The sequence below is a fragment of the Panthera leo genome, chromosome D2 (assembly GCF_018350215.1).
Source record: "Panthera leo isolate Ple1 chromosome D2, P.leo_Ple1_pat1.1, whole genome shotgun sequence".
In the NCBI taxonomy this organism is placed as follows: domain Eukaryota; kingdom Metazoa; phylum Chordata; class Mammalia; order Carnivora; family Felidae; genus Panthera; species Panthera leo.
In genome coordinates, this window is record NC_056689.1 from 19,113,686 (window position 1) to 19,393,867 (window position 280,182).

At 47.9% G+C, this 280,182-nt stretch overlaps 5 protein-coding genes, 4 long non-coding RNA genes, 20 other non-coding genes and 3 pseudogenes across 32 annotated transcripts; 25 read left to right on the forward strand and 7 right to left on the reverse strand.

The window, feature by feature from the left end:
- Nucleotides 1-2,547: 2,547 nt before the first annotated feature.
- RHOU (ras homolog family member U) lies at nucleotides 2,548-12,264 on the reverse strand. The gene is made up of 3 exons (XM_042908680.1): nucleotides 11,730-12,264; nucleotides 9,708-9,766; nucleotides 2,548-3,974 (listed from the first exon to the last, which is right to left on the reverse strand). The coding sequence occupies exons 1-3, from the start codon at nucleotides 11,989-11,991 to the stop codon at nucleotides 3,519-3,521; spliced, it is 777 nt and encodes a 258-aa protein (XP_042764614.1). The 5' UTR covers nucleotides 11,992-12,264; the 3' UTR covers nucleotides 2,548-3,518.
- Nucleotides 12,265-54,844: 42,580 nt separating this feature from the next.
- Nucleotides 54,845-58,168, reverse strand: LOC122201789 (serine/threonine-protein phosphatase PGAM5, mitochondrial-like). Its single transcript, XM_042907786.1, is given in 4 exon segments — nucleotides 54,845-54,962; nucleotides 55,114-55,282; nucleotides 55,500-56,426; nucleotides 58,153-58,168. Coding segments are annotated over 4 exon segments (1,230 nt in total).
- Nucleotides 58,169-75,039: 16,871 nt separating this feature from the next.
- On the forward strand, nucleotides 75,040-75,158 carry LOC122202841. Its single transcript, XR_006194902.1, has one exon. It is a non-coding gene; the product is annotated as a 5S ribosomal RNA (ribosomal RNA).
- Nucleotides 75,159-76,291: 1,133 nt separating this feature from the next.
- On the forward strand, nucleotides 76,292-76,410 carry LOC122202921. Its single transcript, XR_006194972.1, has one exon. It is a non-coding gene; the product is annotated as a 5S ribosomal RNA (ribosomal RNA).
- Nucleotides 76,411-77,540: 1,130 nt separating this feature from the next.
- Nucleotides 77,541-77,659, forward strand: LOC122202931. Its single transcript, XR_006194981.1, has one exon. It is a non-coding gene; the product is annotated as a 5S ribosomal RNA (ribosomal RNA).
- Nucleotides 77,660-78,788: 1,129 nt separating this feature from the next.
- On the forward strand, nucleotides 78,789-78,907 carry LOC122202932. Its single transcript, XR_006194982.1, has one exon. It is a non-coding gene; the product is annotated as a 5S ribosomal RNA (ribosomal RNA).
- Nucleotides 78,908-80,030: 1,123 nt separating this feature from the next.
- LOC122202940 lies at nucleotides 80,031-80,149 on the forward strand. Its single transcript, XR_006194984.1, has one exon. It is a non-coding gene; the product is annotated as a 5S ribosomal RNA (ribosomal RNA).
- Nucleotides 80,150-81,280: 1,131 nt separating this feature from the next.
- LOC122202848 lies at nucleotides 81,281-81,399 on the forward strand. The gene has a single exon (XR_006194904.1). It is a non-coding gene; the product is annotated as a 5S ribosomal RNA (ribosomal RNA).
- Nucleotides 81,400-82,529: 1,130 nt separating this feature from the next.
- Nucleotides 82,530-82,648, forward strand: LOC122202860. The gene has a single exon (XR_006194916.1). It is a non-coding gene; the product is annotated as a 5S ribosomal RNA (ribosomal RNA).
- Nucleotides 82,649-83,777: 1,129 nt separating this feature from the next.
- LOC122202872 lies at nucleotides 83,778-83,896 on the forward strand. Its single transcript, XR_006194928.1, has one exon. It is a non-coding gene; the product is annotated as a 5S ribosomal RNA (ribosomal RNA).
- Nucleotides 83,897-85,025: 1,129 nt separating this feature from the next.
- Nucleotides 85,026-85,144, forward strand: LOC122202885. Its single transcript, XR_006194939.1, has one exon. It is a non-coding gene; the product is annotated as a 5S ribosomal RNA (ribosomal RNA).
- Nucleotides 85,145-86,273: 1,129 nt separating this feature from the next.
- Nucleotides 86,274-86,392, forward strand: LOC122202897. The gene has a single exon (XR_006194951.1). It is a non-coding gene; the product is annotated as a 5S ribosomal RNA (ribosomal RNA).
- Nucleotides 86,393-87,521: 1,129 nt separating this feature from the next.
- LOC122202909 lies at nucleotides 87,522-87,640 on the forward strand. The gene has a single exon (XR_006194960.1). It is a non-coding gene; the product is annotated as a 5S ribosomal RNA (ribosomal RNA).
- A 1,134-nt stretch (nucleotides 87,641-88,774) lies between these two features.
- Nucleotides 88,775-88,893, forward strand: LOC122202917. Its single transcript, XR_006194967.1, has one exon. It is a non-coding gene; the product is annotated as a 5S ribosomal RNA (ribosomal RNA).
- Nucleotides 88,894-90,022: 1,129 nt separating this feature from the next.
- LOC122202918 lies at nucleotides 90,023-90,141 on the forward strand. The gene has a single exon (XR_006194968.1). It is a non-coding gene; the product is annotated as a 5S ribosomal RNA (ribosomal RNA).
- A 1,131-nt stretch (nucleotides 90,142-91,272) lies between these two features.
- On the forward strand, nucleotides 91,273-91,391 carry LOC122202919. Its single transcript, XR_006194969.1, has one exon. It is a non-coding gene; the product is annotated as a 5S ribosomal RNA (ribosomal RNA).
- A 1,133-nt stretch (nucleotides 91,392-92,524) lies between these two features.
- Nucleotides 92,525-92,643, forward strand: LOC122202920. The gene has a single exon (XR_006194971.1). It is a non-coding gene; the product is annotated as a 5S ribosomal RNA (ribosomal RNA).
- A 1,133-nt stretch (nucleotides 92,644-93,776) lies between these two features.
- Nucleotides 93,777-93,895, forward strand: LOC122202922. Its single transcript, XR_006194973.1, has one exon. It is a non-coding gene; the product is annotated as a 5S ribosomal RNA (ribosomal RNA).
- A 1,129-nt stretch (nucleotides 93,896-95,024) lies between these two features.
- LOC122202923 lies at nucleotides 95,025-95,143 on the forward strand. The gene has a single exon (XR_006194974.1). It is a non-coding gene; the product is annotated as a 5S ribosomal RNA (ribosomal RNA).
- Nucleotides 95,144-96,277: 1,134 nt separating this feature from the next.
- Nucleotides 96,278-96,396, forward strand: LOC122202924. The gene has a single exon (XR_006194975.1). It is a non-coding gene; the product is annotated as a 5S ribosomal RNA (ribosomal RNA).
- Nucleotides 96,397-98,275: 1,879 nt separating this feature from the next.
- LOC122202929 lies at nucleotides 98,276-98,394 on the reverse strand (annotated as a pseudogene).
- Nucleotides 98,395-99,520: 1,126 nt separating this feature from the next.
- On the reverse strand, nucleotides 99,521-99,639 carry LOC122202927. The gene has a single exon (XR_006194977.1). It is a non-coding gene; the product is annotated as a 5S ribosomal RNA (ribosomal RNA).
- Nucleotides 99,640-100,728: 1,089 nt separating this feature from the next.
- Nucleotides 100,729-100,847, reverse strand: LOC122202928. The gene has a single exon (XR_006194978.1). It is a non-coding gene; the product is annotated as a 5S ribosomal RNA (ribosomal RNA).
- A 1,083-nt stretch (nucleotides 100,848-101,930) lies between these two features.
- LOC122202930 lies at nucleotides 101,931-102,049 on the reverse strand (annotated as a pseudogene).
- Nucleotides 102,050-112,357: 10,308 nt separating this feature from the next.
- Nucleotides 112,358-123,474, forward strand: LOC122201863. Its single transcript, XR_006194352.1, has 3 exons — nucleotides 112,358-112,513; nucleotides 114,995-115,607; nucleotides 122,174-123,474. It is a non-coding gene; the product is annotated as an uncharacterized LOC122201863 (long non-coding RNA).
- Nucleotides 114,145-163,316, reverse strand: LOC122201865. The gene is made up of 3 exons (XR_006194353.1): nucleotides 163,075-163,316; nucleotides 149,140-149,221; nucleotides 114,145-114,280 (listed from the first exon to the last, which is right to left on the reverse strand). It is a non-coding gene; the product is annotated as an uncharacterized LOC122201865 (long non-coding RNA).
- LOC122201858 (liprin-alpha-4-like) lies at nucleotides 128,314-146,273 on the forward strand. 2 transcript variants are annotated; one of them, XM_042907819.1, is made up of 3 exons: nucleotides 128,314-128,398; nucleotides 129,707-129,801; nucleotides 145,664-146,273. In XM_042907819.1, exons 1-3 carry the CDS (start codon nucleotides 128,350-128,352, stop codon nucleotides 145,820-145,822), a joined length of 303 nt encoding a protein of 100 aa, XP_042763753.1. In that variant the 5' UTR covers nucleotides 128,314-128,349; the 3' UTR covers nucleotides 145,823-146,273. The 2 variants fall into 2 exon arrangements, 1 of the variants encoding a protein (XP_042763753.1); XR_006194346.1 differs by lacking the exon at nucleotides 128,314-128,398 and adding an exon at nucleotides 128,405-128,863.
- Nucleotides 147,287-158,407, forward strand: LOC122201861. Its single transcript, XR_006194350.1, has 3 exons — nucleotides 147,287-147,454; nucleotides 149,936-150,548; nucleotides 157,107-158,407. It is a non-coding gene; the product is annotated as an uncharacterized LOC122201861 (long non-coding RNA).
- LOC122201859 (liprin-alpha-4-like) lies at nucleotides 163,247-181,204 on the forward strand. 2 transcript variants are annotated; one of them, XM_042907820.1, is made up of 3 exons: nucleotides 163,247-163,331; nucleotides 164,640-164,734; nucleotides 180,595-181,204. In XM_042907820.1, the coding sequence occupies exons 1-3, from the start codon at nucleotides 163,283-163,285 to the stop codon at nucleotides 180,751-180,753; spliced, it is 303 nt and encodes a 100-aa protein (XP_042763754.1). In that variant the 5' UTR covers nucleotides 163,247-163,282; the 3' UTR covers nucleotides 180,754-181,204. The 2 variants fall into 2 exon arrangements, 1 of the variants encoding a protein (XP_042763754.1); XR_006194348.1 differs by lacking the exon at nucleotides 163,247-163,331 and adding an exon at nucleotides 163,338-163,796.
- Nucleotides 181,205-182,217: 1,013 nt separating this feature from the next.
- LOC122201862 lies at nucleotides 182,218-193,339 on the forward strand. The gene is made up of 3 exons (XR_006194351.1): nucleotides 182,218-182,385; nucleotides 184,867-185,479; nucleotides 192,038-193,339. It is a non-coding gene; the product is annotated as an uncharacterized LOC122201862 (long non-coding RNA).
- A 4,839-nt stretch (nucleotides 193,340-198,178) lies between these two features.
- LOC122201860 (liprin-alpha-4-like) lies at nucleotides 198,179-216,136 on the forward strand. Of its 2 annotated transcripts, none has more exons than XM_042907821.1 (3): nucleotides 198,179-198,263; nucleotides 199,572-199,666; nucleotides 215,527-216,136. In XM_042907821.1, exons 1-3 carry the CDS (start codon nucleotides 198,215-198,217, stop codon nucleotides 215,683-215,685), a joined length of 303 nt encoding a protein of 100 aa, XP_042763755.1. In that variant the 5' UTR covers nucleotides 198,179-198,214; the 3' UTR covers nucleotides 215,686-216,136. The 2 variants fall into 2 exon arrangements, 1 of the variants encoding a protein (XP_042763755.1); XR_006194349.1 differs by lacking the exon at nucleotides 198,179-198,263 and adding an exon at nucleotides 198,270-198,728.
- Nucleotides 216,137-274,728: 58,592 nt separating this feature from the next.
- Nucleotides 274,729-275,204, forward strand: LOC122202591 (annotated as a pseudogene).
- The last annotated feature ends 4,978 nt before the right edge of the window (nucleotides 275,205-280,182 follow it).

Sequence of the window (280,182 nt, forward strand, 5' to 3'; positions counted from 1 at the left end):
GCCTGGGAAGACCTATCCTGGATACGGGAGGCAAACTGGGGCTGGGTGAAGAGAAACTTCCAGGTCCCTTGGAGCTGGCTTGAGGCTGCCTGTGGAGGCCAGTGAGGGCAAGCTGGGTTTTAGCACTTCGGGGCACATACAAGTGGTCAGTAATCTAAATGCTCTCTGCACAGCCTTCCAGGATGCATGAAAAGTCAAAGCCTGGCCTCAGAGGCTCCGTGGGGTATGGAGTGGACAGGCCCATCCTTCACTAGATGACCCTTGAGGCTGAAGGGTGGAAGCAGGAGGACATCTGGCCTCTCAGAATGTTCCTGTCCTCAGGGCCACCTCCCCTGGTGTAAGGGCTGCATCCTGGCGGCACGACGGGAAGGCTGACCACAAGTTCACATACACCACGTGGGCACCTCCCAGCCCTCGGAGACGGGGAACCCTGAGCCCTGCTGGTCTCCACTGCAAAGCCGGTGGGGCCCACAGCACCTTCTAATCCCTTTCATGGCTATTCCAGATCTTGGCCATCTAACCCACATGTGCACATGTGTTCTCATTCAGGATTCAAATAGCCTGGGGGGTGGGGGGAAGGCAGTACTTTCACACGTAAGGGAACGGAGGCTCACATCCAGGGACCTCCCCATCATCAGACACTACGTGCTTCTCTGAGCCTAGACCTTTGGCTCCAAGAACAGTGCTCCTGTCGGGGACACACACGGGCCACCAGCACGTGATCCACTACAGACACCTGCGTCTGACGTCAGAGCGCGCCGAAGTCAGACCGTGACCCCAGAATTCTCAAAACCCCATTTTCAATAAGCACTTAATGTTGGTTAGGGAGGATTCCCAAAATGCCTCTGGGCTTTTCCAGCTTCCCAGCACGGAAGCCTGAGGCTTGCCAACCGGCCTGCTTTTCGACGGGGCCGAACTTCCTCCTCCACTGATACTCTTCGGCAGAAAAGGCAAGCGCAGTTGTATCTGTAGGTCAGAATTTATTTCATACCACCTCGTTTATAGCATTTTCAAGGACAGCGTTCTGCTCAACATCATTTACGCTTGAAAAAGAGAGAAGCACAACTTGGTAAGGCACCAGGTTACGACAGTCGGGGAGAAGACTCTGCCTTCATTTTGGCTTGGGTGATAGCTGCGTGGTTTCTCTGAAGTCTGCCAAACACAGAGAACGACATTACAAAAGGTTCGCTTCCACATACGTGGTAAAAAAGAGAACACACTTGGGAAGTATATTGTATTTTTAAATCATAACTGGCCTACACCGTGGGAGTTAAGCGAAGGTGGCATCTTCTTAAAGCACGACTCATAAAATCTCCTCTGCGATACCAAGCTGCAAGTTTAACGATGGGTAAGCTTCGAAGTGGATCAACTTTACGTTTACCTCAAGCCGTACTTTTAAAAACGTTTCTGCCCAAGTCACACAAAGAAACAAGAATGGAGGAAAGCATTAAGTACAATCAATCGTACCTTTACTATTCTATAAAACGCAGCAACATATGAAAAATGGTGGTGTTTAAAGGTCAACCCTCGAGATTTTTTAGCGCTAACGGTACAGGTTGTATCAAGTTGGGTTAGAAATAAAGCGCTGGCGTAAAGCTTTCAGAACCGGGCCACACAGGCGCGTTTCACCAACAGCTTTCAACCAGTGGCCCTCCAAGGCAGAGGGTGCCAGTGGCCTCTCCAGGGGGGCCAAGAGCTGCCCCATATGCTATCACATGCATAAAATTTCTTCCAAGTTTTGTGTTCCGACTTAAAAATTAATTTGCATTGCACTCCATGACATTTGTTTAAATACAAAAACCCCGTTTAGAATGACTCCCCAAATAATTCTACCACCTCTCCCACCTGGTCTGCACAGCAGGGCGGGTGGAGCCCAGCCCGGAAAGCTATTCTCACAGATAGGTGGACCAGGCAGGCAAGACTGCTTTTCGGGAAGTCTGTCTGGAGCATTTTCACAACGAAGTAACGTTATTCCCTCAGGTTAGAACTAAATGCTTCAGGAAACAGCGGATTATCAATTTCCAACGGATGCAAAAATAAATAGCAAACAACCCATGTGTTTTCATTTTCAAACAAGGAAACCCGTTAATTTGATTTGCCAACAGAGGTGAAAGAAACCCCGTCCCAACCTTTGATTTCTTCCATAGAAAAACACAAATTAGTTTTTTTGAATATAAAAAAGACAACGCAAGACCCACGGAAAGAGGAGACGCTTCTCTCCGCTGGCTCTGCAGAGCTTATCCCTAGTTTTTGAGCCGACCTTGGTGAGTCTGTGTCACCCACGGCAGCCGGACGTGATAATTCAACGCGTCAGGCTACCTTTTTTGGCACTTCGGAAGCACTGCCATCACAAAGGAAAACTATTCTTCTGATACGGCACTTGTTTTCTCCAGAGGACTAAGCTCTAAAAATTCTGCCACCTTGAAGAACACAAACGTTTCACAAGCATATGGTTTTCTGGCTGTCCCACAGGAAGGATGCAGCTTCGTGAGGGGGCTGTGGTCCACCCCCCCACCCCCCACCCCACCGCCCCCCCCCCCCCCCGGCCAGCCGCAGCAGACCAGCCCCACGAGCCCGGTGACACACAGCGCCGGGCCCTGCTGCCAGGTCCCTGAAAGGCATGTGTGGACTTCACTGGTTGTCGTAACGGGTTTCAAGAGACACCCATTTTAAAACAGGTTTCAAGAGATGTTCACGTTTGGTTTTCAGGTGGCCTCAAAGACGTGTCGAGACGTAGTTAAAATCCCATCTCTGAGTAGGGTATCATCAAAAAGAGAGCTGTTCAAAAAAGTAACAAAAGCAGGAACCTGAGCTTCCCTCATATCTGTTTTTTCGTGGCCGTGCTTTTCCCCATTAACCGTTTAAAAGTCTGAATCAGCAGCAAATATAGCCGTACGTACGTGCGCATGTGCGTGTGCGTGTGTGTGTGTGTGTGTGTGTGCGCATTTTGGCTGACTTAAGGGAAATAAAGGTCATTTTGTCTCCTACAAACATTTGCTGCAGGCCCTTCAAGAATGTTCACTTCCCTGCAGGCGGGACGATTTAAGTGTGGACGTTTAAACGCAATTCTGACGGGTGCTCCCTGGCCGGCCCGCGTACGGAACGTCCTTGCATCGAGTAGCCCTTCATCAAGGGAGGGTTGACCACACCATTTGGCCGTTGGTCCTTCTGCGCATCATAACGCGGCCAAGTTGCATCCTTGACACCCACATCCGAGCGGGTCTCTTTCATATCAGATATAAATTAATCCCGAGGTCTCGGAGCTCTCCTTTTCCAGAGTTGGGAACATTGCTCAACTCCCTTCAGAAATATCTTGCATAATTGGCTGGTCCCTAAGCTGAAACAAACAAAAACGTCGAAGGCAAGAAAGAATACATAAACTGAGAGCTCCACCTGTTATACGCATACACACGCGTTTCCTATCCAGGTTCTACACAATAAAAGGAGTCACGTCAGCTAATATAGCTTCTAATATCGGCTTCATCTAAAAACTGCCTTTTCCGGGTTTCTTGCCAACATCATACGACACAGCAGTACTTTTTCCACCAGGACTTGGAGAGGTTTTTCATTTTGTCAGGAGTCCTGCTTTTGCGCTTCTTTGGCTGTTGCTGAGTGTCTGAGTACTGGATGCCGGCGACAATGGCCGCGTCAAAGACCTCTTTGAGGTTTTTCTGAGTCAAGGCCGAACACTCGATGTAGGAGGCGGCTTTGATCTCCTCGGCGCACAGCTTAGCTGCCTCTTCAGGCACCGGCTTCTCTTTGCATTTGTCCAGCTCAATGAGGACTTTGACGTCTTCTCTGAGATCCGACTGAGTTCCAACGAGGACGATGGGGGCTTTGGGACAGTGGCATCGGATCTCGGGCACCCACTTCTCACTGACGTTCTGGAAGGATGAGGGGCTCACCACACTGAAGCACAGAAGAAAGATGTCCGTGTTGGTGTAGCAGAGGGGCCTGAGTTTGTCAAACTCATCCTGCAACCAATCAAGGCACCCGAAAGTTATTTTTTAAATCCATTCTCATTAGCAAAAAGACCCCCTTACCAATTTTTTCCTCGGAAAGGGTTATAGCAAGCCCACTGCCAGGGCCTCGGAAAGCAATCCTGCTGCTTCCCTAAGTGGGGCCCACACGCCCAGCCCCATGCAATCTGCCCAAAGTGTTCGGTGTTTTCATCAACACTCATGACCCACTTGCAACTCACCACAGAAAAAGTACTTACATCGGGTGAATTTTAGAAATAAAATTGACTTCATCTAGCCTTCAGCCCAGAGTAACCCAGACTTACTCTCTCAACTGTGGTACTTAGCCACTCTTCCAAAACTTAGACAGCATCCACACTGATCCCCAGGTCTCCAAGCTGACCCCAGTGAGCCCTGGTCTAACACAGCTCCTGTCTTCAAGAATCCAGCCCTGCCCTTAGGGTGCCTGGATGGCTCAGTCGGTTACCCGTCCCACTCGGTTTCGGCTCAGGTCATGATCTCACGGTTTTGGGGATTCAAGCCCCTTGTCGGGCTCTGTGCTTACACAGTGGAGCCTGCTTGGGATTCTCTCTCTCTCCCTCTCTCTCTGTCCCTCCCCCAGCCGCTGCCTCTGTCTCTCTCAAAATAAATAAAGTTAAAAAAAAAAAAAAAAGAATCCAGGCTTGCCTGTCCCCATGACAGCTGTGAGCGACGCCCGCCTCACCTATCTGTACCTGTACACACTCAGGGCACACACAGTGCAGGGAAGAATTTTAATCAGACACAAGGACAGACCCAGAATTGGAGCTGAGACCTCTCATAGGCCACTCTCACTGGCAAATCACTTACAACACTGGTTAACACATTCTCGTTCTTGCTTGATGTACCTCCTTCTTGCTTTATCTCTTTTTCTCCCTCCTTTCTTCCTTTTCTTACTTCCTTTAGCCTTTTTTTTTTCCCCCTGCAAATACCAGGGGCCTCCTCGCACGGTGCTTTGGGAAGATAAATGACCAGAGAAAGGGTATACCCACCCTACTCTTAAAATATAGAGAATTGGATGGAATAATTCTAATTCATTATAGAAACCAAGCATCATGCTGAATATCTGCAATAGTCACCCACTTCACAGAGATGCATGCTGGACACCGGGCCCCGGGCAGGGCCAGGGGATTCACTGGGAACAGACAGACCTGGCCTCAGCCCTTGCAGAGATGTCTGCCTCCAATCAGCATTTCTTTATAGTCTCCTGGAGTCCCATATTCAGCTAACTGAAAGCTTTCACTCACCTCTCTCATAGGAAAATATTTACATCATCTGATTCCTATTTAGAATTTCTGGGGCGCCTGAGTGGCTCAGTCAGTTAAGCGTCTGACTTCGGCTCAGGTCATGATCTCACGGTTTGTGGGTTCAAGCCCGGCGTCGGGCTCTGTGCTGACAGTTCAGAGACTGGAGCCTGCCTCGGATTCGTGTCTCCCTCTCTCTCTGACCCTCCCCTGCTCGCACTCTGTCTCTCTCTCTCTCTCTCTCAGAAATAAACATTAAATTTTTTTTTTTTTTTTAATTTCTATCAGTGGGGGCCCCTGGCTGCCTCAGGTCGGAAGACATATAGGACTCTCGATCTCAAGGTCGTGAGTTCAAGTCCCCCACTGGGTGTAGCGATCATGAAAAAAAATAAATAAATAAACGTTAAAAACAGTAAAAAATAGATAAAATAAAATTTCTGTCGGTGGGCGCCAGCCATCTGCGAGTGGACTATAACAGACCACTTCCCAGTGGCAAGAAAAAGTGAAATGTCATCCAGGTTTTCATTACTGACATGCACATTATTCCGTATCTGCAGCCTTTCTGCAGATGTAAAGAAAACCTAGATCTGTTTTTTTTTTTCCTTCATTTGAAGCTCCATATTTCAGTTGTAGGGCAACAACCAACAATATCGAAGCCAGCCGGCTACAATGCTCAGGAATAAATCTGGCATTTCGGAACGTCACTGCCACGTGTCTTCTACAAACGATGGTATAAAAAGAACAACTTAGCTTCCTTAGTGCCAACTTTGTGTGCAGGAATAAACGCAGAAACCCGACCAGGTAGACTACGGCCTCGCTCTGAAGACCTCGTAATAAAACATTCCTTCTGTTCTCGGAGGCCTCAAAGCAAAAGCACAAGACTGAGCCCCACGTAAAGGCAGCTCCCTCAGGCAGCTGCACCTCACTGTGAGAAGGCAGTCACCCTCGGCCGGGGCCTGGAATCTGGGCTTGCGTTTCCAATAAAAAGAAAGACAAGCACAGGGGCTGGGCCCTGGGACAGGCCTTTGGAAATCTGGCTCCCCAGACCTCCGGGGAGTCTGGCTAAGGGGCTCCGGGAGCCGAGCAGAAATGAAACCCTCCTCCTCACGGCCTGCCCAGAAACCTTAGATATTTGCTGAAATAAATGCAATGTGCACATGGGGGACGAGACCAGTGGAACGCACCCCCAAGGAAACGTGTGCTGAGGCCCAGTGACTGGCATGCACCTGCCGGGTCGGAAGACGTACAGAATTCCGTCAGGGGCGGGGCGGGCCGGACAGGCAGCTCAACAGTAACGTTGGTCAAGCTGCAACCTGATTTTTTTTTTTTTTTTTTGGTACCATAGAGATTTTTCTAAGTGCCTCACGGGTCAAAAGGCTGAAGAACTTTCAGCTTCTCCTGGTAATGCCACCGCGAACTACTCCTATTTCAGTGACAGTCCTTTCTCTTCTGCCAAAGGTATGTTTTGCAGAGCCCTCAGTCTCCGATCTATTCTCACTCAAGTAAGACTGTGAGTCCAGTGTTAAGAGCTCCTCGTAAGGCCTTATATGCTCACCTACCTCCCTGACAGGAAGACCCGAAGGCACAAAAAGCGATTTCTAGTTCCTCATGCAGCCAAGGAGAGCCACATTCTTGCTCCGAGCTTCCATATGAAACCAGGGTATTTGGGCCCCAGGTTAGGGCTATCTGTGCTCACGTTTCCCTGGGTTGGGACTCAGACGTGACACGAGTCATAAGGCTACTGTGAGGACTGCCTCAAGGGGTGGGGGCAGGGGGGGTTCCACTGGTTGAGTCAACATCAGGGAAATACAGCAGGTGTCAAATCGAGTCCCTTAAAAGGCAGTTTATCAGATCTGGATTAACTAAGGAAGTTGGAAAAGAACTACCACTTGGACCGGCTTTGCTGTGAGTCCAAATAAGTCCCAAATGACACCTGGGGTGTAGGGGAAAAAGGACTTTATCTTACCAACCGTGTAGGTTTCATAAATAGTTTTTGAAGTTAGTTTTCTACACGTCTTTAGATGGTCACCTCCTCCGTTACATAATAAGGTATGCGTTACTAACCAATACGTCATTTAAGAAATACAGTCCAGGGGCGCCTGGGTGGCTCAGTCGGTTGAGCAACCGACTTCGGATCAGGTCCTGATCTCACGGTTCGTGGGTTCGAGCCCTGCATCAGGCTCTGTGCTGACAGCCTGGAGCCTGCTTCAAATTCTGTGTCTCCCTCTCTCTGCTCCTCCCCTGCTCATGCTCTGTCTCTCTCTCTCTCTCTCTCTCTCTCTCTCTCTCTCTCTCCTTCAAAAATAAATTTTAAAAAAAAAAAGGAAATACAGTCCATCTCAACGAAAACATCACTGGGAGAGCAAGAAAAAAAAAAAAAAAACAATTTCCAAATAAACCAAAACGTACCAACTTGCACCAAAATCCTTCTATTTCCCTAGTTAAACAATTTCTTCATGAAAACGTCTCCAAAATTATCCTCGTGCTTCCCCCACTTTCAGACAGACCATACTACGACAAATCAAACCCCGCCTCAATAATTCAGGATCGTTTCCACAAAGCGGTCCCAATGAGACTCCTATGCCTCTTCCAAAACTGCTCAGAGGTTTTCTCCCCAGACCCACCTGTCTTGCACCCCGAGCCCACGTTGCCTACCGCCTTATGGAACTTCACTGGTTTCTTTCCACAAGTTCTCCTCACTGGTCTGTCTTCCCTACAGACTGTAAAGTCTTGTGAGGGGCAGGCCCAGGACTTCAGTTAGCACTTCCCCAAGACCTAGCTCTCCTTTGTCTGTCTCCATGCAAAACCGCGACTCAGCCCTATTATGTGGCAGGCACCATGCAGGCAGAACCCCAACTTAGGAAGCCGTGTCTGCGGCAAGAACCAACATGTAACAGGAGAGCCCCATCAGTGGGCAGGGATGTGCACTGAGCTCCTTGCTCCCAGGCCCCCCCACCAGGGGTCTCCAGTAACTGTGCCTTCTCGGGCCGTTAAGCTGCTCCTTCCTGCTTTAGCAGGGATGCCTATATTTATCGATGTGCTCCTCTGACCTCACCTGGAAGGTCAGAAAATCAGACACGGAGTAGGAAAAATATTCCCGTTTTATGCAAAGCCATACAGCGTTCGCTATAAATACGAGGAGGGCGTCCAGAAAGATGAAACATTGCAACGGCGGTGTTCTTTGCGCTCTCTTTTGCACAGACTACACACGGCGTTTGATTTTCCCTGCTGCAGCTGAAGGGGAAGGATGAGGAGAGAAAGAAGAGGCCAGGCTACCACTCCCGCCACTGTGGCCCCCGCCAAACCAGCGTTGAGCTGGAGACCAGAGCTGCTCAGGCCTGTATCACCTGGAGGTTTGAACTTGCTGTCCCCAGGCTAGGTAAGCAGTTTGGAAGTCCTGGCTGGGACGAGGCACTAGAGAATACTGGAAGGCCAACTTCTTAAACACGGAAGGTCACGTGACGATACCTCAGAAAGTGAAGTGGGCCCTTTTACGGGCCTACAAAGTGCCCCTCAGCATTTGCTCTAACAAAGTACAGGAAGGACTACATGTTTGTTAACTGTCACTTTGACCAACTCAAGAGACAGCACCCTGGGTTCTCACAGGGAACAAGGAGACCTCGGTGACGAGCGCCATGCCAAGGGAGGACGGGTGATGATGAGTCCCTGGAGCTCGTCGGGAAACACCTGAATCCCCATCGCTCCCTGGGTGTCCGATCCAAGTGCCTAACCTTCCCACGATTTGGAAAGACTAAGTCCAGGTTCATTCATGACTCTGGTGCAGGACAGCTTTGACCCCTGCATCTGCCTCAGGGAACAAAGGTGGCCCTAGCGAGTCAAACCACGGCTTAGGAAACTCCATCTTTTTCTTATTTATTTATTTATTTATTTATTTATTTATTTATTATTTTTGAGACAGAGAGAGACAGAGCATGAGCAGGGGAGGGTCAGAGAGAGAGGGAGACACAGAATCCAAAGCAAGCTCCAGGCTCTGAAGTGTCAGCACAGAGCCCGACGCAGGGCTCGAACTCACAGACCACGAGACTATGACCTGAGCCGAAGTCCGACGCTTAACGGACAGAGCCACCCCGGTGCCCCAAAACTCCATCTTTCTCTTGAGCAAATTTCTTTAATACGTGGCTGGTTGACTTCTAATGAAATGATTACATCGCCAACTAACTTTGAGAAATGATCACAGAGCATCAGTGATAATTTTTAATAAACACCAGAGAGTAAATAAGGTCAGAAACGCCTGTGAGAAGAGAACTGTTCTTCACCCTGTTGTCCCCGTCCTGCCCACTCGAAGCTGAGCCAAACCCGGTTTTTATCCCCCTCCCCGTCACCCTCTCAGGGGTGGGTCTACTTCGTGAGGCTTTAGAATGACCCCGTTTATGCAAGGAGGGTATTCTGAGGCTTTTCAAAGGCTGGTTCCCTTCCCACCACTGAGCAGCGATGATACACTAACCTGCCCGGCAGTGTCACAGAGCTGGAGTCTCACAGGCCGTCCGTCCACAGAAACCACCGCTTAAAAACAAGATGAAAACAATGATCAGGGGGGGATGTCCTTTAACCCCTTTCAGGAAAAACATCGTTTTAGCTGCAACTACCATTCTCCCTCCAAACCCTTCAGTTATTCTGGGTCCCCTAATGAATTAAAGACTGGTCTAAAACAAGGAGGCCCTTGGGTGGCTCAGTCAGTTAAGCGTCTGACTTCGGCTCAGGTCATGATCTCACAGTTCGTGAGTTCGAGCCCTGCGTCGGGCTCTGTGCTGATGGCTCTGTGCTGATGGCTGGGAGCCTGGAGCCTGTTTCAGATTCTGTGTCTCCCTTTCTCTCTGCCCCTCCCCTGCTCATGCTCTGTCTCTCTCTGTCTCAAAAATAAATAAACATTAAAAAAAAATTTTTTTTAAATAAAAAAAATAAAAATAAAACAAGGAGGCCCCCATGCAGGCACTTTTGTATACAACCCTCTTGGGCTGGCACCTCACTGCACTGCCCGGGATGAGGCCGCAAACCCCTGAGCCATCGGATGGCACCCCAGAAGGGCCTGCACTCTTCTCCCAGCCCCGGAAGATTTATTTGCCCGTCACACTAGTTTCAAAAAACCTAAAAGCAACACTAGGGGGTAAATGGGAACCAACCTTGCCGTTTTAACTCAGTGGGAAGCCTCACAAATAATTCTGTTTTCCCTTGGGATCTGTTCCAAGACTTCATGGTTTATCAGAAAATTGTAGCTTGTTTTGAGAACACGAGCAAACACAGGCTGCCTGCATTGTCCTGTTTATGGAAGCGGGCCCTACTCATCTCACCCTGTCGGCTCAAAGAGAGGATTAAAAAAGAGAAGAAAGCCTGTCCACCTTTCCACTGGCATGGGGACTGGGCAGGGGCCTGCCTCAGGGCACAGCTTGAGGTTTCTATTTGAATTAAGCACCCAAGTTTGTCTCAGTACAACTTTCCCAGTTCTTTTAATGTTTACACTGATCAGCTGGGAGGAGGAAAGGGGGGAAAAAAAACCCAAAACTGTTTAGGTGGGAAACCCATTAGGTGTGGCACACTTTCATCTAGGGTACCCAACCCCTTGCCATTGGGACTACGAGGTCAAGAAACATTTCTTTTTTTTTTTTTTTTTTTTTTTTCCTTGAAGAGCAAGAGGGAGTGTTTCACACTAGCCTCTGTGGATTTTCACGTTTTTGTGAATTTCAAAAAAAAAAAAAAATCCCCGAAAACCCCTTTATCTTTGTTTCCACCAAACTAAAACCCAGCATACCATACTTAAGAGCTGTAAATAGCTTAGAGATAACTGAAAAGATACTAAGACATCAGAAACACAGCCAATGAGGGAGATGGAAGTAGGGGCAGTGGGGCCAGGGGAGAGGGACTCCGAAGAAATTGGGTTTACTCTCCAGGTTTAATCCGGACCTAAGCCTTTACCAGTGCCGTTTTCACCAAAGCGAGTATTTTCTGGCTCTTTAAAGCGGAGACGCCCATTGTCACGGGAACCGCCAAAAGGAAAGGACCGACTCTCCGGGCCACAGGTAGGGCCACCTGCGCGTCACCTTCCCACTGAAACTCGGCAGCGGCGCCAGCAACGTCGACCTGACGCAACTTTCCTACGCAGCAAACTGACCAGGCAACCTGAACTCGACCTGACTGATACTCGCTCGTCTGCTACTAAATTGCCCGACCATTTCTTTTCGCGTAGGCTCTGTCCCCCGTACCCCGCCCCCTCCGCCAGGCTCCGGCTTTAGGGTTCCCCATTGCCTCTGGAGGCTCCGCGCTCGCCGGGTCCCCGAGGCTCGGGAAATGCCCTGCGCTCCGCGCCTGGTCGGCTTCCCAGCTGGAGCCCGCCCGGCCCCGCAGCCCCGTCGGTGCCCCCCCCCCCCGCCCCGCGACCCTCGCGCCGCCCTCCCCGCCCCCCCCCCACCCACCGCGGCACCGGGGCCATCGGCACCGCAGACCGCGGCCCCGCGCCCCCGTCCCCGCTCACCCGAGAAGTTGTCGAAGGCGGTGGGGATGTACTCGGTGGGGTAGCCGTTGGTGGTGTAGCTCACCACCAGGCTCGTCTTGCCCACGGCGCCGTCGCCGACGAGCACGCACTTGACGCCGCGCCCCTCGGCACCGCCCGCGCGCCCCCGGCCCCCCGGCGCCCCGGGCCCGCGCCCCCCGCGCGCCCCGCGCTCCCGGCGCGGCGGAACGGGCGGCGCCTCGCAACGGCCCGGGAATGCGGGGTCCCCCTGCTGCGGGGGCATCGGTGCGCGCGCTCGGGCGTGCAGGCGCGAGCGAGCAGGGCCCGGCCCGCCCGCCCCTCGGTCCCGGAGCCCTCCGAGAGGGACGAGCTGTCACCGACCGCGGTGGGCGCGTGCCCGGCCCCCGAGAGCGGCGGTTCCAGGCCACACGCTCCCAGACAAAGGCGGCCGGGGTGGGTCGCGGCTCTGGGCTCGGGCGGCGCCACCTGGCTCCGCTCCGCGCGGTCAGAGGACTGCGGGCCGGCCGAGCGCCGTGGAGCCCGAGCGCTCTGTCTCCTCCCGGCTTCCCGGCGACACGACGCGTGGGGGGCGGGAGGGGAGGGGAAAGAGGCGGGTCCGGCCCGGCCGCTCTGTCCCCGCGCCGAGGCCACAGCGCCCCCCGCCTGCGCGCCGGGCCCCTGCACCCGGGCCAGAGGCGGTGCTACGCCGGGCGGGTGAGGAGCGCGGTCGCCGGCTCCGGGCCGAACGGACCCTCGCTGCAGGGGGCGCGGCTGCCGCCCGCTCTGGGGGTGGACCCTGAACACCCACTCCGGGGCGCGTGGCCCGGAGGCGACGGGTAGCGGAAGGCAGCCTCCGCCCACCCCCGGCGGCCGAGACTGACACCACCGCCGGAGTGACCGAAGCGGTTCCGCCTTGTTGCGCCCACGCGGGCGGGGAAGCCTGAGCTTCCTCCGGTTCCCCTGGCTCCCCGCCTCCCCTTCCCGGCCGCAGCCTGTGCCGTGGGGGCCCCTTGCTGGCCACAGTGCTTCACCCAAGGGGGAAATGAAGTGTCTTGGGGACACGCCCGCAGGAGGCTGAATTAAAAGGCAACTTTTTAAAGTCTTCGCTACAGCCCATCGCGTGATTTTTCTTCTAAGATCATTTGTGCTCCAATCGTTTGGGAACAAAATGATGTCAGGTCCAGCGCTATTGCTCGTTGGGCATGCCATGAACCAGCAAAATAATTTGTAGATTCAATTTCTTCTTTTGCGTAAATGTTATTTGGAAACATTAATATAATGGGGGGCGGGGAGTCCCATTTGTCTCTGACTTCTTCCTCCTACGTTTAGTCAACAGTCCACGCAGAAAACAGGGAAGCCCAGTTCTAGTCTGGATGCAAAGGCTTCTCGGGGTTTACAGGTGGTTTAAAAAGCGTCACATACTATTCACATAAATACTGGCGCTACAACAGCGACAACAATAACAATAACAGCAGGAGCTAATAAATATTGAGCCTTTATGTGCCAGACACTGTTGGAAGCACTCTGCCTGAACTCATTTGTTTAATCTTCACGTGACTTATACCCATTCTACAGATGAGAAAATCTCAGGCTCAGAGATATTTTAGAAATGCCCAGGTTCCACAAGCTGTAAAGTGGCAGCGACAAGATCCAAACCCAAATAGTCTAGCTCCAGAGCCTAAGCTCTTGGTTTTTCCAAGTTCTTACTTACATCCCAGTTAGTTAACATCCGGTGTAATATTAGTTTCAGATGTACAATATAGTGATTCAATGATCCTATACATTTCAGTGCTGAGACTATGCAGCTATGGGGCCATGGGGAGATTCTATTCAAGGGACACAAAGCTTCAGTTACACAAGATAAGTAAGTTCTGGAGATCTAATGTGCAGCAATGGGACTATAGTTAACAACATTGTATCGTCCTACTTGAAATTTGCTAAGAGGGCAGATCTTAAATTTCTCACCACCCACACACAAAGGTAACTCTGTGAGGTGATGGGTAATGTTAATTGCCTTGACTGGGGTGAGTATTTCACTGCGTATATAGGTATTAAATTATCAAATTGTATACCTTAAATGTGCGCAATTTTTAATTGTCAACTATACTGGAGGAAAAGGATATGCTGGTAAAAGAAGGTTGAAAAATAGTATTATGGAGCGGTGTGTCAGGCAGCTTATTAAAATGTTTTCTTGCAGGTTTTTCTTGATGTTTATGGTATTTGTTGGCCTTTTAAGTTTTATAGCTTGTTGTGATGCATTTCTCATTTTAAATGAATATTTTTTTAATGTTTATTTATTTTTGAGGGGGAGAGAGAGACAGACCGTGAGTGGGGAGGGGGAGAGAGAGGGGGAGACAGAATCTGAAGCAGGTTCCAGGCTCTCCATGCTTTCAGCACAGAGCCTGATGCAGGGCTCGAACTCATGAACTGTGAGATCATGACCTGAGCCCAAGTCGGACGCTTAACCGACTGAGACACCCAGGTGCCCCTGAATATTTATTTTTGTACCTAATCGTCTAATTGATATTTTTCTCTTAAAGAAGGCCCCCAAATTTGATAAGCTTTTAGGCTGTACAAAATTTTGCTTTACCCCCTACATCTGGCCATATGTTAATTTTTGTATCCTATAGCCTTTGACTCCTGCTTTACTCCCTTTTTAAAAAGTTTTGTTCAAGAGACTGTAAAAAACTGAGAACAAACTGAGGGTTGATGGGGGGTGGGAGGGAGGGCAGGGTGGGTGATGGGTATTGAGGAGGGCACCTTTTGGGATGAGCACTGGGTGTTGTATGGAAACCAATTTGACAGTAAATTTCATATATTAAAAAATAAAAATAAAATAAAATAAATAAATAATTAAAAAAAAAGTTTTGTTCAATTTATTTAAACTGAAAAAAAAATTCACCCATTTCTCCCACCCCCACCACCTCCCACCTCTTGCAACCACCAATTTGCTCTCTGCATCTGTGAGCTTATTTGGTTTTTGTTTGGTTGATTTGGTTGGTTGGTTGGTTGGTTGGTTGGTTGGTTGGTTTCGATTTCACATATGAGATCATACAATATTTGTCTTACTCCATTTGACTTATTTCACTTATCAAAATGCTCTCAAAGCCCACCCATGTTTTCACAGATGGCAAGATTTCATTCTTTTTTTTTGTGGCTGAATAATATTCCATTGTGCGTGTATATATAATACATTTTCTTTATCCATTCATCCATTGAAGGACACCTAAGTTGTTTCCATGTCTCCATTAAAAATAATGTTGCAACAAACTGAGGGTTGATGGAGGGGGTGGGTGGGAGGGAGCGGAGGGTGGGTGATGGGCATTGAGGAGGGCACCTGTTGGGATGAGCACTGGGTGTTGTATGGAAACCAATTTGACAACAAATTTCATATTTAAAATAATAACAATGTTGTGATGCCTAGGGAGGTGCAGATACCTTTTTGAACTAATGTTTTCACTTTCCTTGGATAAGTTCTCAGAGGTAAGATTGCTGGATCATATGGTGGTTCTATTTTTAATTTTTTGGAGAAACTCCATACTGTCTCCATAAAGACTGCACCAATTTACGTTCCCACCAAGCAATGTACCCAGGGTTCCCTTTTCTCCAAATCCTTAGCAACACTCGTTCTTTCGCGTCTTTTCCATTACAGCTATTCTAACAGGTGTGAAGCGGTATCTCATGGTGGTTTTGATTTGCATTTCCCTGATGATTAATGCTAGTAAGCATCTTATCACGTACCTGTTGGCCATCCATATGTTTTCGGGAATATGTCTGTTTAGATCTCCTGCCCATTTTTTCATCGGATTGTTTGAGAGTTTTTTTGCTGTTGAGTTTCTATGCGTTGTTTATATATTTTGGGTATTAGCCCCTTATTGCACAGATGACTCAACTACTTTCTCTCCTTCAATAAATTACTTTTTCATTTGGTTGATGGTTTTCTTTGCTGTGTGGAACCTTTTTAGTTGCACTCCTTTTTTTATGCTGTCCCCTACTAGGTTGAATATTGTCACATCCCCACTCATTTCGCCCCCTCTTTCTCGATTCAGCTTAATAAACTGCAGCCTTATCAAAAATACCCAGAGCGACTTCTCCCCCTATTTATAAGAATCTGATGCTGGTGACTCAGGAGAGCAGGCTCCACGCTTCACGGTGTGGTATGTCATTCCAGATGAAAAGTGGAGAAGCGGCCTGGAGCACCAGAAAGCCAACTGAGGTCAGGCCCTGCCTTCCAAGTATGTGGGTCCAAACCGAATGATACTTTTTAAATGTATTTTCTGTCTGTTTCCTCTCGCAAGGACTTTATTTTGTTTATCCCTACACCCCACACTCAGAATCACGTGGGGCAAATAATAGACTACTATTTCTATTACTTCGGTTACACAATCAAATCTGTGTCTTGAAGCAATGACTAGGAAAGACCATTTCTTTGCTCTCTTTTAAGAATGCATTACCCCTCCCGTATCCCAATTTGACTTCACCATGACCGCACAATTGATTCAATGTCTCCACTGGGTCTTGAGGGTAGGAAATATGGGAAATGCTGGCAATTGCCTGAGCACAGAATTTCCACTCTTTTTTTTTTTTTAATGTTTTTATTTTATTCTTGAGAGACAGCATAAGTGGGTGGGGGAGGGGCAGAGAGAGGGGGGCAGAGGATCTGAAGTAGGCTTTGCATGGACAGCAGAGACCCTGATGTGGGGCTCAAACTCAAGAACCGTGAGATCATGACCTGAGCTGAAGTCAGCTGCTCAACCAACTGGGCCGCTCAGATGCCCCACAGGATTTCCATTCTTAAGATCTCATCCCTGGGGCGCCTGGGTGGCTTAGTCACTTGGGCGTCCGACTTCCGCTCGGGTCATGATCTCGCGGTTTGCGAGGTCGAGCCCCACGTCTGGCTCTGTGCTGACAGCTCAGAGCCTAGAGCCTGGTTCGGATTCTGTGTCTCCCTCTCTCTCTTCCCCTCCCCTGCTCATACTCTGTCTCTCTCTGTCTCAAAAATAAATAAAACATTAAAAAAAAAAAAATCTCATCCCTGTTTGGCCCTCCAGCTCAGGTGTGAACATCTTCCACCCCACCCCAAACCCTTCTTCCCACTCTTCCAGAGTCCCACCATTGCCCGACACACCCAGGCCAGGAGCCTGCACCCCTTTCCCCCTTCTTTCTCTGACTTATCCCTGTTTATGACACAGGTCTCAGCTGAGACGTCACTTCCTCCAGGAAGTGTTCCCTGACCCCCTGACATTGACGTACCTGTGCTTTGCTTCACCAAACTCTTGAACTCCAACACATTTTCTAGTATTTTTTTCCAAAAAGTTCTTCTACCTGTTCCACTGGCAAAGATTATATAATTTTGAAATCTACTAATTATCGTGAATTTATAACTTGTTTACCAATATAGTAAATAGCCGTCCTAAGGGAATCTTCACCGTGTATCTTTCACTTTTCTATCTTTTCACATATTCAAGAAGTAAGCTACCATAATTTTTTAATTAATATATCTCTTGCCAGGATCCATCATCAGTTTCAATACAAAGGTGTTTTTTCTGCTATTTATATAATATTTCACCATTTACCCATCTCTAATAAATAAATAACAGCAGATAACCAAATCAGAAGTGCAGTGTTTCTGGATCTGTCATGTTAACAGGGCACATAGCTATGTGTGTTTACTCTTGTTTGTTTGTTTTTAATTATTTATTTTGAGGGGGGAGAGCGCAAGTGAGGGAGGGGCAGAGAGAGGGGGAAAGAGGATCCAAAGCAGGCTCTGCACTGACGGGCTGACAGCAGTGAGCCCAATGTGGGGCTCGAACTCACGTACTGCAAGATCACGACCTGAGCTGAAGTCGGACGCTCCACTGACTGAGCCACCCAGGCTCCCTTCCGTGTGTTTATTCTTTCTTCAAGCCTTAACTCTTTGCCTTGGACAAACTAACCTCGTATCTTTTCTTCAGCAGTGCCTTAATTTTAAAATGGCCTATAAGAGTCCACCAGTTAGAAAATTACTTCTTGTAAACTGAAGATTCTGAGTTGTGTTGTCTGTCGCCAACAGGACACTGCTGCTTCCCCTTGAGGCTGGGACTGCGTTTCTCAGAACATCCTTCTCCGCGCAGTTGCAGGCTCAAGATGTCCAATAAAAGGAGCTCCCCGGGGATTTGGAAGGTGGCAGGGTAGTAGGAGAGGGTCGTATGGCCAAGCATGATGGCAGACACACACAGAGGGGCCCGGCACGCCTGCACTCTCCTCCCGCTCTGTGCCCACCTCCCCATGCTTACAGCAGCCTCGAGCCCACCCCCTGTCACTGCCCCCCCCAGAGGCTAGAGCTCCCACACTCACTTCTCAAGCTCCCCTTTCATGGCCACATCTGCATGGCTACTGGGTTTTCTCTCAAGCTCTACACCAGTTAGAAGCTCTCTAGTAACTCCCAAATTCATGAAATCTCCTCTTCTTAGCCTCTGTACCCTGCAGTGGCTGTTTTCCTAACTGAGCCCTGGCCATACCCTTAGTCTCTCTTTTCCCACCGGGTATGCCATCATAGGGAAAAAAAACTGACAAGGAAAATAATCTTGGCATTTCCCACTGGAAAAGGAGGGGGGAATCATATAAACGGCATCAAACCATCAGCTGGTCCACAAGTAGGTCCTTGTCCGTAATCACAGACCCCTTAACTCTTCCATCAGCTAGTATTATGGTAAGGGGTCACGGACGTGTTTCAACATGTTGGTTTAGGTGCCCCTGTTTCCAGATGTCCTTTTGTCACTTGCCATCACCCTGTTGGTAACTAGAAAGAATAAATTAAGGGCTCCCATCGGCAGGATGAAATTTTCAGATGTGAAAATCAATCGTTAACTTTGATTGTAAGAAATATATCTGAGGGGCGCCTGGATGGCTCAGTCAGTTGAGCGACCGACTTCGGCTCAGGTCATGATCTCACAGCTTGTGAGTTCAAGCCCCACGTCGGGCTCTGTGCTGACAGCTCAGAACCTGGAGCCTGCTTCGGATGTTGTGTCTCCTCTCTCTGCCCCTTCCCCACTCATGCTCTGTCTCTCTCTGTCTTAGAAATAAATAAAAACATTAAAAAAAAAAAAAAGAAATATATCTGAAAATAAAATGTATTGTTTCTACTGATCAGATATTAGCTAGGCTGTACAGCAGTGATAATAAACTCAAAATCTTAATGTCTAGAAACTTAGGAGCTATTTTGGGGTCATGCAAAGTCCGCTGCAGACCTAGTGGTTCTCCAAGGCAGCTCCCTTCCAAATGGTGACTCAGGGATGCGATCTGCTTGTGTCTTGTAACTATGCCACCTGGGACACATGGTTTCCAGGAAAGAGAAAACGGCAGGTCACATGCCAACTATTAAATGCTTCCTCTCAGATATGACTTCAGCCTACAGCTCTGCGTGCACCATGCATTTCTGTGCATGTACCCATGCATGCGACAGCAATTTTGTATGGGTTCAAAACAGGAAATAAGCTAAGTGTCAAAATGGTAAAGTGGGTAAGTTCATTTTGGAATTTATGTTGTACTCTTTCAGTCCAGAAAATGAATGACCTGCAGATAAATACAGCACTAACGAATCTCACTCACATAATGCGGAGTGTAAGAAGCCAGATACAAAAAAGTGTGAACGATCTGATTTGATATATATAAAGTTTAGACAGGAGAAAAACTAAACAGCATTAGAAGTCAGAGTAATCGAGGATAATTGTTACATTTGGAAAGGAGAGGGGGCCATAGGGGGCTTCTGATGTTCAGATACAGTTCCCAGTGGTGGTTACATAGGTGTTTGCTTTATAGTAATTAATTATTACACTATATACTTGTTCTATTCACTTTTATGAATTTCATTATATGAATGCATTCACTTTTATGAGTTTCATTATAGTCATTATAAATGATTAAAAATATTCAAACTTAAAAATTGTATTAAATAGGACTGATGGGTGTTTGCATTTAAAGAACTATTTGCTTTAGCCCTAGCACAGTGCTAACACGCATTGTACACCTTTTGAACTAGGTAACAGACTCTTAAAGTGAAATTTAAACAGTTTTTTAAAGTTTATTTATTTTTAAGAGGGAGAGAGAATGTGAGCTGGGGAGGGGCAGAGAGAGAGGGGGACACAGAATCCGAAGCAGGCTCCAGGCTCTGAGCTGTCAGCACAGAGCCTGACGCGGGGCTCGAACTCACGGTTTGATCATGCCCGGAGCCGAAGTCGGACGCTTAACAGACTGAGCCACCCAGGCGCCCCTTAAAGTGAAATTTAAATGTGGTTTGATTGCCCCAAATCCTATCTACACAAAACTTTCCCACATATCATGAAGTCCTGCTATACGTAATTTACATCTCTAATAGTTATTTTTAATATGTGCATCATCTTCCAACAAGTGTTGTTTATAGGTGTTTTAAAATTTTTAACAAACTAAACTGGTCCTGCAGGATTATTGCAAAAGACGGGAATTGGCAATTTACAGACATAAGTTCCTGGAGGAAAATGAGAGCACCAGGGAGGGCCCTCGGAGGGATGGCAGGCAACTTGGCACTGAGAACTCGCTGGAGAGGAAAGGCCGGAATCACCGCCAATGTCAAAAACAGACGCTGTGCAAGGCAGGCTGAGCCACACTGCGGGCACCTGTCCCCCTACTCGGTCTTGGTTTATTTTCCTCCTTAAAATCCCCACTCTGGGTCTTCCCAGCTGTTGCAACTCTGCCATTGGTGGGAAACACCAAGTCCGCACCCTAAGACCTGTTGCAACATTCTGGATTTGCCCTCCCAGCTGTTCTGACCTTTTTGATAGAAAAGCCTCCTTCCCAGACGTTTGCAGCAACTGATATGCTTCCAACTTCCCTCCCCAAACACACATCACAGAACCTCCCCAGGCCAAACATTTCCCAGCTGTCCAAATCCTTACACATGATAAGAACTCCTCAGAAACCCCTCTTAGCTATTGCAAAACCTTGACCTCCTCTCATTTTTCAGCCACCCTGAAGATAAGAACTACCATGCAATCATTTCCCAACAAGTGTAATCACCCAAGCTGGCAATTCTGAAATAACAGGACAGTCCTGCTCCCTGCCAGAAACTGCAACCATCTCTCTTTTCGAGATCGTCCCCGCCGAGGGCCAGGAAGCACCCCCAATCCTACAATAGGGAAGAGAAGGGAATTTTCCTCTTTTCCAATAGTTGTCAGAATCCATTGCTGGGTTTGCACTGACAGTGTAACACAAAGAATGAGTGTGTGCACGTCCAGATGCTTTACAAACCTGCCTCAGTTCGTCTTTGAGAAGAAATCGTGTAGCAGGAGGCCCGTTTTTTCTGTCATATATATCCAAAAAAGAGTGGGTCAGAAGGTGAATACTGTGTCTGCACATTGGAATTGTGCCATGAATTTTATTTGGAAGGTAAAGGAGTGTGGATGTTAGCTACCTTATTGGATGGAAGGATCCAACTCATGAACTTGATATGAATCAGCAATAATGAATCAGTTGGTTAAGTGTCTGACTTCGGCTCTGGTCATGTTCTCACGGTTCCTGGGGCCCACGTTGGCTCTATGCTGACAACTCCGAGCCTGGAACCTGTTTCGGAGTCTGTGTCTCCCTCTCCGTCTCTGTCCCTCCCCCGCTTGTGCTCTCTCTTTCTCTCTCTCTAGTAAATAAACATAAAAAAAATTTTTTTAAGAATAATAAAATTAACAAAAAGTAGAATATATATACATCATGCCCTGTTGAAATGTTTTCATATGTGCATATTGCAAATTTAAAATCATTTTTACCTATGCATTAAAGTAATTCCAGAGACACTGATTGCAGCCCTTTGTTAACGTAAGGACTTGTTAAGGACCAAATATTTTGTTTACAATTTTTTCTGTTGTTCTAAAATTTTGTTACTTCAGGTGGCTCTCTAATCAATCACAATTGGAAATCAATGAAAATATTTTACAGAGTTATCCCAGTCTGGAGAGCCCTTTCTATTGCCTTTACCTACCTGACGAAATCTTAGGCATCTTTGTAGGTCCAGCTGGAGCCAATGGCCAATTTGCTATCGTTCTGTCCTCTGTGCTCACCACCTTGGGAAGTGCGCTTCTTGGTATGCTCACCCCTCACAGATGGGCTCTGCAGACATGGAGTGTAAAGAAAGGTTCACAGTTTCACTAAGGAGGCTTCCAAAGCTGGGAGGGTGGGGGTAAGGGGGAGGGGCTCTGTGCCAATGGCCCCCTGGTATTGCGGCCACCATGGGCTTCTGGAAATGACTCCTAGAGCTGTATACCTCCCAAGCGTGGCAGGGAACCAGATTTGGGCACCACTGGGTGAGAAATACTTCTGGGCCATTCCTCCCTAGGAACATAGAACGAGTCTTATTATCATTGGGATCTAGTTTCTGTAGAATTTGAAACCCTGCCCTTTGGGACTCGAGGGTGCAGAGCGAATTCCTACCACACATTCTAAGAGAGCGCCTTCAAATTCCTGAATCTGAAATAACCCAGAAGATGAATACGAGCAGCAGGCAAGATTTTTGTTGATTTAAAATATTAGTTTCCTTTTCCTTGAATCCTTCTAACAGTAGCCCTGAGATTTTGAAAGCACGTGGAATAAAATGAAATGAAATGAAATCATGAAATGAAATGAAGTGCAGAGAAAGGCTACCAGACAAGACTGAAAAACAGCCAACCAAAATACGTGGCTTCGCTTGGCTCCAGCGAAGGACGTGACGTCAATCAACGTGATTTGGCTCACCTCGGCCCATATCTGTTGAACGCGTCTATGTGTCAGGGGGTATATTTAAGGTCTGAAAGAACAGAGATCAACCTAGTGAAACAGGAGCTTCCAAATCATACATATTTAATATAAATACAAACGTTACCTTATCTTAGGAGGGAACTTCAAAACCCACACCCACTAGATTTAGATTAATTCAAAGGGAACTTTCTCGAGCCACCACGGGTGTACCCTTTCTTCCCAGGCAGTGGGACTTTCCTCTCTACAGAAGGGACATTGTGTGGGAGGAATGTCATTAAATTCACTCACTTAGGACATATTGATTAAGCTGCATGTGAGGCCTATGGTACTGAGGATATGTCAATCAGCACAACAGACAAGTAAGTGAATTACGTATCATGGTAGAGGATGAAAAGCACCATAGAGGAGAGCAAGCAGGGAAAGAGAAGGGGGATGAAGTATGTTTTTTTTTTTAATGTTTTATTTTATATTTGAGAGAGACAGAGAGACAGAGAGCGAGCAGGGGAGGTGCAGAGAGAGAGGGAGACACAGAATCCGAAGCAGGCTCCAGGCTCCGAGCCGTCAGCACAAAGCCCAACTCGGGGGTCAAACTCACGAGCAGTGAGATCATGACCCGAGTCGAAGTCAGACCCTCAACCGACTGAGCCACCCGGGCACCCCAAGGGATGGAGTATGTCTTAATCAGGTAGTCAGAGGAGGCCTCACACGGGTTACATCTAAGCAAAGACTTCGAAGGATGGAGGGGAGTAGGTGTGTGGGTGTCTGGGGAAGGAGCATTCTGTTGTGTAAGTCATAGTGAGCTAGTTTGATTCACCATGGAATGGGGAAGGAGCATTCTAGGCAAAGGCAACCGCAAGAGCAAAATCTCTGGTAGCAGGGACTGGGTCAACAGGTCCGAAAAACAGCAAGGAGCCTCGGAAGATAGCAAGGGGGAGGATCAGACCATGGAAGAAATGAAAAAAGGAAAATGAACCTAGGCCATGGCAGACATGGTATCAGGACTTCCATGTTGGATGTTGGAACTGAGATGGGTAGTAGCACCATGCGACCCGGGCTCCCGGGACCCCTGGGGCTACAGATGAAAAGCCACCATCAAGGACGAGGGGAGCAGGGAGACCAGTTTAGGAGATGAAGAACTTGACTGGGAGTGCGGAAGTGGCGGTGGGAAGGTTTGGGACATGCCTTGAAGGCGGAGCCAGCACGACCCTCCTGTGCATTGGGTCCTAGGTTTGAGGGCACCCAAGGAGGCAAGACAAGTCCAAGGATCATAGCCTGACAAACTGAAGTTGTCATTAACTTGGGTAAGGAAGACTCCAGCAGGTAGCAGGTTCGGGAAGAAAGAGTAGGAATTCAGTTTGAACCTAGGAGGTTGAGTTGCCTAGGAGATGTCCAAGAGGAAATATTGAGTGGACAGTTGAATACACAAGTCTGGAGTCCACAGAGAGATGCCGTCTAGAGACGTGAGAGAGTTTCACCAGCACATAGATGAAGGATGGGAGGGCATTAGATCATCAAGGAAGGAGTGTAGACCAAGAAGCGGAGAGGCCCCAGGGCTAACCTGTGGGACTCCGACATTAAATGAAAAGGACAGACAGTTAAAAACCTACAAATATTAAGTAAGACCAAATATCAGATGCCGGGAAGGGAGAAACGGAAAAGTAACTGCTAAGTGCACCAACTGTATGAGTAAGAGCTTATCTGCGTGGGTGCCTCCAGCCTCCCTGCACAGTAAGCCATTTGGCCCCTTTCAAATTTGAAACAATCCTTGTCTCCTTTATTTCTAAGGTGGCCGGTAACAAACCCAATATGGCGCTGTAGCCACCCTGCTTACAAACTGATTGCTTCATTAGTTTCTAGTTCTGGGTTGAATTTCAGCGAAGGCAGGGACGACCAAGGTCGAAACAAAGTCTGGGCAGTCGTGGGGTTTTGTCCTGAGCACACAGCCCTGAACCAAACAGTCTGGTTTTCTTTGTCCAGCACAGCCCCTGGATCTGCGCGTTGATCTCGTCGTGTCGGTAAACAGACCTGCCCAGAGTTCATTTCGCCGGATAAAATCCATGTGTGCTCCAAGCTTACTAGAACTAAGGGGACAGATTTTGGGGGGCTCTACTTTGACTAATCATGAGCCCTCCAGTCTTCGATATCCTTTTAAAAAGCACTCAAATGGGGTGCCTGGGTGGCTCAGTCAGTTGAGCAGCCAACTTCAGCCCAGGTCATGATCTCGTGGTTTGTGGGTTCGAGCCCCACATCAGGCTCCGTGCTGACAGCTCGTAGCCTAGAACCTCTTCAGATTCTGTGTCTTTCTCTCTCTCTCTCTGCCCCTCCCCCACTCGTTTTCTCTCTCTCTCTCTCTCTCTCTCTCTTTCTCAAAAATAAATATGCTTTTTTAAAAATAAATAAATAAAAAGCATTAAAATATTCTGCTTATCTTAGGAAGAAAGGCTTGTAGGTGGCTGTCCTCTCTTCACATGGTCTTTCCTCTGTGCTTTTCTGTGTCCTCCTCTCCCCTTCTTGTAAGGACAATAGTCAGATGGGATTAGGGTTCTCCCTAATGACCCCATTTCTTCTAGTGACCTCTTCAAACACTGACACATTCTGAGGTAAACAGGGCATTAGGTCTTCAGCACGTGAGTTTTGGGAGACACAATTCAGCCCATAACAATGTAGATAATATACTTGGAGACAGAATGTTTTGAGTATGTGTTTTGTATACACAGCAGTATATATTATCTATTGAGAATTATATCTGACAACCAAAGCCCTGTTTTTAAATGTTTATTTGCGGACACAAAAATTTTTTTTGCTTAAGTGGCCATTATCTATTAGGAATTCTCATAATTACAGTGTGAAACCAAAATAGATATTTACAAAAGCGTACTTAAGTCTAACTTTTTTTAAAGGTATGGAATTTTAATGTAATTTTCTTTAAGGTTATTTCAGGTGTCCTGGGGAGCAATGAGAGTCTTCTCAAAAGAAGCAATAATCAATGTTTCTTGGTGAAGCATTAGGGGAGAGAAAGCTACTGTATTAAGAAATATTAAGAGGGGCACCTGGGTGGCTGAGTCGGTTAAGCATCCGACTTCAGCTCAGGTCACGATCTCACGGTCCATGAGTTCGAGCCCCAAGTCAGGCTCTGGGCTGATGGCTCGGAGCCTGGAGCCTGTTTCCGATTCTGTGTCTCCCTCTCTCTCTGCCCCTCCCCAGTTCATGCTCTGTCTCTCTCTGTCCCAAAAATAAATAAACGTTAAAAAAAAAAAAAAAAGAAATATTAAGATAATCATTTTTGGAAATGTGATCCAAAGGGCATAGACAGACCGGCCAACCTGAATCTGGTTGCAATTTTACCATTTGTTAATTGTGTGACTTTCACCCCCAACAAATTTTAGCTCCCTTCTTTTGACTAGTGTGGTAATATGCTCCAGAGACAGAGTATTTGGGGGCGCCTGGGTGGCTCAGTCGGTAAGCGTCTGACTTCGGTTCAGGTCATGACTTCGTGGTTCATGGGTTTGAGCCCCACGTCGGGCTCTGTGCTGACAGCTCGGAGCCTGGAGCCTGCTTCAGATTCTGTGTCTCCCTCTCTCTCTGCCCCTCCCCCATCACACTCTGTCTGTCTGTCTCTCTCTCTCTCTCAAATATAAATAAAAATTTAAAAACAGTTTTTTAAAAATTCATCAATTTTGCTTTTTCTCTAGAGAATCAAGGCACAGAGTAAGTGATCAATAAACACTGGATAGATGTATGGATGGATGGGAAAGTAAAATAATACAAGAACATACGAAGATTTTTTTTGAGTCTTACTTGATCTAAACTCTAGCCAAATACTGATGTCGCCCATGAAACTAGCTGAAAATCTCTCTCTTCCTCCTGCTACTCTCCCTTATCCCCTCGAGAGAGGCACTGTGGAGTAGGTCCTATTAAAAGCTAGATTTTGGGGGCACCCGGCTGGCTGTCAGAAGAGCATACAACTCTTGACCTCAGGGTCATGAGTTCAAGCCCCACGCTGGGTGCAGAGATTATATACATACATAAGTGCACACATACCTAAATAAGGTTATATTTTGGTTTTAAAACCACGCTGCCTTTTGCTCAATTGGCCACGTAGGTAAAGCTGATTTGGGTTGACCTTGTTACCAGATCTGGTATAATGCTCACTCCCTCTCAAAACCTGCTTTCCCAGCTAGTAAAAGACCCAATCCCTCCCACAGTAAGCATCCAAGGTCATCTGCTACTTGGTCATTCCTAAGGCATTTCCTGGGCAGAGCTGTTCATGTCCCCCTATGACCATCCTAATCTCCCCCATTCATACTTTAGTCTCTAGGTTTCCGGTTAAGAAAAGCAGTTTTCTGGGGGGGTCTGGGTGGCTCAGTCAGTTGGGCATCTGACTTTGGGCTCAGGTCATGATCTCGCAGTTCGTTTGAGCCCCGCATCGAGCTTGTTGTTATCAGTGCAGAGCCTGCTTTGGATCCTCTGTCCCCCCCCCCCCAACTCTCTCTGCCCCTCTCCCACTCTCTGTCTCTCTCAAAAAAAATAATAAAAATAAACATTAAAAAAAAAAGAAAAGCAATTTTCTAACATCTCCCAAAAATCCTACATCTGAGTTTCAAGACACCTCGTAGCCACGTTGCATAGTTTTCCCTTCCCTCCCCTCATAAAGTTCCCTAAGAACGTCTAATACCGGTCCCCCGATCTCTTCATCTAGTTGATAAGGCAGTTCTCACCTTCTAGGCTGGCATCCGGCATAACCTCCTGCAGGTAGCTGGCCCCCAGTGTTGTCACACCCTGTGTAGTCCTTTTTCACACTAGGACTTTCACACTAGGTAGGGATGATTCATACTCAGATTATTCATAGGATATGGCAGAAATGATGGCGGGTGGCTTGTAACTCTCTCTTACAAAGCCAGATACCATGTCATGAGGACACCAAGCAGACATATGGAGAAGAGCACATGACAAAGAACAGAGGTGTTCTGCCAATAGCCATGTGAGTGGAAGTCAAGCCTTCTGAAGATTGCAGCCTCAGCCAATACCTCGACTACAGTCTCATAAGCAAGAACCACCCAGCTAAGGTGCTTCCTAATTCTTGCCCATAAACTCAGAGATAATAAATATTTTAAGCTATGTTCTAGGATAATTTGTTAGATGACCATAGATGACTAATAAACCTCCTAAGCTTGCCCCAAACCTTCATAGTGGATTCCATCTGGCCTTGAAACTTACTTGCATCATCCTGACATCTCCTCAAGTCTAGAAGCAAACTCTTGACTATTCCTGTTTCAAAGCTCTGTTTCTTCTTAGCCCATTTATTAGAAATCCACGGATGGATAAGCGGTTCTTGCTGAGGGTCAGGAAGTTCAAGGTTATGTCTTCCTCTCATTGTCCCCAATTCACATGTAAATTTCCAACATAAGCGACACCATGAAAATGGTCTTCTGGAACTTATTCCCGAATTCCTATTTAAAAAATAGGATTTTATAAAATATCGCATCATCTTTACGGTAGTATCTAGTCAATATTTTATATATAGCAGAAAAACAAATGTAATTTTCACAGAGGAAGTCAATCTAGGTGAAAGGATCTATAGGCATATCCTATATTATATTCAGACATGACACAACCCTGTTAATCAAATGTGCTCATGAGGGGTTTAAAATTACCCTGATCCTTTGCTTATATCTTCTTCTGATCTGGAATAAAGTTTTTCAATAGCTAGCTGGACTCAAAGGTGCTGTGTCTGGTCCCAGAACCCAGAACTGGATTTACACTAAGAGACTAGGACACTGCTGTCATTAACTGAGATGACGGGCCAGCAAGCAAGTATCATCTCTGATAAGATCATTTCGCTAAAGCTGATTCTCAATTTTTTCCTATACCAAGATGCCAGAGGGCATGCCTCCAGCATCACTCGGTAATGGTAGCTCACCTTGGCAAAGGCTTTTCACAATGATGGATTAGGGGGGTAAGTGATAAAGATACCCTTCTCCCCATTCTCCCCACCCCACCCCCTCCATGGTAGTCTGAAATATACTCTTTGGGAGTATATAGCTCACGGGTGGCAGATATTCTCGCTAACCTCTGAGAATCTACACTGAAGTGACGCTAAATACCATAGGTCCCTAGAGGCAGAAAGACGTCATCTCCGTTCGGGGGAAGCTGTTGCTCATACAGACTGTGTTTTGAGACTTTCTGGCTCTGTCCTTGTAAAGGGCTCTGTACTTGGCAGCCAGGTGACTGACACACAGCTTTATTATAAGGACAAGCAGAGCAATTCCAGGCACCCTTTCAAGTAGGTGTATCAGGGGCGTCTGGGTGGCTCAGTCGGTTAAGGGGCCGACTTCGGCTCAGGTCATGATCTTACGGTCTGTGAGTTCGAGCCCCGCGTCGGGCTCTGTGCTGACAGCTCGGAGCCTGGAGCCTGCTTCGGATTCCGTGTCTCCCTCGCTCTCTGCCCCTCCCCCACCGTCTCTCTCTCTCTCTCTCTCTCTCTCTCTGTCAAAAAAATGAATAAACGTTAAAAAACATAAAATTTTAAAAAAATTTAAAGTAGGTATATCAAAAAAAGCACTCTTCGATGGTTTTGAAGATCTGAAATGTTTTGGTCTTCTAAAACCCTCCTGGGACAGGCACTGCTTTTGTTTCAGTGTCATGAAAAGACTAACTCTTAACTCCAGCTCCTTCCAGCTCTGTTACAGCCTCTGGTAACACGTCCTCAGCACAGGCCTCCTAATAGGCCACAGCCCATCGGCGTCGGGACGCCCGCACAAGTACCAGCCGCTTCCAAGTAATCCCTAGATAAGAAAAGAAAAGTGAACTCATTTATTCAAAGGTTAAAAAACCGGAATGTGTGCCTGAATACAATATGAAGCCCTCCCTATCTTTCATGATATTCCCTCATGACGGATTTCAGATAGCACCTGAGTAAGAACAATGTACAGTTGAACTGAAAAAAAATAAAGTGTGTGCGTGTGTGTGTGTGTGTGTGTGTGTAATAGTAACTAGTTGCCACTAGTCTGGAATCTGAAATATATAAAATATGAAAATAAATACAGGCAGATCTGTAGATTCATTTAATACATGCTTACTGATCGCCCACCCTATGGTCACCACTGTACTAAGTGCTGGGGGTTCAACAGTGAACAAAACACACATGGTTCTTCTGCTCATGAAACATACTGACAGTAAACAGACAGAAAATATGAAACCACAAATTAGGTTAAGCCTTAGGAAAGAAAAATGGTGACTGGAAGCCGATAGGCAGTATCAAACCACAAACTGTGTTCAGTGTTTGAAAGACAAATAAATGGTGACAGTTCCTGGCTTTCTTATTTACAACTGCTCTCCCAATACCTGGAACCATGGCTGGCACACGGGAGGAACTTAACACGTAGAGAAGGATTTGATGAATTTATATATTCTTCATGAGAAATGATAACAGAGAGACAAATTATGAGAAGTCAGGGGAAAGTATGGCATAAACACTAAGGAGAAAAGTAAGCAGGAATTACCCACATGAAGTAATTCCAGGAAGAAAAAGTTCAATGGGTTTTAAAAAAGTCTACATTGTTGGGGGCGGGGGGGAGGCGCCTGGGTGGCTCGGTTGGTTAAGCGCCCAACTCTTGATCTAGACGCGGGTCATGATCCCAGGTTCGTGGGATCCAGCCCCCTGGAGGACTCTGTGCTGAGCGTGGAGCTTGCTTAAGATTCTCTCTCCCTCTCTCTGCCTTTCTCCCCCGCTCTTTCTCTCTCTCAACGCAAAGACGTCATACTTACAAAGCAATAATTACAAGAGACGCAAAGAAGCATCGATAAAAATGCACTAATAATGGAAGACTTCATTTTTTTTTTAACGTTTATTTATTTTTGAGAGAGAGAGAGCACGAACAAGGAAGGGGCAGAGAGAGAGGGAGACAGAAAATCCGAAGCAGGCTCCAGGCTCTGAGCTGTCAGCATGCAGGGCTGGAACTCACAAACCGTGAGATCGTGACCTGAGCCGAAGTCGGTTGCTTAACCGACTGAGCCACCCAGGCGCCCCAATAATGGGAGACTTTAATAGGCCACTCAGAACACGACAAGTCTAGTGAATCAAAGATAAATGAAGATACAGAAGAGCTAAATAACATAATCAATAAGATACAACTTATGGCTATATATTAAAGTTTTCACCATGACAGTGGAAGATACAACTCTGTCTCGAGGTATAAGGATTATTCACAAAGTGAGTCATGTATCAGGTCACAAAGAAAATAGCAAGCTCCATAAAGTAGAAATATCATATGCTAAGTGAAATAAGTCAGAGAAAGACAAGTACTGTAATGATATCACTTACATGTGGATTCTTTTTTTTTTTTTTTTACATGTGGATTCTTAAAAAAAAAAAAAATTAAACCTGTAAAAGAGAGAAAGTTAAAAAAAAAAGGTAAAAAAGAGAGAGAGAGAAGAGAGGGAGGGAGGTGTCTGGGTGGCTCAGTGGGCTAAGCGTTAGACTCTTGATTTCAGTTCAGGTCATGATCTCAGGGTTGCGAGATTGAGCCCGAACTGGAGCCTACTTCAGATTTTCTCTTTCCCTTTCCCTCTCCCTCTTCCTCTGCCCCTGACTTGCTCACACCCATGCATTCTCTCTCTCTCTAAAAAAAAAAGAGAGAGAGAGAGAGAGGGAAAGAAAGTAAAATGGTCATTACCAGGAGGCGCAGGGTGGGGTATGCAAGGGCATAACCTTGTGCTAGATAATAAATAAATCACAGAGATCTAACGTAGAGCATAATGCATATAGACAATAATATTAGAGCATAATGAATATAGACAGTAATATCCTAATTATGTAATGTGACAAAATCGTACATCAGCAATCACACTACCATTATAAATGTATTAAAGTAACACGTTGTACACTCTAAATTTATACAATATTACATGTCAAATGTACTCAATTAAACAAACAAACAAGAATCAGTTGTAGAATTCAAGGGTCGTTTTAAATGATATTATGCATAAGACCAGTTCTCAAAAGACCTGAAGCAATCTCAGATAATCAGGGAGAATGGATTGTTACCCTAGTATATCCAATCAGAAGGGCTTAATTATAGAGGAGCCTGGGAATTATGTATGAGTGGCTTACTGGGTGTCTAAGCAGTAATCATAAAAATGAAAGGACTCATGAAATTGGTAAATGACCAGTACCCTTACCCTTGCAAGTAAACAACAAAACTGTCAACCAATGTCTAGGGTGCAATGAAGACTCTAAGGCGTTCAGACATTAGAAGGTCAACAAGAAGGAGCCAAGAGAAAGCCATTTAAATAAAATAGCATATCAAGCTGAAGACCAAGCGGTCTCGTAGTTAACTATAATAGTAAAAGAGGATTGATGTGGCATATTTGAGTGTAAATGTCATTATTTTTTTCCTTTTGATTGCTGAACTAAAAAAAAAAAACAACAGAAGAAATGTTACATATAACAGCTCTGTTCACAAAGGAATAAAACTAAAGATTGTTACTGACAAAAAAAAAGAAATAGACACTAAAATTACAAAATGACAACAAAAAAGAAATAGACACTAAAATTACAAAATTTCTAAAACATAACAATAATAAGAGCATAATGTATCGGAATATGTGATACACATTTAAAGCCGTGATCATAGAAAAATTCATAACCTTAAACACTTTGATCAACAATAATAAAGGAATTAAATTCCCAGATCAAAAAGCTAGAAAAAGAACAAAACAAAGCAAACTAAAGGAAAGTACAAGGAAAGAAAACGTAAAGATAAAAAAAAATTAGCAGCATGTGAGGCACCTGGGTGGCTCAGCTGATTGAGTGATCGGCTCTGGGTTTTGGCTCAGGTCACGATCTCACGGTTCATGAGTTCCAGTCCCATTTTGGGCTCTGCACTGACAGCACAGAGCCTGCTTGGGATTTTGTCTCCCTCTCTCTGCCCCTCTCTGGCTCTCTCTCTCTCTCTCTCTCTCAAAATAAATAAATAAACTTTAAAAGGGAAGAGTGAGTTCGGTAGAAAAACAGTAAATCTGACTAGTAAAACAAATTCCTGGTTTTCAAAAATAATTAAGAAAATAGACAAGCCACCAGCTAAAATAATCAAGAAAAAAAGAAGAAAACACTAACATGAAATAAGAAACGGCAAGGGGAAAATAAGCATCGAAACAGGAGGAATATAATAAATCATACGAGACTATTTTGCAGAACTCGTATACAAATTAATTTGAAAACTTAGGTGAAATGGATAATTTTCAGGGAAATACAGTTAACCAAAATTAACCTCTTTAGATTTAGAAAGCTCAAACAAACCAATATCTATCAAATACACGGAGAAAGTTATCAAGGAACTATACCCCTGAATACACCAGGTCTATATGGTTTCAGAGGGAAATCTTCTTCCAAAAAAGTTAATCTCTTAATTGTTCTAGATCTTTGAAAAAGGAAGAAATTTTCCTAACATTTTATGAAGAAAATATAACACTGGTACCTGAACTTGGTTTGTTTGCACTTTTTAATTTTTTATTACTTTTTTCTTTTTTAAATAGTTGTTACCTGAACTTGCTGAAAACAGTGCAGAAAAAGAAACATTGCGAACCCATGTCATAATGAAAATTGAGATAAATTTTCAAAATGAAATATTGGTAAACAGCACCGTGCTAAGAAAATAATACACCATAACCGAGTTGGAATTATTCCAGGAATTCACGATGGAGTCACTGAAGAAATCCATTATATAATAAACCCTATGAATCAACGTAAGAAGAAAAATCATATGATCGCCTCCATAGATGCTACAAAACTTTTTATAAAACTCAATATCCCTTCCTGTAAAACACAAATGAAAACAGAAATTATTTGATACCTTCTTAATCATAGATAAATAGATACATATAATTACATATCTTCGTCCTAAAGTCCGGAAGCCAGCATCTTGCTAATGGGACAACGCTAGAGCACCAGAGGCATTTCTGCTGGGAAGAGGAACAAAGAAAGAATGCCCATTACCACCACCACTTGCAACATTACAAGGTGAGTGTGAAGCAACGCCATTAGGCAAGAGAAAGCAAAGACAGACGGCACAGATAAGACACGAAAAGAAGCAAAACTGCTTCCATTTGCAGAGGCTATGATCGTGCACCTGTCAAACTCTAGATTATCAATGATGAAACTAACTCAAAACAATTCAGACAGGGCACTGACCCACAAAAATTGTTAGCTTTCGTACCCACAAACAATGAGCAGTCAGCTGATGAAACCGTAGCAAAAACTCCCTTCACAATAGCAACAAAGTAAATAACATACCAAGAATGTGCAAAACCAGTATGAGGAAGACGTTTTACACGTGCAAAAAACCCCACAAAAGTAGACTCAAATAGGTTTTTTGTAAATCATTTGCTATTTTTTGCTACGTTTTTATTTTTAAAATTTTTTTGAACGTCTATTTATTGATTTTGAGAAGGGAGGGGCAGAGAGAGAGGGAGAGAGAGAATCCCAAGCAGGCTGCGTGCTGTCAGAGCAGAGCCCGACGAAGGGCTCAGTCTCCCGAACCGAGAGATCATGACCTGAGCCCAAATCAAGAGTCAGAGGCTTAACCAACTGAGCCCCCCGGGTGCCCCTGAAATTACCTGTTCTTCAGTAAGACACCTGAGCATCACGAAGATGCAGTTCTCCCCAAGCTACTTTATTAATAAAAAAGAAAAGATTTTGTCTGTAACTAATTTTTTGGTAAAGCAATACCAATTAAAAAAAAAACTGATAACCCAAATAATTTTTGAACACAATATTTGGAACATATGCCTTCAGGGTAATCTAAAAAGACTTTTTAGGGGCACCTGGATGGCTCGGTTGGTTAAGTGGCCAAAGGCTCAGGTTATGATCTCACAGCTCATGAGTTCAAGCCCCGGGCGAGGCTCTGTGCTGACGCCTAGAACCTGCTTGAGATTCTGTCTCCCTCTCTCTCTGTCCCTCCCCCACTCACACTCTGTCTCTGTCTCGCTCTCAAAAATAAATGTTAAAAAATAAATAAAAAGATAAAAAGACGTTCTGGGGGGGTCACCGGACTGGCTCAGTCAGTTGAGCGTTTGACTTCAACTCAGGTCATGATCTCACTTGTTCTTGAGTTCGAGCCCCACATCAGGCTGGCTGCTGTCCTTCTGTCAGCGCAGAGCAAGCTTCCCATCCTCTGTCCCCCTCTCTCTGCCCATCACCCGCTTGTGCTCTCCCACAAATAAATAAATATTTAAAAATAAATAGAGACGGAGAGATAGAGATAATATTTGCGATGTACCTCACAGCTAAAAGAATAATCTTTCTTTTCATAATTTTTTTAAGTTTATTTACTTATTTTGAGAGAGACAGAGACAGCACAAGCCGGGGAGGGACAGAGAGAGAGAGAGAGAAACCCAAGCAAGTTCCCTGCTGTTAGCTTAGAGCCTGATACAGGGCTCAAACTCCCGAAACATGAGATCATGACCTGAACTGAAACCGAGTCACATGCTCAACCGAGTGAGCCACCCAGGTGCCCAGTGAAATGGGTAATCTTTCTCTCGGTATTTATTTGTTTTTGGGAGAGAGAGAGGCAGAGTGCAAGCAGGGGAGGGGCAGAGAGAGGGGGAGACACAGAATCTGAAGCAGGTTCCAGGCTCCAAGCTGGCAGTACGGAACCTGACACAGGGCTCGAACCCATGAAGCGCAGGATCGTGACCTAGGCCGAAGTCTAAGGCTTAACTGACTGAGCCACCCAGGTGCCCAGAGGCTAATCTTTCTTAACTGTAAACCATTTTTTTAAAAAATGAAGAAGAAACAAAAGATGAAAAACCCGAAAAAAAACAAAAACAGGCAAACAACATGAGTTTGACAACTCACACAAAGATATAAACATGGCTCTTAAATACACACGAAAAATGTTCAACCTCACCCATCGTAAGATAAATGCAAACCAAAAACTATACTGAGATCCACATTAAAGACACAGCATGTAACTATTAAGCAAACACTAGTCAAAAGAAACGTAGAATGGCTAAATTAATATCAGACAAAGTAGACATCAGAAAAAGAAATTATCAGGGATAAAAAGGAGTGGCACATAACAATAAAAGTGTGAACTCACCACAAAAATGTATTAAGGCACTTAATAAAAACATTTCGGAATGCTAACATAAAAAGAAGAAAAAACTGGAATGCCTGGGTGGCTCAGTCCGTTGAGCGTCCGACTTCCACTCAGGTCATGATCTCACAGTTCCTGAGTTTGAGCCCCGCGTCGGGCTCTGTGCTGACAGCTCAGAGTCGGAAGCCTGCTTCGGATTCTGTGTCTCCTTCTCTCTCTGCCCCTCCCCCGCTCATTCTCTGTCTCTCTCTCTCTCTGTCAAAAATAAATAAACATTAAAAAAAAGATTTTTTTTAAATAATAAAAAAAGAAGAAAAAACTAATAGAACCGAAAGGAAAACACAGATAAATCCACAAGTATACTTGGATATTTCAATACTCTTCTCTCGGTAATTGATAAAAGGAGTAGACAGAAAACCGGAAAAACTGAATGCTACCATCAACCACTTGGATCTAATTGACATTTATAGAGCATTCCCGGACAACAGCAGAATATATCCTTTGTAAGCACACAGAAACTATTCACCAAGATAGACCATATTCCAGGCCCTAAAGCAAACTGTATCAAATTTAAAAGAATTGAAATCATGCAAAGTACGTTTGTTCTCTGACCATAGTGAATGAAATTAGAAATCAGCAATAGAAACCTAGAAAATCCCCAGTTATTAGGAAAAGTACACAGCTCACTTCTTAATAGCCCATGAGTCCAAGTCGCATGAAAAATTAGAAAATATTTTGAACTCAGTGAAAAGGAAAACACAACGTTATCAACAGCCGTAGGATACAGACTACTAAGAGAAATTTATAGCGTTTGTTTTTTGGGTTTTTTGGGTTTTTTGTTTTTTTTTTTTTTTTTTTTGGAGAAACTTGGAGCGTCAAAAAAAACCCTGTGCTAGGGGTGCCTGGGTGGCTCAGTCGGTTAAGCATCCGACTTCGGCTCAGGTCATGATCTCGCGGTCCGTGAGTTTGAGCCCTGCGTCGGGCTCTGTGCTGACAGCTCAGAGCCTGGAGCCTGTTTCCGATTCTGTGTCTCCCTCTCTCTGACCCTCCCCCGTTCATGCTCTGTCTCTGTCTCAAAAATAAATAAACGTTAAAAAAAAATTTTTTTTTTTTAAATAAATAAATAAATAAATAAATAAATAAAACCCTGTGCTAGAAAACTAACAGAGCGAAGAAAAAGAGCCTGGTTACAACTCAGAAATCTTGTTCTACTTTTCTTCTCCGGGGAGTCTTCATCTGACAGGGGCAATGACATTCTTTTCTGGCATAGTTAGGTTTAGGTTTTGGCTTTTCAAAACTAAACTGTTTATGACCGAGGGCCCATACATGAGCGGTAAAGCTATATGGAAAAAGAAGGGAATTATTAATAAAGTAATTAGGATATACTTACCCCTTGTTGGGTGGGGTGGGGTGGGGTGGGGACAAAGGGAGGCCCTTGACAAGAGCTCAGTAAGGAAGGGACTTTGGCTCAGGGCATGATCTCACAGTTGCTGAGTTCAAGCCCCGCATTGGGCTGTGTGGTGACAGCTCAGAGCCTGAGACCTGTTTTGGATTGTGTGTGTGTGTGTGTGTGTGTGTGTGTGTGTGTGTGTCTGCCCCTCCCCCACTCCTGCTCTGTCCCCCTCTCTCCAAGAATAAATAAACTTTAAAAAAATTTTTTTGACTGAATCCTGAGATACTTGGCAACTTCACCTGAATCCTGAGCTCATTTTATTCTTTTTAATCTACAGGCTTCGGTGTGCATATGATACATTTTCTTCTTTAAAATTCGAAAAAATAGTGTGTATTAAACATTGAATCTCTCTGTGCCAATCTTTATTCATCTCAGGGACAACTTTTCTTTTTTTTTAATATTTTTTTTAAAAACTTATTCATTTTTGAGAGACAGAGAGAGAGAGAGTGAGTAGGGGAGAGGCAGGGAGAGAGGGAGACACAGCATCCAAAGCAGGCTCCAGGCTCCGAGCTGTCAGCACAGAGCTTTATGCGGGGCTCAAACCCACGAACTGTGAGATCATGACCTGAGCTGAAGTCGGGCGCCCAACCGACTGAGCCACCCAGGCGCCCCTCAGGGACAACTTTTCATGTGACCGCAAAACCTACCCCTAAAACCTACCCCTAAGAACTTACTTCTTTTTTTTTTTTATTTTATTTTTTAATATTTATTTACTTTTGAGACAGAGAGAGACAGAGCATGAAGCTCTGTGCTGACAAGAGAGAGAGGGAGACACAGAATCTGAGACAGGCTCCAGGCTCCGAGCTGTCAGCACAGAGCCTGACGCGGGGCTCGATCTCATGGACTGCGAGATCATGACCTGAGCCGAAGTCGGATGCTTAACCGACTGAGCCACCCAGGCGCCCCAGAACTTACTTCTAAGATAACCTTTCTAGCCAGACTTTTTTTTTTTTCCTATTAACTTAAACAGAATAAAGAAGAAATTATTCTTCCAAAAATAAGTGGTCTAACCATCTGGATTTGAGGCCCCCAAGTAGGTTGCCTCTTCTGCCCGAACATGGGAGTTCAGAAGCCCAGAAGGAAACAATAAATGCAGAAAACAGATCCTTCTCTTTGTGATGGGTTATACCCAGACTTCAATCTGTAGCAAGTTTTTGTTGGGGAAGAGTTGCTCTTTACCTGTCCTCGAAGGGACTTAACTGAGTCCCTGGCCCTCAGAGACCTCAATCTAGCCTCAGGCTTGCTCAGCCATGGCCTGGGTGGGAGGACCAGGCTGTACTGACAGGGGGTGACGTGTCACCCAGACTGCAAAATGAGTGGCTCAGAGAGAGTGATGCCGGGCTGGAGTTCCAACTTCTCAAAAGGCCAAGGCTGAAGTAGAGGAAATGTCTCTATCTGTTTGCCTGTGAGAGCTGTTGGGAGCACGACCTAGTCTAGCAACTTCACCCGGGACTTTTGAAGATGCTCAAAAATCTTTTGACATTCCTCAGCCTAGGAGGTAGTCTCCAAGTCCCTTCCCCTTGAAACTCGGCATGTTCGTGAGTGCTTGACTAAAGAATACAGTGGAAGGGTCCCCATAATAGATTCCAAGCCCACGTTTTAAGACACTGGCTGCTTCTACATTCTGTCTTGGAACATTTGCTCAGGAGGAAGCCAGAAGCTATATAAAAAGCATAACTACCCTAGATCCCCAGGAAGCCCAAACTAGCCATATGGAGGGGTTGTCTGAAGGGGACACTGCCTGGAAGACCGTAGTGTTCCAGTGATCCCAACCCAAGACACATGGGGGAAGCCGCAAATGACCCCCACCCCAAGCCCAGCAGCTACCTGAGAGACTCCGGTAAGAAGTGCCATATTCACACCCATTAGGATGGCTTACTGGAAGGAAGGAAGGAAGGAAGGAAGGAAGGAAGGAAGGAAGGAAGGAAGGAAAAAAGGAAGGAAAGAAGGAAGGAAAAAAGGAAGGAAAGAAGGAAGGAGAAAGAAAGAAACAGGACGCCTGGGTGGCTTCAGTTGGTTAAGTGTCCAACTTCGGCTCAGGTCGTGATCTCGTGGTTTGTGGGTTCGAGCCCTGTGTCAGGCTCTGTGCTGGCAGCTCAGAGCCTGGAGCCTGCTTCCGATTCTGTGTCTCCTTTCTCTCTCTGCCCCTCCCCCACTCCTGCTCTCGAAAATAAATAACTAAACATTTTTTAAAAAACTTAAAAAGAGACAGAGAAAGGAAGAAAAACAAGTTTTTAAAACTGAAAATAACAAGTACTGGCAAGGACGTAGAGAAATTAGAAGCACAGTGCAGGCACTGCGGAAAACAGTACGGTGAATTCTCAAACAGATGAAACATGGAATTATCGTGTGAACCGGTAATTCCACTCCTAGGTATTACCCAAAAGAATTGAAATCAGGGACTCCAGGAGATATTTGCACACCAATATGCCCAGCAGAATGATCTACATGCCTATCGACAGACGAATGGATACACAACATGTGATATATTCATACGATGGAATATTATTCAGCCTTAAAAAGCAAGGGATTCTGACACGGGCTACAACATGGATGAACCTTGAAGATATTAGGCTAAGAGAAATAATCCAGTCGCTAATGGACAAATACTGTGTGATTCCACCAGTATGAGGTACCTAGAACAGGCAAATTCATAGACGCAGAAAGTAGATTGGCGGGTCCCAACAGCTCAGAGTGGGGAGCTGTTTCTTTCTTTCTTCTTTCTTTCTCTTTCTTTCTTTCTTTCTTTCTTCTTTCTTCTTTCTTTCTTCTTTCTTTCTTTCTTCCTTCTTTCTTCTTTTTTTCTTCTTTCTTTCTTCTTTCTTCTTTCTTTCTTCTTTCCTTCTTTCTTCCTTCTTTCTTCTTTCTTTCTTTCTTTCCTTTCTTTCTTTCTTTCTTTCTTTCTTCTTTCTTTCTTTCTTCTTTCTTTCTTTCTTCTTTCTTTCTTTCTTCTTTCTTTCTTTCTTCTTTCTTTCTTCTTTCTTTCTTTCTTCTTTCTTTCTTCTTTCTTTCTTTCTTCCTTCTTTCTTTCTTTCTTCCTCCTTTCTTCTTTCTCTCTTTCTTCTTTCTTTCTTCCTCCTTTCTTCTTTCTTTCTTTCTTTCTTCTTTCTTTCTTCTTTCTTCTTTTTTTCTTCTTTCTTTCTTCTTTCTTTCTTCTTTCTTCTTGCTTTCTTCTTTCTTTCTCTTTCTTTCTTTCTTTCTTTCTTCTTTCTTTCTCTTTCTTTCTTTCTTTCTTTCTTTCTTTCTTTTTCACACAATTTATTGACAGACTGGTTTCCCTACAACCCCCAGTGGGATGCTGCTTCTTAATGGAGACAGAGTTTCAGTTTGGGAAGACGAGAAGCTCTGGTGACAGATGGTGGTGATGGATGCATGACAACGGGAATGTACTTAATGCCACAGAACCGTGCATTCAAGAATGACTAAAATGGTGACTTTTATGCCACGCACATCTTGCCGCAATCAAAAAAAGGAACCAGCCATAGAATGGTGAGAGATCATGACCGAGCATTGTTTTAATCTAAGTTTTGTAAGAAGGCCCAGAATTGTTGCTGTTTCGGAGATCAAGCATAGACTGCCCACCCGTGTCATTCCTAAGGATGCCCATTAGCCACGCTCAAATAATACTGTGGTTCAAAACACTCTGATTACTACTTAGTCCCAACTACTCTTAGAAGTCATCTGCTCGGAGGCGCCTGGGTGGCTCAGTCGGTTAAGCATCCGACTTCGGCTCAGGTCGTGATCTCGCAGTGAGTTCGCGTCCTGCGTCGGGCTCTGTGCTGATGGCTCGGAGCCTGGAGCCTGCTTCGGATTCTGTGTCTCCCTCTCTCTCTGCTCCTCCCCCACTCACACTCTGTCTGTCTCTCTCTGTCATCTCAAAGATGATTTAAAAAACTTAATAAAAAAACAAAAAAGAAGTCATCTGCTCAACAGGCCTCGTGGAGGCTTCATACTGTCACTGGCCCTCCGTTTCCCTGGGATTCTGTGCTCGTCCTTGGGTCTTGCCTTCCTCTCTGAAATGGCAGCATTTCCCACCAACCCTGGCCCCAGGGGACAGCAACTACTGAGCTCTTCGAGGACATTGCTACCTCCCTCACTGACCCATTCCTCAACATCTTAGTGAAGGAGGGCCCTCTGGATTCCAGGGGGGGTGTAGCAAGGAGGGTGCAGGTCAACATAGCAAACCTATCCCGGCATTCCTATCTCCCTGTCCATTAGGGCCCTGCCTCTCACTAGGCCAGGAAAGTAGTCGGCATCTTAGCCTTGTTGACAGTTGATCAAGCAAGCAAGCAGCTGCTGACCCTCCCCCTGATAATCCACACCACACCTCCCACCCACACCCTGTGCCGGCTCCAGAGGCCAGGCTGGCAGGCAGGCCAAACCTTCACCTGGGTCTCTATGCCTATCTCTCTGTAGAAGAGGAAACAAAAGGTTACACAAGCTAGAATTTCTATATCTAGAAAACCCTGAAGACTCCACCCCAAAACTGCTTGAACTAATAAATGAGTTCAGTAAAGTCACAGGGTACAAAATCAGTGCGCAGAAATCGGTTGCATGTCGATAGGCTAATAATGAAACAGCCGAAAGAGAAATTAGGAAAACAATCCCATTGGCAACAATCCCATTGGCACCAAAAGTAATAAGGTGCCTAGAAATAAAGTTAACCAAAGAGGTGAAATACTTGCACTTAAAAAACTATAAAATGATGATGAAAAAATTGAAGATGACACACATTCTATTGGAATGCCTTCGTAGGCTGGAAGTACGAATATTGTTAAAATCTCCACACTCCCGTGGGTGCCTGGGTGGCCTCCGTGGTTAAGCATCTGACTCTTGGTTTCAGCTCAGGTCATAATCTCACGGTTCATGAGTTTGAGCTCCACATCAGGCTCTGCGCTGACAGAGTGGCATCTGCTTGGGATTCTCTCTCTCTCCTTCTCTCTCTCTCCCTCTCAAAATAAATAAACTTTAAAAAAAAAAAAAGTCCACATGACCCAAAGCAATCGACAGATTTAAAGCGATCCCTGTCAAAACACCAACAGCATTTTTCACAGAACTAGAACAAACAATCCCAAAATCTCTTAAGGAGCCACGAAAGATCTCTCAGGCGCCTGGGTGGCTCAGTTTGTTACGCATCTGACTTGATTTTTCAGCTCAGGCTCTGTGTCCAGCTCTGTGCTGACAGCAAGGAGCCTGCTTGGGATTCTCTCCCTCTTTCTTTGCCCCTCCCCTGCTTACACAGAGCACGCACATAATTAAATAAAGAAATAAAGAAATAAAGAAATAAATATTTAAATATTTAAATTTAAATAGAGATATCAGGTTTTCTTAAATCAGGGCACAGCCACAAATGTTGTAAAAACTGATTTCAGAATCACTAAGAAAAACCACACAGAGGAGCAACATCTATACCACAAGACATCGGAGGCTAACCAAGAAACCAGTCTCTAATCGCTGTGCCCAAGTAGATTCTTCATTAGGTACTGGGGAGGGGAGGGCATGAGGGGCAGGTGAAAAGACAAGGTTTACTGTGATATTTTGGCCTGGGGTAAAAGCTGGCAGCAGATAGCAATAACGTGTGGATCAATGTATAATAAAAGGTTTCATAAAGTCCTTGAGCAGTTCAAAATTGTTAACCTTTAATAATGGCCGTTCCTGGAGGATTTTTTAAGAGAATTTGCATATTTGCTGAAATATGCATTGTATTTCCTTCTCCACGTATCTGCAGGCTTCAATTCTATTAAACTGCTAATCTCAGGTCTCCAGTCCTCACATGCCATCAGGATCTGAACTAAGAACGTGTTGGGCACCATCATGTGGGTCAGTTGCCGCCCCCTTTCTAAAAGCGCTTGTGCGAGACATTTACACATGGCTTCCTCGTTATTACAGCCTACATTTTTTATGGGCAAAAGCAACCACAGCACGTTTGAAGGTCTCATGAAATCAAAAGGAAGTTTGTGATTGCATGTAATTTGCATTTACTGCGCGCTCACAATCTAATCACTCCCAAATACAATAAACTTTAGATAGTACGATTAAATACTTCCGCCATGGTTTTTTCAACCTTTGTATTGACTTTCCTAACATTTGGAATGGTTGCCTTGGTGAGGAGGCCTAGCAGGAACTAGATTTATAGCTGTACTACCTGGGTCAAATTTAACCAGCCACTCTCCACAGATGCTGAAAACTAAAAATGAAAACGTGTAGCCTAGGAAACTTATGTCCACGCAAAACCCTGCACATGGATGCTTGAGGCAGCGTGTTCGTAATTGCCAAGACTTGGAGCAGCCAAAATGTCCTTTAGTAGGTGAATGGATAAATAAACTGGTATATCTAGACAATGGAACATTAAAAAGAAATGAGCTATCAAACCATGAAAAGACCTGGAAGAAACTTCAATGCATATTATCAAGTAAAAGAAGCCAATCTGCAAAGGCGACATACTGTGTGATTCCAGCTACATCGCAGCCTGGAAAAGCCAAAACCATGGAGACAGTGAGAAGAAAATCAGCAATTGCCAGTGGTCGGTAGGAGAGTTTTTTAAAGTATGAAACTATAATGGTAGATACATGCCATTACACATTTATCATAGAATATACAACACCAAGAATACATGTAGTGGAAACTATGGATTTTGGGTGATAATGATATGTCCATGCAGATTCATCAGTTGTGACAAATGTCCCACTCTGGTGGGACTGTGCATGTGTGGCTGCAGGGGGTATATGGGAAGTCTACTTTCTGCTCAGTTTTGTTGGGAATTTAAAACTGCTCTAAAAAATAAAATCTTTTGGGGGTGCCTGGGTGGCTCAGTCGGTTGAGCGTCCGACTTCAGCTCAGGTCATGATCTCACGGTTCGTGAGTTCAAGCCCTGCGTTGGGCTCTGTGCTGACAGCTCGGAGCCTGGCGCCTGCTTCGGATTCTGTGTCTCCTTCTCTCTCTCTGCCTCTCCCCTGCTCATGCTCTGTCTCCCTCTCTGTCTCTCAAAAATAAATAAGCATTGAAAAGCAAACAAATAAATAAATAAAATCTTTTTAAAAATTGTAGCTTAAATCATCACAATAAGTCTAGTTTTCTTCACAACAAAAGTTTTATAAGTAAGTGATTTAAGTCACTTTGTCCCTTTGTGTCTCAGTCCCACAGCGTCAGTGAGGAGAAATGACACAAGCAGGTTTCCCCTCCCTTATGCTACCCTCTTTTCTACCTTGTTCCACGAGCAAACAATGGCTCACTTAAATAATAGAAAATTAGTTATATGCGCTCTGTCTTACTAGTCAACTCAGTATCATTTCTTAAATTCTCCTTTGCTTTTTGATTCTGATTATCAAGGCTTGAAAAGTTAGAAACTTGGGAGTTGAAGAGCGAATTCTGCTTTCAAATACCTTCTTCAATGCAGCCGTGGTTGCAATGACATAGGCTAGCCACTAGAAGGCACTATACTCATAAATCAAGGACGCCAGACTTTTCCATAGCTCCAATCTGCTAAAGAACGACGGGCGGGGGGGCTGGGTGGCTCAGTGGGCCAATGGTGGCTGAGCGTCTGATTCTTTGAGTTTGGCTCAGGTTGGGATCTCACAGGTCATGATCTCATAGGTTGTGAGATCGAGCCCTACATGGGGCCCTGCTTGGAGCCCCGTGGGGAGCCCACGCCCGATGGCAGGAAGCCTGCTTGGAATTCTGTCTCTCCCTCTCTCTGTGTGTCTCTCCTGCTTGCTCGCTCTCTCTCTCTCTCTCTCTCTGTCTCAAAAATAAATAAATACATAAAAATAAATAAATAAATAATTTTTTGAATAGAACATTTACCATTTACAGATTCTATGAATAATACTAATTAAGGGCTGTAATAGAGTAACTCTTGAAAAGAAAGGAAAGGGTAGTGGAAAAGCCCTCAGGTGTCAAACAGTGCGAATCAGGGTTTCACAAAAAGGACAACAAAGTGTTTTTGAGTTAAAATGTGAGTCGTGAAGATTAAATTCGATTCAAAGTAATTTGTTGAATCTGTATATGCTTCTAACTGGAAGATACGTATTCACGCAGCCATTTCGTGAGTCTCTAAATACTCTAGCTATCTTCTAAAATTCTCACATTCCTAAGTAAACTCTCCGAACAATATCCTATCATGCCTCAACTCAAAATTTCCAAGGGATTTCCGTTTAAAATTTTTTTAAGTTTTTGTTTTTAATTTATTTATTTATTTTTGAGAAAGAGAGAGAAAGAGACTGCGGACCGCGGCTCAAGTTTCGATGTTACAGGTTCTATTGCCTTCTCAGCTCGCGCGCATTAATTCCTCAAGCTGGCATTTAGAAAGACGCATGTGACAAGGAACTGAGGACACCCTCAGGCCGACTGCCAGTGAGTAACCGAGGTCCTCAGTCCTACCGCTCACCAGGAACTAAATCCTGCCAGCAACCACTCAGTAAACTTGAGAGAGGACTCTTCCCAGTCGTAGATGAGACTCAGCCCTGGCTGACACACTGATTGCAGCCTTGAAAGGGACCCTGAAGCAGAGGACCCAGATTCTGTGAAATAAGGGGAAGTGTGAAATAACACCTACATGTTGTTCTGAACCACTAAGCTTTGGGGTCATTTGTTATGCCGTAATAGAGAACTAATACACTCCTAGGTTTTGGTTTTTTTACATACATTCTTAGATTTGCAACCACATTATCTTGCTTTCTCACACACCTGTCTTTTTCCTCCCCTCTTTCTCAACTTAATTACAGGTAACTTGAGCCTAAGGGTTTTGTTATAAGAGCCCTAACCTTAGTCTTTGTTCTTGAGTCACTGTTTTCTAATGAAGGGATCTCGGGGCTCTATACTCTTAGCTAGAGTCTAATCTGAAACATCTTAATACATTTGGAAGTTTAACAACAGTGTGATGGCTATACCCTTGATCAGACCCTTGCCAAAAGGCAGGTTTTAGTATCTTCTCGCTCTAAGGTCTGCAGTTTTTTTGGGAGGGGTGTGGGGGGGGAGGTGAGGGGTGAGGGGAAAGGACACAGGGAGAATGAGATTAAAGTAATTGTTTCTTTTAACCCTACAAGAGCCTGAATTCAGATACTCTCTATTCCCTTTTCTTTTCACTTGCAGGTAAGTTTTCTTTTATAAGCTATTTCAGACTGAAATCAACACGTACTGTTAATGTTCTGTACTTCAACCTCTTCCTCTGGAATAACCAGTTCTTCAGGTACATAATCTCCTTCTCAAGGTAATACCTGACAATGTTGCCAACTATTGCATCACTAAATACATGGGTAACTATTTTTCTAGGCTCTAATGGCAGTGTTCTCATTGCCCACTATCTGACCACTAAGATAAAGACACATAATTTAGATTTTTGTTACAACAGCACCAAACTTTTGGTTCCAAGTTCCTTTGAGACAACCTAGGTAGGCTTTGCTGTGATGACAAACAATCCCAGATTCTCATTGACTTGATACAAGAAAAATGTATCTCTTAGCCCTGTTATATGTCCCACTTGGGGTTCAGCTGAGTCAGTCAAGGACCCAAGGGGACAGTCTCCATCTCAACACATACTTCCACAAACATTGCATCAGGGAAAAGGGAACACGATGAATTGAGCACTGGGTCTTAAAGCATCCACACAAACAACAATGAGTGAAAAGAAGCCAAGCTCCAAAAAGTGTACTTTGGATTAGTCCATCTATATACAAAACAGAAAAACCAATCTTTGGTGTTAAAAGTCTAGAAAACAATTATTTTTATTAAAGTGGCATATGGGGGGGGGGGGGGCGGAGCCTGGGTGGCTCAGTTGGTTGGGCGTCTGACTTCAGCTCAGGTCATGATCTCTCGGTCCATGAGTTCGAGTCCCACATCGGGCTCTGGGCTGAGCGCTCAGAGCCTGGAGCCTGCTTCCGATTCTGTGTCTCCCTCTCTCTGGCCCTCCCCCGCTCACACTCTGTCTCACTCTCTCTCTCTCTCAAAAATAAGTAAACATTAAAAAAAAAATTTTTAAGTGGCATATGGGGATGTGATACACAGAATAATGGTCCCCAAGAGGATGTGAACATCTTACTCCCTGAGACCTGTGAAGATGTTACCTGATATGGCAAAAAAGGATTTTACAGATGAAATTAAAGCCATGGGCCTTAAAAAAGGGAGATTAATCCTCGATTATCTGAGTGAGCAAAAGAAATATCCTGGGCCCTTAAGAGTGGAAGAGGAAAGTAAATATTAGCCAAAGATGTGATAACAGAAAAGGTATAAACAATCTGAAGGCTAAAAGGGACTACAATCAAAATAAAAAGCGTCTGCACAACAATGGAAACAATCAACAAAACTAAAAGACAACTTACTGAGAGATGACATTGGCAAATGGTATATCTGATAAAGGGTGAGTATCCAAAATCTATAAGGAACTTATCAAACTCCACACCTGAAAAACAAATAATCCAGTGAAGAAATGGGCAGAAGACATGAATAGACACTTTTGCAAAGATGACATCCGGACGGCCAACAGACACATGAAAAAATGCTCAACATCACTCATCAGCAGAGAAATGCAAAGCAAAACCACAAGGAGATGTGACCTTACACTGTCAGAATGGCTAAAATCAAAAACACAAGAGGGGCACCTGGGCGGCCCAGGCGGTTAAGCATCAGACTTGATTTTGGCCCAGGTCATGATCTCATGGTTCATGGGATAGAGCCCTGCACTGGGCTCTGTGCTGACAGCATGGAGCCTGCTTGGGATTCTCTGTCTCCCTTTCTCTCTCTCTCCCTCCCCTACTCACGCTTTCTCTTTTTCTCTCTCAAAATAAATAAATAACCTTTAAACACACACACACACACACACACACACACAAGAAACAGATGCTGGTGAGGATGTGGAGAAAAAGGAAACTTCTTGCACTGTTGGTGGGAATGCAAACTGATGCAGCCACTGTGGAAAGCAGTGTGGAGGTTCCTCAAAAAGTTAAAAATAGAACTACCCTGCAAGGACAGCTGGCTGGCTCAGTGGGGGAAGTAAGACTCTTGATCTCAGGGTTCTGAGCAGAGACCCCACGTTGGGTTTACTCGAAAGAAAAAACTAAAAAACATTAAAAAAAAAAAAAAAAAAAAGAAGAACCATCCTATAATCCAGTAATCACGCTATGGGATATTTAGCAAAAAAAATACAAAAACACTAATACAAAGGGATGCTTGTACCCCTATGTTTACAGTAGCATTATTTGCAATAGTCAAATTACGGAAGCAGTCCAAGTATCCATCAATAAATGAGTGGATTAAGATGTGGTATAAATACGGGGCGACTAGGTGGCTCAGTCGGTTGAGCGTCTGACTTCGGCTCAGGTCATGATCTCACAACTTGTGAGTTCGAGTCCCGCGTCGAGCTCTGCTGACAGCTCAGAACCTGGAGCCTGCTTCGGATTCTGTGTCTCCTTCTCTCTCTGCCCCTCCCTATTTGTGCTCTGTCTCTATGAAAAATAAAAAAAAAAAAAAAGATGTGGTATAAATATATATATATACGTGTGTGTGTGTGTGTGTGTATATGTGTGAACACACACACACACACACACACACACATGTATATATACAATGGAATATTAAAAAAAATAATTTGAAGCATAAAAGCAACCCAACCCATGGTTGCAAGTTCTGGAGATGGAAAAAAAGGGAGCCAGGATTCAAGGAATGTAGGGGCCTATAGAAGCTGGAAATGGCCCTCAGCTGGCAACCAGCAAGGCTGGGCCCCGAACCCTATCACCATGAAGAAATGAATTTTGTCAACAACTGGAATAAGCAGGAAACCAGTCGTCTCCCAGATCCTCCGGAAAGGAATGCAGCCCTATTAACACTTTGAGTTTAGCCCAGGGGTCTCGAAGGAATGCAGCCCTATTAACACTTTGGGTTTAGCCCAGGGGCGAGACCCGTGTCAGGCTTCTCACCTACAGACCTGCAAGAAAATAGGTTGGTGCTGTATGAAGGTGCTAAGATTGTGCTGCTCTACCACAGTGGCCAGAGAATTGGACCCAGCAAGCGAAGACAGGAAGGATGTGGAAGGGGGCCTGAGAGGGGCGGCTGAGATGCTCTGAGCGCCCATTTCTTGCTCCAGTTACCTGAATATGTTCCCTTTGTGGAAATTCACTAGCTGGACACTTATAATCTGGGAGGTTTTCTGCACACAATAAAAAGTCTACCCTAAAACAAGCCAATGTAAGGATCTGTTCATTGAGATCAACGCTCTAGGTATGGGGGAGTCATTTCTCTTGGGGCTTCTTAGAAGCACACAGAACTCCTCCCAGAATTTCTCACTTGACAGGCAGTAGGTAGCCTCCTGCTGCTTTGAAGTTCACCCCTAAGGGGGCATCAGTACCCTCAAACTTGTCAGCTGTGTGTGGGCTAAGGAGGTTCCTTAGTAATCTGACGTGGGCCAAGGTGATACAGTGTGGCCATCTGCTCATAAACATGCAAAAAAATAACCTGAACAGAGTATTTGCAAAGTGAGTTAGCAACACATGAAAAAGGATAATATACCACGTCCAAATTGGGTGTGGTCCAGAAACGTCCCCATGGCTTCATATTTGAAATCAATCCATACAACTTATGCCATCAACAGAATAAAGAATAAAAATCAAATGACCATCTAAATGGGTTCCTGAAAAAATGCTTGATAAAATTCAACATCAATTCCTGACTTAAGAAAAAGAAGGGGGGTGCTTGGGTGGCTCCGTCGGTTAAGCGACCGACCTCGGCCCAGGTCATGATCTCACGGTTGGTGAGTTCGAGCCCCGGGTCAGGCTCTGTGCTGACAGCTCGGAGCCTGGAGCCTGCTTCGGATTCTGTGCCTCCCCCTCTCTCTCTGCCCCTCCCCAGCTCATGCTCGTACTCTGTCTCTGTCAAAAATAAATAAACTTAAAAAAAAGAAACTTAGCAAAGTACACATAGAAAGAAAAGTCCCTATTTTGACAAAAACAAACAAATGAAAACTTTAAATCAAACAATGTACCTCATGCTAAAGTGTTGCTGTCTGAAATTGGGAATGATGGGAGGTCCTAACTGATTCAATATGTCGAGGAAATGAATTAACATGAATGTTAAGTAATAATAATAATTAGAGAGACAGAGAGATACACAGAGAAAGAGACAAATACAGAGACGAAGAAAGAGAATCCCAAAGAATCTACATATAATCTTTTGCAAAGTCACTGAATTTAAAGCCGTTGTGCAAAAATCAAGCCTGTGTTTTGTTTATAACAGCAATGAGTGCGTAAATAAAATTATACGCACACAAAAAGGCTACAGCCCTTGAAGGAATACACTTCGAATATGTAAAAATAGGGGCACCTGGGTGGCTCCCTCTGTCAAACCTCCACCTCTTGATTTCAGCTCAGGTCACGACTTGAGGGTTGGGAGATGGAGTGCGGCACTGGGCTCCAGGCTGGGCATAGGGAGCCTGCTATGATTCCCTCTCTCTCTCCCTTTCCTTCTGCCCTTCCCTAGCTTGTGCTCCAGCACACCCTCTCTCGCTCTCAAAAAAAACAAACAAAACAAAACAAAACAAAACAAAAAACAAAAAAAACCCACTAAAAACAAACCTAATAAAAACGTACAAAACCTCCACACAAAAAAAGTAGAAAACATCACCGAGAGGAATTTAAAAAACTTAATAAATGGGAAGGAGACGTAATGGATCGTAGCCAAGATGTGAAAAAGTCGGGGCATCTGGGGGGCTCAGTTGGTCGAGCATCCAACTTCGGCTCACGTCACCATCTCGCAGTTCGCAAGTTCCAGCCCCACATCAGGCTCTGCTGTCAGCTCACAGCCCGCTTTGGATCCTCTGCCCCATCTCTCTGTCTTGCACTCTCTCTCTCTTTCTCAAAAACAAATAAACCTTAAAAATATGCATGTTTGAAAAAGTCAGCGTGATAAAGACCACCACCAAATGTATGTATAGGATCCACAGCAACCTCAAGTAAAATCCTCATAGGGTGTGTGAGTGTGTGTGTGCGTGTGTGTGTGTGTGTGTGTGTGTGTAAGTTTAAAAGCCAGTTCTAAGATTTATGGGAATATAAAAGACAAAGATAGATAAGAAAATATAGGAGAAGGAGATAGTTGGAAGACTAACACTATCTGGATAGAGATTTGTTATACAGATGTTAACAACTATGACACTGTGGTACCAGTACAAGGATGGACAAATAAGGACTAGAGATTCCAGAAACAGACCAATGTTCTCTTTGGACATTTGATCTCTGATGGGAGGCACTATGAAAAGTTGAGAGAGGACAATCTTTTCATTAAAGGGTTGTGGTTGAGTTATATATTAATAAGTGGGGGGGGGGGGGGATGAAACTTGATTCCTACTCAAATAATATGCACAAACATCATTCTTGGTGAATTACACATCTAATGTAAAAAGTAAAACAGGGGCGCCTGGGTGACACAGTCGGCTAAGCGTTTGAATTCTGCTCAGGTCATGATCTCACAGTTTGTAAGTTTGAGCCCCACCTTGGGCTCTGTGCTGACAGCTTAGATCCTGGAGCCTGCTTTGGATTCTATCTCCCTCTCTCTCTGTCCCTCTCCTGCTTATGCTGCCTCTCTCCCTGTCAAAAATAAATAAACATCTGAAAAAAGAAACAGTAAAACTTTTTAGAATATAACATAGAAGAATATCTTCATGACTTTGAGCAGGAAATAATTTCTTAAATGATATAAAAGGTACTAACAACTAAGGAAAACATTTAAAACTGGGAATAAATGAAAATTAGGAATATCTGAACATCAAAAGACAGCATTAATTAAAAAATGAGGGAGAATATTTTGAATTACGTATTTGACAAAGGAAGACCCAAAAGAAAAAGATAAATGGGAAAATAGGCAAGATACACCACTTCATAACAGATATTCGAATGGCCAAGAGATGTAAGACAAGCTACTGAATCTCGATTGTTATCAAAGAAATGCAAGTCAAAACCACTAATTCCACTATCCAAAATGACAAAGCCAGTGTTAACAAGACTGTGGAAAAACTGAAACGCTCATACACTATAAATTAGTAGAGTTTGGACAAATGATTTGGAAGAATCTACAAAAGTAGAACATGCGGATTCCCTGAGACCCGGGAATACAACCTTAGATATGCCCAACAGAAATGCAGGTGCATGTACATCAAGAAATCTGAGGCATCAGTACAGAAATGCCCTAAGGCTGGAAACCTCTTGAGGTCCATCAACAGATAATTCCATTACCAATGGGATGGACGAATTAATTGGGGGTGTGTTCCAACAACAGGGCAAGCGAACCAATTTATAGCTGCAAAACCATGAATTACTCTTCTCAATATAATGTTGAGCTAAAAGAAAGCAATGGAAAAAGAGTACATGCTGTGAGTTTCCATGCATACACAGCTCGAAAACAGACAAAACTCATCCATGGCTTGAGAAGGCAGGTCTGTGCTTTCCTGTGGGAAAATAAGGAGGGAAAGAGATCCAGAGAGGGGCTCCTGGTGTACCAAGAATGTTCTATTTCTTGAGCTGGGTGGTGAGTGTAGGGTGGGGTTTTGTGCCAACCTGTCATTCACTGAAAATTTTTGCATTTTTGACCTGCATATTTCAATCACGGCTTTTTTTTTTTTTTTTTTAATCAAGTAAACGCGAAATTGAGAGCGGAGACTGCCCTGGCTGTTTGGGTACCTTTGGGCCACGACACAAAAAGCAGAGAATAAGCCGTGTTGATTGATGCTGATTACCAAGTAGAAATTAGGCTACTGCAACCCATGAAGAGTAGAGAACTATGGCCGAAAGCCAGGCCATTCACTGAGTGTCTCTTAGTACTCCGTACCCCATAGGACCGGTCAGTGGGAAACTACAGCAGCCCAGTAACAGATCAGACCACTAAAACAGGCTTGGAAAAGTACTGGAATAGTCTAGGTCATACCACCAGGTAAAAATTCTGACCTCCCCTGACCTCCTGAGGCAAAGATGACTCATGAAAACAGTGAATAGTGCACTAAGGTGGATTAAATTCACTTTCTTCCCACCGCTGCGTTGTAAATCCGGGGAACGTGCATCATCTTCCTTCAGGGAACAGATCTGTCCCCATACTCTTATTGGTAGGTTTTGACTTAGCAAGAGAAGTCACTGGGACCCAAGCTCCATCCTGACTTAGAATTGTAGTGATCGATTTAAGTTTATAGAGTTTAAATTACATAACGTTAAGTACAGGGTTAAATTTGTGCTAATAAAAGTTTTTCTTGAATATGAAAAATCATATTGAAATGAAGGCCTCAGTAAATTTAAATAAATGAATGAATGAATGAATGAATGAATAAAAGAAATGAACGCCCCAGATTTCCTGCTCTGTTTTCTAAAACATTTAGCGTATGTGGGGAGCCTGGGTGGCTAAGTTGGTTGAGCATCCAGCTCTGCCTCAGGTCATGATCTCACGGTTCTTGGGTTCGAGCCCCGTGTCAGGCAGGCTCTGTGCTGACAGCTCAGAGCCTGGAGCCTGCTTCGGATTCCGTGTCTCCTTCGCTCTCTGCCCCTCCCCCACTCGCGCTCGCACTCTGTCTCTCAAAAAAGTAGATGTAAAAAAAAAATTAAAAAAAAAACACATTTAGTGTATGTGAGTGCAGTCATTTTCAACCATTTAAGGACTTTTTTAAATGTATGCATAGGCACACGTGAGTGTTCACTTATATATGACCGCACCCACATGATAGTTGTCTTGCCTTTGGTATACATTCCTTGAAAAGAATTTACAAGGACAGAATTCAGTTTTATTATGAAATAAATTTGTATTTCATCACAAAATGTAAATTCTTTGGAGAAATGGAAACTAATACATGTCAAGTCTTAGGGAGACGACGCCTTGGTTTCCTAGGGTCCCCTGGCAGTAATCACTATATGAAAGTTGAAAATGTCAAGTTTAAAGTGCCTTTTTCTGTCTGTCCTTCTCCCTTGGTTGACATATTTTTAAATTCACATTTTCACATCGAACAATAAGAATAATATGTACACGTCTTTGTTTCCTAAAAAAAAGATGGTAAGTCATCTACGCTGAGGATGGAGAAGAGGATCTCAACCAGGCGAGCCATCATAGAACGTTCCAGAAAAACGTGGAACTGGCCTGTAAGTGGCAATTCTTACTGCCTTGTGAGCCAGTTGTCACATCAGCTTTTTTTTTTTTTTCTAACATTGGACCCATCTTAGAGGAAAGACTGTAGGAGATGAGAGCTCATGCTCTCTCGTTCATGATTTTTCCAAGCAATGACGTTTTTGAGAGGCGTACTGAAGGCGTTAATATATAGTAAAAGAAATCTCTCCTTCCTCGTAATCAGCCTTGTCCCCACCCTCTTCCAAACTACTGGGCTAAGGCTGCATCACAGCTGTGCAAAAATCCTGTAAAGAGACAGATCTGCTTTGACCAGCAGTCTCTATTCCCACCGGGAAGTCCTCCCCAACTTTGTCAGAAGGGCCGATTTACACTTTGCTGAATTCTTGCAGGAAGGTTTTTGTTCTGCTTATTTGTTAGCACTCAGGAGAGTGCTAAGGGGAGAGACCACCCCTTAGTCCAGTTCTATTGAGGATGGGGGTGGGTGCGGGGTGGGGAGGGGGGGAGGAAATGGTGGTAATGATGGATGGCTGGGCCAATTTTTGACAAAGATGTTTACTCGGGGTGTTTTTTTTTTCAAACCAGTAAAATAAAATTTTATTTTGCAGTTATTTCCAAAGTTACAGAGAAATGGATCAGATGTCCCAATTAGTCGCACTGATCGCAGAAAATGTTCATAACCACTTCACAGGAATTGTAGTTTCCCCTAAATTGACAGAATACTTGGAATGGACACATCGCGTCTCAACAGTTTAATCCATAAGTGTAAAGGATTAACAGCCAGAGGCCGACGAAGTGTCTAGTATTCTCCTGAAACAGGACCCTGGCTGCACTGTCGCTCTCCGGTCCCCTCCTTCACCCGTCTTGCTGCCCCGAGGTGCTGGGAAAGGCCTAACAACACAGGGGAGTTCAGACCCCGTGGTGTCACAGGTGCAGGCCCCCAGACTGAGTGGTTACCAAAGCAAGAACCCAGATGAACAGAATCTTTCACTGACAAATATTGAAGTGATAGAGAGAGTTTTAAGAAATGAGAAGAATGTACGACAAGTTCTGAACGGAAGCGCTGGCGGCCCCTCCTCCGGGGAGCCCCTCGTGCCTAATGGCCTTTGCCGACAGCCTCGAGGGGCTCCCGTGGCCAACAGCGGTCACGACCAAAGACGCCTGTGCAAACTGGCCGTAGTCCCCGCAGACGGCGGCAGTGAGGCCCCGTCCTGGCAGACGGGGCAGAGAAGCCCAAGAGAGAAATCAGGCTGATCTGCTCGGGACGATTCCCCTTTCCATCCTGGGCCGGAAGTACAGACCGAAACGCCCCATTTTAGACACTAAAGACGTGCGCGCTTTTTCACCTTCCTCCCGGAGGAGGAACAGCGGCACCGCAGCGCAGCCTGTGGAGGGAAGACAGGGAAGGAGCCGCGTCCGTGGCGGCACCCGGGCGAACCAGGCTGGGGACCCAGGGAGCAGGTCCTCCAGGCAGCCCTCGGGAGCCGGAGATCTTGTCCGGAGGCACGAACCCCGTGTCCCCGAGGGCCCTGAGCGCCCCTCGGCCACCAGGCCGAACCACCAGGTGGCTGATGCTGCTGTCGTTGCGAGAGAGGTGGAGCCAGACTTCCGGGGGGAACGGCAGCGCCCGGCACACGATGTAGCGGATGACGCTGGCATGGCAGCTGAAGATCACGTAACTGTCCTCCCGCTGCTTGGCGTCTGCCCGGTGGATGTAGTTCCGGAAGGTGGCCTCGATCCGGGCCCCGTCTTCGTAATACTGCACAGCCTCGGGCTTCCAGTGGGACACGGGTGGGTCGGGCTCGATGGGGGCGCCTTCCCTCCGCAGGTCTGTGCTGACCTTGGAGACGCCTGGCAGGTGTTTGCTGAGGACAGCAGTGGTTTCGATGGTCCGGGTCATGGACGAATGGACAATTTTATTAAAGTTCAAGCCCAAGCTGGCAAGTCGCAGCCCCGTCGGTTCAGCCTGTTCACGACCCAGGGGCGTCAGCGTGCGGTCCTTTTCCTGGGAAGCATCCACGTGGTTCTGGGAGTGCCTGGTGAGGAAGATGTGTCGCGTGGCCTTGGCTTTGTCGTGGTCCAGCCTGGAGGCCAGTTCTTCTTCTCCAGATTCCGGGTTCCTCTTCCGCAGGTTCGCCAAGGACAGCGGTTCTCGCCTGTCCCAGTTGGAGTCCCAGACGCCCGGCCCAGGGCCCGCGGACCCCGCCCACGCCGGCACCTGGACCACGCGCGGCTCCGCATCCCTGCCCGCGCGGGGCTTTCCCACCGCCACGGCCGAGGAGAGCAGCGCGGCCGAGCCTCAGGCCAGGCCGCGGGCCGTCAGCTGCAGCACCTGTAGGAATGCCAGGCCCGCGCCTTTCCCACACCGGCTCAGGGCAGACGCTCCTTTTCAGGTTTTAATTTCAACATCGCTTTCTGGGGCGCCCTGGGTGGCTCAGTCGGTTGAGCGTCCGTCTTCGTCTCAGGCCATGATCTCACGGCTCGTCAGTTCGAGCCCCAGGTCGGGCTCTGTGATGACAGCTCAGAGCCTGGAGCCTGCCTCAGATTCTGTGTCTCCCTCTCTCTCTGCTCCTCCCCCACTCACACTCTGCCTCTCTGTCTCACAAATAAATAAAAACATTAAAAAAAACAAACATCACTCTCTTCAGAGAGGCCTTCCCTTACCCCACCCCCCCAGCTAAATCAGCCCCACTCACTCTCTACCACGTGACCTTATCTTATCTTTGTCATTGCCCTTATCAATACCTGCCATTGACTTATTTACTCATTCCGCCCAGCAAGATCCTTGTCTACCTCCATTGCCAAGACCAGTGCCAGGCCCCAGAAGGGGTTCATGTTTGACCCGCCGACTGCTCTGTGCTAGTGGATGGTTTTCCAAAGCCAGTAGTTACATGAATTTCATGCTCACATTCTGGTGGTGTTTAAGTACACATCTCAGTACCCTTATGATTTTCCGTTTTAAGGACACAAAAGCATGAATCACATTCTTTTTCTTGTTTTTAATTTTATAGAGAGCGCATGCATGAGCGAAGCAGGTAGAGAGGGAAAGAGACAGAATCTTAAGCAGACTCCACAGTCAGCATGGGGCCCGATGTGGAGCTCAATCCCACAATCCTGGGATCGTGACCCGAACTGAGATCAGGGGTTGGATACTCAACCAACTGAGCCACCCAGGCGCCCGAAGAGTGAATCACTTTCCTTAGGCACCACCGTGACTTGGGGAGAATTCTGGATAGAAACGCATTTCACGATTAAGAGGTCAAAACGTCTTTAATTTTTAGGAAATGACCCCCGTCTGCCCTGAACCGTCATGCCATTATCACCGGCTTCAGAAAAAGCATCTGCAAGGCAAACATGACAAAGTATAAGTCTAGGAACTGGAAGACCAAATCTAAGCTAAAATTGTGCTCAAACAAGGCAAGGCCTTTTAGTTCTACCCTAATAGTACCTTCTCACAAGTTCCAAAGTTCGGAATCAGAGACATGGCCTCGCAAAAGCAGGTGGTCAACCTCAGTCTCTCAGTACACTGCCTGGATCCTTGTGCTGGCTCTCGGAAAAAAAGTTAGGAGGTGACACCTTTCATTTTTCAAGGTCAACATTTTGTCTTTAAGAAAGCACAGAGGCTTTTCTGCAACAAACACAGACCACTAAGACTTTCTGGGCTGAGATGCTGTCCCTGGCCCCGCTTTGTCTGAGTCACCCAGGGCAGCACCCCAACGGCCAAGGACAAGTGGAGGGAGGAAGCTGCTCGTCCCACTCCAGCGGTGAACCACCAGTGAGAGCCACTCAGCAGGTCTTCAAGGACCTAGGACCCTACTAGGTGGGGACAGCAAAGGTTGGGGGGCTGGGGGTGTTGTGGTTATGCTCTCAGAGACTCAAGTCCGTTGTGTTACCTGAAGCGTATTTTTCCCCCAAGGGCTGGTGAAACCTAGAGGAAATACCCGTTGCCTCCCTAGTCCCGGCTGTTTATTTCCACACAGAGATGTCACTGCTCTGCCTATGCCCTCCAGGATTTCCCACCCGGAGGTCTGACACAACCAACCATCAAGGTGCAGTCTCCTTACCAATCTGCCCTGGCTACCGTCACTGCTCGCCATACCTGATGCCCAGACTGGCCCAGGTTTCCAGGTTCCCTGACTTTCTCTTGTTTGGCAATAGGACAGAAGAGCAGAAGAAGAGAAAGGTGACCCTGTGTGGGTGGCTTCCAGGCCTAGGATTAAGCTGAGACCAAGAGCAGGGAAGTCAAGGTTAGTCAGATCAGAAATGAACAAGCCAGGGGCACATGAGCCAGCTTTCTCAAAATAAATAACTTTAAAAAATATAATTAAAAAAAAACTGTATCTCTGGAATCAGGATGCATCTCTGAAATCGGGATGTGTCTCGCCATAAAAGATGTGTCTGGCATTCCATCATTTAACTGGTCTTAGTTTTAGGTGATACAATAAAGTCATGGTAAGTGAAGTGAGACTCAGCTTTCCCAGCACGCCGGAGGGTGGATTTAGAAAAGGTTACAGAGGATGGGTTTCCAGAAAGTTCCTCCAGCTTCGCACCACAGCACCTTCTCCACAGGCAGTGAGCCATGGCTATGCTCTCCCTACCAAGGGTGGGGGGGTGTAGCTTCCCAATCCTTTCAGGAGCTTTCCCCGTGTGATCTGACACCAGCCCCCGCGGGCAGATGGCGGGGCGAGACTAAAGACAGAGGCAGGCCACTCCGTGGTGGCGAGAAGCAATTTTAATAAGAGCAAAGGGAACTTAGGAGGCTTGTCTTGGGCTCAGCAAGAGAAATGGATCCTTGCACCTGTCCTCCAAATCTTAAAAGTTTACAAAGAGGCTCTGACTGGGCTCAGTCACATGTACTGTGCCGGCGTTTTCAGCATCTCAAGGCTGTCCTCGGAGCAGCCTCTGGGAACAGAAAGGGCAAACGGAACCCACATTTCAAGAACAGGAGAGGGGGCTCCTGAGTTCTGGGGTCCAGCTCAAGTCACATTTCCCAACTGGTGGGGAGGCCTTCCTTGGGCGCCCTCTCTCGGCATTAGTGGTGGAGGCTGTACCTTATATCTGCTATTTCTATATTCTTCACAGTTCCCTTTCCTTCTTATTAGTCTCGGGTAAGGGGTGGGTGTGGGAAGGCCACTGTAGTTCTTTTTTTTTTTTTAATTTTTTTTAATGTTTATTTATTTTTGAGAGAGAGAGAGACAAAGCGTGAGTGGGAGAGGGGCAGAGAGAGAGGGAGACACAGAATCCAAAGCAAGCTCCAGGCTCTGAGCTGTCAGCAAAGAGCCCAACGTGGGGCTCAAGCCCACGAACCAGGAGATCGTGACCTGAGCTGAAGTGGGAGACTTGACCAACTGAGCCACTCAGGCACCCTGGGTGGGGGGGACAAAAGCTTTATAATGAGAGAAGAGCAACACGGCCATGAGGCAGGAACAAGAAAGGGTATTGCTGTCGTAATAATTTGTTACATAGGTATCCAAAGACCACATCCAGAAAACTTGCTCCTGGGAATTAAAAGCAAGCCAAGAGCCAGATTCAACACAAGCACCTTTGCCTCGACCCATAAAATCTGTGTATGTCCACGAGCATCCCTTATTCAACGTGCAGACAGACAGAGGTGTGTTACACGTTTACTTGTATGTGTTGAGGGCACTGTAGGGGTGAGGACCACAGTGAGAATCAAACACTCCAGTGTCTCACTTTAGCATGGCTTCTAACCACTTGGAGGGCTTGTTAAACTCAGAGCAGGGGACTCTACCCACAGAGTTTCAGAGTTAGGAGGTCTGGGGTGTGGCCTCAAAACTGCAGTTCTAGAACGTTCCTAGGTGACACTAACCTCCACTTTGAGAATCCCTGGCTTATCATCATATGATGAGCTCACCAGCAGAAGGCCGGGACCAGGGTCGTGATGGCCTTTGGGGACTCGGGCCGGACAGTATGAGTACAGATCCCAGTTCTGGTGCAGTTACCTTAGGAAATGTGTTCACTTTTCTTTATCTTAGTTTCCTCATCTGTAAAATGGGGATGATGGTACCTAAATCCTGGGATCCATAGAGGAATTAAAGGAGTTAAAACATGCAAGGTGTTTAGACCACGCCTGGCACACAGCAAGCACTTTGTAATTGTGTTTCACTGAAAAAGTACAGGTCCCGGCGTCAGACAAACGGCTTAAACTTAGTACCTTGTGAAAGTCACTTCACCATTCTGAGCTTCAGTTTTTTCACTTGTAAAACGAGGATGAAAATAACACCTATCTTACAGGCTTTTCATGAAGATTAAAAAAGCTAGTACACTGGTTATGAAATCTTGACAATTGAGCCTACCAACAACTTTCAGCTCCTCTAAATGGGGTTTCCTTCTGGTGAAGGGTGTTGACTCTGTGGGGTGATGCTGCCCTCTGCTGGATCAGTGTGCATTTCTAGAAATTAAGTTGGTGTTCTCCATTCACCAAGCAAAAAAGCTAACGATCTTCAGCCAGTTTATATTCTCTGAACACATTTCTTTGGCTGCCATGATCAAACATAGTTGAATTAAATCACCGTCAGCGAATGGTTTCCTCACTGGGCAAAATAACAAGCCGCTTGGCAACTTACTGAGGTTGCAGCCTCATTTCCAACTTTTATTTTTATGAAGACACAATGGGCTGTGTTGTGATATCCTGTTTAAGTTTCCTACTTTTCAGGGCGCCTGGGTGGCTTGGTCAGTTAGCATCCGACTCTTGCCTTCGACTCAGGTCATGATCTCCCTGTTTGGGAGTTCAAGCCCCGCATAGCGCTCCAGGCTGCCAGTGTGGGGCCTGCTTGGGATTCTCTCTCTCCTCTCTCTGCCCTGCCCCCTCTCAAAATAAATAAATTTTAACAAATAAAAAAATTTTTTAAAAATCACTGGTATAATTTAAAAAATAAAATAAAATTTCTGCCTTTCATGATTGTTGCTTTCCTGTGAATTGGGAATATTGGGACGACTGCCTAGTCTGGTAATGCACACGAACACTGTATTCTTTCAGGGTCCCTGTGGTAGGCACTTGAAACAGTGTAGCGTTATCACCTGGTCGCTGGGATTCGTCATGTGCCAAAACAGCCAGACGGTACACACAGGAGCAAGTGTCCCTCTGTGTCCGGATGAAGCTTTATTTATTAATGATGGAATACGAATCTCTCTTAATTTTCGCATGTTATAAAATATTATTCTTGGGGCGCCTGGGTGGCTCAGTCGGTTGAGCGTCCGACTTCGGCTCAGGTCATGATCTCACAATCCGTGAGTTCGAGCCCCGCGTCGGGCTCTGTGCTGACAGCTCAGAGCCTGGAGCCTGCTTCACATTCTGTGTCTCCCTCTCTCTCTGCCCCTTCCCTGCTCATGCTCTGTCTCTGTCTCAAAAATAAATAAACATTAAAAAAAAATTTTTTTTAAATATTATTCTTTGATTTTTCTCAGTCACTTGTAAGAGTAAAAACCATATGCAAAAACAGGAGCTGGCCAGTTTGCGTCTGCAATCTGTACTCTGCAGACCCCCGGTCTAGAATCCTCCGCCAGCGTCCATCCACATGCTGAGGGGACCAGACTGGTGAAGTAAGCAGACATAATGCCTGCCTTCTTCAGACCCCTTAGGATGCCACTAATCTCTGCCATTCTGCTAGATACACCATTTACTCTCTTGGCCAGGGGTATACTTTTGAGCTTCTACTTGACTTTCCTTTCTATGGTGAATTTCACCATAGATCCAATATGTATTGAGGATTTTTGCATCAAGGTTTATAAGGGATATGGGTCTCTAGTTTTTTCTTGTAGTGTCTTTGTCTGGCTCTGGTATCGGGATGCTGGACTCATAGAATGAGTTAGGAAGTGTTTCCTTGTCTTCCATTTTTTGGGACGAGTTGGAAAACGATTGGTGTCAGTTCCTGTCTAAACATTTGGTAGAATTCACCTGTGAAGCCATCAGATTCAGAGCTTTCCTTTGTCAGGAGGAAACACAAACATTCGGTCTATAACAAGATCTTCAAGTCCTAACAGTCTAATTTAAATGTATACAGCCTCACTTCAACAACATATAAGAACCCTTTTCTTATTCAAGTCTGTCTCCCTCCCCTTTCAGGTATTAATGTCACAAAATTACATCGTTATGTATTATGTGTCCCCAAACAGACTAACGATACTTTCTCACGCATTCGTCTCTTAAATCTCATAGAAAAAGTGCAGAATTACCAAATCAAAGTAACAATAATACTAGCTTTTATAAGTGCCCACATATTTAACTTTGCTTCTCCATATGGCTTCAAGCTACTACTATCTAGTTACTAATTACTAAAGCCTAGTGTCCTTTAATTTATTTTATGTATTTATGTACGTATGTACGTATTTGTTTGTTTATTTATTTTTAGAAAGAAAGAGGGTTGGAGAGGGGGCAGAGGGAGAGAGAGAGAGGGAGAGACAGAGACAGAGACAGAGACAGAGAGAATCTTAAGCAGGCTCCACACTCAGTGTGGAGACTGGCATGGGGCTTTATCCCACAACCCTGGGATCATGACCTGAGCTGAAATCAAGAGTGGGATACTCGACCAACGGAGCCACCCAAGTGTTCCTCCTTTCACCTCAATCTGGATGACTTCCTTTAGCATTTCTCACAGGGCAGGCTTTTGTTTATCTGGGAATGTCTTCATTTCTCCCTCGTTTTTGAAGGATAGTTTGCAGGATATAGGATTCTTGGTTGACATTCATTTTTCCTTCTGGCCTCTAAGGTTTCTGATGAGAAATGTGCTGGTAATCCTATTGAGGGAAATATGATTAACATTTAATATTAAATAAAAGCTTTAATAAAGCTTTAATAATGCTTCCACTTAACTTTATTAAGGTATTAATAACGTACCTTATTTTGTCTTATGCAACAGAACATTTCTTATAGTATCATGACGTCCGTTGAGTTATAGCATCATTTTGAGACCGATCATTCGTAATTAAAAAAAAAAAAAATGAATTGAATAGTTTAAGGTTAGTCATTGGGGCTCTTTAAAAGCCAAACAATATTATAGATTTTCAAACTGGAAGTGAAAACAAGCTACTGAAACATCACACAGATTTTAATTTCTAATAAAGGAAATAACAATTGCCAATAACCCACGTAGACAGAAAGCTCTTTGGAGTCCTTATTTGTGAACCCAAAAAGTAAGAATAGCAATGGAGATAATCTCCAGCTGTGACTGGTCCATTTCTTGCTAATGACTTCATAAAGAGCCTGTAAAAGTAAAACAAAACACACTCTTGTATGTCTCCTGTACTCTCAATACTCTACTACAACACTATTTCACTTCTGACATCAGACATGGGGAAGTTTGCACACATCAAGCAATTCTGTGACACTCTCTGGGTGTCCTATAATCTAACTCAGTTCTGACCCTATCTACCTGATGTTATCAGATCCCACATATTAAGGACCTAGTCTCACATGGGGCGCCTGGACGGCTCCGTTGGTTGAGCTTCCGGCTTCAGGTCAGGTCATGATCTCGTGATTTGTGAGTTCAAGCCCTGCAGTGGGCTCTGTGCTGACAGCTGGAGCCTGCTTCCGATTCTCTCTCTCTCTCTGCCACTCACCCACTTGTGCTCTCTCTCTCTCTCTCTCTCTCTCTCTCGCTCTCTCTCTTTCTGTCTTAGAAATAATAAATGAATAAACCTAAAGAAAAAAATAAAGGACTTAGTTCTATAAATTGTGCCTGCCCCTTCAGATGCCCACAGCAAGTCCAAGGTTGTTGTTTCCATGGTGCTTCTGACGGATTGGCTATAGATTGGAGGTTACCACAAACCCCCCGTCTTTTGGTTCAATTCATTTGCTAGAGCAGGTCACAGAATTCTGGAAATCACAGTTTACTTACTAGATTGTCAGTTTATTATAAAAGGATATTGTTACTGGTCGAACTGGGGAGAATCCAGGTTCTGGGGCCTCCACCCAACTGGACCTCAAGAAGCTGAAGTTTCTTGGTGTTGTCATGAGAATGAATTCAAGGACAGACAAGCGGCACAGCACACAAGTGACACAAGTGGGAAAGTTCATTACGACAAAAGGTACACTCTTGAGAGATGAGAGCGGAGAACGTAAGAGACAGAACTGCGTCCCGAGGTTTGGGTTTCTATCTTGGATCAGCAATTGTTAACTAGGGGCAGAATATGCATTACTTGGGGCCCGTAGCAGGGTTTCATGCTTCTTTCTTCCCATTTTAGTCAGAGGGCTCCTGTCACGGCACCTGCCATCTTGACCTGTCTTCTCGGGAAGTACTGCCAGCACAGGTCTCTGACCTTGCCTATAGCCAACCGGGACCTCCTCATTGCTGACCTTCAGGTATTAGGTGTTAGTTGCCTACTCCAACAATATTACTCAGGAATAGCCAGACGGAAAAGACGCGGCGGGCAAGGTATGGGGGGGAAAGACCCAGAGCGTCCCGTGCCACTCTCCCCAAATCTCCACAAGTTCACCAGCCCTAAAGCTCTCCAAACCCCATCCTGCTGGGGTTCCGTGAAGGCTCCATTACATAGACATGACCGATTAAATCACTGGCCATTGTGGGTCGAACTCAACTCCCAGCCCCGCTGCCTTCCCCACCCCTCTGATCCTGATGCCGTTCCCATGGCAACCAGCCCCTATCCCTTGGGGCTTTTCCCCAAAGCCATCTTATCAATATATATTCTGGTGTCATTGAAAGGGACATCTTATGAATAATAAAAGACCACTTTAATGCTTTCCTCACTTAGGAAATTTCAAGAGTTTTAGGAGCTCCATGACGGGCGTTGGATACGAGAGGGAAAAGATAGGATAAAATAGGCAGAGAGGGAAAGGTTAGGACTTGAGGTCCCTGGGTGGGAAAAAAACACGTATTTTGGAACGATGCTGGGAGTGTTTGACCATAGCAAACCCCCTCGGGCATAAGATCCCTCTTCAGAATGTAACAGATACCACCTAGGCTCCCTCAGGAATTTAACAATCAAACTACCTAACTAAAAAAAGTAAACCACAAGACTTGTGTTATAGGAAGGACAGTGTGATCAGCCTGACTCCTCCCACAATGGAGTTGAGCCAATCAGGAATGGGCAACTTGGCACCTAGAGTTATCCAGCCAGTAAGGATAGAACCTGAGAAGCAACAGGGGGGAAGGGAAGGGAGGGCTGGCCAGAACCTTAGAAAACAAGGACCCTTGCCTATAGTGGCTGGTATTCACTTTCAAATGCCCCCTCTCTGTAAAGACAGCTTTCATGCTACTCTAATAGACTTTTGCCTGCTACTCATTTTGTGCCCATCTCTTCATTCTTCCACACAGCAAGAAAACAAATCCCGGGTACTGAGGCGAGAACCCTGCAACAAGGACAGAGGAAGACCAAATTGCATATTTCTTATTATAAATCACAGTATCACACAGCCATTGTTAGGGGATGCCAAGCACCCTTGTAAGACCATGGCCGGACCTAAGTTTCTGGTCATTTTAGCTCAGAAAGATGCTTTTTGTAACCAGAGGGAATCTGACCACAATTAGTTTTATCCTTTTTGGGTTTTTTATCTATTTTTTTTCTCTACTCTTTCCCCTGCCCCTTCACTTTTCTTTTTTCTTTATTCTGTCCCTTTATCTTTTTCTCATTTTTCTTTCTTTTTTCAATTTTAATTTTGTATTCAGTTTTAATGTTTTTTCATTTTTGAGAGAGAGAGAGACAGACAGACACAGCACGAGCCGGGGAGGGGCAGAGAGAGAGGGAGCCACAGGCTCCCAAGCAGGCTCCAGACTCTGAGTTGTCAGAGCCTGACGCGGGGCTCAAACCCATGAACTGTGAATCATGACCCGAGCTGAAGTCAAGCACTCAACCGACTGAGCCCCCCAGGCACCCCTCTTTCTTTCTTTCTTTCTTTCTTTCTTTCTTTCTTTCTTTTTAAATTTATTTATTTATTTTGAGAGAGACACAGAGAGTGAGTGGGGCAGGGGCAGAGACAGGGAGAGACAGAATCCCAAGCAGGAACTGGAACTCACAAACCATGAGATCGTGACCTGAGACAAAACCAAGAGTTGGATGCTTAAGGCACTGAGCCACCCAGGTGCCCCTCTCATTTTTCTTTCTAAATAAATCTGGAGCTAATATCTTTCAGGGACATTTTGTTCCCCCCCCACACACACACACACACACGCTCTCTCCCAAAGATAAAGCTGGTTTGAAATATGCTAAACTGATTCTCTCCCTGATAATATCTGCAGATTTGAGTGAAATAACCTAGAAAACAGGCCATCTCGTTGAATGTGATGTAACTTGGGTAAAAATTAATTTAAAAAAACCTCATATAGAGACACCCATGTGGCTCAGTGGGCTAAGCCTCTGACTTCAGCTTAGGTCATGATCAGCTTGTGGGTTTTAGCCCCGCATTGGGCTCTGCACTGACAGCGTGGAGCCTGCTTGGGATTCTCTCTCTCTCTCTCTCTCTCTCTCTGTTCCTACCCCACTTGCACTCACTCTCTCTCTCTCAAAAATAAATAAATAAAAACTTTAAGGGAAAAAAAAAAAACCCTCATACAATGCGGAGGAAAGCTGATAAATGCAAACAAAAAAGGGCAGCCAGATGTCTGAGGCCAGGTACTCCCCCGCATGGTTTTAGTTTCTGCAATCTTGCTTGCCTCTTGCATGGGCCAGCAGCCAGGAACCAGAAACTTCGCTAAACTAGTCCTCCCAACCCGGAAGCACGTATATGTAAAAAATCAGTAAAACTCCAGCCCAACGTTCAGCCTTTGGAGGTGACTGTCCGTTCTGATTCCCTGCATGCTTGTCGCTGGACGAGCTTGTGCTGGATGCCGAGCATTTGCTGTAACAACAGAATGGAGTCAGGAGGCCAGCAGGGGAAGCTCTCCTATGGGAAGGGGAATTAAAAGAGAGAGAAGCAAACCATAAGAGACGTTTGTTGTTGTTGTTCTGCGTATCTGTTTTTTGAGAGAGAGACAGAACACAAGCAGGGGACGGGCAGAGAGAGAGAGAGGGAGACACAGAATCCGAGGCAGGCGCCAGGCTCCGACCTGTCAGCACAGAGCCCAACACAGGGCTCAAACTCATGAACAGCGAGATCATGACCTGAGCTGAAGACACCTTAACTGACTGTGCCACCCAGGCGTCCCCAAGAGACTCTTAATGATAGAGAACAAACTGGGGGTTGATGGAGGGAGGTGAGTGGGGGATGGGCTAAATGCGTGATGGGTATTAAGGTGTTGTGATGAGCACGGGGTATTATATGAAAATTATATGTGAAGCGATGCATCACTAAATTCTCCTCCTGAAACCAATATTACACTATATGTTCACTGATATGGGCAGCAAAGGCAGAAAGGAATGTAGCTAAAATTAAATTTCCTTATAACCTGCAGCCTATTGACAAATATAATACTTTAAGCAGGCAGAGTGTTGGTGCAAAGAGGTGGTTTTATTAAAGCATGGGGACAGAACTTAGGGGCAGAAAGAGCTGCCCTGGGATTGTAAGGAGAGACTGATGATATACTTGGGCGTTGGGGGAGGTCAAGACTAGGAGACGTTTCCAGAAGGACTTTTATATGTTAAAGAAGACTTACAGAATCCAGAAGCCTAGCTATTGTGAAGCAAAAGTTGTTTTCCCCCCTAGCAAAGCATTAACGGTAAAACAGTCTGGAGTTCCCAGAGAAATGTTTCACTGCCGGCCTCAAGGATTTGTCAATGGGCTGCAGGGTATAAGGAAATTTAATTTCATCTACATTCTTTTCTGCCTTTGCTGCCCATATCAGTTATGACAAGGTTACTTTCTTCTAGGTGATGATAGGGGCTTCGAAAGAAGATTACCTAACTAGAGCTTGATGAGGGAGCAAGAGGCAGGCAGGGCAAAATACAAGCCCTCCCCCAGGTGGGACGTGTGAGACGTGCCTCAGGCACACCTGGCTGCCTGAAGACAAAGGAAAAAAACAAAACACAACAAAACAAATGGTTAACTGATAGAGATCACAGTCCTTCGGGACAAGTGTCTCCATCAGCCTGCAAATGTCTTAGTAAATTACAGGAGAAAGGCAGCGTTATCAATAGCCTAATTTCCAGAAACCTGTAGACTCCGTTTCCTGTAACCCCAACCACACCCCCTCCACAGTGATGTGGGGAACAAAAGCAAGAAGGAAATGGCCGGTAACATTCAATTTCCTTATAACCTGCAGCCCATTGACAGATATTCGAGGCAGGCCGAGTACGACTTGACTCCAGGAACTCCCTACTGTTAATGCTTTGCTAGAGAGAAAAACAACCTCAGCTTGACTTTCGCAAGGCCTCAGGTACCTTAGGGGTCCTCTTTAGCATATCATAGTCCCTCCGGAGGCCTCTCTTTTAACTTTTTGTCCCCAGCTTCATAGTATAAATCCAACCATTCTTCACAAACCCCAGTTCAGCTCTTTCTGCCCACTGGCTCTGTCCCCGCGCTTTAATAAAATCACCTTTTTGCACCAACATCGTCTGTGTTCAAGAATTCTTTTTGGGGGCACCTGGGTGGCTCAGTCAGCTAAGCATCTGACTTCCACTCAGGTCACCATCTCACAGTTTGTGAGTTCCAGCCCCACATTGGGCTCTCTGCTGTCAGCGTGGAGCCCGCTTCAGACCCTGTGTCCTCTCTCTGCCTCTCCCCTGACTTGTGCTTTCTCTCTGTCTCAAAAATAAGTACCAAAAAATACATTAAAAGAAAAAGAAAAAAATTCTTTCTTGGCCATCGGCTCCAGGCCCCATGAACCCCATCACCACGCCAAGACTTCACCAAGCTGGTGGGGTGATTCTTAATTGAATGGCTTAAGATTTCATTTCTGAGAGAGCCAAAACTGTAATTAAATCCTAGTTTGGTGATATAGGGCTTAGCATAAGTGACTCCATTTTTGGACTGGTTGTCTTGTTTTTAATAGCTTAATTTTTCAAAAAAAAAAAAAAAATCAACCAAATTCCATTTTCAGTACAAAGGCAGAGTCTGAGTCAGTCTTCATCCTGGGTGCTCAGTGCAGGGAGAATCTCCCAAGTTCTGGTCTTTTCCATACAAAGATTTTGTTGTTGTTGTTGTTGTTGTTGTTAATTCTTTTTAATGTTCATTTATTTTTGAGAGACAGAGACAGAGCGTGGGTGGGGGAGGGGCAGAGAGAGAGAGGGAGACACAGAATCAGAAGCGGCTCCAGGGTCTGAGCTGTCAGCGCAGAGCCCAACGTGGGGCTCGAACTCAAAAGCCTTGAGATCATGACCTGCCCTGAGATCACGACCTGAGCCGAAGTCGGCTGCTCGACTGACTGAGCCACCCAGGCGCCCCTCCATACAAAGTTTTATATGTCCTCCACTTTATGGAACCTGTAATTTTATGGAGAAAAGGAAATCTAATATAGACTAAAATATAAAAACTTGTTGAGAATATTGGGTTAAAGAACAAAAATTCAAACGAGTAACTTTAAAAGCCTAATCGGTGGGGTGCCTGGGTGGCTCAGTCGGTTGGGCGTCCGACTTTGGCTCGGGTCATGATCTCACAGTTTGTGAGTTCGAGCCCTGCATCAGGCCCTGTGTGGACAGCTCACAGCTTGGAACCTTCTTCAGATTCTACATTTCTCTCTCACTCCAAAATAAATAAGCATTACAAAAATAAAAGTCTAATTGGTTTTATTCCATGATTCACGAAGTGGACAGCATGCCACCTAACAAAGAGAAGGAAACCGCACCACATGGAAGCCTTTTATAGGCAGAACTGAGGTACAACAAGTTGGTTATTAGCAAAAGCAAAGAAAGGAGTCTTTGAGGCAAGGTCCCCCTCCCTTAGGGGAAAGATCAGGGAGGTCTCATCATGCAGATTACCTCTCTAGTGCTGATCTGGAGAATTCCAGCCCATGTGGTTGGTTCAAAATTCCACTCCCGGGAGAGAGGCTGAAACTGAAGTTGGGTTGAAGATGATCAGTCTTGTGGTGATGAGTCTTTCGGGGTTTCATATAAGTGACTCCATCCTGGCCTGTTGTTTGAAAAGTACAGTGTTCATCCATTCTTTATTTGTTCACTCTTGTTCACTCTTCAAAGTGCCTGTGAAGTGTCTTGTCATTCAGGGCTGTTTTAAAATATAGTGCATATATATATATATATATATATATATATATATATTAATTGTTTAATGTTTATTCATTTATATTTTGAGAGACAGAGAAAGAGAGAAAGCTGAGGTGGGAGGAAGGGCAGAGAGAGAGAGAGAGAGAGAAATCCCAAGCAGGCTCCAGGCTGTCAGCACAGAGCCCAGCGCAGTGCTCAATCCCACCTACCATGAGACCATGACCTGAACCAAAACCAAGAGTCTGACGCTTCACTGACTAAGCCCCCGAGGCGCCCCTAAAATATAGTGTATTAATAGAAAATTTCAGTTACAGTGAGGCCAACAGCTCAGGGGATGACTGCCATTGACAATAGAATTTGTTTCTTACAGAACCCAAGAGGAGGGGCCGTGCCATGAGGGGGCCACATAGAAAAGCACCAGAACAGGTCAGGAGGCAAACAGAGAGGAAGGAAGCATAGACCAGAGCCTTTACTGTGGTCTCTAAACGAAGGGTTGAAAACAAGACAACCGGTCCAAACTGGAGTCACAAAATTGTGCATAGGCCCCACGTCACCTGTAGAGAGCAAAATGGAGTTTCTCACGTCAAGCAGGGGCCTGTGTCAAGCAGTGACACGAACAGTTTAAGGTACCAGCTGGCAGCATCCGCTGACACCCCAGAACTGATAAGAAGCAAAACCAGAGGAGGTCTACAGGGGCCCCAAACGGGTGAAATCCCTTTAAAAAGGGGAAGATTTTCACAGCAAGCTGTCAGGCTCTTCAGACAGACCTCTCTATGTCTGACCACTTAAAACAGGCGACTGCCACCCGATTAATCTCCCTACAGAACTGAGATCCTTCACTACGTGGGCATCGTAAGTGGTGAGTGCCAAGAGATGACCCAGACCAAGGCCTTCTCTCAACTGCACCCCCACAGACGACTTTGAGACTGGTTCGTGAACTTCCTACACCCTTCCCAGGGTGTTCTGTGGCTGGTCTTACCTTCTGCTCTGTGCGCTGTGTAAGAAGCCGAGTTTAATCATACAGTGAGATGTCACTGAGTTGGCAGTCCAGTGCTGGGCATGCAGTAGAGGCTCAAAAAATAGTGCATGAACAACCCTTTCTGTGACTTGACGTGTCCTTGTTTGTGCTTTCCTTATCGGGTGAGTGTCCGTGCCCGCTGGTACATCAGGGGCTTTCACGTACATAGTTGACACAATAATACCTCGCCTAAGCCTGACACATAACGTGGCTGCATAAACTGGGAAGACTGCGGGCCCTGAGGCCTCAACCTAGCCCAATCCAAAGATGTCGCTGAAGGCTTTTGGTCTCCTCACAAAAAAGAATTCCAGGAGAGGTCCAACACGGTGGATGAGTGGTACAAATAAGAAAGTTTATGAAAGTGAAAGTATACCCTTTAGATGTGAGACTGGGTACTGAGAGAGAGAGAGGGAGAGAGAGAGAGAGAGAGAGAGAGAGAGAGCTGTGTGCCCTGGGGTTCGGGTTTCTCTGTTTTATCGACAAAGGGTAAAATATTCACTACTTGGGAACTAGACTTCTTGGAAGCAGGGTTTTGTGCCTTTTCTTCCCTATTTGGTCAAGGGTTTTCTGTCATGGCACACGCCATCTTGGGCCTGTCTGGTCTGATCCAGCCTCTTGTGGCTTTGTTTTAGAGTACTGCCAGGAATGGCTTCTGATTCTGATTTTCCTGATAGCTGGCCAGAACTTCCTCTTGTGCTGGCCTCCAGGCATCCTACAACTGCCTACTCTAACAATAGTACCGGCTCAAGAAGCACTTTTTTTTTTTAATGTTTCTTTGAAAGCATAAAGGGGGATGGGGGGACAGAGGATCTCAGGCAGGCGCTGCCCTTACAGCAGTGAGCCGAATTCGGGAGTCCAATCACTGATGGCAGGCGACACCATGGCCTGAGACGAAGTCAGACACTCAACCCACCGAGAAGCCCAGGTGCCCCTCGATAAGCGTTTCTGGTGGAATGAATATGCCACCTACTGTACTTCACTCAAGTACAAGAACCAACAATGATGGACATCGTTGAGGCCCTTAAGGGACTTATCTATTTTGAGGTCACATGTGGTTTAAAGAAATAATTATAGAATCAGTCTGATGTAAGATGGTCGTGAAACAAACACTCTCAAAACTTGGTGGTTTAAAGCAATTTATTATTATTATCTCTCATAATTCTGCGCATTCTCTGGGTTCATGTGGGTGGTAAAGACTTAGAGTTTCTACAGCTGCTGCCACCAAATGGCCATCAAATGCCATCAAATGAAACAGCTGTCCTCTTAAGGCTCAGCTGACTGGGCATCCTAGATGTCCCCCTCACATACAGGCAGCAGGGGCTGCTGCTGGCTAGCTGGGAGCCGGCTGGCCATTTGACCACAGAGCGTGAACGAGACCTCTGTGTGGGGCTCCCCGTTCTCACGAGCAGAGTCTGGATTCCCAGCGGCAGCAAAAACCGGAGCAAGACTTCTGAGAGAGAAATCAAAAACATCCAGTCCTCTTAAAAGGCAGGCCCAGAATTGCTTAAGCATCACGGCTACTGAAAGAGCAGACCTAGGCCGGCTGACTAGTGACTACGTCCCCGACATGGCCGCAGAAAGAAGTTCCTGCCCAACCCTCAGAACACGCCTCCTCCCCTTAAGTAACTTACGTTTTCTAAGAAAGCAGGCTACCGATTGAGGCATTCTTCCAAAGTCTGAGGTGGGAGGAAGGGGAGTGTGAGAGGCATGGAAAGTGTGAGTAGAAGAGGGTGGGCTTCTCTCAGGTAGGGGCCAGAGGCAGGAGCCCTCAACCCTGTGGAGGCTTAGAATGACCTGGGAGAATTTACCCCTCCCCAAACCAATTCATCAGAGTCTCTGGGGATGGTGTTTGATGCTAGGCATTTATATAGCACAGCAAGGCTGACAGCCAACGGTTAATAGGTGACCAGTGAGAAACGTTCTGTATACACTGAGGCCAAACATGTTACAGATCCTCAGACACAGTGGTTCTTAAACTTCAGGTGCATCAGAATCTCCTGGAAGACTTGTTCAAGCACAGATTGCTGAGCCCCACCCCCAGAGTTTCTGATTCAGTGGGTCTGTGACCACCAGGCCCAACATTTGCATTTTTAACAAGTTCCAGGTGACTCTCATAATTGCTGATCTGGGACCGCACTTTGGCAGCCAATCGGCTGAGTCCACGACCCTTCCCCAGCCAATCGGCTAAGGCCATGATCCCTATAAAACCTTTGTGCTTTTGAAACTCTCTGTCTCTCTCCAGTATCTCACCACTTCCTCGATGCAGGTAGGAGATGGAGCTCGAGCTAGCTCGAATAAAGACTCTTCGCTTTTGCATCGGACTCGGCTCCCTGGTGGTCTTTGGGGATCACGAATTCCGGACATAACACTACCATTCTCTACTGGTCAGAACAATCATAATAAGCCAGACCAGATTTAGTAGGGTGGAAAAAGCGACAGACCCTACATCTTGAAGGAGGAGGTGATGTCATAGGCATCTAATGGGGGCAAGTACAGATGGTGTATATGTTTATAAAATACAGTAGAGCTCATAAAGCATGCTACTATTGATCTGATGATGAGTGCCCTTTGTCCCTGATGAGGCCAAGACTTCACCATTCCTACACCAGCTCAGGACACCAGAATGCCCACCACCCCGGGCCCAGAGGAGCCGTTGGCATGCAGGTCCTGGCTCTAGTTCTGACCGCACAGCCCAGGGCGAGGCTGCGCCCAAAGACCAGAAGAGCCAGGAGAAACGGGGAAGAATCACAGAAAGAATTACAAGCAAGGGACTGCTTGGCCTCCTTGACCTCTCCTTTGGCGCCCGCCGCCCCTCCCCCCTCCCTCCCTGGGTCCCCCTGTCCCCAGGGAGCGCGGCTGCTGGGGCCAAACACAGCCCAGCCACTGATCCCTCCGCCCCTCCCGGGCCACCAAAGCGGCCTGGCCTGGCCCGGCCCCTCCCCGCCCGGCCCCGCCCCCCGAGCCCGCACACCCCACGGCACTTCACGAGGGGCACGCTCCCCGCTCCCCGCACCCGGCCACATCCCACCGCACCGGCTGGAAGCCACGCCCCGGCTTTGCACCTTTCCTGACACACCACCCACACCGGCACCCGCACGGAGGGTGGGGGGGTGCAGGGGGGGGGGGGCGTGCGGTGAGGGCGGGACCCGGGCCTGGCGCCTGGGGACTGGAGGGTGGGGGCTGGGTGGGTGGATACCAGAACCCAGGAGCGGGCGGGCGGGTGGGGCAGCGAGACCCCACACTCCAACTCCGCCACACGCCTGGGCTCCCTGGGTCCTGGACCTCTCCCCTCCCTCGAGCCCTCATCCCCGGGCAGGGCCCAGGCAATTCGCGAGGCCCAGCTAGGGCAGCGGGCTCGGGCTGGTGATGTTCACTGGGGGCGCTGGGGCCTCCGCGGTGGGTTTGCATCAGGTGGGGCAGACGGGACGGGAAGGCCGGGTGGCTGGCTGCGCTCGCCCTGGGGCTGGGGAGGAGGCGCGGACACCCCGGCGGGGCGGGCCCCGGAAGGCACGGCCGGCCGGATGCCCCACGCTCGCTTCCACCCTCTTGCCAGTGAGTAGCCCGACCTAGTGCGGTGAGGTGCGGTGCGGTGCCGTGCCGGATGGAAGCGGAGGCGGGCGTGGGGCCAAGCCGGGAGCGGCCTGCAAGAGTCCCGGGATCGGAGAACGCCGGGGCTTGCGCCACAGCGCCTTGCCAGGGTCGTCTTGCGCGGCCTCCGCCACCCGCCCGGGGCCCGCGGCGGAGGGCGGCGGCAGGCAGGCAGGCAGGCAGGCAGGCAGGCAGACAGGCAGACAGGTGCGTGCACGGGTGAAGCGCGGCACCCGCTGGGCCTGGGACGCGTGGAGCAGGCTCTTGAGGCGCCCAGCGGCAGCCGCCGGCGTCTACGGCCATACCACCCTGAACGCGCCCGATCTCGTCTGATCTCGGAAGCTAAGCAGGGTCGGGCCTGGTTAGTACTTGGATGGGAGACCGCCTGGGAATACCGGGTGCTGTAGGCTTTTTTGCTTTTGGCCTTTGGCCTTTGGCCTCCTTGACCTCTCCTTTGGCGCCCGCCGCCCCTCCCCCCTCCCTCCCTGGGTCCCCCTGTCCCCAGGGAGCGCGGCTGCTGGGGCCAAACACAGCCCAGCCACTGATCCCTCCGCCCCTCCCGGGCCACCAAAGCGGCCTGGCCTGGCCCGGCCCCTCCCCGCCCGGCCCCGCCCCCCGAGCCCGCACACCCCACGGCACTTCACGAGGGGCACGCTCCCCGCTCCCCGCACCCGGCCACATCCCACCGCACCGGCTGGAAGCCACGCCCCGGCTTTGCACCTTTCCTGACACACCACCCACACCGGCACCCGCACGGAGGGGGGGGGGTGCAGGGGGGGGGTGGGGGCGTGCGGTGAGGGCGGGACCCGGGCCTGGCGCCTGGGGACTGGAGGGTGGGGGCTGGGTGGGTGGATACCAGAACCCAGGAGCGGGCGGGCGGGTGGGGCAGCGAGACCCCACACTCCAACTCCGCCACACGCCTGGGCTCCCTGGGTCCTGGACCTCTCCCCTCCCTCGAGCCCTCATCCCCGGGCAGGGCCCAGGCAATTCGCGAGGCCCAGCTAGGGCAGCGGGCTCGGGCTGGTGATGTTCACTGGGGGCGCTGGGGCCTCCGCGGTGGGTTTGCATCAGGTGGGGCAGACGGGACGGGAAGGCCGGGTGGCTGGCTGCGCTCGCCCTGGGGCTGGGGAGGAGGCGCGGACACCCCGGCGGGGCGGGCCCCGGAAGGCACGGCCGGCCGGATGCCCCACGCTCGCTTCCACCCTCTTGCCAGTGAGTAGCCCGACCTAGTGCGGTGAGGTGCGGTGCGGTGCCGTGCCGGATGGAAGCGGAGGCGGGCGTGGGGCCAAGCCGGGAGCGGCCTGCAAGAGTCCCGGGATCGGAGAACGCCGGGGCTTGCGCCACAGCGCCTTGCCAGGGTCGTCTTGCGCGGCCTCCGCCACCCGCCCGGGGCCCGCGGCGGAGGGCGGCGGCAGGCAGGCAGGCAGGCAGGCAGGCAGGCAGGCAGACAGGCAGACAGGTGCGTGCACGGGTGAAGCGCGGCACCCGCTGGGCCTGGGACGCGTGGAGCAGGCTCTTGAGGCGCCCAGCGGCAGCCGCCGGCGTCTACGGCCATACCACCCTGAACGCGCCCGATCTCGTCTGATCTCGGAAGCTAAGCAGGGTCGGGCCTGGTTAGTACTTGGATGGGAGACCGCCTGGGAATACCGGGTGCTGTAGGCTTTTTTGCTTTTGGCCTTTGGCCTTTGGCCTCCTTGACCTCTCCTTTGGCGCCCGCCGCCCCTCCCCCCTCCCTCCCTGGGTCCCCCTGTCCCCAGGGAGCGCGGCTGCTGGGGCCAAACACAGCCCAGCCACTGATCCCTCCGCCCCTCCCGGGCCACCAAAGCGGCCTGGCCTGGCCCGGCCCCTCCCCGCCCGGCCCCGCCCCCCGAGCCCGCACACCCCACGGCACTTCACGAGGGGCACGCTCCCCGCTCCCCGCACCCGGCCACATCCCACCGCACCGGCTGGAAGCCACGCCCCGGCTTTGCACCTTTCCTGACACACCACCCACACCGGCACCCGCACGGAGGGGGGGGGGTGCAGGGGGGGGGTGGGGGCGTGCGGTGAGGGCGGGACCCGGGCCTGGCGCCTGGGGACTGGAGGGTGGGGGCTGGGTGGGTGGATACCAGAACCCAGGAGCGGGCGGGCGGGTGGGGCAGCGAGACCCCACACTCCAACTCCGCCACACGCCTGGGCTCCCTGGGTCCTGGACCTCTCCCCTCCCTCGAGCCCTCATCCCCGGGCAGGGCCCAGGCAATTCGCGAGGCCCAGCTAGGGCAGCGGGCTCGGGCTGGTGATGTTCACTGGGGGCGCTGGGGCCTCCGCGGTGGGTTTGCATCAGGTGGGGCAGACGGGACGGGAAGGCCGGGTGGCTGGCTGCGCTCGCCCTGGGGCTGGGGAGGAGGCGCGGACACCCCGGCGGGGCGGGCCCCGGAAGGCACGGCCGGCCGGATGCCCCACGCTCGCTTCCACCCTCTTGCCAGTGAGTAGCCCGACCTAGTGCGGTGAGGTGCGGTGCGGTGCCGTGCCGGATGGAAGCGGAGGCGGGCGTGGGGCCAAGCCGGGAGCGGCCTGCAAGAGTCCCGGGATCGGAGAACGCCGGGGCTTGCGCCACAGCGCCTTGCCAGGGTCGTCTTGCGCGGCCTCCGCCACCCGCCCGGGGCCCGCGGCGGAGGGCGGCGGCAGGCAGGCAGGCAGGCAGGCAGGCAGGGCAGACAGGCAGACAGGTGCGTGCACGGGTGAAGCGCGGCACCCGCTGGGCCTGGGACGCGTGGAGCAGGCTCTTGAGGCGCCCAGCGGCAGCCGCCGGCGTCTACGGCCATACCACCCTGAACGCGCCCGATCTCGTCTGATCTCGGAAGCTAAGCAGGGTCGGGCCTGGTTAGTACTTGGATGGGAGACCGCCTGGGAATACCGGGTGCTGTAGGCTTTTTTGCTTTTGGCCTTTGGCCTTTGGCCTCCTTGACCTCTCCTTTGGCGCCCGCCGCCCCTCCCCCCTCCCTCCCTGGGTCCCCCTGTCCCCAGGGAGCGCGGCTGCTGGGGCCAAACACAGCCCAGCCACTGATCCCTCCGCCCCTCCCGGGCCACCAAAGCGGCCTGGCCTGGCCCGGCCCCTCCCCGCCCGGCCCCGCCCCCCGAGCCCGCACACCCCACGGCACTTCACGAGGGGCACGCTCCCCGCTCCCCGCACCCGGCCACATCCCACCGCACCGGCTGGAAGCCACGCCCCGGCTTTGCACCTTTCCTGACACACCACCCACACCGGCACCCGCACGGAGGGGGGGGGGTGCAGGGGGGGGGTGGGGGCGTGCGGTGAGGGCGGGACCCGGGCCTGGCGCCTGGGGACTGGAGGGTGGGGGCTGGGTGGGTGGATACCAGAACCCAGGAGCGGGCGGGCGGGTGGGGCAGCGAGACCCCACACTCCAACTCCGCCACACGCCTGGGCTCCCTGGGTCCTGGACCTCTCCCCTCCCTCGAGCCCTCATCCCCGGGCAGGGCCCAGGCAATTCGCGAGGCCCAGCTAGGGCAGCGGGCTCGGGCTGGTGATGTTCACTGGGGGCGCTGGGGCCTCCGCGGTGGGTTTGCATCAGGTGGGGCAGACGGGACGGGAAGGCCGGGTGGCTGGCTGCGCTCGCCCTGGGGCTGGGGAGGAGGCGCGGACACCCCGGCGGGGCGGGCCCCGGAAGGCACGGCCGGCCGGATGCCCCACGCTCGCTTCCACCCTCTTGCCAGTGAGTAGCCCGACCTAGTGCGGTGAGGTGCGGTGCGGTGCCGTGCCGGATGGAAGCGGAGGCGGGCGTGGGGCCAAGCCGGGAGCGGCCTGCAAGAGTCCCGGGATCGGAGAACGCCGGGGCTTGCGCCACAGCGCCTTGCCAGGGTCGTCTTGCGCGGCCTCCGCCACCCGCCCGGGGCCCGCGGCGGAGGGCGGCGGCAGGCAGGCAGGCAGGCAGGCAGGCAGGCAGACAGGCAGACAGGTGCGTGCACGGGTGAAGCGCGGCACCCGCTGGGCCTGGGACGCGTGGAGCAGGCTCTTGAGGCGCCCAGCGGCAGCCGCCGGCGTCTACGGCCATACCACCCTGAACGCGCCCGATCTCGTCTGATCTCGGAAGCTAAGCAGGGTCGGGCCTGGTTAGTACTTGGATGGGAGACCGCCTGGGAATACCGGGTGCTGTAGGCTTTTTTGCTTTTGGCCTTTGGCCTTTGGCCTCCTTGACCTCTCCTTTGGCGCCCGCCGCCCCTCCCCCCTCCCTCCCTGGGTCCCCCTGTCCCCAGGGAGCGCGGCTGCTGGGGCCAAACACAGCCCAGCCACTGATCCCTCCGCCCCTCCCGGGCCACCAAAGCGGCCTGGCCTGGCCCGGCCCCTCCCCGCCCGGCCCCGCCCCCCGAGCCCGCACACCCCACGGCACTTCACGAGGGGCACGCTCCCCGCTCCCCGCACCCGGCCACATCCCACCGCACCGGCTGGAAGCCACGCCCCGGCTTTGCACCTTTCCTGACACACCACCCACACCGGCACCCGCACGGAGGGGGGGGGGGGGGGGGGGGGGGCGTGCGGTGAGGGCGGGACCCGGGCCTGGCGCCTGGGGACTGGAGGGTGGGGGCTGGGTGGGTGGATACCAGAACCCAGGAGCGGGCGGGCGGGTGGGGCAGCGAGACCCCACACTCCAACTCCGCCACACGCCTGGGCTCCCTGGGTCCTGGACCTCTCCCCTCCCTCGAGCCCTCATCCCCGGGCAGGGCCCAGGCAATTCGCGAGGCCCAGCTAGGGCAGCGGGCTCGGGCTGGTGATGTTCACTGGGGGCGCTGGGGCCTCCGCGGTGGGTTTGCATCAGGTGGGGCAGACGGGACGGGAAGGCCGGGTGGCTGGCTGCGCTCGCCCTGGGGCTGGGGAGGAGGCGCGGACACCCCGGCGGGGCGGGCCCCGGAAGGCACGGCCGGCCGGATGCCCCACGCTCGCTTCCACCCTCTTGCCAGTGAGTAGCCCGACCTAGTGCGGTGAGGTGCGGTGCGGTGCCGTGCCGGATGGAAGCGGAGGCGGGCGTGGGGCCAAGCCGGGAGCGGCCTGCAAGAGTCCCGGGATCGGAGAACGCCGGGGCTTGCGCCACAGCGCCTTGCCAGGGTCGTCTTGCGCGGCCTCCGCCACCCGCCCGGGGCCCGCGGCGGAGGGCGGCGGCAGGCAGGCAGGCAGGCAGGCAGGCAGGCAGACAGGCAGACAGGTGCGTGCACGGGTGAAGCGCGGCACCCGCTGGGCCTGGGACGCGTGGAGCAGGCTCTTGAGGCGCCCAGCGGCAGCCGCCGGCGTCTACGGCCATACCACCCTGAACGCGCCCGATCTCGTCTGATCTCGGAAGCTAAGCAGGGTCGGGCCTGGTTAGTACTTGGATGGGAGACCGCCTGGGAATACCGGGTGCTGTAGGCTTTTTTGCTTTTGGCCTTTGGCCTTTGGCCTCCTTGACCTCTCCTTTGGCGCCCGCCGCCCCTCCCCCCTCCCTCCCTGGGTCCCCCTGTCCCCAGGGAGCGCGGCTGCTGGGGCCAAACACAGCCCAGCCACTGATCCCTCCGCCCCTCCCGGGCCACCAAAGCGGCCTGGCCTGGCCCGGCCCCTCCCCGCCCGGCCCCGCCCCCCGAGCCCGCACACCCCACGGCACTTCACGAGGGGCACGCTCCCCGCTCCCCGCACCCGGCCACATCCCACCGCACCGGCTGGAAGCCACGCCCCGGCTTTGCACCTTTCCTGACACACCACCCACACCGGCACCCGCACGGAGGGGGGGGGGTGCAGGGGGGGGGGGTGGGGGCGTGCGGTGAGGGCGGGACCCGGGCCTGGCGCCTGGGGACTGGAGGGTGGGGGCTGGGTGGGTGGATACCAGAACCCAGGAGCGGGCGGGCGGGTGGGGCAGCGAGACCCCACACTCCAACTCCGCCACACGCCTGGGCTCCCTGGGTCCTGGACCTCTCCCCTCCCTCGAGCCCTCATCCCCGGGCAGGGCCCAGGCAATTCGCGAGGCCCAGCTAGGGCAGCGGGCTCGGGCTGGTGATGTTCACTGGGGGCGCTGGGGCCTCCGCGGTGGGTTTGCATCAGGTGGGGCAGACGGGACGGGAAGGCCGGGTGGCTGGCTGCGCTCGCCCTGGGGCTGGGGAGGAGGCGCGGACACCCCGGCGGGGCGGGCCCCGGAAGGCACGGCCGGCCGGATGCCCCACGCTCGCTTCCACCCTCTTGCCAGTGAGTAGCCCGACCTAGTGCGGTGAGGTGCGGTGCGGTGCCGTGCCGGATGGAAGCGGAGGCGGGCGTGGGGCCAAGCCGGGAGCGGCCTGCAAGAGTCCCGGGATCGGAGAACGCCGGGGCTTGCGCCACAGCGCCTTGCCAGGGTCGTCTTGCGCGGCCTCCGCCACCCGCCCGGGGCCCGCGGCGGAGGGCGGCGGCAGGCAGGCAGGCAGGCAGGCAGGCAGGCAGACAGGCAGACAGGTGCGTGCACGGGTGAAGCGCGGCACCCGCTGGGCCTGGGACGCGTGGAGCAGGCTCTTGAGGCGCCCAGCGGCAGCCGCCGGCGTCTACGGCCATACCACCCTGAACGCGCCCGATCTCGTCTGATCTCGGAAGCTAAGCAGGGTCGGGCCTGGTTAGTACTTGGATGGGAGACCGCCTGGGAATACCGGGTGCTGTAGGCTTTTTTGCTTTTGGCCTTTGGCCTTTGGCCTCCTTGACCTCTCCTTTGGCGCCCGCCGCCCCTCCCCCCTCCCTCCCTGGGTCCCCCTGTCCCCAGGGAGCGCGGCTGCTGGGGCCAAACACAGCCCAGCCACTGATCCCTCCGCCCCTCCCGGGCCACCAAAGCGGCCTGGCCTGGCCCGGCCCCTCCCCGCCCGGCCCCGCCCCCCGAGCCCGCACACCCCACGGCACTTCACGAGGGGCACGCTCCCCGCTCCCCGCACCCGGCCACATCCCACCGCACCGGCTGGAAGCCACGCCCCGGCTTTGCACCTTTCCTGACACACCACCCACACCGGCACCCGCACGGAGGGGGGGGGGTGCAGGGGGGGGGGGTGGGGCGTGCGGTGAGGGCGGGACCCGGGCCTGGCGCCTGGGGACTGGAGGGTGGGGGCTGGGTGGGTGGATACCAGAACCCAGGAGCGGGCGGGCGGGTGGGGCAGCGAGACCCCACACTCCAACTCCGCCACACGCCTGGGCTCCCTGGGTCCTGGACCTCTCCCCTCCCTCGAGCCCTCATCCCCGGGCAGGGCCCAGGCAATTCGCGAGGCCCAGCTAGGGCAGCGGGCTCGGGCTGGTGATGTTCACTGGGGGCGCTGGGGCCTCCGCGGTGGGTTTGCATCAGGTGGGGCAGACGGGACGGGAAGGCCGGGTGGCTGGCTGCGCTCGCCCTGGGGCTGGGGAGGAGGCGCGGACACCCCGGCGGGGCGGGCCCCGGAAGGCACGGCCGGCCGGATGCCCCACGCTCGCTTCCACCCTCTTGCCAGTGAGTAGCCCGACCTAGTGCGGTGAGGTGCGGTGCGGTGCCGTGCCGGATGGAAGCGGAGGCGGGCGTGGGGCCAAGCCGGGAGCGGCCTGCAAGAGTCCCGGGATCGGAGAACGCCGGGGCTTGCGCCACAGCGCCTTGCCAGGGTCGTCTTGCGCGGCCTCCGCCACCCGCCCGGGGCCCGCGGCGGAGGGCGGCGGCAGGCAGGCAGGCAGGCAGGCAGGCAGGCAGACAGGCAGACAGGTGCGTGCACGGGTGAAGCGCGGCACCCGCTGGGCCTGGGACGCGTGGAGCAGGCTCTTGAGGCGCCCAGCGGCAGCCGCCGGCGTCTACGGCCATACCACCCTGAACGCGCCCGATCTCGTCTGATCTCGGAAGCTAAGCAGGGTCGGGCCTGGTTAGTACTTGGATGGGAGACCGCCTGGGAATACCGGGTGCTGTAGGCTTTTTTGCTTTTGGCCTTTGGCCTTTGGCCTCCTTGACCTCTCCTTTGGCGCCCGCCGCCCCTCCCCCCTCCCTCCCTGGGTCCCCCTGTCCCCAGGGAGCGCGGCTGCTGGGGCCAAACACAGCCCAGCCACTGATCCCTCCGCCCCTCCCGGGCCACCAAAGCGGCCTGGCCTGGCCCGGCCCCTCCCCGCCCGGCCCCGCCCCCCGAGCCCGCACACCCCACGGCACTTCACGAGGGGCACGCTCCCCGCTCCCCGCACCCGGCCACATCCCACCGCACCGGCTGGAAGCCACGCCCCGGCTTTGCACCTTTCCTGACACACCACCCACACCGGCACCCGCACGGAGGGGGGGGGGTGCAGGGGGGGGGTGGGGGCGTGCGGTGAGGGCGGGACCCGGGCCTGGCGCCTGGGGACTGGAGGGTGGGGGCTGGGTGGGTGGATACCAGAACCCAGGAGCGGGCGGGCGGGTGGGGCAGCGAGACCCCACACTCCAACTCCGCCACACGCCTGGGCTCCCTGGGTCCTGGACCTCTCCCCTCCCTCGAGCCCTCATCCCCGGGCAGGGCCCAGGCAATTCGCGAGGCCCAGCTAGGGCAGCGGGCTCGGGCTGGTGATGTTCACTGGGGGCGCTGGGGCCTCCGCGGTGGGTTTGCATCAGGTGGGGCAGACGGGACGGGAAGGCCGGGTGGCTGGCTGCGCTCGCCCTGGGGCTGGGGAGGAGGCGCGGACACCCCGGCGGGGCGGGCCCCGGAAGGCACGGCCGGCCGGATGCCCCACGCTCGCTTCCACCCTCTTGCCAGTGAGTAGCCCGACCTAGTGCGGTGAGGTGCGGTGCGGTGCCGTGCCGGATGGAAGCGGAGGCGGGCGTGGGGCCAAGCCGGGAGCGGCCTGCAAGAGTCCCGGGATCGGAGAACGCCGGGGCTTGCGCCACAGCGCCTTGCCAGGGTCGTCTTGCGCGGCCTCCGCCACCCGCCCGGGGCCCGCGGCGGAGGGCGGCGGCAGGCAGGCAGGCAGGCAGGCAGGCAGGCAGACAGGCAGACAGGTGCGTGCACGGGTGAAGCGCGGCACCCGCTGGGCCTGGGACGCGTGGAGCAGGCTCTTGAGGCGCCCAGCGGCAGCCGCCGGCGTCTACGGCCATACCACCCTGAACGCGCCCGATCTCGTCTGATCTCGGAAGCTAAGCAGGGTCGGGCCTGGTTAGTACTTGGATGGGAGACCGCCTGGGAATACCGGGTGCTGTAGGCTTTTTTGCTTTTGGCCTTTGGCCTTTGGCCTCCTTGACCTCTCCTTTGGCGCCCGCCGCCCCTCCCCCCTCCCTCCCTGGGTCCCCCTGTCCCCAGGGAGCGCGGCTGCTGGGGCCAAACACAGCCCAGCCACTGATCCCTCCGCCCCTCCCGGGCCACCAAAGCGGCCTGGCCTGGCCCGGCCCCTCCCCGCCCGGCCCCGCCCCCCGAGCCCGCACACCCCACGGCACTTCACGAGGGGCACGCTCCCCGCTCCCCGCACCCGGCCACATCCCACCGCACCGGCTGGAAGCCACGCCCCGGCTTTGCACCTTTCCTGACACACCACCCACACCGGCACCCGCACGGAGGGGGGGGGGTGCAGGGGGGGGGTGGGGGCGTGCGGTGAGGGCGGGACCCGGGCCTGGCGCCTGGGGACTGGAGGGTGGGGGCTGGGTGGGTGGATACCAGAACCCAGGAGCGGGCGGGCGGGTGGGGCAGCGAGACCCCACACTCCAACTCCGCCACACGCCTGGGCTCCCTGGGTCCTGGACCTCTCCCCTCCCTCGAGCCCTCATCCCCGGGCAGGGCCCAGGCAATTCGCGAGGCCCAGCTAGGGCAGCGGGCTCGGGCTGGTGATGTTCACTGGGGGCGCTGGGGCCTCCGCGGTGGGTTTGCATCAGGTGGGGCAGACGGGACGGGAAGGCCGGGTGGCTGGCTGCGCTCGCCCTGGGGCTGGGGAGGAGGCGCGGACACCCCGGCGGGGCGGGCCCCGGAAGGCACGGCCGGCCGGATGCCCCACGCTCGCTTCCACCCTCTTGCCAGTGAGTAGCCCGACCTAGTGCGGTGAGGTGCGGTGCGGTGCCGTGCCGGATGGAAGCGGAGGCGGGCGTGGGGCCAAGCCGGGAGCGGCCTGCAAGAGTCCCGGGATCGGAGAACGCCGGGGCTTGCGCCACAGCGCCTTGCCAGGGTCGTCTTGCGCGGCCTCCGCCACCCGCCCGGGGCCCGCGGCGGAGGGCGGCGGCAGGCAGGCAGGCAGGCAGGCAGGCAGGCAGACAGGCAGACAGGTGCGTGCACGGGTGAAGCGCGGCACCCGCTGGGCCTGGGACGCGTGGAGCAGGCTCTTGAGGCGCCCAGCGGCAGCCGCCGGCGTCTACGGCCATACCACCCTGAACGCGCCCGATCTCGTCTGATCTCGGAAGCTAAGCAGGGTCGGGCCTGGTTAGTACTTGGATGGGAGACCGCCTGGGAATACCGGGTGCTGTAGGCTTTTTTGCTTTTGGCCTTTGGCCTTTGGCCTCCTTGACCTCTCCTTTGGCGCCCGCCGCCCCTCCCCCCTCCCTCCCTGGGTCCCCCTGTCCCCAGGGAGCGCGGCTGCTGGGGCCAAACACAGCCCAGCCACTGATCCCTCCGCCCCTCCCGGGCCACCAAAGCGGCCTGGCCTGGCCCGGCCCCTCCCCGCCCGGCCCCGCCCCCCGAGCCCGCACACCCCACGGCACTTCACGAGGGGCACGCTCCCCGCTCCCCGCACCCGGCCACATCCCACCGCACCGGCTGGAAGCCACGCCCCGGCTTTGCACCTTTCCTGACACACCACCCACACCGGCACCCGCACGGAGGGGGGGGGGTGCAGGGGGGGGGTGGGGGCGTGCGGTGAGGGCGGGACCCGGGCCTGGCGCCTGGGGACTGGAGGGTGGGGGCTGGGTGGGTGGATACCAGAACCCAGGAGCGGGCGGGCGGGTGGGGCAGCGAGACCCCACACTCCAACTCCGCCACACGCCTGGGCTCCCTGGGTCCTGGACCTCTCCCCTCCCTCGAGCCCTCATCCCCGGGCAGGGCCCAGGCAATTCGCGAGGCCCAGCTAGGGCAGCGGGCTCGGGCTGGTGATGTTCACTGGGGGCGCTGGGGCCTCCGCGGTGGGTTTGCATCAGGTGGGGCAGACGGGACGGGAAGGCCGGGTGGCTGGCTGCGCTCGCCCTGGGGCTGGGGAGGAGGCGCGGACACCCCGGCGGGGCGGGCCCCGGAAGGCACGGCCGGCCGGATGCCCCACGCTCGCTTCCACCCTCTTGCCAGTGAGTAGCCCGACCTAGTGCGGTGAGGTGCGGTGCGGTGCCGTGCCGGATGGAAGCGGAGGCGGGCGTGGGGCCAAGCCGGGAGCGGCCTGCAAGAGTCCCGGGATCGGAGAACGCCGGGGCTTGCGCCACAGCGCCTTGCCAGGGTCGTCTTGCGCGGCCTCCGCCACCCGCCCGGGGCCCGCGGCGGAGGGCGGCGGCAGGCAGGCAGGCAGGCAGGCAGGCAGGCAGACAGGCAGACAGGTGCGTGCACGGGTGAAGCGCGGCACCCGCTGGGCCTGGGACGCGTGGAGCAGGCTCTTGAGGCGCCCAGCGGCAGCCGCCGGCGTCTACGGCCATACCACCCTGAACGCGCCCGATCTCGTCTGATCTCGGAAGCTAAGCAGGGTCGGGCCTGGTTAGTACTTGGATGGGAGACCGCCTGGGAATACCGGGTGCTGTAGGCTTTTTTGCTTTTGGCCTTTGGCCTTTGGCCTCCTTGACCTCTCCTTTGGCGCCCGCCGCCCCTCCCCCCTCCCTCCCTGGGTCCCCCTGTCCCCAGGGAGCGCGGCTGCTGGGGCCAAACACAGCCCAGCCACTGATCCCTCCGCCCCTCCCGGGCCACCAAAGCGGCCTGGCCTGGCCCGGCCCCTCCCCGCCCGGCCCCGCCCCCCGAGCCCGCACACCCCACGGCACTTCACGAGGGGCACGCTCCCCGCTCCCCGCACCCGGCCACATCCCACCGCACCGGCTGGAAGCCACGCCCCGGCTTTGCACCTTTCCTGACACACCACCCACACCGGCACCCGCACGGAGGGGGGGGGGTGCAGGGGGGGGGTGGGGGCGTGCGGTGAGGGCGGGACCCGGGCCTGGCGCCTGGGGACTGGAGGGTGGGGGCTGGGTGGGTGGATACCAGAACCCAGGAGCGGGCGGGCGGGTGGGGCAGCGAGACCCCACACTCCAACTCCGCCACACGCCTGGGCTCCCTGGGTCCTGGACCTCTCCCCTCCCTCGAGCCCTCATCCCCGGGCAGGGCCCAGGCAATTCGCGAGGCCCAGCTAGGGCAGCGGGCTCGGGCTGGTGATGTTCACTGGGGGCGCTGGGGCCTCCGCGGTGGGTTTGCATCAGGTGGGGCAGACGGGACGGGAAGGCCGGGTGGCTGGCTGCGCTCGCCCTGGGGCTGGGGAGGAGGCGCGGACACCCCGGCGGGGCGGGCCCCGGAAGGCACGGCCGGCCGGATGCCCCACGCTCGCTTCCACCCTCTTGCCAGTGAGTAGCCCGACCTAGTGCGGTGAGGTGCGGTGCGGTGCCGTGCCGGATGGAAGCGGAGGCGGGCGTGGGGCCAAGCCGGGAGCGGCCTGCAAGAGTCCCGGGATCGGAGAACGCCGGGGCTTGCGCCACAGCGCCTTGCCAGGGTCGTCTTGCGCGGCCTCCGCCACCCGCCCGGGGCCCGCGGCGGAGGGCGGCGGCAGGCAGGCAGGCAGGCAGGCAGGCAGGCAGACAGGCAGACAGGTGCGTGCACGGGTGAAGCGCGGCACCCGCTGGGCCTGGGACGCGTGGAGCAGGCTCTTGAGGCGCCCAGCGGCAGCCGCCGGCGTCTACGGCCATACCACCCTGAACGCGCCCGATCTCGTCTGATCTCGGAAGCTAAGCAGGGTCGGGCCTGGTTAGTACTTGGATGGGAGACCGCCTGGGAATACCGGGTGCTGTAGGCTTTTTTGCTTTTGGCCTTTGGCCTTTGGCCTCCTTGACCTCTCCTTTGGCGCCCGCCGCCCCTCCCCCCTCCCTCCCTGGGTCCCCCTGTCCCCAGGGAGCGCGGCTGCTGGGGCCAAACACAGCCCAGCCACTGATCCCTCCGCCCCTCCCGGGCCACCAAAGCGGCCTGGCCTGGCCCGGCCCCTCCCCGCCCGGCCCCGCCCCCCGAGCCCGCACACCCCACGGCACTTCACGAGGGGCACGCTCCCCGCTCCCCGCACCCGGCCACATCCCACCGCACCGGCTGGAAGCCACGCCCCGGCTTTGCACCTTTCCTGACACACCACCCACACCGGCACCCGCACGGAGGGGGGGGGGTGCAGGGGGGGGGTGGGGGCGTGCGGTGAGGGCGGGACCCGGGCCTGGCGCCTGGGGACTGGAGGGTGGGGGCTGGGTGGGTGGATACCAGAACCCAGGAGCGGGCGGGCGGGTGGGGCAGCGAGACCCCACACTCCAACTCCGCCACACGCCTGGGCTCCCTGGGTCCTGGACCTCTCCCCTCCCTCGAGCCCTCATCCCCGGGCAGGGCCCAGGCAATTCGCGAGGCCCAGCTAGGGCAGCGGGCTCGGGCTGGTGATGTTCACTGGGGGCGCTGGGGCCTCCGCGGTGGGTTTGCATCAGGTGGGGCAGACGGGACGGGAAGGCCGGGTGGCTGGCTGCGCTCGCCCTGGGGCTGGGGAGGAGGCGCGGACACCCCGGCGGGGCGGGCCCCGGAAGGCACGGCCGGCCGGATGCCCCACGCTCGCTTCCACCCTCTTGCCAGTGAGTAGCCCGACCTAGTGCGGTGAGGTGCGGTGCGGTGCGGTGCCGTGCCGGATGGAAGCGGAGGCGGGCGTGGGGCCAAGCCGGGAGCGGCCTGCAAGAGTCCCGGGATCGGAGAACGCCGGGGCTTGCGCCACAGCGCCTTGCCAGGGTCGTCTTGCGCGGCCTCCGCCACCCGCCCGGGGCCCGCGGCGGAGGGCGGCGGCAGGCAGGCAGGCAGGCAGGCAGGCAGGCAGACAGGCAGACAGGTGCGTGCACGGGTGAAGCGCGGCACCCGCTGGGCCTGGGACGCGTGGAGCAGGCTCTTGAGGCGCCCAGCGGCAGCCGCCGGCGTCTACGGCCATACCACCCTGAACGCGCCCGATCTCGTCTGATCTCGGAAGCTAAGCAGGGTCGGGCCTGGTTAGTACTTGGATGGGAGACCGCCTGGGAATACCGGGTGCTGTAGGCTTTTTTGCTTTTGGCCTTTGGCCTTTGGCCTCCTTGACCTCTCCTTTGGCGCCCGCCGCCCCTCCCCCCTCCCTCCCTGGGTCCCCCTGTCCCCAGGGAGCGCGGCTGCTGGGGCCAAACACAGCCCAGCCACTGATCCCTCCGCCCCTCCCGGGCCACCAAAGCGGCCTGGCCTGGCCCGGCCCCTCCCCGCCCGGCCCCGCCCCCCGAGCCCGCACACCCCACGGCACTTCACGAGGGGCACGCTCCCCGCTCCCCGCACCCGGCCACATCCCACCGCACCGGCTGGAAGCCACGCCCCGGCTTTGCACCTTTCCTGACACACCACCCACACCGGCACCCGCACGGAGGGGGGGGGGTGCAGGGGGGGGGTGGGGGCGTGCGGTGAGGGCGGGACCCGGGCCTGGCGCCTGGGGACTGGAGGGTGGGGGCTGGGTGGGTGGATACCAGAACCCAGGAGCGGGCGGGCGGGTGGGGCAGCGAGACCCCACACTCCAACTCCGCCACACGCCTGGGCTCCCTGGGTCCTGGACCTCTCCCCTCCCTCGAGCCCTCATCCCCGGGCAGGGCCCAGGCAATTCGCGAGGCCCAGCTAGGGCAGCGGGCTCGGGCTGGTGATGTTCACTGGGGGCGCTGGGGCCTCCGCGGTGGGTTTGCATCAGGTGGGGCAGACGGGACGGGAAGGCCGGGTGGCTGGCTGCGCTCGCCCTGGGGCTGGGGAGGAGGCGCGGACACCCCGGCGGGGCGGGCCCCGGAAGGCACGGCCGGCCGGATGCCCCACGCTCGCTTCCACCCTCTTGCCAGTGAGTAGCCCGACCTAGTGCGGTGAGGTGCGGTGCGGTGCCGTGCCGGATGGAAGCGGAGGCGGGCGTGGGGCCAAGCCGGGAGCGGCCTGCAAGAGTCCCGGGATCGGAGAACGCCGGGGCTTGCGCCACAGCGCCTTGCCAGGGTCGTCTTGCGCGGCCTCCGCCACCCGCCCGGGGCCCGCGGCGGAGGGCGGCGGCAGGCAGGCAGGCAGGCAGGCAGGCAGGCAGACAGGCAGACAGGTGCGTGCACGGGTGAAGCGCGGCACCCGCTGGGCCTGGGACGCGTGGAGCAGGCTCTTGAGGCGCCCAGCGGCAGCCGCCGGCGTCTACGGCCATACCACCCTGAACGCGCCCGATCTCGTCTGATCTCGGAAGCTAAGCAGGGTCGGGCCTGGTTAGTACTTGGATGGGAGACCGCCTGGGAATACCGGGTGCTGTAGGCTTTTTTGCTTTTGGCCTTTGGCCTTTGGCCTCCTTGACCTCTCCTTTGGCGCCCGCCGCCCCTCCCCCCTCCCTCCCTGGGTCCCCCTGTCCCCAGGGAGCGCGGCTGCTGGGGCCAAACACAGCCCAGCCACTGATCCCTCCGCCCCTCCCGGGCCACCAAAGCGGCCTGGCCTGGCCCGGCCCCTCCCCGCCCGGCCCCGCCCCCCGAGCCCGCACACCCCACGGCACTTCACGAGGGGCACGCTCCCCGCTCCCCGCACCCGGCCACATCCCACCGCACCGGCTGGAAGCCACGCCCCGGCTTTGCACCTTTCCTGACACACCACCCACACCGGCACCCGCACGGAGGGGGGGGGGTGCAGGGGGGGGGTGGGGGCGTGCGGTGAGGGCGGGACCCGGGCCTGGCGCCTGGGGACTGGAGGGTGGGGGCTGGGTGGGTGGATACCAGAACCCAGGAGCGGGCGGGCGGGTGGGGCAGCGAGACCCCACACTCCAACTCCGCCACACGCCTGGGCTCCCTGGGTCCTGGACCTCTCCCCTCCCTCGAGCCCTCATCCCCGGGCAGGGCCCAGGCAATTCGCGAGGCCCAGCTAGGGCAGCGGGCTCGGGCTGGTGATGTTCACTGGGGGCGCTGGGGCCTCCGCGGTGGGTTTGCATCAGGTGGGGCAGACGGGACGGGAAGGCCGGGTGGCTGGCTGCGCTCGCCCTGGGGCTGGGGAGGAGGCGCGGACACCCCGGCGGGGCGGGCCCCGGAAGGCACGGCCGGCCGGATGCCCCACGCTCGCTTCCACCCTCTTGCCAGTGAGTAGCCCGACCTAGTGCGGTGAGGTGCGGTGCGGTGCCGTGCCGGATGGAAGCGGAGGCGGGCGTGGGGCCAAGCCGGGAGCGGCCTGCAAGAGTCCCGGGATCGGAGAACGCCGGGGCTTGCGCCACAGCGCCTTGCCAGGGTCGTCTTGCGCGGCCTCCGCCACCCGCCCGGGGCCCGCGGCGGAGGGCGGCGGCAGGCAGGCAGGCAGGCAGGCAGGCAGAGGCAGACAGGCAGACAGGTGCGTGCACGGGTGAAGCGCGGCACCCGCTGGGCCTGGGACGCGTGGAGCAGGCTCTTGAGGCGCCCAGCGGCAGCCGCCGGCGTCTACGGCCATACCACCCTGAACGCGCCCGATCTCGTCTGATCTCGGAAGCTAAGCAGGGTCGGGCCTGGTTAGTACTTGGATGGGAGACCGCCTGGGAATACCGGGTGCTGTAGGCTTTTTTGCTTTTGGCCTTTGGCCTTTGGCCTCCTTGACCTCTCCTTTGGCGCCCGCCGCCCCTCCCCCCTCCCTCCCTGGGTCCCCCTGTCCCCAGGGAGCGCGGCTGCTGGGGCCAAACACAGCCCAGCCACTGATCCCTCCGCCCCTCCCGGGCCACCAAAGCGGCCTGGCCTGGCCCGGCCCCTCCCCGCCCGGCCCCGCCCCCCGAGCCCGCACACCCCACGGCACTTCACGAGGGGCACGCTCCCCGCTCCCCGCACCCGGCCACATCCCACCGCACCGGCTGGAAGCCACGCCCCGGCTTTGCACCTTTCCTGACACACCACCCACACCGGCACCCGCACGGAGGGGGGGGGGTGCAGGGGGGGGGTGGGGGCGTGCGGTGAGGGCGGGACCCGGGCCTGGCGCCTGGGGACTGGAGGGTGGGGGCTGGGTGGGTGGATACCAGAACCCAGGAGCGGGCGGGCGGGTGGGGCAGCGAGACCCCACACTCCAACTCCGCCACACGCCTGGGCTCCCTGGGTCCTGGACCTCTCCCCTCCCTCGAGCCCTCATCCCCGGGCAGGGCCCAGGCAATTCGCGAGGCCCAGCTAGGGCAGCGGGCTCGGGCTGGTGATGTTCACTGGGGGCGCTGGGGCCTCCGCGGTGGGTTTGCATCAGGTGGGGCAGACGGGACGGGAAGGCCGGGTGGCTGGCTGCGCTCGCCCTGGGGCTGGGGAGGAGGCGCGGACACCCCGGCGGGGCGGGCCCCGGAAGGCACGGCCGGCCGGATGCCCCACGCTCGCTTCCACCCTCTTGCCAGTGAGTAGCCCGACCTAGTGCGGTGAGGTGCGGTGCGGTGCCGTGCCGGATGGAAGCGGAGGCGGGCGTGGGGCCAAGCCGGGAGCGGCCTGCAAGAGTCCCGGGATCGGAGAACGCCGGGGCTTGCGCCACAGCGCCTTGCCAGGGTCGTCTTGCGCGGCCTCCGCCACCCGCCCGGGGCCCGCGGCGGAGGGCGGCGGCAGGCAGGCAGGCAGGCAGGCAGGCAGGCAGGCAGACAGGCAGACAGGTGCGTGCACGGGTGAAGCGCGGCACCCGCTGGGCCTGGGACGCGTGGAGCAGGCTCTTGAGGCGCCCAGCGGCAGCCGCCGGCGTCTACGGCCATACCACCCTGAACGCGCCCGATCTCGTCTGATCTCGGAAGCTAAGCAGGGTCGGGCCTGGTTAGTACTTGGATGGGAGACCGCCTGGGAATACCGGGTGCTGTAGGCTTTTTTGCTTTTGGCCTTTGGCCTTTGGCCTCCTTGACCTCTCCTTTGGCGCCCGCCGCCCCTCCCCCCTCCCTCCCTGGGTCCCCCTGTCCCCAGGGAGCGCGGCTGCTGGGGCCAAACACAGCCCAGCCACTGATCCCTCCGCCCCTCCCGGGCCACCAAAGCGGCCTGGCCTGGCCCGGCCCCTCCCCGCCCGGCCCCGCCCCCCGAGCCCGCACACCCCACGGCACTTCACGAGGGGCACGCTCCCCGCTCCCCGCACCCGGCCACATCCCACCGCACCGGCTGGAAGCCACGCCCCGGCTTTGCACCTTTCCTGACACACCACCCACACCGGCACCCGCACGGAGGGGGGGGGGTGCAGGGGGGGGGTGGGGGCGTGCGGTGAGGGCGGGACCCGGGCCTGGCGCCTGGGGACTGGAGGGTGGGGGCTGGGTGGGTGGATACCAGAACCCAGGAGCGGGCGGGCGGGTGGGGCAGCGAGACCCCACACTCCAACTCCGCCACACGCCTGGGCTCCCTGGGTCCTGGACCTCTCCCCTCCCTCGAGCCCTCATCCCCGGGCAGGGCCCAGGCAATTCGCGAGGCCCAGCTAGGGCAGCGGGCTCGGGCTGGTGATGTTCACTGGGGGCGCTGGGGCCTCCGCGGTGGGTTTGCATCAGGTGGGGCAGACGGGACGGGAAGGCCGGGTGGCTGGCTGCGCTCGCCCTGGGGCTGGGGAGGAGGCGCGGACACCCCGGCGGGGCGGGCCCCGGAAGGCACGGCCGGCCGGATGCCCCACGCTCGCTTCCACCCTCTTGCCAGTGAGTAGCCCGACCTAGTGCGGTGAGGTGCGGTGCGGTGCCGTGCCGGATGGAAGCGGAGGCGGGCGTGGGGCCAAGCCGGGAGCGGCCTGCAAGAGTCCCGGGATCGGAGAACGCCGGGGCTTGCGCCACAGCGCCTTGCCAGGGTCGTCTTGCGCGGCCTCCGCCACCCGCCCGGGGCCCGCGGCGGAGGGCGGCGGCAGGCAGGCAGGCAGGCAGGCAGGCAGGCAGGCAGACAGGCAGACAGGTGCGTGCACGGGTGAAGCGCGGCACCCGCTGGGCCTGGGACGCGTGGAGCAGGCTCTTGAGGCGCCCAGCGGCAGCCGCCGGCGTCTACGGCCATACCACCCTGAACGCGCCCGATCTCGTCTGATCTCGGAAGCTAAGCAGGGTCGGGCCTGGTTAGTACTTGGATGGGAGACCGCCTGGGAATACCGGGTGCTGTAGGCTTTTTTGCTTTTGGCCTTTGGCCTTTGGCCTCCTTGACCTCTCCTTTGGCGCCCGCCGCCCCTCCCCCCTCCCTCCCTGGGTCCCCCTGTCCCCAGGGAGCGCGGCTGCTGGGGCCAAACACAGCCCAGCCACTGATCCCTCCGCCCCTCCCGGGCCACCAAAGCGGCCTGGCCTGGCCCGGCCCCTCCCCGCCCGGCCCCGCCCCCCGAGCCCGCACACCCCACGGCACTTCACGAGGGGCACGCTCCCCGCTCCCCGCACCCGGCCACATCCCACCGCACCGGCTGGAAGCCACGCCCCGGCTTTGCACCTTTCCTGACACACCACCCACACCGGCACCCGCACGGAGGGGGGGGGGTGCAGGGGGGGGGTGGGGGCGTGCGGTGAGGGCGGGACCCGGGCCTGGCGCCTGGGGACTGGAGGGTGGGGGCTGGGTGGGTGGATACCAGAACCCAGGAGCGGGCGGGCGGGTGGGGCAGCGAGACCCCACACTCCAACTCCGCCACACGCCTGGGCTCCCTGGGTCCTGGACCTCTCCCCTCCCTCGAGCCCTCATCCCCGGGCAGGGCCCAGGCAATTCGCGAGGCCCAGCTAGGGCAGCGGGCTCGGGCTGGTGATGTTCACTGGGGGCGCTGGGGCCTCCGCGGTGGGTTTGCATCAGGTGGGGCAGACGGGACGGGAAGGCCGGGTGGCTGGCTGCGCTCGCCCTGGGGCTGGGGAGGAGGCGCGGACACCCCGGCGGGGCGGGCCCCGGAAGGCACGGCCGGCCGGATGCCCCACGCTCGCTTCCACCCTCTTGCCAGTGAGTAGCCCGACCTAGTGCGGTGAGGTGCGGTGCGGTGCCGTGCCGGATGGAAGCGGAGGCGGGCGTGGGGCCAAGCCGGGAGCGGCCTGCAAGAGTCCCGGGATCGGAGAACGCCGGGGCTTGCGCCACAGCGCCTTGCCAGGGTCGTCTTGCGCGGCCTCCGCCACCCGCCCGGGGCCCGCGGCGGAGGGCGGCGGCAGGCAGGCAGGCAGGCAGGCAGGCAGGCAGACAGGCAGACAGGTGCGTGCACGGGTGAAGCGCGGCACCCGCTGGGCCTGGGACGCGTGGAGCAGGCTCTTGAGGCGCCCAGCGGCAGCCGCCGGCGTCTACGGCCATACCACCCTGAACGCGCCCGATCTCGTCTGATCTCGGAAGCTAAGCAGGGTCGGGCCTGGTTAGTACTTGGATGGGAGACCGCCTGGGAATACCGGGTGCTGTAGGCTTTTTTGCTTTTGGCCTTTGGCCTTTGGCCTCCTTGACCTCTCCTTTGGCGCCCGCCGCCCCTCCCCCCTCCCTCCCTGGGTCCCCCTGTCCCCAGGGAGCGCGGCTGCTGGGGCCAAACACAGCCCAGCCACTGATCCCTCCGCCCCTCCCGGGCCACCAAAGCGGCCTGGCCTGGCCCGGCCCCTCCCCGCCCGGCCCCGCCCCCCGAGCCCGCACACCCCACGGCACTTCACGAGGGGCACGCTCCCCGCTCCCCGCACCCGGCCACATCCCACCGCACCGGCTGGAAGCCACGCCCCGGCTTTGCACCTTTCCTGACACACCACCCACACCGGCACCCGCACGGAGGGGGGGGGGGTGCAGGGGGGGGGTGGGGGCGTGCGGTGAGGGCGGGACCCGGGCCTGGCGCCTGGGGACTGGAGGGTGGGGGCTGGGTGGGTGGATACCAGAACCCAGGAGCGGGCGGGCGGGTGGGGCAGCGAGACCCCACACTCCAACTCCGCCACACGCCTGGGCTCCCTGGGTCCTGGACCTCTCCCCTCCCTCGAGCCCTCATCCCCGGGCAGGGCCCAGGCAATTCGCGAGGCCCAGCTAGGGCAGCGGGCTCGGGCTGGTGATGTTCACTGGGGGCGCTGGGGCCTCCGCGGTGGGTTTGCATCAGGTGGGGCAGACGGGACGGGAAGGCCGGGTGGCTGGCTGCGCTCGCCCTGGGGCTGGGGAGGAGGCGCGGACACCCCGGCGGGGCGGGCCCCGGAAGGCACGGCCGGCCGGATGCCCCACGCTCGCTTCCACCCTCTTGCCAGTGAGTAGCCCGACCTAGTGCGGTGAGGTGCGGTGCGGTGCCGTGCCGGATGGAAGCGGAGGCGGGCGTGGGGCCAAGCCGGGAGCGGCCTGCAAGAGTCCCGGGATCGGAGAACGCCGGGGCTTGCGCCACAGCGCCTTGCCAGGGTCGTCTTGCGCGGCCTCCGCCACCCGCCCGGGGCCCGCGGCGGAGGGCGGCGGCAGGCAGGCAGGCAGGCAGGCAGGCAGGCAGGCAGACAGGCAGACAGGTGCGTGCACGGGTGAAGCGCGGCACCCGCTGGGCCTGGGACGCGTGGAGCAGGCTCTTGAGGCGCCCAGCGGCAGCCGCCGGCGTCTACGGCCATACCACCCTGAACGCGCCCGATCTCGTCTGATCTCGGAAGCTAAGCAGGGTCGGGCCTGGTTAGTACTTGGATGGGAGACCGCCTGGGAATACCGGGTGCTGTAGGCTTTTTTGCTTTTGGCCTTTGGCCTTTGGCCTCCTTGACCTCTCCTTTGGCGCCCGCCGCCCCTCCCCCCTCCCTCCCTGGGTCCCCCTGTCCCCAGGGAGCGCGGCTGCTGGGGCCAAACACAGCCCAGCCACTGATCCCTCCGCCCCTCCCGGGCCACCAAAGCGGCCTGGCCTGGCCCGGCCCCTCCCCGCCCGGCCCCGCCCCCCGAGCCCGCACACCCCACGGCACTTCACGAGGGGCACGCTCCCCGCTCCCCGCACCCGGCCACATCCCACCGCACCGGCTGGAAGCCACGCCCCGGCTTTGCACCTTTCCTGACACACCACCCACACCGGCACCCGCACGGAGGGGGGGGGGGTGCGGGGGGGGGGCGTGCGGTGAGGGCGAGGGCGGGACCGGGGCCTGGCGCCTGGGGACTGGAGGGTGGGGGCTGGGTGGGTGGATACCAGAACCCAGGAGCGGGCGGGCGGGTGGGGCAGCGAGACCCCACACTCCAACTCCGCCACACGCCTGGGCTCCCTGGGTCCTGGACCTCTCCCCTCCCTCGAGCCCTCATCCCCAGGCAGGGCCCAGGCAATTCCCGAGGCTCAGCTAGGGCAGCGGGCTCGGGCTGGTGATGTTCACTGGGGGCGCTGGGGCCTCCGCGGTGGGTTTGCATCAGGTGGGGCAGACGGGACGGGAAGGCCGGGTGGCTGGCTGCGCTCGCCCTGGGGCTGGGGAGGAGGCGCGGACACCCCGGCGGGGCGGGCCCCGGAAGGCACCGCCGCCCGGGTGCCGCTGGGCGCCTCAAGAGCCTACTCCACGCGTCCCTAGCCCAGCGGGTGCCTGCTTCACCCGTGCACGCACCTGTCTGTCTGCCTGCCTGCCTGCCTGCCTTTGCCCTCAGCCGCGGGCCCCGGGCGGGTGGCGCAGGTCGCGCAAGAGGGCCCTGGCAACGCGCTGTGGCGCAAGCCCCGGCGTTCTCCCATCCCGGGACTCTGGCAGGCTGCTCCCGACCTGGCCCCACGCCCGCCTCCGCTTCCATCCCGCAGAGTACCGCACGGCACCGCAGAGCACCGCACCGCACCGCACCACGTCGGGCTGCTCCCTGGCAAGAGGGTGGAAGCGAGGGTGGGGCATCCTGCCGGCCGGCCGTGCCTTTGGGGCCCGCCCCGCCGGGGTCTCAGCGCCTCCTCCCCAACCCCAGGGCGAGCGCATCCAGCCCCCTGGCCTTTCCCTGCCGTCTGCCCCACCTGGTGCCAAGCCACCCCGGGGGCCCCAGCGCCCCCAGAGAACATCACCAGCCCGAGCCCGCTGCCCTAGCTGGGCCTCGCGAATTGCCTGGGCCCTGCCCGGGGATGAGGGCTCGAGGGAGGGGAGAGGTCCAGGACCCAGGGAGCCCAGGCGTGTGGCGGAGTTGGAGTGTGGGGTCTCGCTGCCCCACCCGCCCGCCCGCTCCTGGGTTCTGGTATCCACCCACCCAGCCCCCACCCTCCAGTCCCCAGGCGCCAGGCCCCGGTCCCGCCCTCACCGCACGCCCCCCTCCCGCATCCCCCCACCCTCCGTTTGGGTGCCGGTGTGGGTGGTGTGTCAGGAAAGGTGCAAAGCTGGGGCGTGGCTTCCAGCCGGTGCAGTGGGATGTGGCCAGGTGCGGGGAGCGGGGAGCGTGCCCCTTGTGAAGTACCGTGGGGTGTGCGGGCTCGGGGGGCGGGGCGGGGCGTGGCCGGACCAGGCCAGGCCGCCTTGCTGTTGCGCCAGGGGCTGAGGGAGCAGTGGCTGGGGTGTGTTTGGCCCCAGGAGCCGCGCTCCCAGGGGAGAGAGGGACACAGGGAGGGAGGGGGGAGGGGAGAGAGCGGCGGCATGCGCCAAAGGAGCGGTCAAGGAGGCCAAAGGCAAAAAAGCCTACAGCACCCGATATTCCCAGGCGGAATCCCATCTAAGTACTAACCAGGCCCGGCCCTGCTTAGCTTCCGAGATCAGAGGAGATCGGGCGCTTTCGGGGTGGTATGGCCTTAGACGCCGGCGGCTGCCGCCGGACGCCTCAAGAGCCTGCTCCACGGGTCCCAAGCCCAGCGGGTGCCGCGCTTCACCCGTGCACTCAGATGCCTGCCTGCCGCCGCCCTCCGCCGCGGGCCCCGGGCGGGTGGCGGAGGCCGCGCAAGACGACCCTGGCAAGGCGCTGTGGCGCAAGCCCCGGCGTTCTCCCATCCCGGGACTCTTGCAGGCTGCTCCCGACCTGGCCCCACGCCCGCCTCCGCTTCCATCCCGCACAGTACCGCATGGCACCGCAGCGCACCGCACCGCACCGCACCTCGTAGGGCTGCTCCCTGGTAAGAGGGTGGAAGCGAGGGTGGGGCATCCGGCCGGCCTGCCGTGCCTTCCGGGTCCGCCCCGCAGTGGTCTCAGCGCCTCCTCCCCAGCCCCAGGGCGAGCGCATCCAGCCCCCTGGCCTTTCCCTGCCGTCTGCCCCACCTGGTGCCAAGCCACCCCGGGGGCCCCAGCGCCCCCAGAGAACATCACCAGCCCGAGCCCGCTGCCCTAGCTGCGCCTGGCGAAATGCCAGGGGCCCTGGAGATGAGGGCTCCAGGGAGGGGAGAGGTCCAGGACCCAGGGAGCCCAGGCGTGTGGTGGAGTCCGAGTCTGGGGTCTCGCTGCCCCGCCCGCCCGCTCCTGGGTTCTCCTATCCACCCACCCAGCCCCCACCCTCCAGATCCCAGGCGCCAGCCCCCGTTCCTGCCCTCACCGCACCCCCCGTCCCCCCTCCCCCCCCCCCCCCCCCCGCCCGCCGTGTGGATGCCGGGTGCCGGGTGCCGGTGTCGGTGGTGTGTCAGGAAAGGTGCAAAGCTGGGGCCTGGCTTCCAGCCGGTGCAGTGGGATCTGGCCGGGTGCGGGGAGCGGGGAGCGTGCCCCTTGTGAAGTGCCGTGGGGTGTGCGGGCTCGGGGGGCGGGGCGGGGCGGGGCGGGGCGGGTCCGGACCAGGCCAGGCCGCCTTGCTGTTTCGCCAGGGGCTGAAGGAGCAGTGGCTGGGGTGTGTTTGGCCCCAGGAGCCGCGCTCCCAGGGGAGAGAGGGACACAGGGAGGGAGGGGGGAGGGGGGAGCGGCGGCGCGCGCCAAAGGAGCGGTCATGGAGGCCAAAGGCAAAAAAGCCTACAGCACCCGATATTCCCAGGCGGTCTCCCATCCAAGTACTAACCAGGCCCGACCCTGCTTAGCTTCCGAGATCAGACGAGATCGGGCGCTTTCGGGGTGGTATGGCCTTAGACGCCGGCGGCTGCCGCCGGTCGCCTCAAGAGGCTGCTCCACGGGTCCCAAGCCCAGCGGGTGCCGCGCTTCACCCGTGCACGCAGCTGCCTGCCTGCCGCCGCCCTCCGCCGCGGGTCCCGGGCGGGTGGCGGAGGCCGCGCAAGAGGACCCTGGCAACGCGCTGTGGCGCAAGCCCCGGCGTTCTCCCATCCCGGGACTCTTGCAGGCTGCTCCAGGCCTGGCCCCACGCCCGCCTCCGTTTCTATCCCGCACAGTACCGCACCGCACCGCACCACGTCGGGCTGCTCCCTGGCAAGAGGGTGGAAGCGAGCGTGGGGCATCCGGCCGGCCGGCCGTGCCTTCCGGGCCCGCCCCGCCGGGGTCTCAGCGTCTCCTCCCCAGCCCCAGGGCGAGCGCAGCCAGCCACCCGGCCTTTCCCTGCCGTCTGCCCCACCTGGTGCCAAGCCACCTCGGGGGCCCCAGCGCCCCCAGAGAACATCACCAGCCCGAGCCCGCTGCCCTAGCTGCGCCTGGCGAAATGCCAGGGGCCCTGGGGATGAGGGCTCCAGGGAGGGGAGAGGTCCAGGACCCAGGGAGCCCAGGCGTGTGGTGGAGTCCGAGTCTGGGGTCTCGCTGCCCCGCCCGCCCGCTCCTGGGTTCTCCTATCCACCCACCCAGCCCCCACCCTCCAGTCCCCAGGCGCCAGCCCCCGTTTCTGCCCTCACCGCACCCCCCGTCCCCCCTCCCCCCCCGCCCTCCGTGCGGGTGCCGGGTGCCGGTGTGGGTGGTGTGTCAGGAAAGGTGCAAAGCTGGGGCGTGGCTTCCAGTCGGTGCAGTGGGATCTGGCCGGGTGCGGGGAGCGGGGAGCGTGCCCCTCGTGAAGTGCCGTGGGGTGTGCGGGCTCGGGGGGTGGGGCGGGGCGGGGCGGGGCGGGGCCGGACTAGGCCAAATCGCCTTGCTGTTGCGCCAGGGGCTGAGGGAGCAGTGGCTGGGGTGTGTTTGGCCCCAGGAGCCGCGCTCCCAGGGGAGAGAGGGACACAGGGAGGGAGGGGGGAGGGGGGAGCGGCGGCACGCGCCAAAGGAGCGGTCAAGGAGGCCAAAGGCAAAAAAGCCTACAGCACCCGATATTCCCAGGCGGTCTCCCATCCAAGTACTAACCAGGCCCGACCCTGCTTAGCTTCCGAGATCAGAGGAGATCGGGCGCGTTCGGGGTGCTATGGCCGTAGACGCCAGCGGCTGGCGCCGGGCGCCTCAGGAGCCTGCTCCACTAGTCCCAAGCCCAGCGGGTGCCGCGCTCCACCCGTGCACGGACCTGCCTGCCTGCCGCCGCCCTCCGCCGAGGTCCCGGGCGGGTGGCGCAGGCCGCACAAGAGGACCCTGGCAACGCGCTGTGGCGCAAGCCCAGGCGTTCTCCCATCCCGGGACTCTTGCAGGCTGATCCCGGCCTGGACCCACGCCCGCCTCCGCTTCCATCCCGCACAGTACCGCACGGCACCGCACCGCACCACGTCGGGCTGCTCCCTGGCAAGAGGGTGGAAGCGAGGGTGGGGCATCCGGCCGGCCGGCCGGCCGTGCCTTCCGGGCCCGCCTCACCGGGGTCTCAGCGCCTCCTCCCCAGCCCCAGGGCGAGCGCAGCCAGCCACCCGGCCTTTCCCTGCCGTCTGCCCCACCTGGTGCCAAGCCACCCCGGGGGCCCCAACGCCCCCAGAGAACATCACCAGCCCGAGTCCGCTGCCCTAGCTGCGCCTCGCGAAATGCCAGGGGCCCTGGGGATGAGGGCTCCAGGGAGGGGAGAGGTCCAGGACCCAGGGAGCCCAGGCGTGTGGCGGAGTCCGAGTCTGGGGTCTCGCTGCCCCGCCCGCCCGCTCCTGGGTTCTCCTATCCACCCACCCAGCCCCCACCCTCCAGATCCCAGGCGCCAGCCCCCGTTCCTGCCCTCACCGCACCCCCCGCCCTCCGTGCGGGTGCCGGGTGCCGGTGTGGGTGGTGTGTCAGGAAAGGTGCAAAGCTGGGGCGTGGCTTCCAGCCGGTGCAGTGGGATCTGGCCAGGTGCGGGGAGCGGGGAGCGTGCCCCTTGTGAAGTGCCGTGGGGTGTGCGGGCTCGGGGGGCGGGGCGGGGTGGGGCGGGGCCGGACCAGGCCAGGCCGCCTTGCTGTTGCGCGAGGGGCTGACGGAGCAGTGGCTGGGGTGTTTTTGGCCCCAGGAGCCGCGCTCCCAGGGGAGAGAGGGACACAGGGAGGGAGGGGGGGAGGGGGGAGGGGCGGCGCGCGCCAAAGGAGAGGTCAAGGAGGCCAAAGGCCAAAAGCAAAAAAGCCTACAGCACCCGGTATTCCCAGGCGGTCTCACATACAAGTACTAACCAGGCCCGGCCCTGCTTAGCTTCCGAGATCAGGGGAGATCGGGCGCGTTCGGGGTGGTATGGCCGTAGACGCCGGCGGCTGCCGCTGGGGGCCTCAAGAGCCTGCTCCACGCGTCCCAACCCGGCGGGTGCCGCGCTTCACCCATGCACGCACCTGCCTGCCCTTCTGCCTGCCTGCATGCCTGCCTGTCTGCCTGACTGCCACCGCCCTCCGCCGCGGGCCCCGGGCAGGTGGCTGAGGCCGCGCAAGAGGACCCTGGCAATGCGCCGTGGCGCAAGCCCCGGCGTTCTCCGATCCCGGGACTCTTGCAGGCTGCTCCCGGCTTGCCCCCACGTCCGCCTCCGCTGCATCCCGCACCGCACCGCACCGCACCACGTAGGGCTGCTCCCTGGCAAGAGGGTGGAGGCGAGCGTGGGGCATCCTGCCGGCCGTGTCTTCCGGGCCCGCCCCGCCGGGGTCTCAGCGCCTCCTCCCCAGCCGCAGGGCGAACGCAGCCAGCCTCCCGGCCTTTCCCTCCCGTCTGCCCCACCTGGTGCCAAGCCACCCCAGAGGCTCCAGCGCCCCCAGAGAACATCACCAGCCCGAGCCCGCTGCCCTAGCTGGCCTCGCGAAATGCCAGTGTCCCTGGGGATTAGGGCTAGAGGGAGGGGAGAGGTCCAGGACCCAGGGAGCCCAGGCGTGTGGCGGAGTCGGAGTCTGGGGTCTCGCTGCGCCACCTGCCCTCCCACCCACTCCTGGTTCCCGGTGCCCACGGAGGAACGCGGCAGGAGGCAGTCCGTCCAGCTGACAGGAAGGCTGGCAGGCAGCTTCACGTATGTTGTGGGACACGCTCTGGTCTTGGGAGGCGAGGGCCATTCTCTTTAGGCACCAAGCAGAAGCGGATAGCCTTTAGGGACATACTATCCTGAATGCGCCTGATTGTTTTGTCTCGGAAGCTAAGGACTTTCGGGCCTGGTTAGTACTTTGATGGGAGACCGTCTGGGAATACCGGGTGCTGTAGGCTTTGCCTTTTGACTTTGACCTCCTTCACCTCTCCTTTGGCTCCAGCCCAGGTCCCCTCCCTCCCTGACCAGGGAGCTGCGCTCCTGGTGCCAATCTCAAACCAACCAGGAATCCCTCAGCCCCTCCCTGTTCAGCCCAGGGGCCTGGCCTGCCTTGCACACCCCAGCTCACCTCACAAGGGTCCCGCTCCCTGCCCCCCACTCCCAAAACCAGGCCAAATCCCACTGCACGGGCTTGAATCCACACCCTAGCTTTGCACCTTTCCTGACATACCACCTACACCGCTTGGAGTGCAGGTGGGACTTGTTTCCAAAGTCCAGGTTCCTGGGTCCGGGGTCCAGGGGCTGGGGGCTGGACGGTGGGGGCTGGGGTGCATGTATCTGAGGACAAAGAAGGGGCATGAGGGACACAGACTCCAACTATGCCACAGGCCTGGGCTGCATGGTTCCTGGACCTCTTCCCTCCCTCGGAGCCCTCATCCCCAGAGCCCCTGGCAATTCACAAGGCCCATCTAGGGCAGCGGGCTTTGGTTGGTGATATTCTCTGGGGATGCTTGGACCTCCAGTTTGCGTTTGAGCCAGATGGGGCTGAAGGGAGGGATAGGCCAGGTGGGGGGCTTCCTTAGGGTGGAGAGGAGGCCCTGAGAATCCGGGGGGCCCCTAAGGCCTGCCCGGGAGGATGCTCCTGCTCGCTCCCACACATTTCACATAAGCAGTGGGGCGTGGTGTGGTGTGCTGTGCTTTGGTGTGGTGTGGGGTTGTGTGGGGTGTGGTGGAGTGGGGTGGTGTGGTTTGCTGAGTTGCTGTGAGGTGCAGTGCCATGCAGTGCAGTGAGGTGTGGGATGAAGGCGGAGGTGGACGTGGGACCAAGCCGGAGCAGCCTGCAAGAGTACCAGTTTCAGAGACAGCCAGGGCTTTCGCCACTCCGGGTTGCCAGGGGCCTGTTGCGCGGCCTCTGCCACCCACTTGGTGCCAGCAGAGGAAGTCGGTGGGAGGCAGGCTGGCCAGCACAGTGGCAGGGAGGCAGGCAGGCAGGTGCACGGGTGAAGAGTTGCACGTACTGGGTTTTAGGGGCGTGGAGAAGGCTCTTGAGGCGCCCAGTGGCAGCCTCTTGTGTCTTATGCCATACTTCCCTGAATGTGCCAGATCTCTATTGTTATCAGAACCTAAGCAGTTTTGGGCTTCGTTAGTACTTGGATGGGAGCCCTTGAGGGAACAAAGCGTGCTGTAGGCTTTTGCCTTTTACCTTTGTCCTCTTTCACCTCTGCTTTGGTGCCCGCCTGCGTCCCTTCCTCACTGTCTTACTTCCCAGGGTGCAGTGCTCCTGGGGCCAAGCACACCCCAGTCACTGCTTTCTCGGCCCCTCCCAGGCCTGCCCAGCCGTCTGGTCTGGATCACACAACCCACCATATGTCACAGGGGGCCGCTCCCCACTCCGCTGTCATCCCTGGGCCAAATCCCACTGCACGGGCTTCTATCCCCATCCTTGTTTTGCATGTTCCTTGACACACCCCTAGCACCTGCATGGAGGGTAGTGCGCTCCACCCGGGTGTCGGAGGTTGGGTGTTGGGGACTGTGGGCTGGAGTTTGGGGGCTGGATGGATGGATACTAGGACCCAGGAGGGGCGGTAAGTGCATGCACACCCCAGACTCAGAGTCTGCCACAGGCCTGTGTTCCTTGGGTCTTGGACCTGTTCTCTCCCTCAAAGCCCTCATCCCCAGATCTCTGGCCATTCACAGGATGCAGCTAAGGTAGTGGGCTTGGGCTGGTGATGTTCTCTGGGCAAGATGAGGTTTCCGGGTTGGATTTGAGCCAGGTGGGGCAGATGGGAGGGAAAGGCCAGCTGGCGTGCTGTTCCAGCACTAGGGTGGGCAGGAGTTGATGAGTATCTGCAGGGGTGTAAGGCCAGGCTGGCCGAATGTCCCTGGTAGCTTGCACCTTCTTCCCACTGAGCATCCATCTAGGTCTTTTATGGGTGCCATAAGGGTTTGTTTTATTCCTGGGTGAGCCTGTAGGGTATATATTATGCAGCCCAGTGAAGAGTGTAACGTTTCAACTTGTAATAGTTTGATGAATTTAACAATTTTGATAATGAATTTTGTCAGAAATATAGAAGTACTTTGCAATAATGTAATTATTTATGGGTTAGAAGCAAAGAATCACCGGAAATAAGAGAGAGTGAGAAGAGAGCGAGAGAGAAAGAGAAAGAGAGAGAAAGCGAGAGAAGGAGAGCAATAGACTATCAAGTAACAGACCCTAGTATTAGAACAGTTTGATAGTACTAGAGGGAAGGTGGTTGGTTGGGTAGTTTTTGCAGCACGTGAAGGGGATTGAAATGTGTACCTGCCAAAATGCACACTGGGTAATATTTGGTCCCTGAGACTAATTAACTATTTGTATTAACCTTTTGAAATCTAAGAAACAACAAAAAAATACAATTTGAAAAAGAAAGTAAATGAAATGAGTACCTGTCCAATCATTTAGTAGGTGCATTACATGAGATTGTAGTTATGGCTCCCTTGCCAGGCCTGCTGTGGCTTCAGAACTACCTTGGGGGGGGGGGGGGTGGCGCGTATGGGCGGCTCAGTGAGTTGTGTGTCTGACGGGTTCAAATCATGATCTCGCCATCTGTGAGTTCGAGCCCTGTGTTGGGCCTTGTGCTGATAGCTCAGAGCTTATGTCTCCTTCTCTCTCTGCCCCTTCCCTGCTAATGCTGTATCTCTCTCTGTCTCTAAAGATGAATGAACGTTAAAAAAAATTAAAAAAAAAGAACTACCTTCAAAGAAGTTACAGTGTCCTCTAAGTAACATTGCACAGATTCCTCTCTTTCCTGTGCAGAAATATTTAGCAGTAGTTGTGCAGGCATTGAAGAAGAATGAGGATGACAATGTTTTCAGAGAGACAAAGGCAGCTTAACAATGGAAGGTTAGCGGGAAATACTCCGTGCGTGCCATCCTGGGCCTGTAGTTTTGACGCTCATGACGCGTCAAATACAGGTTCATTTTGTATGAATTCCTTTAAAGGCCACCCATCCTTCCTCTGTGTCCAGCACTATATCTTCATTAGTGACCGGGACAAAATGTGATCTGTGCCCATGTGGAGATCACTGCCAATGAAGAAAACAGGTGAAAAGGGGGTCCATGTGGTTAGTAGGGATGGAGAGCACAGCATGGGTCATTTAGAGCAGAGACTTGCACTTCAAAGGAAAATTCCTCCAAAAGGAAAGCTTAGCACGAAGGTCTTGCAAAGGAATGCATTAAAGCTTTTGGAAAAGTGTGTTTGTATACTGAACAAAAGTTTTATAATCTCCTGTGTATTTATTTCCTAGAACTTGTTTAAACTGGAGAGGACCAAGTAATTTGTCTCACCAAATTATAGCATTGTGGCAGAAATCTTCTAGGCCTCTTTAGTTTTTCCAAGGGCTTCTCTATTCCTGTGACAATCAAGTCATTCTCTTTGGAAACCTCCATTGGGTCATCTTCCTTATTGACTTTCCTTTGATTTTGAAGCAGCTTAACCAAACCAGGTTACATTTGTCGGTAGCTTTCTGTGTTATTTGGAAAGACAAAATAAGGATAATGAAGGAAATAAAAATCCTGACATTCAAGGACAATCACAGCCTACACTATTTTTCTACATATAAGCATTATTTTCAGAGAGTGGAATCACAATGTGAGTTTGGCTTTTTTGTTGGGCAAACTGTTTTGTTTCTGTTTTTATTCTTGTTTTCATTTCAACTGGGTAAACCTTACTTCATATCTTTAAATATCCATTTACATTGGTTTTCAATTAAAAAAAATTTTTTTTAATGTTTATTCATTTTTGAGACAGAGAGAGACAGAGCATGAATGGGGGAAGGTCAGAGAGAGATGGAGACACAAAATCTGAAACAGTCTCCAGGCTCTGAGCTGTCAGCACAGAGCCCGACACGGGGCTCGAACTCACGGACCGTGAGATCATGACCTGACTGAAGTCGGCTGCTTAACCAACTGAGCCACCCAGGTGCCCCAGGTTTTCAATTTTTTTTACCCTACTCCTCCTAAGGAAAAATCTTCACCTGCTGCCAATGCCCTTAATAGTACACATAAATGAGAAAAAGTAGCCATAGAAGGAGGAGTGCTTGCTAAAGTTGCTTCTTTAAAAAGTCATAACAGAGTGGCTGCACCAGTTTGTATTGTGACCAGCACTGCAAGAGTGTTCCCCTTTCTCCAAATCTCACCAATTGTTTTTTCTTGTGTGGTTAATTGTAGCCATTCTAACAGGTGTGAGGTGGTCTCCCGTCATGGTTTTGCTTTGCATTCCTTAATGCAGAGTGATGTTGAGCATCTTTCCATATGTCTGTTAACCATCAGGAAGTCTTCTTTGTGAAAGGGTCTATTCATGTCTTCTGCCCATTTCATAACTGGGTTTTTTTTGGGGGAGGTGCTGAGTTTGATAAGTTGCTTCTAGATTTTGGATCTTAACCCTTTATCAGATAAGTGTCTTGCAAATATCTTCCCCCATGCTGGGTGCTGCTTTTTTGTTCATTGTTTCCTTCACTGTGCAGGTTTTATATTGATGAGAATATTACTCAGCCATCAACTGAGAGTGCATAGCCATTTGCAACTATGTGGATGGAACTAGAATGTATTATGCTAAACTAAATGAGTCCAACTGAGAAAGACAAATATCACAATTTCACTAGCGTGTGTAATTTAACATATGAGAAGGTGAGGAAGAGAAGAGAGGTAGACAAAAATTTTTTTTAATGTTTATTGCTGAGACAGAGAGAGACAGAGCATGAGCCGGGGAAGGGCGGGGGGGGGGGGGGACACAGAATTAGAAGCATGCTCCAGGCTCTGAGCTGTCAGCACACAGTGCGATGAAATATATTTTTTTTAATGCTTATTTATTTTTGACAGAGAGAGAGAGACAGAGCTTGAACAGGGAGAGGCAGAGAGAGAGGGAGACACAGAATCCAAAGCCAACTCCAGGCTCTGAGCTGTCAGCACAGAGCCTGACGCAGGGCTCGAACTCACAGACTGTGAGATCATGACCTGATCCGGAGTCAGACACTCAACCGATTGAGCCACACATGCACCTAGAAGAGAGGTAGACTTTTAATGATAAAGAACAAACTGAGAGTTTATGGAGGGATGTGGGTGAGAGATGGGCTAGATGGGTGGTGGGTCCTAAGGAGGGCACTCGTGATGAGCACTGAGTGTTGTAAGTGATGACTCACTGAATTCGACTTCTGAAACCAATATGTTAACTAAAATTTAAATTAAAATAAGAAACAAAAATCTAAACACTTGGTCATGGTCCATTAAATGGTTTTGACAACAGTGTTGACATTCTGACACCATCATTCTAAATGCTGTATCATGGTCGTGTTGCCAGAGGAATCGGATCCTCTCTGAGAAGGTGTCCCATTCAGGGCTCTTAGAGAAAAAATAGAGATGACATATGCCTACATGAAAGTCTTTGTGCAAATCCCTAATCCCTGGCTTTGGTCTCCAGAAGCAGACCCTTCCCTTCCGGAATCAACGGTGATGGCAACTGAGATCATGGCAACAATAACTCTCCAGTAACAGAGTTGAGGCCCCTCTCGCTACTGAAAAATGAGTGTCCTAATCTCAAATGCACAAGGGGTCTAATTTCAGGAGTGTGTGCACAACAAGGTGACTAGTTTCAGGAGTGTGATGAGTTATTTTTCTAGTTTTGTGGATGAGATTTACACCAAACTCATCGTCCTATGTTCACTTTTCTAATGATGAGGCTGGAAGTTTATCACTGCCATTTCCAAAATGTAGCCACTGTTTTCAGTTCTGGGTGAACATGATGAACACACTCTCCTGGACATCCCCCAGGGACACAGACAGTGATCTGTGTCCAATCAGGAAACTTCACCCCTTGTGAAACCACTAAGCTGTTAGTGATTGGAGGTCAGTTTCAAGATTTCAGGACAGAAATTCTGTCACTTCTTGCTTTGTCCCGTGTTTGTTCCATCTCTATGTCTGTCTACTCCTCTTTCTCTCTCTCTCTGTCTCCATCTCTTTCTCTTTTGTCTCTCTCTCTCTCTCTCTGCTCTCTGTCCTCATTTGCTCCCTATGCCTCTCTGCTAACCCTGGAAATGGGGAATCAAGCCTTGCGTTAAGGGCTACCATATGAGAACATGATATAGGAGAGTAAGAAGCAAGTTTCCAAGTCAAAAGATTGAAATAGGCTCTCAGTTGCAACTGAGTTCTGACACTGTCTGTGTGAGTGAGCTTGAAAAGAAAGTATCACCCTTTTGAGTCTCCGTTCAGACCACAAACCTGGATTCATAGAGACTTTGAGGCAGGGTCACACAGCTATGCTGTGACTGGATTCCTCTCCTACAAAAATTGTGATCTATTAAATATTTGTAGCTTTAAGTTTCAAAGTACCTAGGTAATGCTGTCAGAGAGGAATGGAAACCTAATAGTCTACCAGGTCCCAGCATCTGGTCTATGCTCTGGCTCCTCCCTGCCTCTCCCCTCCCAAGATCCCACAGCCACATTTTCCACCTTTCTAATGTTTCTGGACACACTCGATTTTGTCTCCTATTCTTGGCCACAGCAATATCTTCTCCTGACACATTGCAGACATGGGCAGGGTGGTTCTCTCTTGTCATTCTGTCCCCAGCAAATGTCACTTCAGTGACATACTCTCCAGTGACTCCCCAGGCTGTCCTTAGAGCACACTTTTTTTTCTCTACTACAGTCCTTGAACCCCTTCCCTTTTTATTGGGACGTCTTGTCTTTCATACCTTCATTCATCTCCCCACCAGACTGTGAAGACCTGGCAGGCGGGGACTGCTTTGTCATTGTCAGCCTTTAAGTTAGGCCCACAAGATCCCCTAGCACAAAGTACGTCCTTGGAGCAGTTACTGAATGAAGAAATTGAAGGACCGTGGAGCCCTCTGTCTAGATTTAATGGGCTTACTCTGTGAAGATAACTGCTACTAATGGGGATTCCTGTTGTATCAGAGGCTGGGGGATTCCAGAATGACCTCTACATGAACTTTCTCTTGTTCCGTTCCTCCAGCAAGTCTCAGTGTGTACCCCTGACACAGGAGGCTGCCTGTACCCTGGTGTCCGGCGCTAGCACTGCAGCCACAGGCATGAAGACCACCAGACAGAATCAGCACTCTAACCCTAACTTAACCTAACCTAACTTAAACCTAAGCTAACGTAGCCCTTGAAGGTCCCTGAGTAAAGCTCATAACCTACACGCCCAAGAGCTGTGCTACGGATCTCAGGTTTGTACCGTTCCCCTTTGTCCATCCCCAGTGTATACTTGTGACTCAGGAGGCATCCTCCAGTCAGCCAGCAAAATAAATCCCCTGTTTCCAAATGAAGAGCCTGGGGACCCTGGCCTGTTATTGGACTTGGGCTCTGGACTCAGTGTACAGTGCTCTGACATGTCCTTCCTTATCCCAGCTCTCACCGCCCCAAGTCCCCAAAGCTCTCTAGTCTCTAAAGGCTTCAGCAAGTATCAAGTCCTTCTCTAGTATCTCAGAACACAGCGAAGCATTGATCGAGAACCAAAGCTAGATGACACTTTATGATTTTACGGAACTCAGGAGAAACCCGCTGGTAACACAAATGATTATGGGAGAACACTGAAGACTTTTCTCCTTTAGTTATTGTCAAACTAACTGAAGTTAGTTCATCATAATTCCAGGTGTCCAGAGAGGTGGACTGTAGGACCCTAGTCCTTTCCTCTGGAGGCTGGGTCAAAGGTCACCCTGGGTGTAGCAGAGATCTACGAACACCAAGAATTTCTTGCCCATCTTTGGGCCTTTGTGCATGCAGCTGTGAAAATGGATGCTGCTGCCCCATGGCAGAGCTCTCTCTAACCTGTTTCTTCTTTCTGTTTTGTCAATGCCCAGTGTCCAGCCTCTCTTGAACATATCGTCAGTGTGTGTGTGCCAGTTCATATGTGGAATTTGGATAGTAAGATGACCCCAAATGCACAGCAAGTGTTGGCATGATTTCTTCTACAATATTCATCTCTCATTTTTAAAGCAAACATGATGGGAGAGGTTTAAGCTATTGCCAATTGCACCAAAATACTTTATGAGTTACGTAGAAATTACCTTAATAGAGAGGTACAAAACCTGTACTCTGAAATCTTATGAAAGAAATGCAAGAGGACACAAAGAAAAGGGAAACCTCTCCATGCCCATGGTTTGGACTAAAAAATGGTTAAAAGGTCTATACTACGCCAAACAATCTACATGTTAATGCAATCCTTATCAAAATACCACCACCATCTTTCACAGAAAAAGGATCCTAAAATATGTATGGAATTCCACGAGTCCCCAAATAAAGCAATCCTACAAACCAAAGAAAAACTGGAGGCATCATTACATATTACAAAGAGGACTGAAAACAAAAACAAAAACAAAAAAAACAAAAAGCCTAAAACAAAAAGCCTAAAAACAAAAAGATTTATTGTGACTGACTCACTTATTCCAGAAATATTTCTATTTAGTTTCTCTTTATTCTTATACCTCAGCAGGAATCGAATAAAATCTAATGTTTGCCACTCAGATATTTAGAATAAATGAAGGAAAATAAGACAGAAGAATGTGCTATAATGAACATTCAATGTTTATGACATTTTCTACTCACAAGTGTTTCTAAATATGCAAAATCCTCATTTCTAGATGATAGTAGAACGTGACCAAATGCAGGAACCACAACTGACAAAGACTGTCTTTCAAGGGAATTTAGATATTTCTATATTTCTGTCAGATATCAGTTTCCTGTTGGCAATCACAGAATTACAGCTAAACCATTGGGAGATTTCGCACTTTAGCAACATAGGTTGTTGTAAAGTGACATACATTTAGCCAGAGACATAAAAACAAACAGTGATGTGTCCCTGTGGGTTGAAAGCACTCCACAGACAGGTGTCATGCTGCAAAGCAATCCAGTTAGATGTTAAATAGAATAGAGAATATAATATGCTAAAGCAATTCAAAGCAGTTGGTGCTGGAGAGAGCACACCTCTTCATGGTCAAGAAGAGACTGGGATCAGGGGTCAGATTCAGGAGCAACTGTCTGTCCTCAGGCAAGAAGCTCTAGGGGAGCTCCTACTCGGTGGTGTGGTACCCTACAGCAATTCGTTTTTCATGTTGGTTTGGAAGGATACGATCTCATTTCTGGATCAAAGGCCTAGTACCATGTTGAGGAGCTACAGGGCTGTCACTCAGACAGTGCCCAGTCCTTCCTGGGGAGCCTGCACTCACACCGTGTGTCATCACATAGCACTTAATTTCTGATATCGAAAAGGAAAGGTTGACCTCCTGCCAGTAAGAGCTCTGTGTTTGGCTGGTTTCCATTGCCATGGGACCATTGCCCTGTTCTCTACCTACCCTTTTCAGGAAAGCCTGAGCTACCTACCCGCCGAGACAGGGTTCGTGCGTGTAAAGTTCATTCACTGAGAAGGTTGGGGCACAATGCGCCAAGACTAAAATACCAGAGCCTGAACCTGAAGATTGGCCAGGAGCAAGAGCCTACCTGTGAGTCACAAGGGCCTTTATATCCACAGATGGGAATGGCTTGAAACGTGGCCAGAGCTTGACACTTTGCTGACCATATTGACGTTGGGGTGCATGACGTTGCTCACGGAACTCCCTGGTATAGTTAGTGGGTGTTCCATTTCTCTTCATGCCAACAAGTCTTTTTCACTCCTTGGAACCCAAACTTGCCCAGGGAGTTGTGCTAGTAACAGCTCCAGCTTCTTTCTGTTCTCATCTTAGATGAAGAGCCTTAGCCCTCAGTGTATCTTTCAATTTCCTTTCACTTATCCTCACTGTGTGTTCATTGGGAGACATTCTGTGCTGGAGTCGGGCAACCTTTGTCTCCAGTTTTATTGGTGGAGTCTTGCCATGTTCCCATCAATTTGGAATCGCTTGAGGAACTGGTGTTCTGGTGTCTTCCAGATATACCTTGGGAAAAGGAGGTACTGGGGACATGAATGTGTGAAGCATAAGAGGCTTGCCTGTGGGAATGGGCAGGTGATATTGGGAGACAGTTGGTCTCACTGCTGTGGCAAAACTGATAGAGATGGGGCATTTAAGGCCACATTCAGAAGTAAAGAAAAAAATCACATAGGGCTGAAAAAAAATTATTCTTTTTTTCATAGTTTATTGATAAATTGGCTTCTTAAAACACCCAGTACTTATTCCAACTGCCCTTTTCAATGGCCATCACCCATTTTCTCTCCCCCCACCACCCATCAACACTCCATTTGTTGTCTCTATTTAAGAGTCTCTTATGGTTTGCCTCCAACCCTCTCTGTAACTCTTTTTCCCCTTCCCTTCCCCCACATTCTTCTCTTAAGCTTCTCAAGAAGCACATGTGAGTGAAAACATATACCTATCCTTCTCTGACAGACTTATGTCGCTCAGCATACAACCTTCCCGTTCCATCTACATTGCTGCCAATGACTTGATTTCATTCTTCCTCATTACAGATAGGGCAGATTAACTCCCAGTGAGCACACATGAAGGTTGTTTTCAACCCTCCGAACAACTAATTTCCGATATCAATGAAAACATGTCCTCCTCAAAAAGTGGGGTGTTGAAGTCTCTTGTTGTGCAGGGACTATTACTGAGTTCTTTGCCCTGCCATAGACTGCTTTAAAATGCTGCCTTCGGAGACTCTCAGGGATCATGCATGCCCAGTTGTTTCGCCAGCAGGTGAACGTCAAAGAAATGACTCAAAAAACTAAATAGAAACAAACCCAGTCCTACAGACTGGGGTATCAACTCCTATTGTGACTCTGCCCTCCAGATCACCACTGCTTTTACCCAAGGATAGGAAAAGCTGCAAAGCTGGCAAGTGCCCAACCCCTGACACTGATGTGAGATGTAGGGTTTCTTTTGCTACATTCAGGCTCCCAAGTGTAGCTAAAATATGTTCTTTGCTCTATACCCCCACAGGTTTTCCATAGTCATAGGACCCCAAGCTTCCCTGGGGAATCGTGCCAGTCACTTCATTCACAGATTATTCCATTATCTGGGACAGGGTTTGGACCCAACTGCATCCCTTCTGACTCCCTTGATCCCTTTCTAAACAAGTATTCCAGTGAATGATTGAGATTCTTAGCCTGGAAATATGTCTCTACGATTTTAATTGTGGAGTCCTGCAACGTTGCCTTAGATACAGGGGAGCGCGGACAATGGGTTCTGCATGGGCTCACCTGTGACACCTCTCTTGGCAAGAGAAGGCAAAAAGTCTTCTGAAATGGGGCAAGTGTTACTGGGAGGGAGCCATCTTCACTCCTGTGAATGGGAAGTTGGAGATCAGAGGTCAGAGTCAGTAATCATGTGACTGTTACTCAGAGAGTGGCCAGCATTCACAAGCAGCTAACACATGGCGATTCCCAAGGAAACATTGCCCTCCCTGAGACCTGTGTGCTTGTTAGCCTGCGGGCTGTTGTGACCCTGTCCCACAGGTCGCTGTGAGGTAACCACATGGTGAGAAGTCCAGTGTTGGAGCATGAGCATTGTTTACCCCAGGTGGTATGGCAGACAGTCCATTCAAGGACACGGGGACCAGAACCCAATTCCACAGACATGGCTGCCAGCCAGCACAAAGAAGCCAACATTGAGATAGGTCGCGAGTGCCTTTGCCCACTGGTTGTAAGTGGATGGCCAGAGCCAGAAGACTTCCTGCCCTACTTAGCTCAGGATGCAGTGCTCTTGTGACTAGTGCTTCCTTACATCCCAACCCCACAGTTTTTCCTTCCTACTCTCAGGACAAATAGCTTGCCTGAGAAATGGTGCTCATGTTCGCAGTCCCAGTTTCATTCCATTCTCATCTGAGGTGAAAAACTTAGGCACTTAGTGTTTTTCTTCTCACTTGTTATTATTGTGGTTATGATTATCATCATAATCATCATTTTTATTTATTGGCAAGTTCTTCCTTGTGGTGTTTGGTAGCAGGAGTCTGGAAGCCACCCTTCTGATTTTTAATTGTCAACTTTTTTATATCAGGTTCCCTGGATGTGGGAAAGCTTGGAAAATTAGTGCTTCATGGGCTTCCCTGGAAAACTTACACCGGCAACAGGAAGCAGGTACCCCAGTGCGTTGGAAAGCATTGAGCACAAGAGGTTTGCCTGCGGACAGAAGGCCGGGTGAAAAGCAGCCTGCCTTCCTTCTAGGGCAAAATGAATATATCAGCAGGAAGGAGTCAGGAGCAATGCAGCTGCCACCCAGACAGCAATATCCCAGCAGTTGGCAGCAAGCTCCCACACCTTTGTCCCACCTGGACAAATCTCTTTCTAATATCACTGAGGGAGCATTATCATCTTATTGAGAACCTGGTGCTTGGTAGGCTGTGGTAGGCATGCCAATGGTCACCTTGCTGACACCTTCCCCCTGCTGCCTGAAATGCCTGCACTCCTAATAGCTGAAGTGTTGCCTTTGCACATTGCAATCTCAGAGCTGGTCAGCCAAGAAAAGGATCAAAGTGGACAAGACCAGAGCCCGGTTCCACTCATGTAAGTGTTAGCTCCGAGGCAACACCATCACCTAATTACCCCTGCCTTTATACATTGAAGGAAAGAGCTGGAAGACAGGTGAAGGCCAAAAGACTTCTTGACCTGAGGTAAGAATGTACAGAGCTTGCAGAAGGGATCTCAGGTATAGCGTGATAAAATTTTGCGGGGTGATGGTGTGGTTTGTGTGGTTAAGAGCTGACGTCCCGGAAAGCATTCTTGAAGACTTCTTTGGTGCACAGAGGTGATTTTATTAAAGCAGTGGAATAGGACCTGTGGGCAGGAAGAGCTGCCTGCACTGGGCTTATGAAGTCTGGTTATACCCTAGGGGTTTGGGGAAGGTAAAGTCTAAAGGCAAGTTTCCAAGGAGACCTTCATCAGCTAAAGACTCACAGATCAATGGAAGCCGAGCTTTTGTCAAACTAAGGTAATTTCTCCCTCTAGGAAAGCAATTAAGATAGGAAGATCTTGGAGAACAATTTTCCTCTGCCAGCTTCAAATAATGGTCAACTACTACAGATTACAAAAAAATTCAAATTTAATGTTTTGAATGTTTATTTCCTTTTTGGGAGAGAGACAGAGAGGAGGAGAGAATGAGTCTGGGAGGGACAGAGAGAGAGAGAGCGACAGCATGCGAAGCAGTCTTCAGGCTCTGAGGTGTTAGCACAGAACCCGACATGGGGCTGGAACTCAGGAACCCTGAGATCATGAGCTGGGCCAAAGTCGGAAGTTTAACCCACTGAGCCACCAAGGCACCCTAGGTAATCCTATTTGATCTGACATTTCCTTCTTGCCTTTATTCCCCCCCCCCCATCACTATGGAGAGGTGAGTGATACAGGCCCATCAGGAAATTGAGTAGTTTTCTGGAGATGAGACTGTTAACATTGCCTTTGTCTTGTAATTTCCTAAGATATTGATCAAGGTTGGGGCAGAAAGAGGGTGAGAGGATCCAAAGCAGGCTTTATGCCATGAGTTGAAAGCCAGATGCAGGGCTTCAATTCATGACCTTGAGATCATGACCTGACCCGAAATCAAGAGTCAGCTGCTTAACCCACTGAGCTACCCAGGCACCCCAACACTTGCTGATTTTCTGTCTTTATTGGTTCCCACCAGGCACATTGGGCTTGTCCATAACTCAGTGTAAACCCAGGGAATGGTGGAGAGCTCCCATTCTGCTACCATGCTACCTGAAAGCAACCATTTGCTGATTTACAAAAAGATCCATTGACCCCCTTTCACTTATCACTTGGTGCTTAAAAGGCGGCAGTTGGCATGGTAAGAGTTATGGAGCATGAGCCCGACTGAGAGTAAACCGCAAGTTAGCCGCCCCCTGCCACCCCATGGGGGATCTGAGGAATATCCCTTGGACACCCCTGCTACCCAAGAACAGGGGCTTAAGCCCTTGCCGTGCTAATGTCGGAAACAAAGGCACGGGAAAAATTAAATTCCTTATGCCTTTAGGCCTTTGACAACACCTTGAAACCAGCACAGTGACCTCCAAGCGCTCAGCTGCCTAGATAATGGCACTTTGACGGGGGCAAAAGAGAACTGTAGCCTAACATTACCCCAACATCCAGGACCTTGTAAGTCCACTTCCTTTCCCTCAGTTTCCCCGATATACACGGGCAATCAACTTGGGACACGGGATCCAACTTACGGTCCCTGATCTACATCTAAAGGGTCTCATGACACGTTTCATTAAGGGTTAATAGTGTTTCCCAAGAGTTATGCCCTGAAGGTGCAGGAAACCTTGCTTCCAAAATTTCTTATTCTATCCCTGACCTCCTGCCAACCTGAAGGAATATAATGATGAGTTAGCTGTAGGACCCCAGCACAGCTCTTCCAGGCATTAAGAAAGCCACCTTTTTCACCAAAGACGTCTTCCAGAATTCTGTGTTGGTCATCAGCTGTGGACCAGTCCACCATCATCCCCAAATATCAGCATTTTGGTGTCCGAATGTGGGGCTTCGAATCTTCTCACCTTGACTCTGTGCTTCAGTGTCAATTTGGTATGTTTTCTCTTTCATTTACTCTCATTTCAGAGGATTTTTGAGAAGTAGGGTCTTATGGGAACACTTTTGCGGGGATTGCTCTGGCTGCAATCCTCGAGGCTGCGGCGACTCTACGGGGAGGAGAAAGCCTGCCTTTTGGTTGGAAGTTAGGGCCTTGGCCAGAATGGCAGTGAGATGCAGAAACTTGACGCCCTCTCTTTATTCCTTTCCGTGTCTAAAGTTGTCTGTCTTGGGCAGTGGACAGCCACTTAAGTGACTACCATGTCTGCCAATCTTAAGACTCCCGTGTGTGAGGATTCCTCCTCATTGATCTAATGTGACCCCCTCCGTATCTCTGGGGTAGCCTCTTCTGCATGCCAGATCTCCACTGAGAGCTGACCGAAACCAGTACCTGACTGAATTAAAACCCAACAGGGCGCCATTTCCTAGGGAGGTTCGCTGTGAAGACTACGCGGGTCAGAATGTCACTTATATCATGATGGATTTCTCTCTTTTCTGTTTTCCCTCAATGTCCTCTATTAACTACTACTTAAAATTGGGTCATTTCCCCTTGTCAAACTCTTCTAGTATTTCCATGGGTTGAAAATGGCAGTTACTTCTCTGCCTTCTCAGCAAAGGAGACGCGGGTCTGTAAGTCAGGCACCCATCTGTTGTCTAGAATGCAATGGGGAAGCCGGTGGGGGTGGGGAGGCTAGCATCCCTCCTTCAGGAGCCCTTCGCCACCTGGTTGGCAGTCATAGTGATTTTGTTCAAGGGATGTCTCGGGTCGCTTTGACACTTCGGGAACCCCTGACATATTCTGTGTGGGGGATGCTACTGGGGAGTCGGGATGGATTCTAAGGGTAATGGACCTTCTCTCTCCCCTTTTCTCTCGAGGTGGAACATGGGAGTTCCTCTTTGGTCCGCAAGGATTCTCCCTTAGGATGCCTTTTGAACCCACTGGAAACAGTTGGGTTTGCAAAATGTGGAAAGGACTGATCCTGTAACACTGCATGGCTTTACTAAACAGGGCAAATGGACGGCTGTTGCCCTAGGTCCAGCCCTTGGTGGCTAATGGGACACAGGGGCTTCTTGCAGAATGTGTTTGGTCAGTAGCTAAGCAAGTGAGCTCCCCCTTGATATGTTGGATGAAATTTGTCTAAATAGGCCTCCTCCTGAGAGAACTCAGAACTCAGTCACTGAAGGTAAGAGAGGCAATCCTTGAAAGGGTAACACGGACGCTTCCTCTCTGCATGATAGATATGAGGGCCTCTCCCTCATTCCTTTCGTGAGTTAGGGGCTATAACTGGAGACAACTGTGCTCAGGTTACCTCAAGATGGAGACTTTTAAGGAAATTTCCCAGGCAGCTGCTGAAAATCCACTAATTTCGGGGAAATTCCCTGTCTTTTCCGGCCTGACTTGAACTGCCTTATTCCACTTTGGTGGAACAAAAGACATGGTGTCAGCTCTTCTGTCCCAGCTGACAAGATTAGACCCGGGAAGTTTTCCTTCTCTGCCTTCTGCTGGCACCCCAAATCTTCTGCCTTTCCCATCCCCTTCCTCCTGTTTCTGCGCCAGCTTGTGTGGGGCCTATAGAACTGGTTCCCTTACCACCCTCAGTGCCTTAGGCACCATCGGCCCCTCTTCCCACGCTAAATATCAAGGGAAAAAGAGCATTCCCTTGCACCACGCACTTCAGGTTCTTGGAGCCCACTGACATCTCTGGTAAAAACTGAACGGTGGAACAAATGAGTGTAGGTCTTTTCTGTGGGTGTAGGTGAACCAATTCCGTGTTTCAGCTAAATGAAGTTTGCTGGTTTCATTAAGATAGACTTGTCTTTAGAGTTATCAGCATTCAGTGTGAAAATTTATTCTATCAATCTTTATGAAAGGTCAAATATGCTCAATGGATCTCGATTGCAATTTGTCACCAAATGAGGACTTGAAATAATGGTTAATTTCAACTGTCTTAAATGGTTAATTACTTGGGTAATTCTGAAGATAACTTTCAAAGTCTTTGGAAACCTGAGACTTTAGACTTGTGCTTTTAAGTTTACACGGTGAATGACAAGACGTTCATGGGACATCTATGTCCTTTCCAAAGAGATTGCAGGGGAAATCTTTCATTATTGGACATAGAAGTGGTCTTTTAACTTCTTTCTTTTCTACTTTTTATGTTTATCCTTTTTGAAGAGAGAAAAGACAGAGAAACAGAGTGTGAGTGGGGGAGGTGCAGAGTGAGAAGGAGACATAAAACCGAAGCAGCCTCCAGGCTCTGAGCAGTCAACACAGAGCCCGACGTAGGGCTCGAACCCATGAACGGCTAGATCGTGACCCGAGCCGCAGTCGGACACTTAACGACTGAGTCACCCAGTCGCCTCTGTGCTTTTAATGCACAGGAACTTATGCAGAGGAACTCCTTAATGCATAGGAACTAAGGCTATTTGGACCTATTTGAAAACATGCTTTGTGCTTAACTGACTCATGAATTAGCCATCTAAAGAATTCTGGTGCAAAGAGTTCTCAACTGCTTATTAAGTTTTCATTGGAGACTAAGGTTCTAAAAGTTAAAATTCTGCTAAGTGTTCTTAAGACTGATGGAAATAAGGAAAGCAGTTTTGTTGGAAAATAGGAGGTTGTAAGAAAGATACAAAGAATGGCAATACATTTTTTGTTGAGGGTAAAAGAAAGAAAATTGGATTAAATGGGTTGTTTGGAAAGAACTGACTTGGGACAAAACCTGAAGGCAAAGGAAAGTTGTACCAGGTTCATGAAGGGAAATCTTTGGAAAGGAATTTTATGGGTGGTAAAGCTGGACTAAGTTTGCCGTCTACGGATTTTACTACACTGATATAAGTTTAAAATCCTGTTTTCTTATGTTTTGGAAAGACAAAGTTTTCCTGGATTGTTGATCTGCTCTTCATAAGAAAATGTAAACAAAGTTTTGTTTTGTTTTTTTCTTTGTCTTTTGTATGCCAGGAAAACCAAAGCTTTGGATATGTTCTTTGTCAAGTCTGATGACTTAAACCGAAAACTTCTCAATGGTAAAGGAGTTAGGTTTTGGTAACAACTATAAAATGTTCCCTATTTGCCTTTGGAATCTCGTCTTGCCGTCTCGGTTAAATATCAACTTAAATTTTATTTTTTATCATTTATTTTTGAAATTCAGAGAGATAGAACATGAGCAGGGGAAGGGCAGATAGGGAGGCACAGAATCTGAACCAGGCTCCAGGCTCCAAGCTGTCAGCACAGAGTGTGACGTGGGCCTGGAATTCACAAACCACGAGATTATGACCCGAGCTGCAGTCAGACGTCTAACCAACAGAGCCACCCCAGTGCCCCAATAATTTAAAGTTTCACATTGGAAATGATCTGTAATTCTATCTAGGATGTGCTCTATCACTTCCTAAGGCTTGAACGAACTTTCCCAAGAATTCAATTGTAAATGAAGTCTTTTTGACCAATTAGGCCTTTTTATGTGGCATGTATGCTAAGTTGCTTGGAGAAGCGTTGTCAATGGTAAACCTTAGGTTCTCTTGCTTGGGTTAATGCTGTAACTGCTCAAAGACAGGCAATGCTCAAGTTTTAATTGGTTCTGCTCTAAGGTCTTCACTTGATATTCTTTGTATCACAGTGTTATATGCCACAGAAAGAACCGAATGCCCTTGTCAGTTGCGTCATCCTGAAGTCTCATCAGATCTCTAACACTATTTCTGAGACTTTAACACTTGGTATTGTTCTTCTCTCACAAAACCTTTTTGGTCTTGTAGGAAACTCACAAAAAAACCACTTTTAGGAGAAATACAAGAATTTGAAAACTTTCTGGCCTGGATAGGCTATAAAAATTCAGTCTGGAGATACCTTAGAAGGGATTCCAGCAAAATACACTTTCAAAGATCCTTAGGATCAATGACTCTTCTTGCAGAGTTTATGGAAATAAATGAGGCCAAGTTTTTCAAGTGGTGTTTTGCAAATGAATTAGTCTGGATGGCTACTTTTGGGCAATGAGGGCTTTTAGAGAGAAAATCTACATTTCAGCAATGCACATTTACAGATGTTAAATCCTAGGTGTCTTTAAATGTTTGCCTAAACTACACGTGAAGTAACCTTGAGAGATCCTGTCACAGTACCACAGGTATGGACAACCTTGTTGTTCTGTGGGCATAGTAATAAGACCCACCCTGGGTATAATCTTTAAACAGCTTGAAAATGGGATGGGTTTCCCCAACAACTGTATGCAAAGTCTTTTCTCACTGTATACCTATCAAGGGACAGTGCTCTAGTATTCACTTGTAGCTGAGTTAATTTGTAAATCTCTAAGTATGCAAACGATGTCCTCCCTACACCTGATCTGACAGTTACTCGAAACTCACCCCATATAAACCCCCAAGACCTGGTTTATTCACAGGATGGAATCTCATGCAACAGGGGATTTAACTCTGAAATAAAAAGCCCTTAATGCATCATATTATGTCTTCCAACTGCAATCATTTAGAGGGGCAATCTTCATGGGCTCCCGTATCGAAACAAAACCTCTACCCACTTTACAGGAAGTCAGTGGGCAAACGAGTGTGCCTTATTATTCCGAGGAACCTGTACGAGACCTCAAACCTCTCTTAGGATGGTCCCACCTTTCTTTTTCACTTTCCTTTCTCAATTCCTACTAACGTTTCCTTCTTACAGATGGGCCATTCGAAGGATCACTGCAGACATTTGAGTTCCCAACTGGAAAGACCAATCGGATTCCTGCTGCCTGTTCCCACTTCCATCTGAGGATGCTTCAAACCTCACATCTAAAAACCTCACTGGCAGCACTGGTAGACACGGGGTTTGGAATCTGATCTGACAAAATATTGTGTATACATTCTAGATTACCACCGAGAGAATTCTGGATTTCTGACTGACATGAATACTTCAATTGATTTAAACAATGCCTCTCTTTCCTTTAGTGACTGGCTACACTCCTGGACTTGAGCGTGTTTGTCAACTACCAAAGGACTTTGGGCTTCTCTCTTGTTTTTCTAACTAGGCTTTGCAGGGTTCTCCCATGCCTATCTGCCTGGTGCCGACTCCATCACTACAATTACTTGCCAAACGATGAGACTTTCTACTCAAGAAAGCCCACTTTGAATTCAGCTGCCCCTGCCTTTTGTAACTCTTTTACATGTTGCTTAAGAAACCAATAAGGATCCATATAGGTTAGGACGACTTACGCCTCTACCCAGTACAACGAAGCTACAGAAGATGAAACCTTCTACCTTCATCAGTCTTCAAGGTTTCAGGGTTGACGTTATTCAGTGAGGATATGATGAGGGAGCATAAGGCAGACTGAGGGATAAAGCACAAGCTAGCCCCTCTTCCCACCCCGGGGGGGGGGATATTATTGTTTTTCTGTGGACACTCTTGACAACCCAAGTAGAGGGAAAAGGGGCTTAAGCACTTGCCATGGTAATGTGTGATACAGCAAATGCAAATGAAATTCCCTTACTGCCTATAGCCCACTGACAAGTCCCTGAAACGGACAGAGTGAGCTCCTTCTAGAAGCTCAGCTGCTCAATGATGGTGATGACACTTTGCTAGGGTCAAAAGACAACCTTAGCGTAACATTATCCCAACAACGAGGGCCCTGCAGGTCAACTTCTATTAATTCAAATGGCCCAAGATATAAGCTGGCAGTCTTACTCCAAGCTTAAGCACCCCCGATATACATTCAATGGATCTCATGACTTGGGTTTTATTAAGTGGCATTTCCCTAGCCACACTTAGCCCCTCAAGGTGCTGAAAACTTGCTTCCAACACTGCTTAGAGACTTACCCTATCCCTGATGCCCTGCCATCCTGATGGTGTGTAATAATGAGTTACCCTTCAGGACCCCAGTGCAGTTCTTCCTGCATGTGGGTTCTGTCCCCATCATTTAATAAAATCACCTTCTTTTTATGAAAGTTGTCTTAAGGAAATCTTTCTTTGTCTTGGGCTATGGACCACCCCAACCATCACCGCCACTCTTCATCAGTTTGACAACAGAACACCAACCATTGGTGGCTACAGATGCCTTCACCATGCAGAGCAGACTCTTCATCCATTGGCAATATTCTTCAGGATGTGCCACATGCCGGACACCGCCCACTAAAGCACTGCTACAGCAGAGCCACTCTCCAAATACCTGAGCCAAAAGCTGGTAACTAGGTGTCACTACTGGCTTCAAAGGACAGGGCAACAAAAGCCAATGCCAGAAAATTTCCACCCCTGTCTGAAGAAACAGTGCAGGAAGTCTCCCTTGGTACTAGCCCATACATGGTTCTTACTCCTGAGGCAACCATTCTGTCAGGATACCGTGCTCGTTCGTTGCTTCATTCATTGCTCTATCGCATTCTCTCGTGTTAAGTAAGAAAGAACTTTGGTCTTCTCTGTATCCTCCATCCTGTTGCTCTTTTCCAAAAAAGTTCTCCCTGGTGTCCACTCAGGACAGTGTCTCAGAACCATTTTTTCTACTTTTAACTGGAGTGTCAGGCTATATTCTTGTCACTGCGGGGTCCCTTCGGCCACAGGATCCCTCAACAATTGACTTTCTGTCCTCTGTGGACAAAGTTAAGCCCAGGGCATTTCAAATTGCCCAGGAGGAATGCCTATGTGGAGTCAGCGTCACCGATATTGGGAGGGAGCTATCCTCTCTTCTGGGATAAGAAGCATGTGGAGGTAGATATTTCCGTCTCAGCTTGATTCCATAATGTGGTGAACTGAAACACTTTTGCTCTGTTTCTAGCCATTCTGATTATCCTGACCATAGGGATAACCCTGTATTGGGTCTCAGGCAAGGACAATGAGGCTGTCCCCCACATAGTGTGTGCTGGCCACTCCTAACCAGCTCTGAATCTGGTCTGTGCTAAACAAGAGCAGTTTCTGAGATCCCAAAGGAAGGATTGCCTTCCTGAGAGTACATGGTGTTTGGTTGGCTGGTATAAGAAATAATGGCTAGCCAACTTGTTTCCCTCCCTGGCCATTAAAGATTTCATTCTGAAGAGCAGTTGCTTCACCATGGGCAGGATTCTCGAGGACCTGCTTAGCACAGAAAGAGACCTTTCAAGAATTACAGCACCCCAGCCCTGTTCTAAACATTTGAACTTTCGCCTGCAACACAAGCCTGTTACCTTGGAATCACTGTCTTCTCTATCCACTGACAGGATGGCAAGGGAAAACAGTGAACTCCAGAAGCTTTCCCTCTCTTTCTGAAGTAAGAACTCGGGCATCTTGCTTTTGGGTTCCCACTGTAGACGACAGAAGCTTTCCTTTGCCCCACTCTTTTGTGTTTCTTATCTATCTGTATCTTATTCCTGGGACGATCATCTTTCCAGGGAGTTGTCCTAGTCATTTTACCTCATTTTCTGGACCACATTCTTCCTTGGGGGACACCACCAGATAGCTAAAGCAGAGTTAATACTTTTCTTACTCAATGTGTTCTAAAGAATAGAAATGAAAGGGAAACTTCCAGACTCATTCTACGAAGACAGCTTTACCTTGACTCCGAAACCAGAGACCAAGAAAAAAAAGACTACAGAACAATATGCCTGATGAATAAGGATGCAAAAATTCTCAAGAAGATACTGGCAAATCAAACACACAGCATATGAAAATATTCACCATGGTCAAATGGGATTCCTTCCTGGGCTATAGGGCTGGTTCAATATTTGCAAATCAATCAATATGATATATCACATTACTAAAAGAACAAGAACCACATGATTCTGTCAATACAGGCAGAAAAAGCATTTGACAAAACACAGCAAACTTTCTTAATAAACACTTTCACGAAAGTTGGAATAGAAGGAACATACATAAGTACACATGATAAAAGCCATTGATGATAAAAGCCCATAGCTAGTATCATCCTCCTGGGGAAAAAAATGAAAGTTTTCCTCCTGAGATCAGGAACATGACAAAGATGTCCACTCTCACCACTGTTGTTGAACGTAGTTTTGGAATTCCCGAAACCAGAATTCATACAACAAAATGAAATAAATGGCATCAAAATGGCAAAGATGAAGTCGAACTTTCACTCTTCAGAGACCACATGATACTCTACATGGAAAACCTCACAGACCGCAACAAAAATCTCCTAGAACTGAAACATGAATTCAGCAAAGTCGCAGGGTACAAAATCAATGTACAGAAACCCGCTGCATTTTCATACACGAATAATGAAAAACAGAGAGATATCAAGAAATTGATCGCATTCACAATTGCGCCAGCACCATAAAATACGTATAATCTAAATAACAAAGACACCTATCCAAAGATATAAAAAAATTATGCTGAAAACTATAGAATGGTTATGAAGGAAATTGAAGAAGACACAAAGAAATGGGAAAATCTTCCATGTTCGTGGATTAGAAGAATAATTATTGTTAAAATGTCAATACTACCCAAAGCAATCGGCATATTCACTGCAATCCACATCAACATTGTGTCAGCATTATTTTAAAGCTAGAACAAACAATCCTAACATTTATGTGGAATCACAAAGGACCCCGAATATCCAAAGTATTATTGAAGTCTAAAACCAAAACACGATGCATCACAATCTCGGAATTTAGCTTCTGCTACAAACCTGTAATTAAGACAGTACGGTATGGGCACACAGACACACAGGCCAATGGAATAAAATATAGAACCCAGAATCAGACCCAAATATATATGGCTCACTAATCTTCCACAAAGCAGGAAACAGTATCCAATGGGAAAACAACAGATTCTTTAACAAATGTTGTTGGGAGAACTGGTAACAACATGTAGAAAAAAGAAGCTAGACCAATTCCTTAGAGATATCTCAAAATAAACTTAAAAAGGATAAAGACCTGAATGTGAGTCAGGAATCTGTAAAAACTCTAGAAGAGAAAAGACAGACCCTCTCTTACCTCATCTGCGGCAATTTCTTACATGACACATCTCCAAAGGTAAGAGAATTAAAAGCAAAAATGAACTATACGGACCTCATAAAGATAAAAACCTTCTGCACTCCGAAGAAAACAATAAACACAAAAAAGGCAACAGATGAAATGGGTGTATTTGCAAATGACTTATCAGACAAGGGCTACTGTCCAAAAACCTATAAAGAACTCACCAAACTCCACATCTGAAAACAATCCAGTCATGAATTGGGCAGAAGATATGAATAGGCACTCTTCTAAAGAAGACCTACAGATCGCCAAGAGACACCTGACAAGAGGCTCCTCATCTGGCTCTCAACACCACTACTCTTCACGGAAATACAAATCAAAACCACACAGAGATTGCACTTCACATCAGACTGGGGGAAATGAAAAAATCAGGATACTATAGATGCTGAAGAGGATGGGGAGAAACAAGAAACCTTTTGCATTGTTGGTGGGAAAGAAAACTGGTGAAGGTTCTCTGGAAAACTGTGGAGATTCCTCACAAAATTAAAAATAAATGTACCCTATGACTCAGCAAAAGCACTGCTAGAATACAGGGGACTCAGGAGTGCTGGGGCATAAGGGACTGGCACACCAATGTTTATAGCAGCATTTTCAACAGTAGACAAATGATGGAAAGAACCTAAATAGCCTTCAACTGATGAATGGATGAAGAAATGGTCGTTTACAAACATAATTGACTAATACGTGGCAATAAAAATGAAATTTGTAGCAAAGTGGATGGAACTGGATGGTGTTCTGCCAAGTGAAATAAGACAGAGAAAGACAGATACAATATGTTTTCATTCGTATTTGGATGCTGAGAAACTTAGACCAGGGGAGAGGGGAAAGGGGGAAAAAATTTACAGAGAGGGAAGGAGTCTTACCGTAAGAGTCTTAAATACTGAGAAAAAGCTGAGGCTTGATGGGGGGTGGGGGAGAGGGGAAAGCGGGTGATGGTCATTGAGGAGAGGATGTGTGGGGATGAGTACTGGGTGTTGAATGGAAACCAATTTGACAATAAATTATATTGAATACAAGAAAAAGGAAAAGATGCTCAAAGTCACTCTTCATCAGAGGACTACAATTAAAATCCACACTGAGATGACCCCTCACACGGGTCAGAGTGTGCCATGTGTGGGCAGTCAGCACTGCTGCTTTGCTTGGGACACAGTGTGTCTTCCAAAAGCGACAAGGGGGGGGGGGAACTCGCTCTTTGGGAAACATGGACAATCAGGAACAATGAGGCTCCACCGTAGCCCAGGGTGTCCCGAACCTGGCCCATCGGGGCTCGTACATGTACATCGGGGCTTGTACATCGGGGCTCGTACATGCTCTGGAGCCGCTCTCGGTGGCCAAGGAAGGGGGTGAGGAATAGGCTTGGAAAGAGCACATATGTGGGTTATGATTGCATGGAAACCCGCCCATGCATCTTTTGGGGGGGTGTTTGGCCTCTTGCCTAGTTTTTTAGACAGTTTTAACAAACGTGAGAGGAAGCTCCAGAGATGTCACACACATTCCTGCCCTCACTGCTGCAAAGTCTCTCCCAGGAGCAGGTATTCGTACAGCCCTCTGAGGCGAGGCCTTTGTTAAAACCCCAAAACTTTGCTGACGTGTGTCCACGCCCAAGGAGCACGGCTGAGATCGGGTTCTCTTCTGACGTTGTACCAGAGTGCGTCCGGGCGGGTGTTTGTTGATGAGTCTCCATCGTTGCAACTTACCACTGGATGGTCTTCCTGCCCTGAGGCAGCTGATTCTGTGTCTGCTGGCCCCACAGCCCATTTGCCAGGCAGAGAGGTGGGCGGGAGGAGAGTGGGCTCCTGAAGGCAGTAGGAAGGCTCGCGAAGGCTCCTGAAGGCTGTAGAAGGCAAGAGAAGTGCTCCCTGAACGTCGCTCTTCTCGCTTGCTAGATAACTTCCAACTACAAGGATGTCACCTTGGGGCTCCTGCTTCTCAGAAGGCGTCCCCATCGAGGCAGGTGAGTTCTGCAGAACACCTCGACACAAGGACTCCCGCAGACGTCACAATGCCAGCCATGAGAAGCCGGGTGGCTCAGGGCCCCCTGGTTCTACTCATGCTGGGACAGCATTTGGCCACCCTCGGGAGAAAGTACAGACTGTCCATGTGGATGCCCACAGGCTCCCATCAGTCATGGTGGCCGCTTTCTGGCGGCGGGTTCGGTGTGTGGGGCGCTCGGGGGACCGTAAGGGCCCTTCTCACTGCAAGAGGCTGCCTCTGGGAGGTTCTCCCGGTGCCTGCCTCAGCCGCTACTGTGGTGTGAGAAGTGTGCCGCCTGCCCACGCCGAGGCTGTCGCAGACCGTCCCGCCTTGTCTGTTACTTGGCCCCACACAGGCTGCACATGTCCTGTCCCCCGAGGCGGCTTTCACGAAAAAAAGTCGACTTAGGCCCTCCAGTCCTGTGGGCCAGGCCCTAGAGAGTTTGGTGAGCTGGGGAAACCCTATAGAAATTGGGAAGTTGAGGAGAAGGGGAGCGTGCCCTTTTTCCCCTGGGTCAGTGTTTCTCAAACTCGGTGGTGTCGGGACATTTGGACATCAGGGGATTATTGAAGGCCCCAGAGAGCCTTCGAGTGTGGGGGTTGTGTCTCTTGATCTCTACTGTGGTGAGGTTAAACCGAGAATTGAAGCGGGCGCCTGGGTGCCTCTCTGTGTTAAGGGTCCTACTCTGGCTCAGGTGATGATCTCACAGTTGATGGTTTAGAGCCCCATGTCGGGCTCTGTACTGCCAGCTGCCAACCTGGACTTGTCTCAGATTCTCTGTGGCCCTCTCCCTCTGCCCCTCCCCTTCACGTGCCCTGCGTCTCTCTCTCTCAAAAACAAACATTAAGGAAACCAAACCAAATCCGAGCATCTCAGATGTGATGAATTCACTTAAAGACAATAAATTAGTACTTATTAACGTACTCATACCTTTCATGGAAAAAATCCGTACATTTTCAGAACAACACTGTGTAGAAGCGTGGCATTTGCTTAGTGCAAGATCTTTATTCTTCCAGCTGCTTCTGCATTCAGTGTCTTGTGGCCAGTGATGTTTAGGAAGGTGATGTGGACTCCCCCAGATGAACAGCTGGAGGCGAGTAGGGTGTGGCGGTAGCTCCTCTGGCGTCTGGATGCTCTTTCCTGACTCCGCACTCAGATGGGTGGGGCTTCCTTGCTTCTCTTGGGGGTTAGCTGCCCGCACAGAGCGGCCTAGTTGTGTGGCACGCGGTGGACGTTTGGAACATCCTAGGCCACTACTTTCAGCTGATCTTCCATATTTTTCACTCAGCGAACACATTCTTGGAACGACCACCTGGATGTGAAGAACTGGAACCTTACCGTGCTTCCTACCTCCTGCTGACTCCCACCGAACGTCCCCCAAAGGTAACCACGGTCTTGACTTTCACCGGCAATTGCTTTGGCTTGTTCGTCGCTTCATGTTGAGCTAACCCTTGAGCGCTGTGTGTGCGCAATGCACCTGCTTTCCTTGTGTGGCTCTGCTCGTCCTCCCTTGCTGTCAAAGGCCTAGTGAGTGAGCACGGAACGGTTTATTCTTCCTCCGGTGGGTGTTCCGGTTTGTGCAGAGGCTGCCTGCAGATCCACATGCATCGTATTGGGTTGCCTTGGAAGAGCAGGTCATGAATGGTGGCGCGTGTGTCTTTTCCCCACGAGCAACAGAGTGAGGGAGCTCCCCGGTGGCTCATCCCTGGTATTGCCTTTTCTCTTGTGTTTGCTCTTTGCTGGGGCTCAGGTGTTGGGAGGTGTGGAGTATTCATGCTGCTCCCGTGGGACCCAGGAAGCAAGTGCTTCTAAGCCACTTGCATATTTCTTTTGTCAAATATTTGCCTTTTGCAAGCCACTTTGTGATAGTTTTGTGTGTTTTTTGTTTTGTCAAAAGAGGTCTTTCTATGAGTGTGGAATATATCTGTGAATGGCAGAATTTTTCATATTCTTGTGTATGTCTGCCTTTCATTCTCCCAGTGTTGCCTTTTGTAAGTTTCTTTTGTTTCTTTCCAGTAGTGTGACCATTTTCACTTTTCTTGCCTTGAACCGGCTAGGGCCTCCAGTACAGTGTTGAAAGGAAGTGGTGAGAGTAGGTGTCCTTGTCTCCTTCCAGATAGTAGAGAGAAGGTTTTCATTATTTTTGTATATATTTTCTAAAGTTTGTTTATTTATTTATTTAGAGCACATGCATGGGAAGGAGACTGAGGGGGGAAAGAGAGGATTCCCAAGAAGAGTCCACACTCTCACCTGAGAGTCTGATGCAGGGCTCAAACCCATGAACCGTGAGATCATGGCCTGAGCTGAATCAAGAGCTGGAAGCTTCACCAACTATAGGCCACTCAGGAACCCAAAGAGTTCAGTATTTTACCACTACATATGACACCAGTGGCGTTACTGGTAGAGTGGTCTATCAAAATTTGAAAATTCTCTATTTTTAATTTTCTAAGATTTAAAAATCATCAATGAAATAATGACTAAATTTTCTGAGAAGTGTTTTGTGCACCTTTTGCAAAAAGAGATTTTCTTTTTAATGTTTTGGCTTAACGTAAAACAACTCTTGACCTTCTAGAATAAGCAGAACCTGTTGTCTCTTTTCATTGGATTCCATTCTCTTTTCATTGGATTCCATTTGTAACTATTGTGCTTCGGATTCTTGCATCTGTATTCGAGAGTAGTGGGTGTTCACTTGCACGCAATTTTGCTGTCTTTCCTGGGGTTTGAGGTTAAGGTCCTGCTGGCCTCCTAAAACGACGTAGGTAGGAGCACTCCTTGTGCTTTCCCAGAAGAATTTTTTTGTATGTTCTTTATTTTTGGGAAAAAGTGATAGGCAAACCTGCTGGTGTTAGGTTTTCCTTGAGAGAAGGGATTTCATGGCAGATTGCTTTTTTAAGTGGAAACAAGATTTTTCCGATTTCCCATATCTTCTATTTTCTAGATAAGGCATTTTGTTTTCGAAGAATTTGCTCAGACTTCCCAAACTTACCAAGAAAAAAGTGCAAACTGGTTTATAATATCCTTCTTATCTGCAGCATATGTTTTGATATTTACTTTAGTAATCCTTGATAGAGGTAAATCGTGCTTTGTCCCTTTCTCAGACAACCAACTTTGGCTTTTTTGATTTCTGACATCTACTCTTTGTTTTCTGTTGCACGGATTTTCTGCCTTTTATTGTTCCATCTATGTGGTGATTTCTGTCCTTTCTTGTAGTTCTAGAAAGACATCCTTCATTTGATTTTTAGCCTTTGTTCTTTTCCAGTATGTGTATTGTATTTGCTTATTGGTGTGTTGATTCATTTTAGAATGAGAGCATGAGCAGGGCAGAGGGGCAGAGGGGGAGAGAGAGAGAGAGAGAGAGAGAGAGAGACAGAGAGAGAATCTCAAGCAGGCTCCTCACTCAGTGAGGAACCTTGCTCGGGGCTCGATCTTGTGGCCATGGGATCAGGCCCTGAGCCAAAATCAATAGTTGGTTGCCGAGGGACTGAGCTATCCCTATGAGTCTCCCTTTAAGCACACTTTTACTGATCTCACAAGTTTTGATAAGCCAAATGTTTATCTTTTATGTGAAACTATTTTCTAACTTTCATTGTGGCATTTTTTTTTTCTTAATTCATCACAATGTTTAGTAGCATAACACCTTGATATTTTGGGATACTTTCTCGTTCTCTCTGTGCGGATTTCTAGCTTAATTCCATGAAGTTATCTGTCTCAGTGTTTTGGTGTGGTTATAACAAAATACCATAGACTGGCTGCCTAATAAGCAGAAGAAGCTTCTTTCTTATAGTTGAGGAGACTGGGAAGTTCTCAAGGTCAAGGCGTCTGCAGATTCAGAGTCAGGTGAGAGTCAGCTTCCTGGTTCATCAACAGCTTGCTTCTCCATGTCCTCCTGTGGTGGCAAGGGTGACAGTGCTCTCTCAGCCGCCCATGACTGGTCATCACCGGAAGTCTCCCTGTCTTCATACCATCACTTTGGAAGTGATGAATTTTGGGGGAAATTGAACTCTTCATTGAATGCAAGCCCTAAATATGCCCTGCAGTATTTCAGTCCTTTGAGATGAGATGACTTTCCTAGTGTCCTAGCATATATGAGTTTTCATGAACTGTTCTTTGGTCACGTGAAAAAAATATTTATCGGTAAGATATGCAGTATTTCTATATTTATAGGTTAGATGAAGTTTGTTAATGACAGAATTCAGATTTTAGTAACAACTTTAAATCAAGTAAGTAATAGACGAGAATGAGTTTAATACTACTAACATATCACAGTGTTTAGCTACTGTGAGAAAAAACTAATGAAAGATTTTGCATTCTCTTTTATGTTTTCTTTAAAATGTGGTGTGCATTTTATACTTTCTATACATCGCAGTTTGGAGGAGCCTCATTTCAAGTACTTATAATAAAGTACGTGACTGCATTTTGGACAGCCCCGTCCCACTCCCTTGATTTTCCTGTTGTTGTCAGTTCTGTCCGATACTGAGAGATGTTATTTCGAGTCTCCCATCGTGCTTATGGATGTGGCCCTTTTCTATATTTGTCAATTTTTCTGCAGTTTGACATTGCGTTATCAGTTATATGCAAATTAGTCTTGTTTTCTTGGAAGATGGAATTTTAATCGCAAATTGTTCCTCTTTTTCTCTAGTAGAGCTTTTTGCTATAGAGGGTATTTTATTGGAGGGTCCCAGTGGCCACATCAGTTTTCTGTTTGGTAGGATTTGCCTGGCGATCTTTTACTTCCACCTGTCAGTGATCATTCGTTTTAAGGTGTAACTTTGTGACCAGTGAATGCTTAGTTTCCTTTTAATGAATTTGATAGTCAATCTTTTGCTTGGAGTATTTGAGTACGTGTGACTGCTATGTTGGTTTACACCTACCATATTACTAGTTTCTTCCTGGTCCCACCTGTTATTTGTTCTTTTGGCCTCTGACCTTCCATTAGAAATATAAGGGATTTTTATCAACTGATGAATGGATAAAGAAATTGTGGTTTATATACACAATGGAATACTACGTGGCAATCAGAAAAAATGAAATATGGCCTTTTGTAGCAACGTGGATGGAACTGGAGAGTGTTATGCTAAGTGAAATAAGCCATACAGAGAAAGACAGATACCATATGGTTTCACTCTTATGTGGATCCTGAGAAACGTAACAGAAGCCCATGGTGGAGGGAAAGGAAAAAAAAAAAAAAAAGGTTAGAGTGGGGGAGAAAGACAAAGCATAAGAGACTGTTAAAAAATGAGAACAAACAGAGGGTTGATGGGGGGTGGGAGGGAAGGGAGGGTGGGTGATGGGTATTGAGGAGGGCACCTTTTGGGATGAGCACGGGGTGTTGTATGGAAATCAATTTGACCATAAATTTCATATATTAAAAAAAAGAAATATGAGGGATTTTTGAAATGTACACGTATCTGGTAGGTAATTGGAATATATTTCTAGAGGCTGGTGCATTTTAAACTGACCCCCGCCTGATTCAGGACTTGGACTGCTTCCTTGACACTGCCGTCTCATTTTTCTTTTCTTTTTTTTTTAATATTTATTGGTTTTTTGAGAGAGACATAAAAAAGTGGGGGAGGGGCTAGAGAAATGGAGACACAGAATCTGAAGCAGGTTCCAGGCTCTGAACCATCAGCACAGAACCTGACACGGGGTTCCAACTCACAAACCGTGAGATCGTGACCTGAGCCAAAGTCGGACATTCAACTGACTGAGTTAACCAGGTGCCCCTGCTGTTTCCTTTGACACTTGAACCACGGTGAACACTTTCACCTTTTTTTCGGTAAAATTTTAAAGTTTTAGATAGATTTTGGCGTAGTTGTCATTGTTTTGTGTCTTTAATGATTGTTAAGATTTGTTCTCATAGCCTTTCTGTTGGGACGCTGTTCTGGAAGCCTTGATTTTTCCTATATCTGTCAGAGACTAGGTTTCTTTTCTTTAACGACGTGTTTTAATATTGTTTTTAGTTCGTTTGTGTAGTTGATTCCTAATCTTAGTTTTTTGTTTGTTTTTTCTCTTTTTGCTTTTGTTTTGCCTGGAAAATATCTTTACCTTGTCTTCACTTTGAAGGTTTTTATTAGGTAAAGACTTCCAGGTTGGTGGTTATTTTCATTCAACAATTTCTAGATGACAATCCATCATCTGGCTTCATTTGCTTTCTGGAAACGTGAGCTGGTAGTCTTGTCCCATGGAAGGCGGTATCTTTTACCTCTCATGACTGTTAACATCTTTTTGCCTCAGGCATTCTTTGTGGAGTCATTGTCATGGTTCTTTTAGGAGTTTTGGAAAGTTTTGATTCTTTGTAGGGATCTGGTAACCCCCATTCTGTGTTTTCTCTACTTTGAAGGTTCTCATTGGACCCTTCAACCATATTTTGTGTGTCTTTTGGGTTTCTCTATTGATTTTTTCTCTGTGTATGGTCTAGATAAATTTTTACATACTTATCTTCCAGTTCACTGTGGCTCTCTTCACTTGTGTTTAGTCTGATATTAAGCCCACATAGTTCTTAATCTTACTAAAATTTTTTTTTTTACTCTTATTTATGTTGGAAAGACAGAATTTGAGCAAGGGAAGAACAGAGAGCTAGACACAGATACCGAAGCAAGTTCTAGGCTCTGAGCACTCAGCACAGAGTCCAACGCGGGGCTCAAACTCCCGAATCACGAGATCACGACCTGACCTGAAGTCAGATGCTTAACCAAATGAGCCATCCAGGCGCCTAGAGTTCTTAGTTTTAGCTCTGATAATTTTTAGGTTTAGAATCTGTTTTGATTCTCTGAAAATTTCCCATTTGTCAAGTAGGCTTGTTGGACAGTTGACCTTTGCATCCCGTATTTCCAGTCGGTGTGTCTCCCTTTGGTCTCTTTCTGTTCTTTCTTCTTTTCGTCTATAGGATGTAAAACCTTGTTTTTTAAAATGTTTATTTATTTATTTTTCAGAAAGAGAGTGAGAGTACGCGTCGGGGTAGAGGATGGGAGGGGAGCGTAGAGACTCTTGAGAGGCTCCATTCTATCAGTAGAGAGACCAACACAGGGCTCACACTCACAAACCTGGGTCGAAACCAAATTTTGGTCACCTAAACGAGTAACCTGAGCTATCCTCGTGCCTTTCCCTGTTTTTTTTTTTTCTTTTTTATTAAAATATATTTTTTTAATATTATTTATTTTGAGAGAGAGGTAGAGACAAATCTTGAGCATGGGAGATGGAGACAAACAGGGAGACACAGAATCCAAAGCAGGCTCCATGCTTTTCAATGTCAGCACAGAGTCCGACACGGGAATCAAATCATAAAACCGTGAAATCATGACCCGAACCAAAGTGGGATGATTAACCGACTGAGCCACCGAGGCATCCCTTTTCTTTTTTCTTTTCTTTCTTTTGTTTCTTTTTTTCATTTCTTTTCATTTATTCTTTTTCTTTTCTCAATTTCTTTTTTAAATTTTGTGTTGGACATTATGGAGAAGCATAGAGGCTCTTCGTGTGCTTGCTTTTCTTCAGCCTTTCATCCCACACACACTGAGTGTGATGGTTATTGAGCTCAGTCAGGCCTGAATGACTTGTCACCGGTCCTCTGTCTTTGTAAGGTTCAGTGTGAGCGGGGCTCAAAATGTTCACCACCCCCGTGTAGTCCTCCAGGATGTCCATCTCGAGGCCTGGAGTGTCTTCCAGGACCCCTCTTTGGGGCTTGGTCCAAAAGCCCAGGTATTTTCTCCGCAGCACAATGAGATTATTGAAGGCTCAGCTTCTCAGGCAGTGTTTGCCGAGTGCCGGGGTAATTTTCTGTACCTCCCTGTGCTGTACAGTGTTGGTTATCAGTGATTTTCTGCTTGTCTGTTTTGTTTCCTTTCCTGCTCATTGGTATATTGCCTCAAATCCCTGAAGAAATTCAGAATCCTCACATGTCTTGAGGGAGAGAGAGGACTCTGAACATTAGTGTTGGCTCAGCGGGCTTCCCTTTTGTTGGGGTCTCATTCCTTCCAGTTGTGACTACCTCAGTGTCTCCTTGATGCCTTCCTTCAAACATGCTTCAGATTGAAATCATCTTTCCCAGTTCATGACAGGTTGACTAACAGAATATTCACAAGTATAAGAGCAGGCGGGGAAGAAAGAGAAGTCATAGTAAACATTTTGCTCAACAGCATTTGTTGCAGGAGAAAACGAAACCCTGTAATCCTTGCCTAGTACCCGTCGTTCTAAAATGGTCAGTTTGCTCATCCTCAGCCAGCGTCCATTGAGTGGTGATGTTGTGTCTCAGGCCCCCCCACCCCACCGCCGCTGCCTTCCTCCCCTTTCATGTGCTTGCCCAGGGCAAGCATTGCAGTGACGGGCTGGATGTGGCAAAGCAGGACGAGGAGGTGGATGGGGTGACACTTATTCTGTGAGTGTTTGATCAGTTTTGGCTTTTTAAAAATTTTTTTGGTAATATTTATTTACTTTTGAGAGAGAGGAAGTACGGACAAAAGGGCAGAGGAAGGGAGACCCAGAAACTGAAGCAGAATCGGGATGAATTGCCCCTCAACTGTACAGTGCAACCCCGACAACAAGGGTTTCTGGGTTGGTGCACCTGCATCATCTGCACAGACACAACTAGGCACCCTTGTTGAGCCCCTTTATGACCCTGCACCATTGTGGTAGTTGGGATCTGGCATCTGTGTTCCTCGGAGTCGAAGGTGGAGGCACATCTGAGTTTATCTGAAAGAATGATGCAGTTAGGAGGAATTGCTTACTTGCGCACTGCCGTTCAGGAAAGGCTTTTTCTGGAGAGGTCCATCAGCATCTGAGTCTAACAGAACATTCTCCAAGCAGTCTCTGGGGCCAAAAGCCAGAATCAAGGAGAAACGTGGCTTTGTTTTAAGCTATGGAAGGGGAAGTGGAGTCAAGTGAGGCACCAGGCCGCTGGTGTTGGGCAGAAACTTTCCCGTAAGGAATTTGGTATTCAGAGAAGGGCCTTGGGTCATTGTGTCCTCAGGGGAAAGGACTGACATGATGTTAAAATTTTTAAAAGCTGGTGCTGTTACTGTGTGGATAGTGTGTTGGGGGGTGACACGACTGGAAGCAGGGTAGACGCCATTGGGTAGTGTGGCTCCTATTGTGTGGGTTGAGCTATAAGATTCGTGCTTTAGGCAACAGGTACAACCGCCTCATATCACCCATCACATAAAGCACAGGACAGTTTGTGTCTTTATACCCTACACAGAACTACGTAATATTGAAAAGCAATGTGTGTAATAGTTACCTGGGTGAGTACAAGGCGTACACTAAAGTGTTCACCTGTTTATTGAGTGCATGGCAGGTACTGTTCTAGGTGCTGAACACTATGTGCTGCAGGTACCTCACCCAAAGACGTATGTGGTTATACGGAGAGCAATAGAAGGGCATGGGAGTGTGTGGTTTGGTGGAATAGGGGGAACGTGTGCACAGTGCTGCTGCAGGATGGCTGATTTTGTCACGAGTCTGAGTCACTCAGAATCGGGGAGGAGATTCTTCTTGGGAGGTTCGGCTGCCCTGAATTCTTCTTCATCCACCCCCCTCTGTCTCTTGGACACCTTTCCGACCGCCTCATAGTGAAGCTCCATCTGGGTGGGTTGTCGGCTCTTTGAGTTCCACATGGGCCACAAATCTGCAAACATCTCTGCCTCCTCTTGTGAACGTAGCAGCTTGCTACCTGGTCCGGTGGTCAGAAGCCAGGGAGATGGCTTTGCCTCTTTCCTGCTCTTCCCTCTCCCTGCTGGTCCCTGGGTACTCTGTCATGGAGCTTGCATGTCTCAGAGGCCATGTGTGAGGTCCCTGGAGATCTGTACCCTGTCTTCACTTGGGTGGACTCGTGGAGGGACCGAGTCCTGCAGTCCTCCCTGCACCTGCCCCACTCGCCTCTCAGCAGCTTGGCTGTGTTGGGAGCGCCTCCCGCTGTGCAGAGATGCCGACATCCTGCCCCATCCGTGTACAATACGCCACGATCTCTGAGAAGACGGCCTTTCTTCTGAAACTGTGTCCTGCCTGTTGGCCCTTTGTGCTGGCTTTTGCTGAGCAACTTAGTAACTAACTCTTTTGGGGAAACAGGTTTGCTTTGTGTACAAGGAACCTCCAAATTACTCCTATTCTGTTCCTGGGTGGCTCAGTCGGTTAAACAGCCAACTTCAGCTCGGGTCATGAACTTTGTGTTGGCGAGGTAACCCCCGAGTCTGGCTCTGTGCTAACAACACAGAGCCTGGAGTCTGCTTTGAATTCCTTGTCTCCTTCTCACTCCGCCCCTCCCTTGCTGCTCTTTGTCTCTGTCTCTAAGAAATAAAGAATAACATTTAAAAAATTAAAATAAAAAAATTCTATTTTACTTTTTTCTGTTGACGATGGTAGTGCTTTCTCCATTTTTCCCCACGGATGACTACACAACTGATCCTAGAAAAACTTGGTTCTCGGTTTTAAATCCTGCCCACAATTGAAAATCCATGTATAACTTCCTCACCAGAAATCTTAAGTGTTCAAACTCTCCTGTTGTCCAGAAACCTTAGTAGAAACACAAAAATTTCATTAACATTTGTATGTTTTATGTCATATATACCATATTCTCCGAGTCGAGGAAGCTATGGAAACAGTTACATAGAAAACAGGTTCACAGCTCTGTGCTGTATTCATACCTAAGTTTTTTCTCCGTTTTGTTTCTAGGATAAATTGTCTACCAGAACTCGCATCAGTGTTGGCTTAGGTTACACACTAAGCTGTTTTTAAGTGTATCTCCAGAACTAGTCATCAGAAATGGAGGAATTAGAAAGATTCCTGTATACTTACATTGTTACATGCGTAACCATGCATTAACATTCAAGAGTGACTACTTCATCATGATTGCTTAATGTAATCAGTACGCTTGCTACCTCATGGCCTAGGAGATACAGGGGTGAATGAATTGTTATAAAGCTTTTCTAGCCTGCATTTTACAGCCATATTCCTAATAGAGTCTGAACACATTGTTGCATTACCAAAAAGGCCTGTGAGAGTAGGCTGAGAGGCATTTTCTCCAGGCAGGTACAGAGACAGGCATGCTACAAGGTAATGTCATTTTTTGAAAGACTACTTATGGAAAACACATTATTCGTTTTATATCAGATCTTATGTCCCTTATGTCCGTGTGTGGGTAAGTTGTCCAAGTGCACAAAAGTCTCACACACGATGTTCCTGCTGAAAAACCCTTAGGTGGTAGTGACACACGTGCGTCTCGGGTGGACTGGCTGCATGCTCCCTCGATTTTCACGCACAGACGTGTGCATGGCAGGTGAAGAGATTCACTGAGCTCCTTGGTAAGGATTTGCTGTCTGGAAAGTGAGGGTGGGTCTCACAAATGTCCTGATGTGCAGACCTGCATGGGGTGGGGAGGACCCGCTGGATGGGGCAATTTTGGGTCTCGGGGCCTGGCTGTATGTGGTGGATGCGGGCAATGTCTTTGCAACTTTTCAGGAGGGCCTTCCTGGCTCAAGTCTCCATAGACGGCTGGCTGGCTTTAGTCCCAGCGCCCTTGTCATGGAATGGTCCATGTGGGAGAGTAGCTGAGACTCTGCCGGATCACATCTGGTGGCAGCAGGCTTTCCAGCGATGGCACTTCCATTCAGCTTTCCTCGACCTCTGGGTTTTTCACCAGATCTCCTCTCTGTGCTGTCTTCTGTGACATCCTCTGGGTTTTTCTCTGCACTCGACCTTCTTTAGGATACACATTTTGAATCTCTGCATCCCCCAAACCTTTTTCGTATTTTTTTTTTTTTTTTACCATAATCAGAGTCTCATTCTTGAGTTTCCAGATAGGCTGTGACATAGGTCCTGTGACCACGTCATTTGGACAGTTTTCTGTAGCAGGGATTTCTTTATTGTGTTGGCCTTGACGGAGTTTATAAAAACATCCCTCGGAATCTTCCTTTCATATATTTCATCTGAGGTTGTTCTCTTTGGTAGCAATGACCGTCCTTCTTGTAAATGGCATTTGTCATGAGCTTCACCTGTCCTCGTGGCCCCTTCTCCGCTGGTGTACTTAGACTTGCTGCCCTCCAGAGCGAGTGAGCTGCCAAGACACGTTTGATGGTGACCCGTGGGGTTCTGGGTGGCCAGGACATTGTCCAGTGTCAGTGGAAATTTAAAGGACAGTCCCTTGCTTTCAGCGTACTTCCTGAGTTGAGGGACAGAGCCGGGATGGAACTGGTCCAGGGAAAGGGCTCTGGTTGTGCAGCCAGACCACTGGCCACTGGCACTTGTTGCCTTCAGGACCCTGGGGTGAGCTTCCTACACAGGGCCAGTCGCCCTGATCATACCCAGCCTGTGTCCGCTCAGACGGTAGCTGCTTCACCCCTTCCTACCCAACATCATTGTGCTCACTTGTCTTTTTCGTGAATAAATGTCCTTTGTGGCAATTTCCCCCCGACAGGGCACCTCCTTCTGCATGAAAAACCTGTGCAGGCAGCCATGGTCTCCTCAACTGATTTTCTTGGGTTTTTCACTGTTTGTGTTGGAGTGGTTGACATGTGGTGGACTGTAGTCCCTTCTTCTCTGCAATCACCTCTTGGGCGTCTGGGAAACCGTGTACTTCCTCTTCGTGGTAGAAGCTGCTCTTCCTATCCGTCTTGACCATTCTAAAAGCCAAACCCCTTTCTAAAATCACCAAGCTATCCTGTGCCTGCATTGAAATATTCCAGTTTTTGGTCATTCCCTTCCTTCTGCCTTAACTTGTGATGTCAGGACTTGTCTTTCCGTTTGAGTCGAGATTGCACGTGTGCCCGTCTCATAACATTAGTACCCCCATAGAGATGCCACATCTTCAACATGAGACAAAAAGATGTCTCACAAAAAGCCCCAGGTTTTTCAGGTGCTGGGATAGCCGCAGCGAGAGCTTCGAGAATTTCCCTTTCTTTCACGCTGGCCGGCTGGCAGCTGCAGCTGTGGGCCTCAGTACATGTCAGGCCATTCAGCCTTTTCTTGTCATAACATGATTCTTCTCTGCATCTCGGGAGCACGTCCAGCATCCTTACGGACACATCAGACGGGTCCCGGGGTGTAATCCATGGTTCATGGTATTACGCTTAACACGGTGACAATTACCCAGGAACCATGAGATATCACGTTTCCTGTGGTGCTTGATTTACTGGAGAAATGAAGGGCTTACCAAGAGCTGATTAGCAGATTCGTGCAACACTTGACGTGACCTCAATAGCAACAGGAGGTGGTGCACACTTTCCCCAGAGGACAGCGTCTGCTACAGCTCATTTTATGCGATTAGGACTTAATCCTGAATTTCCACTTTTGTTTGCCTTTCTCTTGACTGCAAATGGCATCTTGTGGGTATTGTCTGTTTCAATGCACAAGTTTTGGTAAGTTTTATCTTGTTAGTTTTTTATATGTTTTCGGGTATGAAATGCTATAATAGCCTAGTATCTGCGTATATTTCATGGATTCAGACCTCCCTTTTAGTTACTATTTTTTGATATTTCGAAGCTGCTCAGCTCATCTGCCAGCCTTTCCAAATGTCACACATCTCCAGAAAAGTTTCCAATGAATTTATTGGAACAATATCTCCACATGGAAATGGGTTTGCACAGTTCTACATCAAGGGTCAGAAAGGCTTCTGTGGGTTCACCTTGTCAAGTCAGATTTCAAGGAACGTGTTCAGTTCTGTGGCAAAATTCCCATTGATTTGTAAAGGGTTAATTTATGAAGGACCTTGAAGAATGTCACCTGTTTATACACAGATTTTCTAGAATTGCCGAAGTCAACCACTCTTTATTTGGAATTTCAGTTAAGTGAAACTTTATTCCATTTGTCCTATAGCGAAAAAAACCTCTGGGGCGCCTGGGTGGCTCAGGAAGTTAAGCGTCTGACTCTTGGTTTCAGCTCAGTTCATGATGTCATGGCTCACGGATTGAGCCTTGCATCAGTCTCTGCGCTCGATTGACTGGAGAGTGTGCGTACACCTCCTTGGAGCCCACATGTATGCCATGTCCTGGGTGGGCGCACAGTATTGACGGAAGAAAAACCCCACGCGGTGTTGTAGGCCCTGGCATCTCTCAGAAATCCTTCTGCCAGAAAGTTTCCTGCTTGACTAAGGAAATAAGTCTTAAACTCTTCCTTTCGTCGAGTCGTACTATCATTTTTGAAGAGTCCATTCTGTATGGTTGACTTTGAGCCAGTTATTCAGGCTGTCAGCAGCTTTTGAGTCCCGGTGCCTTTCCCCATTGCCGCTCCACAAACCTGCTTGCCAGACGAGGCCAGAGGCTGGGAGTGGGCAACAGCAGATTTCCTCTGTCATAGACCTGCAAGGCACCTGAAAATATCTCTGTCCCATTGAGTCTCAGTTCCTACAAAAATCCCTGGAACTCCTGTGATTGGTGAGGAAGGGACTTATGTGTGTGTGCTACTTGAAGGTTGTGGGTGATTGGAGTAGGGTGAGTGGACTCTGGAGAACCACGGAAGCCAGGTGCGCTCTGGCTAACGACCCCCTCTGTTTCTCCACTTTTATCCCGTTTCCAACCCCAGGAGTTTGCAGGACTCACTGATGAGCTCACCATCTGCAAGGAGGAGCTCTTACAGAGAGAGGAAACCACAGAAATGAAGGCAGAGAGAAATAAGACCAGGGTCAGTAGGCGCCGTGCCAGTGTATTTACACACAGGACACCATTCTCTCCCTTGGTCCACATGTCCCAGTGGAGTTGGATGGGACCCATTTTTCTCAGACCTTGTTTGATCTGTGAGGAAAAGTAAGGCTATTTTAACACAATTGCTTGGGCAGCTCCCTACCTCGGAATTGAATTTAAAGGATTCAGACTTGGTTTTGCATTTGGTGAACTTAAGGCCCGGAATTGAAAGTGTTCTTGAAACACGGATTCTTTTTGCCTCTCCCGCTAGCTGCTGCTAGAACATTTGGAGTTCCTTGTCTCCAGGCACGAGAGATCTCTCCGGATGACGGTGGTGAGGCAACAGGCGAAGTCTCAGGCTGGCCTGTCCAGTTAGCCGGAGATGCTCATGGCCCTGAATTCTATGTTCAGGAGCCACAAAACGGAGGAAGAAACGGTGTGACTAGCCACAGCGGTTCTTGACTTGTGCACATGATGTGTGTGATCAGGCACACATTGCGTGTTTGTGTAACTGGAGTTTCCTTTTAAGCTTCTTGAATTCTTGTCAGACCTCTATGGTTAAAAAACAGCGGTTGGTGGAAATGTTGTGCATATCGATTGGCTGGTACAAATTTCATAGTGTACTTTTTTTTCCGGGGAAGTTTTCTCTCCAATGTAAAATTGAAAGCTGTTAACAAGCAACTGTGTGAAAAAAAGCAAGCGAGAAAGAGCTTACCAGTATTCCCTCATGTTATATGAGGCGAAGGGGACCTTAGGGTAACTCTACAGTAAAGACTAACGAAAGTCTTCTGAGAGCAAACTCAATCCCTTTGTTTCCAAGTGAGGAGCAGTTACATGTGGCACAAAGGGGTATAGTTTCGTTGAAGATATAAGGGCCACATTCAGAGTTCAGCTCCAGATGTCATCACAGGATTTGATTGGAGGGGTTTCTTTTTTTCCCTTGTTTTTTTAAACAAGACTAGCGGTGGGGCCCGTCCCTTGTTTCCCTTTCTGGCTTTCAAAGGTGAAGAGCTAGAGGAAAGAGCGCCTGGCTCTCCTCTCCAGTCTCGTGGTCAAGCTGGAAGAGAACCTAGACACCTCAGGGAAGGACCTCTTCATTTCTGAAGAAAAGAACACCAAGTTGCAGCGAGATGTCCGTGAAGTCGGTGGCATTTGAAATGGCCACGCCGTCATCGAGCTAAACGTGGGGTGTTTTGTTCGGTCTTTGCCCAGTGTGTCCTTCATTTCCCACGGGTTTGAACTTGTGGAGTTTGACAGAAGTAGCAGCAGAACGGAACGTTACTCCGGGGCTTGGGCGGGCCGTCTCTCCATCTGCGTGGTTGAATCTGTCCTCCCTGGGCTCTCCCCTGCTGAGGCCTGGGGGGCAGGTGGCGGAGTGCCATCGGGTGTGGAGTGTGGGCCATCTGAGCTTGGCCCATGCCGTGCTCTCGGTCCGTGTTGGGAACACACTCGGCACGTAGGAACCAGCGTGTTGGTCTCAACTCGCTTACGGGGGCACGACCGTGAGAGGGCGGCTCTGCCGAGGGGCCGTCACGCCTGCCTCTGCCGCCCTGCCCTCCTCCCAGGGGTTCCGTGCTCCTGGTCGTGGCGGTCAGAGTGAGCGAGGGGCAGCCCGCTGGTCCTGGTGTAAGGTCATGGAGGAGTGCGGCCGCTTCTGCACGTGTGGTCGTCGATGGGAATCTGATCATTGTCACAGAAACTAGTAAGGGTAGGATGGTTTCCCTGTGCCTCCTCCTGTCACTGTGAGCTGCCCTTTGTGGACAGTCCCCGCACACCTCACCCCCAGCCCAGCAATGCCAACTCAGGAAGACCGTCTCAGACCCTCGTGTATGTACACATGCAGTCTGTTTAGTACCTTAGTGTAGGTGAGGTCATGTAAGAATTGAAAACAAAAGTATTTGCAGAAATTATATAACCCTTTCAGTGGAGTTGTTTGGCCAAGATGGGTGGAAACCCCGCAGCTGAGTTCAATATGCGGAGAATTCAATCATTTCTTAAGACTCATCACTTTCACTCTTGAGACTGCTGACATAAATTGCCTAGTAAACAGAAGGCTGGAAGAGGAATCTTTCGGGTGGTGGACAAGAAAAGCAGGGCAGAATGTTCTTGTTCCATTTGCAGTGTCAGATACCATGTGATACAGTTTTGTTACAGGCTAAGCTACAGATGACTACCAATTATATGAAAGGTTGAGTTTGGTTTCCATTTGTTAACACCACTGCTTCAACTTTGTGGTAATTGGGTGAGATTTCATCCACCCTTTTCCCGGAAAAATGATGGTTGTCTTCTGGTGTGTGCCTCCAGATGGAAGGCCCTGTACTGTGGAAACCTCACTTGTGTCCGGAGGCAACGAGGGAGGAGATTTTATGTCCGGGAGATTATATTATTCGTTTGTCTTTGAACACATCGGAAAGAATAAGCCTGGTTAACTGAGTGGTCAAAATCCCAAGCAGCTTCCGCATTGTCTGCGCTGAGCCTTACACGGGGCCCCAACTCACAAAGCGTCACCGGCTGAGCCACCCAGGTGCCCCGAGGATGCTACTTTTCTCTTTGGAAATTAGGATTTCACCCTGTTTTTCTGTCTGGAGTATATTAATGTGTCGTACACTAATTCTTTCCCTGTCTTTCCTCTGAAATACCTGCTGTAGGCCATGGCCCAGAAGGAAGACATGCAACAGAGGATCACTACCTTTGAGAAGCACTGTCTCAGGGCACAGCATGAAGCCACTTGCCTGCACGACCTCAAGGATAAACTTGAAAACGAGATCGCAAAGAAACGCTCTCTGCATCATCGTTGGTTGCATTGAACTTCATTCCTCTTTTGTTAATTACAAATGAAGTTAAGGACCTAGTCTCAGTGTAAAATTTTCAGGATGTTAAAATCTTGTGTTGAAAAACGGGGTTACTTCAACGTCATGGGAATCTTTCAGATGTTATGTAAGCATGTTATGTTGCTACCCTCATTGATTCCTTCTTATGTGTTAACTGCACGTTACACTTTTGCTTGTTAGCACTCTTTCCAAAAGAGCGGTGAGGGGCCAGGAATTTGTAGGCAGCCGACCGTTTTGGTTAGTACTTGAGATCGGGGAGAATATCAGGTGCAGAAGCATAGTCTGGCTTGAGGATGCAAGACCCTGTCTTTTGGGAAGCCGCACGTCTCTTCCTTGGTTGTCTCAAGTCATCCGGCAGTAAAAAGGAAAACCTCATCCAGCTTCTTGGAAACAAAGTTTGCCTGGTGTGTTTATAAAATGTGTCAGTAGACACAAAATGACAATAAAAGTGAAATATTAGGAAGCCATTAAAATGACATTCAGGAATGCTGTTTGAGAGCACGTAAGGTGTTCCAAATCATGACTGTAAAAGGCAGATCGTGAAATACGATGTATACAGCAAGTAATTTATTTATTTGAGGGTTTTAAGGCATGATATCCGGTGAGTATACACACGCAAAGCTAAACTCAAACAGAAGGAAGAATTTTGTGGGATTAAATGTTAACCTTGCAAGAACCTCACCTTATACATAATTTTTAAAAGGACTTTAGATATTTTTAATGTTTATTTATTTTTGAGAGAGGGAGCGACCGAGCGAGAGCATGATCAGGGGAGGCCAGAGAAGGAGGGAGGGACACACAGAATCCAAAACGTACTCGAGGTTCTGAGCTGTCAACACAGAGCCCGAGGCGGGGCTTGAACCCATGAGCTATGAGATTATAACCTAGGCCGAAGGTGAAACCTTAACTGACTGAGCCACCTCGGAGTCCCTAAAAGTCCTTTAACAAAAAAATCTCTTGTCTAAATTTTCCAGGTTGAATTATTTTTCAAGAGTGAGAGTGTTTTTGTAGAGTAACCATACACTTGCAAAAATAACTCCTCTGGCATCAGGCATGCTCTCCGAACCTCTGTGCTGGCCGTTGTGCCCACCTCAGAATGCCCTATGTAGTGAGCCCTAAGACAAGAGTCTATAATTATGTAAGACTGGACCTTTCTCTCGTTAACTTGTCAGGAAGAACGAGAAAGCTCCTCCAGAAGATGGGTTTTCTTTAATTTGTGGGAATTTTGTCTTTTAAAAGACTTCTCTGAAGATACTGAAGCAGAGCAAATACTTTGGCAAGACAAGTTTTGCACAGTGAAATGAGGCCCAAGGCCATGGGTGACTCCTTGTAGAAAGGAAATGTTTATTCTGAAACACCTACCAAAAACATTGGCTTCGGTCAGAACTTACAATAGATCTTTGCATTGAGAATTTGTTTCACTTTATTCAAAATGGGACCATTGCCCTGTTCTCTACCTACCCTTTTCAGGAAAGCCTGAGCTACCTACCCGCCGAGACAGGGTTCGTGCGTGTAAAGTTCATTCACTGAGAAGGTTGGGGCACAATGCGCCAAGACTAAAATACCAGAGCCTGAACCTGAAGATTGGCCAGGAGCAAGAGCCTACCTGTGAGTCACAAGGGCCTTTATATCCACAGATGGGAATGGCTTGAAACGTGGCCAGAGCTTGACACTTTGCTGACCATATTGACGTTGGGGTGCATGACGTTGCTCACGGAACTCCCTGGTATAGTTAGTGGGTGTTCCATTTCTCTTCATGCCAACAAGTCTTTTTCACTCCTTGGAACCCAAACTTGCCCAGGGAGTTGTGCTAGTAACAGCTCCAGCTTCTTTCTGTTCTCATCTTAGATGAAGAGCCTTAGCCCTCAGTGTATCTTTCAATTTCCTTTCACTTATCCTCACTGTGTGTTCATTGGGAGACATTCTGTGCTGGAGTCGGGCAACCTTTGTCTCCAGTTTTATTGGTGGAGTCTTGCCATGTTCCCATCAATTTGGAATCGCTTGAGGAACTGGTGTTCTGGTGTCTTCCAGATATACCTTGGGAAAAGGAGGTACTGGGGACATGAATGTGTGAAGCATAAGAGGCTTGCCTGTGGGAATGGGCAGGTGATATTGGGAGACAGTTGGTCTCACTGCTGTGGCAAAACTGATAGAGATGGGGCATTTAAGGCCACATTCAGAAGTAAAGAAAAAAATCACATAGGGCTGAAAAAAAATTATTCTTTTTTTCATAGTTTATTGATAAATTGGCTTCTTAAAACACCCAGTACTTATTCCAACTGCCCTTTTCAATGGCCATCACCCATTTTCTCTCCCCCCACCACCCATCAACACTCCATTTGTTGTCTCTATTTAAGAGTCTCTTATGGTTTGCCTCCAACCCTCTCTGTAACTCTTTTTCCCCTTCCCTTCCCCCACATTCTTCTCTTAAGCTTCTCAAGAAGCACATGTGAGTGAAAACATATACCTATCCTTCTCTGGCAGACTTATGTCGCTCAGCATACAACCTTCCCGTTCCATCTACATTGCTGCCAATGACTTGATTTCATTCTTCCTCATTACAGATAGGGCAGATTAACTCCCAGTGAGCACACATGAAGGTTGTTTTCAACCCTCCGAACAACTAATTTCCGATATCAATGAAAACATGTCCTCCTCAAAAAGTGGGGTGTTGAAGTCTCTTGTTGTGCAGGGACTATTACTGAGTTCTTTGCCCTGCCATAGACTGCTTTAAAATGCTGCCTTCGGAGACTCTCAGGGATCATGCATGCCCAGTTGTTTCGCCAGCAGGTGAACGTCAAAGAAATGACTCAAAAAACTAAATAGAAACAAACCCAGTCCTACAGACTGGGGTATCAACTCCTATTGTGACTCTGCCCTCCAGATCACCACTGCTTTTACCCAAGGATAGGAAAAGCTGCAAAGCTGGCAAGTGCCCAACCCCTGACACTGATGTGAGATGTAGGGTTTCTTTTGCTACATTCAGGCTCCCAAGTGTAGCTAAAATATGTTCTTTGCTCTATACCCCCACAGGTTTTCCATAGTCATAGGACCCCAAGCTTCCCTGGGGAATCGTGCCAGTCACTTCATTCACAGATTATTCCATTATCTGGGACAGGGTTTGGACCCAACTGCATCCCTTCTGACTCCCTTGATCCCTTTCTAAACAAGTATTCCAGTGAATGATTGAGATTCTTAGCCTGGAAATATGTCTCTACGATTTTAATTGTGGAGTCCTGCAACGTTGCCTTAGATACAGGGGAGCGCGGACAATGGGTTCTGCATGGGCTCACCTGTGACACCTCTCTTGGCAAGAGAAGGCAAAAAGTCTTCTGAAGTGGGGCAAGTGTTACTGGGAGGGAGCCATCTTCACTCCTGTGAATGGGAAGTTGGAGATCAGAGGTCAGAGTCAGTAATCATGTGACTGTTACTCAGAGAGTGGCCAGCATTCACAAGCAGCTAACACATGGCGATTCCCAAGGAAACATTGCCCTCCCTGAGACCTGTGTGCTTGTTAGCCTGCGGGCTGTTGTGACCCTGTCCCACAGGTCGCTGTGAGGTAACCACATGGTGAGAAGTCCAGTGTTGGAGCATGAGCATTGTTTACCCCAGGTGGTATGGCAGACAGTCCATTCAAGGACACGGGGACCAGAACCCAATTCCACAGACATGGCTGCCAGCCAGCACAAAGAAGCCAACATTGAGATAGGTCGCGAGTGCCTTTGCCCACTGGTTGTAAGTGGATGGCCAGAGCCAGAAGACTTCCTGCCCTACTTAGCTCAGGATGCAGTGCTCTTGTGACTAGTGCTTCCTTACATCCCAACCCCACAGTTTTTCCTTCTTACTCTCAGGACAAATAGCTTGCCTGAGAAATGGTGCTCATGTTCGCAGTCCCAGTTTCATTCCATTCTCATCTGAGGTGAAAAACTTAGGCACTTAGTGTTTTTCTTCTCACTTGTTATTATTGTGGTTATGATTATCATCATAATCATCATTTTTATTTATTGGCAAGTTCTTCCTTGTGGTGTTTGGTAGCAGGAGTCTGGAAGCCACCCTTCTGATTTTTAATTGTCAACTTTTTTATATCAGGTTCCCTGGATGTGGGAAAGCTTGGAAAATTAGTGCTTCATGGGCTTCCCTGGAAAACTTACACCGGCAACAGGAAGCAGGTACCCCAGTGCGTTGGAAAGCATTGAGCACAAGAGGTTTGCCTGCGGACAGAAGGCCGGGTGAAAAGCAGCCTGCCTTCCTTCTAGGGCAAAATGAATATATCAGCAGGAAGGAGTCAGGAGCAATGCAGCTGCCACCCAGACAGCAATATCCCAGCAGTTGGCAGCAAGCTCCCACACCTTTGTCCCACCTGGACAAATCTCTTTCTAATATCACTGAGGGAGCATTATCATCTTATTGAGAACCTGGTGCTTGGTAGGCTGTGGTAGGCATGCCAATGGTCACCTTGCTGACACCTTCCCCCTGCTGCCTGAAATGCCTGCACTCCTAATAGCTGAAGTGTTGCCTTTGCACATTGCAATCTCAGAGCTGGTCAGCCAAGAAAAGGATCAAAGTGGACAAGACCAGAGCCCGGTTCCACTCATGTAAGTGTTAGCTCCGAGGCAACACCATCACCTAATTACCCCTGCCTTTATACATTGAAGGAAAGAGCTGGAAGACAGGTGAAGGCCAAAAGACTTCTTGACCTGAGGTAAGAATGTACAGAGCTTGCAGAAGGGATCTCAGGTATAGCGTGATAAAATTTTGCGGGGTGATGGTGTGGTTTGTGTGGTTAAGAGCTGACGTCCCGGAAAGCATTCTTGAAGACTTCTTTGGTGCACAGAGGTGATTTTATTAAAGCAGTGGAATAGGACCTGTGGGCAGGAAGAGCTGCCTGCACTGGGCTTATGAAGTCTGGTTATACCCTAGGGGTTTGGGGAAGGTAAAGTCTAAAGGCAAGTTTCCAAGGAGACCTTCATCAGCTAAAGACTCACAGATCAATGGAAGCCGAGCTTTTGTCAAACTAAGGTAATTTCTCCCTCTAGGAAAGCAATTAAGATAGGAAGATCTTGGAGAACAATTTTCCTCTGCCAGCTTCAAATAATGGTCAACTACTACAGATTACAAAAAAATTCAAATTTAATGTTTTGAATGTTTATTTCCTTTTTGGGAGAGAGACAGAGAGGAGGAGAGAATGAGTCTGGGAGGGACACAGAGAGAGAGAGCGACAGCATGCGAAGCAGTCTTCAGGCTCTGAGGTGTTAGCACAGAACCCGACATGGGGCTGGAACTCAGGAACCCTGAGATCATGAGCTGGGCCAAAGTCGGAAGTTTAACCCACTGAGCCACCAAGGCACCCTAGGTAATCCTATTTGATCTGACATTTCCTTCTTGCCTTTATTCCCCCCCCCCCCCATCACTATGGAGAGGTGAGTGATACAGGCCCATCAGGAAATTGAGTAGTTTTCTGGAGATGAGACTGTTAACATTGCCTTTGTCTTGTAATTTCCTAAGATACTGATCAAGGTTGGGGCAGAAAGAGGGTGAGAGGATCCAAAGCAGGCTTCATGCCATGAGTTGAAAGCCAGATGCAGGGCTTCAATTCATGACCTTGAGATCATGACCTGACCCGAAATCAAGAGTCAGCTGCTTAACCCACTGAGCTACCCAGGCACCCCAACACTTGCTGATTTTCTGTCTTTATTGGTTCCCACCAGGCACATTGGGCTTGTCCATAACTCAGTGTAAACCCAGGGAATGGTGGAGAGCTCCCATTCTGCTACCATGCTACCTGAAAGCAACCATTTGCTGATTTACAAAAAGATCCATTGACCCCCTTTCACTTATCACTTGGTGCTTAAAAGGCGGCAGTTGGCATGGTAAGAGTTATGGAGCATGAGCCCGACTGAGAGTAAACCGCAAGTTAGCCGCCCCCTGCCACCCCATGGGGGATCTGAGGAATATCCCTTGGACACCCCTGCTACCCAAGAACAGGGGCTTAAGCCCTTGCCGTGCTAATGTCGGAAACAAAGGCACGGGAAAAATTAAATTCCTTATGCCTTTAGGCCTTTGACAACACCTTGAAACCAGCACAGTGACCTCCAAGAGCTCAGCTGCCTAGATAATGGCACTTTGACGGGGGCAAAAGAGAACTGTAGCCTAACATTACCCCAACATCCAGGACCTTGTAAGTCCACTTCCTTTCCCTCAGTTTCCCCGATATACACGGGCAATCAACTTGGGACACGGGATCCAACTTACGGTCCCTGATCTACATCTAAAGGGTCTCATGACACGTTTCATTAAGGGTTAATAGTGTTTCCCAAGAGTTATGCCCTGAAGGTGCAGGAAACCTTGCTTCCAAAATTTCTTATTCTATCCCTGACCTCCTGCCAACCTGAAGGAATATAATGATGAGTTAGCTGTAGGACCCCAGCACAGCTCTTCCAGGCATTAAGAAAGCCACCTTTTTCACCAAAGACGTCTTCCAGAATTCTGTGTTGGTCATCAGCTGTGGACCAGTCCACCATCATCCCCAAATATCAGCATTTTGGTGTCCGAATGTGGGGCTTCGAATCTTCTCACCTTGACTCTGTGCTTCAGTGTCAATTTGGTATGTTTTCTCTTTCATTTACTCTCATTTCAGAGGATTTTTGAGAAGTAGGGTCTTATGGGAACACTTTTGCGGGGATTGCTCTGGCTGCAATCCTCGAGGCTGCGGCGACTCTACGGGGAGGAGAAAGCCTGCCTTTTGGTTGGAAGTTAGGGCCTTGGCCAGAATGGCAGTGAGATGCAGAAACTTGACGCCCTCTCTTTATTCCTTTCCGTGTCTAAAGTTGTCTGTCTTGGGCAGTGGACAGCCACTTAAGTGACTACCATGTCTGCCAATCTTAAGACTCCCGTGTGTGAGGATTCCTCCTCATTGATCTAATGTGACCCCCTCCGTATCTCTGGGGTAGCCTCTTCTGCATGCCAGATCTCCACTGAGAGCTGACCGAAACCAGTACCTGACTGAATTAAAACCCAACAGGGCGCCATTTCCTAGGGAGGTTCGCTGTGAAGACTACGCGGGTCAGAATGTCACTTATATCATGATGGATTTCTCTCTTTTCTGTTTTCCCTCAATGTCCTCTATTAACTACTACTTAAAATTGGGTCATTTCCCCTTGTCAAACTCTTCTAGTATTTCCATGGGTTGAAAATGGCAGTTACTTCTCTGCCTTCTCAGCAAAGGAGACGCGGGTCTGTAAGTCAGGCACCCATCTGTTGTCTAGAATGCAATGGGGAAGCCGGTGGGGGTGGGGAGGCTAGCATCCCTCCTTCAGGAGCCCTTCGCCACCTGGTTGGCAGTCATAGTGATTTTGTTCAAGGGATGTCTCGGGTCGCTTTGACACTTCGGGAACCCCTGACATATTCTGTGTGGGGGATGCTACTGGGGAGTCGGGATGGATTCTAAGGGTAATGGACCTTCTCTCTCCCCTTTTCTCTCGAGGTGGAACATGGGAGTTCCTCTTTGGTCCGCAAGGATTCTCCCTTAGGATGCCTTTTGAACCCACTGGAAACAGTTGGGTTTGCAAAATGTGGAAAGGACTGATCCTGTAACACTGCATGGCTTTACTAAACAGGGCAAATGGACGGCTGTTGCCCTAGGTCCAGCCCTTGGTGGCTAATGGGACACAGGGGCTTCTTGCAGAATGTGTTTGGTCAGTAGCTAAGCAAGTGAGCTCCCCCTTGATATGTTGGATGAAATTTGTCTAAATAGGCCTCCTCCTGAGAGAACTCAGAACTCAGTCACTGAAGGTAAGAGAGGCAATCCTTGAAAGGGTAACACGGACGCTTCCTCTCTGCATGATAGATATGAGGGCCTCTCCCTCATTCCTTTCGTGAGTTAGGGGCTATAACTGGAGACAACTGTGCTCAGGTTACCTCAAGATGGAGACTTTTAAGGAAATTTCCCAGGCAGCTGCTGAAAATCCACTAATTTCGGGGAAATTCCCTGTCTTTTCCGGCCTGACTTGAACTGCCTTATTCCACTTTGGTGGAACAAAAGACATGGTGTCAGCTCTTCTGTCCCAGCTGACAAGATTAGACCCGGGAAATTTTCCTTCTCTGCCTTCTGCTGGCACCCCAAATCTTCTGCCTTTCCCATCCCCTTCCTCCTGTTTCTGTGCCAGCTTGTGTGGGGCCTATAGAACTGGTTCCCTTACCACCCTCAGTGCCTTAGGCACCATCGGCCCCTCTTCCCACGCTAAATATCAAGGGAAAAAGAGCATTCCCTTGCACCACGCACTTCAGGTTCTTGGAGCCCACTGACATCTCTGGTAAAAACTGAACGGTGGAACAAATGAGTGTAGGTCTTTTCTGTGGGTGTAGGTGAACCAATTCCGTGTTTCAGCTAAATGAAGTTTGCTGGTTTCATTAAGATAGACTTGTCTTTAGAGTTATCAGCATTCAGTGTGAAAATTTATTCTATCAATCTTTATGAAAGGTCAAATATGCTCAATGGATCTCGATTGCAATTTGTCACCAAATGAGGACTTGAAATAATGGTTAATTTCAACTGTCTTAAATGGTTAATTACTTGGGTAATTCTGAAGATAACTTTCAAAGTCTTTGGAAACCTGAGACTTTAGACTTGTGCTTTTAAGTTTACACGGTGAATGACAAGACGTTCATGGGACATCTATGTCCTTTCCAAAGAGATTGCAGGGGAAATCTTTCATTATTGGACATAGAAGTGGTCTTTTAACTTCTTTCTTTTCTACTTTTTATGTTTATCCTTTTTGAAGAGAGAAAAGACAGAGAAACAGAGTGTGAGTGGGGGAGGTGCAGAGTGAGAAGGAGACATAAAACCGAAGCAGCCTCCAGGCTCTGAGCAGTCAACACAGAGCCCGACGTAGGGCTCGAACCCATGAACGGCTAGATCGTGACCCGAGCCGCAGTCGGACACTTAACGACTGAGTCACCCAGTCGCCTCTGTGCTTTTAATGCACAGGAACTTATGCAGAGGAACTCCTTAATGCATAGGAACTAAGGCTATTTGGACCTATTTGAAAACATGCTTTGTGCTTAACTGACTCATGAATTAGCCATCTAAAGAATTCTGGTGCAAAGAGTTCTCAACTGCTTATTAAGTTTTCATTGGAGACTAAGGTTCTAAAAGTTAAAATTCTGCTAAGACTGATGGAAATAAGGAAAGCAGTTTTGTTGGAAAATAGGAGGTTGTAAGAAAGATACAAAGAATGGCAATACATTTTTTGTTGAGGGTAAAAGAAAGAAAATTGGATTAAATGGGTTGTTTGGAAAGAACTGACTTGGGACAAAACCTGAAGGCAAAGGAAAGTTGTACCAGGTTCATGAAGGGAAATCTTTGGAAAGGAATTTTATGGGTGGTAAAGCTGGACTAAGTTTGCCGTCTACGGATTTTACTACACTGATATAAGTTTAAAATCCTGTTTTCTTATGTTTTGGAAAGACAAAGTTTTCCTGGATTGTTGATCTGCTCTTCATAAGAAAATGTAAACAAAGTTTTGTTTTGTTTTTTTCTTTGTCTTTTGTATGCCAGGAAAACCAAAGCTTTGGATATGTTCTTTGTCAAGTCTGATGACTTAAACCGAAAACTTCTCAATGGTAAAGGAGTTAGGTTTTGCTAACAACTATAAAATGTTCCCTATTTGCCTTTGGAATCTCGTCTTGCCGTCTCGGTTAAATATCAACTTAAATTTTATTTTTTATCATTTATTTTTGAAATTCAGAGAGATAGAACATGAGCAGGGGAAGGGCAGATAGGGAGGCACAGAATCTGAACCAGGCTCCAGGCTCCAAGCTGTCAGCACAGAGTGTGACGTGGGCCTGGAATTCACAAACCACGAGATTATGACCCGAGCTGCAGTCAGACGTCTAACCAACAGAGCCACCCCAGTGCCCCAATAATTTAAAGTTTCACATTGGAAATGATCTGTAATTCTATCTAGGATGTGCTCTATCACTTCCTAAGGCTTGAACGAACTTTCCCAAGAATTCAATTGTAAATGAAGTCTTTTTGACCAATTAGGCCTTTTTATGTGGCATGTATGCTAAGTTGCTTGGAGAAGCGTTGTCAATGGTAAACCTTAGGTTCTCTTGCTTGGGTTAATGCTGTAACTGCTCAAAGACAGGCAATGCTCAAGTTTTAATTGGTTCTGCTCTAAGGTCTTCACTTGATATTCTTTGTATCACAGTGTTATATGCCACAGAAAGAACCGAATGCCCTTGTCAGTTGCGTCATCCTGAAGTCTCATCAGATCTCTAACACTATTTCTGAGACTTTAACACTTGGTATTGTTCTTCTCTCACAAAACCTTTTTGGTCTTGTAGGAAACTCACAAAAAAACCACTTTTAGGAGAAATACAAGAATTTGAAAACTTTCTGGCCTGGATAGGCTATAAAAATTCAGTCTGGAGATACCTTAGAAGGGATTCCAGCAAAATACACTTTCAAAGATCCTTAGGATCAATGACTCTTCTTGCAGAGTTTATGGAAATAAATGAGGCCAAGTTTTTCAAGTGGTGTTTTGCAAATGAATTAGTCTGGATGGCTACTTTTGGGCAATGAGGGCTTTTAGAGAGAAAATCTACATTTCAGCAATGCACATTTACAGATGTTAAATCCTAGGTGTCTTTAAATGTTTGCCTAAACTACACGTGAAGTAACCTTGAGAGATCCTGTCACAGTACCACAGGTATGGACAACCTTGTTGTTCTGTGGGCATAGTAATAAGACCCACCCTGGGTATAATCTTTAAACAGCTTGAAAATGGGATGGGTTTCCCCAACAACTGTATGCAAAGTCTTTTCTCACTGTATACCTATCAAGGGACAGTGCTCTAGTATTCACTTGTAGCTGAGTTAATTTGTAAATCTCTAAGTATGCAAACGATGTCCTCCCTACACCTGATCTGACAGTTACTCGAAACTCACCCCATATAAACCCCCAAGACCTGGTTTATTCACAGGATGGAATCTCATGCAACAGGGGATTTAACTCTGAAATAAAAAGCCCTTAATGCATCATATTATGTCTTCCAACTGCAATCATTTAGAGGGGCAATCTTCATGGGCTCCCGTATCGAAACAAAACCTCTACCCACTTTACAGGAAGTCAGTGGGCAAACGAGTGTGCCTTATTATTCCGAGGAACCTGTACGAGACCTCAAACCTCTCTTAGGATGGTCCCACCTTTCTTTTTCACTTTCCTTTCTCAATTCCTACTAACGTTTCCTTCTTACAGATGGGCCATTCGAAGGATCACTGCAGACATTTGAGTTCCCAACTGGAAAGACCAATCGGATTCCTGCTGCCTGTTCCCACTTCCATCTGAGGATGCTTCAAACCTCACATCTAAAAACCTCACTGGCAGCACTGGTAGACACGGGGTTTGGAATCTGATCTGACAAAATATTGTGTATACATTCTAGATTACCACCGAGAGAATTCTGGATTTCTGACTGACATGAATACTTCAATTGATTTAAACAATGCCTCTCTTTCCTTTAGTGACTGGCTACACTCCTGGACTTGAGCGTGTTTGTCAACTACCAAAGGACTTTGGGCTTCTCTCTTGTTTTTCTAACTAGGCTTTGCAGGGTTCTCCCATGCCTATCTGCCTGGTGCCGACTCCATCACTACAATTACTTGCCAAACGATGAGACTTTCTACTCAAGAAAGCCCACTTTGAATTCAGCTGCCCCTGCCTTTTGTAACTCTTTTACATGTTGCTTAAGAAACCAATAAGGATCCATATAGGTTAGGACGACTTACGCCTCTACCCAGTACAACGAAGCTACAGAAGATGAAACCTTCTACCTTCATCAGTCTTCAAGGTTTCAGGGTTGACGTTATTCAGTGAGGATATGATGAGGGAGCATAAGGCAGACTGAGGGATAAAGCACAAGCTAGCCCCTCTTCCCACCCCGGGGGGGGGGATATTATTGTTTTTCTGTGGACACTCTTGACAACCCAAGTAGAGGGAAAAGGGGCTTAAGCACTTGCCATGGTAATGTGTGATACAGCAAATGCAAATGAAATTCCCTTACTGCCTATAGCCCACTGACAAGTCCCTGAAACGGACAGAGTGAGCTCCTTCTAGAAGCTCAGCTGCTCAATGATGGTGATGACACTTTGCTAGGGTCAAAAGACAACCTTAGCGTAACATTATCCCAACAACGAGGGCCCTGCAGGTCAACTTCTATTAATTCAAATGGCCCAAGATATAAGCTGGCAGTCTTACTCCAAGCTTAAGCACCCCCGATATACATTCAATGGATCTCATGACTTGGGTTTTATTAAGTGGCATTTCCCTAGCCACACTTAGCCCCTCAAGGTGCTGAAAACTTGCTTCCAACACTGCTTAGAGACTTACCCTATCCCTGATGCCCTGCCATCCTGATGGTGTGTAATAATGAGTTACCCTTCAGGACCCCAGTGCAGTTCTTCCTGCATGTGGGTTCTGTCCCCATCATTTAATAAAATCACCTTCTTTTTATGAAAGTTGTCTTAAGGAAATCTTTCTTTGTCTTGGGCTATGGACCACCCCAACCATCACCGCCACTCTTCATCAGTTTGACAACAGAACACCAACCATTGGTGGCTACAGATGCCTTCACCATGCAGAGCAGACTCTTCATCCATTGGCAATATTCTTCAGGATGTGCCACATGCCGGACACCGCCCACTAAAGCACTGCTACAGCAGAGCCACTCTCCAAATACCTGAGCCAAAAGCTGGTAACTAGGTGTCACTACTGGCTTCAAAGGACAGGGCAACAAAAGCCAATGCCAGAAAATTTCCACCCCTGTCTGAAGAAACAGTGCAGGAAGTCTCCCTTGGTACTAGCCCATACATGGTTCTTACTCCTGAGGCAACCATTCTGTCAGGATACCGTGCTCGTTCGTTGCTTCATTCATTGCTCTATCGCATTCTCTCGTGTTAAGTAAGAAAGAACTTTGGTCTTCTCTGTATCCTCCATCCTGTTGCTCTTTTCCAAAAAAGTTCTCCCTGGTGTCCACTCAGGACAGTGTCTCAGAACCATTTTTTCTACTTTTAACTGGAGTGTCAGGCTATATTCTTGTCACTGCGGGGTCCCTTCGGCCACAGGATCCCTCAACAATTGACTTTCTGTCCTCTGTGGACAAAGTTAAGCCCAGGGCATTTCAAATTGCCCAGGAGGAATGCCTATGTGGAGTCAGCGTCACCGATATTGGGAGGGAGCTATCCTCTCTTCTGGGATAAGAAGCATGTGGAGGTAGATATTTCCGTCTCAGCTTGATTCCATAATGTGGTGAACTGAAACACTTTTGCTCTGTTTCTAGCCATTCTGATTATCCTGACCATAGGGATAACCCTGTATTGGGTCTCAGGCAAGGACAATGAGGCTGTCCCCCACATAGTGTGTGCTGGCCACTCCTAACCAGCTCTGAATCTGGTCTGTGCTAAACAAGAGCAGTTTCTGAGATCCCAAAGGAAGGATTGCCTTCCTGAGAGTACATGGTGTTTGGTTGGCTGGTATAAGAAATAATGGCTAGCCAACTTGTTTCCCTCCCTGGCCATTAAAGATTTCATTCTGAAGAGCAGTTGCTTCACCATGGGCAGGATTCTCGAGGACCTGCTTAGCACAGAAAGAGACCTTTCAAGAATTACAGCACCCCAGCCCTGTTCTAAACATTTGAACTTTCGCCTGCAACACAAGCCTGTTACCTTGGAATCACTGTCTTCTCTATCCACTGACAGGATGGCAAGGGAAAACAGTGAACTCCAGAAGCTTTCCCTCTCTTTCTGAAGTAAGAACTCGGGCATCTTGCTTTTGGGTTCCCACTGTAGACGACAGAAGCTTTCCTTTGCCCCACTCTTTTGTGTTTCTTATCTATCTGTATCTTATTCCTGGGACGATCATCTTTCCAGGGAGTTGTCCTAGTCATTTTACCTCATTTTCTGGACCACATTCTTCCTTGGGGGACACCACCAGATAGCTAAAGCAGAGTTAATACTTTTCTTACTCAATGTGTTCTAAAGAATAGAAATGAAAGGGAAACTTCCAGACTCATTCTACGAAGACAGCTTTACCTTGACTCCGAAACCAGAGACCAAGAAAAAAAAGACTACAGAACAATATGCCTGATGAATAAGGATGCAAAAATTCTCAAGAAGATACTGGCAAATCAAACACACAGCATATGAAAATATTCACCATGGTCAAATGGGATTCCTTCCTGGGCTATAGGGCTGGTTCAATATTTGCAAATCAATCAATATGATATATCACATTACTAAAAGAACAAGAACCACATGATTCTGTCAATACAGGCAGAAAAAGCATTTGACAAAACACAGCAAACTTTCTTAATAAACACTTTCACGAAAGTTGGAATAGAAGGAACATACATAAGTACACATGATAAAAGCCATTGATGATAAAAGCCCATAGCTAGTATCATCCTCCTGGGGAAAAAAATGAAAGTTTTCCTCCTGAGATCAGGAACATGACAAAGATGTCCACTCTCACCACTGTTGTTGAACGTAGTTTTGGAATTCCCGAAACCAGAATTCATACAACAAAATGAAATAAATGGCATCAAAATGGCAAAGATGAAGTCGAACTTTCACTCTTCAGAGACCACATGATACTCTACATGGAAAACCTCACAGACCGCAACAAAAATCTCCTAGAACTGAAACATGAATTCAGCAAAGTCGCAGGGTACAAAATCAATGTACAGAAACCCGCTGCATTTTCATACACGAATAATGAAAAACAGAGAGATATCAAGAAATTGATCGCATTCACAATTGCGCCAGCACCATAAAATACGTATAATCTAAATAACAAAGACACCTATCCAAAGATATAAAAAAATTATGCTGAAAACTATAGAATGGTTATGAAGGAAATTGAAGAAGACACAAAGAAATGGGAAAATCTTCCATGTTCGTGGATTAGAAGAATAATTATTGTTAAAATGTCAATACTACCCAAAGCAATCGGCATATTCACTGCAATCCACATCAACATTGTGTCAGCATTATTTTAAAGCTAGAACAAACAATCCTAACATTTATGTGGAATCACAAAGGACCCCGAATATCCAAAGTATTATTGAAGTCTAAAACCAAAACACGATGCATCACAATCTCGGAATTTAGCTTCTGCTACAAACCTGTAATTAAGACAGTACGGTATGGGCACACAGACACACAGGCCAATGGAATAAAATATAGAACCCAGAATCAGACCCAAATATATATGGCTCACTAATCTTCCACAAAGCAGGAAACAGTATCCAATGGGAAAACAACAGATTCTTTAACAAATGTTGTTGGGAGAACTGGTAACAACATGTAGAAAAAAGAAGCTAGACCAATTCCTTAGAGATATCTCAAAATAAACTTAAAAAGGATAAAGACCTGAATGTGAGTCAGGAATCTGTAAAAACTCTAGAAGAGAAAAGACAGACCCTCTCTTACCTCATCTGCGGCAATTTCTTACATGACACATCTCCAAAGGTAAGAGAATTAAAAGCAAAAATGAACTATACGGACCTCATAAAGATAAAAACCTTCTGCACTCCGAAGAAAACAATAAACACAAAAAAGGCAACAGATGAAATGGGTGTATTTGCAAATGACTTATCAGACAAGGGCTACTGTCCAAAAACCTATAAAGAACTCACCAAACTCCACATCTGAAAACAATCCAGTCATGAATTGGGCAGAAGATATGAATAGGCACTCTTCTAAAGAAGACCTACAGATCGCCAAGAGACACCTGACAAGAGGCTCCTCATCTGGCTCTCAACACCACTACTCTTCACGGAAATACAAATCAAAACCACACAGAGATTGCACTTCACATCAGACTGGGGGAAATGAAAAAATCAGGATACTATAGATGCTGAAGAGGATGGGGAGAAACAAGAAACCTTTTGCATTGTTGGTGGGAAAGAAAACTGGTGAAGGTTCTCTGGAAAACTGTGGAGATTCCTCACAAAATTAAAAATAAATGTACCCTATGACTCAGCAAAAGCACTGCTAGAATACAGGGGACTCAGGAGTGCTGGGGCATAAGGGACTGGCACACCAATGTTTATAGCAGCATTTTCAACAGTAGACAAATGATGGAAAGAACCTAAATAGCCTTCAACTGATGAATGGATGAAGAAATGGTCGTTTACAAACATAATTGACTAATACGTGGCAATAAAAATGAAATTTGTAGCAAAGTGGATGGAACTGGATGGTGTTCTGCCAAGTGAAATAAGACAGAGAAAGACAGATACAATATGTTTTCATTCGTATTTGGATGCTGAGAAACTTAGACCAGGGGAGAGGGGAAAGGGGGAAAAAATTTACAGAGAGGGAAGGAGTCTTACCGTAAGAGTCTTAAATACTGAGAAAAAGCTGAGGCTTGATGGGGGGTGGGGGAGAGGGGAAAGCGGGTGATGGTCATTGAGGAGAGGATGTGTGGGGATGAGTACTGGGTGTTGAATGGAAACCAATTTGACAATAAATTATATTGAATACAAGAAAAAGGAAAAGATGCTCAAAGTCACTCTTCATCAGAGGACTACAATTAAAATCCACACTGAGATGACCCCTCACACGGGTCAGAGTGTGCCATGTGTGGGCAGTCAGCACTGCTGCTTTGCTTGGGACACAGTGTGTCTTCCAAAAGCGACAAGGGGGGGGGGGAACTCGCTCTTTGGGAAACATGGACAATCAGGAACAATGAGGCTCCACCGTAGCCCAGGGTGTCCCGAACCTGGCCCATCGGGGCTCGTACATGTACATCGGGGCTTGTACATCGGGGCTCGTACATGCTCTGGAGCCGCTCTCGGTGGCCAAGGAAGGGGGTGAGGAATAGGCTTGGAAAGAGCACATATGTGGGTTATGATTGCATGGAAACCCGCCCATGCATCTTTTGGGGGGGTGTTTGGCCTCTTGCCTAGTTTTTTAGACAGTTTTAACAAACGTGAGAGGAAGCTCCAGAGATGTCACACACATTCCTGCCCTCACTGCTGCAAAGTCTCTCCCAGGAGCAGGTATTCGTACAGCCCTCTGAGGCGAGGCCTTTGTTAAAACCCCAAAACTTTGCTGACGTGTGTCCACGCCCAAGGAGCACGGCTGAGATCGGGTTCTCTTCTGACGTTGTACCAGAGTGCGTCCGGGCGGGTGTTTGTTGATGAGTCTCCATCGTTGCAACTTACCACTGGATGGTCTTCCTGCCCTGAGGCAGCTGATTCTGTGTCTGCTGGCCCCACAGCCCATTTGCCAGGCAGAGAGGTGGGCGGGAGGAGAGTGGGCTCCTGAAGGCAGTAGGAAGGCTCGCGAAGGCTCCTGAAGGCTGTAGAAGGCAAGAGAAGTGCTCCCTGAACGTCGCTCTTCTCGCTTGCTAGATAACTTCCAACTACAAGGATGTCACCTTGGGGCTCCTGCTTCTCAGAAGGCGTCCCCATCGAGGCAGGTGAGTTCTGCAGAACACCTCGACACAAGGACTCCCGCAGACGTCACAATGCCAGCCATGAGAAGCCGGGTGGCTCAGGGCCCCCTGGTTCTACTCATGCTGGGACAGCATTTGGCCACCCTCGGGAGAAAGTACAGACTGTCCATGTGGATGCCCACAGGCTCCCATCAGTCATGGTGGCCGCTTTCTGGCGGCGGGTTCGGTGTGTGGGGCGCTCGGGGGACCGTAAGGGCCCTTCTCACTGCAAGAGGCTGCCTCTGGGAGGTTCTCCCGGTGCCTGCCTCAGCCGCTACTGTGGTGTGAGAAGTGTGCCGCCTGCCCACGCCGAGGCTGTCGCAGACCGTCCCGCCTTGTCTGTTACTTGGCCCCACACAGGCTGCACATGTCCTGTCCCCCGAGGCGGCTTTCACGAAAAAAAGTCGACTTAGGCCCTCCAGTCCTGTGGGCCAGGCCCTAGAGAGTTTGGTGAGCTGGGGAAACCCTATAGAAATTGGGAAGTTGAGGAGAAGGGGAGCGTGCCCTTTTTCCCCTGGGTCAGTGTTTCTCAAACTCGGTGGTGTCGGGACATTTGGACATCAGGGGATTATTGAAGGCCCCAGAGAGCCTTCGAGTGTGGGGGTTGTGTCTCTTGATCTCTACTGTGGTGAGGTTAAACCGAGAATTGAAGCGGGCGCCTGGGTGCCTCTCTGTGTTAAGGGTCCTACTCTGGCTCAGGTGATGATCTCACAGTTGATGGTTTAGAGCCCCATGTCGGGCTCTGTACTGCCAGCTGCCAACCTGGACTTGTCTCAGATTCTCTGTGGCCCTCTCCCTCTGCCCCTCCCCTTCACGTGCCCTGCGTCTCTCTCTCTCAAAAACAAACATTAAGGAAACCAAACCAAATCCGAGCATCTCAGATGTGATGAATTCACTTAAAGACAATAAATTAGTACTTATTAACGTACTCATACCTTTCATGGAAAAAATCCGTACATTTTCAGAACAACACTGTGTAGAAGCGTGGCATTTGCTTAGTGCAAGATCTTTATTCTTCCAGCTGCTTCTGCATTCAGTGTCTTGTGGCCAGTGATGTTTAGGAAGGTGATGTGGACTCCCCCAGATGAACAGCTGGAGGCGAGTAGGGTGTGGCGGTAGCTCCTCTGGCGTCTGGATGCTCTTTCCTGACTCCGCACTCAGATGGGTGGGGCTTCCTTGCTTCTCTTGGGGGTTAGCTGCCCGCACAGAGCGGCCTAGTTGTGTGGCACGCGGTGGACGTTTGGAACATCCTAGGCCACTACTTTCAGCTGATCTTCCATATTTTTCACTCAGCGAACACATTCTTGGAACGACCACCTGGATGTGAAGAACTGGAACCTTACCGTGCTTCCTACCTCCTGCTGACTCCCACCGAACGTCCCCCAAAGGTAACCACGGTCTTGACTTTCACCGGCAATTGCTTTGGCTTGTTCGTCGCTTCATGTTGAGCTAACCCTTGAGCGCTGTGTGTGCGCAATGCACCTGCTTTCCTTGTGTGGCTCTGCTCGTCCTCCCTTGCTGTCAAAGGCCTAGTGAGTGAGCACGGAACGGTTTATTCTTCCTCCGGTGGGTGTTCCGGTTTGTGCAGAGGCTGCCTGCAGATCCACATGCATCGTATTGGGTTGCCTTGGAAGAGCAGGTCATGAATGGTGGCGCGTGTGTCTTTTCCCCACGAGCAACAGAGTGAGGGAGCTCCCCGGTGGCTCATCCCTGGTATTGCCTTTTCTCTTGTGTTTGCTCTTTGCTGGGGCTCAGGTGTTGGGAGGTGTGGAGTATTCATGCTGCTCCCGTGGGACCCAGGAAGCAAGTGCTTCTAAGCCACTTGCATATTTCTTTTGTCAAATATTTGCCTTTTGCAAGCCACTTTGTGATAGTTTTGTGTGTTTTTTGTTTTGTCAAAAGAGGTCTTTCTATGAGTGTGGAATATATCTGTGAATGGCAGAATTTTTCATATTCTTGTGTATGTCTGCCTTTCATTCTCCCAGTGTTGCCTTTTGTAAGTTTCTTTTGTTTCTTTCCAGTAGTGTGACCATTTTCACTTTTCTTGCCTTGAACCGGCTAGGGCCTCCAGTACAGTGTTGAAAGGAAGTGGTGAGAGTAGGTGTCCTTGTCTCCTTCCAGATAGTAGAGAGAAGGTTTTCATTATTTTTGTATATATTTTCTAAAGTTTGTTTATTTATTTATTTAGAGCACATGCATGGGAAGGAGACTGAGGGGGGAAAGAGAGGATTCCCAAGAAGAGTCCACACTCTCACCTGAGAGTCTGATGCAGGGCTCAAACCCATGAACCGTGAGATCATGGCCTGAGCTGAATCAAGAGCTGGAAGCTTCACCAACTATAGGCCACTCAGGAACCCAAAGAGTTCAGTATTTTACCACTACATATGACACCAGTGGCGTTACTGGTAGAGTGGTCTATCAAAATTTGAAAATTCTCTATTTTTAATTTTCTAAGATTTAAAAATCATCAATGAAATAATGACTAAATTTTCTGAGAAGTGTTTTGTGCACCTTTTGCAAAAAGAGATTTTCTTTTTAATGTTTTGGCTTAACGTAAAACAACTCTTGACCTTCTAGAATAAGCAGAACCTGTTGTCTCTTTTCATTGGATTCCATTCTCTTTTCATTGGATTCCATTTGTAACTATTGTGCTTCGGATTCTTGCATCTGTATTCGAGAGTAGTGGGTGTTCACTTGCACGCAATTTTGCTGTCTTTCCTGGGGTTTGAGGTTAAGGTCCTGCTGGCCTCCTAAAACGACGTAGGTAGGAGCACTCCTTGTGCTTTCCCAGAAGAATTTTTTTGTATGTTCTTTATTTTTGGGAAAAAGTGATAGGCAAACCTGCTGGTGTTAGGTTTTCCTTGAGAGAAGGGATTTCATGGCAGATTGCTTTTTTAAGTGGAAACAAGATTTTTCCGATTTCCCATATCTTCTATTTTCTAGATAAGGCATTTTGTTTTCGAAGAATTTGCTCAGACTTCCCAAACTTACCAAGAAAAAAGTGCAAACTGGTTTATAATATCCTTCTTATCTGCAGCATATGTTTTGATATTTACTTTAGTAATCCTTGATAGAGGTAAATCGTGCTTTGTCCCTTTCTCAGACAACCAACTTTGGCTTTTTTGATTTCTGACATCTACTCTTTGTTTTCTGTTGCACGGATTTTCTGCCTTTTATTGTTCCATCTATGTGGTGATTTCTGTCCTTTCTTGTAGTTCTAGAAAGACATCCTTCATTTGATTTTTAGCCTTTGTTCTTTTCCAGTATGTGTATTGTATTTGCTTATTGGTGTGTTGATTCATTTTAGAATGAGAGCATGAGCAGGGCAGAGGGGCAGAGGGGGAGAGAGAGAGAGAGAGAGAGAGAGAGAGACAGAGAGAGAATCTCAAGCAGGCTCCTCACTCAGTGAGGAACCTTGCTCGGGGCTCGATCTTGTGGCCATGGGATCAGGCCCTGAGCCAAAATCAATAGTTGGTTGCCGAGGGACTGAGCTATCCCTATGAGTCTCCCTTTAAGCACACTTTTACTGATCTCACAAGTTTTGATAAGCCAAATGTTTATCTTTTATGTGAAACTATTTTCTAACTTTCATTGTGGCATTTTTTTTTTCTTAATTCATCACAATGTTTAGTAGCATAACACCTTGATATTTTGGGATACTTTCTCGTTCTCTCTGTGCGGATTTCTAGCTTAATTCCATGAAGTTATCTGTCTCAGTGTTTTGGTGTGGTTATAACAAAATACCATAGACTGGCTGCCTAATAAGCAGAAGAAGCTTCTTTCTTATAGTTGAGGAGACTGGGAAGTTCTCAAGGTCAAGGCGTCTGCAGATTCAGAGTCAGGTGAGAGTCAGCTTCCTGGTTCATCAACAGCTTGCTTCTCCATGTCCTCCTGTGGTGGCAAGGGTGACAGTGCTCTCTCAGCCGCCCATGACTGGTCATCACCGGAAGTCTCCCTGTCTTCATACCATCACTTTGGAAGTGATGAATTTTGGGGGAAATTGAACTCTTCATTGAATGCAAGCCCTAAATATGCCCTGCAGTATTTCAGTCCTTTGAGATGAGATGACTTTCCTAGTGTCCTAGCATATATGAGTTTTCATGAACTGTTCTTTGGTCACGTGAAAAAAATATTTATCGGTAAGATATGCAGTATTTCTATATTTATAGGTTAGATGAAGTTTGTTAATGACAGAATTCAGATTTTAGTAACAACTTTAAATCAAGTAAGTAATAGACGAGAATGAGTTTAATACTACTAACATATCACAGTGTTTAGCTACTGTGAGAAAAAACTAATGAAAGATTTTGCATTCTCTTTTATGTTTTCTTTAAAATGTGGTGTGCATTTTATACTTTCTATACATCGCAGTTTGGAGGAGCCTCATTTCAAGTACTTATAATAAAGTACGTGACTGCATTTTGGACAGCCCCGTCCCACTCCCTTGATTTTCCTGTTGTTGTCAGTTCTGTCCGATACTGAGAGATGTTATTTCGAGTCTCCCATCGTGCTTATGGATGTGGCCCTTTTCTATATTTGTCAATTTTTCTGCAGTTTGACATTGCGTTATCAGTTATATGCAAATTAGTCTTGTTTTCTTGGAAGATGGAATTTTAATCGCAAATTGTTCCTCTTTTTCTCTAGTAGAGCTTTTTGCTATAGAGGGTATTTTATTGGAGGGTCCCAGTGGCCACATCAGTTTTCTGTTTGGTAGGATTTGCCTGGCGATCTTTTACTTCCACCTGTCAGTGATCATTCGTTTTAAGGTGTAACTTTGTGACCAGTGAATGCTTAGTTTCCTTTTAATGAATTTGATAGTCAATCTTTTGCTTGGAGTATTTGAGTACGTGTGACTGCTATGTTGGTTTACACCTACCATATTACTAGTTTCTTCCTGGTCCCACCTGTTATTTGTTCTTTTGGCCTCTGACCTTCCATTAGAAATATAAGGGATTTTTATCAACTGATGAATGGATAAAGAAATTGTGGTTTATATACACAATGGAATACTACGTGGCAATCAGAAAAAATGAAATATGGCCTTTTGTAGCAACGTGGATGGAACTGGAGAGTGTTATGCTAAGTGAAATAAGCCATACAGAGAAAGACAGATACCATATGGTTTCACTCTTATGTGGATCCTGAGAAACGTAACAGAAGCCCATGGTGGAGGGAAAGGAAAAAAAAAAAAAAAGGTTAGAGTGGGGGAGAAAGACAAAGCATAAGAGACTGTTAAAAAATGAGAACAAACAGAGGGTTGATGGGGGGTGGGAGGGAAGGGAGGGTGGGTGATGGGTATTGAGGAGGGCACCTTTTGGGATGAGCACGGGGTGTTGTATGGAAATCAATTTGACCATAAATTTCATATATTAAAAAAAAGAAATATGAGGGATTTTTGAAATGTACACGTATCTGGTAGGTAATTGGAATATATTTCTAGAGGCTGGTGCATTTTAAACTGACCCCCGCCTGATTCAGGACTTGGACTGCTTCCTTGACACTGCCGTCTCATTTTTCTTTTCTTTTTTTTTTAATATTTATTGGTTTTTTGAGAGAGACATAAAAAAGTGGGGGAGGGGCTAGAGAAATGGAGACACAGAATCTGAAGCAGGTTCCAGGCTCTGAACCATCAGCACAGAACCTGACACGGGGTTCCAACTCACAAACCGTGAGATCGTGACCTGAGCCAAAGTCGGACATTCAACTGACTGAGTTAACCAGGTGCCCCTGCTGTTTCCTTTGACACTTGAACCACGGTGAACACTTTCACCTTTTTTTCGGTAAAATTTTAAAGTTTTAGATAGATTTTGGCGTAGTTGTCATTGTTTTGTGTCTTTAATGATTGTTAAGATTTGTTCTCATAGCCTTTCTGTTGGGACGCTGTTCTGGAAGCCTTGATTTTTCCTATATCTGTCAGAGACTAGGTTTCTTTTCTTTAACGACGTGTTTTAATATTGTTTTTAGTTCGTTTGTGTAGTTGATTCCTAATCTTAGTTTTTTGTTTGTTTTTTCTCTTTTTGCTTTTGTTTTGCCTGGAAAATATCTTTACCTTGTCTTCACTTTGAAGGTTTTTATTAGGTAAAGACTTCCAGGTTGGTGGTTATTTTCATTCAACAATTTCTAGATGACAATCCATCATCTGGCTTCATTTGCTTTCTGGAAACGTGAGCTGGTAGTCTTGTCCCATGGAAGGCGGTATCTTTTACCTCTCATGACTGTTAACATCTTTTTGCCTCAGGCATTCTTTGTGGAGTCATTGTCATGGTTCTTTTAGGAGTTTTGGAAAGTTTTGATTCTTTGTAGGGATCTGGTAACCCCCATTCTGTGTTTTCTCTACTTTGAAGGTTCTCATTGGACCCTTCAACCATATTTTGTGTGTCTTTTGGGTTTCTCTATTGATTTTTTCTCTGTGTATGGTCTAGATAAATTTTTACATACTTATCTTCCAGTTCACTGTGGCTCTCTTCACTTGTGTTTAGTCTGATATTAAGCCCACATAGTTCTTAATCTTACTAAAATTTTTTTTTTTACTCTTATTTATGTTGGAAAGACAGAATTTGAGCAAGGGAAGAACAGAGAGCTAGACACAGATACCGAAGCAAGTTCTAGGCTCTGAGCACTCAGCACAGAGTCCAACGCGGGGCTCAAACTCCCGAATCACGAGATCACGACCTGACCTGAAGTCAGATGCTTAACCAAATGAGCCATCCAGGCGCCTAGAGTTCTTAGTTTTAGCTCTGATAATTTTTAGGTTTAGAATCTGTTTTGATTCTCTGAAAATTTCCCATTTGTCAAGTAGGCTTGTTGGACAGTTGACCTTTGCATCCCGTATTTCCAGTCGGTGTGTCTCCCTTTGGTCTCTTTCTGTTCTTTCTTCTTTTCGTCTATAGGATGTAAAACCTTGTTTTTTAAAATGTTTATTTATTTATTTTTCAGAAAGAGAGTGAGAGTACGCGTCGGGGTAGAGGATGGGAGGGGAGCGTAGAGACTCTTGAGAGGCTCCATTCTATCAGTAGAGAGACCAACACAGGGCTCACACTCACAAACCTGGGTCGAAACCAAATTTTGGTCACCTAAACGAGTAACCTGAGCTATCCTCGTGCCTTTCCCTGTTTTTTTTTTTCTTTTTTATTAAAATATATTTTTTTAATATTATTTATTTTGAGAGAGAGGTAGAGACAAATCTTGAGCATGGGAGATGGAGACAAACAGGGAGACACAGAATCCAAAGCAGGCTCCATGCTTTTCAATGTCAGCACAGAGTCCGACACGGGAATCAAATCATAAAACCGTGAAATCATGACCCGAACCAAAGTGGGATGATTAACCGACTGAGCCACCGAGGCATCCCTTTTCTTTTTTCTTTTCTTTCTTTTGTTTCTTTTTTTCATTTCTTTTCATTTATTCTTTTTCTTTTCTCAATTTCTTTTTTAAATTTTGTGTTGGACATTATGGAGAAGCATAGAGGCTCTTCGTGTGCTTGCTTTTCTTCAGCCTTTCATCCCACACACACTGAGTGTGATGGTTATTGAGCTCAGTCAGGCCTGAATGACTTGTCACCGGTCCTCTGTCTTTGTAAGGTTCAGTGTGAGCGGGGCTCAAAATGTTCACCACCCCCGTGTAGTCCTCCAGGATGTCCATCTCGAGGCCTGGAGTGTCTTCCAGGACCCCTCTTTGGGGCTTGGTCCAAAAGCCCAGGTATTTTCTCCGCAGCACAATGAGATTATTGAAGGCTCAGCTTCTCAGGCAGTGTTTGCCGAGTGCCGGGGTAATTTTCTGTACCTCCCTGTGCTGTACAGTGTTGGTTATCAGTGATTTTCTGCTTGTCTGTTTTGTTTCCTTTCCTGCTCATTGGTATATTGCCTCAAATCCCTGAAGAAATTCAGAATCCTCACATGTCTTGAGGGAGAGAGAGGACTCTGAACATTAGTGTTGGCTCAGCGGGCTTCCCTTTTGTTGGGGTCTCATTCCTTCCAGTTGTGACTACCTCAGTGTCTCCTTGATGCCTTCCTTCAAACATGCTTCAGATTGAAATCATCTTTCCCAGTTCATGACAGGTTGACTAACAGAATATTCACAAGTATAAGAGCAGGCGGGGAAGAAAGAGAAGTCATAGTAAACATTTTGCTCAACAGCATTTGTTGCAGGAGAAAACGAAACCCTGTAATCCTTGCCTAGTACCCGTCGTTCTAAAATGGTCAGTTTGCTCATCCTCAGCCAGCGTCCATTGAGTGGTGATGTTGTGTCTCAGGCCCCCCCACCCCACCGCCGCTGCCTTCCTCCCCTTTCATGTGCTTGCCCAGGGCAAGCATTGCAGTGACGGGCTGGATGTGGCAAAGCAGGACGAGGAGGTGGATGGGGTGACACTTATTCTGTGAGTGTTTGATCAGTTTTGGCTTTTTAAAAATTTTTTTGGTAATATTTATTTACTTTTGAGAGAGAGGAAGTACGGACAAAAGGGCAGAGGAAGGGAGACCCAGAAACTGAAGCAGAATCGGGATGAATTGCCCCTCAACTGTACAGTGCAACCCCGACAACAAGGGTTTCTGGGTTGGTGCACCTGCATCATCTGCACAGACACAACTAGGCACCCTTGTTGAGCCCCTTTATGACCCTGCACCATTGTGGTAGTTGGGATCTGGCATCTGTGTTCCTCGGAGTCGAAGGTGGAGGCACATCTGAGTTTATCTGAAAGAATGATGCAGTTAGGAGGAATTGCTTACTTGCGCACTGCCGTTCAGGAAAGGCTTTTTCTGGAGAGGTCCATCAGCATCTGAGTCTAACAGAACATTCTCCAAGCAGTCTCTGGGGCCAAAAGCCAGAATCAAGGAGAAACGTGGCTTTGTTTTAAGCTATGGAAGGGGAAGTGGAGTCAAGTGAGGCACCAGGCCGCTGGTGTTGGGCAGAAACTTTCCCGTAAGGAATTTGGTATTCAGAGAAGGGCCTTGGGTCATTGTGTCCTCAGGGGAAAGGACTGACATGATGTTAAAATTTTTAAAAGCTGGTGCTGTTACTGTGTGGATAGTGTGTTGGGGGGTGACACGACTGGAAGCAGGGTAGACGCCATTGGGTAGTGTGGCTCCTATTGTGTGGGTTGAGCTATAAGATTCGTGCTTTAGGCAACAGGTACAACCGCCTCATATCACCCATCACATAAAGCACAGGACAGTTTGTGTCTTTATACCCTACACAGAACTACGTAATATTGAAAAGCAATGTGTGTAATAGTTACCTGGGTGAGTACAAGGCGTACACTAAAGTGTTCACCTGTTTATTGAGTGCATGGCAGGTACTGTTCTAGGTGCTGAACACTATGTGCTGCAGGTACCTCACCCAAAGACGTATGTGGTTATACGGAGAGCAATAGAAGGGCATGGGAGTGTGTGGTTTGGTGGAATAGGGGGAACGTGTGCACAGTGCTGCTGCAGGATGGCTGATTTTGTCACGAGTCTGAGTCACTCAGAATCGGGGAGGAGATTCTTCTTGGGAGGTTCGGCTGCCCTGAATTCTTCTTCATCCACCCCCCTCTGTCTCTTGGACACCTTTCCGACCGCCTCATAGTGAAGCTCCATCTGGGTGGGTTGTCGGCTCTTTGAGTTCCACATGGGCCACAAATCTGCAAACATCTCTGCCTCCTCTTGTGAACGTAGCAGCTTGCTACCTGGTCCGGTGGTCAGAAGCCAGGGAGATGGCTTTGCCTCTTTCCTGCTCTTCCCTCTCCCTGCTGGTCCCTGGGTACTCTGTCATGGAGCTTGCATGTCTCAGAGGCCATGTGTGAGGTCCCTGGAGATCTGTACCCTGTCTTCACTTGGGTGGACTCGTGGAGGGACCGAGTCCTGCAGTCCTCCCTGCACCTGCCCCACTCGCCTCTCAGCAGCTTGGCTGTGTTGGGAGCGCCTCCCGCTGTGCAGAGATGCCGACATCCTGCCCCATCCGTGTACAATACGCCACGATCTCTGAGAAGACGGCCTTTCTTCTGAAACTGTGTCCTGCCTGTTGGCCCTTTGTGCTGGCTTTTGCTGAGCAACTTAGTAACTAACTCTTTTGGGGAAACAGGTTTGCTTTGTGTACAAGGAACCTCCAAATTACTCCTATTCTGTTCCTGGGTGGCTCAGTCGGTTAAACAGCCAACTTCAGCTCGGGTCATGAACTTTGTGTTGGCGAGGTAACCCCCGAGTCTGGCTCTGTGCTAACAACACAGAGCCTGGAGTCTGCTTTGAATTCCTTGTCTCCTTCTCACTCCGCCCCTCCCTTGCTGCTCTTTGTCTCTGTCTCTAAGAAATAAAGAATAACATTTAAAAAATTAAAATAAAAAAATTCTATTTTACTTTTTTCTGTTGACGATGGTAGTGCTTTCTCCATTTTTCCCCACGGATGACTACACAACTGATCCTAGAAAAACTTGGTTCTCGGTTTTAAATCCTGCCCACAATTGAAAATCCATGTATAACTTCCTCACCAGAAATCTTAAGTGTTCAAACTCTCCTGTTGTCCAGAAACCTTAGTAGAAACACAAAAATTTCATTAACATTTGTATGTTTTATGTCATATATACCATATTCTCCGAGTCGAGGAAGCTATGGAAACAGTTACATAGAAAACAGGTTCACAGCTCTGTGCTGTATTCATACCTAAGTTTTTTCTCCGTTTTGTTTCTAGGATAAATTGTCTACCAGAACTCGCATCAGTGTTGGCTTAGGTTACACACTAAGCTGTTTTTAAGTGTATCTCCAGAACTAGTCATCAGAAATGGAGGAATTAGAAAGATTCCTGTATACTTACATTGTTACATGCGTAACCATGCATTAACATTCAAGAGTGACTACTTCATCATGATTGCTTAATGTAATCAGTACGCTTGCTACCTCATGGCCTAGGAGATACAGGGGTGAATGAATTGTTATAAAGCTTTTCTAGCCTGCATTTTACAGCCATATTCCTAATAGAGTCTGAACACATTGTTGCATTACCAAAAAGGCCTGTGAGAGTAGGCTGAGAGGCATTTTCTCCAGGCAGGTACAGAGACAGGCATGCTACAAGGTAATGTCATTTTTTGAAAGACTACTTATGGAAAACACATTATTCGTTTTATATCAGATCTTATGTCCCTTATGTCCGTGTGTGGGTAAGTTGTCCAAGTGCACAAAAGTCTCACACACGATGTTCCTGCTGAAAAACCCTTAGGTGGTAGTGACACACGTGCGTCTCGGGTGGACTGGCTGCATGCTCCCTCGATTTTCACGCACAGACGTGTGCATGGCAGGTGAAGAGATTCACTGAGCTCCTTGGTAAGGATTTGCTGTCTGGAAAGTGAGGGTGGGTCTCACAAATGTCCTGATGTGCAGACCTGCATGGGGTGGGGAGGACCCGCTGGATGGGGCAATTTTGGGTCTCGGGGCCTGGCTGTATGTGGTGGATGCGGGCAATGTCTTTGCAACTTTTCAGGAGGGCCTTCCTGGCTCAAGTCTCCATAGACGGCTGGCTGGCTTTAGTCCCAGCGCCCTTGTCATGGAATGGTCCATGTGGGAGAGTAGCTGAGACTCTGCCGGATCACATCTGGTGGCAGCAGGCTTTCCAGCGATGGCACTTCCATTCAGCTTTCCTCGACCTCTGGGTTTTTCACCAGATCTCCTCTCTGTGCTGTCTTCTGTGACATCCTCTGGGTTTTTCTCTGCACTCGACCTTCTTTAGGATACACATTTTGAATCTCTGCATCCCCCAAACCTTTTTCGTATTTTTTTTTTTTTTTTACCATAATCAGAGTCTCATTCTTGAGTTTCCAGATAGGCTGTGACATAGGTCCTGTGACCACGTCATTTGGACAGTTTTCTGTAGCAGGGATTTCTTTATTGTGTTGGCCTTGACGGAGTTTATAAAAACATCCCTCGGAATCTTCCTTTCATATATTTCATCTGAGGTTGTTCTCTTTGGTAGCAATGACCGTCCTTCTTGTAAATGGCATTTGTCATGAGCTTCACCTGTCCTCGTGGCCCCTTCTCCGCTGGTGTACTTAGACTTGCTGCCCTCCAGAGCGAGTGAGCTGCCAAGACACGTTTGATGGTGACCCGTGGGGTTCTGGGTGGCCAGGACATTGTCCAGTGTCAGTGGAAATTTAAAGGACAGTCCCTTGCTTTCAGCGTACTTCCTGAGTTGAGGGACAGAGCCGGGATGGAACTGGTCCAGGGAAAGGGCTCTGGTTGTGCAGCCAGACCACTGGCCACTGGCACTTGTTGCCTTCAGGACCCTGGGGTGAGCTTCCTACACAGGGCCAGTCGCCCTGATCATACCCAGCCTGTGTCCGCTCAGACGGTAGCTGCTTCACCCCTTCCTACCCAACATCATTGTGCTCACTTGTCTTTTTCGTGAATAAATGTCCTTTGTGGCAATTTCCCCCCGACAGGGCACCTCCTTCTGCATGAAAAACCTGTGCAGGCAGCCATGGTCTCCTCAACTGATTTTCTTGGGTTTTTCACTGTTTGTGTTGGAGTGGTTGACATGTGGTGGACTGTAGTCCCTTCTTCTCTGCAATCACCTCTTGGGCGTCTGGGAAACCGTGTACTTCCTCTTCGTGGTAGAAGCTGCTCTTCCTATCCGTCTTGACCATTCTAAAAGCCAAACCCCTTTCTAAAATCACCAAGCTATCCTGTGCCTGCATTGAAATATTCCAGTTTTTGGTCATTCCCTTCCTTCTGCCTTAACTTGTGATGTCAGGACTTGTCTTTCCGTTTGAGTCGAGATTGCACGTGTGCCCGTCTCATAACATTAGTACCCCCATAGAGATGCCACATCTTCAACATGAGACAAAAAGATGTCTCACAAAAAGCCCCAGGTTTTTCAGGTGCTGGGATAGCCGCAGCGAGAGCTTCGAGAATTTCCCTTTCTTTCACGCTGGCCGGCTGGCAGCTGCAGCTGTGGGCCTCAGTACATGTCAGGCCATTCAGCCTTTTCTTGTCATAACATGATTCTTCTCTGCATCTCGGGAGCACGTCCAGCATCCTTACGGACACATCAGACGGGTCCCGGGGTGTAATCCATGGTTCATGGTATTACGCTTAACACGGTGACAATTACCCAGGAACCATGAGATATCACGTTTCCTGTGGTGCTTGATTTACTGGAGAAATGAAGGGCTTACCAAGAGCTGATTAGCAGATTCGTGCAACACTTGACGTGACCTCAATAGCAACAGGAGGTGGTGCACACTTTCCCCAGAGGACAGCGTCTGCTACAGCTCATTTTATGCGATTAGGACTTAATCCTGAATTTCCACTTTTGTTTGCCTTTCTCTTGACTGCAAATGGCATCTTGTGGGTATTGTCTGTTTCAATGCACAAGTTTTGGTAAGTTTTATCTTGTTAGTTTTTTATATGTTTTCGGGTATGAAATGCTATAATAGCCTAGTATCTGCGTATATTTCATGGATTCAGACCTCCCTTTTAGTTACTATTTTTTGATATTTCGAAGCTGCTCAGCTCATCTGCCAGCCTTTCCAAATGTCACACATCTCCAGAAAAGTTTCCAATGAATTTATTGGAACAATATCTCCACATGGAAATGGGTTTGCACAGTTCTACATCAAGGGTCAGAAAGGCTTCTGTGGGTTCACCTTGTCAAGTCAGATTTCAAGGAACGTGTTCAGTTCTGTGGCAAAATTCCCATTGATTTGTAAAGGGTTAATTTATGAAGGACCTTGAAGAATGTCACCTGTTTATACACAGATTTTCTAGAATTGCCGAAGTCAACCACTCTTTATTTGGAATTTCAGTTAAGTGAAACTTTATTCCATTTGTCCTATAGCGAAAAAAACCTCTGGGGCGCCTGGGTGGCTCAGGAAGTTAAGCGTCTGACTCTTGGTTTCAGCTCAGTTCATGATGTCATGGCTCACGGATTGAGCCTTGCATCAGTCTCTGCGCTCGATTGACTGGAGAGTGTGCGTACACCTCCTTGGAGCCCACATGTATGCCATGTCCTGGGTGGGCGCACAGTATTGACGGAAGAAAAACCCCACGCGGTGTTGTAGGCCCTGGCATCTCTCAGAAATCCTTCTGCCAGAAAGTTTCCTGCTTGACTAAGGAAATAAGTCTTAAACTCTTCCTTTCGTCGAGTCGTACTATCATTTTTGAAGAGTCCATTCTGTATGGTTGACTTTGAGCCAGTTATTCAGGCTGTCAGCAGCTTTTGAGTCCCGGTGCCTTTCCCCATTGCCGCTCCACAAACCTGCTTGCCAGACGAGGCCAGAGGCTGGGAGTGGGCAACAGCAGATTTCCTCTGTCATAGACCTGCAAGGCACCTGAAAATATCTCTGTCCCATTGAGTCTCAGTTCCTACAAAAATCCCTGGAACTCCTGTGATTGGTGAGGAAGGGACTTATGTGTGTGTGCTACTTGAAGGTTGTGGGTGATTGGAGTAGGGTGAGTGGACTCTGGAGAACCACGGAAGCCAGGTGCGCTCTGGCTAACGACCCCCTCTGTTTCTCCACTTTTATCCCGTTTCCAACCCCAGGAGTTTGCAGGACTCACTGATGAGCTCACCATCTGCAAGGAGGAGCTCTTACAGAGAGAGGAAACCACAGAAATGAAGGCAGAGAGAAATAAGACCAGGGTCAGTAGGCGCCGTGCCAGTGTATTTACACACAGGACACCATTCTCTCCCTTGGTCCACATGTCCCAGTGGAGTTGGATGGGACCCATTTTTCTCAGACCTTGTTTGATCTGTGAGGAAAAGTAAGGCTATTTTAACACAATTGCTTGGGCAGCTCCCTACCTCGGAATTGAATTTAAAGGATTCAGACTTGGTTTTGCATTTGGTGAACTTAAGGCCCGGAATTGAAAGTGTTCTTGAAACACGGATTCTTTTTGCCTCTCCCGCTAGCTGCTGCTAGAACATTTGGAGTTCCTTGTCTCCAGGCACGAGAGATCTCTCCGGATGACGGTGGTGAGGCAACAGGCGAAGTCTCAGGCTGGCCTGTCCAGTTAGCCGGAGATGCTCATGGCCCTGAATTCTATGTTCAGGAGCCACAAAACGGAGGAAGAAACGGTGTGACTAGCCACAGCGGTTCTTGACTTGTGCACATGATGTGTGTGATCAGGCACACATTGCGTGTTTGTGTAACTGGAGTTTCCTTTTAAGCTTCTTGAATTCTTGTCAGACCTCTATGGTTAAAAAACAGCGGTTGGTGGAAATGTTGTGCATATCGATTGGCTGGTACAAATTTCATAGTGTACTTTTTTTTCCGGGGAAGTTTTCTCTCCAATGTAAAATTGAAAGCTGTTAACAAGCAACTGTGTGAAAAAAAGCAAGCGAGAAAGAGCTTACCAGTATTCCCTCATGTTATATGAGGCGAAGGGGACCTTAGGGTAACTCTACAGTAAAGACTAACGAAAGTCTTCTGAGAGCAAACTCAATCCCTTTGTTTCCAAGTGAGGAGCAGTTACATGTGGCACAAAGGGGTATAGTTTCGTTGAAGATATAAGGGCCACATTCAGAGTTCAGCTCCAGATGTCATCACAGGATTTGATTGGAGGGGTTTCTTTTTTTCCCTTGTTTTTTTAAACAAGACTAGCGGTGGGGCCCGTCCCTTGTTTCCCTTTCTGGCTTTCAAAGGTGAAGAGCTAGAGGAAAGAGCGCCTGGCTCTCCTCTCCAGTCTCGTGGTCAAGCTGGAAGAGAACCTAGACACCTCAGGGAAGGACCTCTTCATTTCTGAAGAAAAGAACACCAAGTTGCAGCGAGATGTCCGTGAAGTCGGTGGCATTTGAAATGGCCACGCCGTCATCGAGCTAAACGTGGGGTGTTTTGTTCGGTCTTTGCCCAGTGTGTCCTTCATTTCCCACGGGTTTGAACTTGTGGAGTTTGACAGAAGTAGCAGCAGAACGGAACGTTACTCCGGGGCTTGGGCGGGCCGTCTCTCCATCTGCGTGGTTGAATCTGTCCTCCCTGGGCTCTCCCCTGCTGAGGCCTGGGGGGCAGGTGGCGGAGTGCCATCGGGTGTGGAGTGTGGGCCATCTGAGCTTGGCCCATGCCGTGCTCTCGGTCCGTGTTGGGAACACACTCGGCACGTAGGAACCAGCGTGTTGGTCTCAACTCGCTTACGGGGGCACGACCGTGAGAGGGCGGCTCTGCCGAGGGGCCGTCACGCCTGCCTCTGCCGCCCTGCCCTCCTCCCAGGGGTTCCGTGCTCCTGGTCGTGGCGGTCAGAGTGAGCGAGGGGCAGCCCGCTGGTCCTGGTGTAAGGTCATGGAGGAGTGCGGCCGCTTCTGCACGTGTGGTCGTCGATGGGAATCTGATCATTGTCACAGAAACTAGTAAGGGTAGGATGGTTTCCCTGTGCCTCCTCCTGTCACTGTGAGCTGCCCTTTGTGGACAGTCCCCGCACACCTCACCCCCAGCCCAGCAATGCCAACTCAGGAAGACCGTCTCAGACCCTCGTGTATGTACACATGCAGTCTGTTTAGTACCTTAGTGTAGGTGAGGTCATGTAAGAATTGAAAACAAAAGTATTTGCAGAAATTATATAACCCTTTCAGTGGAGTTGTTTGGCCAAGATGGGTGGAAACCCCGCAGCTGAGTTCAATATGCGGAGAATTCAATCATTTCTTAAGACTCATCACTTTCACTCTTGAGACTGCTGACATAAATTGCCTAGTAAACAGAAGGCTGGAAGAGGAATCTTTCGGGTGGTGGACAAGAAAAGCAGGGCAGAATGTTCTTGTTCCATTTGCAGTGTCAGATACCATGTGATACAGTTTTGTTACAGGCTAAGCTACAGATGACTACCAATTATATGAAAGGTTGAGTTTGGTTTCCATTTGTTAACACCACTGCTTCAACTTTGTGGTAATTGGGTGAGATTTCATCCACCCTTTTCCCGGAAAAATGATGGTTGTCTTCTGGTGTGTGCCTCCAGATGGAAGGCCCTGTACTGTGGAAACCTCACTTGTGTCCGGAGGCAACGAGGGAGGAGATTTTATGTCCGGGAGATTATATTATTCGTTTGTCTTTGAACACATCGGAAAGAATAAGCCTGGTTAACTGAGTGGTCAAAATCCCAAGCAGCTTCCGCATTGTCTGCGCTGAGCCTTACACGGGGCCCCAACTCACAAAGCGTCACCGGCTGAGCCACCCAGGTGCCCCGAGGATGCTACTTTTCTCTTTGGAAATTAGGATTTCACCCTGTTTTTCTGTCTGGAGTATATTAATGTGTCGTACACTAATTCTTTCCCTGTCTTTCCTCTGAAATACCTGCTGTAGGCCATGGCCCAGAAGGAAGACATGCAACAGAGGATCACTACCTTTGAGAAGCACTGTCTCAGGGCACAGCATGAAGCCACTTGCCTGCACGACCTCAAGGATAAACTTGAAAACGAGATCGCAAAGAAACGCTCTCTGCATCATCGTTGGTTGCATTGAACTTCATTCCTCTTTTGTTAATTACAAATGAAGTTAAGGACCTAGTCTCAGTGTAAAATTTTCAGGATGTTAAAATCTTGTGTTGAAAAACGGGGTTACTTCAACGTCATGGGAATCTTTCAGATGTTATGTAAGCATGTTATGTTGCTACCCTCATTGATTCCTTCTTATGTGTTAACTGCACGTTACACTTTTGCTTGTTAGCACTCTTTCCAAAAGAGCGGTGAGGGGCCAGGAATTTGTAGGCAGCCGACCGTTTTGGTTAGTACTTGAGATCGGGGAGAATATCAGGTGCAGAAGCATAGTCTGGCTTGAGGATGCAAGACCCTGTCTTTTGGGAAGCCGCACGTCTCTTCCTTGGTTGTCTCAAGTCATCCGGCAGTAAAAAGGAAAACCTCATCCAGCTTCTTGGAAACAAAGTTTGCCTGGTGTGTTTATAAAATGTGTCAGTAGACACAAAATGACAATAAAAGTGAAATATTAGGAAGCCATTAAAATGACATTCAGGAATGCTGTTTGAGAGCACGTAAGGTGTTCCAAATCATGACTGTAAAAGGCAGATCGTGAAATACGATGTATACAGCAAGTAATTTATTTATTTGAGGGTTTTAAGGCATGATATCCGGTGAGTATACACACGCAAAGCTAAACTCAAACAGAAGGAAGAATTTTGTGGGATTAAATGTTAACCTTGCAAGAACCTCACCTTATACATAATTTTTAAAAGGACTTTAGATATTTTTAATGTTTATTTATTTTTGAGAGAGGGAGCGACCGAGCGAGAGCATGATCAGGGGAGGCCAGAGAAGGAGGGAGGGACACACAGAATCCAAAACGTACTCGAGGTTCTGAGCTGTCAACACAGAGCCCGAGGCGGGGCTTGAACCCATGAGCTATGAGATTATAACCTAGGCCGAAGGTGAAACCTTAACTGACTGAGCCACCTCGGAGTCCCTAAAAGTCCTTTAACAAAAAAATCTCTTGTCTAAATTTTCCAGGTTGAATTATTTTTCAAGAGTGAGAGTGTTTTTGTAGAGTAACCATACACTTGCAAAAATAACTCCTCTGGCATCAGGCATGCTCTCCGAACCTCTGTGCTGGCCGTTGTGCCCACCTCAGAATGCCCTATGTAGTGAGCCCTAAGACAAGAGTCTATAATTATGTAAGACTGGACCTTTCTCTCGTTAACTTGTCAGGAAGAACGAGAAAGCTCCTCCAGAAGATGGGTTTTCTTTAATTTGTGGGAATTTTGTCTTTTAAAAGACTTCTCTGAAGATACTGAAGCAGAGCAAATACTTTGGCAAGACAAGTTTTGCACAGTGAAATGAGGCCCAAGGCCATGGGTGACTCCTTGTAGAAAGGAAATGTTTATTCTGAAACACCTACCAAAAACATTGGCTTCGGTCAGAACTTACAATAGATCTTTGCATTGAGAATTTGTTTCACTTTATTCAAAATGGGACCATTGCCCTGTTCTCTACCTACCCTTTTCAGGAAAGCCTGAGCTACCTACCCGCCGAGACAGGGTTCGTGCGTGTAAAGTTCATTCACTGAGAAGGTTGGGGCACAATGCGCCAAGACTAAAATACCAGAGCCTGAACCTGAAGATTGGCCAGGAGCAAGAGCCTACCTGTGAGTCACAAGGGCCTTTATATCCACAGATGGGAATGGCTTGAAACGTGGCCAGAGCTTGACACTTTGCTGACCATATTGACGTTGGGGTGCATGACGTTGCTCACGGAACTCCCTGGTATAGTTAGTGGGTGTTCCATTTCTCTTCATGCCAACAAGTCTTTTTCACTCCTTGGAACCCAAACTTGCCCAGGGAGTTGTGCTAGTAACAGCTCCAGCTTCTTTCTGTTCTCATCTTAGATGAAGAGCCTTAGCCCTCAGTGTATCTTTCAATTTCCTTTCACTTATCCTCACTGTGTGTTCATTGGGAGACATTCTGTGCTGGAGTCGGGCAACCTTTGTCTCCAGTTTTATTGGTGGAGTCTTGCCATGTTCCCATCAATTTGGAATCGCTTGAGGAACTGGTGTTCTGGTGTCTTCCAGATATACCTTGGGAAAAGGAGGTACTGGGGACATGAATGTGTGAAGCATAAGAGGCTTGCCTGTGGGAATGGGCAGGTGATATTGGGAGACAGTTGGTCTCACTGCTGTGGCAAAACTGATAGAGATGGGGCATTTAAGGCCACATTCAGAAGTAAAGAAAAAAATCACATAGGGCTGAAAAAAAATTATTCTTTTTTTCATAGTTTATTGATAAATTGGCTTCTTAAAACACCCAGTACTTATTCCAACTGCCCTTTTCAATGGCCATCACCCATTTTCTCTCCCCCCACCACCCATCAACACTCCATTTGTTGTCTCTATTTAAGAGTCTCTTATGGTTTGCCTCCAACCCTCTCTGTAACTCTTTTTCCCCTTCCCTTCCCCCACATTCTTCTCTTAAGCTTCTCAAGAAGCACATGTGAGTGAAAACATATACCTATCCTTCTCTGGCAGACTTATGTCGCTCAGCATACAACCTTCCCGTTCCATCTACATTGCTGCCAATGACTTGATTTCATTCTTCCTCATTACAGATAGGGCAGATTAACTCCCAGTGAGCACACATGAAGGTTGTTTTCAACCCTCCGAACAACTAATTTCCGATATCAATGAAAACATGTCCTCCTCAAAAAGTGGGGTGTTGAAGTCTCTTGTTGTGCAGGGACTATTACTGAGTTCTTTGCCCTGCCATAGACTGCTTTAAAATGCTGCCTTCGGAGACTCTCAGGGATCATGCATGCCCAGTTGTTTCGCCAGCAGGTGAACGTCAAAGAAATGACTCAAAAAACTAAATAGAAACAAACCCAGTCCTACAGACTGGGGTATCAACTCCTATTGTGACTCTGCCCTCCAGATCACCACTGCTTTTACCCAAGGATAGGAAAAGCTGCAAAGCTGGCAAGTGCCCAACCCCTGACACTGATGTGAGATGTAGGGTTTCTTTTGCTACATTCAGGCTCCCAAGTGTAGCTAAAATATGTTCTTTGCTCTATACCCCCACAGGTTTTCCATAGTCATAGGACCCCAAGCTTCCCTGGGGAATCGTGCCAGTCACTTCATTCACAGATTATTCCATTATCTGGGACAGGGTTTGGACCCAACTGCATCCCTTCTGACTCCCTTGATCCCTTTCTAAACAAGTATTCCAGTGAATGATTGAGATTCTTAGCCTGGAAATATGTCTCTACGATTTTAATTGTGGAGTCCTGCAACGTTGCCTTAGATACAGGGGAGCGCGGACAATGGGTTCTGCATGGGCTCACCTGTGACACCTCTCTTGGCAAGAGAAGGCAAAAAGTCTTCTGAAGTGGGGCAAGTGTTACTGGGAGGGAGCCATCTTCACTCCTGTGAATGGGAAGTTGGAGATCAGAGGTCAGAGTCAGTAATCATGTGACTGTTACTCAGAGAGTGGCCAGCATTCACAAGCAGCTAACACATGGCGATTCCCAAGGAAACATTGCCCTCCCTGAGACCTGTGTGCTTGTTAGCCTGCGGGCTGTTGTGACCCTGTCCCACAGGTCGCTGTGAGGTAACCACATGGTGAGAAGTCCAGTGTTGGAGCATGAGCATTGTTTACCCCAGGTGGTATGGCAGACAGTCCATTCAAGGACACGGGGACCAGAACCCAATTCCACAGACATGGCTGCCAGCCAGCACAAAGAAGCCAACATTGAGATAGGTCGCGAGTGCCTTTGCCCACTGGTTGTAAGTGGATGGCCAGAGCCAGAAGACTTCCTGCCCTACTTAGCTCAGGATGCAGTGCTCTTGTGACTAGTGCTTCCTTACATCCCAACCCCACAGTTTTTCCTTCTTACTCTCAGGACAAATAGCTTGCCTGAGAAATGGTGCTCATGTTCGCAGTCCCAGTTTCATTCCATTCTCATCTGAGGTGAAAAACTTAGGCACTTAGTGTTTTTCTTCTCACTTGTTATTATTGTGGTTATGATTATCATCATAATCATCATTTTTATTTATTGGCAAGTTCTTCCTTGTGGTGTTTGGTAGCAGGAGTCTGGAAGCCACCCTTCTGATTTTTAATTGTCAACTTTTTTATATCAGGTTCCCTGGATGTGGGAAAGCTTGGAAAATTAGTGCTTCATGGGCTTCCCTGGAAAACTTACACCGGCAACAGGAAGCAGGTACCCCAGTGCGTTGGAAAGCATTGAGCACAAGAGGTTTGCCTGCGGACAGAAGGCCGGGTGAAAAGCAGCCTGCCTTCCTTCTAGGGCAAAATGAATATATCAGCAGGAAGGAGTCAGGAGCAATGCAGCTGCCACCCAGACAGCAATATCCCAGCAGTTGGCAGCAAGCTCCCACACCTTTGTCCCACCTGGACAAATCTCTTTCTAATATCACTGAGGGAGCATTATCATCTTATTGAGAACCTGGTGCTTGGTAGGCTGTGGTAGGCATGCCAATGGTCACCTTGCTGACACCTTCCCCCTGCTGCCTGAAATGCCTGCACTCCTAATAGCTGAAGTGTTGCCTTTGCACATTGCAATCTCAGAGCTGGTCAGCCAAGAAAAGGATCAAAGTGGACAAGACCAGAGCCCGGTTCCACTCATGTAAGTGTTAGCTCCGAGGCAACACCATCACCTAATTACCCCTGCCTTTATACATTGAAGGAAAGAGCTGGAAGACAGGTGAAGGCCAAAAGACTTCTTGACCTGAGGTAAGAATGTACAGAGCTTGCAGAAGGGATCTCAGGTATAGCGTGATAAAATTTTGCGGGGTGATGGTGTGGTTTGTGTGGTTAAGAGCTGACGTCCCGGAAAGCATTCTTGAAGACTTCTTTGGTGCACAGAGGTGATTTTATTAAAGCAGTGGAATAGGACCTGTGGGCAGGAAGAGCTGCCTGCACTGGGCTTATGAAGTCTGGTTATACCCTAGGGGTTTGGGGAAGGTAAAGTCTAAAGGCAAGTTTCCAAGGAGACCTTCATCAGCTAAAGACTCACAGATCAATGGAAGCCGAGCTTTTGTCAAACTAAGGTAATTTCTCCCTCTAGGAAAGCAATTAAGATAGGAAGATCTTGGAGAACAATTTTCCTCTGCCAGCTTCAAATAATGGTCAACTACTACAGATTACAAAAAAATTCAAATTTAATGTTTTGAATGTTTATTTCCTTTTTGGGAGAGAGACAGAGAGGAGGAGAGAATGAGTCTGGGAGGGACACAGAGAGAGAGAGCGACAGCATGCGAAGCAGTCTTCAGGCTCTGAGGTGTTAGCACAGAACCCGACATGGGGCTGGAACTCAGGAACCCTGAGATCATGAGCTGGGCCAAAGTCGGAAGTTTAACCCACTGAGCCACCAAGGCACCCTAGGTAATCCTATTTGATCTGACATTTCCTTCTTGCCTTTATTCCCCCCCCCCCCCATCACTATGGAGAGGTGAGTGATACAGGCCCATCAGGAAATTGAGTAGTTTTCTGGAGATGAGACTGTTAACATTGCCTTTGTCTTGTAATTTCCTAAGATACTGATCAAGGTTGGGGCAGAAAGAGGGTGAGAGGATCCAAAGCAGGCTTCATGCCATGAGTTGAAAGCCAGATGCAGGGCTTCAATTCATGACCTTGAGATCATGACCTGACCCGAAATCAAGAGTCAGCTGCTTAACCCACTGAGCTACCCAGGCACCCCAACACTTGCTGATTTTCTGTCTTTATTGGTTCCCACCAGGCACATTGGGCTTGTCCATAACTCAGTGTAAACCCAGGGAATGGTGGAGAGCTCCCATTCTGCTACCATGCTACCTGAAAGCAACCATTTGCTGATTTACAAAAAGATCCATTGACCCCCTTTCACTTATCACTTGGTGCTTAAAAGGCGGCAGTTGGCATGGTAAGAGTTATGGAGCATGAGCCCGACTGAGAGTAAACCGCAAGTTAGCCGCCCCCTGCCACCCCATGGGGGATCTGAGGAATATCCCTTGGACACCCCTGCTACCCAAGAACAGGGGCTTAAGCCCTTGCCGTGCTAATGTCGGAAACAAAGGCACGGGAAAAATTAAATTCCTTATGCCTTTAGGCCTTTGACAACACCTTGAAACCAGCACAGTGACCTCCAAGAGCTCAGCTGCCTAGATAATGGCACTTTGACGGGGGCAAAAGAGAACTGTAGCCTAACATTACCCCAACATCCAGGACCTTGTAAGTCCACTTCCTTTCCCTCAGTTTCCCCGATATACACGGGCAATCAACTTGGGACACGGGATCCAACTTACGGTCCCTGATCTACATCTAAAGGGTCTCATGACACGTTTCATTAAGGGTTAATAGTGTTTCCCAAGAGTTATGCCCTGAAGGTGCAGGAAACCTTGCTTCCAAAATTTCTTATTCTATCCCTGACCTCCTGCCAACCTGAAGGAATATAATGATGAGTTAGCTGTAGGACCCCAGCACAGCTCTTCCAGGCATTAAGAAAGCCACCTTTTTCACCAAAGACGTCTTCCAGAATTCTGTGTTGGTCATCAGCTGTGGACCAGTCCACCATCATCCCCAAATATCAGCATTTTGGTGTCCGAATGTGGGGCTTCGAATCTTCTCACCTTGACTCTGTGCTTCAGTGTCAATTTGGTATGTTTTCTCTTTCATTTACTCTCATTTCAGAGGATTTTTGAGAAGTAGGGTCTTATGGGAACACTTTTGCGGGGATTGCTCTGGCTGCAATCCTCGAGGCTGCGGCGACTCTACGGGGAGGAGAAAGCCTGCCTTTTGGTTGGAAGTTAGGGCCTTGGCCAGAATGGCAGTGAGATGCAGAAACTTGACGCCCTCTCTTTATTCCTTTCCGTGTCTAAAGTTGTCTGTCTTGGGCAGTGGACAGCCACTTAAGTGACTACCATGTCTGCCAATCTTAAGACTCCCGTGTGTGAGGATTCCTCCTCATTGATCTAATGTGACCCCCTCCGTATCTCTGGGGTAGCCTCTTCTGCATGCCAGATCTCCACTGAGAGCTGACCGAAACCAGTACCTGACTGAATTAAAACCCAACAGGGCGCCATTTCCTAGGGAGGTTCGCTGTGAAGACTACGCGGGTCAGAATGTCACTTATATCATGATGGATTTCTCTCTTTTCTGTTTTCCCTCAATGTCCTCTATTAACTACTACTTAAAATTGGGTCATTTCCCCTTGTCAAACTCTTCTAGTATTTCCATGGGTTGAAAATGGCAGTTACTTCTCTGCCTTCTCAGCAAAGGAGACGCGGGTCTGTAAGTCAGGCACCCATCTGTTGTCTAGAATGCAATGGGGAAGCCGGTGGGGGTGGGGAGGCTAGCATCCCTCCTTCAGGAGCCCTTCGCCACCTGGTTGGCAGTCATAGTGATTTTGTTCAAGGGATGTCTCGGGTCGCTTTGACACTTCGGGAACCCCTGACATATTCTGTGTGGGGGATGCTACTGGGGAGTCGGGATGGATTCTAAGGGTAATGGACCTTCTCTCTCCCCTTTTCTCTCGAGGTGGAACATGGGAGTTCCTCTTTGGTCCGCAAGGATTCTCCCTTAGGATGCCTTTTGAACCCACTGGAAACAGTTGGGTTTGCAAAATGTGGAAAGGACTGATCCTGTAACACTGCATGGCTTTACTAAACAGGGCAAATGGACGGCTGTTGCCCTAGGTCCAGCCCTTGGTGGCTAATGGGACACAGGGGCTTCTTGCAGAATGTGTTTGGTCAGTAGCTAAGCAAGTGAGCTCCCCCTTGATATGTTGGATGAAATTTGTCTAAATAGGCCTCCTCCTGAGAGAACTCAGAACTCAGTCACTGAAGGTAAGAGAGGCAATCCTTGAAAGGGTAACACGGACGCTTCCTCTCTGCATGATAGATATGAGGGCCTCTCCCTCATTCCTTTCGTGAGTTAGGGGCTATAACTGGAGACAACTGTGCTCAGGTTACCTCAAGATGGAGACTTTTAAGGAAATTTCCCAGGCAGCTGCTGAAAATCCACTAATTTCGGGGAAATTCCCTGTCTTTTCCGGCCTGACTTGAACTGCCTTATTCCACTTTGGTGGAACAAAAGACATGGTGTCAGCTCTTCTGTCCCAGCTGACAAGATTAGACCCGGGAAATTTTCCTTCTCTGCCTTCTGCTGGCACCCCAAATCTTCTGCCTTTCCCATCCCCTTCCTCCTGTTTCTGTGCCAGCTTGTGTGGGGCCTATAGAACTGGTTCCCTTACCACCCTCAGTGCCTTAGGCACCATCGGCCCCTCTTCCCACGCTAAATATCAAGGGAAAAAGAGCATTCCCTTGCACCACGCACTTCAGGTTCTTGGAGCCCACTGACATCTCTGGTAAAAACTGAACGGTGGAACAAATGAGTGTAGGTCTTTTCTGTGGGTGTAGGTGAACCAATTCCGTGTTTCAGCTAAATGAAGTTTGCTGGTTTCATTAAGATAGACTTGTCTTTAGAGTTATCAGCATTCAGTGTGAAAATTTATTCTATCAATCTTTATGAAAGGTCAAATATGCTCAATGGATCTCGATTGCAATTTGTCACCAAATGAGGACTTGAAATAATGGTTAATTTCAACTGTCTTAAATGGTTAATTACTTGGGTAATTCTGAAGATAACTTTCAAAGTCTTTGGAAACCTGAGACTTTAGACTTGTGCTTTTAAGTTTACACGGTGAATGACAAGACGTTCATGGGACATCTATGTCCTTTCCAAAGAGATTGCAGGGGAAATCTTTCATTATTGGACATAGAAGTGGTCTTTTAACTTCTTTCTTTTCTACTTTTTATGTTTATCCTTTTTGAAGAGAGAAAAGACAGAGAAACAGAGTGTGAGTGGGGGAGGTGCAGAGTGAGAAGGAGACATAAAACCGAAGCAGCCTCCAGGCTCTGAGCAGTCAACACAGAGCCCGACGTAGGGCTCGAACCCATGAACGGCTAGATCGTGACCCGAGCCGCAGTCGGACACTTAACGACTGAGTCACCCAGTCGCCTCTGTGCTTTTAATGCACAGGAACTTATGCAGAGGAACTCCTTAATGCATAGGAACTAAGGCTATTTGGACCTATTTGAAAACATGCTTTGTGCTTAACTGACTCATGAATTAGCCATCTAAAGAATTCTGGTGCAAAGAGTTCTCAACTGCTTATTAAGTTTTCATTGGAGACTAAGGTTCTAAAAGTTAAAATTCTGCTAAGACTGATGGAAATAAGGAAAGCAGTTTTGTTGGAAAATAGGAGGTTGTAAGAAAGATACAAAGAATGGCAATACATTTTTTGTTGAGGGTAAAAGAAAGAAAATTGGATTAAATGGGTTGTTTGGAAAGAACTGACTTGGGACAAAACCTGAAGGCAAAGGAAAGTTGTACCAGGTTCATGAAGGGAAATCTTTGGAAAGGAATTTTATGGGTGGTAAAGCTGGACTAAGTTTGCCGTCTACGGATTTTACTACACTGATATAAGTTTAAAATCCTGTTTTCTTATGTTTTGGAAAGACAAAGTTTTCCTGGATTGTTGATCTGCTCTTCATAAGAAAATGTAAACAAAGTTTTGTTTTGTTTTTTTCTTTGTCTTTTGTATGCCAGGAAAACCAAAGCTTTGGATATGTTCTTTGTCAAGTCTGATGACTTAAACCGAAAACTTCTCAATGGTAAAGGAGTTAGGTTTTGCTAACAACTATAAAATGTTCCCTATTTGCCTTTGGAATCTCGTCTTGCCGTCTCGGTTAAATATCAACTTAAATTTTATTTTTTATCATTTATTTTTGAAATTCAGAGAGATAGAACATGAGCAGGGGAAGGGCAGATAGGGAGGCACAGAATCTGAACCAGGCTCCAGGCTCCAAGCTGTCAGCACAGAGTGTGACGTGGGCCTGGAATTCACAAACCACGAGATTATGACCCGAGCTGCAGTCAGACGTCTAACCAACAGAGCCACCCCAGTGCCCCAATAATTTAAAGTTTCACATTGGAAATGATCTGTAATTCTATCTAGGATGTGCTCTATCACTTCCTAAGGCTTGAACGAACTTTCCCAAGAATTCAATTGTAAATGAAGTCTTTTTGACCAATTAGGCCTTTTTATGTGGCATGTATGCTAAGTTGCTTGGAGAAGCGTTGTCAATGGTAAACCTTAGGTTCTCTTGCTTGGGTTAATGCTGTAACTGCTCAAAGACAGGCAATGCTCAAGTTTTAATTGGTTCTGCTCTAAGGTCTTCACTTGATATTCTTTGTATCACAGTGTTATATGCCACAGAAAGAACCGAATGCCCTTGTCAGTTGCGTCATCCTGAAGTCTCATCAGATCTCTAACACTATTTCTGAGACTTTAACACTTGGTATTGTTCTTCTCTCACAAAACCTTTTTGGTCTTGTAGGAAACTCACAAAAAAACCACTTTTAGGAGAAATACAAGAATTTGAAAACTTTCTGGCCTGGATAGGCTATAAAAATTCAGTCTGGAGATACCTTAGAAGGGATTCCAGCAAAATACACTTTCAAAGATCCTTAGGATCAATGACTCTTCTTGCAGAGTTTATGGAAATAAATGAGGCCAAGTTTTTCAAGTGGTGTTTTGCAAATGAATTAGTCTGGATGGCTACTTTTGGGCAATGAGGGCTTTTAGAGAGAAAATCTACATTTCAGCAATGCACATTTACAGATGTTAAATCCTAGGTGTCTTTAAATGTTTGCCTAAACTACACGTGAAGTAACCTTGAGAGATCCTGTCACAGTACCACAGGTATGGACAACCTTGTTGTTCTGTGGGCATAGTAATAAGACCCACCCTGGGTATAATCTTTAAACAGCTTGAAAATGGGATGGGTTTCCCCAACAACTGTATGCAAAGTCTTTTCTCACTGTATACCTATCAAGGGACAGTGCTCTAGTATTCACTTGTAGCTGAGTTAATTTGTAAATCTCTAAGTATGCAAACGATGTCCTCCCTACACCTGATCTGACAGTTACTCGAAACTCACCCCATATAAACCCCCAAGACCTGGTTTATTCACAGGATGGAATCTCATGCAACAGGGGATTTAACTCTGAAATAAAAAGCCCTTAATGCATCATATTATGTCTTCCAACTGCAATCATTTAGAGGGGCAATCTTCATGGGCTCCCGTATCGAAACAAAACCTCTACCCACTTTACAGGAAGTCAGTGGGCAAACGAGTGTGCCTTATTATTCCGAGGAACCTGTACGAGACCTCAAACCTCTCTTAGGATGGTCCCACCTTTCTTTTTCACTTTCCTTTCTCAATTCCTACTAACGTTTCCTTCTTACAGATGGGCCATTCGAAGGATCACTGCAGACATTTGAGTTCCCAACTGGAAAGACCAATCGGATTCCTGCTGCCTGTTCCCACTTCCATCTGAGGATGCTTCAAACCTCACATCTAAAAACCTCACTGGCAGCACTGGTAGACACGGGGTTTGGAATCTGATCTGACAAAATATTGTGTATACATTCTAGATTACCACCGAGAGAATTCTGGATTTCTGACTGACATGAATACTTCAATTGATTTAAACAATGCCTCTCTTTCCTTTAGTGACTGGCTACACTCCTGGACTTGAGCGTGTTTGTCAACTACCAAAGGACTTTGGGCTTCTCTCTTGTTTTTCTAACTAGGCTTTGCAGGGTTCTCCCATGCCTATCTGCCTGGTGCCGACTCCATCACTACAATTACTTGCCAAACGATGAGACTTTCTACTCAAGAAAGCCCACTTTGAATTCAGCTGCCCCTGCCTTTTGTAACTCTTTTACATGTTGCTTAAGAAACCAATAAGGATCCATATAGGTTAGGACGACTTACGCCTCTACCCAGTACAACGAAGCTACAGAAGATGAAACCTTCTACCTTCATCAGTCTTCAAGGTTTCAGGGTTGACGTTATTCAGTGAGGATATGATGAGGGAGCATAAGGCAGACTGAGGGATAAAGCACAAGCTAGCCCCTCTTCCCACCCCGGGGGGGGGGGATATTATTGTTTTTCTGTGGACACTCTTGACAACCCAAGTAGAGGGAAAAGGGGCTTAAGCACTTGCCATGGTAATGTGTGATACAGCAAATGCAAATGAAATTCCCTTACTGCCTATAGCCCACTGACAAGTCCCTGAAACGGACAGAGTGAGCTCCTTCTAGAAGCTCAGCTGCTCAATGATGGTGATGACACTTTGCTAGGGTCAAAAGACAACCTTAGCGTAACATTATCCCAACAACGAGGGCCCTGCAGGTCAACTTCTATTAATTCAAATGGCCCAAGATATAAGCTGGCAGTCTTACTCCAAGCTTAAGCACCCCCGATATACATTCAATGGATCTCATGACTTGGGTTTTATTAAGTGGCATTTCCCTAGCCACACTTAGCCCCTCAAGGTGCTGAAAACTTGCTTCCAACACTGCTTAGAGACTTACCCTATCCCTGATGCCCTGCCATCCTGATGGTGTGTAATAATGAGTTACCCTTCAGGACCCCAGTGCAGTTCTTCCTGCATGTGGGTTCTGTCCCCATCATTTAATAAAATCACCTTCTTTTTATGAAAGTTGTCTTAAGGAAATCTTTCTTTGTCTTGGGCTATGGACCACCCCAACCATCACCGCCACTCTTCATCAGTTTGACAACAGAACACCAACCATTGGTGGCTACAGATGCCTTCACCATGCAGAGCAGACTCTTCATCCATTGGCAATATTCTTCAGGATGTGCCACATGCCGGACACCGCCCACTAAAGCACTGCTACAGCAGAGCCACTCTCCAAATACCTGAGCCAAAAGCTGGTAACTAGGTGTCACTACTGGCTTCAAAGGACAGGGCAACAAAAGCCAATGCCAGAAAATTTCCACCCCTGTCTGAAGAAACAGTGCAGGAAGTCTCCCTTGGTACTAGCCCATACATGGTTCTTACTCCTGAGGCAACCATTCTGTCAGGATACCGTGCTCGTTCGTTGCTTCATTCATTGCTCTATCGCATTCTCTCGTGTTAAGTAAGAAAGAACTTTGGTCTTCTCTGTATCCTCCATCCTGTTGCTCTTTTCCAAAAAAGTTCTCCCTGGTGTCCACTCAGGACAGTGTCTCAGAACCATTTTTTCTACTTTTAACTGGAGTGTCAGGCTATATTCTTGTCACTGCGGGGTCCCTTCGGCCACAGGATCCCTCAACAATTGACTTTCTGTCCTCTGTGGACAAAGTTAAGCCCAGGGCATTTCAAATTGCCCAGGAGGAATGCCTATGTGGAGTCAGCGTCACCGATATTGGGAGGGAGCTATCCTCTCTTCTGGGATAAGAAGCATGTGGAGGTAGATATTTCCGTCTCAGCTTGATTCCATAATGTGGTGAACTGAAACACTTTTGCTCTGTTTCTAGCCATTCTGATTATCCTGACCATAGGGATAACCCTGTATTGGGTCTCAGGCAAGGACAATGAGGCTGTCCCCCACATAGTGTGTGCTGGCCACTCCTAACCAGCTCTGAATCTGGTCTGTGCTAAACAAGAGCAGTTTCTGAGATCCCAAAGGAAGGATTGCCTTCCTGAGAGTACATGGTGTTTGGTTGGCTGGTATAAGAAATAATGGCTAGCCAACTTGTTTCCCTCCCTGGCCATTAAAGATTTCATTCTGAAGAGCAGTTGCTTCACCATGGGCAGGATTCTCGAGGACCTGCTTAGCACAGAAAGAGACCTTTCAAGAATTACAGCACCCCAGCCCTGTTCTAAACATTTGAACTTTCGCCTGCAACACAAGCCTGTTACCTTGGAATCACTGTCTTCTCTATCCACTGACAGGATGGCAAGGGAAAACAGTGAACTCCAGAAGCTTTCCCTCTCTTTCTGAAGTAAGAACTCGGGCATCTTGCTTTTGGGTTCCCACTGTAGACGACAGAAGCTTTCCTTTGCCCCACTCTTTTGTGTTTCTTATCTATCTGTATCTTATTCCTGGGACGATCATCTTTCCAGGGAGTTGTCCTAGTCATTTTACCTCATTTTCTGGACCACATTCTTCCTTGGGGGACACCACCAGATAGCTAAAGCAGAGTTAATACTTTTCTTACTCAATGTGTTCTAAAGAATAGAAATGAAAGGGAAACTTCCAGACTCATTCTACGAAGACAGCTTTACCTTGACTCCGAAACCAGAGACCAAGAAAAAAAAGACTACAGAACAATATGCCTGATGAATAAGGATGCAAAAATTCTCAAGAAGATACTGGCAAATCAAACACACAGCATATGAAAATATTCACCATGGTCAAATGGGATTCCTTCCTGGGCTATAGGGCTGGTTCAATATTTGCAAATCAATCAATATGATATATCACATTACTAAAAGAACAAGAACCACATGATTCTGTCAATACAGGCAGAAAAAGCATTTGACAAAACACAGCAAACTTTCTTAATAAACACTTTCACGAAAGTTGGAATAGAAGGAACATACATAAGTACACATGATAAAAGCCATTGATGATAAAAGCCCATAGCTAGTATCATCCTCCTGGGGAAAAAAATGAAAGTTTTCCTCCTGAGATCAGGAACATGACAAAGATGTCCACTCTCACCACTGTTGTTGAACGTAGTTTTGGAATTCCCGAAACCAGAATTCATACAACAAAATGAAATAAATGGCATCAAAATGGCAAAGATGAAGTCGAACTTTCACTCTTCAGAGACCACATGATACTCTACATGGAAAACCTCACAGACCGCAACAAAAATCTCCTAGAACTGAAACATGAATTCAGCAAAGTCGCAGGGTACAAAATCAATGTACAGAAACCCGCTGCATTTTCATACACGAATAATGAAAAACAGAGAGATATCAAGAAATTGATCGCATTCACAATTGCGCCAGCACCATAAAATACGTATAATCTAAATAACAAAGACACCTATCCAAAGATATAAAAAAATTATGCTGAAAACTATAGAATGGTTATGAAGGAAATTGAAGAAGACACAAAGAAATGGGAAAATCTTCCATGTTCGTGGATTAGAAGAATAATTATTGTTAAAATGTCAATACTACCCAAAGCAATCGGCATATTCACTGCAATCCACATCAACATTGTGTCAGCATTATTTTAAAGCTAGAACAAACAATCCTAACATTTATGTGGAATCACAAAGGACCCCGAATATCCAAAGTATTATTGAAGTCTAAAACCAAAACACGATGCATCACAATCTCGGAATTTAGCTTCTGCTACAAACCTGTAATTAAGACAGTACGGTATGGGCACACAGACACACAGGCCAATGGAATAAAATATAGAACCCAGAATCAGACCCAAATATATATGGCTCACTAATCTTCCACAAAGCAGGAAACAGTATCCAATGGGAAAACAACAGATTCTTTAACAAATGTTGTTGGGAGAACTGGTAACAACATGTAGAAAAAAGAAGCTAGACCAATTCCTTAGAGATATCTCAAAATAAACTTAAAAAGGATAAAGACCTGAATGTGAGTCAGGAATCTGTAAAAACTCTAGAAGAGAAAAGACAGACCCTCTCTTACCTCATCTGCGGCAATTTCTTACATGACACATCTCCAAAGGTAAGAGAATTAAAAGCAAAAATGAACTATACGGACCTCATAAAGATAAAAACCTTCTGCACTCCGAAGAAAACAATAAACACAAAAAAGGCAACAGATGAAATGGGTGTATTTGCAAATGACTTATCAGACAAGGGCTACTGTCCAAAAACCTATAAAGAACTCACCAAACTCCACATCTGAAAACAATCCAGTCATGAATTGGGCAGAAGATATGAATAGGCACTCTTCTAAAGAAGACCTACAGATCGCCAAGAGACACCTGACAAGAGGCTCCTCATCTGGCTCTCAACACCACTACTCTTCACGGAAATACAAATCAAAACCACACAGAGATTGCACTTCACATCAGACTGGGGGAAATGAAAAAATCAGGATACTATAGATGCTGAAGAGGATGGGGAGAAACAAGAAACCTTTTGCATTGTTGGTGGGAAAGAAAACTGGTGAAGGTTCTCTGGAAAACTGTGGAGATTCCTCACAAAATTAAAAATAAATGTACCCTATGACTCAGCAAAAGCACTGCTAGAATACAGGGGACTCAGGAGTGCTGGGGCATAAGGGACTGGCACACCAATGTTTATAGCAGCATTTTCAACAGTAGACAAATGATGGAAAGAACCTAAATAGCCTTCAACTGATGAATGGATGAAGAAATGGTCGTTTACAAACATAATTGACTAATACGTGGCAATAAAAATGAAATTTGTAGCAAAGTGGATGGAACTGGATGGTGTTCTGCCAAGTGAAATAAGACAGAGAAAGACAGATACAATATGTTTTCATTCGTATTTGGATGCTGAGAAACTTAGACCAGGGGAGAGGGGAAAGGGGGAAAAAATTTACAGAGAGGGAAGGAGTCTTACCGTAAGAGTCTTAAATACTGAGAAAAAGCTGAGGCTTGATGGGGGGTGGGGGAGAGGGGAAAGCGGGTGATGGTCATTGAGGAGAGGATGTGTGGGGATGAGTACTGGGTGTTGAATGGAAACCAATTTGACAATAAATTATATTGAATACAAGAAAAAGGAAAAGATGCTCAAAGTCACTCTTCATCAGAGGACTACAATTAAAATCCACACTGAGATGACCCCTCACACGGGTCAGAGTGTGCCATGTGTGGGCAGTCAGCACTGCTGCTTTGCTTGGGACACAGTGTGTCTTCCAAAAGCGACAAGGGGGGGGGGGAACTCGCTCTTTGGGAAACATGGACAATCAGGAACAATGAGGCTCCACCGTAGCCCAGGGTGTCCCGAACCTGGCCCATCGGGGCTCGTACATGTACATCGGGGCTTGTACATCGGGGCTCGTACATGCTCTGGAGCCGCTCTCGGTGGCCAAGGAAGGGGGTGAGGAATAGGCTTGGAAAGAGCACATATGTGGGTTATGATTGCATGGAAACCCGCCCATGCATCTTTTGGGGGGGTGTTTGGCCTCTTGCCTAGTTTTTTAGACAGTTTTAACAAACGTGAGAGGAAGCTCCAGAGATGTCACACACATTCCTGCCCTCACTGCTGCAAAGTCTCTCCCAGGAGCAGGTATTCGTACAGCCCTCTGAGGCGAGGCCTTTGTTAAAACCCCAAAACTTTGCTGACGTGTGTCCACGCCCAAGGAGCACGGCTGAGATCGGGTTCTCTTCTGACGTTGTACCAGAGTGCGTCCGGGCGGGTGTTTGTTGATGAGTCTCCATCGTTGCAACTTACCACTGGATGGTCTTCCTGCCCTGAGGCAGCTGATTCTGTGTCTGCTGGCCCCACAGCCCATTTGCCAGGCAGAGAGGTGGGCGGGAGGAGAGTGGGCTCCTGAAGGCAGTAGGAAGGCTCGCGAAGGCTCCTGAAGGCTGTAGAAGGCAAGAGAAGTGCTCCCTGAACGTCGCTCTTCTCGCTTGCTAGATAACTTCCAACTACAAGGATGTCACCTTGGGGCTCCTGCTTCTCAGAAGGCGTCCCCATCGAGGCAGGTGAGTTCTGCAGAACACCTCGACACAAGGACTCCCGCAGACGTCACAATGCCAGCCATGAGAAGCCGGGTGGCTCAGGGCCCCCTGGTTCTACTCATGCTGGGACAGCATTTGGCCACCCTCGGGAGAAAGTACAGACTGTCCATGTGGATGCCCACAGGCTCCCATCAGTCATGGTGGCCGCTTTCTGGCGGCGGGTTCGGTGTGTGGGGCGCTCGGGGGACCGTAAGGGCCCTTCTCACTGCAAGAGGCTGCCTCTGGGAGGTTCTCCCGGTGCCTGCCTCAGCCGCTACTGTGGTGTGAGAAGTGTGCCGCCTGCCCACGCCGAGGCTGTCGCAGACCGTCCCGCCTTGTCTGTTACTTGGCCCCACACAGGCTGCACATGTCCTGTCCCCCGAGGCGGCTTTCACGAAAAAAAGTCGACTTAGGCCCTCCAGTCCTGTGGGCCAGGCCCTAGAGAGTTTGGTGAGCTGGGGAAACCCTATAGAAATTGGGAAGTTGAGGAGAAGGGGAGCGTGCCCTTTTTCCCCTGGGTCAGTGTTTCTCAAACTCGGTGGTGTCGGGACATTTGGACATCAGGGGATTATTGAAGGCCCCAGAGAGCCTTCGAGTGTGGGGGTTGTGTCTCTTGATCTCTACTGTGGTGAGGTTAAACCGAGAATTGAAGCGGGCGCCTGGGTGCCTCTCTGTGTTAAGGGTCCTACTCTGGCTCAGGTGATGATCTCACAGTTGATGGTTTAGAGCCCCATGTCGGGCTCTGTACTGCCAGCTGCCAACCTGGACTTGTCTCAGATTCTCTGTGGCCCTCTCCCTCTGCCCCTCCCCTTCACGTGCCCTGCGTCTCTCTCTCTCAAAAACAAACATTAAGGAAACCAAACCAAATCCGAGCATCTCAGATGTGATGAATTCACTTAAAGACAATAAATTAGTACTTATTAACGTACTCATACCTTTCATGGAAAAAATCCGTACATTTTCAGAACAACACTGTGTAGAAGCGTGGCATTTGCTTAGTGCAAGATCTTTATTCTTCCAGCTGCTTCTGCATTCAGTGTCTTGTGGCCAGTGATGTTTAGGAAGGTGATGTGGACTCCCCCAGATGAACAGCTGGAGGCGAGTAGGGTGTGGCGGTAGCTCCTCTGGCGTCTGGATGCTCTTTCCTGACTCCGCACTCAGATGGGTGGGGCTTCCTTGCTTCTCTTGGGGGTTAGCTGCCCGCACAGAGCGGCCTAGTTGTGTGGCACGCGGTGGACGTTTGGAACATCCTAGGCCACTACTTTCAGCTGATCTTCCATATTTTTCACTCAGCGAACACATTCTTGGAACGACCACCTGGATGTGAAGAACTGGAACCTTACCGTGCTTCCTACCTCCTGCTGACTCCCACCGAACGTCCCCCAAAGGTAACCACGGTCTTGACTTTCACCGGCAATTGCTTTGGCTTGTTCGTCGCTTCATGTTGAGCTAACCCTTGAGCGCTGTGTGTGCGCAATGCACCTGCTTTCCTTGTGTGGCTCTGCTCGTCCTCCCTTGCTGTCAAAGGCCTAGTGAGTGAGCACGGAACGGTTTATTCTTCCTCCGGTGGGTGTTCCGGTTTGTGCAGAGGCTGCCTGCAGATCCACATGCATCGTATTGGGTTGCCTTGGAAGAGCAGGTCATGAATGGTGGCGCGTGTGTCTTTTCCCCACGAGCAACAGAGTGAGGGAGCTCCCCGGTGGCTCATCCCTGGTATTGCCTTTTCTCTTGTGTTTGCTCTTTGCTGGGGCTCAGGTGTTGGGAGGTGTGGAGTATTCATGCTGCTCCCGTGGGACCCAGGAAGCAAGTGCTTCTAAGCCACTTGCATATTTCTTTTGTCAAATATTTGCCTTTTGCAAGCCACTTTGTGATAGTTTTGTGTGTTTTTTGTTTTGTCAAAAGAGGTCTTTCTATGAGTGTGGAATATATCTGTGAATGGCAGAATTTTTCATATTCTTGTGTATGTCTGCCTTTCATTCTCCCAGTGTTGCCTTTTGTAAGTTTCTTTTGTTTCTTTCCAGTAGTGTGACCATTTTCACTTTTCTTGCCTTGAACCGGCTAGGGCCTCCAGTACAGTGTTGAAAGGAAGTGGTGAGAGTAGGTGTCCTTGTCTCCTTCCAGATAGTAGAGAGAAGGTTTTCATTATTTTTGTATATATTTTCTAAAGTTTGTTTATTTATTTATTTAGAGCACATGCATGGGAAGGAGACTGAGGGGGGAAAGAGAGGATTCCCAAGAAGAGTCCACACTCTCACCTGAGAGTCTGATGCAGGGCTCAAACCCATGAACCGTGAGATCATGGCCTGAGCTGAATCAAGAGCTGGAAGCTTCACCAACTATAGGCCACTCAGGAACCCAAAGAGTTCAGTATTTTACCACTACATATGACACCAGTGGCGTTACTGGTAGAGTGGTCTATCAAAATTTGAAAATTCTCTATTTTTAATTTTCTAAGATTTAAAAATCATCAATGAAATAATGACTAAATTTTCTGAGAAGTGTTTTGTGCACCTTTTGCAAAAAGAGATTTTCTTTTTAATGTTTTGGCTTAACGTAAAACAACTCTTGACCTTCTAGAATAAGCAGAACCTGTTGTCTCTTTTCATTGGATTCCATTCTCTTTTCATTGGATTCCATTTGTAACTATTGTGCTTCGGATTCTTGCATCTGTATTCGAGAGTAGTGGGTGTTCACTTGCACGCAATTTTGCTGTCTTTCCTGGGGTTTGAGGTTAAGGTCCTGCTGGCCTCCTAAAACGACGTAGGTAGGAGCACTCCTTGTGCTTTCCCAGAAGAATTTTTTTGTATGTTCTTTATTTTTGGGAAAAAGTGATAGGCAAACCTGCTGGTGTTAGGTTTTCCTTGAGAGAAGGGATTTCATGGCAGATTGCTTTTTTAAGTGGAAACAAGATTTTTCCGATTTCCCATATCTTCTATTTTCTAGATAAGGCATTTTGTTTTCGAAGAATTTGCTCAGACTTCCCAAACTTACCAAGAAAAAAGTGCAAACTGGTTTATAATATCCTTCTTATCTGCAGCATATGTTTTGATATTTACTTTAGTAATCCTTGATAGAGGTAAATCGTGCTTTGTCCCTTTCTCAGACAACCAACTTTGGCTTTTTTGATTTCTGACATCTACTCTTTGTTTTCTGTTGCACGGATTTTCTGCCTTTTATTGTTCCATCTATGTGGTGATTTCTGTCCTTTCTTGTAGTTCTAGAAAGACATCCTTCATTTGATTTTTAGCCTTTGTTCTTTTCCAGTATGTGTATTGTATTTGCTTATTGGTGTGTTGATTCATTTTAGAATGAGAGCATGAGCAGGGCAGAGGGGCAGAGGGGGAGAGAGAGAGAGAGAGAGAGAGAGAGAGACAGAGAGAGAATCTCAAGCAGGCTCCTCACTCAGTGAGGAACCTTGCTCGGGGCTCGATCTTGTGGCCATGGGATCAGGCCCTGAGCCAAAATCAATAGTTGGTTGCCGAGGGACTGAGCTATCCCTATGAGTCTCCCTTTAAGCACACTTTTACTGATCTCACAAGTTTTGATAAGCCAAATGTTTATCTTTTATGTGAAACTATTTTCTAACTTTCATTGTGGCATTTTTTTTTTCTTAATTCATCACAATGTTTAGTAGCATAACACCTTGATATTTTGGGATACTTTCTCGTTCTCTCTGTGCGGATTTCTAGCTTAATTCCATGAAGTTATCTGTCTCAGTGTTTTGGTGTGGTTATAACAAAATACCATAGACTGGCTGCCTAATAAGCAGAAGAAGCTTCTTTCTTATAGTTGAGGAGACTGGGAAGTTCTCAAGGTCAAGGCGTCTGCAGATTCAGAGTCAGGTGAGAGTCAGCTTCCTGGTTCATCAACAGCTTGCTTCTCCATGTCCTCCTGTGGTGGCAAGGGTGACAGTGCTCTCTCAGCCGCCCATGACTGGTCATCACCGGAAGTCTCCCTGTCTTCATACCATCACTTTGGAAGTGATGAATTTTGGGGGAAATTGAACTCTTCATTGAATGCAAGCCCTAAATATGCCCTGCAGTATTTCAGTCCTTTGAGATGAGATGACTTTCCTAGTGTCCTAGCATATATGAGTTTTCATGAACTGTTCTTTGGTCACGTGAAAAAAATATTTATCGGTAAGATATGCAGTATTTCTATATTTATAGGTTAGATGAAGTTTGTTAATGACAGAATTCAGATTTTAGTAACAACTTTAAATCAAGTAAGTAATAGACGAGAATGAGTTTAATACTACTAACATATCACAGTGTTTAGCTACTGTGAGAAAAAACTAATGAAAGATTTTGCATTCTCTTTTATGTTTTCTTTAAAATGTGGTGTGCATTTTATACTTTCTATACATCGCAGTTTGGAGGAGCCTCATTTCAAGTACTTATAATAAAGTACGTGACTGCATTTTGGACAGCCCCGTCCCACTCCCTTGATTTTCCTGTTGTTGTCAGTTCTGTCCGATACTGAGAGATGTTATTTCGAGTCTCCCATCGTGCTTATGGATGTGGCCCTTTTCTATATTTGTCAATTTTTCTGCAGTTTGACATTGCGTTATCAGTTATATGCAAATTAGTCTTGTTTTCTTGGAAGATGGAATTTTAATCGCAAATTGTTCCTCTTTTTCTCTAGTAGAGCTTTTTGCTATAGAGGGTATTTTATTGGAGGGTCCCAGTGGCCACATCAGTTTTCTGTTTGGTAGGATTTGCCTGGCGATCTTTTACTTCCACCTGTCAGTGATCATTCGTTTTAAGGTGTAACTTTGTGACCAGTGAATGCTTAGTTTCCTTTTAATGAATTTGATAGTCAATCTTTTGCTTGGAGTATTTGAGTACGTGTGACTGCTATGTTGGTTTACACCTACCATATTACTAGTTTCTTCCTGGTCCCACCTGTTATTTGTTCTTTTGGCCTCTGACCTTCCATTAGAAATATAAGGGATTTTTATCAACTGATGAATGGATAAAGAAATTGTGGTTTATATACACAATGGAATACTACGTGGCAATCAGAAAAAATGAAATATGGCCTTTTGTAGCAACGTGGATGGAACTGGAGAGTGTTATGCTAAGTGAAATAAGCCATACAGAGAAAGACAGATACCATATGGTTTCACTCTTATGTGGATCCTGAGAAACGTAACAGAAGCCCATGGTGGAGGGAAAGGAAAAAAAAAAAAAAAGGTTAGAGTGGGGGAGAAAGACAAAGCATAAGAGACTGTTAAAAAATGAGAACAAACAGAGGGTTGATGGGGGGTGGGAGGGAAGGGAGGGTGGGTGATGGGTATTGAGGAGGGCACCTTTTGGGATGAGCACGGGGTGTTGTATGGAAATCAATTTGACCATAAATTTCATATATTAAAAAAAAGAAATATGAGGGATTTTTGAAATGTACACGTATCTGGTAGGTAATTGGAATATATTTCTAGAGGCTGGTGCATTTTAAACTGACCCCCGCCTGATTCAGGACTTGGACTGCTTCCTTGACACTGCCGTCTCATTTTTCTTTTCTTTTTTTTTTAATATTTATTGGTTTTTTGAGAGAGACATAAAAAAGTGGGGGAGGGGCTAGAGAAATGGAGACACAGAATCTGAAGCAGGTTCCAGGCTCTGAACCATCAGCACAGAACCTGACACGGGGTTCCAACTCACAAACCGTGAGATCGTGACCTGAGCCAAAGTCGGACATTCAACTGACTGAGTTAACCAGGTGCCCCTGCTGTTTCCTTTGACACTTGAACCACGGTGAACACTTTCACCTTTTTTTCGGTAAAATTTTAAAGTTTTAGATAGATTTTGGCGTAGTTGTCATTGTTTTGTGTCTTTAATGATTGTTAAGATTTGTTCTCATAGCCTTTCTGTTGGGACGCTGTTCTGGAAGCCTTGATTTTTCCTATATCTGTCAGAGACTAGGTTTCTTTTCTTTAACGACGTGTTTTAATATTGTTTTTAGTTCGTTTGTGTAGTTGATTCCTAATCTTAGTTTTTTGTTTGTTTTTTCTCTTTTTGCTTTTGTTTTGCCTGGAAAATATCTTTACCTTGTCTTCACTTTGAAGGTTTTTATTAGGTAAAGACTTCCAGGTTGGTGGTTATTTTCATTCAACAATTTCTAGATGACAATCCATCATCTGGCTTCATTTGCTTTCTGGAAACGTGAGCTGGTAGTCTTGTCCCATGGAAGGCGGTATCTTTTACCTCTCATGACTGTTAACATCTTTTTGCCTCAGGCATTCTTTGTGGAGTCATTGTCATGGTTCTTTTAGGAGTTTTGGAAAGTTTTGATTCTTTGTAGGGATCTGGTAACCCCCATTCTGTGTTTTCTCTACTTTGAAGGTTCTCATTGGACCCTTCAACCATATTTTGTGTGTCTTTTGGGTTTCTCTATTGATTTTTTCTCTGTGTATGGTCTAGATAAATTTTTACATACTTATCTTCCAGTTCACTGTGGCTCTCTTCACTTGTGTTTAGTCTGATATTAAGCCCACATAGTTCTTAATCTTACTAAAATTTTTTTTTTTACTCTTATTTATGTTGGAAAGACAGAATTTGAGCAAGGGAAGAACAGAGAGCTAGACACAGATACCGAAGCAAGTTCTAGGCTCTGAGCACTCAGCACAGAGTCCAACGCGGGGCTCAAACTCCCGAATCACGAGATCACGACCTGACCTGAAGTCAGATGCTTAACCAAATGAGCCATCCAGGCGCCTAGAGTTCTTAGTTTTAGCTCTGATAATTTTTAGGTTTAGAATCTGTTTTGATTCTCTGAAAATTTCCCATTTGTCAAGTAGGCTTGTTGGACAGTTGACCTTTGCATCCCGTATTTCCAGTCGGTGTGTCTCCCTTTGGTCTCTTTCTGTTCTTTCTTCTTTTCGTCTATAGGATGTAAAACCTTGTTTTTTAAAATGTTTATTTATTTATTTTTCAGAAAGAGAGTGAGAGTACGCGTCGGGGTAGAGGATGGGAGGGGAGCGTAGAGACTCTTGAGAGGCTCCATTCTATCAGTAGAGAGACCAACACAGGGCTCACACTCACAAACCTGGGTCGAAACCAAATTTTGGTCACCTAAACGAGTAACCTGAGCTATCCTCGTGCCTTTCCCTGTTTTTTTTTTTCTTTTTTATTAAAATATATTTTTTTAATATTATTTATTTTGAGAGAGAGGTAGAGACAAATCTTGAGCATGGGAGATGGAGACAAACAGGGAGACACAGAATCCAAAGCAGGCTCCATGCTTTTCAATGTCAGCACAGAGTCCGACACGGGAATCAAATCATAAAACCGTGAAATCATGACCCGAACCAAAGTGGGATGATTAACCGACTGAGCCACCGAGGCATCCCTTTTCTTTTTTCTTTTCTTTCTTTTGTTTCTTTTTTTCATTTCTTTTCATTTATTCTTTTTCTTTTCTCAATTTCTTTTTTAAATTTTGTGTTGGACATTATGGAGAAGCATAGAGGCTCTTCGTGTGCTTGCTTTTCTTCAGCCTTTCATCCCACACACACTGAGTGTGATGGTTATTGAGCTCAGTCAGGCCTGAATGACTTGTCACCGGTCCTCTGTCTTTGTAAGGTTCAGTGTGAGCGGGGCTCAAAATGTTCACCACCCCCGTGTAGTCCTCCAGGATGTCCATCTCGAGGCCTGGAGTGTCTTCCAGGACCCCTCTTTGGGGCTTGGTCCAAAAGCCCAGGTATTTTCTCCGCAGCACAATGAGATTATTGAAGGCTCAGCTTCTCAGGCAGTGTTTGCCGAGTGCCGGGGTAATTTTCTGTACCTCCCTGTGCTGTACAGTGTTGGTTATCAGTGATTTTCTGCTTGTCTGTTTTGTTTCCTTTCCTGCTCATTGGTATATTGCCTCAAATCCCTGAAGAAATTCAGAATCCTCACATGTCTTGAGGGAGAGAGAGGACTCTGAACATTAGTGTTGGCTCAGCGGGCTTCCCTTTTGTTGGGGTCTCATTCCTTCCAGTTGTGACTACCTCAGTGTCTCCTTGATGCCTTCCTTCAAACATGCTTCAGATTGAAATCATCTTTCCCAGTTCATGACAGGTTGACTAACAGAATATTCACAAGTATAAGAGCAGGCGGGGAAGAAAGAGAAGTCATAGTAAACATTTTGCTCAACAGCATTTGTTGCAGGAGAAAACGAAACCCTGTAATCCTTGCCTAGTACCCGTCGTTCTAAAATGGTCAGTTTGCTCATCCTCAGCCAGCGTCCATTGAGTGGTGATGTTGTGTCTCAGGCCCCCCCACCCCACCGCCGCTGCCTTCCTCCCCTTTCATGTGCTTGCCCAGGGCAAGCATTGCAGTGACGGGCTGGATGTGGCAAAGCAGGACGAGGAGGTGGATGGGGTGACACTTATTCTGTGAGTGTTTGATCAGTTTTGGCTTTTTAAAAATTTTTTTGGTAATATTTATTTACTTTTGAGAGAGAGGAAGTACGGACAAAAGGGCAGAGGAAGGGAGACCCAGAAACTGAAGCAGAATCGGGATGAATTGCCCCTCAACTGTACAGTGCAACCCCGACAACAAGGGTTTCTGGGTTGGTGCACCTGCATCATCTGCACAGACACAACTAGGCACCCTTGTTGAGCCCCTTTATGACCCTGCACCATTGTGGTAGTTGGGATCTGGCATCTGTGTTCCTCGGAGTCGAAGGTGGAGGCACATCTGAGTTTATCTGAAAGAATGATGCAGTTAGGAGGAATTGCTTACTTGCGCACTGCCGTTCAGGAAAGGCTTTTTCTGGAGAGGTCCATCAGCATCTGAGTCTAACAGAACATTCTCCAAGCAGTCTCTGGGGCCAAAAGCCAGAATCAAGGAGAAACGTGGCTTTGTTTTAAGCTATGGAAGGGGAAGTGGAGTCAAGTGAGGCACCAGGCCGCTGGTGTTGGGCAGAAACTTTCCCGTAAGGAATTTGGTATTCAGAGAAGGGCCTTGGGTCATTGTGTCCTCAGGGGAAAGGACTGACATGATGTTAAAATTTTTAAAAGCTGGTGCTGTTACTGTGTGGATAGTGTGTTGGGGGGTGACACGACTGGAAGCAGGGTAGACGCCATTGGGTAGTGTGGCTCCTATTGTGTGGGTTGAGCTATAAGATTCGTGCTTTAGGCAACAGGTACAACCGCCTCATATCACCCATCACATAAAGCACAGGACAGTTTGTGTCTTTATACCCTACACAGAACTACGTAATATTGAAAAGCAATGTGTGTAATAGTTACCTGGGTGAGTACAAGGCGTACACTAAAGTGTTCACCTGTTTATTGAGTGCATGGCAGGTACTGTTCTAGGTGCTGAACACTATGTGCTGCAGGTACCTCACCCAAAGACGTATGTGGTTATACGGAGAGCAATAGAAGGGCATGGGAGTGTGTGGTTTGGTGGAATAGGGGGAACGTGTGCACAGTGCTGCTGCAGGATGGCTGATTTTGTCACGAGTCTGAGTCACTCAGAATCGGGGAGGAGATTCTTCTTGGGAGGTTCGGCTGCCCTGAATTCTTCTTCATCCACCCCCCTCTGTCTCTTGGACACCTTTCCGACCGCCTCATAGTGAAGCTCCATCTGGGTGGGTTGTCGGCTCTTTGAGTTCCACATGGGCCACAAATCTGCAAACATCTCTGCCTCCTCTTGTGAACGTAGCAGCTTGCTACCTGGTCCGGTGGTCAGAAGCCAGGGAGATGGCTTTGCCTCTTTCCTGCTCTTCCCTCTCCCTGCTGGTCCCTGGGTACTCTGTCATGGAGCTTGCATGTCTCAGAGGCCATGTGTGAGGTCCCTGGAGATCTGTACCCTGTCTTCACTTGGGTGGACTCGTGGAGGGACCGAGTCCTGCAGTCCTCCCTGCACCTGCCCCACTCGCCTCTCAGCAGCTTGGCTGTGTTGGGAGCGCCTCCCGCTGTGCAGAGATGCCGACATCCTGCCCCATCCGTGTACAATACGCCACGATCTCTGAGAAGACGGCCTTTCTTCTGAAACTGTGTCCTGCCTGTTGGCCCTTTGTGCTGGCTTTTGCTGAGCAACTTAGTAACTAACTCTTTTGGGGAAACAGGTTTGCTTTGTGTACAAGGAACCTCCAAATTACTCCTATTCTGTTCCTGGGTGGCTCAGTCGGTTAAACAGCCAACTTCAGCTCGGGTCATGAACTTTGTGTTGGCGAGGTAACCCCCGAGTCTGGCTCTGTGCTAACAACACAGAGCCTGGAGTCTGCTTTGAATTCCTTGTCTCCTTCTCACTCCGCCCCTCCCTTGCTGCTCTTTGTCTCTGTCTCTAAGAAATAAAGAATAACATTTAAAAAATTAAAATAAAAAAATTCTATTTTACTTTTTTCTGTTGACGATGGTAGTGCTTTCTCCATTTTTCCCCACGGATGACTACACAACTGATCCTAGAAAAACTTGGTTCTCGGTTTTAAATCCTGCCCACAATTGAAAATCCATGTATAACTTCCTCACCAGAAATCTTAAGTGTTCAAACTCTCCTGTTGTCCAGAAACCTTAGTAGAAACACAAAAATTTCATTAACATTTGTATGTTTTATGTCATATATACCATATTCTCCGAGTCGAGGAAGCTATGGAAACAGTTACATAGAAAACAGGTTCACAGCTCTGTGCTGTATTCATACCTAAGTTTTTTCTCCGTTTTGTTTCTAGGATAAATTGTCTACCAGAACTCGCATCAGTGTTGGCTTAGGTTACACACTAAGCTGTTTTTAAGTGTATCTCCAGAACTAGTCATCAGAAATGGAGGAATTAGAAAGATTCCTGTATACTTACATTGTTACATGCGTAACCATGCATTAACATTCAAGAGTGACTACTTCATCATGATTGCTTAATGTAATCAGTACGCTTGCTACCTCATGGCCTAGGAGATACAGGGGTGAATGAATTGTTATAAAGCTTTTCTAGCCTGCATTTTACAGCCATATTCCTAATAGAGTCTGAACACATTGTTGCATTACCAAAAAGGCCTGTGAGAGTAGGCTGAGAGGCATTTTCTCCAGGCAGGTACAGAGACAGGCATGCTACAAGGTAATGTCATTTTTTGAAAGACTACTTATGGAAAACACATTATTCGTTTTATATCAGATCTTATGTCCCTTATGTCCGTGTGTGGGTAAGTTGTCCAAGTGCACAAAAGTCTCACACACGATGTTCCTGCTGAAAAACCCTTAGGTGGTAGTGACACACGTGCGTCTCGGGTGGACTGGCTGCATGCTCCCTCGATTTTCACGCACAGACGTGTGCATGGCAGGTGAAGAGATTCACTGAGCTCCTTGGTAAGGATTTGCTGTCTGGAAAGTGAGGGTGGGTCTCACAAATGTCCTGATGTGCAGACCTGCATGGGGTGGGGAGGACCCGCTGGATGGGGCAATTTTGGGTCTCGGGGCCTGGCTGTATGTGGTGGATGCGGGCAATGTCTTTGCAACTTTTCAGGAGGGCCTTCCTGGCTCAAGTCTCCATAGACGGCTGGCTGGCTTTAGTCCCAGCGCCCTTGTCATGGAATGGTCCATGTGGGAGAGTAGCTGAGACTCTGCCGGATCACATCTGGTGGCAGCAGGCTTTCCAGCGATGGCACTTCCATTCAGCTTTCCTCGACCTCTGGGTTTTTCACCAGATCTCCTCTCTGTGCTGTCTTCTGTGACATCCTCTGGGTTTTTCTCTGCACTCGACCTTCTTTAGGATACACATTTTGAATCTCTGCATCCCCCAAACCTTTTTCGTATTTTTTTTTTTTTTTTACCATAATCAGAGTCTCATTCTTGAGTTTCCAGATAGGCTGTGACATAGGTCCTGTGACCACGTCATTTGGACAGTTTTCTGTAGCAGGGATTTCTTTATTGTGTTGGCCTTGACGGAGTTTATAAAAACATCCCTCGGAATCTTCCTTTCATATATTTCATCTGAGGTTGTTCTCTTTGGTAGCAATGACCGTCCTTCTTGTAAATGGCATTTGTCATGAGCTTCACCTGTCCTCGTGGCCCCTTCTCCGCTGGTGTACTTAGACTTGCTGCCCTCCAGAGCGAGTGAGCTGCCAAGACACGTTTGATGGTGACCCGTGGGGTTCTGGGTGGCCAGGACATTGTCCAGTGTCAGTGGAAATTTAAAGGACAGTCCCTTGCTTTCAGCGTACTTCCTGAGTTGAGGGACAGAGCCGGGATGGAACTGGTCCAGGGAAAGGGCTCTGGTTGTGCAGCCAGACCACTGGCCACTGGCACTTGTTGCCTTCAGGACCCTGGGGTGAGCTTCCTACACAGGGCCAGTCGCCCTGATCATACCCAGCCTGTGTCCGCTCAGACGGTAGCTGCTTCACCCCTTCCTACCCAACATCATTGTGCTCACTTGTCTTTTTCGTGAATAAATGTCCTTTGTGGCAATTTCCCCCCGACAGGGCACCTCCTTCTGCATGAAAAACCTGTGCAGGCAGCCATGGTCTCCTCAACTGATTTTCTTGGGTTTTTCACTGTTTGTGTTGGAGTGGTTGACATGTGGTGGACTGTAGTCCCTTCTTCTCTGCAATCACCTCTTGGGCGTCTGGGAAACCGTGTACTTCCTCTTCGTGGTAGAAGCTGCTCTTCCTATCCGTCTTGACCATTCTAAAAGCCAAACCCCTTTCTAAAATCACCAAGCTATCCTGTGCCTGCATTGAAATATTCCAGTTTTTGGTCATTCCCTTCCTTCTGCCTTAACTTGTGATGTCAGGACTTGTCTTTCCGTTTGAGTCGAGATTGCACGTGTGCCCGTCTCATAACATTAGTACCCCCATAGAGATGCCACATCTTCAACATGAGACAAAAAGATGTCTCACAAAAAGCCCCAGGTTTTTCAGGTGCTGGGATAGCCGCAGCGAGAGCTTCGAGAATTTCCCTTTCTTTCACGCTGGCCGGCTGGCAGCTGCAGCTGTGGGCCTCAGTACATGTCAGGCCATTCAGCCTTTTCTTGTCATAACATGATTCTTCTCTGCATCTCGGGAGCACGTCCAGCATCCTTACGGACACATCAGACGGGTCCCGGGGTGTAATCCATGGTTCATGGTATTACGCTTAACACGGTGACAATTACCCAGGAACCATGAGATATCACGTTTCCTGTGGTGCTTGATTTACTGGAGAAATGAAGGGCTTACCAAGAGCTGATTAGCAGATTCGTGCAACACTTGACGTGACCTCAATAGCAACAGGAGGTGGTGCACACTTTCCCCAGAGGACAGCGTCTGCTACAGCTCATTTTATGCGATTAGGACTTAATCCTGAATTTCCACTTTTGTTTGCCTTTCTCTTGACTGCAAATGGCATCTTGTGGGTATTGTCTGTTTCAATGCACAAGTTTTGGTAAGTTTTATCTTGTTAGTTTTTTATATGTTTTCGGGTATGAAATGCTATAATAGCCTAGTATCTGCGTATATTTCATGGATTCAGACCTCCCTTTTAGTTACTATTTTTTGATATTTCGAAGCTGCTCAGCTCATCTGCCAGCCTTTCCAAATGTCACACATCTCCAGAAAAGTTTCCAATGAATTTATTGGAACAATATCTCCACATGGAAATGGGTTTGCACAGTTCTACATCAAGGGTCAGAAAGGCTTCTGTGGGTTCACCTTGTCAAGTCAGATTTCAAGGAACGTGTTCAGTTCTGTGGCAAAATTCCCATTGATTTGTAAAGGGTTAATTTATGAAGGACCTTGAAGAATGTCACCTGTTTATACACAGATTTTCTAGAATTGCCGAAGTCAACCACTCTTTATTTGGAATTTCAGTTAAGTGAAACTTTATTCCATTTGTCCTATAGCGAAAAAAACCTCTGGGGCGCCTGGGTGGCTCAGGAAGTTAAGCGTCTGACTCTTGGTTTCAGCTCAGTTCATGATGTCATGGCTCACGGATTGAGCCTTGCATCAGTCTCTGCGCTCGATTGACTGGAGAGTGTGCGTACACCTCCTTGGAGCCCACATGTATGCCATGTCCTGGGTGGGCGCACAGTATTGACGGAAGAAAAACCCCACGCGGTGTTGTAGGCCCTGGCATCTCTCAGAAATCCTTCTGCCAGAAAGTTTCCTGCTTGACTAAGGAAATAAGTCTTAAACTCTTCCTTTCGTCGAGTCGTACTATCATTTTTGAAGAGTCCATTCTGTATGGTTGACTTTGAGCCAGTTATTCAGGCTGTCAGCAGCTTTTGAGTCCCGGTGCCTTTCCCCATTGCCGCTCCACAAACCTGCTTGCCAGACGAGGCCAGAGGCTGGGAGTGGGCAACAGCAGATTTCCTCTGTCATAGACCTGCAAGGCACCTGAAAATATCTCTGTCCCATTGAGTCTCAGTTCCTACAAAAATCCCTGGAACTCCTGTGATTGGTGAGGAAGGGACTTATGTGTGTGTGCTACTTGAAGGTTGTGGGTGATTGGAGTAGGGTGAGTGGACTCTGGAGAACCACGGAAGCCAGGTGCGCTCTGGCTAACGACCCCCTCTGTTTCTCCACTTTTATCCCGTTTCCAACCCCAGGAGTTTGCAGGACTCACTGATGAGCTCACCATCTGCAAGGAGGAGCTCTTACAGAGAGAGGAAACCACAGAAATGAAGGCAGAGAGAAATAAGACCAGGGTCAGTAGGCGCCGTGCCAGTGTATTTACACACAGGACACCATTCTCTCCCTTGGTCCACATGTCCCAGTGGAGTTGGATGGGACCCATTTTTCTCAGACCTTGTTTGATCTGTGAGGAAAAGTAAGGCTATTTTAACACAATTGCTTGGGCAGCTCCCTACCTCGGAATTGAATTTAAAGGATTCAGACTTGGTTTTGCATTTGGTGAACTTAAGGCCCGGAATTGAAAGTGTTCTTGAAACACGGATTCTTTTTGCCTCTCCCGCTAGCTGCTGCTAGAACATTTGGAGTTCCTTGTCTCCAGGCACGAGAGATCTCTCCGGATGACGGTGGTGAGGCAACAGGCGAAGTCTCAGGCTGGCCTGTCCAGTTAGCCGGAGATGCTCATGGCCCTGAATTCTATGTTCAGGAGCCACAAAACGGAGGAAGAAACGGTGTGACTAGCCACAGCGGTTCTTGACTTGTGCACATGATGTGTGTGATCAGGCACACATTGCGTGTTTGTGTAACTGGAGTTTCCTTTTAAGCTTCTTGAATTCTTGTCAGACCTCTATGGTTAAAAAACAGCGGTTGGTGGAAATGTTGTGCATATCGATTGGCTGGTACAAATTTCATAGTGTACTTTTTTTTCCGGGGAAGTTTTCTCTCCAATGTAAAATTGAAAGCTGTTAACAAGCAACTGTGTGAAAAAAAGCAAGCGAGAAAGAGCTTACCAGTATTCCCTCATGTTATATGAGGCGAAGGGGACCTTAGGGTAACTCTACAGTAAAGACTAACGAAAGTCTTCTGAGAGCAAACTCAATCCCTTTGTTTCCAAGTGAGGAGCAGTTACATGTGGCACAAAGGGGTATAGTTTCGTTGAAGATATAAGGGCCACATTCAGAGTTCAGCTCCAGATGTCATCACAGGATTTGATTGGAGGGGTTTCTTTTTTTCCCTTGTTTTTTTAAACAAGACTAGCGGTGGGGCCCGTCCCTTGTTTCCCTTTCTGGCTTTCAAAGGTGAAGAGCTAGAGGAAAGAGCGCCTGGCTCTCCTCTCCAGTCTCGTGGTCAAGCTGGAAGAGAACCTAGACACCTCAGGGAAGGACCTCTTCATTTCTGAAGAAAAGAACACCAAGTTGCAGCGAGATGTCCGTGAAGTCGGTGGCATTTGAAATGGCCACGCCGTCATCGAGCTAAACGTGGGGTGTTTTGTTCGGTCTTTGCCCAGTGTGTCCTTCATTTCCCACGGGTTTGAACTTGTGGAGTTTGACAGAAGTAGCAGCAGAACGGAACGTTACTCCGGGGCTTGGGCGGGCCGTCTCTCCATCTGCGTGGTTGAATCTGTCCTCCCTGGGCTCTCCCCTGCTGAGGCCTGGGGGGCAGGTGGCGGAGTGCCATCGGGTGTGGAGTGTGGGCCATCTGAGCTTGGCCCATGCCGTGCTCTCGGTCCGTGTTGGGAACACACTCGGCACGTAGGAACCAGCGTGTTGGTCTCAACTCGCTTACGGGGGCACGACCGTGAGAGGGCGGCTCTGCCGAGGGGCCGTCACGCCTGCCTCTGCCGCCCTGCCCTCCTCCCAGGGGTTCCGTGCTCCTGGTCGTGGCGGTCAGAGTGAGCGAGGGGCAGCCCGCTGGTCCTGGTGTAAGGTCATGGAGGAGTGCGGCCGCTTCTGCACGTGTGGTCGTCGATGGGAATCTGATCATTGTCACAGAAACTAGTAAGGGTAGGATGGTTTCCCTGTGCCTCCTCCTGTCACTGTGAGCTGCCCTTTGTGGACAGTCCCCGCACACCTCACCCCCAGCCCAGCAATGCCAACTCAGGAAGACCGTCTCAGACCCTCGTGTATGTACACATGCAGTCTGTTTAGTACCTTAGTGTAGGTGAGGTCATGTAAGAATTGAAAACAAAAGTATTTGCAGAAATTATATAACCCTTTCAGTGGAGTTGTTTGGCCAAGATGGGTGGAAACCCCGCAGCTGAGTTCAATATGCGGAGAATTCAATCATTTCTTAAGACTCATCACTTTCACTCTTGAGACTGCTGACATAAATTGCCTAGTAAACAGAAGGCTGGAAGAGGAATCTTTCGGGTGGTGGACAAGAAAAGCAGGGCAGAATGTTCTTGTTCCATTTGCAGTGTCAGATACCATGTGATACAGTTTTGTTACAGGCTAAGCTACAGATGACTACCAATTATATGAAAGGTTGAGTTTGGTTTCCATTTGTTAACACCACTGCTTCAACTTTGTGGTAATTGGGTGAGATTTCATCCACCCTTTTCCCGGAAAAATGATGGTTGTCTTCTGGTGTGTGCCTCCAGATGGAAGGCCCTGTACTGTGGAAACCTCACTTGTGTCCGGAGGCAACGAGGGAGGAGATTTTATGTCCGGGAGATTATATTATTCGTTTGTCTTTGAACACATCGGAAAGAATAAGCCTGGTTAACTGAGTGGTCAAAATCCCAAGCAGCTTCCGCATTGTCTGCGCTGAGCCTTACACGGGGCCCCAACTCACAAAGCGTCACCGGCTGAGCCACCCAGGTGCCCCGAGGATGCTACTTTTCTCTTTGGAAATTAGGATTTCACCCTGTTTTTCTGTCTGGAGTATATTAATGTGTCGTACACTAATTCTTTCCCTGTCTTTCCTCTGAAATACCTGCTGTAGGCCATGGCCCAGAAGGAAGACATGCAACAGAGGATCACTACCTTTGAGAAGCACTGTCTCAGGGCACAGCATGAAGCCACTTGCCTGCACGACCTCAAGGATAAACTTGAAAACGAGATCGCAAAGAAACGCTCTCTGCATCATCGTTGGTTGCATTGAACTTCATTCCTCTTTTGTTAATTACAAATGAAGTTAAGGACCTAGTCTCAGTGTAAAATTTTCAGGATGTTAAAATCTTGTGTTGAAAAACGGGGTTACTTCAACGTCATGGGAATCTTTCAGATGTTATGTAAGCATGTTATGTTGCTACCCTCATTGATTCCTTCTTATGTGTTAACTGCACGTTACACTTTTGCTTGTTAGCACTCTTTCCAAAAGAGCGGTGAGGGGCCAGGAATTTGTAGGCAGCCGACCGTTTTGGTTAGTACTTGAGATCGGGGAGAATATCAGGTGCAGAAGCATAGTCTGGCTTGAGGATGCAAGACCCTGTCTTTTGGGAAGCCGCACGTCTCTTCCTTGGTTGTCTCAAGTCATCCGGCAGTAAAAAGGAAAACCTCATCCAGCTTCTTGGAAACAAAGTTTGCCTGGTGTGTTTATAAAATGTGTCAGTAGACACAAAATGACAATAAAAGTGAAATATTAGGAAGCCATTAAAATGACATTCAGGAATGCTGTTTGAGAGCACGTAAGGTGTTCCAAATCATGACTGTAAAAGGCAGATCGTGAAATACGATGTATACAGCAAGTAATTTATTTATTTGAGGGTTTTAAGGCATGATATCCGGTGAGTATACACACGCAAAGCTAAACTCAAACAGAAGGAAGAATTTTGTGGGATTAAATGTTAACCTTGCAAGAACCTCACCTTATACATAATTTTTAAAAGGACTTTAGATATTTTTAATGTTTATTTATTTTTGAGAGAGGGAGCGACCGAGCGAGAGCATGATCAGGGGAGGCCAGAGAAGGAGGGAGGGACACACAGAATCCAAAACGTACTCGAGGTTCTGAGCTGTCAACACAGAGCCCGAGGCGGGGCTTGAACCCATGAGCTATGAGATTATAACCTAGGCCGAAGGTGAAACCTTAACTGACTGAGCCACCTCGGAGTCCCTAAAAGTCCTTTAACAAAAAAATCTCTTGTCTAAATTTTCCAGGTTGAATTATTTTTCAAGAGTGAGAGTGTTTTTGTAGAGTAACCATACACTTGCAAAAATAACTCCTCTGGCATCAGGCATGCTCTCCGAACCTCTGTGCTGGCCGTTGTGCCCACCTCAGAATGCCCTATGTAGTGAGCCCTAAGACAAGAGTCTATAATTATGTAAGACTGGACCTTTCTCTCGTTAACTTGTCAGGAAGAACGAGAAAGCTCCTCCAGAAGATGGGTTTTCTTTAATTTGTGGGAATTTTGTCTTTTAAAAGACTTCTCTGAAGATACTGAAGCAGAGCAAATACTTTGGCAAGACAAGTTTTGCACAGTGAAATGAGGCCCAAGGCCATGGGTGACTCCTTGTAGAAAGGAAATGTTTATTCTGAAACACCTACCAAAAACATTGGCTTCGGTCAGAACTTACAATAGATCTTTGCATTGAGAATTTGTTTCACTTTATTCAAAATGGAAAAGGAGAGAGAACTTGCTACATTTTGATGCTTTGTTTTCATTTCCTAGACTGCAGATCAAAACCGCCAGTTGCAAGAGACCCTGGAGTTGGTGGAGCAGAAGCTGCAACAGACCCTGAGGAAGGCTACGACGCTGCGCGAGGTGGAAGCCAAGCGGGTCCAGAGGGTGGCCGCCCTCTGCAATGTGGGGCCCGCCTTTCCTCCTTGGTCCCATGATGGGAATGTCATTTTCATGGCGGTTACTTTTTGTATCTCGATTATAACCGGTAACATCGCCGAAACAAAATCCGTTAGCAAGGTGAGATCTCTTTTCGGTATTACTTTGAGATTGGAATGCTTTTCAAAAGGCAGGCATCATCCCCATTTTTTTCACCTCCCGTTTTTTTTCCGATGTGTGCTGCTTGCAGTTGGCTGCAAGTAAGACTCACTGCTTTTCAGAGTTAAGTCAACGACTTAAATCTCAAGATATTAGAATTGGATAAGAGAAGGACAGGGGTGCTTGTCGGGCTCAATCGGTGGAGCTTGGGACTCGATCTCTGGGTCACAAGTTTGAGCCCCACGTTGGGTATAGAGCTTACGAAAAATAAATAAATGAAAACATGGACTATTTCCCAGAAATGATATATTATCCTGATTTTCTTTTAATATGAAATTTATTGTCAGATTTCGTTCCATACAACACCCATGCTCAACCCAACACATGCCCTCCTGAATACCCATTGCCTACCCTCCCCTCCCTCCCACCCCCCATCCACCCTGTTATTTTTCAGTTTGTAAGAGTCTCATGCTTTGGCTCTGTCCCACTCTAACCTCTTTTTTTATCCTACGCTTTCTTCATGGGTCCCTTTTAAGTTTCTCCGGATTCACATAAGAGTGAACACATATCGTATCTGTCTTTCACTTACCCTAACACTCTCCAGTTCCATCCACATTGCTACCATGGCCCATATTTTATTCTCATTGCAAAGTAGTACTCCATTGTGTATGTAAACCACAGTTTCTTTATCAATTGATCAGTTGGACATTCAGGCTCTTTCCACAATTTGGCTATTGAGAGTGGTGTTATTAATATTGGGGTACAGGGGTCCCTATGCATCAGTACTCCTGTATCCCTTGGGTAAATTCCTAGCAGTGCTACTGCTGTGTCATAGTTCAGATCTATTTTTAATTTTGGAGGAAACTCGACAATGTTTTCCAGAGTTGTTGCAGCAGTTTGCATTCCCACCAACGGTGCACGAGGGCTCCTGTTTCACCAAATCCTCGCCAGCATCTATAGTCTCCTGAATTGTTTATTTTAGCCACTCCAACAGACGGAGGTGATATCCGAGTGTCGTTTTTATTTGTATTTCCCTGATGAGGAGCAACATTAAGCATCTTTTCATGTGCCTGCTGGCCATCAGGATTTCTTCGTTAGAGAAATGTCTATTCATGTTTTGTGCCAAATTCTACACTGGATTATTTGCTTCTCGAAGCGAAATTTGGTGAGCTCTTTATAGATTTTGGATAGCAGCCCTTTGTCCGATATGTCATTTGCAAATATCTTTTCCGATTCCGTTGGTTGCCTTTTATTTGCTGTGAAGTTTTTATCTTCATGAGGTCCCAATAGTTCATTTTTGCTTTTAAATCCCTTGCCTTTGGGGATGTGTCAAGTAAGAAATTGTTGCAGCTGAAGTCAGAATGGTCTTTTCCTGTTTTCTTCGCTAGGGTTGCCATGATTTCCTGTCCAACATTCAGGTCTTTTTTCCATTTTGAATTTCTTTTTGTGAGTGTTTTGAGAAAGTGGTCTAGTTCTTACCTTCTGCATCTTACTGCCCTGTTTGCCCTGCCACATTTGTTAAACAGACTGTCTTTTTTCCTTGGATATTCCTTCCTCCTTTGTTAAAGATGGATTGGCCATATTTTTGTGGGTTTCAATTCTATTCCTTTGGTGTATAGGTCTCTTTTTTGGCAACACTAGGCTGTCTTGATGATTATAGTTTTGTAGTAGAGGCTAAAGACTGCGATTGTGATGCCTCCTGCTTTGGACTTCTTCGAAATTACTTTGGCTATTCAGGGCTTTATTGGTTCCATATGAATTTTAGAATTGCTTGTTCTAACTTCGAGAAGAATTCTGGTGCAATTTTGATTGGGATTGCTTTGAATGTGTAGATAGCTTTGGGTAGTATTGACATTTTGAAAATATTCTTCCGACCCATGAGCACGGAATGTTTTTCCATTTCTTTGTATCTTCTTCCCTTTCCTTCATAAGCTTTTTATAGTTTTCAGCATACAGATCTTTTACATCTTTGGTTAGATTGATTCCTAGGTATTTTATGCTTCTTTGTTCAATTGTGAATGGGATCAGTTTTTTTGTCTTTTGTTGCTTCATTATTATTGCTTAGGAATACAACTGCTTTCTGTACATAGATTTTGTATCCTGCAACTTTGCTGAATTCATTTACCATTCTGGTAGACTTTTGGTGGAGTCTATTGGAATTTCCATGTATAATATCATGTCATCTGGAAAAATTGAAAGCTTAACTTCATCTTTGTCAATTTTGATGCCTTTGATTTCCTTTTGTTGTCTGATTGATGTTGCTTGGACTTCCAACACTATGTTAAACGACAGCGGTGAGAGTGGACATCCCTGTCGTGTTCCGGATCTCAGGGAAAAAGCTCTCAGTTTTCCCCCCATTGAGGATGATGCTAACTGTGGGCTTATCATAAATGGCGTTTATGATTTTTAAGTATGTTCTTTCTATCCCGCATTTCTCGAGGGTTTTTATTAAGAAACGATGCTGAATTTTGTCAAAAGCTTTTTCTGCATCGATTGATAGGATCATATGGTTCTTATCTTTTCTTTCATTAACGTGATGTATCACTTTGATTTGTGAATGTTGAACCCGACCTGCATCCCAGGAATGAATCCCACTTGATCATGGTGAATCATTCTTTTTATATGCTCTTGAATTCGATTTGCTAGTATCCTATTGAGAATTTTTGCATCCATAGTCATAAGGGTTATTGGCCTGTTCTCTTTTTTTACTGGGTCTCTGTCAAAGTAATACTGGCTTCATAGAATGAGTCTGGAAGTTTTCTTTCCCTTTCTATTTTGTGGAATAGCTTGAGAAGGATAAGTATTATCTCTGCTTTCAACCCTTGGTAGAATTCCCCTGGGAAGCCATCTGGTCTTGGACTCTTATTGGGAGATTTTTGATGACTGATTTAATTTCTTCGCTGGTTACGGGTCTGTTCAAGTTTTCTATTTCTTTCTGAGTTTTGAAAGTGTGTGGGTGTCTAGGAATTTGTCCATTTCTTCTGGGTTGTCCAGTTTGTTGGCATATAATTTTTCATATGATTCCCTGATAATTGCTTGTATTTCTGAAGTATTGGTTGTAATAATTCCATTTTCATTCATAATTTTATCTACTTGTGTCGTCTCCCTTTTCTTTTTGGGAAGCCTGGCTAGAGGTTTGTCAATGTTTGTTTTTTTTCAAAAAAACAACTCGTGTTGTGATATGCTCTACATTTTTTAAATTCTATATTGTTAATTGTCTATATTGTTTATTTCTGCTCGGACCTTTATTTCTCTTTTTCTGCTGGGTTTACGCTGTCTTTGCTGTTCTGCCTGTATTTTATTTAGGTGTTCTGTTAGATTTTCTATTTGGGATTTTTCTTTATTCTTGAGATAGTCCTGGTTTGCAATGTATTTCCTCTCAGGAGTGTCTTCTCTGCATCCCAAAGTGTTTGGATTGTTGTGTTTTCGTTTTCATTTGTTCTTATATATTTTTAAATACTTCTCTACGTGGTTGACCCATTCTTTCTTTAGTAGGGTGTTCTTTAACCTCCATGTTTTTGGAAGTTTTCCAGATTTCCTGTTGTTGATTTCAAGCTTCATAGCATTGTGGTCTGAAAATATGCATGGTGTGATCGCAGTTCTTTTATACTTAAGAAGGACTCTTTTGTGACCAAGAATGTGATCTGTCTTGGAGAATATTCCATGTGCACTTGAGAAGAAAGTAACTTCTGTTGCTTTGGGATGCAGAGTTCTAAATATATCTGTCAAATCCATCTGATCCAATGTATCATTCATGGCCCTTTTTTCTTTATTGACCGTGTGTCTAGATGATGTATCCACTTCTGCAAGTGGGGTATTAAAGTCCTTTGCAATTACTACTTTCTATCAGTAAGGTTGCTTATGTTTGTAATTGTTTTATATATTTGGGGGCTCCCGTATTCGGCGCATAGACATTTATAATTGTTAGCTCTTCCTGATGGATAGACCCTGTAATTATTATAAAATTTCCTTCTTTAGTTACAGCCTTTAATTTAGAGTCCAGTTTGCCTAAGTATGGTTACTCCAGCTTTCTTTTGACTTCCAGTAGCATGATAGTTTTTCATCCCTTCACTTTCAATCTGAAGGTGTCCTCATGTCTAAAATGAGTCTCTTGTAAACAGCAAATAATTGGGTCTCGTTTTTCTATCCATTCTGATACCTTATGTCTTTTGGTTGGCGCTTTTAATCCATTTACATTCAGTGTTGTAGAAAAATATGAGTGTAGAGTCATTGTGATGTCTGTAAGTTTCGTGCTTGTAGCAATGTCTCTTGTACTTTGTCTCACAGGATCCCCCTTAGGATCTTTTGTAGGACTGGTTTAGTGGTGATGAATTCCTTCCGTTTTGTTTGGAAAGAACTTTCTCTCTCCCATTCTAAATCAGAGATTTCCTGGATAAAGGATTCTTGGCTGGATATTTTTTTCTGTTCATCACGTTGAAGATCTCCTGCCAATCTTTTCTGGCCTGCCATGTTTCAGTAGAGGGATCCATCACGAGTCTTATCGGTGTCCCTTTATATGTTAGGGCACGTTTATCCCCAATGGCCTTCAGAATATTCTCTTTATCCTTGTTATTTTGTCAGTTTCATTATATGTCGTGCAGATGGATTCAAGTTACGTCTGAAGGGAGTTCTCTGTGCCTCTTGGATTTCAATGCCTTTTTCCTTCCCCAGATCTGGGAAGTTCTCAACTATTATTTTAAGTACACCTTCATCACCTTTCCTTCTCTCTTCTCTGGAATACCACTTATGTGTAGATTATTTCTCTTCAGTGCATCAGTTCTCTAATTTTCGCCCCATACCCCTGGATTCTTTTTATCTCTTTTTTCTCTGCTTCCTCTTTTTCCATAAATTTTTCTTCCAGTTCTCCTATTCTCTCCTCTGCATCTTCAATCCGAGTTGTGGTTTTCTCCATTTTATTTTTCAGCTCGTTTATAACATTTTTTAGGTCCTCCAGTATGTTCCTTAGTCCCTTGATCTCTGTAACAGTAGACTCTCTGGTGTCTTGTATACTGTTTATAAGCCCAACGATTAGTTTTATGACTATTATTCTGATTTCAGTTTCTGTTATATTGTTTAAATCCTTTACGATCAGTTCATGAATTGTCATTTCCTTGAGATTCTTTGAGAGGAACTCTTCCGTTTGGTCATGTTGGATAGTCCTTGGAGTTGTGCGGAACTACGGGGCACTTCTGTGCTGTCATGAATAACTTGCGTTGGTGGGCGGGGCCACAGTCAGACGTCTGCTGATGTCTGCCCCCAGTCCACCGCTGACCAGCCCACAGACTGGTATGTACATTCTGTTCCCCTCTCCTAGTGGTGGGATTCACTGTGGGGTGAGGTGGCCAGTCTGGGCTACTTGCACACTTCCAGTTTTCTAATGCTGGGGATCTGCCGTATTAGCTGAGGTGGATCAGCAAGGTGCACAGGGTCAGGATGGGCAGGCTCAAATCACTTTTCCTTCAGTGAGCCGCTTCAGGAGGGGCCCTGCGGCACCGTGAGTGAGTCTGACCCGCCGCCGGAGGGATGGGGACACAGAAGCACAGCATTGGTTGCTTGCACGGTGAAATTTCCCTGATAAGAACTGGTCCCCTTTGAGGTTTTGGCTGGAGGGTTGGGCGAGGGAGATGGCGTTGGCGAGCATATTTTTTCCCCACTAAGCTGAGCTCTGTCGTCTGTGGCTCAAGTCTCCCTCCCGTTGTCCTCCAGCCCTCCTGCTCTCCGAGCAGAGCTAGTAGCTTATAACCTTCCAGATAAGTCCCGCTTGCTCTCCGAACACACTCCATCCGGTCCCTCCGTTTTTGCAAGCCAGACTCGGGGGCTCTGCTTTGCCGGTGGGCTGCCCCTCTGCCCCTGTCCCTCCCGCAAGTCCGTTTAGCATGCACTGACTCTCTGCCATTCCTACCCTCTTCTGTGAGCTTGTCGTTTACGCTTGGCTTCGGAGAATCTGTTCTGCTTATCTTCTGGTGGTTTTCTGTGTTAAGAAGGTATGGGTGGAATCTAAGTGATTAACAGTACACGGTGAGCCCAGCGTCCTCCTCTGCCACCATCTTCCTGAAGGCTCCTCCATCTTATTCTCTTTTAAACGTAGTCATTTTTTATTAAAAAATTATTAAAAGTTCATTTATTTTGAAATTCACAGAGAGAACGGGCACATGCATGAGTAAGGAGGGGGTAGAAACAGAGAGAATCCCAAGTAGGCTCCATGCTGTCAGCACAGAGCCTGACACAGGGGTCGAACTCACAAACCTTGAGCTGAATCCAAGAATCAGACACCCAACTGAGCCACCCAGACACATTTGTAATAAAACATTTTTAAGTAAATCACTCCAAGGTTCAACAATAGAGGAAAGGCATGTGCCAGACAAATTCTCTGACCTCATAGCTCTCACAGCCCTCACCACCCATGGGGGGATCCAACAGCTGAAGATGTAATTTCCAGACATGAAGTCGGTGCGGGATCGAGTGGGCCACACAGGATGAGGAAGAACGTGACTGTGCAGTCAGTCCATCCTTCCGAAGCCTGGGCTGAGGGAGCCTGTAGCAGGGAACATGTCACTGCTTCTGTATCACCGATTCCAGTGCAGTGAGGGTCCCAGTGGGAAGGGGGTGGGGTTGTTATGGTTTGCTGACCCAGAAGGCTGCCATCAGATGGGGCAGGCAGTAATGGGAACCCTCAGGCCGACAGCTCCAACTGAGCCCCTCCTCTTTGTGACCTGCATGTCAAGTCTTCATTTCTTTTGTCCCCTGTCCTCTCTCCTGTCCCTGGTTGACCCTGTAACACGACGGTTTGTCTTTGGACACTCTGTTGCTGAGGAAGCTAAACTGTTGGAACTCAAGTCCCAGCTCAGGAAGACAACACGCCTGCTTGCTCTCTCCGGCTTGCTGTTTCCTGCTCTCTGTGCTGAGTGGCCATGGGTGTCTGCTGGGGGACGAGGCACCTTCCAAGTATCCGGGGCCCGGGGTTAAGATGGGACAATTAGCTAGACCCTGTCACCACCATGGAACGCTACAGCTACCCACAGGCATGCATGAGGCTACCCACAGGCATGCATGAGGCTGGTAAGGACTGTGAGCAGGTTCACAGGATGTCGTGTGTACGCACAGCGTAAGGTGTGGGGCAGCCAGCTCTTCTGACCCCGCAGTCGCCCAAAGGCCGAGGAGAGGCATGGCAACATCAAATAAAGGCTGCGTCAGTTGGATGCCCACCTGGAGGAAAAGAATCAAGAACAGCAGAGGATATGTGTCCAAGGGAGCTGCTGTGCACCTGGCAGTGGTTGAGGATGAGGCCCAGCCTGGGGGTGTGGGGATGAGTGGTGCCTTGTTTCCACTTCTCCAAATGTGGACGGCAGGCCCCTTCTCGATCCCATCAGGGGTACAGTGGACTCTTGTACGAGTCAAGGTGCCACCTTATGCCCCGGGATTTACACGTGAACTCACCCACCCTTTGGGAATTCAACGCCCTGGGTTAGTTCAAGGTATGCATCAAAGTTTAAGTGTCCATGTGGTTTGATACTGGTGGAAGACTGGTGATGCATTCATGAGAGTTTACTGTACATCTTCCTTTGGCATTTGTGTAAAAGTTTCTAGAATAGAAAACATTAATGGTTGTTTAGGGATCCCCTCCGTGCAATAGATGGTCTCAGCCTGGAATGACTGCTCCCTGTTCCTCAATTTGGAAGTAATTGGCTACTAACCCAGGTTTGAAATTTGAGCTGCCCCGGCAGCGGAGACACATCTCCTATCACAAACCAGCGTGCAAGTGCCGATTCCATCTTGATCCTGCTTTCACATTTTGATTCCTGTGACATCAGGATGCGTCCTACAAGTGGTGACATCGTAGACTTGCTGAAAATTGGCCTATGATGACATCAAAGTCACGATGGGAGGTAGGTGCTTCGCTACTACTCCCTTTGAGAGGTGGAGTCTAAGGCCTCCCCTTGAGCCTGGGCCGGGCTCAGTGACGTGCTTGACCAAACTGATGTGAGGATGGGATGCCGGAGACCCTGTTGTTCTTGTGTGTGACAGAGTGACTCTTGGATATAAGTAGCATATGCTTGAGACTGGATTGTTTCTAAGGAAAGAGGGCACTTTATTTCTCTGCTCTGTAATGTCTAACCATGTGGTGCCAGTCGAGGCTACTGTATCATTTCTGGGAGTTGGCGAGGAGTCGGTGGCTTGACGGATTGTTGTCTTGATCTCTGGGCAGTAACCATTACTGTTCATTAGAATTGCAGCCGGCTTCTCCCTTTGCTCCCAGAAGCTCCGTGCTTTTCATGCAGACAGCATTCCGTGTGCTGTGTTTGTCTCCCAGCTGAAAAACGGTCCCTTCAGAGAGAATTCCTTGGGTTATGTAATTGATTTATTTATTAATATTTGTTCCTTTTTGAGAGAGGAAGACAGGGTGTGAGCAAAGGAGGAGCAGAGAGAAAGGGAGACAGAATCGGAAACAGGATCCAGGCTCCTAGCTTACAGCACAGAGCTGGACGAAGAGTTCGAATTCACAAACCTCGAGATCATGACCTGAGTCGAAGTCAGACGCTTAACCTACTGCGCCACCCTGCTGGCCCATTTTTTTGTGTGTGCCTGTGTGTTTCTGTGTGTGTTTGCCTGTGAGAGTGTATGTTTAACTCACAATAGAATTTTAACACTTGTAGCAAAGTCCTCATTTACAAGGAAAAAACACTGTAGGCCATGAGATGTATGCTGGCAGGTTGCAGCAATGATTTCTGTTTGCACGAAGAGAAAACTTTATGCAGCTACAAATCTTTGGAAACTTGTTATTTTCTGTATTTCTCAATGTTCTGAAAACTGTTTGAGCTATCTGGTTAGTCAAATGCACTTCCTACTTCCCTCCTTTGCATTTCTTCACAGAGCCGTGTAAAGTGTGGTTTTCCTGGATTCCTGAAAAGGTCCGCACTCCTGACGACTTGCTCTGGTGGCAGACGTCCTCCTGACGTTTTCCTCTTCATCGTGTTATACATGGATCCCTCCACATGCCTGGGATTTCCTCAGTTGATCGCTTGTTTTCAGAGAGACCTGTGAACAGCCTCTCACCTTCCACCAGGAAAAAAAGTCTGTGCCTTGTTAAAATGAATGAAATCTTGCCATGTGTAGTAACATGCATGGAACTGGAAGATATTATGCTAAGTGAAATTAGTCAGAGAACGACAAAAATCAAATGACTTCACTCATACGAGGACTTCAAGAGACAAAAGGGATGAACACAAGGGAAGGGAAACAAAAATAATATAAAAACAGGGCGGGGGACAAAAAAGAAGAGACTAATAAATATGAAGAAGAAACTGAGGCATACTGGAGGGGTTGTGAGACGGGGGGATGGGCTAAATGGGTAAAGAGCAATAAGGAATCTACTTCTGAAATCATTTTTGCCGTATAGGCTAAGTAATTTGGAGGTAAATTTTGAAAAAATAAAAAAAAATAAAATTGTAACAAAAAAGAAAAAAGAAAGGTATGTCCCTTGTCACCATTGTGTTCCCTCCATTCTGAACACACGAGTGAGTCCCTGAGCAAGGAAAGGGAGGGGATTCTCCCTTTGGGTGTGCAGAGATCAGATCAGGACAGAAACTTTCTCGGAGGGTATATTGTTGTTTGAAAGGTATAATCAAGAGGGTGCTTGGCTGGCTTTGAACAGCCTTGACTCTTGATCTCGGGGACATTGGGTCATGAGTTTGAACCCCACGTTAGGTGTAGAGATTACGTACAAATTTAATAAATAAATAAAACAAATATTTAATTAATTATATAACATTTAAAAAACCCAGCCCGGTTTCCAGTGATGTCTATAGTTTCCAAAGAGAACTCTGGAGCTGGGAGGCAGGAATCATGTGGATGGTGGGCAGGGCTGCCAGGCAGGATGTGAGGAAAAAGCCACAGGTGCTCCCCCTGTCCATTCGTGTGACCGTTTCCTCTGGCCCGAACTGCAGGTGGCTGATTTCCTGCAGTTGGGTGGCCTCTGTCCAGCTCAGGGCCATAGGACCCACTTGACTGGAGAGGCAGAGACTGTGGGCAAATCACACAACTTTTGGTTAGCCGTTCTTTCATTTGTGAATGGGCTCCTTGGGATGAAACCATCTGGGTTCCCCTCCCAGGGCTGAGAGTTGAGTCTGTTTGCTGTCTAAAAGGCGGCAAGAGCAGATTACATCTGGGACATTCTTGCTGGTCTTGGGGCACCTAGACAGAGTGGAGCTTTGAAGTGGTGGCTTTGAAGGGACAGTGTGGATCCTGCCTTACCTGCTAGCAAACTGTTGCCCGTTCAGGGGACAGTGACAGAGGTCCCATCTGGACACTTGACAGCTGAGCTTTGATTTGCCTCTCGCTGCCATCCCGGATTTGGACTTGAATCCCAGTGGAGCTGGAGGGTGTGGGTCCAGACGGGCTATTGTTCTGGCTGAATTCAAACTACAAGAACACAGGTGTGGCACCCCAGAAAGCACCTACTGGTGTCCCCGGATCAGACACGTGGGTGGAGCTTCAGCCTGATCGACTTCAAATAGACTTTCAGTTGCTTCCTGGTCCCGGTGAAATTTTACCAGCACTGGTGTGGAAGACGAGTCGGTTCTCATACATAGGCTTCTCTTGAAACCCTTAAGTGTTCGATAGTACATTGGCGCGTGGGAAAAGTCTTGTCCTGTTTAGGTATGAGGCGGCTGTCACTTGTCTCTGTGCCAGATGGACCCTACCAGCTCTGATGTGCTGGAGGAAGAGCGGACAAATCATCCTATGAGCTACCTAGTAAGAGAAAAGTCCGCATTCTACGAGCCAGACATTTCCCCAGAGAGGTGTTGAAGCAGCCCTCCAATACATCACTTGAAACAGTGGAGGTGTCAGAGCCCGAGTTGTGGACGTCACTATTACCCTTCCAGGAAGTACTTGAAATCAAAATGGGTCCTGTTGTTTCTCTGAAGTGAGAAAGTTCATTGTAATTTGGCATTCCCTCATGTTGTTGGGCTCCTTCCTGTTTGGATAACACTGTTGTTAGGACATAGTGAAGGCATGTATTCTTTCATGTTTGCTTGCTTTCTTGCTTTCTTCCTTGCTTTCTTCTTTGCTGATTTCTTGCTTTCCTTTTTTTTTGAATATTTATTTTTGAAAGAGAGACAGAGAGAGACAGCGCCACCCGGTGGAGAGGCAGAGAGAGAGCGAGACAGAGGCTCTGAAGTGGGTTCTGCACTGATAGCACAGAGGCCGATGGAGGCCTAGGACTCACGATTGGCGAGATAATGACCTTAGCCCAAGTTGGACGCTTAACAGACTAAGTCCCACTGGATCCCCTGGAGGGACGTATTCTTAATGGATGACTTAAATGCACGGGTGACTCTTTGTTTTCCAGAACATTTTCCCGCTCGAATTGAAGCCGGAATGTTTCTGATGGTCTCAGATGCCCTTTGAGAGCAGTATTAGAAATGCCACATGATGTTGCTTTTGTGTCTGATGTAGTCATTCCTGCACGGGGTTGTGGGTGGGCATTTGCTGGCCCGGCTGCCCAGCCCCCCGAGCTTAGAGCTGACAAGCTGTGGCCAGAGATCTTGTTGGGTGGCCTCTGAGAGCCATTCTCCCAGGCATCCGTGACCGTGGGCCCTGCTCATGCTGGAACACTGGAATTCTCATCATGTGTTTACCTCACAGCGGCCTCTGGGATCAGTCGACCATCACCCCTCAGGCTAACAAGCACACAGGTCTCAGTAAGGGAGGGCAATGTGTCCTTGGCAATTGCCATGTGTTAGCTGCTTGTAAATGCTGGGCACTCTCTGAGTAACAGTTACATGGTTCCTGACTCTGACCTCTGATCTCCAACTCCCTCTGCACACTTGCCCTATTCCAGAAGACTTTTGCTTTCTCTTGGCAAAAGAGGTATCACAGGTGAGCCCAGGCAGAACCATGGTCCACGTTCCTCTGGATCTAAGGCCACTTAGCAGGACTCCACAATTAAATCAGAAAGTCACAGGTCCAGGCTAAGAATCTCAATCCTTTCCTGGAAAATCTGTTTAGAAAGAGATCAAGAGAATAGGAAGGGATAAATTTAGATTCCAACTGTCAGTCCCAGATGATAAGATAAATCTGTGAAAGAAGTCACTGGCACGATTCCCCAAGGAAGTTTTGTGCCCTATCACTATGGAAACATGTGGGTTATAGAGAAATGGAATATATTTTAGTTACACCTGGGAAACAATGTAGCAAAAGAAACCCAACATCTGACATCAAACAGTGTAGGGAATTGGAGAACTTGCCAGCTTTGCAGCTTTTCCTGTCCATGTGTAAAAGGCAGAGTCTCAATACAAGCTGATGCCCAAATCTGTAGGACTGGGTTCTGATTCTGTTTAGGTTTTTTTTTAGTGTTTTCTTTGATGTTCAACTGCTGGTGCAAAGACTGGGCAAGCAGGATCCCTGAGAGTCTCCAAAGCATGATGTTGAAGCATTCTATGGCAAGGGGCAAAGAGCACAGTAATAGTCACTGCACAAACAAGAGAATTCAACGCCCAAAGTTTTGAGGAGGACAACATGTTTTCGTTGATATCAGAAATGAGTTGTTCAGGGGGTTGAAAACAACTTTCATGTGTGCTCACTGGGAGTTAATCGGCCCTGGCTGTAATGAGGAAGAATGAAATCATGTCATCGGCAGCAATGTGGATGGATGTGAATGTTGTTTGTGGAGGGACATGTCAGGGAAAGATACATACCGTATGCTTTCACTGACATGTGCTTCTTGAGAAGCTTAAGAGAAGGGGGAAGGGAGAAGGAAGAGAAGCTTAAGTTCGGGAAAGGAAGGGAAAAAATAGTTACAAAAAAAGAGGGTTGGGGGTAAACCCTAAGAAACTTTTAAATGCAGAGAGCAAATAGAGGGTAGATAGGTGGTGGGAGAGAAGGAAAATGGGTGATGGGGATTGAGGAGGGCACTTGGGATGAAAACTGGGTGTTGTATGGAAGCTAATTTATCAATACAGTGTGAAAAAAAGAATACTATTCAGCCCTATGTATGTGATTATTTTTTTTACTTCTGACTGTGACCTTAAAGGCCACATCTCTATCAGCTATTGCCACAGCAGTGAAGCCCACTCTCTCCCAATATCACGTGCTCCTACCTACAAGAAAGCCTCTTGTGATTCACACATTAACGTTCCCAGTACCTTCTCTTCCCAAGATACATCTGGCAGACACCAAAATTGCATCAGTTCCTCAATCGATTACAAATTGGTGGGAACTTGGCAAGACAACACAAATACTATTGTTGGCAAAGGCTGCCTGACTCCAGCTCAGAATGTCTCCCAATGAACACTCAGGATAAATGTAAGGAAATTAAAAATATACACTGAGGGCTAAGATTCTTCATCTCAGGTGAAAACAAAGAAGTTGGAGTTAATGTTACTAGCACCACTCCCTGGGCAAGTGCGGGTTCCAAGGAGTGAAAAAGACCTGGGGCCTGAAGAGAAATGGAACACCCACTAGCTCTTCCAGTGAGTTATGTCCCCTGAGCAACGTCATGCAACCCAACGTCAATATGGTCAGGAAAGTGTAAAGCTCTGGCCAGGTTTCAAGCCATTCCCATCTGTGGATAGAGGCCCTTGTGATTCACAGATAGGCTCTTGCTCCTGGCAAGACTTCAGGTTCAGGCTCTGTTAGTTTTGGAATATTGTGTCTCAACCTGCTCGGTGAATGGACTTTACACGCAGGATCCCTGAGTGTCTGAGGGGGTAGGTAGCTCAGGCTTTCTTGAAAGGGGTGGGTAGAGAGCAGGGCAATGGTCCCATGGCAATGGAAACCAGCCAAACATAGAGTTCTTACTGGCAGGAGGTCAACCTTTCCTTTTCTATATCAGAAATTAAGTGCTACGTGATGACATACGGTGTGAGTGCAGACTCCCCGGGAAGGACTGGGCACTGTCTGAGTGACAGCCCTGTAGCTCCTCAACATGGCCCTAGGCCCTTGATCCAGAAAGGAGATCGGATCTTTCCGAAAATCCTCTGCCCCTGTGCACAAAGCACGCCTCTTGGGTTGAACAATTCCCATCCCTGATGACATCTTTTGCCAAGGTAGGTTTTGTAGAGGATGTCCATGAATTCTTATTGCCCTGGCCATCCTAGATTCCTGGCAACTGGTCACAACTCCATGATTACCGTCAGAAAATATTCCTAGATTACATCTGTGAATATCCCCTAATGATATCCTCATTAATGAAAGAGCAAGGGAATCTGAAGTGATGCACTGAAGGCCAAATGTCTTCCTTACCGAAGAAAATGGTATAAAGCTTCCAATGAAGTCAATAGCACTTTTTCCTGGGCCAGGGTGGTGTCAGCCCTAACCTCAGTGGGCCAGGCCTCAGGGGAACGGAACCTCCAGTAGCTACACTCAGGAGCCCTGTATGTAAAAGGGCTATCACTTGCTTCCATTCCTTTCCTTCAGCGATAGAGCAGTGGTGATTTGAAGGATCTTATCTGGCTCCTGGCTGATCCCCACGTCATTGGAGATGGTCTCTGGTCTTTCTTATGGAGATTCTTATTTCTACCTCCTCATGCAAGGTATGCTACTTTGCTTGGACAACCATTAGCATCTCAGAACTTAGGAAGCACAGGCATTCCAGGAGTTTGGTAGAGAGCAGGAAGTAAACATCTGAGCTAACACAATCCTGCCTAGCCCTGACTTCTTAGGAAAGCAAGAACAACTTTTATTCTCCAACATGAGAAACGAATTGTTGGTAGCACACCACCGACTGTGCCTAGAGCTTCTTGTCACTGTGTGCGGACAGACCAGTTGTTCTTGAATCCGACCCCTGATCCCAGTCTCTTCTTCACCCTGATATGAGGTGGGTTCTTTCCAACACCACCTGATTTAAATTGCATTAGCGTTTAATATTCTCTATTGTATTTAACATCTAACTTGACTGCTTTGCAGCATGACACCTGTCTCTGGAGTGCATTCAACACACAGGAATACATCATTGTGTGTTTTTATGTCTCTGGCTACATAGACTTTACAATAACCTGCGTTGCTAAAATGTGAAGTCTCCCAGTGGTGAGCTGTATTTCTGTGTGACTGCCAAACAGGAAAGTGATATTTGACAGAAATATAGAAATATCAAAATATACTTGAAAGACACTCTTTGTCATTTGTGGTTCTTGCATTTGGTCCTAGAATTGAAGAGGTCGCATAATTAAAAACACTTGTGAATAGAAAATGTCATAAATGTTGAATCTTCATGAGAGCACATTCTTTTGTCTTAATTTCCTTCATTTATTCCAAATATTAGAGCAATTAAATAGAAATATTCTTGGAATAAGTGAGTCAGTCACAAAAAAACGATGTTTTTTTTGTTTGGTATTTTTTTGGTCCACCTTGCCTCCAGTTTTGTTTTGGTTTTTAGGACTGCTTTGTTTATTTGGGGACTTTTATCATTCCATACAAATTTTAGTATCATTTTTTCTGTGAAAGGTGTTGGTGGTATTTTGATAAAGATTGCACTAACGTGTAGATTGCTTGGGATATGAGAGACTTTTTAACAATTTTGTACTCCAAACAATGGCCATGGAGAGGTTTCCCATTTCTTTGTGTCCTCTTGCGTTTCTTTCATAAGATTTCAGAGTACAGATTTTATACCTCTCCATTAGGGTAATTTCTATGTAACTGTCTTTGGTGAAATTGGCAATAACTTAAACCTCTCCCATCATGTTTGCTCTAAAAATGAGAGAAAAATATTCTAGGAGAAATCATGTCAGCACTTCCTGTCAATTTGGGTTCACCTTGCTATCCTAATTCTCACATGTGCACTAGCACACACACACACAGAGAACGGTGTGTTCAAGAGAGACTGAACACTAGGCAATAACAAGACAGAAGGAAGAAACAGGTTAGAGAGAGCTCTGCCATGGGGCAGCAGCATCCATTGTCACAGCTGCATGCACAAAGGCCCAAAGATGGGCAAGAGATTCCTAATGTTTGTAGGTTTTTGCTGCATCCAGGACCATCCTTGACCCAGCCTCCAGAGGAAAGGACTAGGGTCCTACAGTCCACCTCTCTGGACACCTGGAATTATGATGAACTAACTCCCATTAGTTTCACAATAGCTAAACAAGAAAGGCTTTGGTGTTCTCCCATAATTGTGTTACTAGTGGGTTTCTCCTGAGTTCCATAAAATCATGAAGTGTCAACTGGCCTTGGTTCTCAATCAATGCCTCATTGTGTTCTGAGAGACTAGAGAAGGACTTGATACTTGCTGAAGCCTTTAGAGCCTAGAGAGTTTTGGGGACTTGGGGCGGTGAGGAGTTGGGATAGGGAAGGACATGTCAGAGCACTGTACACCGACTCCAGGGTCCAAGTCCAATGACAGTCCGGGTTCCCAGGCTCTTCATTGGGAAACACGGGGTTTATTGCTGGCTGACAGTCTGCCTCACGAGTCACGATTCACTGACTCACGAGTCACTGGAGATGGACAAAGGGGAACGGCAGAAACCTGAGATGTCTAGCACAGCCCTTGGGCGTGTAGTTTATGAGATTTACTCAGGGACCTTCAAGGGCCACGTTAGCTTAGGTTTAGGTCGGATTAGGTTAAGTTGGGGTTAAGGTGCTGATTCTGTTTGGTGGTCTTCATGCCTGTGGCTGCAGTGCTAGCGCCAGACACCAGGGAACAAGCAGCGTCTTGTGTCATTGGTGCACACTGAGACTGGAAGAGCAGAACAAGGGAGAGTTCATGTAGAGGTCATTCTGGAATCCCCCTGCCTCAGATACAACAGGAATCTCCCATGAGTAGCAGTTATCTCCACAGAATAAGCCCATTAAATCTAGACAGAGGGCTCCACAGTCCTTCAATTTCTTCATTCAGTAACTTCTCCAAGCTCGCACTTTGTACTAGGGGATCTTGTGGGCCTAACTGAAAAGCTGACAATGACAAAGCGGTCCTGTCCTGCCAGGTCTCCACAGTCTGGTGGGGAGATGAACGAAGGTATGAAAGACCTGACTTGTCCCAATAAAAAGGGAAGGGGTTCAAGGACTGTAATAGTGAAATATCAAGTGTGCTGTAAAGACAGCCTTGGGAGTCACTGGAGGTGACATTTGCTGGGGCCAGAATGACAAAAGGGAATCACCCTGCCCATTTCTGCAGTGTGTCAGGAGTAGATATTGCTGTGGCCGAGAATAAGAGACAGAATCGAGTTTCTCCAGAACATTAAAAAGGTGGAAAATGTGGCTGTGGGATCCTGGGAGGGGATAGGCAGAGAGGAGCCAGAGCATAGACCAGATGCTGGGACATGGTAAACTATTAGGTTTCCATTACTCTCTGACAGAATTATCAAGATATTTTGAAACTTAAAACTGCAAATATTTAATAGCTCACAATTTTTGTAGAAGAATCCAGTCACAGCATAGCTGTGTGACCCTTCCTCAAAGGAAGTCTCTATGAAGCCAGGGTTGTGGTCTCAACCGAGACTCAACAGGGTTATACTTTCCTTCTAAGCTCTCACACAGTGTCAGAACTCAGTTGTAACTGAGAGCCTATTTCAATCTTTTGACTTGGAAACTTGCTTCTTACTCTCCTATTTCATGTTCTCATAAGTTTTCCCTAAGTGTTTGATTCCCCATTTCCAGGGTTAGTGGAGAAAAAGGGGGAACAAATAAGTACAGAGAGCAGAGACAGAGAAGGAAAGGGTAGGTGAGAGAGATACAGAGAGAGAGAGAAAAAAGGAGTAGACAGAGAGAGACGGAGCAAACAAGGGACAAAGCAAGTTAGAAGTAACAGTATTTCTGTTCTGATCTTGAGACTGATATCACTAACAGCTTATTGGTTTCACAAGGAATGGAGTTTCCTGACTGGACACAGATCACTGTGTCCCTAGGGGATGTCCAGGAGAGTGTGTTCAGCAGGCTCACACAAAACTGAGAATTGTGGTTACATTTTGGAAATGGCACGAAGTGGTAAACACTCAGCCTCACTCATCGTTAGAAAAGTGAACATTGGACGAGTTTGGTGTAATTTCTCACCCACAAATCTAGAAAAAACAACTCATCACATTTCTGAAAATAGACCCCTTTTTGTGCACAGACTTCTGAAACTAGACCCCATTTTTGTATATTAGAAGTCAGGGCCCTGATTTTTCAGTAGCGAGAGGGGCCTCAACTCTATAGCTGGAGAGTGTTGCCATGATTTCTTTTGCCATCACCTTTGATTCTGGTGGGGAGGTGTCTGCTTCTGGACACCAAAGACAGTGACTAGGGATTTGCACAGACTTTCATGTAGGCATGTGTCATCTTTGTTTTTTCTCTAAGAGCCCTGAATGGAACACCTCAGACAGAGAGGATCTGATTCCTCTAGCAACAAGACCATGATACAGCATTTAGAAGGATGGTGTCAGAATGTCACACACTGTTGTCAAAACCATATAATGGACCATGACCAAGTAAGTGGGCTTAGATTTCTCTTTCTTATTTTAACTTTTATTTAGTTGACATATAGGTGTCAGAATTCGAATTCAGTGATTAATCACTAACATACAACACCCTGTGCTCGTCACAAGGGCCCTTCTTAGTACCCAACATCCATCTAGACCACCTCACACCCACATCCCTCTATAAACTCTGTTATTTATCATTAAGTCTACCTCTTTTCTAGGTCCACCTGAGTGGCCCAGTCGGTTGAGTTTCTGACAGGCTCAGGTCATGATCTCACAGTCTGTGCGTTCGAGTTCCAGGTCAGGCTCTGTGCTGTGTGCTCAAAGACTGGAGGCTTTTTCTGATTCTGTGTCCCGCACTCTCTCTGCCCTTCCCCGACTCATGCTCTGTCTCTGTCTCAGAAATAAATAAACATTAAAAATTTTTTTTTAAGTCTACCTCTCTTCTCTTCCTCATTTTCTCATACTTTAAATTTTACATACTAGTGAAAATGTATGATATTCGTCTTTCTCAGATGGACTCATTTAGCTTAGCACAATAGCTTCTAGTTCCATCCACATAGTTGCAAAATACTAGCTGGTAAAGCCACTCTCTTATGACTTTTTAAAGAAGCAAAGTTAGCAAGCACTCCTCCTTCTTTGGCTACTTGTGCCCATTTCTGTGTACTATTAAGGGCAAAGGCAGGAGGTAAAGATTATTCCCTATGAGGAGGGTAAAAAAAAATGAAACCAATGTAATTGGATATTTAAAGATATGAAGTAGAGTTTACCCAGTTGAAATGAAAACAAGAATAAAAACAGAAACAAAACAGTTTCTTCAACGAAAAAAACAAATTCACATTGTAATTCCACTTTCTGAAAATAATGCTTATATGTAGAATAGTGTAGGCTGTGATTACCCTTCACGCCAGGATTTTTATTTCATTCATTATCCTTATTTTGTCTATCCAAAGAAGAAAGCTACGGGCAAATATAGCCTGGTTTGGTTAAGTTGCTTCAAAATTGAAGGAAACTCAATAAGGAAATGACCCAATAGATACTTCCAAAGAGAATGATGTGATTTTCACAGGAATAGAGAAATCCTTGGAAAAACTAAAGAGGCCTAGAAGAATTCTGCAACAATGTTATAATTTGGTGTGACAAATTGCCAGGTAAATACCTGGTCCCCTCCAGTTTAAACCTACGTTCTAGGAATACACAGGTGAGATTATAACACACCTTTTGTTCAGTATAAAAACACACTTTTCCAAAAGCTCTAATTCATTCCTTTGCAAGACCTTCGTGCCAAATTTTCCATTGGAGGAAGTTTCCTTTGAAGGGCAGGTCTCTGCTCTAAATGTCCCAGGCTGTTGTCTCCCATTCCTAGAAACCACATGGACCCCCTTTTCACCTCTTGCTCATTGACAGTGATCTCCACATGAGCACAGACCACATTTTGTCCCGGTCACTAATGAAGATATAGTGCTGGACATAGAGGAAAGATGGGTGGCCTTTAAAAGAATTCATACAAAATGAACCTGTATTTGACTTGCGTCATGAGTGTCAAAACTACAGGCCCAGGATGGCATGCACGGAGTATTTCCCACTAACCTTCCATTGTTAAGCTGCCTTTGTCTATCTTTAAAACACTGTCATCCTCATTCTTCTTCAATACCTGCACTACTACTGCTCAATATTTCTGCATGAAAAAGAGAGGAGTCTCTATGCAACGTGACTTAGAGGACACTGTAACTTCTTCGAAGGTAGTTTTTTTTTTTAAGGTTTCTTCATCTTTGAGAGACACAGCATAAGCAAGGAAGTGGCAAAGAGAGAGGGAGACACAGGTTCTGAACTATCAGCACAAGGCCCGACAGAAGGCTCGAACTCACAGACAGCGAGATCATGACCTGAGCCCAACTCGGACACTCAAGTCACTGAGCCACCCATGTGCCCACCCTCTAAGGTAGTTCAGAAATCACAGCAGACCTGGCAAGGGTGCTATAACTACAGTCTCATATAATTCACCTACTAAATAGTTGGACTGGGACTCATTTCATTTTCTTTATTTTTCAAATTGTAATTTTTTGTTGTCCTTTGATTTCAAAAGGTTAATACAGTTAATTACTTTCAGGGTCCAAATATTACCCAGTGTGCATTTTGGCAGGTACACATTTCAATCTCCTTCATGTGTGCAAAAACTACCTGAGCAACCTCCTTCCCTCTAGTACTATCAAACTATTCTTATATTAGGGTCTGTTACTCGATAGTCTACTTGCTCTCCCTTTCTCGCTTTGTCTCTTGCTCTCACCCTCTACCTTATTTCCAGTGATTCTTTGCTTCTAACCCATAAATGATTACATTATTACATGGTACTTGTATATTTCTGACTGACATAATCCAGTATCAAAATCGATAGTTTCATCGAACTTTTACAGCTTGTAAAGTTACACTCCATCATTGGGCTGAAAAGCTTATATATTACTGACTCATACAGGAAGGAAACACACCCCTGTCAAACCCATAAAAAAACAGGATGGCTGCTAATTCGGAAGGAGATAGGAGGTAGAAGGGGAATTAAGCCAGCCCTGCCTTACAGCCCAGGAGATTCTCAATGCTTCCTCTCCACCAAGAGGGCTAGCGCAGCCCAACAACTGTCCTTTCCCTCGTGTCTGCCCCACCTGGCTGAAACCCAACCCGGAGACCCCAGCATCCCCAGAGAACATCACCAGCCCAAACCCAATGCCCTTGATGGGCCTTGTGAATTGCCAGGGGCTTGGGGATGAGGGTTCTGAGGGAAGGAAGAGGTCCAGGACCCAGGCAGCCCAGGCTTGTGGTATAGTCGAAGTCAGATCTCTTTGCACCTCCCACCCCTCCAAGGTCCTTGTATACACTCACCCCAGCCCCCACCCTCCAACATCCAGAGCCCAGCCCCCAGCCCCCGGTCCGCCTGCGTTCCTCCTCCATGCGGGTGTGGGTGGTGTGTCACGGAAGGGGCAAAACTGGGGTGTGGCATCCAGACCCTGCTGTGGGATTTGGTCTAGAGGGGAAAGCGGGGAGTGAGCCACATGTGACTTGCCGTGGAGTGTGCATGCCAGGCCAGGCCGCTGGGCTGTCCAGGGAGGGGCTGAGGGAGAAGTGACTGGGGTGTGTTTGGCCCCAGGAGCCATGATCCCTGGACAGGGTGGGAGGGGGTCGGGCGGGTGCCAAAGAAGATGTCAATGAGTTCAAAGCAAAAGGCAAAAGCCTACAGCACCCGATATTCCCAAGTGGTCTCCCGTCCAAGTACTACCCAGAACCTTGCTTATCTTTCCAGATCAGACAAGATCAGGCGCGTTCAAGGTGGAATGGCCTTAGACGCCAGCGGCTGCCGCTGGGAGCCTCAAGAGGCTCGTCCACACATCTGAAGCCCAGCGGATGCCTCGCTTCACCCATGCATCTGCCTGCCTACCAACCTGCTTGCCTGCCTCCCGCCACCATCTGCCAGGGGCCCCAGGTGATGGCATAAGCCGTGCAAGAGGCACTGGCACCGCACAATGGTGCAAGCCCTGGCGTACTCCACTCACGGGGCTCTTGCAGGCGGGTCCCAGTTTGGCCCCATGCCTTCCTCTGCCTCCATCAAACACCACACCCCACTGCACTTCACAGCACCGCACCAAACCACACAACTCCAGGTCAGGCTGCTCACTGGGAAGTGGGTGGGAGTAAGCAGTGGTGTACACCAGCCCAGGACTTAGGGACCTGCTGGATTCTCAGCGCCTCTTCCCCAGCCCTAAGGATCTTGCACCTGGACACCTGGCCTTTCCCTCCCGTCTGTCCCACCTGGTTCAAACCAAACACGGAGCCCCCAGGGCCCCGGCGAACATCACCAACCTGAGCCCGCTGCCCTATCTGGGCCTCGTGAAATGTCAGGGGCCTTGGGGATGACTGCTTGGAGGGAGGGAAGAGGTCCAGGACCCAGGGAGCCAACGACTGTGGCAGAGTCGGAGTCTGGGGTTTTGTTGACCCTCTCGCCCGCCCGCTCCTGGGTTCTTGTATCCACCCACCCAGCCCCCACCTTCCAGCCCTCAGCCACCAACCCCCGTTCACGCCCGCACCGCCCCCCCCCTCAGTGCAGGTGCGGGTGTGGGTGGGTGGTGTGTCAGGGAAGGTGCAAAGCTGGGGTGTGGCTTCCAGCCAGTTCAGTGGGATGTGGCCGGGTACAGGGAGCCAGGAACGGGGAGAATACCCCTTGTGACATGCAGTGGGGTGTGCGCGGTGTGCTGGCTGGGTCTGGCGGGGCAGGGCCAGGCCAGGCCGCTGGCCCAGCCCGGAGTGGTTGAGGGAGCAGTGGCTGGGGTTTGTTTGGCCCCAGAAGCCGCGCTCCCTGGGAAGAGGGGGACAGAGGGAGGGAGGTCGGGAGGGAGGCGGGCGCCAGAGTTCAAGGAGGCCAAAGGCCAAAGGAAAAAGGAAAAACCCTACAGCCCCCAGTATTTTCAGACGGTCTCCAAACCCAAGAACTAACCAGGCCCAATCCTGCTTACCTTAAGAGATCAGACGAGATAGGGCAAGTTCAGGGTGGTATGGCCGTAGACCCCAGCAGCTGCTGCTGGACGCCTCAAGAGCCTGGTCCACGCGTCCCAAGCCCAGCGGGTGCCGCGCTCACCCATGCACCTGCCTGTCTGCCTGGCGCCGCCCTATGCCGTGGGTCCCGGGTGGATGGCGAAGGCCGCGCAAGAGAACCCTGGCAATGCGCTGTGGCACAAGCCCGGGTGTGCCAATCACGGGACTCTTGCAGGTTGCTCCCGGCTTGGCCCCACGCCCGCTTCCGCTTCCATCCTGCACGTCACGGCACCTCACCGCACCTAACCTCGCAGCCCTGCACCACACCGCACCAAACTATGTCGAGCTGCTCACTGGGAAGTGGGTGGAAGCCAGCGTGGGGCATCGGGCCAGCCAAATCTTCCAGGCCGGCCCCGCCGGGTCTCATCCTCTCCTTCCAGGCCTAGGGCTCGCACTACAAGCCACCTTGCCTTTCTCTCACGACTGCCCCACCTGGCTCAATCCAACCCGGAACCTCCCGTGTCCCCAGAGCCCCCAGATAACATCACCAACCAGAGCGCACTGCCCTAGCTGGGCCTCATGAAATGCCAGGGACTCTGGGGATGAGGGCTCTAAGGAGGGAAGAAGTCCAGGATCCAGGGAGCCCAGTCCTGTGGCATAGTCAGAGTGAGGGGTCTCGCCGCCCCTACCACCCCTCCTTTATCCTTGTATCCACGCACTCCAGCCCCCAGCATGCAGCCACAGCCCCCATCCTCCAGCCACAGCCCCCAGTCCCCAGGACCGGCCCCGGCCCTTAGTCCTGCCTGCTCTCCCCCTCCGTGTGGGTGTGGGTGGTGTGTCAGGGAAGATGCAAAGCTGTGGTGTGGCTTCCAGCCTGTGGAGTGGGATTTAGCCTCTTGGGATGAGGTGTGCAGGCCAGACCAGGCAGCTGGGTTGCACGGGGAGGGGCTGAAGAAGTCCCTGGGGTGAATTTGGCCCCAGGGGCCCCGCTCCCTGGGCATGGAGGGATCGGGGCGTGCAGCAGCCAAAGGAGAGGTCAAGGAGGCAAAAGGCAAAAGCCTACAGCACCCTTATTCCCAGGCAGTATCCATTCCAAGTACTAACCACCCCCCCTCCAACATTGCTTACCTTCTGAGATTAGGGGCATTCACGTTGGTATGGCCTTACACACCAGCGGCTGCTGCTCCGGGCCTCAAAAGCCTTCTCCACCCCTTCCAGGACAGCTGGTGCCACGCTTCACCCCTGCACCTGCCTGCCTGCCTGGATGCCTCCCTGCCTCCTGCCGCCCTCCGCCAAGGGCCCTGGGTGTATAGCAGTGGCCGCACAAGAGGCCCCTGCACCACACAATGGCGCAAGCCCCAGCATCTCCAATCCCGGGACAATTGCAGGCTGGTCCCAGGTTGGCCCCACAATCTTCTCTGCCTCCATCACACACCAAACCGCACCGCACCACACCTCACCTCACCAGATCAGGCTGCTCACTGGGAACTAGGTGGGAGTGAGCAGCCACATCCATGAGACCCGGTCTTAGGGGTCTGCCAGATTCTCAGCTCCTGATCCCCAGTCTTAGAGTTCTTGCAGTCCAACACCTGGCGTTTCCTTCCCATCTGCCCCACCGGGCTCAAACCCTACCCGGAGCCTCCAGCTCCCTCAGAGAACATCATGAGCCCAAACCCGCTGCCCTAGCTGCGCCTTGTGAAATGCCAGTGGCCCTGGGAATGAAGGCTCAAGGGAGGGAAGAGGTCCAGGACTCAGGGAGCCCAGGCTTGTGGCATACATGGAGTGTGGGGTCTCGCTGCCCCTTCGGCAACTTCTGGGTCGTTGTATCCACGCACCCCAGCCCACACCATCCACACCCAGCCCCCACCCTCCAGCCCGCAGCCTCCGGTCCCTGACGCACTCCCCCTCTGTGCGGGTGAGTTGGTGTATTTCTCTGACTCATTTCGCTCAGCATACAACCTTCGTGTTCCATCTATATTGCTGCCAATGACATGATTTCATTCTTTCTCATTACACATAGGACAGATTGACTCCCAGTGAGCACACATCAAGGTTGTTTTCAACACCCCGAACAACTAATTTTTGATATCAACGAAAAATTGTTGCCTTCCTCAAAACGTGGCGTATTGAAGTTTCTTGTTTGTACAATATTACTGTGCTCTTTGCCCCCTGCCATAGATTGCCTCAACATCCTGCTTTTGGAGACTCAGTGACTCTGCATGCCCAGTGATTTTGCCAACTGTTGAAGATCAAAGAAATGACAAAAAACTAAACATAATCAGAACCCAGTCCTACAGACTTGAGCATCAGCTCATATTGAGACTCTGCCTTCCAGATCACCACACCTTTTACCGAAGGACAGGAAAAGCTAAAAAGCTGGCTAGTGCCCAAACCCCCTACACTGTTTGATGTCAGATGTTGTGTTGCTTCTGCTACATTCAGGCTCCCAGATGTAGTTAAATATGTTCCATTTCTCTTTAACTCACAGGTTTTCCATAGTCATAGGACACTAAACTTCCTTGGGGAATCATGCCAGTCACTTCATTCACAGATTTATTCCATTATCATCTGAGACAAAGAGTTTGGAACCAAATGCATCCCTTCTGACTCCCTTGATCTCTTTCTAAACAGGTTTTCCAGGGAGGGATTGAGATTTTTAGCCTAGGACTATGTCTGATTTAATTGTGGAATCCTGCTAAATTGCCCTAGATCCAGGGGAACGTGGACAATGTGTTCTCCATGGGCTCACCTGTGACACCTCTCTTGGCAAGAGAAGGCAAAAAGTCTTCTGCAATGGGGTAAGTGTTACTGGGAGGGAGCCATCTTCACTTCTGTGCAAGGGGAGTTGGAGATCAGAGGTCAGAGTCAGGAACCAAGTTACTGTTACTTAGAGAGCACCCAGCATTCACAAGCAGCTAACACATGGCGATTCCCAAGGACACATTGCCCTCCCTTATTGAGACCTGTGTGCTTATTAGCCTGAGGGCTGTTGGTGACCCTGTTCCACAGGTCGCTGTGAGGTAACCACATGGTGAGAAGTCCAGTGTTGGAGCATGAGCATTGTTCTTCCCCAGGTGATCAGGGCAGAGAGTCCATTCAAAGACTCGGGGACCAGAACCCAATACACTGACAAGGCTGCCAACCAGCACAGAGAAGCCAACATTGAGATCACGAGTGCCTCTTCCAAATGGTTGGAAGCAAAAGACCAGAGCCAGAAACCTTCCTGCCCTATGTAGCTCAGGATGCAGTGCTCTTGTCACTGGTGCTTCCAATCATCCCAACCCCACAGACTTTCCTTCTTACTCTCAGGACACATAGCTTGCATGGAAAATAATTCTCATGTCCGCAGTCCCAGCTTCATTCCATTTCCATCGGAGGCGAAAAACAGGCCCCCGTGTTTTTCTTCTCATTTGTTATTATTCTGATTATGATTATCATCATAATCATTGTTTTTTATTGACCAGTTCTTCCCGGTGGGGTTTTGGTGGTAGGAGTCTGGAAGCCTCCATTGTTATATTTTATTGTCAACTCTTTTTTAGCAGGGTCCTTGATGTGGGACATCTTGGAAAATTACAGCCTCATAGGCTTCGCTGGCAAACTCACACTGGCAACAGAGAACAGTGCGTTGGAAAGCATTGAGCACAAGAGGTTTGCCTGTAGACAGAATGCCGGGTGGAAAGCAGCTTGCCTTCCTTCTAAGGCAAAGTAAATATATCAGCAGGAAGGAGTCAGGAGCAATGCAGCTGCCACCCAGACATCAATCTCCCAGCAGTTGGCAGTAAGCTCCCACACCCTTGTCCCACTTGGACAAATCTTTTTCTGATATCACTGAGGAAGAATTATCTTACAGAGAACATGGTGCTTCGTAGACTCTGGTGGGCATGACAATGGTCACCCTGCTGACACTTTTCCCCTGCTGCCTGAAATGCCTGCATTCCTAGCAGCTGAAGTTTTGACTTTGCACATTGCAATCTCAGAGCTGGTCAGCCAAGAAAAGCATAGATCAAAGTGGACACGACCAGTGCTCAGTTCCACTCAAATATTAGCTGAGAGCCAACGCCACCATCACTTATTTACCCCTGCCTCTATCCATTGAAGGAAAGAGCTGTAGAACAGGTGAGGGCCAAAAGACTCGACCTATCTGAGGTAAGAATGTACGGAGCTTGCAGTCAGGGATCTCAGGTTTACCTTGATAAAATTTTGAGGGGTGATGCTGGGGTTTGTGTGGTTAAGAGCTGATGGCCCGAAAATAATTTTGAAGACTCCTTTGGTGCAGAGATGATTTTATTAAAGAACGGGACAGGACCTGTGGGCATGAAGAGCTGTCTGCACTGGGTTCGTGAAGACTGGTTATATCCTAGGGGTTTGGGGAAGGTAAAGTCCAAAGGCAAGTTTCCAAGGAGACATTCATATGCTAAAGACTCACAGATCACTGTAGGCCTAGCTCTTGTCAAGCCAAAGGTCTTTCTCCCTCTAGGAAAACATTAAGATAATAGGAAAATCTTGTAGAACAATTTTCCTCTGCCAACCTCAAATAATTGTCTATTAGCTTCAGATTACAAAAAAAGGAAATTAAAGATTTGATTATTTTTTGAGAGAAACAGAGGCAGAGAGAGAGTAGGAGAGAATGTGTCTCGGAAGGGGAGAGAGAGAGAAGGAGAGAGAATGTGAAGCAGCCTTCAGGCTCTGAGGTGTCAGCACAGTACCCAACATGGGGCTGGAACTCAGTACCCCGAAAACATAATCTGAGCCAAAGTCTGAAGTTAAACCACTGAACCACCCAGTCACCACAGGAAATTCGATTAGATATACCACTTCTTTGTTGCCTTTGTTCCTCCCATCATTATGGAGAAGTGAGTGATGTTTGCTCACCAGGAAAATGAGTATAGTTTTCTGTAGATTAAGCTGTTGGTAACTTTGCCTTTGTCTTATAATTTCCTAAGATATTGAACAGGGTTGGGGCAGAAAGAGGGGGAGAGGTTCAAAAACAGGGTGAGAGGATCCAAAGCAGGCTTCATGCCATGAGTGCAAAGCCAAATGCAGGGCTTCAATTCATGACTCTGAGATCATGACCTGACCTGAAATCAAGAGTCAGCTGCTTAAACAACTGAGCTACTTAGGCACCCCATCACTTGCTGCTTTTCTCTCTCTTGGTTCCCACCAGGCACAATAGGCCTGTCTATAACTCAGTGAAAATCCAGGGAGTGGTGGGGAGGTCCCATTCTTCTATGCTACCTGAAAGCAATCTTTTGCTTATTTACAAAAGGATCCATTGACCTCCTGTCATTTATCACTTGGGGCTCAAAAGTCTGCAGTTGGCATGGTAAGAGTTATGATGGAGCATGAACCAGGCTGATGGTAAAGTGCAAATTAGCACCTCCCCTTGCCACCCCAGGGGGATCTGAGGGATATTCCTTGGACACCTCTGCTACCCAAGAACAAAGGAAAGGGGCTTAAGCCCTTGCCGTGCTAATGTCGGGAAACTAAGGCAAAAGAAAAATTAACATTTTTGACATTGACAACTCCTTGAAACCAGCACAATGACCTCCCTCTAAAAGCTCAGCTGCCTAGATCATGGATCTTTGCTGGGGGCAAAAGAGAACTGTAGCTTAATATTACCCGAACATCCAGGACCATGTAAGTGCACTTTCTTTGTCTCAGTTTCCCCAAGATATATGCGGGCAATCATCCTCCAAGCTTATGGCCCCTGATCTACATTTAAAGGATCTCATGATTCATGTTTTATTAAGGGGATATAAGTAGTGTTTCCCTAATAGCCTCTCAAGGTGCTGGAAACCTTGCTTCCACAATTCCTTAGAGACTTATTCCATCCCTGACCTCCTGCCAACCTGAGGGAATATAATGATGAGTTAGCTGTAGGACCCCAGCACACTCTGCCAGGCATTAAAAAAATCAACTTTTTGCACCAAAGACGTCTTCCAGAATTCTTTGCTGGTCATTAGCTCTGGACTAGCTCAACATCATCCACAAACATCATTTTGGCATCTGAATGTGGGGCTACGAAACTTTTCACCTCGACTCTGTGCTTCTGTGTGAAATTGGTGAAAATGTTTTCTCTTTCCTCCTTTACTCTCAAGTAAGTAGGCTCCCGTATTGAAATAAAACATCTACCCACTTTACAGGCAGTCAGTGGGCAAAAGAATGTGCCGTCTTATTCCGAGGAACCTGTACCGGACCTCAAACCTCTCAGGATGGTCCCACCTTTCTTTTTCATTTTACTTTCTCAATTCATACTAACAGGTTCTTCTTACGATGGGCCATTCAAAGGATCACTGCAGACATTTGAGTTCCCAACTGGAAAGACCAATCGGATTCCTACTGCCTGTTCCCACTTCCCTCTGAGGATACTTCAAGCCTCACATCTAAAATCTTCACTGGCAGCCCTGGTAGACACAGGGTTTCGAATGTTCTCTGACAAAATGCTCTGTATACTTTCCAGATTACCACAGAGAGATTTCTGGATATCTCAGCGACACGCTTACTTAAATTGGGACTTTAAACAATACGTCTTTTTCCTCTAGTGACTGGCTACATTCCTGGACTGGAGCATGTTTGTCAACTCCCAAAGCACTTCTCTCTTGTTTTTGTACCTATGTTTTTTTGGTTTCTCCCAAGTTTCTCTGCCTGGTGCCGACTCCATCACTATTGAAGGGAAAAGATAAGTTTTACTACTCAAGATGGCGCACCTTGTATTCATTCAGCTGCCGCCAACTTTTTTAACTCGTCTATATGTTGCCCAAGAGACCAATAAAGACCGATATATATAAGAATCGATATAGGTACGCCCCTACTCAGAACAAAGAATCTGCAGAAGATATCTTCCACCTTCATCAATCTTCAACATTTCAGGGTTGCCATTATTCAGGGAGGTTATGATGAAGGAGCAAAATGCAGACTGAGGGGTAAAGCACTATCTAGCCCCTCCTCCCACCCCGCATGCAATAAGATTGTTATTCTTTGGACACTCTTGAAAACCCAAGTACAGAGAAAAGGGGCTTAAGTACTTGTCATAGTAATAGTACTCGCCATAGTAATGTGTGATACTACGGCAAATGAAAATTAAATTCCCTTACTGCTTATAGCCCACTGACAAGTCCCTGAAATGGGCAGAGTGACATCCCTCTAGGAGCTTAGCTGCTCAGTGATGGTGATGACCCTTCGCTAGGGGCAAATCACAACCTTAGTCTAACATCATCCCACTCTGATGACCCTGCAAGTCAACTTTTTTATTTCAACTGCCCCAGATATATGCTGGCAGTCTTACTCCAAGCTTACGCACCACCTCCCCCGATATACATTTAATAGGTCTCATGACTTGGGTTTTATTAAGTGGTAATAAAGGGTATTTCCCTAGCCACACCTAGCCCCTCGGGTGCTGAAAACTTGCTTTCAACACTGCTTAGAAAGATTTACCCTATCCCTGTCACCCTGCCAACCTGATGGTGTGTAATAATGAGTTACCCGTCAGGACCCCAGTGCAGGTCTTCCTTCATGTGGGTTCTGTCCCCAACATTTAATAAAATCACCTTTTTTGTATGAAAAATGTCTTCAAGAAATTTTTCTTGGTCTTGGGCTCTGGACTACCCCCACCGTCACCCCCATTCATCAGTTCCTCAAGCAGAACTCCGACTGTCGGCTACAGATGCCTTCACCATGCAGAGCAGACATTTCATTCATTGGCAATATTGTTCAGGATCTGCTACTTGCCGGACACAGCACTCTCAAGGACTGTTGGAGCAAAACCACTCTCCAAATACCTGAGGGATAGCTGCAAGTCAGAATATGATAACTAGGTGTCATTACTGGCTTCAAAGGAAAAGGGAAAAAAGGCAAGTGCCGGAAAATTTTCACACTTTTCTGGAGAAACACTGCAGGAGGATTCCCTTGGTCCTAACCCACACAGGCTTCTTACTCCTGAGGCAAACATGCTCTCAGGAGATTGTGCTCGTCGCATTAATTTGCTTTATCGCATTCTCTCGTGTTAGAAAAATCTTTGGCTTTTTATCATTCTCCTACCTGATGTTCTTTTCTAATGAAGTTCTCCCTGTTGTCCATTCAGGGACAGTGTCTCGAGCCGTTTTTTCTACTTCTAACTGGGGTTTCAGGCCATAATCTTGTCACTGCAGGATCCCTTTGGCCACAACGTCCTTCAAAAATTGTCTTTCAGTATTATGTGGACAAATGTAAGCCCAGGGCATTTCAAAGTGCCCAGCAGGAACGCTCATGTGGAGACAGGGTCACTGATATTGGGAGGGAGCTGTCCTCCCTTCTGGGATAAGGGGTATGTGGAGGTAGATATTTCTGTCTGCACATTAGCTGAAGCCTAGGTATAGAGCTTGTAAGTTGTGTTTTGGGGTAACCGGATATCTCACTGCCATCAAGGGCCCTGTGCTCTGGAGGAATGTTTCAGTCATTTATTTGAACAAAAAAATGTTTCTTTCTCCTTACAAAAAAAAGGACTGTTTTATTCTCACACTACTACTTAAAACTGCCTTCACTGCCATAAGAATACACGCTTATGACGAGAAAAGGGCAAGTGAAAGGGCGTTGTGAGACAGTCCCAGCCAGCATGTGACACTGCCGCTTAAAATGAAAAAGTAGTATCTTCTATATCAGGAAGGTCATTTCAAATAGTGGAGCAGGCCCATGCAGCCCAGGACTCTCCTGGCTTGTGCCCGGTCCGGTCCTGGCACAATTGTGGTCCTATCTCCCTTTAGTCCCTGGGGCTGCTTTCTGGGCAGGGGGCCCGATGGAACGAGGTAAATACTTGTAAACAAATTGCAGAGTTTGGCCATTTTAAAGAGTTACAACCGTTATTATATATTTTTGTTTTTTATATCCCAGTCTTGATTTCTGAATGATAAAAGCTTTATGAAGGCACCTTCTTGGAGAAATCATTGTAACCAAAGGACTTTTGTTACTTAGCCGCTGGGTCGGCAGAGAATTTCCCTGCAACCTTCTAGGTCACTTCTCTATCCTCTATGCAGCAAAAGAACATGCAGTTTGTCGGTACGTGACGTGTTGACCTGCCGCAGTACTTGGCGGTGGCACGGGAAGATATTTGACTGGAATTTGAACAATGGTGGAGAATGGCCGACTTCTTATGTAACAAGGTTGTGGTAGGATCAGGGTTAAGTGATCGAACATTACTCCTAACTTCTTCTTAAAGTTTCACAGTGAAAGAGATTTTTTAAAGTTCCTGTCTGCTTGAATATTTTGTGTTCTTCCACTTACTAAATAGGCATCGTGGGTGTCCTCAGAGCATTGGCCCTATCAGAGCCTCTTCCTGGGGGCCTGGGCAGCTTGACTGGTGTGACCCGCAGAACCTGGGAGCTAAGGCCCCAGAAAGCTTGGGCAGGGCGACCTGACCACCCCTTCCCCCTCCCTCTGCCCCATCAGAACCTTTAGCCCCCTGACACCAAAACTCTCAGAACACCACTCTGGAAGCATAGGGCTCCCACCTCGGGACAGGGATCTGGGTTGCACCCAGAATGAAAGCGCGAGATCCTGGAAAGAATGTAGTGCAACTCTAATGACCATATTTTTCTTATGGAAATCAGCTGTTTACATTTGTTTGTAAACAAGTTTAAGAGTGGACTTCATTCGAAATTTGAAGAATTTCTTTAATATTTTGTTTATTATTGAGAGGCGAGAGAGACAGAACAAGAGCATGGCAGTTTCAGAGACAGGAGACACAGAATCCGATGCAGTCTCCAGGCTCTGAACTCTGTCAGCAGAGAACCCGACGCGGGGTTCGAACTCACAGACTGTGATATCATGACCTGAACTTAAATTGGACGCTGAATTGACTGAGCCACACACGTGCCCCAACTCCATTTGTAGATTTTGAGGAAAGAGCCATTTCGTGTTATAAAAGTAGCCAATGTAACTTATAATATGGAGGTGGCATATTAAAAAAGCCACCAAAAATTGTGCTCAGATCCTGGTGCCTTATTTATTATGCAGCTGGTACAGAGATAGAAACGGCATGGCTTTTTCATGTCGTTTCTGCTTTTCATTGGACATTTCACAGTTTCCCTTTGTTTTTCTATTAATCTTTTGTGAACTTCCTGGTTGTATAACAGATTATGTACCGTCTACTTTGAACTAATTTTATCACGGCATTATTTACTGCTGGCTTTCAATGCAGTAGTGGAGCGCTTCCCTCTGCCAATAAAGAGTAGTGAGAATAAGCTGCCATTACCTTGTGAAATGGCTGCTGTTTTCTCTGGTGCTCGGGGCCACGAAGGCACTTAGGCCACATGGAAGTTTTAGTGTGCAAACCAGCTGATAGAATAACCCAGCTGGAAGTGGAAGTTCAAGACAAGGGTGTGCTCCAGAGGTGGGCCAAATGTGCGTACTCTAGGGAAGCGGTCCCATAATCCGTGCAGTCGGGGGCTCAGGTAATAGACCATCAGGGCAGGGTGACTTCCACGGGCCGGCTTGCTGAGGCCTCTCTTCCTCCAGTACCACAGGAGACAGGAGTGTATGCATGTGTGCAGGTCTGTGCAGGCTCATGCTTTCCACCCAGTCTCCATTCCTCTTCCATCTTCTGTGTTGGTTTTCCTGTCCTACTGCTGTCCTCTCAAGGTCACCAGAAGTGCCCAGGGCTGCATCCTTCCCCATTATCTCAGCCTTTTGAAACCTGCCAGGCTGCCTCTAACAAAGCTCTGACCCAGTGCTGAGTCTTATACCAGTGTGGCAGAGGGGAGGGCCCACCCACACTGGGGGCTGGCAGCCCTCACGAGATCACCTCAGAAGACTCTAGCACAAGATCTCCGATAGCTGAGGCAACTCTGAGATGGTTCCTTCCCTCCCGACCACGGAGAGCTTATGGGCATTGGGTCAAGAGATGGCTTTGTGTGGTGGGAACAGTTGACCATTGCTGGGATTTCATCTTCCTGTACTGTCTCTCCTTCCATGGTCCATCGTTTACTTCTGTGAAAGATGCACACACCGTGGGCTTTGTGTGGTGGGCACAGATGACCATTGCTGGGATTTCATCTTCCTGTACTGTCTCTCCTCCCATGGTCCATCGTTTACTACTGTGAAGGATGCATATTTCCTTTATGTGGGGGTAATTCTTCCATTTTCTTCTCCATAAGGCATAGTTAGGTCATTCTATGTCTTCCAGTTCAGAATCTTTGCTAGCTGATCTTTAATTTCAGCATTTCCTAGTCCTTAGTGCTGGTTAGGAAGACGAAAGTGCTTCCCTGCATTTTACAACTAACATTCTGTTTTTCCCCACCAAATCTGGACAAACCTTAAGCATCTGAACCTTTCTGGAAACAGACCAATTCACCACAGGTACATTAGGTTGGAGAAGTTTATTATTGGTGATTCCAATTACTCCTAAAAAACAAACGTCAATTGAAAAAAGTCCAAGCTCCGAGCAGATGTTGGAGAGGTTTGGCCTCTCTGAGAACACGTGTTAACCATACTTGGCTCTGTTCACACCATGCTGAATGTTCTGGGGCTTGTAGGCCTTTCTACAGTCCTGCTAGGTCCCACCAAATTCACTTGACTCCCCCTACTGCTACACACTCTTCCTTGAGGCCACCCTACCCTCATAACTGCTACCCTTAAGGTCCTGTCTCGTGTGTCAAATCGAGTGTTCTGAAGGTAGTTGTGGCTTCATGTGTTCTTCGTTTTTTGCTAGTTGAGTCCTGCCGTCTCCTGGAAGGATGCTCAGCGGTACAGGGAGGGGTCTGTCCCCATGGCCTCTGCAGAGGGGCAAGAGGTACATGCGGCAAGAGGGGATATTTCTTCTTTCCTGATGATATGGCTTCACTTGGTGTTTCTCAAGATCTCAGAACTCTGCTTTCTCTTACCCCCCTGTTGCTTGACTTGTTGGTAGGAACAGTTGTTCCCACAGATAGTGTAACTGTTTCTTGTCTTTGTCTTCTTGCTGCAGCTTTCCCAGTCCTGGCTGGATGCCAGGGTTGTGTCCACACCACCCTGTTCATGGGCAGAAACACTTGGGGGGCGGGGGAGCTATGTCCTTCCCAGCTTCGGTGCTTGCTGGCCTTCGTGCCCTGTCGTTTCTCAGTGTATCTTACATACTTGCTGCTTCTTGTAACAAAATTTGTCTTTGAACATCGCTTCTGGAGACTGCAGGGTGATCTCAACGTCTTCCACTTAGCTGCACCTACCAGGATCCCTTTTCCAAGTAAAGGCACATATACAAGTTCCAGAGATTTGGACATATATGTGCTTTCGGGGGCCCACTGGTCACCTCACCTCCCCAGTCCACCTGTTTGGAGAAATCCTGCCCTGCCTGGTACTACCCCAGAGGCATCAGCGTGACCTCACCTTCCCGTGAGGAAGAGGATTCTTGGGTCAAAGGGCCTTGGACTATCCAGGAAGAAATCAGAAGACTGGAGAAAATTGTCAGGAGGACATCTGGCGTGCATCAGGATTAATTCCTGTTGATCTCACTCGAGTGTGCCGAACCTTGCTTGGCCAAAAATGTTTGTGTGCCAAGTGGGGGTGGGAGAGTCTCTGCTTTGGTAGAAGGCACTTTCAGGGAACCCTGAGACAGGAACCACTCTGGAAAGGCACTTGGAGGTGCGAGGGAGACAGTGATGCACGAGCAAACCATCCCGGCTACCCGTGAAAGGAAGCAGCATCAGGCTTAGACGCCAGGATGCCTGCCGGGCTGGGCTGTGGTGAGCGCGAGGTGCAGGAAGGCCTGTGTCCCACTGTGCTGCTTCAAGGTCTCCATCCACGGTGAGCCATGGGCATTGTTGTCTCACAGAAAGCTCGGGGTGCACTCACCAGGGCACTTACAGCATTTATTGGGTACCTCGTCCTCTTCCGTGCAACCCGTGGCCAATGTCCCGCTCACTTGGAGTATTTTCAGTGGTCCAGCCAGCCATCCTTAGAGGAGGCCAAAAGAACATTTCTCTACTGGCGCTGTGGAGCAACCCACAACCTGGTCTCCAGGCTTCACCACCATGGCTCTGGCTTTCGGGTCAAGATTCTCAGAAAATTAAGTAAAAGTTATTTTTAAAAATTTTAATTAGAAGAAAACAATGTAAGGAGGGAGCGAAGATGGTGGCGTAGGAGGACGCTGGGCTCACCGCACGTCCTGGTGATCACTTAGATTCCACCTACACCTGCCTAAAGAACCCAGAAAACCGCCAGAGGATTAGCAGAACGGAGTCTCCAGAGCCAACCGCAGAGGAGAGGCCCACGGAAGAGGGTAGGAAGGGCGGCGAGGCGGTGCGCGCTCCACGGACCAGCGGGAGGGAGCTGGGGCGGGGGAGCGGCTTGCCGGCCAAGCAGAGCCCCCGAGTCTGGCTGGCAAAAGCGGAGGGGCCAGACGGACTGTGTTCCGACAGCAAGCGCGACTTAGCATCTGGGAGGTCATAAGTTAACAGCTCTGCTCAGAAAGCGAGAAGGCTGGAGGACAAAGGGAGGGAGAGCTGCTGAGCCCCCAGACGGCAGAGCTCAGCTTGGCAAGGAACAAAGGCGCTCGCCAGCGCCATCTCCCTCGCCCATCCCCCCAAAATCCCAAAGAGAACCAGTTCCTGCCAGGGAACTTGCTTGCTCCTCACAAACACCCAACTCTGTGCTTCTGCAGAGCCAAACCTCCGGCAGCGGATCTGACTCCCTCCCGCTGCCACAGGGCCCCTCCTGAAGTGGATCACCTAAGGAGAAGCGAGCTAAGCCTGCCCCTCCAGCCCCCGTGCACCTTGCCTACCCACCCCAGCTAATACGCCAGATCCCCAGCACCACAAGCCTGGCAGTGTGCAAGTAGCCCAGATGGGCCACGCCACCCCACAATGAATCCCACCCCTAGGAGAGGGGAAGAGAAAGCACACACCAGTCTGACTGTGGCCCCAGTGGTGGGCTGGGGGCAGACATCAGGTCGGACTGCGGCCCTGCCCACCAACTCCAGTTATACACCACAGCACAGGGGAAGTGCCCTGCAGGTCCTCACCACTCCAGGGACTATCCAAAATGACCAAAAGGAAAAATTCCCCTCAGAAGAATCTCCAGGAAATAACAACAGCTAATGAACTGATCAAAAAGGATTTAAATAATATAACAGGAAGTGAATTTAGAATAATAGTCATAAAATTAATTGCTGGGCTTGAAAACAGTATACAGGACAGCAGAGAATCTCTTGCTACAGAGATCAAGGGACTAAGGAACAGTCACGAGGAGCTGAAAAACGCTTTAAATGAAATGCAAAACAAAATGGAAACTACGACAGCTCGGATTGAAGAGGCAGAGGAGAGAATAGGTGAACTAGAAGATAAAGTTATGGAAAAAGAGGAAGCTGAGAGAAAGAGAGATAAAAAAATCCAGGAGTATGAGGGGAAAATTAGAGAACTAAGTGATACACTAAAAAGAAATAATATACGCATAATTGGTATCCCAGAGGAGGAAGAGAGAGGGAAAGGTGCTGAAGGGGTACTTGAAGAAATTATAGCTGAGAACTTCCCTGAACCGGGGAAGGAAAAAGGCATTGAAATCCAAGAGGCCCAGAGAACTCCCTTCAGACGTAACTTGAATCGATCTTCTGCATGACATATCATAGAGAAACTGGCAAAATACAAGGATAAAGAGAAAATTCTGAAAGCAGCAAGGGATAAACGTGCCCTCACATATAAAGGGAGACCTATAAGACTCGTGACTGATCTCTCCTTTGAAACTTGGCAGGCCAGAAAGGCTTGGCACGATATCTTCAGTGTGCTAAACAGAAAAAATATGCAGCCGAGAAGCCTTTATCCAGCAAGTGTGTCATTTAGAGTAGAAGGAGAGATAAAGGACTTCCCAAACAAAAACTGAAGGAATTTGTCACCACTAAACCAGCCCTACAAGAGATCCTAAGGGGGATCCTGTGAGACAAAGTACCAAAGACATCACTACCAGCATAAAACATACAGACATCACAATGACTCTAAACCCGTATCTTTCTATAATAACACTGAATGTAAATGGATTAAATGCGCCAACCAAAAGACATAGGGTATCAGAATGGATAAAAAAAAAAGACCCATTTATTGGCTGTCTACAAGAGACTCATTTTAGATCTGAGGACACCTTTAGATTGAGAGTGAGGGGATGGAGAACTATTTATCATGCTACGGGAAGCCAAAAGAAAGCTGGAGTAGCCATACTTATATCAGACAAAATAAACTTTAAATAAAAGGCTGTAACAAGAGATGAAGAAGATGTAATTATATAATAATTACAGGGTCTATCCATCAGGAAGAGCTAACAATTATAAATGTCTATGTGCCAAATACCGGAGCCCCCAAATATATAAAACAATTACTCATAAACATAAGCAACCTTATTGATAAGAATGTGGTAATTGCAGGGGACTTTAACTCCACTTACAGAAATGGATAGATCATCTAGACACACGGTCAATAAAGAAACAAGGGCCCTGAATAATACATTGGATCAGATGGACTTGACAGATATATTTAGAACTCTGCATCCCAAAGCAACACAATATACTTTCTTCTCGAGTGCACATGGAACATTCTCCAAGATAGATCATATACTGGGTCACAAAACAGCCCTTCATAAGTTTACAAGAATTGAAATTATACCATGCATACTTTCAGACCACAATGCTATGAAGCTTGAAATCAACCACAGGAAAAAGTCTGGAAAACCTCCAAAAGCATGGAGGTTAAAGAACACCCTACTAACGAATGAGTGGGTCAAGCAGGCAATTAGAGAAGAAATTAAAAAATATATGGAAACAAACGAAAATGAAAATACAACAATCCAAACGCTTTGGGACGCAGCAAAGGCAGTCCTGAGAGGAAAATACATTGCAACCCAGGCCTATCTCCAGAAACAAGAAAAATCCCAAATACAAAATCTAACAGCACACCTAAAGGAAATAGAAGCAGAACAGCAAAGGCAGCCTAAACCCAGCAGAAGAAGAGAAATCATAAAGATCAGAGCAGAAATAAACAATATAGAATCTAAAAAAACTGTAGAGCAGATCAACGAAACCAAGAGTTGGTTTTTTGAAAAAATAAACAAAATTGACAAACCTCTAGCCAGGCTTCTCAAAAAGAAAAGGGAGATGACCCAAATAGATAAAATCATGAATGAAAATGGAATTATTACAACCAATCCCTCAGAGATACAAACAATTCTCAGGGAATACTATGAAAAATTATATGCCAACAAATTGGACAACCTGGAAGAAATGGACAAATTCCTAAGCACCCACATTCTTCCAAAATTCAATCAGGAGGAAATAGAAAGCTTGAACAGACCCATCACCAGCGAAGAAATTGAATCGGTTATCAAAAATCTCCCAACAAATAAGAGTCCAGGACCAGATGGCTTCCCAGGGGAGTTCTACCAGAAGTTTAAAGCAGAGATAATACCTATCCTTCTCAAGCTATTCCAAGAAATAGAAAGGGAAGGAAAACTTCCAGACTCATTCTATGAAGCCAGTATTACTTTGATTCCCAAACCAGACAGAGACCCAGTTAAAAATAGAAAACTACAGGCCAATATCCCTGATGAATATGGATGCAAAAATTCTCAATAAGATACTAGCAAATCGAATTCAACAGCATATAAAAAGAATTATTCACCATGATCAAGTGGGAATCATTCTTGGGATGCAGGGCTGGTTCAACATTCGCAAATCAGTCAACGTGATACATCACATTAATAAAAGAAAAGCTAACCATATGATCCTGTCAATCGATGCAGAAAAGGCCTTTGACAAAATTCAGCACCTTTCTTAATAAAAACCCTTGAGAAAGTCGGGATAGAAGGAACATACTTAAAGATCATAAAAGCCATTTATGAAAAGCCCACAGCTAACATCATCCTCAACGGGGAAAAACTGAGAGCTTTTTCCCTGAGATCAAGAACACGACAGGGATGCCCACTTTCACCACTGTTGTTTAACATAGTGCTGGAAGTTCTAGCATCAGCAATCAGACAACAAAAGGAAATCAAAGGCATCGAAATTGGCAAAGATGAAGTCAAGCTTTCACTTTTTGCAGATGACATGATATTATACATGGAAGATCCGATAGACTCTACCAAAATCTGCTAGAACTGATACATGAATTCAGCAAAGTGGCAGGATACAAAATCAATGTACAGAAATCAGTTGCATTCTTATACACTAACAATGAAGCAACAGAAAGACGAATAAAGAAACTCATCCCATTCACAATTGCACCAAGAAGCATAAAATACCTAGGAATAAATCAAACCAAAGATGTAAAAGATTTGTATGCTGAAAACTATAGAAAGCTTATGCAGGTAATTGAAGAAGATATAAATAAATGGAAAGACATTCCCTGCTCATGGATTGGAAGAATAAATATTGTCAAAATGTCCATACTACCCAAAGCTATCTACACATTCAATGCAATCCCAATCAAAATTGCACCAGCATTCTTCTTGAAACTAGAACAAGCAATCCTAAAATTCATATGGAACCACAAAAGGCCCCGAATAGCCAAAGTAATTTTGAAGAAGAAGACCAAAGCAGGAGGCATCACAATCCCAGACTTTAGCCTCTACTACAAAGCTGTCATCTTCAAGACAGCATGGTATTGGCATAAAAACAGACACATAGACCAATGGAATAGAATAGAAACCCCAGAACTAAACCCACAAACGTATGGCCAACTCATCTTTGACAAATCAGGAAAGAACATCCAGTGGAAAAAAGACAGTCTCTTTAACAAATGGTGCTGGGAGAACTGGACAGCAACATGCAGAAGGTTGCAACTAGACCACTTTCTCACACCATTCACAAAAATAAACTCAAAATGGATAAACGACCTGAATGTGAGACAGGAAACCATCAAAACACTAGAGGAGAAAGCAGGAAAAGACCTCTCTGACCCCAGCCTTAGCAATCTCTTACTCAGCACATCCCCAAAGGCAAGGGAATTAAAAGCAAAAGTGAATTACTGGGACCTTATGAAGATAAGCTTCTGCACAGCAAAGGAAACAACCAACAAAACTAAAAGGCAACCAACGGAATGGGAAAAGATATTTGCAAATGACCTATCGGACAAAGGGCTAGTATCCAAAATCTATAAAGAGCTCAGCAAACTCCACACCCGAAAAACAAAAACCCAGTGAAGAAATGGGCAGAAAACATGAATAGACACTTCTCTAAAGAAGACATCCGGATGGCCAACAGGCACGTGAAAAGATGTTCAACGTCACTCCTTATCAGGGAAATACAAATCAAAACTACACTCAGATATCACCTCACGCCAGTCAGAGTGGCCAAAATGAACAAATCAGGAGACTATAGATGCTGGAGAGGATGTGGAGAAACGGGAACCCTCTTGCACTGTTGGTGGGAATGCAAATTGGTGCAGCCACTCTGGAAAGCAGTGTGGAGGTTCCTCAGAAAATTAAAAATAGACCTACCCTATGACCCAGCAATAGCACTGCTAGGAATTTACCCAAGGGATACAGGCGTACTGATGCATAGGGCCACTTGTACCCCAAAGTTTATAGCAGCACTTTCAACAATAGCCAAATGATGGAAAGAGCTTAAATGTCCATCAACTGATGAGTGGATAAAGAAATTGTGGTTTATATACACAATGGAATACTACGTGGCAAGAGAAAGAATGAAATATGGCCTTTTGTAGCAACGTGGATGGAACTGGAGAGTGTGATGCTAAGTGAAATAAGTCATACAGAGAAGACAGATACCATATGGTTTCACTCTTATGTGGATCCTGAGAAACGTAACAGAAACCCATGGGGGAGGGGAAGAAAAAAAAAAAGAGGTTAGAGTGGGAGAGAGCCAAAGCATAAGAGACTGTTAAAAACTGAAAACAAACTGAGGGTTGATGGGGGGTGGGAAGGAGGGCAGGGTGGGTGATGGGTATTGAGGAGGGCACCTTTTGGGATGAGCACTGGGTGTTGTATGGAAACCAATTTGACAGTAAATTTCATATATTAAAAAATTAAAAAAATTAAAATAAATAAATAAATAAAATAAAAAAATAAAGAGATTTGAAAACTAAAAAAAAAAAAAAGAAGAAAACAATATAAATTACTTTAAAATTGTTAACTGTGTTCTCCTGGGTGACTCAGTTCGTTAAGCGTATGATTCTTGATCTCGGCTCAGGTCACGATCTCATCTTTTGTGGGTTTGAGCCCAGCAACAGGCTTCGGGCTGACAGCAGAGACCCTGCTTGGGATTCTCTCTCTCCCCTTCCCTGCTCACGCATATGCTCGTTCTCAAAACAAACCTTAAAACATATAAAAAATTATTAACTTGTAATTAAACCAGTGACAAAGGCACTATCACATTGCACAGAGGGCTGGGGGTGTTTTAGTCTCCATCTTATTTTCTTTTTGATTTATGTTAAATTTTAAAATTTTCCAAAATGTATTTCTTTTGAGAGAGAGGGAGTGGAGGAGAAGCAAGGAGAGAATGAGAAGGAATCCCAAGTAAGGCTCCGCATTATAAGCACAAACCCTACCTGGGACTCGATCTCACCAATGGAGAGATCATGATCTGGGCTGAAATCAAGAGTCAGATTGTAAACCAACTGAGTCACTCAGGTACCCTTAATTTCTATTTATTATTAAAGATTTTAAGTAACTTCTGCACATACCCACAATCCTGTTATCAAGAGTTGTTTTCTCCCCTGACTGCGGTAGCCAAGTAACCCTGTTTTTTTTTTTTTTTAACTTTTTAAATGTTTTAATGCTTATTTTTCAGAGAGAGAGACACAGTGCATCTGGGGAAGAAGAAGAGATACAGGGAGATATAGAATACGAAAAATATTCCATGCTCTGAGCTGTCACTACAAAGCCCGACTCAGGACTTGAACTCATGAAAGGTGAGAACAAGGCCTGAGCTGAAGTCAGAGCTCAACCGACTGAGGCACCCAGTTACCCTCTTTCTAATTATTTGCTCAAAGTGCCACCAAGCACATTATTTCAAGGGAAACATCGGCTGCCCCAGCCCTGGTTCTTACTCCCCTCCCTAACCCATGTGCTACTATTGTAACCTTTTCCTCCCCTTGTTTCCCTACTAACTCGTGTGCTCAGTGTGAGCCCTGGCAAATCCATTTCAGATTTACCCACTGGCATCTAGGTAATAAAGCATTACTGCTCAGTCATGTGGATATTCCCCGGTATTTACACATGATACCCAACCTCTGGGACTTCTATGCCCTGGGTTAGGTCATGATATGCATGAAACATTAACAGACCGTCTAGTTTGATACTGATGGAGGATGTAGGATGGATTTATGAGGGTTTACTGTATATGCTCCTTGGGCATTTGTGCAGAAGTTTTTAGAATAGAAAACGTTAGTAATTGTTTAGTTATCCCCTCCGTGTGATAGATGGTCTCAGCCTGGAAGGACTTCTCCCTGGCCCTTACTTTAGAAAGTAAGGTAGCCCAGGTTCAAACTTTGAGATGCACCCGACAGCAGACACATCTCCCGCTGCAAATAGCACCTACACGCTACATGTCACAATTCCATCTTGACCCTGTTTTCACAGTTTGATTCGTGTGACAACAGGATGCGTCCTACAAGCCATGACAGCTTAGACTTGCTGAAACGTGGCTTATGATGACATCACGATGGGAGGCAGATGCTTCGATACAACTCCCATTGAGAAGTGGAGTCTAAGACCTCCCTTTGAGCATGGACCAGCCTCAGTGACGTGCATGACCAAAGGCTGTGTAGATGTGATTCTTGGGGACGTGTAATTTTTATGTGCGACAGAGTTGCGTGCGGATATACGCGACTCATGCTTGGGACTGGCTTGTTCCTAGGGAACGAGGACACTTTATTCCTCTGCTCTGTAGTGTGTGCGGTGCCTGTCGAAGATTCTGTGTCATTTTCTGGAGTCGGTGGGAAGTCTGTGGCGTATTGGTGTCTTGATCTCTGTGCAGTAACCTTAAGCATTCATTAGAAGGGCAGCCGGTTTCTCCCTTGTTCCCTTGTCACCCTGCTTCTCATCCAGACAGCAGTCCCTGTGCTGTTTGTCTCCCAGCTGCATCGTGGTCCCTTCAGAGGTTTTCTTGGGTTATTTATTGATTTAGTAATGTTTATTCATTTTTGAAAGAAGAAAACAGGGTGTGAGCACGGGAGGAGCAGTGAGACCAGGAGACACAGAATCAGAAGCAGGCTCCAGGCTCCCAGCTATCACCACAGAGTTAGACGCAGGGCTCGAACCCATGAACCTCGAGATCATGACCTAAGTCAAAGTCAAACACAACCTACTGAGCCATGCAGGTGGCCTTCTTTTGTGTGTGTGTGTGTGTGTGTGTGTGTGTTTTACCTCACAGAAATAGAATTTTACTACTTTAGCAAAGTCATCTTTTAGAAGGAACAAAAACTGGAAGTGAAGAGATGTATGCTGGCAGGTTGAAGCAATAATTTATGTTTGCATGAAAAGAAAACTTTATGCAGCTATAAATCTTTGGAAACTTGTTTTTTTTTTTTTGTATTTTGTCAATGTGTCTGCAAACGGTTGACCTATTTTGTTAGTAAAATGTACTCCTCCTTCCCTCCTTTCGGATTTCTTCATAAAGCCGTGTGAGGTGTGGGAGGATGTCCCGGATTCCTGAAAAGGTCTCCAAGAGGACGACTTGCCCAGAGTGCCTGATGGCAGACATCCTCCTGACCATTTTACTCTTCACTGTGTTACAGACGAATCCTTACAGATTCCTAGGGTTTCCTCATGGATCACTCTTTCAGACAGAGACCTATGAGCAGCCTTTCACCTTCAGATTGGAAGAAAGATCTGTGCTTTTTCACCATTGTTTTCACTCTCCTTGGGCCACAGAGGTGAGTCCCTGAACAAGGAAAGGGAGGGGATTCTCCCTTTGGGTATGCAGAGATCAGATCCGGACAGAAATTTTCTGGGAGGACAATTTGTCTTTTAAAAGGTAAAGTGAAGAGGGGGCCTTGCTGGCTCTATTGGAACAGCAGGTGACTCGATCTCGGGGTCACAGGGTCATGAGTTCGAGTCCCAAGTTAATGTAGAGATTACTTAATAAATAAATACCTAATAACATAAATACTTAAATACAAAAATAAACAATAAAATTCAAACCCAGTTTCCAGTGTTGCCTGTGGATTCCAAAGAGGATTCTAGAAGCATGTGGACGGTGGCGGGGCTGCCAGATGTCATGTGAGGAAGAAAGCACAGGAACTCGACTTCTGGGGAAGCTGGCTTCCAGAAGGACCAGGAACTGTCCTTTTTTCCCAACGAGTCTAGAACAGACAAAGACCTCTTTCACCTTCACCTTCCGGGAAGAGTTAGCCTCGCCAGCCTTCCTCAGAGACTGTCCTTTCCAGGGACAGTTTCCTCTGGCCCGAACAACAGGTGGCTTAAGTTCTGCAGTAGGGTGGCCTCTTTCCAGCTCGGGGCGATAGGACTCACTTGACTGGAGAGGCAGAGATTTTGGGCAAATCACGCAACTTTCTGTCTCCTGTCCTTTCATTTGTGAATGGGCACCCCAGGATGACACTGTTTAGTTGCCCCTCTCGGGGCTGAGTGTTGAGTCTGTTGTATAAAATAGCATCAACAGCAGTTTACATCTGGGAATTTCTTGCCAGGCTTGGGACACCTAGACAGAGGGGAGCGAGGTTTAAAGTGGCCTTGGAAGGACACTGTGGATCCTTCCTTAACTGCTAGCAAACTTTTGCCCGTTCAGTTAAAACTGACAGGAATCTCATCTGGGCAATTGAGAGTTGTGCCCTGATTTGCCCCAATTGAATGTGGTGGGGGGGGGGGGGCTGTCATGGGCTCACAGCCCCTCCTTCCGTGCTTCACTGCACCCGTAGGCAAGGTTAGTACCCAGGTCCCAGGGGCACGATTGGACCAAAATTGTGTCAGAAATAACTGAGACTCCACAGACACCTAGGTTGCTCCGTCTATTTATTTATTTTTTTTCCCAACGTTTTTTATTTATTTTTGGGACAGAGAGAGACAGAGCATGAACGGGGGAGGGGCAGAGAGAGGGAGACACAGAATCGGAAACAGGCTCCAGGCTCCGAGCCATCAGCCCGGAGCCTGACGCGGGGCTCGAACTCACGGATCGCGAGATCGTGACCTGGCTGAAGTCGGACGCTTAACCGACTGCGCCACCCAGGCGCCCCCTTGCTCCGTCTATTTAAAGTCCGACTCCTGGTTTTGGCTCAGGTCATAATTTCACGGTTCATGGGTTCGAACACTGCATCGAGCTGTCTGTTGTCAGCACAGAGCCTGTTAGGGATTCTCTCTCTCTCCATCTATCTCTCTAATTGTGCAATCTCTGTCTCTCTTAAAAATAAATAAATAAATAAATAAATAAACAAAATGAGCCAAAAACCATATAACTCTGAATTTATTTGTAACCTCTTTTGAGTTGGAAAGATCCCTGAGATCAATGTAAGATTTGAGGAGAATTTGATGGAGACTTGGAGAAAAAAACACCTCTCAGGTACGGGTTTTTGCCAAGAATGTGGTCTTGACAGCTGTGGCACCCGCCCGGCCCCAGTCTGCACTGTCTTCTTGTCTTCAGGTTGAGCCTGTTAAGCAGGCCTCGTTCCTGGCCTCGAATGAACCCCAGACCTGGAGTGTAAAAGTAGGCTTCCAGACCACGCTTCCCTGGTGTTGCTGCCTAGGTGTGATTTTTTTTTTTTCTGTGGGATCAATCTGTTTTGATTTTTTTTAAAAAAACTTGGAAAAATTGCTACGTTGGATCTTTAGCTGTACTCAGAAAATATTTCTTACAACTGCTTTCTGCTAAGATTTGTGCTGGGGAGTCCCTTCCACAGGCTGTACCCCAGAGGTCTTTTTCAGCACTTTTGAGTGGAAGCCTGGAGGCTGTGGGAGGTCAGTGTGCCTCATGTCTACAGAATGGATGGATATCAAAACATAGCTGGGGAAGGGAGAAAGTGGCAAGGTTCCGAGGCTTGTAGTAAAGCTCGGCCACTTTCTCCTCTGCCCTGTGCAAAGAACGGCCTCCCGAGTTCCCTCTCCTCCCTGGCTGCTCCTGACCCCGTCCTGTGTGGCCCCAGAGAGACCAGGTGGAGGGGTGTCTGTGCACCAGTTTCCAGGCTGCATGACCATCAGCATTGAGGGAAGGTTCAGATGCCCGAAGGTTCAGATGGCCATCCATTTTGGGGACAGAGCCTCATGCTGGGAGCCAGGCAGTGCCGGGGGCTGTCTGAGAGCTTGATATTTTCAGCTTTCTGGGTTGTGGGGCATCTGGCATTTACTGAATTTGGTGGGCGAATCTCAGAAGTGGCCTAATATGTGAATGCACATTGGGGGCTGTATGTGTGGGGGGTTCCCACGCCAAGGAATTCTCTGTAATGCCAGCTGGGTGTCTTACAATTTAACTCAATTCTGACACTACATGGAGACAGCATCAGATCCCACAGGAAAGGGGTCACTTCCAGGAGACTACAACCCACTTCAAATGCTAACTATAAGTAGCAGGCCTACAGCCAAAGCAATAACAATAAAAATGATCCAATTAAAAAAATAACAAAAGGCTTGAACAGACATTTCTCCAAAGAACACATAAAAATGGCCAATAGATACATGAAAAGAGGCTTACATCACTAATCATCAGGGGAATATAAATAAAAATCACATTCATAATCATCCTCACGCCTGTGAGAATGGCCACCATAAAAAAGACAAGACATGGTGTTGTTAGGGATGCTGAGGAAAGAGAAACCTCTGCACTGTTGGGAAGGTAAATTGGTATAGCTACTGTGGAAATTCATATGGAGATTCCTCAAAAAATAAAAACTACCATGTGTCCAACAATCTCACTTCTGGGTACATTTGCGACAACAAGGTTGGACCTTAAGAGCATTATGCTAAGTGAATTAATGTAGACAGTGGAAGATAAATGTTATATGACTTATTTCACTTGTAAGTGAAATCTCCCCAAAACTAGATTCCAGGGTCGAAAGGTTTTCATGGGAATTCTACCAAACATTTAAGGAAGAGTTAACACCTATTCTCTTGAGGCTGTTCCAAAAAATAGAAATGGAAGGAAAACTTCCCAACTCTTTCTCTTGAACCAACATTACCTTATTCCAAAGCCAGGCAAAGATCCCACTAAAACTGGAGAACTATAGACCAATTTCCCTGATGAAAATGGATGCAAAAAAATCCTAAGATATTAGCCAACCGAGTCCAATAATACATTAAAAGAATTACTCACCATGACCAAGTAGGATTTGTAGTTGGGATGCAGAGTTGGTTCAATATCTGCAAAAAATCAGTGTGATTCATCACATCAAGAAAAGAATGGACAGGATCCATACTATCTTCTCAATAGATGCAGAGAAAAGCATTTGACAAATATGTCTTTCTTGATAAAATTCCTCAAGAAAGTAGGGATAGAAGGGTCATACCTCGAGATCATAAAAGCCACATATCAAAGACACAATGCTAATATCATCTTCAATAGGAAAAATCTGACAGATTTCCCCCTAACGTCAGTAACAAGACAGGGATGTCTACTCTCACCACTGTTATTCAACATAGTAGTAGAACACAAAGAAAAAAAAATCATCCAAATCGGCAAGAAGGAAGCCTTTCACTCTTCGCAGATGACATGATACTCTATACGGAAAACCCAAAAGACTCCAACAAAACACTGCCCGAACTGATCCATGAATTCAGCAAAGTTGCTGGATATAAAATCAATGCACAGAAAAATTGGTGGCATTCCTATGCACCAACAATGAAGCAACAGAAAGAAAAATCAAGTAATTGATCCCATTTACAATTGCATCAAAAACAATAAAATACCTAGAATAAACCTAACCAAAGAGGTGAAAAATCTATACACTGAAAACTTTAGAAAGCTTATGAAAGGAAGAAGACACCAAAAAAAAAAAAATAGAAAAATATTCCATGCTCCTGGATAAGAAATATTTTTAAATTATACTACCCAAAGCAATCTAAAATCAATGCAATCCCTACAACACCAGCATTCTTCACAGAGCTAGAACAAACAATATTAAAATTTGTATGGAAACAGAAAAGACCCCAAATACCCAAAGCAATCTTGAAAAAGAAAACTAAAACAGGAAGCTTCACAATCCCGGACTTCAACCTGTATTGCAAAGCTGTAATCATCAAGAAATTATGATACTGGCAAAAAACAGACAGAGCAAAGGAACAGAATGGAGAAACCAGAAATGGACCCACAAACATACAGCCAACTAATCTTTGACAAAGCAAGAAAGGCTATCCAATGGACTAAAGACAGTGTCTTCAGCAATTGATGTTGGGAAAACTGGGCAGTGACATGCAGAAAAATCAACAAGGACCACTTTCTTACACCAGACATGGTGTAAGAATAAACTCAACATGGATGAAAGACTTAAATGTAAGACAGAAATCCATCAAAATCCTTGAGGAGAAAGCAGGCAAAAACATCTTGGACCTTAGCCGCAGCAACTTCTCAACACGTCTCCAGAGGCAAGGAAAAAGCTAAAACGAACCATTGGGACCTCATCAAAATGAAAAGCTTCTGCACATCAAAGGAAAAAATCAGCAAAACTAAAAGGCACCTGACAGAATGGGAGAAGATATTTGCAAATGACAAATCAGATAAAGGGTTAGTATCCAAAATCTATAAAGAACTTATGAAATTCAACACCAAAAATCAAATAATCCAGTGAAGAATGGGCAAACTACATGAATGGACACTTCCTCAGAGAAGACATCCAGATGGCCAACAGACACATGAAAAGATGCTCAACGTCATTCATCATCAGGTAAATACAAATCAAAACCACAATGAGATATCACCTCACACCTGGTAGAGTGGCTAACATTCACAACTCAGGCAACAGATGTTGGGAAAGGCTGAGGAGACAGAAGATTTTAAAACAAACAAATTTTAAAACAAAAACTGTAACGAGATGAAGAAAAGCACTATGTCATAATAAAAGGCACTATCAGTCAAGAAGATTGAACAATTGTAAATATTTGTGCCCTAAACTTGAAACACCCAAATATGCAAATAAATTAACAAAAATAAAGGAATTCAGTAACACAACAAGAGAGTATTTTAACACCCCACTTACAACAATGAACAAATAGATCATCTAAGCAAAAAACAAGGAAACATTAGATTTGAATGACATGGACCAGATGGACTGAACAGATATATTCAGAATATTTCATCCTAAAACAGAAGAGGTACCTGGGTGGCTCAGTTGTTTAAGCATCTGGCTTCAACTCAGGTGATGATGTCACAGCTCGTGAGTTCAAGCCCTGCATCAGGCTCTGAACTGAGAGCCCAGACCCTGGAGCCTGCTTTAGATTCTGTCTCTCTCTCTTTGTCCCTCCCCCATTAACACTCTCTCTTTCAAAAATAAACATCAAAAAATTTAAACTAGGCAGCAGAATACACATTATTTCAAGTGCACATGGGATATTCTCCAGAATAGATTACATACTAGATCACAAATCAGGCCTCATCAAGTACAAAAAGATTGAGATCATACCATACATTTTTTCTGACCACAATGTTATGAAACTTGAAGTCAACCACAAGAAAAAATTTGGAAAGAACACGAATACATGGATGTTATACAACATTCTATTAAAAAATAAGTGGTTCAGCCAGGAAATAAAAAATGAAATTAAAAAAATACACGGAAACAAATGAAAATGATAGCTCAACAGTCCAAAACCTTTGGGTTGTAGCAAAAGTGATCAATAAAGGGAATTTTATAACAATTCAGGCTGACCTCATGAACCAAAAAAAAATCTCAGGTAAACAACATAAATCACACCTAAAAAACTAGAAAATAATGAAACAAAAGCCAGCAGACAAGGGGAAGTAATAAACGTTAGGGCAGAAATAAATGATTTAGTTTGAACAGATTAATGAAATCAGGATCTGTTTAATTGAAAAAAATAATATTGAAAAACCTCTACCCAAACCTATGAAAAAGAAAAGGGAAACGTCACAAATAAATAAAATCACAAAGGAGAGAGGAGAAATAACCAACACCACAGAAATACAATTATAAGAAGATACTTAAAAAAACCTATATACCAACAAACTGGATGACCTAGAAGAAATGGATAAATTCTTAGAAATTTAAATTACCAAAACTGAAACAGGAATAGATTTGCACAGACCAATAACCAGCAAAGAAATTGAATCAGTAGGAGTCAAAAGAAACTCCCAAAAAACATAAATCCAGTATCAGCTTCACAGATGAATTCTACCAAATATTTAAAGAAGAGTTAAAACCTATTTTCGCACAAATATCAAAAAAATAGAAAAGATATAAAACCCAAATTCATTCTGCAAGACCATCACCCTGATACCAAAACAAGATAACACAAGAGAACCACAGGCCAATTTTTCTGATGAATATACATGCAAAAATTCTGAACAAAATACTACTAAATCAAATCCAACAACACATTAAAAGAAATTATTCACCATGATCAAGTGGGATTTATTCTTGTGTTGCAAGTGTGGTTTAATACTGGTAAATCAATTAACACAATAATACATCATATTAACAAGAAAAAATATAAGAACCATATGATCATTTCAATAAATGATAAACACCTTCAGAAAATTAGGGATAGAGGAAACATACTTCAACTAATAGAAATCATTGCCATTACATTATAAAAGAAAAAGGTAGAATTATCTCATAAAGGAATTTCATTTGGCCACATGCCTAAAAAACACCCATTATCTCCCATGATGCCATTAGTAAAGTTATCAACTGCAGCACAAACTTTAACATTTTTATGGCCTAATTTGATATCTTTGCACAGCACTGTAGAACTCTGTTTCAATCATGTAATCTTCCCAACAATTCTATGAGGTAGATATGTTGGAAGAGGTTATCAAGAGGAGATGACCACTGGTTGACCCACAAGCTGGACCTGGAGAGTTAGAGGAACTTCACCTTCTCCCCTGTCCTCAGAAGGTACATTCTGCATACTATTGCCGTACTAGCAGCCATTTCAAAGATGTAGCCTTGAAAGAGTAGTATTGTTGAGGGCTGTGGCCTGAATATATGACTAAATCCATTTAAGTCCTCTATGTAAAACTAAGATTTTGGCAGGCAGGTGCAGAAATCTACTTGTCTCACAAACATCGTATGTAAGTTCTATTGCTTATTAAACCCGGCCACCCAGCAATTCATTGTGGTCTGCCTCCTCTGTACAAGGACATTTCAAATTTCAACTGGGAAACTTGGTTGCGAAGCAAGATACTACTATTCTCATTTTCAAGTGGATATAAGGCAGGAACAGGTTCAGTATGATTACATAGCCAGGAAGTAATGAATCCAAGAACAATTTGTGCTTCTTAGCATATCACATTTGACCTCCTTTATCTCCCAGATATTTACTTCTAGATCGCTCCCTTTATTGTGCCTTGGTATTGTTTTTTGTGGTGGAAATTGAAAGGCAGAAGCATCCTACCTTATCCTTTTTATAGCACCACAGCAGAGCTATCTTTTACATGTTTTCATAGAAAATTTCAAGCCATTTCTTAAACAGGAAGACACAGAGTTACAGAGAGGGACTTCATAATCAGCACTGGGAAATATATTTCATTGAGTGGTACTGAAGCAGGTAAAATTAAAGTCTCTTGACAAAAATGTTAGACTTTCTCTTTGAAAATAACAATCTCTATCCACAACCAGCATTGCTTGTATTCAAGACATCAGACTCATTGTCTAATTCTAGTCTCTGGATTAGTTTCAAAGAGCTGATAGAGAAAATATGACACTATTAGAGAGCCTTGGACCTTCTTCTTACCCTGAGATGTTCTGGCTATTAGCACAATTGATGCTCAAGATGATCATGAGATATTCACTCCTTTTCTCTGTTAAAGCTCCTGGGAGACTTTGTTTCAAATAGAAAACAAATTGAGAGACCTCAATGGAATATGCCCAAGTCACTTTCCAGGAACTTATTGTCAAAAGAGAAGTGAATCTGTTACCATTTGGAGGCACAGCCTAGAATTATGTAGTGTGGAATGAACTAATAGAAGAGATAAAAATGAAAATGAATGAGATGAAAAAATAGATAAACCTATCCATTCAGATAAAAAAGTCATGTCAGGAAACTACACACTCACTGAAAAAAGACTAAGCATATGCTTGCTGGGGAAATGCACACTTACTGAAGACAGACTAACAATATGCCTGCTTTTCCTCCTCCTTCAGCCATCTTCTGCCCCTCCTGCCCTCACTCTGGCTGTGCTCTGGGTGGTCTGGAAAAGGGTTAACTCATCAGGACGAAGTAGCTCAGCTAAAGCCCTACAAGGTAAGTAGCTAATACCAGCGCTGGTAGGTGAACTCTCCTAGACTATTGGCCTCTAACCCCTGGACACTCTCTTTCTCCAGCAAGGCTACTTCTTGCAAACATAAAACTCAAACATGGTCAGCCAAGTGTTTCTTGCTCCCCTCCCAAGTTCTCTGTCCTAGTTAGTTCAGGCTGCTATAGAAAAATACCACAAATTGGGTAGCTTGTTAAACAATGGAAGTTTATTTCTCACATTCTAGAGGCTGAAAATCCAAGATCAATACGCTAACATGATCATGTTCTGGCAAATGTCTTCTTCCGAGTTGCAGACTGCTGACTCCTCACTGTGTTCTCATTCATTTGGTGGAAGGTGTCAGCTAGCACTGTGGAGTTTCTTTCATGTCACTAATCCCATTCATAAGGGCTTCTCCTCCATGACCTAATCACTTTCCAAAAGCTTCACCTCTTAACACCATCACCATGGGCATTAGGATTTCAACACATGAATTTCAGAGGAAAATATTCAGACCACAGCACTCTCCATGTATATGTAAAGTTGCACCATGGCAGGATACTTGGAGAACTTTCCATGGTTCATCCAGTTGTGTCTACTAAGCATCCCACACGTGACAATAAGCTGATCTTTTAAAAATTATATCCAATTTATCTCCCTTTATGCTTACCCCTGAAAGAGCAGACCTAGGCCGGCTGACTAGTGACTATGTCCCCGACATGGCCACAGAAAGAAGTTCCTGCTCAAACCTCAGAACACCCCTCCTCCCCTTAAGTAACTTATTGATGCATTCTTCTGAAGTCTGAGGTGGGAGGAAGGGGAGTGTGAGAGGCGTGGAAAGTGTGAGTAAAAGAGGGAAGGCTTCTCTCAGGTAGGGGCCAGAGGCAGGAGCCCTCAACCCTGTCCAGGTTTAGAATGACCTGGACATTCTACCCCTCCCCAAACCAATTAATCAGAGCCTCTGGGGATGGTGTTTGGTGCTAGGTATTTATATTGCACATCAAGGCTGATAGCCAATGGTTAATAGGTGACCAGTGAGAAACGTTCTGTATACACTGAGGCCAAACATGTTAGAGATCCTCAGACACAGTGGTTCTTAACCTTCAGGTGCATCAGAATCTCTTGAAGACTTGTTCAAACACAGATTGCTGAGCCCCACCTCCGGAGTTTCTGATTCAGTAGGTCTGTGACCACCATGTCCAACATTTGCATTTTTAACAAGTTCCAGGTGACGCTGATAATTGCTGATCTGGGACCACACTTTGGCAGCCAATCGGCTGAGTCCACAACCCTTCCCCAGCCAATCGGCTAAGGCTATGATCCCTATAAAACCTTTGTGCCTTTGAAACTCTCTCTGGTAGCTCACTGCTGCGTCAGTGCAGGTAGGAGATTGAGCTCGAGCTAGCTCGAATAAAAGTTCTTTGCTTTTGCCTCGGACTCGTCTCCCTGGTGGTCTTTGGGGATCACGAATTCTGGGCATAACACCCTTTGTGTCGCTGCCTTATGGCATGTTACCTATGTGACAAAACTCAAAACGAAGTAAATCTCCTTCCTTTATAGTAGTTTTTATTCCAAAATCTAAAAAGCCTTAAGGATGAAGAATTATGGAAAGAAAAATCACAGTCTTTGCAGTGAGACAAAGCTGGGTGCGAGTCCTGGCCCTGGCAACGTGAACTATGCATCCACAAGCCAACCACATAATTTCTTATGGGAAACTGGAGTAAATAATTCTTACAGTATTCTGTAGGTTTTCTGAGTTTTATTGCATAACGGACTCTCTGGGGCCAAGCATAGACAAGAGACCCATGGAAGAGGGTAGGAAGGGAGGAGAGGCAGTGTTTGCTACACGGACTGGCAGAAGGGAGCTGGGGCAGTGGAGGGATAGCTCGCCCGGCAAGGCAGAGCATCTGTCTGGCTTGCAAAAGCGGAGGGGCTAGACTCCATGAGTTCTGACAGCCAGCAGGACTTAACATCTGGAAGTTTAAAAGTCAACAGCTCTGCTCTTGGAGAGCAGGGAGGGTGAGAGGACGCCAAGAGGGAAAGTTGTTGAGCCCCAGAAAGACAAAGCTCAGCTCGGCAGGGGAACAAAGGTGCTGGGAAGTGCCATTTCTCTCTCCCATCCCTCAGCCAAAATTCTAAAGGTATACAAGTTCTCTCACTGAACTTGCACTGCGCAAATGCCCAACACTGTGCTTCTGTGGATCCATCCCTCTGATGGGCCTGCCTCCCTCCCCCTGCTGCAGGGCCCCTCCCAAAGGGGACCACCAACAGCAAAGCAAGCTAAGCCTGCCTCTCCCATCACTGTGCACCTTGCAGATCCACCCCAGCTAAAACACCCTTGGCCAGATACCATCAAAACAGCACCACAAGCCTGGCAGTGTGCAAGCAGCCCAGACAGGGGCCACACCACTCCACAGTGAGTCCTGCCCCTGGGAGAGGGGGGAAGATAAGGTATACACCAGTCTGTGGCCCCAGCAGTGGACTGGGGGCAGACATTGGGTCTGATTGCGGCTTTGCCCACCAACACAAGTTACTCCAGACAGCACAGGGGAAGGGCCCTGCAGTTTGGAGCTACCCCAGGGACTACCCAAAATGATGAAACGGAAGAAATCTCAAAAGAAACTCCAGGAAGTAGCAGCAGCTAACAAATAGATCAAAACCGATTTAAGCAATATAATGGAACAAGAATTTAGAATAATCACTGGGCTTGAAAAAGCATAGAGGACAGCATAGAATCTATTGCTACAGAGATCAAGGGACTAAGAAATAGTCATGAGGAGCTAAAAATTGCTATATATGAAGTGAAAAATAAAACGTAGGAGGCCATAGCATGGATTGAAGAGACAGAGGGGAGAATAGGTGAATTAGAAGATAAAAGTATGGAAAAAGAGGAAGCTGAGAAAAAGAGATAAAAAAAATCCAGAAATATGAGAGGAGAATTAGAGAATAAAGTGATGAAATCAAACAGAACAGTATCCATATCATAGGAATTCCAGGGGAAGAATAGAGAGAAAGGGGCTGAAGGTGTACTTGAACAAATCATAGCTGAGAATATCCCTGATCTGGGGAGGAAAAAGGAATTGAAATCCAAGAAGCACAGAGAACTCCCTTCAGACATAACTTGAATCAATCTCTGCATGACATATCATAGTGAAACTGGCAAAATACAAGGATAAAGAGAAAATTCTGAAAGCAGCTAAGGATAAACTTACATGCTTTAATTTACAGAGGTAGACACATAAGAGTGGTAGCAGACCTATCGAAATCTGGCAGGGCAGAAAGGAATGGCAGAATATCTTCAATGTGATGAACAGGAAAAATATACAGCCAACAATCCTTTATCCAGCAAGTCTGTCATTCAGAATAGAAGGAGAGATAAAATTTTCCGAAACAAACAAAACTGAAGGAATTCATCACCACTAAACCTGCCCTACAAGAGATCCTAAGGGGGATTCTGTGAGTGAAATGTTTCAAGAACCACAAAGGACCAGAGACATCACTACAAGCATGAAACCTAAAAACATCACAATGACTCTAAACACATATCTTTCTATAATAACACTGAATGTAAATGGACTAAAGGCTCCAAACAAAAGGGTATCATAATGGATAAAAAAAAAAAAAACAAGACCCATCTATTTTCTGTCTACAAGAGACACTTTTTCGACAGGAAGACTCAGATTGAAAGTGAGGTGATGGAGAACTACCTATCATGCTACTGGAAGTCAAAAGAAAGCTGGAGTAGCCATACTTATATCAGACTAACTAGACTTTAAATTAAAGGCTGTAACAAGAGATGAAGAGGGCATTATAAAATAATTACAGGGTCTGTCCATCAGGAAGAGCTAACAATTATAAATGTTTATGTGCCTAAGATGGGAGCCTCCAAATATATGAAACAATCACAAACATAAGCAACCTTCTTGATAAGACTGTGGTAATTGCAAGGGACTTTAATACCCAACTTACAACAAAGGATAAATCATCTAGACACAGGATCAATAAAGAAACAAGGACCTTCTTTTTTGGCCAGAACCACAATCTTCCAGTAATTCGCCAAAATGACCAACACAAAGGGAAAGAGGAGAGGTACTTGATATATGTTCTCTAGGCCTTTTAGAAAACATGAAGTTGTTGCTTTGGCTAAGTACATGCGAATCTAAAATAAAGGTGATATTTTGGACATCAAGGGAATGGGCACTGTTTAAAAAGGAATGCCCTGCAAATGTTACCATGGCAAAACAGGAAGAGTCTACAGTGTTACCCAGCATGCTGTTGCCCTTGTAAACAAGTTAAGGGCAAGCTTCTTGCTAAGAGAATTAACGTATGTATTGAGCACGTTAAGCACTCAAAGAGCTGAGATAGCTTCCTGAAAAGTGTGAAGGAAAATGATCAGAAAAAGGAAGTGAAGGAGAAAGGTACTTGGATTCAACTGAAGCGCCAGCCTGCCCCACCCAGAGAAGCAAACTTTGTGAGAACCAATGGAAAGGAGACTGAGCTGTTGGAACCCATTCCCTATGAAATCACGGCATGATACATGTAAAAAAAAAAAAAAAGACATCAAGACTGTAAAAATATTCCTTTTAATTGAGTAGCAGCATGGTATCCTCTTCCACAAAGAAATAAAGAAAATTTTATATCCAAAATCATTGGGGGACGGCTTTATTCAAATTCTGTGGTTTTTGAGACACCTGGATGACTCATTTAAGCATCTGACATTGGCTCAGGTCATGATCTTGCAGTCCATGAGTTTGAACATCAGACTCCGTGCTGACAGCTCAGAGCCTGGACCCTGGATTCTGTGTTTCCCTCCTTCTCTGCCCTGCCCTGCTCATGCTCTGTCTCTGTCTCAAAAATAAAGATTAAAAAAAAGAGAGAAAAAAGAAACAAGGACCCTGAATGATGCACTGGATCAGGTGGAGTTGACAGATATATTTAGAACTCTGCATCGCAAAGCAACAGAATATAATTTCTTCTCGAGTGCACATGGAACATTGTCCAAGATAAATCATATACTGGGTCACACAACAGCCTTTCATAAGTATAAAAGAATTGAGATCATACCAGGCACAATTTCAGACCACAATGCTATGAAACTTGAAATCAACCACGGGAAAAAGTCTGTGAAACCTCCAAAAGCATGGAGGTTAAAGAACACCCTACTAAAGAATGAATGCATCAAAAAGGCAATTAGAAAAGAAATTTAAAAATATATGGAAACAAATGAAAATGAAAATAAAACAATCCAAATGCGTTGGGTTGCAGTGAAGGCAGTCCTGAGAGGAAAATACATTGCAATCTAGGCTTAGCTCAAGAAACAAGAAAAATCCCAAATACAAAATCTGACACTACACTTAGAGGCAATAGATGAACAGCAAACACCCCAAACCCATCAGAAGAAGAGAAATAAGTATAAGAGCAGAAAAAAATATATAGAATCTAAAAAAAACTGGAGAGAAGCTCAATGAAACCAAGTGTTGGTTTTTTGAAAAAACAAACAAAATTGATAAACCTTTAGCCAGGTTTCTCAAAAAGAAAAGGGAGATGACCCAAAAAGATAAAATCGTGAATGAAAATGGAATGATTACAACCAATCCCTCAGAAATACAAGCAATTATCAGGGAATACTATGAAAAATTATATGCCAAAAAACTGGACAACCTGGAAGAAATGGACAAATTCCTAAACACCCACACACTTCCAAAACTCAAACAGGAAGAAATAAAAAACTTGAACAGACCCATAAACAGTGAAGAAATTGAATCAGTTATCAAAAATTTCCCAACTAATAAGAGTCCAGGACCAGATGGCTTCCCAGGGGAATTCTACCAGATAATTTTTTTTTTTTACGTTTATTTATTGGGGGTAGGGTCAGAGAGAGGGAGACACAGAATCTGAAACAGGCTCCAGGCTCTGAGCAGTCAGCACAGAGCCCGATGCGGGGCTCGAACTCACGGACCGCGAGATCATGACCTGAGCCGAAGTCGGCCGCTTAACCGACTGAACCACCCAGGCGCCCCTCTACCAGATATTTAAAGCAGAGATAATAGCTATCTTTAAGCTCTTCCAAAAAATAGAAAGGGAAGGAAAACTTCCAGACTCACTCCCGAAGCCAGCATTACTTTGATTCCCAAACCAGAAAGAGACCCAGCAAAAAAAGAGAACTACAGGCTATTATCCCTGATTGAGGGTGCAAAAATTGTCAATAAGATATGAGCAAATTGACTTCAACCGCATATAAAAAGAATTATTCACTATGATCGAGTGGGATCCATTCTTGGACTGCAGGGCTGGTTCAACATTCTCAAATCAATGTGATACATCATATTAATAAAAGAAAAGATAAGAACATGATCCTGTCATTCGATGCAGAAAAAGCATTTGACAAATTCAGCATCCTTTCTGAATAAAACCCTCGAGAAAGTTGGGATAGAAGGAGCATACTTAAACATCATAAAAGCCACTTAGGAAAAGCCCACAGCTAATATCTTCAATGGGGAAAAACAGAACTTTCCCCCTGAGATCAGGAACACCACAGGGATGTCCACTCTCACTGCTGTTGTTTAAAGAAGTGTTGGAAGCAATCAGACAATAGGAAATAGAAGGCATAAAAATTGACAAGATGATGTCAAGCTTTCACTTTTTGCAGATGACATGATATTATACATGGAAAACCTGACAGACTCCACCAAAATCTACTAGAATTGATACATGAATTCAGCAAAATCGCAGGATACAAAATTAATGTACAGAAATCAGTTGCATTTTTGTACACTAATAATGAAGCAAAAGAAAGAAAAATAAACTGATCCGATTCACAATTGCACCAAGAATCATAAAATACCTAGGAATAAACCTAACCAAAGATTTAAAAGATCTTTACGCTGAAAACTATAGAAAGCTTATGAAGGAAATTGAAGAAGATATAAAGAAATGGAAACATGTTCCATGCTCATGGATTGGAAGAATAAATATTGTTAAAATGTCAATACTACCCAAAGCTATCTACATATTCATTGCAATCCAAATCAAAATTGCACCATCATTCTTCTTGAAGCTAGAGCAAGCAATCTTAAAATTTGTATGGAACCACAAAACACCCCGAATAGCCAAAGTAATAATGAAGAAGACCAAAGCAGGAGGCATCACAATCCCAGACTTTAGCCTTTACTACAAAGATGTAATCATCAAGACAGCATGGTATTGGCACAAAAACACACAGACCAATGAAATAGGAGAGAGACCCCAGAATTGGACCCACAAATGTATGACCAACTAATCTTTGAAAAAGCAGGAAAAATCCAATGGAAAAAAGACAGTCTCTTTAACATAACAACTGGTGCCTGGAGAACTGGGCAGCAACATGCAGAAGGATGAAATTAAACAAATTTCTCACACCATTCACAAAAATAAACTCAAAATGGATAAATGACCGGAATGTGTGACAGGAAACCATCAAAACCCTAGAGGAGAAAGCAGGAAAAAAACCTCTCTGACAGCCACACCAATTTCTTACTTGACACCTCTCCAAAGGCAAAGGTATTAAAAGTAAAATTGAACTATTGGGACCTCATGAAGATAAAAGGCTTTTTCATTGCAAAGGAAACATCAACAAAAATAAAAGACAACCAACAGAATGGGAAAAGGTATTTGCAAATGCCCTATCGGACAAACGGCTAGTATCCAGAATCTATAAAGAACTCACCAAACTCCACACCCGAAAAACAATCCAGTGAAGAAGTGGGCAGAAGACATGAGTAGACACTTCTCTAAAGAAGGCATCCGGATGGCCAACAGTCACATTCAAAGATGCTCATGGTCACTCTTCAGGGAAATACAAATCAAAACCACACTCAGATATCACCTCACGCTGGCTAAAATGAACAAATCAGTAGACTATAGATGCTGATGAAGATGTGGGGAAACGGGAAGCCTCTTGCACTGTTGGTGGGAATGCAAACTCGTGCAGCCACTCTGGAAAACAGTGTGGAGGTTTCTAAAAGAGTTAAAAATAGTTCTACCCTATGACCCAGCAATAGCACTGCTAGGATTTTACCCGAGACACAGGAGTGCTGAAGCATAGGGGCACTTGTAGCCCAATGTTTATAGCAGCACTTTCAACAATAGCCAAATTAGGGAAAGAGCTTAAATATCCAACTGATGAATGGATAAAGAAATTGTGGTTTATATACACAATGGAATACTACGTGGCAATGAGAAAGAATGAAATCTGGCCTTTTGTAGCAACGTGGATGCAACTGGAGAGTTATGCTAAGTGAAATAAGTCATACAGAGAAACACAGATACCATGTGTTCACTCATGTGGATTCTGAGAAACTTGACAGAAGACCATGAGGGAAGGGGAGAGGGAAAAAAGAGAGGGAGGGAGCAAAACCATAAGAGACTCTTAAAAACAGAATAAACTGAAGGTTGATGGGGGGTGGGAGGGAGGGGAAAGTGGGTGATGGGCATTTTGGAGAGCACCTTTGGGGATAAACACTGGGTGTTGTATGGAAACCAATTTGACAATAAATTTCCTATTAAAAATTATTAGACTTCATAAAAATTTGTTTCCTTTCCCTTTCTTTTCTCCCACTTCTACCCCTTAACCTCTTTCTTTACATACTTATGAGACTTAATTTTGATTGAAATTTGGTTGTTTGCAGAGTCAAGCCATTTTCATCAGCTGTAGATTTATTACTATCAAGTTGCAAAGGAAAAAATGCCACAGAGTTTAAAAACAATTCATGCGACTTTTTCCTCAAAATATTCTCAGCAATGTCAGTAACATTTATTGAAAGACCCCATGGTGATTACTTTGAAAATTATAAGCGTTCTAAAAGTTCTGGTCTGTGGAAATAATATTAGGTGTTTGACAATGGTCAATCTTGCCATGTTAAGCACCCGTTCTCTTGAAGAAACCACTCTATCCTGTGAGAACAAAAATGAACAATAAGCAGCCTTAGATTTCCTCCCTGATACATATGTTTTGAGAATTAAAGTGAAAAAATGATACACCTGAAACACTTTTAACTATCCAAAAAATAGGGGAAGTAATAGGAATATTTCAATCACAATGAGAAACTCAACTGGCTTAAACAAACAAAAAAGTAAAGGAATTATTGACTGATGCAATTGAAGTCCAGGAATCTTTAGCTTCAGGAATGGCTAGATCACATGCTCAAGTGTTAACATAATCAGTGTGTGTACATGTGTATGTGTGTACTCCATTCTAGCATGCTTTCTGTATCAGTTTCTTTTTCAGACAGGTCTTCCTTTATGCTAATAAGAGCCTCAGATTCATGTTCTCACAGTTCAGCAACTGTAGTAGAAAGAGAGCTTCTCTTTCCTGTTAGTTACAACAAAAATCCCAGATTGCATCTCAGCCCAGTAAGGACCATGTAACTCTACATGAACCAATTACTGAGGTCCACTAGATGGAATGTTATGATTGGTGAGACACAGCTCATACACTCTTCCCTGAAGTTGGGAGACTATCTCATCTAATCACA

Bases quoted from the DNA above. Each gene is read 5' to 3' on its own strand.
- RHOU (XM_042908680.1), bottom strand. From the start codon at position 11,991: ATGCCCCCGCAGCAGGGGGACCCCGCATTCCCGGGCCGTTGCGAGGCG. The intron at 9,767-11,729 runs GTGAGCGGGGAC...CTTGTTTTTAAG, and splicing joins CGCCTTCGACAACTTCTCGG to CGGTGGTTTCTGTGGACGGA. The intron at 3,975-9,707 runs GTTAGTGTATCA...GATTGGTTGCAG, and splicing joins TCTGTGACACTGCCGGGCAG to GATGAGTTTGACAAACTCAG.
- LOC122201858 (XM_042907819.1), top strand. From the start codon at position 128,350: ATGTCACCTTGGGGCTCCTGCTTCTCAGAAGGCGTCCCCATCGAGGCA. The intron at 128,399-129,706 runs GTGAGTTCTGCA...TTTTTCACTCAG, and splicing joins AGGCGTCCCCATCGAGGCAG to CGAACACATTCTTGGAACGA. The intron at 129,802-145,663 runs GTAACCACGGTC...TACCTGCTGTAG, and splicing joins CCACCGAACGTCCCCCAAAG to GCCATGGCCCAGAAGGAAGA.
- LOC122201859 (XM_042907820.1), top strand. From the start codon at position 163,283: ATGTCACCTTGGGGCTCCTGCTTCTCAGAAGGCGTCCCCATCGAGGCA. The intron at 163,332-164,639 runs GTGAGTTCTGCA...TTTTTCACTCAG, and splicing joins AGGCGTCCCCATCGAGGCAG to CGAACACATTCTTGGAACGA. The intron at 164,735-180,594 runs GTAACCACGGTC...TACCTGCTGTAG, and splicing joins CCACCGAACGTCCCCCAAAG to GCCATGGCCCAGAAGGAAGA.
- LOC122201860 (XM_042907821.1), top strand. From the start codon at position 198,215: ATGTCACCTTGGGGCTCCTGCTTCTCAGAAGGCGTCCCCATCGAGGCA. The intron at 198,264-199,571 runs GTGAGTTCTGCA...TTTTTCACTCAG, and splicing joins AGGCGTCCCCATCGAGGCAG to CGAACACATTCTTGGAACGA. The intron at 199,667-215,526 runs GTAACCACGGTC...TACCTGCTGTAG, and splicing joins CCACCGAACGTCCCCCAAAG to GCCATGGCCCAGAAGGAAGA.